Source organism: Aspergillus lentulus, assembly GCF_001445615.1.
Source record: "Aspergillus lentulus DNA, contig: Alt01, strain: IFM 54703, whole genome shotgun sequence".
Lineage (NCBI taxonomy): Eukaryota > Fungi > Ascomycota > Eurotiomycetes > Eurotiales > Aspergillaceae > Aspergillus > Aspergillus lentulus.
This window is the reverse complement of record NW_028322123.1, coordinates 3,939,660-4,166,192: the sequence shown is the minus strand read 5'-3', so window position 1 is coordinate 4,166,192 and position 226,533 is coordinate 3,939,660. Positions and strand designations below refer to the sequence as shown.

General features: G+C 46.6%; 68 protein-coding genes and 1 non-coding gene across 69 annotated transcripts; 39 read left to right on the top strand and 30 right to left on the bottom strand.

Annotated features, from left to right (window-relative positions):
* Positions 1-2,835: 2,835 nt before the first annotated feature.
* Positions 2,836-4,343, top strand: ALT_1280 (cytochrome P450; the record flags this gene model as incomplete). Its single annotated transcript, XM_089599129.1, has 3 exons — positions 2,836-3,799; positions 3,862-4,125; positions 4,180-4,343. The coding sequence occupies 3 exons, from the start codon at positions 2,836-2,838 to the stop codon at positions 4,341-4,343; spliced, it is 1,392 nt and encodes a 463-aa protein (XP_089456793.1).
* A 260-nt stretch (positions 4,344-4,603) lies between these two features.
* Positions 4,604-5,529, bottom strand: ALT_1279 (homoserine O-acetyltransferase; the record flags this gene model as incomplete). The annotated part of the gene is made up of 2 exons (XM_089599128.1): positions 4,604-5,375; positions 5,435-5,529. 2 exons carry the CDS (start codon positions 5,527-5,529, stop codon positions 4,604-4,606), a joined length of 867 nt encoding a protein of 288 aa, XP_089456792.1.
* Positions 5,530-6,693: 1,164 nt separating this feature from the next.
* Positions 6,694-8,063, top strand: ALT_1278 (putative trans-sulfuration enzyme YHR112C; the record flags this gene model as incomplete). Its single annotated transcript, XM_089599127.1, has 3 exons — positions 6,694-6,882; positions 6,963-7,103; positions 7,167-8,063. The coding sequence occupies 3 exons, from the start codon at positions 6,694-6,696 to the stop codon at positions 8,061-8,063; spliced, it is 1,227 nt and encodes a 408-aa protein (XP_089456791.1).
* A 25,735-nt stretch (positions 8,064-33,798) lies between these two features.
* Positions 33,799-35,131, bottom strand: fgaPT1 (fumigaclavine A dimethylallyltransferase easL; the record flags this gene model as incomplete). The annotated part of the gene is made up of 2 exons (XM_033564706.2): positions 33,799-33,928; positions 33,987-35,131. 2 exons carry the CDS (start codon positions 35,129-35,131, stop codon positions 33,799-33,801), a joined length of 1,275 nt encoding a protein of 424 aa, XP_033420597.2.
* A 1,106-nt stretch (positions 35,132-36,237) lies between these two features.
* On the top strand, positions 36,238-37,087 carry fgaDH (chanoclavine-I dehydrogenase easD; the record flags this gene model as incomplete). Its single annotated transcript, XM_033564705.2, has 2 exons — positions 36,238-36,826; positions 36,891-37,087. The coding sequence occupies 2 exons, from the start codon at positions 36,238-36,240 to the stop codon at positions 37,085-37,087; spliced, it is 786 nt and encodes a 261-aa protein (XP_033420596.2).
* A 1,568-nt stretch (positions 37,088-38,655) lies between these two features.
* On the top strand, positions 38,656-39,057 carry ALT_1275 (nuclear transport factor 2 family protein; the record flags this gene model as incomplete). The annotated part of the gene is made up of 1 exon (XM_033563799.2): positions 38,656-39,057. The coding sequence occupies one exon, from the start codon at positions 38,656-38,658 to the stop codon at positions 39,055-39,057; it is 402 nt and encodes a 133-aa protein (XP_033419690.1).
* Positions 39,058-39,339: 282 nt separating this feature from the next.
* On the bottom strand, positions 39,340-40,553 carry ALT_1274 (NmrA/HSCARG family protein; the record flags this gene model as incomplete). The annotated part of the gene is made up of 4 exons (XM_033563800.2): positions 39,340-39,629; positions 39,688-40,020; positions 40,087-40,240; positions 40,299-40,553. The coding sequence occupies 4 exons, from the start codon at positions 40,551-40,553 to the stop codon at positions 39,340-39,342; spliced, it is 1,032 nt and encodes a 343-aa protein (XP_033419691.2).
* A 2,233-nt stretch (positions 40,554-42,786) lies between these two features.
* ALT_1273 (FAD-dependent oxidoreductase) lies at positions 42,787-44,308 on the top strand (the record flags this gene model as incomplete). Its single annotated transcript, XM_033563801.2, has 4 exons — positions 42,787-42,955; positions 43,013-43,602; positions 43,654-43,997; positions 44,050-44,308. The coding sequence occupies 4 exons, from the start codon at positions 42,787-42,789 to the stop codon at positions 44,306-44,308; spliced, it is 1,362 nt and encodes a 453-aa protein (XP_033419692.2).
* A 470-nt stretch (positions 44,309-44,778) lies between these two features.
* On the top strand, positions 44,779-47,467 carry ALT_1272 (uncharacterized protein; the record flags this gene model as incomplete). The annotated part of the gene is made up of 6 exons (XM_089599126.1): positions 44,779-44,982; positions 45,030-45,218; positions 45,273-45,380; positions 45,446-45,772; positions 45,856-45,917; positions 46,963-47,467. 6 exons carry the CDS (start codon positions 44,779-44,781, stop codon positions 47,465-47,467), a joined length of 1,395 nt encoding a protein of 464 aa, XP_089456790.1.
* Positions 47,468-48,042: 575 nt separating this feature from the next.
* On the bottom strand, positions 48,043-51,364 carry fgaOx1 (FAD-linked oxidoreductase easE; the record flags this gene model as incomplete). The annotated part of the gene is made up of 5 exons (XM_033563804.2): positions 48,043-48,790; positions 48,861-49,137; positions 49,474-50,419; positions 50,491-51,011; positions 51,097-51,364. 5 exons carry the CDS (start codon positions 51,362-51,364, stop codon positions 48,043-48,045), a joined length of 2,760 nt encoding a protein of 919 aa, XP_033419695.2.
* A 682-nt stretch (positions 51,365-52,046) lies between these two features.
* Positions 52,047-53,578, top strand: dmaW (tryptophan dimethylallyltransferase fgaPT2; the record flags this gene model as incomplete). Its single annotated transcript, XM_033563805.2, has 3 exons — positions 52,047-53,206; positions 53,267-53,388; positions 53,457-53,578. The coding sequence occupies 3 exons, from the start codon at positions 52,047-52,049 to the stop codon at positions 53,576-53,578; spliced, it is 1,404 nt and encodes a 467-aa protein (XP_033419696.2).
* Positions 53,579-54,963: 1,385 nt separating this feature from the next.
* fgaCat (catalase easC) lies at positions 54,964-56,556 on the top strand (the record flags this gene model as incomplete). The annotated part of the gene is made up of 1 exon (XM_033563806.2): positions 54,964-56,556. One exon carries the CDS (start codon positions 54,964-54,966, stop codon positions 56,554-56,556), a length of 1,593 nt encoding a protein of 530 aa, XP_033419697.2.
* Positions 56,557-58,715: 2,159 nt separating this feature from the next.
* Positions 58,716-60,009, top strand: ALT_1268 (uncharacterized protein; the record flags this gene model as incomplete). The annotated part of the gene is made up of 6 exons (XM_033563807.2): positions 58,716-58,897; positions 58,954-58,990; positions 59,062-59,089; positions 59,161-59,206; positions 59,263-59,494; positions 59,548-60,009. The coding sequence occupies 6 exons, from the start codon at positions 58,716-58,718 to the stop codon at positions 60,007-60,009; spliced, it is 987 nt and encodes a 328-aa protein (XP_033419698.2).
* A 1,418-nt stretch (positions 60,010-61,427) lies between these two features.
* On the bottom strand, positions 61,428-68,015 carry ALT_1267 (type I polyketide synthase; the record flags this gene model as incomplete). Its single annotated transcript, XM_089599125.1, has 8 exons — positions 61,428-61,472; positions 61,527-62,040; positions 62,092-62,182; positions 62,273-62,406; positions 62,476-63,033; positions 63,079-63,152; positions 63,219-67,674; positions 67,726-68,015. 8 exons carry the CDS (start codon positions 68,013-68,015, stop codon positions 61,428-61,430), a joined length of 6,162 nt encoding a protein of 2,053 aa, XP_089456789.1.
* A 617-nt stretch (positions 68,016-68,632) lies between these two features.
* ALT_1266 (uncharacterized protein) lies at positions 68,633-72,393 on the top strand (the record flags this gene model as incomplete). The annotated part of the gene is made up of 6 exons (XM_089599124.1): positions 68,633-68,642; positions 68,738-68,836; positions 68,901-70,579; positions 70,627-70,740; positions 70,801-71,811; positions 71,878-72,393. 6 exons carry the CDS (start codon positions 68,633-68,635, stop codon positions 72,391-72,393), a joined length of 3,429 nt encoding a protein of 1,142 aa, XP_089456788.1.
* A 416-nt stretch (positions 72,394-72,809) lies between these two features.
* Positions 72,810-74,581, bottom strand: ALT_1265 (FAD-dependent oxidoreductase; the record flags this gene model as incomplete). Its single annotated transcript, XM_089599123.1, has 4 exons — positions 72,810-72,878; positions 72,927-73,517; positions 73,564-74,118; positions 74,360-74,581. 4 exons carry the CDS (start codon positions 74,579-74,581, stop codon positions 72,810-72,812), a joined length of 1,437 nt encoding a protein of 478 aa, XP_089456787.1.
* A 1,099-nt stretch (positions 74,582-75,680) lies between these two features.
* ALT_1264 (3-hydroxybenzoate 4-monooxygenase) lies at positions 75,681-77,757 on the bottom strand (the record flags this gene model as incomplete). The annotated part of the gene is made up of 5 exons (XM_033563811.2): positions 75,681-75,832; positions 75,884-76,000; positions 76,054-76,228; positions 76,278-77,183; positions 77,236-77,757. 5 exons carry the CDS (start codon positions 77,755-77,757, stop codon positions 75,681-75,683), a joined length of 1,872 nt encoding a protein of 623 aa, XP_033419702.2.
* A 1,537-nt stretch (positions 77,758-79,294) lies between these two features.
* ALT_1263 (L-ascorbate oxidase) lies at positions 79,295-81,185 on the bottom strand (the record flags this gene model as incomplete). Its single annotated transcript, XM_089599122.1, has 5 exons — positions 79,295-79,508; positions 79,584-80,696; positions 80,777-81,021; positions 81,077-81,130; positions 81,177-81,185. 5 exons carry the CDS (start codon positions 81,183-81,185, stop codon positions 79,295-79,297), a joined length of 1,635 nt encoding a protein of 544 aa, XP_089456786.1.
* A 1,276-nt stretch (positions 81,186-82,461) lies between these two features.
* ALT_1262 (uncharacterized protein) lies at positions 82,462-87,646 on the top strand (the record flags this gene model as incomplete). Its single annotated transcript, XM_089599121.1, has 9 exons — positions 82,462-83,526; positions 85,151-85,738; positions 85,874-86,126; positions 86,361-86,509; positions 86,559-86,573; positions 86,624-86,827; positions 86,904-87,370; positions 87,427-87,515; positions 87,570-87,646. The coding sequence occupies 9 exons, from the start codon at positions 82,462-82,464 to the stop codon at positions 87,644-87,646; spliced, it is 2,907 nt and encodes a 968-aa protein (XP_089456785.1).
* A 348-nt stretch (positions 87,647-87,994) lies between these two features.
* On the bottom strand, positions 87,995-89,718 carry ALT_1261 (MFS transporter; the record flags this gene model as incomplete). Its single annotated transcript, XM_033563815.2, has 3 exons — positions 87,995-88,588; positions 88,640-89,574; positions 89,643-89,718. The coding sequence occupies 3 exons, from the start codon at positions 89,716-89,718 to the stop codon at positions 87,995-87,997; spliced, it is 1,605 nt and encodes a 534-aa protein (XP_033419706.1).
* Positions 89,719-91,860: 2,142 nt separating this feature from the next.
* ALT_1260 (uncharacterized protein) lies at positions 91,861-92,324 on the top strand (the record flags this gene model as incomplete). Its single annotated transcript, XM_033563816.2, has 3 exons — positions 91,861-91,937; positions 91,988-92,037; positions 92,095-92,324. The coding sequence occupies 3 exons, from the start codon at positions 91,861-91,863 to the stop codon at positions 92,322-92,324; spliced, it is 357 nt and encodes a 118-aa protein (XP_033419707.2).
* Positions 92,325-92,567: 243 nt separating this feature from the next.
* Positions 92,568-93,590, bottom strand: ALT_1259 (aldehyde reductase 2; the record flags this gene model as incomplete). The annotated part of the gene is made up of 1 exon (XM_033563817.2): positions 92,568-93,590. The coding sequence occupies one exon, from the start codon at positions 93,588-93,590 to the stop codon at positions 92,568-92,570; it is 1,023 nt and encodes a 340-aa protein (XP_033419708.2).
* Positions 93,591-94,175: 585 nt separating this feature from the next.
* On the top strand, positions 94,176-97,323 carry ALT_1258 (drug resistance protein YOR378W; the record flags this gene model as incomplete). Its single annotated transcript, XM_033563819.2, has 5 exons — positions 94,176-94,283; positions 94,346-94,811; positions 95,578-96,847; positions 96,906-96,969; positions 97,081-97,323. The coding sequence occupies 5 exons, from the start codon at positions 94,176-94,178 to the stop codon at positions 97,321-97,323; spliced, it is 2,151 nt and encodes a 716-aa protein (XP_033419710.2).
* A 2,537-nt stretch (positions 97,324-99,860) lies between these two features.
* ALT_1257 (Ser/Thr protein phosphatase family protein) lies at positions 99,861-101,973 on the top strand (the record flags this gene model as incomplete). Its single annotated transcript, XM_033563820.2, has 2 exons — positions 99,861-100,170; positions 100,250-101,973. 2 exons carry the CDS (start codon positions 99,861-99,863, stop codon positions 101,971-101,973), a joined length of 2,034 nt encoding a protein of 677 aa, XP_033419711.2.
* A 2,847-nt stretch (positions 101,974-104,820) lies between these two features.
* ALT_1256 (uncharacterized protein) lies at positions 104,821-109,014 on the bottom strand (the record flags this gene model as incomplete). The annotated part of the gene is made up of 5 exons (XM_033563822.2): positions 104,821-106,135; positions 106,192-106,744; positions 108,311-108,605; positions 108,673-108,725; positions 108,786-109,014. 5 exons carry the CDS (start codon positions 109,012-109,014, stop codon positions 104,821-104,823), a joined length of 2,445 nt encoding a protein of 814 aa, XP_033419713.2.
* A 2,585-nt stretch (positions 109,015-111,599) lies between these two features.
* ALT_1255 (flavin monoamine oxidase family protein) lies at positions 111,600-112,982 on the top strand (the record flags this gene model as incomplete). The annotated part of the gene is made up of 1 exon (XM_033563823.1): positions 111,600-112,982. The coding sequence occupies one exon, from the start codon at positions 111,600-111,602 to the stop codon at positions 112,980-112,982; it is 1,383 nt and encodes a 460-aa protein (XP_033419714.1).
* A 2,573-nt stretch (positions 112,983-115,555) lies between these two features.
* Positions 115,556-116,299, bottom strand: ALT_1254 (uncharacterized protein; the record flags this gene model as incomplete). The annotated part of the gene is made up of 1 exon (XM_033563825.2): positions 115,556-116,299. One exon carries the CDS (start codon positions 116,297-116,299, stop codon positions 115,556-115,558), a length of 744 nt encoding a protein of 247 aa, XP_033419716.2.
* A 329-nt stretch (positions 116,300-116,628) lies between these two features.
* Positions 116,629-117,867, bottom strand: ALT_1253 (putative ankyrin repeat protein; the record flags this gene model as incomplete). The annotated part of the gene is made up of 1 exon (XM_089599120.1): positions 116,629-117,867. One exon carries the CDS (start codon positions 117,865-117,867, stop codon positions 116,629-116,631), a length of 1,239 nt encoding a protein of 412 aa, XP_089456784.1.
* A 36-nt stretch (positions 117,868-117,903) lies between these two features.
* On the bottom strand, positions 117,904-123,315 carry ALT_1252 (uncharacterized protein; the record flags this gene model as incomplete). Its single annotated transcript, XM_089599119.1, has 8 exons — positions 117,904-118,150; positions 118,652-118,881; positions 118,992-119,143; positions 119,194-119,800; positions 119,875-120,278; positions 120,326-120,463; positions 120,531-120,989; positions 121,281-123,315. 8 exons carry the CDS (start codon positions 123,313-123,315, stop codon positions 117,904-117,906), a joined length of 4,272 nt encoding a protein of 1,423 aa, XP_089456783.1.
* Positions 123,316-124,547: 1,232 nt separating this feature from the next.
* Positions 124,548-126,215, top strand: ALT_1251 (uncharacterized protein; the record flags this gene model as incomplete). Its single annotated transcript, XM_089599118.1, has 2 exons — positions 124,548-124,862; positions 125,652-126,215. 2 exons carry the CDS (start codon positions 124,548-124,550, stop codon positions 126,213-126,215), a joined length of 879 nt encoding a protein of 292 aa, XP_089456782.1.
* A 2,544-nt stretch (positions 126,216-128,759) lies between these two features.
* ALT_1250 (fungal specific transcription factor domain-containing protein) lies at positions 128,760-131,171 on the bottom strand (the record flags this gene model as incomplete). Its single annotated transcript, XM_033563356.2, has 6 exons — positions 128,760-129,267; positions 129,326-129,481; positions 129,533-129,734; positions 129,783-129,947; positions 130,006-130,214; positions 130,273-131,171. 6 exons carry the CDS (start codon positions 131,169-131,171, stop codon positions 128,760-128,762), a joined length of 2,139 nt encoding a protein of 712 aa, XP_033419247.2.
* A 747-nt stretch (positions 131,172-131,918) lies between these two features.
* Positions 131,919-133,505, top strand: ALT_1249 (sugar porter family MFS transporter; the record flags this gene model as incomplete). Its single annotated transcript, XM_089599117.1, has 2 exons — positions 131,919-132,392; positions 132,444-133,505. 2 exons carry the CDS (start codon positions 131,919-131,921, stop codon positions 133,503-133,505), a joined length of 1,536 nt encoding a protein of 511 aa, XP_089456781.1.
* A 405-nt stretch (positions 133,506-133,910) lies between these two features.
* Positions 133,911-135,081, top strand: ALT_1248 (inositol 2-dehydrogenase 4; the record flags this gene model as incomplete). The annotated part of the gene is made up of 4 exons (XM_089599116.1): positions 133,911-133,959; positions 134,010-134,281; positions 134,344-134,811; positions 134,866-135,081. 4 exons carry the CDS (start codon positions 133,911-133,913, stop codon positions 135,079-135,081), a joined length of 1,005 nt encoding a protein of 334 aa, XP_089456780.1.
* Positions 135,082-136,181: 1,100 nt separating this feature from the next.
* Positions 136,182-137,163, bottom strand: ALT_1247 (inositol oxygenase; the record flags this gene model as incomplete). Its single annotated transcript, XM_033563359.2, has 2 exons — positions 136,182-136,238; positions 136,297-137,163. 2 exons carry the CDS (start codon positions 137,161-137,163, stop codon positions 136,182-136,184), a joined length of 924 nt encoding a protein of 307 aa, XP_033419250.2.
* A 590-nt stretch (positions 137,164-137,753) lies between these two features.
* Positions 137,754-141,016, top strand: ALT_1246 (sugar phosphate isomerase/epimerase family protein; the record flags this gene model as incomplete). Its single annotated transcript, XM_033563360.2, has 3 exons — positions 137,754-138,730; positions 139,414-139,750; positions 139,796-141,016. The coding sequence occupies 3 exons, from the start codon at positions 137,754-137,756 to the stop codon at positions 141,014-141,016; spliced, it is 2,535 nt and encodes an 844-aa protein (XP_033419251.2).
* Positions 141,017-141,384: 368 nt separating this feature from the next.
* ALT_1245 (uncharacterized protein) lies at positions 141,385-142,119 on the bottom strand (the record flags this gene model as incomplete). The annotated part of the gene is made up of 1 exon (XM_089599115.1): positions 141,385-142,119. The coding sequence occupies one exon, from the start codon at positions 142,117-142,119 to the stop codon at positions 141,385-141,387; it is 735 nt and encodes a 244-aa protein (XP_089456779.1).
* Positions 142,120-145,062: 2,943 nt separating this feature from the next.
* On the top strand, positions 145,063-146,505 carry ALT_1244 (phosphatidylserine decarboxylase family protein; the record flags this gene model as incomplete). The annotated part of the gene is made up of 1 exon (XM_033563364.2): positions 145,063-146,505. One exon carries the CDS (start codon positions 145,063-145,065, stop codon positions 146,503-146,505), a length of 1,443 nt encoding a protein of 480 aa, XP_033419255.2.
* A 764-nt stretch (positions 146,506-147,269) lies between these two features.
* On the bottom strand, positions 147,270-147,615 carry ALT_1243 (uncharacterized protein; the record flags this gene model as incomplete). The annotated part of the gene is made up of 2 exons (XM_033563365.1): positions 147,270-147,448; positions 147,501-147,615. 2 exons carry the CDS (start codon positions 147,613-147,615, stop codon positions 147,270-147,272), a joined length of 294 nt encoding a protein of 97 aa, XP_033419256.1.
* Positions 147,616-150,002: 2,387 nt separating this feature from the next.
* On the top strand, positions 150,003-151,611 carry ALT_1242 (uncharacterized protein; the record flags this gene model as incomplete). The annotated part of the gene is made up of 2 exons (XM_089599114.1): positions 150,003-150,058; positions 150,108-151,611. The coding sequence occupies 2 exons, from the start codon at positions 150,003-150,005 to the stop codon at positions 151,609-151,611; spliced, it is 1,560 nt and encodes a 519-aa protein (XP_089456778.1).
* A 775-nt stretch (positions 151,612-152,386) lies between these two features.
* Positions 152,387-153,322, top strand: ALT_1241 (aromatic alcohol reductase; the record flags this gene model as incomplete). Its single annotated transcript, XM_033563367.1, has 1 exon — positions 152,387-153,322. One exon carries the CDS (start codon positions 152,387-152,389, stop codon positions 153,320-153,322), a length of 936 nt encoding a protein of 311 aa, XP_033419258.1.
* A 450-nt stretch (positions 153,323-153,772) lies between these two features.
* Positions 153,773-155,114, top strand: ALT_1240 (putative aminotransferase; the record flags this gene model as incomplete). The annotated part of the gene is made up of 3 exons (XM_033563368.1): positions 153,773-153,805; positions 153,862-154,337; positions 154,397-155,114. The coding sequence occupies 3 exons, from the start codon at positions 153,773-153,775 to the stop codon at positions 155,112-155,114; spliced, it is 1,227 nt and encodes a 408-aa protein (XP_033419259.1).
* A 145-nt stretch (positions 155,115-155,259) lies between these two features.
* On the bottom strand, positions 155,260-157,095 carry ALT_1239 (putative serine palmitoyltransferase 1; the record flags this gene model as incomplete). The annotated part of the gene is made up of 1 exon (XM_033563369.1): positions 155,260-157,095. One exon carries the CDS (start codon positions 157,093-157,095, stop codon positions 155,260-155,262), a length of 1,836 nt encoding a protein of 611 aa, XP_033419260.1.
* A 1,104-nt stretch (positions 157,096-158,199) lies between these two features.
* Positions 158,200-159,966, top strand: cpdS (carboxypeptidase cpdS; the record flags this gene model as incomplete). The annotated part of the gene is made up of 5 exons (XM_033563370.2): positions 158,200-158,374; positions 158,420-158,565; positions 158,618-159,038; positions 159,096-159,821; positions 159,869-159,966. 5 exons carry the CDS (start codon positions 158,200-158,202, stop codon positions 159,964-159,966), a joined length of 1,566 nt encoding a protein of 521 aa, XP_033419261.1.
* Positions 159,967-160,316: 350 nt separating this feature from the next.
* On the top strand, positions 160,317-161,711 carry ALT_1237 (uncharacterized protein; the record flags this gene model as incomplete). The annotated part of the gene is made up of 1 exon (XM_033563371.2): positions 160,317-161,711. The coding sequence occupies one exon, from the start codon at positions 160,317-160,319 to the stop codon at positions 161,709-161,711; it is 1,395 nt and encodes a 464-aa protein (XP_033419262.2).
* Positions 161,712-161,760: 49 nt separating this feature from the next.
* ALT_1236 (uncharacterized protein) lies at positions 161,761-163,968 on the bottom strand (the record flags this gene model as incomplete). The annotated part of the gene is made up of 4 exons (XM_033563372.2): positions 161,761-162,734; positions 162,789-163,422; positions 163,469-163,727; positions 163,814-163,968. The coding sequence occupies 4 exons, from the start codon at positions 163,966-163,968 to the stop codon at positions 161,761-161,763; spliced, it is 2,022 nt and encodes a 673-aa protein (XP_033419263.1).
* Positions 163,969-164,435: 467 nt separating this feature from the next.
* ALT_1235 (ATP-binding protein) lies at positions 164,436-167,689 on the top strand (the record flags this gene model as incomplete). The annotated part of the gene is made up of 2 exons (XM_033563373.2): positions 164,436-166,548; positions 166,605-167,689. The coding sequence occupies 2 exons, from the start codon at positions 164,436-164,438 to the stop codon at positions 167,687-167,689; spliced, it is 3,198 nt and encodes a 1,065-aa protein (XP_033419264.2).
* Positions 167,690-168,157: 468 nt separating this feature from the next.
* ALT_1234 (DUF453 domain protein) lies at positions 168,158-169,327 on the top strand (the record flags this gene model as incomplete). The annotated part of the gene is made up of 1 exon (XM_033563374.1): positions 168,158-169,327. One exon carries the CDS (start codon positions 168,158-168,160, stop codon positions 169,325-169,327), a length of 1,170 nt encoding a protein of 389 aa, XP_033419265.1.
* Positions 169,328-170,116: 789 nt separating this feature from the next.
* On the bottom strand, positions 170,117-171,531 carry ALT_1233 (aminotransferase-like domain-containing protein; the record flags this gene model as incomplete). Its single annotated transcript, XM_033563375.2, has 3 exons — positions 170,117-170,579; positions 170,632-171,023; positions 171,073-171,531. The coding sequence occupies 3 exons, from the start codon at positions 171,529-171,531 to the stop codon at positions 170,117-170,119; spliced, it is 1,314 nt and encodes a 437-aa protein (XP_033419266.2).
* Positions 171,532-171,939: 408 nt separating this feature from the next.
* Positions 171,940-173,179, top strand: ALT_1232 (putative aminotransferase; the record flags this gene model as incomplete). The annotated part of the gene is made up of 2 exons (XM_033563376.2): positions 171,940-172,397; positions 172,462-173,179. 2 exons carry the CDS (start codon positions 171,940-171,942, stop codon positions 173,177-173,179), a joined length of 1,176 nt encoding a protein of 391 aa, XP_033419267.2.
* Positions 173,180-173,348: 169 nt separating this feature from the next.
* On the bottom strand, positions 173,349-174,488 carry ALT_1231 (transcription factor domain-containing protein; the record flags this gene model as incomplete). The annotated part of the gene is made up of 1 exon (XM_033563377.2): positions 173,349-174,488. One exon carries the CDS (start codon positions 174,486-174,488, stop codon positions 173,349-173,351), a length of 1,140 nt encoding a protein of 379 aa, XP_033419268.2.
* Positions 174,489-175,225: 737 nt separating this feature from the next.
* Positions 175,226-176,498, bottom strand: ALT_1230 (putative amino acid permease; the record flags this gene model as incomplete). Its single annotated transcript, XM_089599113.1, has 4 exons — positions 175,226-175,663; positions 175,714-176,039; positions 176,094-176,129; positions 176,180-176,498. The coding sequence occupies 4 exons, from the start codon at positions 176,496-176,498 to the stop codon at positions 175,226-175,228; spliced, it is 1,119 nt and encodes a 372-aa protein (XP_089456777.1).
* A 1,378-nt stretch (positions 176,499-177,876) lies between these two features.
* On the top strand, positions 177,877-178,743 carry ALT_1229 (uncharacterized protein; the record flags this gene model as incomplete). Its single annotated transcript, XM_033563379.1, has 4 exons — positions 177,877-178,050; positions 178,123-178,227; positions 178,290-178,511; positions 178,570-178,743. 4 exons carry the CDS (start codon positions 177,877-177,879, stop codon positions 178,741-178,743), a joined length of 675 nt encoding a protein of 224 aa, XP_033419270.1.
* Positions 178,744-179,271: 528 nt separating this feature from the next.
* Positions 179,272-179,930, bottom strand: ALT_1228 (GNAT family N-acetyltransferase; the record flags this gene model as incomplete). The annotated part of the gene is made up of 2 exons (XM_033563380.1): positions 179,272-179,501; positions 179,552-179,930. 2 exons carry the CDS (start codon positions 179,928-179,930, stop codon positions 179,272-179,274), a joined length of 609 nt encoding a protein of 202 aa, XP_033419271.1.
* A 2,635-nt stretch (positions 179,931-182,565) lies between these two features.
* ALT_1227 (IgE-binding protein) lies at positions 182,566-183,224 on the top strand (the record flags this gene model as incomplete). Its single annotated transcript, XM_033563381.1, has 2 exons — positions 182,566-182,823; positions 182,880-183,224. The coding sequence occupies 2 exons, from the start codon at positions 182,566-182,568 to the stop codon at positions 183,222-183,224; spliced, it is 603 nt and encodes a 200-aa protein (XP_033419272.1).
* Positions 183,225-183,663: 439 nt separating this feature from the next.
* ALT_1226 (cation diffusion facilitator family transporter) lies at positions 183,664-185,377 on the top strand (the record flags this gene model as incomplete). The annotated part of the gene is made up of 4 exons (XM_033563382.1): positions 183,664-183,959; positions 184,012-184,062; positions 184,118-184,926; positions 184,977-185,377. The coding sequence occupies 4 exons, from the start codon at positions 183,664-183,666 to the stop codon at positions 185,375-185,377; spliced, it is 1,557 nt and encodes a 518-aa protein (XP_033419273.1).
* A 2,012-nt stretch (positions 185,378-187,389) lies between these two features.
* Positions 187,390-190,475, bottom strand: ALT_1225 (putative feruloyl esterase B-1; the record flags this gene model as incomplete). The annotated part of the gene is made up of 5 exons (XM_089599112.1): positions 187,390-188,702; positions 188,752-189,093; positions 189,751-189,828; positions 189,927-190,216; positions 190,264-190,475. The coding sequence occupies 5 exons, from the start codon at positions 190,473-190,475 to the stop codon at positions 187,390-187,392; spliced, it is 2,235 nt and encodes a 744-aa protein (XP_089456776.1).
* Positions 190,476-190,829: 354 nt separating this feature from the next.
* zrfD (putative plasma membrane zinc ion transporter) lies at positions 190,830-192,712 on the bottom strand (the record flags this gene model as incomplete). Its single annotated transcript, XM_033563385.2, has 5 exons — positions 190,830-191,088; positions 191,144-191,243; positions 191,293-192,159; positions 192,215-192,409; positions 192,460-192,712. The coding sequence occupies 5 exons, from the start codon at positions 192,710-192,712 to the stop codon at positions 190,830-190,832; spliced, it is 1,674 nt and encodes a 557-aa protein (XP_033419276.2).
* An 873-nt stretch (positions 192,713-193,585) lies between these two features.
* On the top strand, positions 193,586-195,307 carry ALT_1223 (aconitase family protein; the record flags this gene model as incomplete). The annotated part of the gene is made up of 1 exon (XM_033563386.2): positions 193,586-195,307. The coding sequence occupies one exon, from the start codon at positions 193,586-193,588 to the stop codon at positions 195,305-195,307; it is 1,722 nt and encodes a 573-aa protein (XP_033419277.2).
* A 307-nt stretch (positions 195,308-195,614) lies between these two features.
* Positions 195,615-196,589, top strand: ALT_1222 (glycoside hydrolase family 75 protein; the record flags this gene model as incomplete). Its single annotated transcript, XM_033563387.2, has 1 exon — positions 195,615-196,589. The coding sequence occupies one exon, from the start codon at positions 195,615-195,617 to the stop codon at positions 196,587-196,589; it is 975 nt and encodes a 324-aa protein (XP_033419278.2).
* A 364-nt stretch (positions 196,590-196,953) lies between these two features.
* ALT_1221 (NAD(P)-dependent alcohol dehydrogenase) lies at positions 196,954-197,958 on the top strand (the record flags this gene model as incomplete). Its single annotated transcript, XM_033563388.2, has 1 exon — positions 196,954-197,958. One exon carries the CDS (start codon positions 196,954-196,956, stop codon positions 197,956-197,958), a length of 1,005 nt encoding a protein of 334 aa, XP_033419279.2.
* A 167-nt stretch (positions 197,959-198,125) lies between these two features.
* ALT_t019 lies at positions 198,126-198,199 on the top strand. Its single transcript has one exon. It is a non-coding gene; the product is annotated as a tRNA-Val (tRNA).
* A 547-nt stretch (positions 198,200-198,746) lies between these two features.
* On the top strand, positions 198,747-200,103 carry ALT_1220 (glycosyltransferase family 31 protein; the record flags this gene model as incomplete). The annotated part of the gene is made up of 2 exons (XM_033563389.2): positions 198,747-199,748; positions 199,795-200,103. 2 exons carry the CDS (start codon positions 198,747-198,749, stop codon positions 200,101-200,103), a joined length of 1,311 nt encoding a protein of 436 aa, XP_033419280.2.
* A 1,455-nt stretch (positions 200,104-201,558) lies between these two features.
* Positions 201,559-206,444, bottom strand: ALT_1219 (uncharacterized protein; the record flags this gene model as incomplete). The annotated part of the gene is made up of 7 exons (XM_033563390.2): positions 201,559-201,720; positions 201,775-201,884; positions 201,935-202,267; positions 202,330-202,944; positions 205,626-206,015; positions 206,082-206,354; positions 206,411-206,444. 7 exons carry the CDS (start codon positions 206,442-206,444, stop codon positions 201,559-201,561), a joined length of 1,917 nt encoding a protein of 638 aa, XP_033419281.2.
* An 862-nt stretch (positions 206,445-207,306) lies between these two features.
* On the top strand, positions 207,307-209,103 carry ALT_1218 (phytanoyl-CoA dioxygenase family protein; the record flags this gene model as incomplete). Its single annotated transcript, XM_089599111.1, has 6 exons — positions 207,307-207,598; positions 207,652-208,092; positions 208,139-208,288; positions 208,501-208,569; positions 208,713-208,955; positions 209,021-209,103. 6 exons carry the CDS (start codon positions 207,307-207,309, stop codon positions 209,101-209,103), a joined length of 1,278 nt encoding a protein of 425 aa, XP_089456775.1.
* A 775-nt stretch (positions 209,104-209,878) lies between these two features.
* On the bottom strand, positions 209,879-210,334 carry ALT_1217 (uncharacterized protein; the record flags this gene model as incomplete). Its single annotated transcript, XM_033563393.2, has 1 exon — positions 209,879-210,334. The coding sequence occupies one exon, from the start codon at positions 210,332-210,334 to the stop codon at positions 209,879-209,881; it is 456 nt and encodes a 151-aa protein (XP_033419284.2).
* Positions 210,335-214,502: 4,168 nt separating this feature from the next.
* On the top strand, positions 214,503-214,769 carry ALT_1216 (putative secreted peptide; the record flags this gene model as incomplete). The annotated part of the gene is made up of 1 exon (XM_033563394.2): positions 214,503-214,769. One exon carries the CDS (start codon positions 214,503-214,505, stop codon positions 214,767-214,769), a length of 267 nt encoding a protein of 88 aa, XP_033419285.2.
* A 956-nt stretch (positions 214,770-215,725) lies between these two features.
* ALT_1215 (uncharacterized protein) lies at positions 215,726-216,229 on the bottom strand (the record flags this gene model as incomplete). The annotated part of the gene is made up of 2 exons (XM_033563395.2): positions 215,726-216,078; positions 216,133-216,229. 2 exons carry the CDS (start codon positions 216,227-216,229, stop codon positions 215,726-215,728), a joined length of 450 nt encoding a protein of 149 aa, XP_033419286.2.
* A 1,583-nt stretch (positions 216,230-217,812) lies between these two features.
* Positions 217,813-220,464, top strand: ALT_1214 (uncharacterized protein; the record flags this gene model as incomplete). The annotated part of the gene is made up of 1 exon (XM_033563396.2): positions 217,813-220,464. One exon carries the CDS (start codon positions 217,813-217,815, stop codon positions 220,462-220,464), a length of 2,652 nt encoding a protein of 883 aa, XP_033419287.2.
* A 1,085-nt stretch (positions 220,465-221,549) lies between these two features.
* ALT_1213 (DUF1962 domain-containing protein) lies at positions 221,550-221,894 on the bottom strand (the record flags this gene model as incomplete). The annotated part of the gene is made up of 2 exons (XM_033563397.2): positions 221,550-221,639; positions 221,703-221,894. The coding sequence occupies 2 exons, from the start codon at positions 221,892-221,894 to the stop codon at positions 221,550-221,552; spliced, it is 282 nt and encodes a 93-aa protein (XP_033419288.2).
* Positions 221,895-226,533: the final 4,639 nt, after the last annotated feature.

Here is a 226,533-nt window from a genome sequence, read left to right as displayed (position 1 = left end):
TAACCCTAACCCTAACCCTAACCCTAACCCTAACCCTAACCCTAACCCTAACCCTAACCCTAACCCTAACCCTAACCCTAACCCTAAATATGTTATGCCTGATAGCGATTACGCTTCGCGCCCCTTTCTATCCTATAGAGGTTATGGTTCTTCTCTCTTCCTCTACCTCCTATATCTACTTATTTCTTACTCTATGTTACTCTTGAATCCTACTACCTTCTACCTTGCCTTATCTATAGAGGTTATAGTTATTCTTACTTTCTCTACCCTATATATCTAGTTTGATCTACTTCTATATTACTTAATATTACTATTTAATCTCTTTATTATCTATCTTACCTTCTATAATAATTTCTATCTTAATTATTTCTATCCTAATCTAATCCCTTTCTCTTCTATAACGTTTCTAGTTATTCTCTTTATTCTCTTTTATAAAATATTTCTCCTTCTCCTCTATATTACTATCTAAATTATTAATCCCTAGCTATAGTATATTACTACTAGTTCTTACTTATATCTTTTATTTTATATATATCTTACTTCTTCTCTCCTTTTATACCTCTTATCTATTTATTATCTTACTTCTTCTCTCCTTTTATACCTCTTATCTATTTATTATCTAACTTTCTATCTTTATTCTACTTTACTATTCTTTAAAGACTATAAGATCCCTTTACTTATACTACTCTAAGAATTTCTAATATATATCTCTATTTTATTTCTATTCTAGATATTATTCTTCTTTCTCTAAATCTATTCTACTTACTCTTTATCTTCTTAAGTTCTTATAATTACTCTTAATTTTAATTATCTTATCCTAATTATTTTCTTTTTTATTATATAACTTACTTCTATATCCTATTGATTTAAAATACTTTATATTTTTCTAAACTCTATCTTATTCTTATAATAGATTACTTTTATCTTCTATTTATTCTTTTTATATATCTTAATATTAGTATTCTGCTCTAATTTATCTTCTTATCTATATAAATATAGATATACCTATAACTAAGATCTCTTTAGTATAATAAACCCTCCTCTTTATATATATCTTATACTAATTAATAAATATACTATTATATCTTACTTAATATCTATTTTATATTCTATTCTTCTTCTCTTTATTATATTTATACTACTAACCTACTAAGTCTTAATCTATTTTTATAATTATAGTTACTATACTCTTCTTTTATATATATATATATATATTCTTCTACTATAATAATTATATTAGATTATTTATTTTAGCTTTATTTCTTAAATATCTTTTATCTTTCTTTACCTCTTTCTCTTACCTCTTTCTTTTTTTAAATATATATCTTTCTATAATAGTATATTATAACCTATTCTCTTTATATATATTAATCTAGACTTATATTCTTATACTATATTTTATTTATACTAAGCTAAGAATATATATTTCTTATTATAATTATTATATATATTTAGACTCTTATAGTCTTAATTACTAAGCCTAGATCTATTCTCTAGAGTCCTCTTATTATACTCTTCTTTTCTAAATATATATTTCTTTAATAGTATTTTATAATTAAATATATCTATAGTTAGTATTTTTATTCTTATATTTATTTACTTCTTATATTAGTCTTATTATTAGACTCTATTATTTTTTAACTATATATTATAGTATTATATAAGTTAGTAATCTAATTATATATACTTCTATACTACTTAATCTTATATTTTATAGAATTTAATAATATATAACTAGACCTATTCTTTAGATTTCTCTTCCCTCTCTCTAACTTTCTAAATATATATATTTCTCTTATACCTTACCTTAACCTAGTAGCTATAAATTTATATATCTTCTATCCCTACTAGATCTAATTCTTATCTATATTACTAGACCTCCTAGTATTACCTCTTACTAATATATATCTCTACTAGTCCACTATATAAAATTAATAAAATATTTACTTCTATAAATTTTACAAAATTCTAGACTTAATATTACTAGGCATGCTATATATTACTAGGCTAGTTAAAATTAGGTCTATTTATTAAAAATAATTATAATTAGTTAGCTGGTAATAAATTTCAAAGTATCTTCTAAGAATTTTTAAAAAATCAGGAAGTATGCTTACCTAATCAGACTATTATCATTCTATAGCTAAAAGTCCCTACTATTTACTAAAAATATTTATTATTAGTCATCTGGTACTAGGCTCTTAGTAAATACTAGAAATTATTTTTCCTAAACTTTCTGCCTGATTTCTAAGGCTCTACTAGGCTGATAGACACCTCAGGCACTCATCTATACTAGATGGTGGCCTAAAAGGGTATAGGCTTCCCGCAGATAGTGGTCTTGGCAGACCCCAACAAAAAATTTCGACCTTACCCTAACCCCCCTAGTCTAACCACCTTCCTAGTGAATGTTCTAGAATCTAATATTAGAATATTATAATTTAGTGAATTAGAATCATATATCATTTTTAATCATTCAAAAATATTAAGATTTGACTAACTTAGGGGGGGGGGAATGAGTTACCCTCCTCCCCCCCCCCCTGTCAACCCTAGGATTTGTATGATGCCCCCCCCTGGGCATGGATCATTATAGTGTTAGGGTAGGCAAGCATAGAGAAGGGCAAGTGTCTTCCTTTGCCAACGATCTTCACTAAAAAGATTTTGCTCATTTGCCCGCATTTGTTCAACTGTCATTTATTGTGCCATACCTGAAAGTTGTCTCAGAAGATGATGATATCACAGAGTGTTGCAGTGTCTCTGACACTCACCGTTCTTTATTATTTTCTTCAAGTATTTGTTCGAAACCATAACAGATCAAAGCTGGTCAACGAGCAAGATTGCATGCCACCAAAGCGCTACTACCAATCCGAGCGATTGATAGGATGGGGTCTGCTGAAAGAAAATTTCCACAACTCTAGAAAGAGGAAGATCCTGACTGCGGGAAGAGCCCGCTTCGAGAAATATGGCAATACATTCAGTTCGGTCATGGGCTTTGTCCACATTGTAGCAACGATCGAGCCGGAAAACGTAAAGGCTATTCTCTCTACAAAATTCAATGATTTTGACCTGGGTACTCGGCGAGAGAAAGCATTCCAGCCACTCCTTGGGTACGGAATTTTCTGCACTGATGGAGCACGATGGGAGCATTCGCGCGCTCTGCTGCGACCAAGCTTTGCGCGATCCAGGGTTGCAGACTTTCGTTTGCTTGAGAGACATGTCGAAAAGCTTCTCCGTCTCATTCCTCGCGATGAATCGGTAGTGGACCTTCAGAAAATGTTCTTCGATTTCACCATGGATACTGCGAGCGAGTTCCTCGTAGGGACGTCGGTGGATCGACTGGGAAACCCGGACGACGAGGAGAGCCAGGCTTTTGTCGACGCCTTCAACTACGCCCAACGCTGCCTGATCGATCGAACGCGGTACGGTGCTTTCTTGCCTTTCTACCGCAACAAGCAATTTGATGCAAGCGTTCGGATATGTCACCAATGGATCGACAAGTTCATTCACCAAAACCTCGAGTGTCGTGCGCAAGCTGGAAATGGAAAACAATCCGAGAGCTATAATTTCCTTGAAGAACTTTCCTGGAGATCCAGAAGTTCGGAGGATCTTCGTGACCAGTTACTCTGTGTGCTATTAGCGGGAAGGGACACAACTGCTGGTCTAATAAGCAACGTCTTCTATTTTCTGGCACGCCACAAGGACGTTTTGCAACGACTACAAAGCGAAGTCGCGGTGCTTCAAGGCCGTCCACCTTCCTTCGTAGAGGTGAAGCAAATGAAATATCTCGCCAGTGTCATCGATGAATGTAGGTAACGCTGGTTTCAAATTGAGATTTCCACAACGCTGATTACTCATGTGCGATCACAGGCCTCCGATTATACCCACTCGTGCCTTCCAACGCGCGAACTGCAAACAAAGACACGATTCTTCCTGTTGGTGGCGGTCCCGAGGGCAAGTCACCTGTCTTGATCAGGAAAGGCCAGATAGTTATGTATAATGTCTACTCTATGCATCGACGAAAGGACATTTATGGTCCAGACGCAGACCAATTTAGGCCTGAACGCTGGGACAAGCTTCGTCCTGGTTGGGCCTTTCTACCGTTCAACGGGGGTCCCCGTATATGCGTTGGACGTAAGTTTCTACAATCAAGAAAAAATGAGCTCCGATCTGACTTGATGAAAACAGAACAATACGCCTTGTCCGAGGTCTCTTACACAACAGTTCGAATCTTGCAAAACTTCAGTGGAATTGAAGCTGCAGATCATCGAGGTTGGGCGGAGGATCTGACCATCTCCTGCTGCAACTTCTATGGACTTCAGGTTAGAATGAAGCCAGCAGCTGAGACATGATTACTTCATAGAGTTTGCGACAAATAATATTCCTGCAAACATAGTTGAGATGATGAAGGTGAATGGGTAGAGTTTCAATCAATCATCTTAAAACTAAACCACTGGATCTTAGATTTTATGTAGAAAATTGAGCGTATGCCCTTAGCCTGCAAGACATACTACGTGAAAATTTTCGGAGATATTCTCTGGTCTTCTATGTGATGACCTACTAACGGATGAAGATATTGAATTGAGTTTGTTAGAGACGATACGTTTAGATGCTAGTCATAGACTATGTCAGGTAAAACTTCTTGCCGGAATTCCAATATTGCCTTGTTCAGATATGGCGCTGCACTCGACAGGACAGCATCATGACCATCTGAACTTTCAATGATACACAGTCGACCATTCGGTATTGATTCTGCGAGTTCGTGCTGCTCCTGAATTGGATGGAGGATATCGGACGTTACCCCGATGACGAGTGCTGGCTGTTGTATCGTGGCAAGTGCATCCTGAACGGATTCATTTATAGATCGGCCGCGTCCAACATCATGTGTATCCATTTTCCTCGTGAGCGCGATGTAACAATTTGCATCAAATTGACGGGCGAAGGAGTCACTATCCTTGTGCGTGTCTGATGATGGCACTGGGAACATTTTTCCGGACGGCGACCCGTTATTGCTAGTGTTCCCATAGGCCAATTCGGTGCCAAGTGAGGTGCCAAGTGAGGGATACCTTGATCCCTCAACTGCAGATTTGCTTCGACGAGTCAACAAAGCGCACATTCCGGCCGCCCGGAGACCTCGAATCGGTGGCCTGTGCTGTGAATACCACCCGTCTTGGTAATCTTTGTCGCTGAAAATACTTTGCCGCTGAGCCTCTGCCCAGGCGATCCCCCAGGCGCTCTGCGCCCCTGTGGCTGCAACGGGAACAATTGATCGCACAAAATCGCCTTGAAAAGCCCATTCAAGCGCATGCATACCACCCATGGAGTGTCCGACTGCCATGCAGACTTGTCGCACACCGAGCCTTTCGAGAACCATACAGTGGATCCTAGAAGCCAGCTTAGTCCAAGACAGTTACACACACATAGCAAGTGAAAAGGCCCCTACCTGACATCATCGCGAATTGTCGTCAGTGGAAACATTGGGCCCCTGGCTCCTTTGAACACGTTGCGCGGACTTGCGCTTCCAAATGGACTCCCCATCGAGTTTATGCAGATGATAAAGAACCGTCGAACATAAAATGCATGGCTTTCATCCCCTAACAAGGCTGACCACCATGACGACACGTCGGTGCCGAGAAAGGCGGGATGACAAACAACAATACAATTGTTGCGCTCCCGCGAAATGCTACCCCAGGCTCTATATGCTATTGGCACATTTTGAAGAATGGCTCCGGACTCGAGCTGGAATAATGGGATAATCACGGTTTCTTGCTCCAAGCCGTTGAGAGACCTTGGAGTCAGAGTTTCTCTCATGTGTCCGGAGCCCTCGCCGGCATCCATGCTAATTGGCATTCAATTGTTGCTGGGTGTTATGTTGACAGGGTTAGCACAGAGAATTCGTTCCAAGTCCTTTTTCTCCCAAATACTACGATCTAGAGCCACGACTACCACCCGACTAGTTCGAGCAGAAAATGGAACATATGTCATGTGCATACAAGATGATAAGAGTTCATTCACGGTCAATGCAATTGGTCGCGACTCCAACTTCGAAGTCGTCCCCGAAGAGTCGCAATCGACAGTAACATTGAGCAACTGCCTTGTATAACTAGTCGATATAGCCTGTGGGTATGAGGGACCACATTACAAATTTTCCCCACTTTTCGACTCTTCTCTCCTCTCGGGGCTTAACGCATCGGCAAATCAGGTTTCTGTGTATACAAGTGAGACGGTTGCCTGTGGCCATGATAGGCACGCACAACAGCAATGATATTTTACGCTTTGCCTTACTTACAGTACCCGTCATGACGATAATTAACCGCCTGCGGTAATTTATATGTGGGTTGCGGGGCAATGCGGGAGCGGCCCGGCTTTCCGACAGTACAAGGAACTCATTGATAACGATTCTCCATCTTAGTGGTCGATGTCTGTGTTGTTGCCGTGGCGCTCGGGGACAATTTGAAACAAGTACATGGTTTTCGAGCTGACAAAAAGGAACCCGTCGGACTGACTGTCGGAAACGACTTGTGATAACGGTTCTTAGGCAATATTTGATCCTAGAGTTAGGCGTTCTCCGATGTCGGCCTTGAAAGTAGAGTTTCATGCGAGAATTGACCAGACGCAGATTCGCTACGTTCTCGTTTACAAAACCCAGATTTTGGCGTTTGATGCTCTTCAAATGTTAGGCTGTTGTTCGCGCCATTCATCATGTCTCGCTATACAGAGCCGCTTGACCAGGACATTCCTTGGTCGCTGTCCTCTTTGCAACTGCACGGCGATGACTTTCTAGGGGACGCCCAAGATATTGCTCCTCCGCTCCATGTTTCCTCCACTTATAGATATCCGAAAAAGACTGAAGACTTAGTGCCACTTTGGGAACTGAAACTACCAGCTGCGGTGAGTCTCTACTCCAATGCCTTAAATGAACCAAACCGTTGTTCGCAATACTGATCGGATTTGCGATTACCAAACTGCAGAAATTGTCAAATCCGCAGTCACACATTTATTCCCGAATCTCGTCTCCGACAGGGACGAGACTTGAGCTGCTTCTCGAATACATCTTGAAAGGAAAGGTCGTCACATATGCATCTGGTGTTTCGGCGTTCACCGCTCTTCTCGTATGTTCTTCTATTCTTAAAATAGCATGAAGAGGACTGATGATAGTCTTTTGATTCTTATAGATTCTTCTCAACCCCAAGCGGCTATGCATGTCACCGGGTTACTCAGGATGTGAGAGTGCCTCTGGAATCATCAGCCGGCTCAGTAGCATGAGAAGGCTGCCATTAGATTGCGACATATCAGAGCTCCAGGAAGGGGACCTCTTACATCTGGAAACACCTTTGAACCCCACGGGCGAAGTGCTCGAGATCAAGAAATACGCCGACAAAGCTCACTCTCGCGGCGCATTTGTCTCGGTCGATTGCTCCTTGGCACCTCCCGGACTCCAGGATCCTTTCGCCTGGGGTGCAGATATTGTGATGCACTCTGGCAGCAAGTATTTGGGTGGTCACAGCGATATCATTTATGGTGTGCTTGCGGTCCGACGCGATGAATGGTACACACAACTGTGGAAGGAACGGATTCACTTGGGTTCGATCATCGGTCAAATGGAGGCATGGCTTGCCGTGCGCAGCCTGCGAACCCTGGATCTTCGTGTTGAGCGACAGACGAAAAATGCGGACGAGCTGGTCTGCTGGCTGTCGCAGCTCTTGACTGCGAATCCCGAGGAAAACAGTGACGCTCGGTTGGTACAGGCTGTTGTCGACGGGATGAAACATGCCAGTCTTCAGACGGAAGACATAGCTTGGATCAAGCAACAAATGCCAAATGGGTGTGGGCCACTGTTCGCGATGATCATGAAGACTGAAGAACTTGCCAAGTCCTTGCCGTCAAAGCTCAGCATGTTCCACCATACATGCAGTTTCGGTGCTGTGGAAAGTCTAATTGAGTGGCGAAAGATTGCGGACAAGAAAGTTGACGGCAGGTTGCTCAAGGTCTCTGCAGGTATTGAACACATAGATGACCTGAAAAGAGACCTGCTCAATGGGTTTAATGCCATCATGAAAGATCAACATTGAAAAGATGCCCGCGTTGCAAAACTGTTTGCAGCTGAAGCACTAGCTGCATAATACGGGCAGGCATCAAGTATGAAGATGAATATTCTGGAATACACAAAGACTGTTCTATCTTATTAAAAGAGCCTGTCAGCATAGATCTGTCTTCCCTCTCATCTTGCATGTATGCTTGAATATTAATGCTCAGAAAGTATACATTCCTGGCCCCAATAAAAACACTTCCATAATTGGTGCGTACCACCTAGTGGATCCACTTTTCGAGTCAATCAGCTGTGGTTCTTGCAGAAGCTGCTGGAGCTTAGGTATAATTTAATTTGTAATTTCACTTTCATTGCGCGCAGTCCCTATCCACAGGTATCTAATACAGTTTGCAGAATGGTAAATAGACCTCTAGTGCTGTATCTAAAGCAGAGATAATATATACACTTAACAGCTATACTTTAGAGGGAATCTATTAAAAGATTATAATCCTATACTTAATACTTAATACAGAAAATAATTACTTCCTTAAAGGTTAGCTAGACCTACTTCATAGGTATCTATCTTATAAGTATAAATTTATTAGCCTTTAATAAGAATAAGGGCAGTGATATATACTATTATTAAGGAAGCTTCTTTAGGGTATATTAGGTTATTTTTAATTTCCTAGAAAAGTGCCTAGGATCTTAATAGAACCTATATATCTAGGTTAGTTTAAGGAAATTTATAAATAGATACTGTTTTATGTTATTTGTATTTTATCTTACTTATTTAGATAATGTTTAATCTATCTCTATAGCCTCTTATCTATATTAAATTATACAGTTATTTAAGTATAGTCAGACAGTATATAAGTGCATGCTGCTGGGAACTAATATATGAAAAGTATTATTCTTCACTCTGTCTTAACCTCTATTTATCACTTCATCTTTTGGCCGGCCATGGAGTAAGATTATAAAGCATTTCCCAGGGAGCACAAAGGGTTCGAATTCAGACTCAATATAGTACCAAGTGTAGGAATTGAAAGGGTTGGATTCTAGTTTGCATGAATCGGCGTGTAGCAGAGGACATTTGGGTTATTAGCAGCGATACTGACAGGATCGGGCACGACTTAGACTTGAACGCTGTTCACTGGCTTAATGTTTGTGTCAGATGATCCCCAGCACTAGGTCTTTCGGACTGAGTATTCGAGGTTCAACCTCCTCACTGCAGCGTTTTTTTTTTTTTTTTTTTTTTTGTTCTTTTTTTTTTTTTTTTTTTTTTTTTTCCTTTTTCCCCAAGAGCTGGGGCCCGCCGAAGGCCACTCCAGACAAATAGAGTATACTAATTCGTAGCCGACCTGTCTTGTTTAACCAGTTATCTGCGTCTTGAAAGAGTAGGCCTAAAATTAAGATTACGTTTAAACCAAATCTGCGCATATACACACTTGGTGTTGATTGGGCGACTATAAGAGCCAAGGACACCTGGACAGATTCAACTGCCATAGTAACAGAAGAGCCAGTGACAAAAATGTCTAAAAGCATTGAAAGCGGGGAACGAAAATGACAACAAATGAAGCCGAACTGACAAAACTGAGGAAGCTGCGGAGCAGGCTGGTACCATGATGTGCATTGTCGGGATGATACACACACACACAATTCATTAACGCCCGGCGGCTCAGCCGAAAGGGCAACTATCACTGATCTATCAACACAGATTCTAATGTACATCTGCTGTGTCTCCTTCAGGCCTATACATAGATCCCTTCAGTATATGTCCTCTCAGCTGTTAACATCATAGGAATCCCTGCAGGTTAGTATTTTTGTTAATAGACTGGCTTGAAGGCGCTTCTTTAAGTGTTCAACATCCTATCCTTAGCAGTTGAAGTGCGTCTACCATTAGCATAAGGTGGTTGGTGTAGGTTAGTTAGGGGAAGGATGTCATTGCGTTGATTAACATAGTTAGGCGGCATTGAGTCAGCCCGTGGCGATCGCAAATTGTATTAAGGCTTGTACTGCCTCCAAGTTCGGCGTCCATTGTTAATTATTAGAAGGCGATTTCCCGCCCAGGCAGAGGGAGAAATTACCCCAGTAAGTATGAGTATATTATAGCAGTGTGATCCGTTGCGTGGTCCACTTCTGATATTAGAAGAGAAAATACTCCATGGGTTCTCTTATTTATCTGCATGCACACTGGTCTGTCTACGCAATATTAATCCAGTAGAGATACCCATTTAATCTTGCCATGCCGGTCTGGAGTTAGGCCAGCACGGTCGCTTCATTCCACGATAATCCATCATACAGCTGTCAGGTGTGTTTTCCTGGGAGTGTCGCATCTACTCGTTTGATGTGTCTTCCTATGTAGGATGCCAGGGGCCAAACACCACAGGAGTGGAATTCCTGCTTGGCATTGTCCAGTTGCGCCTTGCCTTTTATCGCACGTTTACGAGACTTGTGAGATAAGAGAGGGCAGCCAATGCCATTTAATGGCATAATATGCTCAACAAGGAACCTGGGTATATTAGCCTGGCTGATATTTGTCTATAGTAGGCCGCTTACATATCCATAATAGGGGTGTTGTCTACTTCTGACACAGTAACGGGCTAGTATAAGCCATGATAAAGATAAGTGAAAGCTGGCATTGTGGACAGATTCTTATAAAGCTTTGGACGATCAGCATGATAAGCTCCACCTGAGTGCCCATTGTCATTGTGTCTGTTTGTGAGTTAATTAAAATGGAGATACCCTTGCTGGGATTGTTAGTATTATGGAAGGTATGTGCAAAAGCTTTCTTGCAAAAGGAAGATTACTTGCTTTAACTGCTTCTGTTGTGAATAAACCCCGCCCATGGGACTGGGTCGATCTCACAGCTACAGGACCAATGTAGGTTGTATATTTAAGAACTGGTGGGCGACTTTTTTTCGCCTCAAGCTGTAGTTGTGTGAACTGATACTTGCTGCTCTCTTGTTCCGTGAGTCGCGCAATGGCGCGATTGAACTCGCTCTTAATGGTGGCATTATTTGGGAATTCCTTGGTAAGTAGTTGGTGAGCGTCACAAGCTTCACGAAATCTCTGCAGATAGTAGAGAGCCTAAGCTTTGCAGAAAAGCGCTTTCTTGGAGGGTTTGGAGCCTGTGGAGGCTATCTGGAGATTGTGGAGAGCCGCGTTAAATTGGTGAGTCTTGAGGTATGTGAGTGCATGATTCAGTTTAATAGTAATGGCTGTTTAGTTAAACACGGTATTTTCAGTCTTTCTGTTCCTAGGCTTGTTTTCCTGCGCAGTTCCCTTTGGACATTGTGAAGAAACCTAATAGCCACCGAAGTTGTTCTACATGATGTGTCCATCCTGTTTATAAGTAACAAAAGACAGCGCTTCCAAAGGGTCTTCAGCATTAGGTAGATAAATTGACTTGTTGCGGAGTAGTGCTAATGACGACAAACAGATCACCTACTGATAGTAGGTGACTTGGTGGACTGGTAGAGGGGCTGTGCACAGACAGGTTCTTACCAGCTTGTTGGTTGATCTGCTGAGCAAGCCTACTTGCTAAGCTGATGAATGTAAGCTGTAGAGGATGAAACTCCCATACTAGGTTTTCTTGGTCGGGAGACGTCGCTCAGGTACTGACATTTGATGCTCATGACCTGCGCATTAACAGGACCTGGGCGCGCGGGCCTAGGTCTAGAGAATACTTAGATTAGTATACCTGAATCTTAGCATTGCTTAGGCCTCTATATATCCCAGGTACACAAGTTTATAGCTGGCTGATCTGTAGGCCACCTTTCACACCTCATGCATATGTTTATGGGCTGCATCTTAGGAAGCAAAGGCAAACTTCCTAAGGATTTCTCTTTGACAGCTACTATGTATCTTACTCACTGATAGTAGATGCTTTCATCTAGCTAAGCAGGCAATGTCTTTGGTAAATAATGTCTGAATATAAATTAATCTCTGTAGGACAACACAAACTATACAGTTATTGGCGAACTACTGGATAGTTCTCTAGAGCTATTTAATATAATGTGGCCCGGCATCTCTTAATAAAACCCTGTATGTTAGTGCGACCACCACTATAATATAAGAACTGCCGCCTTACTCCTGTAAAATGACTGTAAGTGTTCTGCTATAGTAGGATGGAGAACCTGGTATATTCCAGTAAACATGATAATATCACCTTTTAGTTTGGTTGTAAAACTAGTTTCTCTATCTCCTTAAGCATGGACTCTGCTAATTCCTCTAGTAGTGTCCCCAGTGTTTCCTCTAAGTTACTACTCTCTTTTAATAATTCTATAATGGTCTACTTGATCCATTGCCATGCCTTTACTACCTAGAGCTCAAAGAGTGCCTTTAATAGAGTATACTTATGAGTTATATAAATAATAGTAAGAATATTGTAGGTTAGTTCCCTTAAGACACCCTCTTACTGGTGACTGTTGACTGAACCTGGACTTGAGGAACTTTTTAAGCGCATTGCTATTGTATATCTCTTTCAGAGAAATTCTGAGAAAATAGCTGTTAATGTTGAATTTGCCATCTGCTTGTTGCAGGCGGAGGATCTTTTTAAGGTTAGGGGTATCTGACGGCCTGATGTGGTCGGGGTTGCTAACTGCGCAGTGCCTGCTGCTTGAGGATGTATTCATAGTGAGCTGGGATGCGCCAGCTGGTAAATCAGGGCTATTGGTACTAGATTCAGAGGTATAACAGCTATGGTGACTATAAACTGTAGGTTCTAGCTTGGCCTCTATTTCCAGGATCTCAGCTCCTCCCTGAAAGTCTCACAAGCTGGAGCAGAATAATCCACCATGGAGTTTAAGGTTGCCGTCAGGCCATTAGCAGAGGAGGAATTATCTGGAGCAGGTTCTGGTGAGGTGGTTCGTCCTCCCAACCGTAACTTGGGTGGGATGGTTTGTCCTCCCAACCGTAACTGGGGAACAGGACGGCGGCGACAATCCTTACCACTATAGGCACGCTCGGCTGAGAGGGAGCCATATTAGAGAGAAGTAGCAGTTTGGAAAGCTTTAATGGACATAGTGGAAGTAGTATATCAGGACTGAGTCAGCTGGGAGACTTTAATAGCATCTACTGTATGGAGTGATATTACATGTTGCTGGGCTGTGCTATGATTAATAGCCATATAGCTTATCTACTTACTAGGTATAGACTATATCTGCCTGATGTGCTATGCTTCCTACTCTAGAACCTTTTTAAATCCTACTAGATTATTAGACTTAAGGGCTGGGTTAAGTAAATACATCTAGCTTTGTCTGGTTTTATAGTTATTCATTAATGCCTTTACTATAAGATAGTGAATAGCTGGTTATTTAGCTACTATCTAAATAGGCAGCTGTACTATGAGCTTCCCTCCTCTCTTAGTTATTATAGTAATTCTAATTAATTTAGGCAGTAAGTCTAATCCACTCTCTAGCATGTAGTAGAGAGAGAAATATAAGAATATACTTAGTACAGGGATATAGTGTAGAGCCTAAACCTACTTAGGGTATTATATACTATATCTAGTAATCTACTGCTTAGATGTCTTTATAGGAAGATCCTTGCTAAGATCTATATTACACTAAAGGTAAGATAGTTTTAATACTAACTTTAGTATTTATATTACTCTTTCCTGCTAGGAACTAATTAAGGACTCTAGCATAACCTCTATATAGCTACCCCCTGCTGCCTAATACCCTTAAGCAGGTGATAAGAAACTTAATCTCTAGTTCTTAAAAGAATCTGATATTTAAATAACTATTTAAGGTAGTTCTGCGCACTAGCTATATTATATTATTTATATTCCAGACCTTACTATTAGTTAATAAGATCACACTAGTTAGTATATTATTCTGCTTATTATAGTGATCTAGAATACTGTGCAGTATGCTATAAATTTTAGTACTACTATAATTTACTTAGAATAGATTAATATACTTTAAGGTGATATCCAGATTCTCTTAGCTATATCTTATTAAGGAAGGCTATAACCATATAACCTAGGAACTAAAGGAGGTGATGTTAAATAAGTATACTTTAGGGAGACTAGAGTTGCATTTGGTCCAAGTTTGGGTGAGTCCAACTAGGGTTGGAACCGAACTGCTGCAATTTTAAGTCCAAATCTTAGAAATCAGAACCAAACCTGATCTGTTCTGATTTAGTGCAAGTTTTACCATAAAATCTGCTACTAGGCCTAGCTAGGCCCCTACTAACTAACCATGGTTAGATTCAGTTTAATTTTGGGTGAGTTAAACTACTATCATTTAGTGAATTTTTGCTATTCTGAAATTTTAAATGATCATTAACTGCTATACTATCTACCATACTATTACTATATCTATAGAAAATTAATATTTTTATATAAAATATATAGTATTTATTATTATAATAATCTATATCTAAAATATCAATTCAATATCTAAAGGGTTGAATGGATGGTGGTTAAAATCATACTTAGATTATTGAAGGTTAATATATATATATATATATGAACCACCACTACTTTTATACCAACCTATAACAGAAATGGTTACTCCCTTATTTCTCACTAACCACTAGGTATTTTGAATTAATTTTTATATATTTAGATAGCCTAGATCTAGGGCTATCTAGTGGTATCAGAATTATAAGAGATATCTAAGTATTTAGTGATTTCTATCCAAAATGGTGAGGGTTGGTTAGTTATAGAGTTGCATTTGGTGTGAGTTTGGGTGAGTTCAACCTTAGTTGGACCTAAACTGCTGCAGTTTTAGGTCTAAATTTTAGAACTCAGAACTAAATTAAACCTAATCTAGGTTAGTTATAGTTTCACTATAAAAAACTATAGCTAGGCCTAGCTAGGTATAGCTAGGCCTATACTAACTAACTATAGTTAGATTTAGTTTAGTTTTAAGTTAAATAAACTACTATTCTTAACTGCACATCTTAAGCTTATAATTGTCACACCCTGGGATCCGTCTCTGCTGTTCTCTGCTAGTCAACTACTTTGGGAACGGGGTGATATAGTCCCTGGACTATATCTGATACTTACCTAAGGCCTACTAACCTAGTAGCCTAATGATGCAATGATACAATGATCTAAATAGGATTAAGGACAACCAAAGGTAACACAAGAATAATAATAGTAGAGATAGAAGCAAGGCCTATTAAGTATATATACTTAATAGTAGAGAGTAACTAATAAATTAGACTAGTGAACTTATACTTAAGTAAGATTAATGTATTAAATATAAGGAACTAAACTAAGAGTGCTAGATATAGTATAAATAAGTATCCTTATATATCCAGAGTTCCTCCAAGAGTAGTCATAGTAGATGGTATAATAGTATACTAGTAGATAGGCTTTTGATCAGTATATAATTTATATTATATACCTGTATACTATATTACATAAGGGGCCATATCCAGCATCCTTAGGGCAAACCTAAATTATCCTCTATAAGGTTGTGGTATTATCATTTAGTAAGCAACTACTGAACTATTTTTCTGCAGAAACCTATCTAGATTAAGTATTCCTCTAGATCATGCCCTGATCACTCTGGGATTAACTAGTAATTATTAATCTTTAGGTTTCTGCCTATTACATCTGCCTTACACTAGTACAGCTATATTAGTGCTATAATATCACCTCCCCCTCTCTTAGCATTTCATCCTCAAAACTTAATTTAAAAGGCGGCGCTTCCCTAGGTAGGTGTATTTTTATCTTTTTAACTATGCTTACTCATCATGCCTAAGTATTATACTAATACTATTCTTAAAGGTGTTCCTAAGCTTCCCTACAACCATGACTAAGTTACTAGTTGTATCTATTAGGAAGAGTATATTATTAAAAATAGTTTTATTACTTCTTTCCCTTGTGATTGTTATGTATCATTAGGTGAGATTTACATAATGGATTAGACTTATTAGTATTTAAAATATACATTATATACCTATTAGGGTTGGTTATATAAGAAAGACTTCCATACCAAAAAGGAGTAGGATATTCTGAAGAGAGCTAAAAAGAAGATCACCTCTAAGTTATCTATAACTAATAATAAGTTAGAGCTTCTTTACCCTAAGCTTCAATAGTTGCAAGAGCATTTAGAAAAGATTTAGAAAGAGTTAATAAAAAAATAATAGAAAGTTACTAAGTCCTTAGCTCATCATTCACAACTTTAAAAACAACAAAAGTTTCTTAAAGAATATGGTTTTAAAATATTAGAACATAATACTAAACTATTGCAGATCCTGGATAAAAAGAAGTCTTCTAAGCAGCCTAATCCTGCAGCTAAAATCAAATAGCTAGCTATAACTTCTAAGAATCCTAATTTTAATTAGATAATAACAGAGATTAATCAGATACCCCCTTCCTTCTGGGAGAACTTTAATTTCCCTTTGAATAGTACTGTTAAATGAGTTGGTGGCAGCCTATTAGATTCTTAATAGGCTCCTATATATTTTCTGAGGTATTATAGCCTTTCTATTTTATAAGGTAGTATGGTTTTCTACTAACTTACTTATAATTTAAGATTTCCTTAACTTTATACTCTTATTTAGTGTTATTATTAATTTCTATATTTTCAGTGATTTTTGCATTCTTTAGTGCTGGTTCTAATAATAAGATATAAAATACTAAATAAATTTTTGACATGCTCCTTGGTAGTTATAGTTTATAGTTAACTAGTCCTAATTTTTCTTTAATAACAAATAGTCTAATTTTCTGATGGTCTAGTTTCTAACTTAGCTGTTTTATTTTAATATTTTAATAGAGTAGGTAAACTTTCTTCCTCTTTTTTAGGTCTAGAGCACTCCTATGCTTCTTATTATAGTAAATTACTATTTTAAGGTTTATAAATTTAATATCCCTCAAAAGTTGAGTCCTTAAATAATTAATAGTATCTACTAAATCTATAGCTTCTTCTACTATAGGTACTTTGTTCTGTGGTTCTCTAATTAATGTAGGGTTATATCTATAGTTAGTAAAGAAAGGTATTTCCCCTGTTATTAAGTAAATGGTGTTATTATATATAAACTATACTATTAGTAGGTAAACTACCCAATTATTTTATTAGTAATTCACATAGTGTTAGAGATATTATTCAACCATCTAGTTAGTTTATTCTATTTATCTGTTAGCTTATGGATGATATATAGTCATAAGTCTTTACTTAATTCTTATTAGGTCCATCAATAATTGCTAAAATTTTAATATAAATAATTTATCCCTATCTAATGTAATGTATTGTGGCATTCTATGATTAATAATTATATATCCTATAAGCAGAGATGCTAACTGCGATGCTATTATTATTATTATTATTATTAGGATTAAATAGATGAACTTTGTGAGTCTATTAATGACTGTCATTAGGTAATTATACCCTTTTGACTCTGGTAGTGGTCTAATAAAGTCAATAGTAATCCATTCCTATGGTTTTTTTGGTGTTTCTGGTGATTATATTTTGCTATATAGCTAGTGCCTAGCAGGCTTATCTTAGATGTAAGTCTTATATTAGTAAATGTATCCTTGTACCTTCCTTCTTATATTTAGAAAGTAGTAATTCCTTAAAATAGCTTCAGCTATTTTTTTAGTTTCTATATAACCATGCATTAGGTTATTATAGTGCCTAGTAATAATCTTACTTCTTATATACTTAGGTATATAGATAAGTCCTTACAGGTATATTAACCCTTACTTATTAGTGGTTATATACTTATTTTCTGCTAAGTTTTTAAGTATTTCCTAAATAATTTTATCTTTTTTTATTACTTTAATAATTTTCTAAATAAGTAGGTCCTCTTGCAGCTTAATAGTTGCTATAAGAGTATAGTAGTTATATATTAATAACCTATCTTCTTATTATTTCAGGATTACTAGCTTGATGGTTTTCCCTTAGAGTTTATAATCTAGCTGTTAGCTAAGTATATTAGCTTATCTATTTTCTGTTCCTTTATAGTGAATAATCTTGAAATTAAACTGTAAGAGTATCTTAGCCTATCTAGCTTATCTCCTCATCAGTTCTTTTATAGTTGTGAAGAATGTGAGGTTCTTATAATCTATCTTTATAATAATAGTATGCTTTACTCCTTCTAGGTAGACTCTCTAGACTTTAAATACTACTACTATAGCTAGCAGTTCTTTATTATAGATATTATAGTTGAGTTCTGCTTAGATTAACTTATGTAAGTAGAATATAATTAGTCATAGTCTCCTATTATCTCCTAGTTATATTAGCCTTATTCTAATCGCATAATCCAATGCATTAGTTTTAAGGGTTTTTTCTTTTTCTAGGTTATTTTATATAAGAATTAGTGCACTAATAATTTATTTCTTAATTTTAATAAAAGCTTTGTTACAATTTTTATCCTATTTAAATTCTTTTAATTTTTTTAGTAATTTAAAGAGTGCATGCATAGTCTCTGCATATCCTCTAATGAATTATTAATAATAATTAATAAGTCCAATAAACTATTGGATGTATTTAATATTTTCTGGTTATAGCTACTCTATAATTACTTTCACCTTATTAATATCTATATAGATCTCTTCTGTGGATATCTAGTGTCCTAGGAACTTGATCCCTTAAATATAGAATTTATATTTCTTTAGCTTTAGCTTGATATTTACTTCCTGAAGCTTTTCTAGTATTTAACTAATATACTCTACATATTCCTCCTCCTTTTTTAAGAAGATAAGGATATCATCTAGATATACTATTATAAAGGAGTGTAAGTATTCTTATAATACTTTATTAATAAATCTTTGAAATAATGTGGGCGTATTAGTGAGCCTAAATAGCATAACTAAATATTTAAAGTGCCTAAATTTTATTCTAAATACTATTTTCTATTTATTACCATCTGCAATCTGAATGTGGTTGTAGGCATTAGTGATATCTAACTTTATAAACTATTTCACTCCTCAGATTTAATCTTGGATTTCGTGGATTAACAGAAGTAGATAATAATCTTTAATTATAATTATATTCAGTAGTCTATAGTCTATATAAAGTTATAGACTCCTATCCTTTTTTAGTGTAAAGAGTACACCATACCCTGCTAGTAATTTTAATAGTTATATCTTCCCTAGTTATAGTTATTTATTAATATACTCCTTAAGTACTTATAGTTCTTTCTCTAATATTTAGTATATCTTTTTGCATATTAGTGATTTTCCTTCCTATAAAGGAATTTAATAATTATGCTTACTATATTCTGGTAGGATATACTACTTAGGTTATTTAAATAATATCCTAAATTTTAAATATTCCTAGGGTAAGGCTGGTTCTAATTTTAATTTATTCCCTAATTAGTTATTCCTAGGTTTAGTGTTCCTGGGACTAATCTCCTTGGGATCACCCTGATCCTAATTTATTATTACTGAGAATAAGTAGGGTTCTAGGATAAAAGTATTCCTAGGAATATTATTCCTAGGATTACTTTTCCTTAGGTTATTTATTCTAGGTTCTGGTCCCTAGATATCCTCTCTATTACTTTCTAGTATTATAATATTAGTATAGTTACTATCTTACTCTAGTGCCCATCCTAGTAGTTCTATTATTATAATCCTCTATAATGGTTTTATTACTACTAGCACTACTATTATCTTCTAGCTAGTTACTACTCTCTTTAGTTCACCCTTTAACTGCTTAGTATTATTATTCTTCCTTTTTATATTAATATACTATAAGGCCCTAGTTTCCCCTTAACTCCAGTCCTATCATGGGCATTCATATTTAAACTAGATTTAATTTATATTCTAGTTAATTACTAGGTTATGATTCCTAAGCTATAGAATCCCTAACACTATATTATACTATCCTATTAGTATAATATTAAAGTTTAGATATTTAATATATCCTAATATAACTATTAGAACTGGTCCTAACTTAGTTATAATTATAAGAGTCCCTAAATTCTCTCTATTCAGACCTATAATTAGTTTAGGTATTACTTTTATTTTCCCTAGCAGTCCTAGTTTCTTTATAAATTCTAGGTGTATATAATTTCTAGTTACCCCTAAATCAACCATTACCCCAGCTGGTTGATTAAGGATGTATGTATCTAGCTTCAGATACTTAGCATATTGCACCTTTATTACTATAAGGTATTAAGTTTCCTATTATAGTATCCTAATATTTTATAGTAGTATAAGGAAATATCCTCCCTCTAGCTTCCTATTATAATATATAATGTATTACTCCTTAAAGCATGCTGTCCAGTATATTAGGTTATATTCTAGATATCTTCTATATCCTTTATAAGAGTATTTAAGCTTCTAGCATAGATAGGTATTATTCTGTTTCATGATTTCTGGTATTTCTAGCTAAAATTCTGCTATGTATTTATTATTATAGTAGATACTATAATTATTACTATAGCATATAATCCAGGACATACTTTTGTATCTAGAATATACTTAAAAGTATTAATATAGGTACTAGTTATAATTATATAACCCATAGACTAGTCCTGGCAGTTTCTTTTATAAAACTTCTTAAAGTTCTATATAGTACTCTTAATTCTATTTCCTGTATTTTTAATAATATACCATATATTAACTGTAGTAGATTATATATTATTCCTAAGATTTAACCTAAGTCCAACATCCTAAGTTTTAATATATGCATCCTTTTACTCCTTACTTAACCTTTTCAAGGATTCTTTCATTTAGTTAGTATACTTCTAGTTCTACTAACTATTTTCTATCTAGCTATTATAGCTATGCAGCATACTAGTCCACTTTATTATTATTTTATAGGGATTATTTATAGGGTGTCTTAGGAATCTTATAGGGCTGCTCCTTATTAGGATTAAGGCCTACCTACTAAGTTCTATACTCTTTATTAAGTAGATTAATAGGTTAGTTAATAGTAGCCTAATCTATTATAGGAAAATCCTCTTAATCTAGCTCTTTATAGTTGGTTTTCTTTTTATTAGAACTAATAGTCTAATATATCTTACTAGTAAGTATTATCTATTAGTAAATAAGCCCTCCTAGTGTTACATTCTCCTAGTTAATAAGACTATCTATATTACTATTTAGTAATTTCTAATTAGTAGCTGTAAGAATATTTAAGTCTTTAGCAGGCTAATCATTATTTATACTTTTATAATTAATAGAGGCTTCCTTTTTAAGCTTAACTTTAATTTCTTTATTACTTAAACTTATATATTCCTAGTATAGTTTTTTAAGTTATTTATTAATTTTAATGGTTCCTGTGGTGTTATAACCTTCTCTACTAGTTATAGTATTAAGTTCTTTTATTATTTATAGCTGCTTCTTACCATTCTGCTTACCCTTCTAGGGTTACTACTTATAGGTATTTAATATATATCCTAGCTTCCTATACTAGAAGTATAACTTTTCTTTTCTTCACCATTCTCTCTCCTTATTAGAGAGTGCTATTTATTAAGTTATATCTAACTCTATTAGTCATAGCCTATAAGGATCTGTGTATCCTTAGCTCTATGGCTGAGCTAGCCTCCTATTATTTAGTTAATAGTTTGTAGTATACCTGTTACTAAAGCTATTCTAGTTACTTTAGTCTTTCCTACGCATGTAGAAGTCTTATAGTTTATTATTAATCTTAACTGCCTGTATAATTATCTTACTAAGCTTATCTAGTTACTCTATCCAGATCAACTTCTCTTAGATTTCTGGCTTTAAGCCTTCTTTAAATTATATAATATTCATATCCTCATCCCAGCTCAGGTAGGATATAATCTATTAGAATTTTAATATATATTCCTCTATAGATCCTGTTTACTTAAGCTGCTATAGTTATTACTCAGCATTTCTTTCCTTATTAATATCACTAAAGGTGTCCTCTAATTACTTCTTAAAAGTATTATAGCTGGTGAATATTTTATTAGTCTTAGGGGCTTAATTATCCTCTTTATATTCTTAGTAATCCCTAATGAACAGTTTAAACTAATTAAATACTGGTCTGGTTAGATAGGTTACTATGAGCAAGACCCTTTCTATCTTAGTAGTAAGTCTTTCCCTGTTTATATAGATATATATATCTAGCTATATAAAGAATACTTATAGCTTGGACCTATTTCTATTAAATAGTTCAGATAGTCTGACCTTAATAGACTTAGCTATAAGTTAACCTTCTAGTTATTAGATATATTCCTAGAGCTACTTAACCATGCCCCTTAGTTCTTCTATTAAAGACTATAGCTGTTATACAGCAGGCACCTAACTAATATTTAAGCTAGTAGGGGTTTATAGCATATTTCCTGCCATAATATTTGATATTAAGAGTTAATCAAACTTCCCTAAAGCAATTCATTCTATATAGTATTTAATTTATTACACCCTGGGATCTATCTCTGCTGTTCTCTACTAGTTAACTACTTTAGGAACAGGGTAATATAGTCCCTAGACTATATCCAATACTTACCTAAGGCCTACCAACCTGGTAGCCTAATGATGTAATAATATAATAATCTAAATAGGATTAAGAATAACCAAAGGTAATATAAGAATAATAATAGTAGAGATAAAAGCAAGGCCTATTAAATATATATACTTAATAGTAGAGAGTAACTAATAAATTAGACTAGTGAACTTATACTTAAGTAAGATTAATATATTAAATATAAGGAACTAAACTAAGAGTACTAGATATAATATAAATAAGTATCCTTATATATCCAGAGTTCCTCTGAGAGTAGTTATAGTAGATGGTATAGTGGTATACTAGTAGATGGGCTTTTAATTAGTATATAATTTATATTGCATACCTGTATACCATATTATATAAGGGGCTGTATCTGGCATCCTCAGGGCAAATCTAAATTATCCTCTATAAGGTTGTAGTATTACCATTTAGTAAGCAACTACTGAACTGTTTTTCTGTGGAAACCTGTCTAGATTAAGTATTCCTCTAGATTATGCCCTAATCACTCTGGGATTAACTAGTGATCATTAATCTTCAGGTTTCTGCCTGTCACATCCGCCTTGCACTAGTGCGGCTGTGTCAGTGCTGTAACAATAATATATAATAATATCTCTTTATATACTAATTATTTTGATTTAAGATATTATTTATATAAGAGTTAAGATACTAAGGTTTTATCTTAACCCAGTAAGTAATAGATTTAAGTTATATTAGGTAAGTTTATAGTTTATAGCTAGAAATATAATAATATATATAAATATATATATAAACATTATAAGTATTTATATATAATAGTAACTATAATATATTATATTAGTCCCCTTATGCCTAGTAATAATCTAAATATACTTAATCTAACTATAGTTAGATTAAGAAAGGAATAGATATTATATAAATATCTTTAATATATTTAATAAGGTAATATAACTAAGTATATAAAAATATAACTATATAGTATATAACTATATAGTAAAGGTAAATAACTAAGCAGGATTATAATAAGAACTAACTAATTATATATATTATATATAACTAATAAAGAAATCTATATCTAAACTATATTCTTTGATATTTACTACCTCTTAAGTTATAAATACTAGATTAAAATAAAGAATATTCCCTTAATAGTAAATATAAATAAGTATAAGGTATTATACTATAGTATAAATACTTATCTCCTAACTAGAATATAGGTTTTTAAATATTCTCTTCTATTTTATCTAGAATTTTAAAAATGGCCCTATTTTTTGAAATAATCTTAGATTTTAAAAATACCCCCCTTTCTTAAAAATTAATAAAATCTAATCTTACTATAATTAGATTAATAAAGCTCCTATATTACTACTTAGGTAAGTACCTTATAGTTTCTATTTATACTTAGACAAGCCTATTTACCTTACTTATTACAGGCAAATCTAACTATAGTTAGATTTGCCTGTAGTGAGCGGCATACCCTTCCCTTCTATAGTTAGATTTACCTGTAGTGAGCGGCATACCCTTCCCTTCTATAGTTAGATTTACCTGTAGTGAGTGGCATACCCTTCCCTTCCACTATTTATTTTCCTGATTTTAAATTCTAACTATAGTTAGATCTATGGACACCATAGCTAGTAATAAGGTGGTAGCTATACTAAGAAAGAAGGGGAAGACTAAGGTAATAAAGACTAAAGAGGTAAATAATACTATTACTATAGATATAATAAAGGATAATACTATATACTAAGAACTAGAGTAGAGTTATCTTAGGACTATTATTCTTAATATTTAGAACCTAAGCCTAGAATAGTAAATAGGATAGAACTAAGCCCTTAATAAAGATCTAATTAAAAAACTAAAGCTTATATTAAAAGCTAGTACTTAAAGATTCTTTATTAAAGATAGACTAAGGGTATTAATAGATTCTAGATAGTATAATAAGCTATTATAGTATACTATTTAGCTTATATATCTAGATAAGACTTTTAACTTTAAAAAGGCTACTAATAAAAAGGTATTAGTAGCTATAAAACTCTATACTATTAAATACACTAGTATAAAGGTATAGATTAAATCTAACTATAGTTAGATTTAGTAGCTAATATATACTAAGATAAGTTAGTTATAATCCTATTAATTCTACCCTTAGTTAACCCCCTAATTATTATAAATAGGTAATATTATATTAAAGCCCTTATTAGTCTCCTTAAAGAGTAGGCTAATAATACTAGACTTTCTATAAAAGATTAGTAAGGATAGCCTATTATAGTACTAACTAATAATATAAATTCTTACTATAGTTAAATTATATAATTATTAATGGGAATAGATATATAGCTAGGCTGCTAATATATATAGAGAAGATCTTATCTTACTAAAGATTCTATAGGTACTAATAGCTAATTAATAAACTATCTAGAAACTAAATATAGAAGGATTTAATACTATCTAGTTTATTAGCTAATTTAAAGCCCTCTTACCTAAAGAATAGGAGAAAACCCTATTACTAACTAAGATAGAAGGTTAGGTTAATAATATCTTTAGTATTAACCTTACCTACTCTATATAAATTCTTACTATACTTAGATATAAGTAATTCTACCTACTTATCTATAAGTATTATATAATATACTATAGTAAAAAATATTTTAACTAGCCTTTAATAGATAATATTATATAAATAAAACTTAATTTAGTAAGTAAGAGCCTATATTAGTATTTATAAGGTATAGTAGCTAATCTAACTATAGTTAGATTTAGATAGCTAAGTTCTATAAATTTTTTAATTTTACTAAAAAAATCTTTAGTAATTATAAGTATTCTATATCCTTATCTAATTAGTAAAAAATCCTTAAGATTAAGGAAGGCAATCTAAATCTTATATTATAGATTTTATTCTTTCCTAAATATAAAGACTACTAGGATAGGTAGAAAAGGAAGAAGATATCTTAGTTACTCTTTATAAAATATTAGTAGTAAGTTAAGCTCCTATAGCTTAGGTTACTATTCTAATTAGATAAGTATATATATACTAACTAGTAACTAGGCTTCCTATAGATACTTAATAATAAAGAATATATTTAAGTTTTTAAAAATCTTAGGGCTAATTATACTCTTAAGTACCTAATATAATAAGTAATAGTAATCTAACTATAGTTAGTTTTATACTAATATTTAACTAGGTCTGATTAGGGCATCCTATATAGAAATATAGTAATACCTCTTAAATCTCTACTTAAGTATATTATTATATAGATAGACCTAATATAGGTCTATCCACAGGCTACTAGTAATATACTAAAGATTTTTACTTAGGTTAGTACTATTAAGAATATCCTATTTAAGGATACTAGTTTAGTAGATAATATAGAGATTTCTATTAGATCTCTAGGTAGAAGTTAAGAGTAAGAATCTCTAGTAAGATCACTATATTAATAAATAGGTAAGCTTTAATCTAACTATAGTTAGATTAAAACTAATAAAATTTAGTTAAGCTTCTAGCTAGATATCTTAGAGACTAGTACTAAGATTATTATTTATTTTAATTACTTTAAGGCTCTATACTAGTAATAGATTATTAAATTAATTACTAAGTATACTAGATAATATCTTACTAATATAATAGAAAAGTTTAATAATAATAATAAGCTAGTAGGGGGTTCTTATATCTATTCTAACTATAGTAAGATTACTAACTATTACTATAGGTAAAGATTTAGATACTATACTACCTATAGGGTAGTATAACTATAATAACTAACTTTATATAGAATTAAGTACTACAGAAGGTGAAATTACTAAATATAAGTATAAATTATATCTTACTAGAGCTAGAAGGGAATATTAGTAGTATCTTATAATATTACTATAAATTAAAATACCTAATATTAAACACCCTTAACTAGGGATAGAAAGCTAATAAGATAAAAAAGAAGAGAGGTACTCCTAGGATTATTCTAAATCTTATAAGCCTAGAGCCTATCCTAATCTAACTATAGTAAGATACTTATCTATTATAGGATAAGTATAAGATAGTAGTAGAGATCCTATAAGAGCTTATAGTTATATTTAACTAATTTAGTTATAAAACTAATATTAATAACTCTACTAAGAATCTTAGTATATTAATCCTTAATTACTATAACTATAGTTCTAAGCCCCTATCTATATCTTATTAATAGAAAGGGTTTTTAGTATAATACCTTATAAATCTTATTATAGAGGAGGATAAACTTTATATATAAGTCTATAACTTAGCAAAGTCTATTACTAAGAACTTATTTAAGAAACTAACTATAAGGAAGTAAAAGTATAGAAAAGATAGGCTCTATAATCTAACTATAATTAGATTAATAAGATTACTAATTAATTATTAGCCTAAAATACTATAGAGTAGTAGAAGAATATAGATTTATAGATTACTTATTAGCTCTTAATTAATATTAAATATTTAAGTAATATAGAATATTATATATATAGTAAAGAGCTGCAGAAGCTCTATAATAAATTAGTAATTATAGTTAAAAATTAAGATTAGGCTACAGGGTAGGAACTTATTTAGAAGATCTATAAACTAAATATATAATATAAAATTAGTAATAACTATATAACTAATTTTAAGGAGAATCTAATTATTAAAGTAGACTATAATAAGGATAGTAATAATAATCTAAATACTACTTAGAGGATTATAGATAGTATAGCTTAGGGGGTCCTAGATAGTATAGCTTAGGTAGATATAAATAGTAGAGCTTAAGCTAATATAAATACTAGAGATAGTAACTAATAATTTAGAGCCTCTGGGTATTAGGATAGTTTATTAAGTCTTAATCTAACTATAGTTAGATTTAAACTTAGTTATCTCTGAAACTAACTATAATTAGATATAAACTCTGTCTTCTATAGGTACTAATAATTAGAGCCTTTTATAAGGCACTGATAGTTAGAGCTATTAGGATAGATAGATGGTTTAGTAAGTACCTAATCTAACTATAGTTAGATTTGAACTTAGTTATCTCTAAAACTAACTATAGTTAGATACAAACTCTATCTTCTATAAGTACTAATAATTAGAGCCTTTTATAAGGTACTAATAGTTAGAGCTATTAGGATAGATAGATAGTTTAGTAAGTACCTAATCTAACTATAGTTAGATTTAAACTTTATATTCTAGATCCTTTAGATAAGTATATTTTATACTTTTTAACTTAATAAATTTATAATATTATAATCTTACTAACTTCTTTATTCTTCTCTATTCCCTTAACTCTCTAACTTTAAAATATATTATTTCTTATATCTAGAGTAAGTCTATCTAAAGGGTTATCTTCTTATTATCCCTTACCTCTAGTATTACTTCTATACTAGTAGTCTTTATTTAGTAATATTTTTTTATCTTTAGTAGATCCCTTAGTTAACCCTACTCTATCTAGCCCTCTACCTATTTTAGTAGGCCTTATAACCCTCTTAGGGCCTACTAGATAAGACTATATTATTAAATTTCCCTTATCTAATAACTATACTTTAACTAATAAGTTTATATATATAAAGGATATCTTCTAAGAGTAGTAAAATAATATAAAATAGGGGAAGAAGCAGGATAAGTTAAATAAAAAGAAGAGAATAAAATAAGAAGGTAAGAAATATTTATTAGCCTATATTTATTTTAATAAAGTAGCTATATAATTATAGGGTAAACTTAAAGTCTATTATAAATATTATTATATACTTCTTTATTATCTATATTTAGATTATTCTAGTACTATAATAATAAAATCACACCTATTAAGTTAGAAGTATTTATTTAGAAGTAATAATTAATCTACTATAAGTAAATAGACTATTACTACTTACCTATTATAGGTAGTAGTATATTTTTATAAATCTAACTATAGTTAGATTATCTACTAATCTTATATTCTTTTATATCTAGGTTAATACCCCTACTTTACAATATTTAGTATAGGGATTTAAAGATTAGATTATATAGTTTCTAATTATATATTACCTTCCCTTCTAAACTATTAAGTATATATAATTTAAGTAAATACTTAATATAGTTACTAGGCTAGGGTTAAATCTTTTAATCCTAAACTATAATAAGGTTAAGGTATAGCTTATAGACCTTACTATAAGTATATATTAAGAACTACTTACTTCTCTTTTATTAGATATAAAGGTATTAATTATACTTAATTACTAGATAAGCCTAGATTAGAAATTATTTATAGTAATTACTAGCTACTAGATCTATTTAGAATTCTACTATTATAAAATACTTTTTAGTTTTCTATCTATCCCTAGTAAATATACTAGGGAATAACTTACTTTAGTAGTAATAGAAGTTCTAGAGAAGTATAAGTTAAGTTAATAGATTCTTAGGATTATTACTAATAATATAAGTAATAATAGAATAATATTTATTAAGCTTACTAAGAGGCTAAAGAAGTAACTTAAGTAGAGTAATTAGATATTAACTTTCTCCTTTAATCTAGACTTTTATAAACTACTTAAATCCTAATACTATTTACCTTACCTTACCTATATAATTTAGTTAGTAGTAACTACTTTTCTTAAAAAACTTTGCATCTAGATATATAATAATAAACTAACTATAGAGTAGAATAATAAAGACTATAAGATTAAGGAAAAGAGCCTCTTAAGAATAATAAAAAAGATATATTAAATCTAATTATAGTTAGATTATACTAACTAGTAAATAAATTTAAAAGCTTATATACTTTATCCTTATAAGCCTAAAGTAAAGAGAAGCCTTTTAAAGATAGTAAATATCTTTAAATACTAGTCTATTACTCCTACTTCTAGATTATAAAATATAGTAGAATTTAATATATCTAATATTAAAGTATACCTACTAATTATATTAACTAATATAATACTTTATTATATATTAGATAGATAATAATATCTCTTCCTTTACTCTTAATCTAGAAGAATAATAATATATTAAGTATCTTCTTTAGCTCCTTTATAAGTTTTATATCTATATAACTATATTTTTAGAATATACTAGAGCTATAGTATATTAAGTCTTTAGTATCTATAAAGATCTCTTTAATTATTTTAAAGATTTAATAAACACCCTTAAGAATAAGAGATAGTACTAGAAGAAATAACTCTATAAAGGCCTATAGGCTATATATACTAAGCTAAAGAAATACTATAAGAAGACCTATAGCTTTTATAATCTTATTTATACTATTAGTATAATTCTTAATTTATATTAAAAGCTTTTATTCTTTAGAAGTGCTTCTTAGGCTAATAATAACTATAACTAGGTTAGAGAATATTATACTAAGCTTAGAAAGATCTTTAACTATTATAAGAAGAAGTATCTATATACTTAAGCTCTATTATCTATCTAAGTACTACTAATTAGCCTAAATTATATCCTAAATAAGTTAAAGTAATACTAGATTTTACTAGATAAAAAGTTTAGTAGTAATAAACTTACTAATTATCTTAATAAATATAAGTCTTCCTCCCCTTACTATCCTTCTATTAATCTAACTATAGTAAGATTTTAGATTATTATCTAGATAATAACTCCCTTAATATTCTTAAATAGTAAAAATAGAATATATCTTAATATTTTAATACTTATATTAATTACTTAAGACTTTCTTACTATCTTAGTAACTAGTATTAGGCTAGAGAATCTATTTAGTATAGCTTAGGATATCTACTACTATTAATATAGCTACCTATACCCTAATATAATATAGTCTATTATACTCTTAATATATACTAATTAATTTAAAATTAATTAGGAATTCTAGTTCTTACTTAATAAGGTTAGTAAGAGAGATATTATTATAGAGAATAATAATTAGGAAAATCTAGTTATTAAGTAGTATATTAGTAAAGATAAAGAAGATTAAGGTAGCTTTAATAAAGATAATAAGATAGATAATATTAATACTCCTTATATATCTTAGTAAGAGGTAGCTAGCAGAGAGGGCTCTAGTAGAGATAATATTAATAATAATTACCTACCTATAATATATATTATTATTACTTAAGTATTATTCTAGGCCTCTTAGCTATCTTAATCTTACTATATAGCTTATTAACTAGGGTATGTTAAAGACCTTAATAAGGGGTAAGTAATAAGGTAGATTACTTTAAATATAATAGAGGAGTTCTAGTTCTTATTCTATCTTTATAAAAAATCTAACTATAGTTAGAATACTTAGTTAATTTTACCTATTTTTTAATATATAATGCTTCTGTAAATACCTATAAATAGATTAGGTAATTTTACCTAACTTAAAAAACTATAGAAACTATAACTAATAGTTTTAACTAAACTTATATTAGATCTAAGGTAGTAAACCTAAACCTAAAGTAATTCCCTAGGCTTACCCCTGAACCCATACTGCTGTGAGTTTAGTGAGGGTTAGGTTTAATTTTTACAGGTCGGTTATGCCACTCTAGTTAGTTAAATCCAATAAAACCTCAAAAATTGAAACTGATGGTTTTAACTGAACTTGAATTAGTTTCACCCTACCTAAACCAAAACCAAAGTAATTCCCTAGGCTAGGAACCGAACCCTCACCACTGTGAGTTCAGTGAGGGTCAGATTCGATTTTAGCAGTTCGGTTATGCAACTCTAAGGGAAACTCTGTAGGAAAATATTTATAATATTAATAAGAGAGGGTATCTTTAATATCATTAACCCTGATCTATCTGTTATAAAGATAATTTTGCTAATAAAATCCTCTATATTAATAACTTAATAAAATAGGTTACTAGGATGCATAGTGACTATAATTATAAAGATTTATAAGAGCTATATAAGATATATAAGATAACATCCTAATAAAACTTAGGTCTTAGCCTTTCTATCTAATAATATTACATGTCCCTTAGAGTAATCAAGCAACTCTAAAGATGCACCTGCTATAAAATTCTTAAAACTTTTATAGGAAACTTGTTGGTGAGAATTACGGTATGGTTAATCATTGATCTTATCTTATCAATGAATTAATCTGCTATGGTTGATCATTGAGTATATCCATGGTTCTTGCAGCCATGGATTATCATTAATAATCATTAACTTCAACCATTAGCAAATAGTGATCTAATCTATGAGATCACCTAGCTATGAGATTATTCAACATCCGAATGGCTTATACTAGAAGAAATCACCTATAAATACACCCTTAAATTACTCTATAGCTAGTTTGAATAACTAAGGAATTAAGACATTCAGCTAAGATATCCTTAGCTATTTTCCTTCTACTATTCTATTCTATTATACCATTCTTCCTTCCTATTCTTCCTATTCTTCCTTTATACCTAGGCAAGCCATCTATTCCCCTTTGCATTCATGAATTTTTTCCTTTGTCACTTATATACTATCGAGTATATACTGTTCATTTTTATTCACATTAATAGCAGAGAGTAACTAATAAACTAGACTAGTAATCTTTTATACTTAAGTAAATAATTCATATTAGATATAAGGAACTAAACTAAGAGTATTAGATATAGTATAAATAAGTATCCTTATATATCTAGAGTTCCTCTATAGATAGTAGTAATAGGTAGTATAGTAATATACTAGTAGATAGATTTATAACTAGTATATAGTTTATATTATATACCTGTATACCATATTATATGCTTATTTTATAAGTGTAGATACTTACTTATATACTACTAAACTATTTTTCTGTAGAAACCTATCTAGATTGATTATTCCTCTAGACTATGCCCTGAGCGCTCCAGGATTAACTGGTAATTATTAATTGTTGGGTTTCTGCCTGTCACATCTGTCTTGTGCTAGCACAGCTGTGTCAGTGTTATAATAATACTCTGTTATAAGAGGCACTATATATTAAATATAGCTTTAAGCATTAATTATACCCTATTCCTTCTCCCAGAATATTATAGGCCCTTTAGTAGTTCCATAAAATAACCCCTAAAATATCTATCCTAGCTTATGTGGGCGCTGTATAATAATACAGTCTTTATAGAAGACCTTATCCTTCTAGTAAGTAACCCACATACATATATGGCGGCCTGGATTAACCCATGTCTTATTAGACTATAATAGAGCTTCCTATTAACTAGCAGACTAGTTAAGGTGCTCTTGCACCCAGAGAAGTTATTTCTGCTTATTCTTAGGAGATAGTGGTGGTTTCCTTTAAGCTACATATCTTTAATAGCCTCTAGATAGTAAGGCTAATCAAATTACCCATTAAGGATAGCCTAGATCAAGATGTAAGGCTAATTCTCTATAAGTAAGGTATCTTGCATACCTTAATAAGGTGTAGAGTTGCATAACCAAACCACTAAAATTGCAGTGGTGAGGGTTTGGTTCTAAGCCTATAGAAATATACTAGTTTTAGTTTCCTTAGGTTAGAACTAATTTAAGTTTAGTTAAAACTATTAGTTTCAATTTTTGAGGTTTTATTAGATTTAACTAACCAACCCTCACTATTTTAGATAGAAATCACTAAATACTTAGATATCTCTTATAATTTTGATATCACTAGATAGCCCTAGATTAAATATTAATTCAAAATACCTAGTTATTGTTGAGATATAAGAGAATAATTATTTCTATTGCAGGTTGGTATGAAAGTAGTGGTGGTTTATATATATATATATATCATCCTTTGATAATCACAATAATCTAAGGATGATTTTAACCACCACCCATTCAGCCCTATAGATATTGAATTAATATTTTAGTTATAGATTATTATGATAATAATTACTATATATTTTATATAGAAATATTAATTTCTATAGGTATGGTAGTAGTATAATAGATAGTATAATCATTTAAAATTTCAAAACAGTAAAAATTCACTGAATGATAGCAGTTTAACTTACCTAAAATTAAACTAAATCTAACCATAGTTAGTTAGTATAGGCCTAGCTAGGCCTAGTGGCAGATTTTGTGGTGAAACTCAAACCAAATCAGAACAGATCAGGTTTAGTTCTGATTTCTGAGATTTGGACTCGAAATCGCAGCGGTTCAGTTCCAACTAGTTTTGAACTCACCTGAACTTAGACTGAATGTAACTCTACTGGTGACCCCCTGGATCCAACCCTAACCTGCCCCTAACCTGGTGTGGGTTTGCAATCTAGGAACCAAATCAAACTGCTGCGAGTTCGGCGAGGGTTGGATTTGAATTTAGCAGTTCGGTTATGCAACTCTACTAGGGACTATATCACCCAGTTCCTAAAGTAGTTGACTAGCAGAGAACAGCAGAGACAGATCCCGGGGTATGACAAATATATGGTTATTTGCTCCCTTCATCTGATCTGACCGGTTGATATCAAGCTTAGAAGCCGATCTTACAAGGCTGTAAACATTACTGTCCTACTGGGGCGGACCCAATGGTGATTCTTAAACTCCTACTATTCCCGATGCCTAGTACTGGGACGCTATTCTTTAAAGACAGGTCTTGGACCACTGGGGTTGCCGTAAGTTGTGATATATGGTCCTTTGATGCTGTGGTACGTGACCGATATATAATTGAAAGCAAAGTAGCTCTCTTTTGTTTGATTCAAGGACCTGTCACAAGTTAGCCGAGCAATTCCTTGCAGATATATTCCCAGAAATAATAGCTGACCAGGCTTCATCCATCAAAGCTCGGTGGGTTTGGACATGCTCGTCCCAACCGAGGTACTCAAGTATCTCCACTACTGCGTCAGAAACATAGTGATCTTCGGCTTCTGCAACAGTAAAGTATAGTTTCGGAACAGGGATAGAGACATCGGTTCTCAGTTCCCAAACCCACTGCATGCAGTACTTCAATTCGCATGTCGATGGCTCATCATCCATCAGACGCCCCCAGAGCCTCTTCACAAGCTCGAAGCCTTTGTCGACGACGTCGCCCTGAAGTCGCCCTCCCAGTGTCCAAATATCCCAGGCCTGCTCTAGCGACTCCATTTTAATGCCTGTGTAAACCTTGATCCTGGCTTCCTCGGCGTCGATAGCATCGTAGGAGACTACATCCCAATCTCCCATAAAACGACCTCTTGTGGGAATCATCCAGTCCTGCAACATGTCCAAAGCGGAGTTGAAGTTGGGATTCCCTAACGCCAGCTTTCGGATAGAGTCAAACATAATTTGTGTTGTGTCGACTCCGGTGACCGCGGAGCGGATTGAAGGCAAAAAGTATGATTTGAGCGTGAAGGCCCCCTCAGCCAAATCGAGCCCATGGAGTCTCTGATTTTTGTACGGGACGGAATTGATAGCCTGCTTGTGGTTCAAAGCCACCTCCTTGGGCACCACAACCTCCCGTTCGAAATGGCCAAACCAAGTGAAATTGAGGTCCGGCTGGAGAGCTCTTAGATCGTCAATCAGCTTATTTTCGGCGGCCACATTCGTGGGATCTTTCTCGGTGCCGGTAAGCGGGCCAAGTGTCTCTGCAGCCATGCGCACAGTGCACTTGGACCGTTGCTGGAAGTTCATGCTAAGCTCTAGGTTCTCGCCTCCTGGGCAGATAGCGCAGACCCAGTTAACGTTATCTCTCTTCTCGTTAGGATATGGACCAAGGTTTGGGGCGTAGACGGAGTAAAACATCAGCAGATGTTGGTACTGGGATGCCATGCTGTATCTTGCGAGCTTCAGATATGTGGCAAGCTTGGAGCCTCCCTGTTCCCACCACAGCCGGTGGTCTTCATGTTCAAACGACAGGGTCCGACTCAATACTTCGAATGGCGCACGCAGTTCCTCTTGTGAATGAGACACTTGCGTAGTATCCTTCGTCATCTTGCCTTGGCGGTTGTATTAGTAGCAGAGGTAGGTCACTATGTTTGGTTTTCGTGTAGTTCTTTTGTTCCTGTGTCATTGAAGAGAGCGAAATTATGGTGTAGCTGTCTGATGAGCCTGACCTTTAGCATTATATTCCTCTTGTCTTTATTGTTATGTTATTGAAATTCATGTTAACAGTGGCGGTGTGGGTCGCACTTCTACTCTGAGCTTGTTACAGATCCAACCATACATGGAAAGATGTTGTTAATGGAATGAGCAAGTTGGATGCAGGATGACGCGGCTGTTATCATGTGTGAGATTTCAAGCATTCATGAGACCCAACAGCAGGAGACTTTTAGTGGCTGAGGCCCGCGGGATATTCATATTTCGCCAACCCCCTGCCTTCATACACCATCAATGAGTGGAAGAAAAAAGGAAAAATAGATGGTTAAGTACAGATGGCCGTTGTCCTTCGCCCATTGATCTGTTGCCTGCTGCGGTTTTGATTCCGCAGATCAAGGTGATCCGGAGCTATTTCTCTTCGAGAACAGATTTTGCTGTTGGATTCATGCGCGTTCTCTAGTATAAATGCACATGACCAACTTTAGACAGCCACTGCCTGGCCACTGCTTCAAATATTTTTTTTTTTCCCTCATTATTGGTTGATCCAAATCAAATGGTGGCTAAATGGAATGCAAAATTGCATTCTTGCTCCTAACATTGTAGTCAAAGCAAGGGTTTTTGAGACGCAGATTGGTATTGGTACCGTGTCTCTTAACAGACCCTGCTGAATATGAGCAATCCTGATAGCCTCACTTTGGCAACTCATTCTACGATGTAGGACAATGTCGACAGCATGTCTCATCTTTGTGGATTTTATTCCTGTGACACTGACCCTTGCATGAGATATTAACCTGATGGCCGCCCGCTAACGATTTATCTTCGCAAGGTGTATTTACAGTAACACTGCCAAGAGGTGGGACTGTTTGGAGAAAATCTCATCTGTTAAACATGAATAGTCTTTGAAGAGGGTACCTTGAACTTGCTAATCACAAACCATTGACGGTGAGTCGTAAGACGCCAAATTTAGTCACAAAGAACCTGCTAAGGCATATCTTCATACAATGGCATCAGTCACATCCAAGATATTTGCCATCACTGGCGGCGCATCTGGGATTGGTGCCGCAACCTGTCGCCTACTTGCTGAACGGGGTGCCGCGGTTCTCTGTGTCAGCGATATCTCATGCAAGAATTTTCACGCTCTCAAGCGTTCAATCGAGGATATCAATCCATCAACCGAAATACACTGCACTACAGTGGATGTGACCTCCTCCGCGGAAGTTGAGCAATGGCTCCGGGGTATCATCTCCACATACGGTGACCTCCACGGAGCCGCCAATGTCGCCGGTATAGCTCAGGGCGCTGGCATGAGACGCACACCTACAATTGCAGAGGAGACAGACGAGGAATGGAACAAGATCCTGAATACCAACCTGAATGGTGTGTTCTACTGCACGCGGGAAGAGGTGCGTGCCATGAAGAATCTCCCTGTCGGCGATAGAAGTATAGTCAATGTTGGCAGTATCGCTGGCTTCTCTCACATACCGGACGTGTATGCATACGGGACATCAAAGGGGGCGTGTGCTTATTTCACACACTGCGTGGCGCCGGATGCAATTACCCTGGGGATCCGGGTCAATAATGTCTCTCCTGGTGAGCCGGCTTCTGTTATTCTATTCCTCTTCCTTCAAGAGCTGATCAGCAACACATCTTCCAGGAGTCACAAATACCCCCATGCTCCCGCAGTTTGCTCCAGCTGCCAAGTCGTTGGCGGAGATAGAAGAGTCCTACAAACAGGAGGGACTTTCATTGATTGAACCTGAGGATGTGGCCAGAACTATTACTTGGTTACTGAGTGAGGACTCGCGGCCGGTATATGGAGCCAATATCAACGTCGGGGCTTGTATGCCCTAGATAACGCGAAGATTACTCTCAGCGAGGTTATGCCCCTATTAAAGGGGTAAAAAAAAAAGAACCTCAGGCAAGTATTATTCAAGCTTGGGAATACAGATTGCAGATTTCGACTACAATAGCATTATGAAGATGAGGTCTGCAGACATAGATAAGTTCAGACATCTTTAGACATTACGGTAAGAAACATGACGGCTCTCGTCCAAGCAGCTGAGTATTTTACGACATGGCCCGGTTCCAACCTTTGCTCAACTGATCTCTGCGAATAAGAGCGGCAGCTGTGCTGACAATGCTGTGTGAGGTTGACAGAACCCGCTTTCAACGCCTTGGACAACTCTGAGATTACATATATTCGCTACTCGAAGCAATCCTCAGGCACTCACCGTCAACATAATGGTTTGGAGTCAAGGCCTTAAGGAACGATTCACTGTTCGGTTGGGCTAGAGTTGCGCTTGACGAATAACTCGCAATGTAGGAGACTGAAGATATGAAGACGACAAGTAGGAGGCATCTAGGCTGCGCTTCACTTTATGGGAACCGACATCCGTCTTCTCTTCCTACGGGCTCCCCAAATATGTCGTCTATAGACCCAGTATCGAGCCCTATCTACTAAGCGGTTTCGAAGACTCGAGAAAGCAGCTGAAGGCCTGTACTGTGGCTGATGCCACGAAAACCGTGGACTCGTCTCGTGAGCGCCACAGGGTTGAGATCATTCAGCGTCTTTTCCTGGAGACATTATAAGAACTTGACAAGGACGCCAGCTTAGTTTAGGGTTCGCAATGCAGTAGGGTAGGTTAGAGCTAATAGAGTACTTGGAGAAATATTATTGCATTGATAGGGTTCTGCAATACTATGAAGGATCCACCTATGTGAACCATCATCGTCTGTGGAACTGGTCTGTTACTCTTAAGTATTATTATTGATTCCTCCTACTATTATAAATATAGTAATCTTTATAGGTTATATAGGGCTCTATTTAGCTACTAGATATGCGTATGCCCTAAGTTTATATATTCCTTAGCTGTGTGTATATATATACTCTTGTATCTAGAAGGCTATTAATGTACATATTTAAAGTATTATCCTCGGTGGTTTCCTGCGGCCGGGTTTGCAAACCCCCACAACTCACGGACCACCGCCATTCCGCAATGCAAGACAGATTCCAGCACAGCTGCGTCCCAGCTAAAGAAGGTATGCTACAGGGGAAATACAGTGGTGCTTATTGCTTTTCCCCCGTCTGTGCAACCATAGCCTCTGGGTCCACCTAGTTGCGGTGGATTCCGAGATATCATCATTCTCCAATGACTAGATAGATGCCCGATTGTGTAACCTCCCCTTGACTCGCGAATTCACCTCATCCTTGCTTCTTGACCAAGACATGCTCCGTACACGGGCCCAAGACGCTGCGATCAGCTAACAATTCCCTCGTAGGGATAACACATCAGCAGTACATATTGCAGCTTGTTGACCACATTGATAACATACCTTACTCACACACCACACCCTCCACTAGACACTTTTCCCAATCTTTAACTCCTCCCAATTATCAAAACGTGGTCTCTCTCGCCACCATGACCAATTCCACTTCGACTCGCGACGTCAAACCCACATCTACCGCCGAGTTCACCGACATCCTCCACACCGCCAAATACTATGTCGATGCTCTCCGTACTGGCGACGTTGAGTTCAGTCGCAAGGGCTTCCACAGGGACGCCACAATGTCCGGCTATCTCGGCCCCGAGTTCTCAACAGGTCCGATCCGGAATCTGTTCGACCTGATGCGCGAAAAGGGAGGGACCCCCGAGTTGACCTATCACCTCACGGTGCTTGCAACCACGCCAACTACCGCGATTGTTGAGGTGGACTCTGAGCTCGAGACGGAGGGGTTCAGGGATCATTTGAGTCTAGTCAAGGTTGATGGCAGGTGGCAGATTGTTAGCAAGATCTTTCATATATATGAGGCCAAGGCTTAGATGCTGGATGGGAGGGTTCTGTGGTCTAACTGTGGTGCAAGGTTTGAATGTTGCGAATCCGGATGGTCTTTCCATCAACCTTACAAGTTATCAAGATATTCTGTATCCAGACTTCCGGTGGCATGTTCATCGTGATGGCACTTCAAGTCGCTTCTCCAGTTTCACACCTGGTTTTTCATAAAGTGCATCGACACCCCATAGCCCTGGCCTCTCCGTTGATTTACTGCGTACAATGCTCCATGTCTTTTTCCAATTTTGATAAAGCCATATTCCAGCTACTTACTATTTCTCACGCCTACATTCTTCAAGCTCTCCGGTCTGAGCAGGAAAGTGATCAGAGAAAAACCGCACGAGGGAAGTGAGGATGCTTTCCGGACTATTGAGTGCTCTTGATGTCTCCCGCTTCAGCTCAGCCGCGTTCGTGACATCGCTTTTCTCCTGAAAGCAATAACCGCCGGTCAGCTGCATAAACCCAATAAATCTCTTCAAAATCTCAAGCTCGGGCACGCCGTAAGTTTCAAACGCCTCCCACGACGGCAGAACGGGCGCGTATCTCGTCTTTTTCCCAGTAGCTGTGGTGCTGTTAGACGTTCGGGTCCGCGCAGAGTGTATGTGTTTTCCGCGACTTACCCTTCTCGAAGGCTTCAGCCATGCCCTTTAACGACTGAACCTCACTGATCGCCTGGACATATGCGCCATCCCATCTCTCCGGATCCAAGAAGATGCCCTGCACTATGTCTCCGAAATCGTGCGTTATATCTACCCATGGGACTTCGCCGGACTCACCGATCTCCGGCATCCGGAAGGTGAGATAGCCCTCTTCGTCCTCGATATGAGGAAATCCGCCGAAGCACGCGCTTTGTTCCTTATCAAGGAAGTTCTCGAGGTACCAGCCAGCCCCGATTGCGGTGAAGGTCTTGAATTTGCAGATGGCCCGGATGTATTGCTCGGTTTCCCACTTCTCTGCAGCGCGGGTATGTAAATAGTGTGTTTATATAGTGAGGGAGTAGGGTTTTATCTCCCACTCACTATCGTAAGCATCCAACTGGATCTGCCCGCGCGTCATCTCAAAGCACGGCGCCCCAGAACTGTACACCAGGTGAGGGACACCGGCGGCTACGGCGCTATCCACCACGTTCCGCCCCAGGTCAAACTCAGTCGAGCCATTCTTCTCGAGGAAGATCTAGCACATAATTTCAGCGCTCGGTTCAACTCAACGTCAGAACGTGAAGTAGGCATACCGGATCAAAAGAATTTGTGTTGATAAAAGCCCCCCACGACCCCTGAAAGGCTTCCAACATCTGTTCCGAATTCCACCCGTCTGCCCTCACCATCTCCACTCCCAGAGTGGAGAGCTGTCTGCTAGCGTCTGACTGAGGGTTGCGCGTGATAGCCCGGACTTTGAATTCGGGATTTTTGGCGAGAGACCGGCAGACAGAGCTTCCTTGGTTTCCCGTCGCGCCGAAGACAGTGATGAGCATTGGGATTGAGCCCATTTCGTGAGGTGGTACTTTGGACTATTGGCAGCAAATTGCATATGTTTTGGATAGTTCGGTGACTTATACCGTCTACGAGATCCCGTGCTGCAAGTCTTTGCTAACGTCTGCGATCTTTGAGAGTTGCCCATGGTGAAGGATGTAACCCCTATTCATGTCCCCCTAGGCAAGGACTTCCTCCCTGGCCAGTCAGGATACACTCCATGCATGAATTAAGGAGTATCATGGCCAGCCAGCGTAGGGGATGGGGCCTAACAAGGTTGCAGTAATCCATTGCATCTACATACTCCAGGTACCAGTGCATAAAATTTTAATTGTTAACCTGACTCTGTGCATTGCGCACAGTGGGAGTTGCGCCATTGTCAGAGCCTGTGTTGGACAGTAGGTAGCAATCCTTACTCATAGAAATCGATATATGCAATCTGCCTTGCACCCCACCTGCCGTCTAGGTTCCAAGGACCACCGGACTATGGCCACGTACTATCGAAACAGCGGTCAGACTACGAGAAATTCAGGCATTCAGCGGTGAGTGCGTCGTTGGAGAAACTAGACAAGATCGTGTGATATATTCTATCCTGTAATAAGCCCTTTTATCTCTAGAGCATTATTAAGAAGCCCTGGTCCATATCTAATATGCACCCTAGCATGCCTGCTGACTCCGCCGATCATCCTGCCGACTCCGTCTATCCTAGAGTCGATAGAAATCCCATTTCCGCCAGCTCCCACCAAAAGAATCCTCAAAAATTTATGTTACCAGTATTATCTAGCAGTAGAGTAGCAGTCGACTAATTAGACTGGGTCTTGATTAGCAAGCTAGATACCTCCTATTTCTCCGTAGTTAGAGCTTTCTGGTATGATATTAATCATAGTCGTACTTTGCTGAGATATAAACTCTGGCGCAAAAGAATAGCTAGTCACTCTCTTTGGCGCTACAAAATCACGGCGCGGAGCTACGTATCTAGGACGACTCGCTTTAAATTTACTAGGTACAGTACCCTAATCAAAGCAACGCTACCTTATATGTAGAATATACTAAGTAGCTGTTATACTTTTTTTTTTTTGCCATAACTAAAGTCTCTTCCTGATGGCATTTCAGTATTGTTGGCATGGCTACCGTTCGGGCAGGGCTTGATTTCTTTATTCTCCTCTATTGTTAATTTTGTCTTGTCTTCGTGTTCAAAGGCCGAGGGGTTTGGAGGGGGGGGGGGGGGTGTTATTAGTATACAGCATGTAGCTTTATGCCCCGGTGTAAGCCGGCTACATACTCCCTCCTTTAAACATCACCCGATCGGATCCACAGCTCTGCCATGTCGAAAAGCCTCTTTGATATTGTCTCCGAGCTAGATAAGAATGTACCCCCTTAACTCTGCACTTTTCAATATATAGCTACTAACAAGGTATAGCCTCCCATACCACGAGGAGGCCCAGGTGGATTTCGAGCGCCCATATTGAGGCAATAAGACGATTCGGCTCGGGAAGGGTTGGTGCCGAATTCACGGGATGACCACATTAGAGTACAAAGCGCACTTTCATCCCTTTCTTCAAAACATTGTTGGTACATACCTACAATATCCACGGTCAGGTTGGGATTGCGTATTCTGTAGTGGGCCTATGGACCATGTATTGGGGCGTTGTAACCTCGTTGACCAGCCCCTATCTAACATTCTGTTTACCTCCTAATCATCGAGGGTTTATCGAAGGCCTGTTGAGTTTCAAAAGTACCGGTCAGCAACTCTGTACAACAGTGCTTGCTGTCCACCCAAGTGTACGATTTCTGATCAGATCTGAGTCATACCTTGATCGCATAGTACAGTGAAAGACCTCTACAACTCAGTGCATGACAATAAAGGCAGCGAGGAGGAGCACCCGAAGACTGCAGTTAGTGCCAGCATATTCACATACCATTCAGGTCTACCAACTCCTTGCTTTGTCAAAAGGCTGTTCACAGACACATTCCATGTTCTCGTTGGGTAGTGTTGAGTGGTCTAAAACGGTTGGCCATGTACTCGTAGCCGTAGGCCTGAACCACACCTTTGCAGGTAACTTCCCCTCAACCTTGGGTTTGGTCAGGCCAGTGGCGACCGGTATGCGTATGCCCTGCAGCTGGCACAGTTCGAGAGCGGATATAAAAAGAAGGCAAGCTAATACATCAACGGCAAATGAAAACAACTGCCTAGATCAAAATATCCTGACTCCCAACCGACCTCATCAAGATCACACTGTCCAGGACAATATGACGAAAACCCTTCCCACTGCAGAAACGGCTGCAGTCCCCAATTCCAGCGGAATTACTGTGATCATTGTGGGACTCGGCATAGCAGGACTTACGACAGCGGTTGAGTGCCACCGAAGGGGGCATTCTGTTATTGGGTTTGAAAAACGAGAAGATCATCACCAGTTGGGTAGGTTTGCCCTTGGAGAAGTTCCCTCTTCCTAGTCTCATATCTAATAACCTCCAGGTGACCTGGTAGGTTTGGGTGCGAATGGCATGAATGTGTTGTCCCGGTGGGACAAGTCGATGAGACCAGCTATTGACGCTATACGCGCCGCCATCAGCTCCATCGACTACTACGATAGTGGCGGCGAGCTCAAAGGTAGCCTTCCATATTCTGGAGATGACCAGCTCAACGTTCACGTGGTGCAGAGGTCGGGACTCATTGATCTGCTGTATGGGAAGGCTAAAGATCGCGGCATTGATCTTCGATTTGGAGTCAGAGTCTGTGATTACTGGGAGTCCGGGGGAAACGCAGGAATCATGTTGGAGAATGGGCACAAAGTAGCTGCTGACTGCGTGATTGCTGCTGATGGGGTACATAGCAAAGCTACAGGTATCTTCACTGGAGAAGATGTAGCCCCGTACTCGACAGGTGCTGCCATATATCGATCGCATTTTGATGCGCGCGAGATTAGGGATGACCCAGAGGCAAACTGGATTCTTAACAGCACAGCTCAGGCAGACAACGTTAATATGTACTTCGGCAAGGATACCACTCTTTTGGTGGGTACCGTCGGAAAGGGTAAATATGTGTCTTGGAATATGCCACACAAAGTAAGCAGTCCCCTTGCTTTTCCTTTTGGAATGTCTCTAATAACCCTCAAGCAAGTCGAAGGACTTAGTAATTCCTGGCTTCAGCCTGCAGACCCTCGGCGTGTCCTGGAATTCGTTAAGGACTGGCCAATAGGTCAGAAGCTTACTGCGATCCTGTCAAAGACCCCGCCACAGCGCTGCTGGAATCATTCGATTCTAGCACGGTATCCGTTGTCGACTTGGGTCTCAAAGGGTGGTAGAATGATCGTGATTGGCGATGCGGCGCATCCTATGCACCCAAATCTCGCTCAAGGAGCCAACCTGGCCATTGAAGATGCAGCGGTCGTTGCTATTTGCCTGGAGCTCTGTGGAAGGGAAAACGTGCCTATCGGTCTGCGGGTAATGGAGAAACTACGGTGTGTACTCTTGGCACCATTGGCTGTAGGATCCTGCTGATAGATGATCCAGGCATAAGCGGGTTTCGGTGGTCCAGGCAGCTACGATCAAGGCGATGGAGAGGCAGTTCGATGCAAACTGGGATACTGATCAAGTTCAAGGGAAACCAACCTATATCCCACGCCCAGCCTGGTTGCTGCGACATGACTGTGTGGGACACACATACGACCAATATCAGAGCGCAGCATTGGCTGTTGCGAATGGATCAGAATATATTCCAACAAACGCCCCTCTTAACGGTGTTTACGACGACATTCCGGAGCCTGCATGACACCAGTCAAATGATTTTATGAGGCTATTGTAGCCACACTGCAAAGGCAGAGTAGCCCTGTCGTAAGTGTATACTGAAGGCCCAGATTCAAGCAGGTCGGGCTAAAATAGAGAGTATTATTCAGATACAGTTAATCCGTCCGAAAATTATGGTTATATATTCCTCATATACACTAATGCCCTCTGGCACAAGGCATCTTATAAGATACGACTTTGAACCTGTTGCATTTTATACATGGAGCTACATTCTTCCTCCTCGAACATCCCCGCGATCAGCTCTGTAGCATATAGCACCATGTTGAAAAGCCTCTTTAATATTATTGTAGAGTAGGACAAGCATATATCCCCTTCAGCTTTGCCGCCTTTTGAATTAGTTACTCTTTCTCTTTGGTTCCGAGCCCCCTTATCGCGGTCGCTCGCCCTTCTGTTTTCTGTTTTCTGATTCCAAGCATCTACACATCAGCAGTTATAATGCCTGTTTCTCATTCGGATTCTCTAGCTGGTTTTGTCAGCTCTGCCTTTGGCGGGCCTGCAAGCCATGATAATTCGCGCCCTCTGTATATTGACGCGGATCGGCCTGATCGTGCAATTCAAGCCGGCGGATTAAGACGTTTTGTGCGGTCCCTGGTGGCTGGGTTCAGGGCATACGGCATCCGACCGGGCGACGGTGTGCAGGTACAATTGAATGAAAATACCGTAATGGACTCTCTGGTCGGAATTAGACACGTTTCCCTTATCTCATGAATTTGAACGTTATACATCCGGCGATCTTCTTCAGCATCGTTGGTGCCGGAGGCGTGTACATGTGCTGCAAGGCTTCCACCTCCAGCTATGAGATGGGACATCTTATCCAGCTTGTGTTCCCGCGCCTGATCCAGACTCATTTCGATGCGTTGCCTGTCGTCCGGCCCGTATGTACAGCGTCTGGGATCGCCCATTGCCGGGTTGGCATTGCCGACGAATAGTCCATTGACCGTCAAGTTCACTTTGCGAATGGGTCGCCATCGCCAACGACGCATGATGCCCAGCTGCTGACCACGGACCTGTTCCCCTTGACCATCTTCTGGCGTTCGGTAAAGACGATTGGACCTGGTTGAATGGTCTCGGTGCCCAACGGCTGCCGGCTACCATGTTCAAGGCCAGCGGCACAAGCGGACTGCCCGAAGTAGCCGTGCGATGGAATTACGCGCTCATATCTCAGTATCGCGGGGTGTACTACGAACCGCCCTTCCACGTCACTCGGCTGGCCGTTCTGCCGCTGCACCATCTTCTGGCTGATTTCTGGACGAGTATTTTCCCCATCCGCTACAGCCATCCCGTCTGTATCATGAGGCGCTTTGACGCGGCAGGATTACAAAATGCAAGGCGATTCAGTATTACTGAGACCTACTTGGTGCCAACGATGGTTCAGATTCTCACCCAGTGCTCCCTCTCTGTGGGTGCGCAGCTGGCCACCCTCCGCTACGTAGGTGTAGCCGGTGGCCCCCAGATGAGGACATCCTGCAACAATTTCAAACCTTTCTCGCTCCAAAACCCTACGTCACACAGTTATACGGCATGACTGAGCTTGGCGTCATTGCCCGAAATCGGTACGGTGACCCAGTCCTGCGGTAAGCATTGGCTGTCGTCTGATGGGCTACGATTTTCGCCTGATCGACCTAGACAAGGGCAACATCATCACTGCGGACGACTGTGCCGGCGAAGTATGCGTACGCTGTCCCGGCATGGCCGGTTCTACACGGGCGACTAAAAATGGACACTACTTCATGGCGGGTTGATTGAAGGAGCTGATCAAAGTACGCGGGTAAGTTGTGCTTTCTTCTAGGCTGCGCTTCCATTTGTCGTGCGTCCTTTAGCTAATGTGCCACCAATCCGCGATCCAGATATTCCATCACTCCGACTGAGTTAGAAGCCACCATTATGAAACAACCTGCCGTTTGTTTCGCATCACTGTGCCAGATGGGAGTCCTGAGCCCCGCGGGGGTACGTCGTTCCCGTTGCAGGTGTAGTGCGGCCAACGGCCGATGAGATCGTCACCTTGGTACTACAGAGGCTGGCAGGGTCCAAAGCTTTGGACTGAGGAATCGTGTTTGTATCTGCATACCTCGCACGGCCAGTGGGAAGGTCTAGCAGACCAAACCTATGCAGCATGATGCTCGGAGAGATGAACCGGTTCTATCCTTGTAGGTGCCTAGTTCGTCCAGTGACAACAAAAATCTGCTACAGTTTGCCACGCCCTATCAGCATCCTATGTCCAAGAACCTCATACCAAAACTAGCTAGTTTCAGGTAGAGGATTCCTAAGGATGGTGGGTTTCTTGTAACGCTCAAAGTGGTCCATCGCCATTCCGAAGTTTTAGACTGCCGGTCCGGAAATGTTTCGTCGAAGTGGCGGTCAAGACATTTTTTGTATGTCTACTCTTCGCCCTTGCTTCGTATTTCCTGCATTCTGTGTGTCTGCTATTTGTCATTGACTAGCGGTGATCGAGCTTGCGTCGCCAGGAAATGGTTCCCTGAGGCCAACCGGCCTTGCAGTGGCCATGTTTCGGTGTCTAGGCGGTAAGTTCATGAAGTATACTGTATATTGCATTAATTTCATTCCTCACAACGATCTTTAATGCGGGTGGAAAATATCACAACTCTGCTGGTCTTTCAGTCACCTTGAACTTTCCCACGGACTATACTTCACGATCGACTCTAGACTCGTTAATGCAGAAAACTGCATCTCCTTCACCACGGACTGGTTTGGCGGCTCGTCGGCTCCTGCAGGGTACCAGGCTTTAGTCTGGATTGCCGATCTCACCCAGCTGGGTCAGGGACTGTGTTGGGCAATCAACTATGCCCTCATGGCGTACAAGTCGTACCAGGAGTCGACCTACGCCATGTCGATTATTCAACTGTGTTGCAACTTTGCGTGGGAGCTTGTCTATACCTTTATCTATTCCTCGCGCAACCCCCTTGGGAAGTTCAACATCTGCCTCTATCTGTTTTTCAACGTCTTCATTATGTCGTTTGCTGTCACTTTCGCTCCGTGGGAGTGGGGGCATGCCCCGATGGTTCAGCTGAATGTTGGCGGCATATTCCTCTTGGGAACGATTGCCTTCATTTTGGCCCATGTCGCCCTGGCCCGGAAAGTAGGGACAGGGCGCGCCGCCAATTAGGAGGCGTTCTTCTGCTTGGAATTTCTCATTGCGGGAGCCTGGTGTCAGTTGCTTAATAGGGGAAGTAGCCGCAAAACATCATATCCGTTTTAGCGCTGCAAAACGCATTGTTGATATCTGGCCTGCTGTCTGAGCCAATTAGACAGTCCACACTCATTCTTGTTATTGATTTACCCCTTGCAGACATATTCTTTACTATCACGCAGGAGCACCATACAGGTAGGTATGCGACAAGCCAACTGGAGTCCTTGATAAAGCCTGCTTGCTCCTTTGACGTTCCGCTTGCTTACTTTAGAATCTCCCATAACCACGTCTGGCATTCTATAAACGTAAATACGGACAGCAGTTCCTGTCATATGAACTTGGGAGCCTACAGGGATGAAGTAGAGTTTCGAGCGTAGTTACGGGGTTTATTCACCCGAATTATTCGAGCGCAGAAGAACCAACAGAGAGAAGCGGAAGTAAAGGCACGCATACTAGTAGGAGAACAGGAGAACTCGTCCGCAGATATATCAAATCCCTTGTCAGATAGCACCGTCCGATTTCTCATTGTAGCGCGCCGGAGTCACCATATTTCAGTTTGGAAGCAATCTCAACTGGTAGAATGCCACATCGCAGGCCGCGGCCGTCCACACAGCAACATCCTGCAGAGAGGCGGAGCGAAAAAGCTGGTCCCGTTCGTCTCTGTCGTATTTATAACTGCACCCAAAGCGTATTTTCTCATCTCTGCGCACGATGACTGTCTCCAGAGGAGCCCCCAGCCGAACATCCTTGGATCGGGTGATCAGCGAAGCCTCATGCCTCCCCAGAGCATAGTTCCATTCGCTGTGAAAGTACCAGTCTTCCTCGTTAAAAATCTTACCGTTGCCCTTGGGATGAAACAAGGAGTTGGCATATCTTAGCGACGCGAGGGCGAAGGGAACTACTCCGTCCGCAGTGTACGCGCGTAATATTTTGGTCGGCAATTTGCAGCTGTCGAGACTTACAATGATAGAACTTTGCGTGGGTGACGTGGTGAGGGCTGACTGTGCGATATTTCGCAGGAAGCCAGCTGCATTTTCGCGTGAGAAGTTGCCAATAGTCAGTCCAAATATAAGAATGCAACGAGGAAGGTGATGGATTTCAGGTGTGTTCTGCAACCAATGCAGACCATCGTCGAATGTGCCGTGGAGGGCAGCAAACCGCACGTGGTGGAAGCGGTCCATGGGGATGGCCTGAAGGTTCGAGGCCAACTCAGAGTAGCTGAGATCGAGAGCGTAGTATGTGATCGATTTCTTTCGCTCTTCAAACGCGTCAAGCAGAAGGATAACCTTGTCCAGACTCCTGTATAGGGGTTAGGGCCACCCACTTCTATTTAGTACTGATTCGCTGAACTGGAGGAAGAAGCCCTTACGCGCTGCCCATGTCTACGACGAGACTGTTCTGGGCTATAGAAGCTGCCATCTTCGAAGCCTCGGCCTTCAGAATACGTAATTCTTCGTGCCGGGGGTAAAAGTCGGCAGCATGGGAGTGGTGGTTCCAGTGCTGGATGCCCTCTGTGCTGTAGAAAAGAAGAGCCGGGAGGGTTTTCACGTTTTCTTTAAGACCTTTGGCGACTTGATCGGGAATTGAGCTCTCGAACTTTGATTGTCGAATATCAATAATAGGGGGAGTTGACATCGTCATGGTGGCTGATTCTTAGACTATCATAATGTGGAGCATACAATGGGGAAGCGCCGATGGGCAACTAAAGGCAAAGGGGATGGAGAGAGGACCTTCATTTGACTTCCTGAATTTTCCCCTTCCCTTTCCCTCTACTTGATTCGTTTTTGCTCACTACTGTCAAAACTATTATTACTTCCGTTTTTTCCCGTCGTTTTTTGCTCTTGCCACTGTTCGATGTCTGGCACACCATCCCTTACAGCCATGTGCAGCACACCTGACCAACTCAGAGAGCATCAGCGCTTAGAGATGCAGCCACTGTGCAATGCTAGACATTAAGTAAGTCAATCTTCGCTGTCTTTTACACATTTGATCATCGGCCCACCCCTCGCTTCCCACTCCCAGTTGCGAGACAAACAGATCCTCTGGGTCCCACTTCCGCTTGATTTCCAGCAGCCGCCTGTAATTTGCGCCCCAATATACCTGCGGAGCATCGCCTTCTAGATGATCCCCTAGATTCCTGTACGAAACTCTGAAACCGGGCTCGATATTGTACAGCTTCCGCATCTGGACGCTGTGGAGCTCTTCCAAGCTTCTGGCCTTCTCCTGCGCGGTAGGTGTGCTCACACTGCGCACGTAGTTGATCAAGTGGGCCGCTTGCCGCCATGCCTGGTGCATCGAGGTGTCCGTATGCTTCTTTTCGGTGTTCGCTGTAACATTTCCGCCGAGGTTGCTGGTGAACAGAAGGTCGCCCGGTCCCATGGGAAATTGTACTAACTGGTTCGCCAGATGGAGTGGCCCTTGCTCGGAGTTGAAGAGATCCTCCGATACCAGGACGGAACCAGTGAGGATTCCGTAATTAGCGGGGAGAATGTCGGATTCTTTTCGGAGCACATCGCTGACCTTTGAGAGACACCTGGAGGCCAGCCTGAAGGGAAGGGTGGTAGATTCAAGGACCTTCACAATAGACAGCATGTTTTCGGCCGCTCGTCGAGTGTCGGCTGTGTTCATCGAATAGAGAGTGAGACTTGCATTGACCTGATGCTCGGATAGCGGTTGAAGAATAAACTGGCCTGGTATACCCTGCTGGTTGAACGAGCGAAGAACAGAGAAAAGACCCGCGACTCCTCTTGTCCAGAGCAACGAGTTATTCCGATGACCTGATACTGCCACCTCCGATATACAGACAGGGTCATTGTGATGCACTCTCATTGTAGCACGCGTGACAACGCCAAAAGTACCTCCGCCTCCTCCTCGTAATGCCCAAAAGAGGTCCGAATTCTGGCTGCTATTGGCCACGACAACCTCTCCCTAGACAGCAATGGTGGCGTCAGTATAGAGCAGTCACCATATTCCAAAGTACCAGGAATGTCTTTACCAACCTTGGCCGTCACGATCTCGAATTCGAGGACATTATCAACTGCGAGACCATTAATGAAACTATGGAAACTGGACACTCCGCCTCCCTGGAGAAAACCGCCCGTCGCACCCACAGTAGGACACTCCCCTCCGACGACCACCCAACCATCGCGGGCACCTCTCGCATACATCTCGCCCAGAAGGACTCCAGCGCCCACGCTCACTGCTGGGCCCTGGTCTATATCCGAACTAACGGCCCGGAAGTTGTCATGATACTCGATCTGCTTCATGCGATGGGTGTGTATCTGGAACGAGTCGGGGGCACTCGACCGCCCCGCGGTGTCATGGCCAGTATTACGGACAACCAAGCGAACTCGATGGCGTTGCGCAAACCTCACTGCTGCCTGAACCTGGTCAACGGACTCGACCGCGGCTGAATACAATGGAATTCGGCCTTGATGACAACGCGCACCACGTGGAGAATGCGCATGGCACGTCTCGTCCTCAGTGCGACCAGTCTCCCATATCCAGCCTTGTAAGGCGCCTATTGTGTCACGTAGCCGACGGGGCGATCAGTCAACATGCTGTCATGGGCTCAATTAAAGAACGGAGTAGACGTGTGAGCTTACCGGGCTGGGAAGCTCTCCAACCACTATCCCTCGCAAGATCGGCTAGGTTCTGACAGGCGGGATAATTGTAGAATGGGTCATGGCAAACGTGAGCGACGGGTCGGACTTCGAGCAGATCCCCTCTTAGGGTAGTGTTGAGAGCTGTCCACTCCGATGCCGCCGGCCAACATGGTTCCCCTGGTCGACAGCGGCAGGTCAGGGTACCCGAAAATCCCAGCCAAATACAGCCGAGGAATGCGCCTAGTATGGAGCTAAAGATCAACGTCATGGTTACTGCGGACAGCACAGCCCAATGGTTAAATCTCTATCTTTGGTTCAATTCACGGCCTTTGAAAGGCTAGCAACTTACTTGAGACTAGAAAGCGAGATCGCAGTAACGAGAGAACAAGCACAAATTGTAACAAAGAAGACGAGATATGAGCCAAGCGAATCTAAAATGAGATGGAATAAATGAACTGTAAAGGAAAATTCAGAAACCTGTATGAGTTTCGAACTCCCAAAGGTCGGCTGAACCGCCGCCTACAGTTCTAGGATAGTTTACATCCCGACAATGATGGCATCAACGAACCCGTGACTACATTGCTTGGTAAGTAGAAGTAAGGATATGTATGCTGTGGAAGCCTCAACTGCTCGAGAACCGTCATATGGCCTAATAACCCTGGAATACGCGAGGCTGGCTTAATGTGGTCAGGTCGATCTACCTTTTCATTATCTGCCGTACATATAAGAAAGAGATCAGCCCCTCGAATAGGGACGCAGCTCAGCTGGCCACTGGAATGTGGCCTGTACCAGGTAGAACTCCTTACATGAAGGATGCTGTACCACCAATGCAGGAAAGAAACGTGTCGGAATATCCCCTCTGAACTGGCGGTATTACCATGGCCTGCTATATTATGTGGTTTCCATCCTCAACACCGCAAAACGAGCCAAAGCATACGCCCTCATTCAAGATGACTCTCATCAAGGCAGCTAACGCGTCCTGTACAGAGGCCTACCAAGTTCTTAGTCTCGCCCTGAGATTCGATAATGAGGATCAGAGGCTCTGGTGGCACAGCACTGCTCCGATGTTTGCAAAAATGCTAGAATCCGCCCAATACACCACATCTTGTCAGTATCGCTACCTCATCACGTACAAGGAGTACGTGATTCCCAATCTCGGATGCTACCCAACAAACAGTTCTCCGCGCTGGTTGAGCATTCTCACTCGATACGGTACCCCGTTTGAATTGAGTCTGAATTGCTCCGATTCCATAGTGAGATACACCTTCGAGCCAATCAATCAACACACCAGAACCGACAAGGACCCATTCAATACACACGCCATCTGGGATAGTCTACAGCAACTGCTCCCCCTTGATAAGGGCATCGACCTCGAGTGGTTCCGCCACTTCAAGCATGACCTCACCCTCAACAGCGACGAATCTGCTTTTTTGGCTCGTAATGACCACCTGGTGGGCGACTCTATCAGGACGCAGAACAAGCTCGCCCTGGACCTGAAGGACAGCCGGTTCGTACTCAAGACGTACATCTACCCGGAGCTAAAAGCCATTGCCACCGGCAAGACAATTCACGAGCTGGTCTTTGGCTCAGTCCGCCGCCTGGCAGCCGGGGTCCCCAGCATCTTGCCCCCACTATACATGCTGGAGGAATATATCCGTTCACGCGGTCCGAACAGCACTGCTAGCCCCCGCCTAATGTCCTGTGATCTGACCAATCCAGCCAAGTCGCGAATTAAGATCTACCTGCTGGAGCGGATGGTTTCAATAGAGGCCATGGAGGATCTGTGGACCTTGGGTGGCCGGCGCCGAGACGCTTCCACATTGGAGGGGTTCGCCCTGGTGCGTGAACTCTGGGATCTCATTCAACTGTCGCCGGGGTTGAAGTCTTATCCGGTGTCGTACCTCTCCATCGGGGCTATTCCGGACGAGCGACTTCCGCTCATGGCCAATTTCACCCTGCACCAAGACGATCCGATCCCCGAGCCGCAGCTATATTTCACGACCTTCGGGATGAATGACATGGCTGTGGCGGACGCCCTGACGACGTTCTTCGAACGCCGGGGTTGGAGTGAAATGGCTCGCACGTACAAAAGCAATTTGAAATCGTACTAGTAAGTCGGACATTCCTCTATGACTACCTTTCTAGAACCTTGGATTGATGCTCGCTTCAGTCCCCATGCGGATCATGAGAGCCTTAACTATCTCCACCCCTACATCTCCTTCTCCTATAGGAAAAGAACTCCTTATCTGAGTGTCTATCTTCAATCATTTGAGACAGGAGACTGGACAGTTGGTAAGCCGATTAATCCCCCCAAGCCTCGTTGGCAGCACACCACAGATGAGATTCTAATGATACCGTAGCAAACGTATCCGACTCAATGGTCAAGTGCCGGGATGCGGCCTGTCAACCCACAGCCCTGCCTCCAAAACTGCCAAAGGCAGGCTTGACTCTGGCCACCACTCATGAACAGCTTGGAAATTAGTTCCGCGACGTAACCCGATGACACTGGCGGGCGGGCCGAAACTTTAACACTTAGATTGCACGAATTCTTTTGCAATTTTTTCAACTCTAACTGCGTATCATTGTGATGTTAAGTTGTAGACCCAAGCTGGGAAGCCTAACTTTGGATCCTCCCTACTAAACCTCTATGACGCTGGTAAGGGGCTGGAGCTGTCAAGCTTTCGTTACTTTTTATGCTGTGAAGTGCTCAAGATAAGAGATTTGTCATATTCAACGAATATAATTGTTTAAGGGTACCATGAAGCTGCCTATCGTATTGTTCCACCGCACCCTACCTACCTGCGGATACTTTAAGTTAGCTTCAAACAGAGGGGTAAAAACAGCTTCATAGCCATAGCAGCAGACTTTAGTGCTAGGTGATGGTCTATTACGGTGTATTAGGATAGTCTCTATAGCAAGGATCCCACACCGAGCCTGTTGCATCAATGGATTTCACCACTCTAATGCTGATTGTGAACGCATGTGGAGATCAAAGAATGGAGTGACAACTCTAGCTAGTTCAAGTAGTATTGCTATTAACACTGGATATTCTACAGTGGGACTGCTAAACAGTCTTGTCGTAGCATGCCCCATTAAAGCCGTGAAACAAGCGAAGAGAATAAATATGTGCGAGACCTATTGCTCCTCATGATTAAGGATCTACCTATGAAGAAACAAATATCTGATGTATAATTACTTTGCTCTAATACATTACGAGATGATCCGAACAATTATGCCAGTGAATCATTCTTCCTCAGAGCAAGGGGTCGGGCAACTCCGTATGATTCCCACATACAGATACACGCAGCTGTTGTCCACGCCTCCGAAGTCCTCATTTACCATTCAATCTATATATTGAACAGATACGGCGACTCAGGGACACAGCTGAGACTTACGCTGAACGATAGCAATCGTGCCAGCTCTGGGACAGCTAAGAAATGCTGGTTGCGAGACGTAAGGGCTGGTATACGCCTCGGAGGTAAGCATTGACGCCAGGGCTGTTAGAACAAAAGACGGTGAGGACCCGTTCAGCCAGCCATTACTCAACAACAGACATTGCAGGCAAGAATGCCGCACTCCTTGATAGATACTGTTCGTGAAGCCGTGCAAGTTTGGGATTGTGATACTCTGCAAGAAGGGTTTGCCGCAAGGAGAAGTTGAATACTCTCAAAACGCCAGATACCCGGCAAGAGCTGCGATGCAAGGGTCCGAGGCCAGTCTCACGTAGGTGTTAGCATTAGAACCCCAGTGGTGAGAAGGAAACAATTGCTACAAATACCCAAAGTTGGATAAATGACACGCACATATAATTCTCTTAACGTTCATCAACAGATTGCCTCTACAAACTGAACGTTGCTTCTTGTCAATATGACTTCCAAGTGTCCGAATACGGGATCGATCGATAGGAAATACACAACGGCCAATGGGTGTCCATTTATGAAGCCTGAAGGGCCCCCAGCCGACGGACGCACTCTCGCCCTCAATGACCACCATTTGGTGGAGTCGTTGGCTCATTTCAATCGGGAGAAGATCCCCGAGCGAGTGGTGCACGCCAAAGGTGCCGGGGCTTACGGGGAATTCGAGGTACGTATCTCCTACGGAGGCGTCGATGGTGTGGCGAGAACACATGCTGATTTGAACCAGGTGACTGCTGACATCTCTGATATATGTAACATTGACATGCTGCTCGGCGTGGGAAAGAAGACGCCGTGTGTGACTCGCTTCTCAACCACCGGGCTGGAGCGAGGTTCTGCTGAGGGCATGAGAGACTTGAAAGGAATGGCCACCAAGTTCTACACCAAGGAAGGGAACTGGGACTGGGTGTGCCTCAACTTTCCCTTCTTCTTCATCCGGGATCCGCTCAAGTTCCCAAGTCTAATGCATGCTCAACGACGTGACCCGCGGACCAACCTCCTGAGCCCCAATATGTACTGGGACTGGGTGACATCGAACCACGAGTCTCTGCACATGGTTCTGTTGCAGTTCAGTGATTTCGGCACCATGTTCAACTGGCGATCCTTGAGTGGGTATATGGGCCATGCCTACAAGTGGGTCATGCCGGATGGCTCCTTCAAATACGTGCACATCTTCCTGTCGTCGGACCGCGGACCCAACTTCAGTCAGGGTGAACAAGCCAAAAGCAACGCTGATCTCGACCCTGACCACGCTACACGGGACCTGTACGAGGCCATCGAACGGGGAGACTACCCGAGCTGGACGGCCAACGTCCAGGTCGTGGATCCTGCCGAAGCTGCCGATCTCGGCTTCAACATTCTCGACGTGACCAAGCACTGGAACCTGGGCACCTATCCCAAGGATCTCCCAACAATCCCCGCGCGCCCGTTTGGTAAGCTGACTCTGAAGCGCAACCCGGACAACTATTTCGCTGAAGTCGAGCAACTCGCCTTCTCCCCCTCCAACATGGTACCCGGCGTCCTGCCTTCGGAGGATCCCATCCTGCAGGCACGCATGTTCGCCTACCCAGACGCCCAGCGCTACCGGCTCGGCCCCAACCACCAGAAAATCCCCGTCAACCAGTGTCCGATGACCTTCAACCCGACCCTCCGCGATGGCAAAGGCACTTTCGACAGTAATTACGGGTCTCTGCCCGGTTATGTGTCCGAATCGCAGGGTGTGAAATTTGCACAGCCCCAGGAGCATGACCCTAAGTTCAACGCATGGCTGTCGCAGCTCTCATCCAAGTCTTGGATGCAGACCAATGAGAACGATTACAAGTTTCCGCGGGACTTTTACAACGCTCTTCCCGAGTTTCGGAGCCAGGAGTTTCAGGATAAGATGGTGGAGAATATCATTGCGTCGGTGGCTCAAACTCGCAGGGAGATTCGAGAGAAGGTCTACCACACCTTCCATCTAGTTGATCCCGATCTGTCTGCACGTGTGAGGCAAGGGGTAGAGGAAGGTGAACGGTCCTTGGATCGATACTCCGCTGCCAGATTATAAGACAGGGTATTCTTAGGGGCCAATGAATATGCGTATCGTGTTTCCTTCATTGGACGTACACAAGATCCACGTCATTCGTCCGATCGTTCCATCTAATTAGAAGGTATGATGTGGAATGTAAGGAGCCAAGGTCTGCGAAGAACCAAGAATCGGTCGAAGACACCTGCAACAATGGCGAGCACTGTAACTTTGGCAAAGTGGTCTAGATGGCCATCTGAATCCTAGGTATGTAAAGGTGCCTCACCACTCATCGTAACTATCCATGCGGCTGCCCCTAGCTTATCTTTGAGCATGCTGCCAATAATGGTAATAGATCCATTCCATCGCTGGAACATATCCCCTTTCCTCTTAGTTAACACAGCCAGAGTGTACCATAAGAAGTATAGGCTATAGGCTCAAGGGGACGTATGCTCTAAGCTACAGCAGTCCACTTCTTCTTTAATGAGTGTTTGAGGATGTATTTTCTATATTGGTAACTAGTGTACAGGTATAGCATATTATATCATCTTTGGGAAATAGATAGGGTTAATCTTCTAGTCTCTCCAAACCGAAGCACAGAAATGGCAGCCATGATGTCAATCAACCTAGGGACGGTTGAGGTTCGTAGACATGTCCCAACAGCAGATTCGCCTCCACCGTGGGTGCTTGAAGGCGGTATCTGACCTCTCCTTGTTGAGGCACGGCCGTACATGGCGACTAGTCCAATGCCTCGGTTTGCTAAAAATAAAATGGCCAACTCGCATGGTATGCAGGTGCCGTTTCTACACAGTTGCGATTACTCTTTGTTTTTGAGCTCCGAACAATGACTCGGAGCAACTGATTTGCGCACTCACACACCAGGTTCAATTAAGACTAAGACGACTCAAATGTACCAGTGAAATAGCTGTTAGGATCAAGGGGAAGCATCTCGTGAAGCAAGTAAATAGTTAGTAGTCCTCACTCAGTTGGGGACCACACCAGTGTCGAATTTCCGACTTCGACCTGTCGCAACACGGAACTTTTTTGGCTTGAAAATCTCAAGGCATATAGAAACGGTAAATCTCAAACATACCTTAGAATTTCAGCCTTGTTTATTGTTCGGTTATGACGTGGTGAGAGATCAAAGTCGACAACATTCTGAAAATTGGACGGGATGGGAATCCTATGGTTGCTTAACTCACATATTTGAGATCATGCTGATCAGTTTTTCGGGCAGAGCATTAAAGGAGGCCATAGCGGCGTTTCCTAGCTAAGCATGTTTCTGGTTGTGCAGCGGAGAAGAGTAAGGACAAACAGTCCGTCCCTTGTGTCTATTGTTGTGGACAGTAGCGTATCTGTAAATCTGCAGGAGTCAATTTTCCTGCTGGGGAAGTGCGCACAGTCGGACTGCTCCATTTCGCGCGATCTTGGCATAGACTGTAAGCTAGTCCCGCACAGGCTTGGTGGAAACTCCCACCCAGGGCTAGACTGGCTGTGGGGTGGATATGGATTGATCCAACCCATGTGGATTATGGGTAAACCATTAGGTATCTCACCCACCCCTTATATCCACGCGGGTTGAACTGCGGATAATATAGATATCCATACTCTCTAGTCAGGTGCCTCTGGTATTCAGATTACCCCCTATTTTTCTAGTATTCTAGCCACACCACTAGGATATCTATATATTTAATAAGTAATATAATAATAAATTAGTATAAATATTATATATTACCTATTATATAAGCTAAAATAGGTTTATAGAGGGGAGTAGTAGTGCCCCCTAAGCTTAGGCTGAAAGGTAGTGCAGAGATATATATATCTTACCTCAACTATCCTAACTACCATCCTCTAAAATCTAAAAACTACTATAACTCTAGTTTTTCTTAGTAAATCTGATCTTTTATTTTATATATAGATAGATATAACTATTCTCTATCTTTCTATATAAAAGTATATTCTTACCTAGGCCTAGATCTAGTTAGATAAGCTTATCAGTTTAAGAGACCCTATATCACGTGCACCTATATTGAACCTAATGGTTCAACCCAAGTGTGGATTGGTGGGGTGGGTAAGCCAGTCTACCCAGGGCACAGGCACGAAGCACCAGGCACCAATCCCCCACTAGCCGCGATTATAAAAGACGCGCTATCCTTTTCTTCTGCTTCACAATGATATGCTATCCATGCACAACGATTAAAATGGGTGGCTGGGCGATTTTTTGCGCTATCTGCGGAGGTCCATTCTCCAGCCAGGTCGACATGGACTGCGAAGGGACCGACGAAAGGGCCTATCGTTTCGAGATCCTCAAAGACTGCAACCTGGAGTGGCTCGATGAATTACGTGCCCTGGGAATGAATCCTGGCGCTACCGGAAGTGACAAGTTTGTAGTGACTCGCTATGACCGTCTTGATAAAACTAAGAGCCCTGACTTTCTAGGTCGTTTCTGACGGGGTCTGGTCGGTACTTTGACTATGTAAGTTAATCGATCCTGTTGACATTGTTCACGCCCGCATTATGACTTGCTGAAGCTGGAGGTCTTGCTAGGGTGGAATTGAAGTCGTTGCTGGGAATCGTACGTTGCTCTGAATGCATAGCCCTCCTAGGCACTAGAATTAGCCGTCAATGATAACATCGCATTACTAGATATGAACATCCCGTACCCGAAGAGTGAGATTGTGCCCATGATCGCGTATGTTTTGCGTCGCCCCTTATCTCCTGTTCCAGTTTACCCGCTAACCCTCACAGATATCACGACTTTGCGGAAATCGGCGAACCACATGTGTTTCCCTTTCACTCTGTTTGCTACGAGGTTCTGAGGAGGTGCATCTCCCTGAGGAAGCCAGGTGAAATTCGGGGACATGCGCTGTATCACGTTTTCGAACAGGCCAACGGTGGCCGGTACGTCCGGCTGCAACTTGACTATGGCGACCCGGACCCTCCCGCAGAGCAGGTGTGGGAGGTTATCCGAGGGCAGGAGGTAAGTAATAAGCTGAGAGCAAACAATGCGGATTAAAAATTTAACATGCCCAGATTCTAGTAGTAAATCCAGTCAACATACCGGAGCTCGAATCGGAGATCAGCGAAATCAAGTGCTTGTTAGACACGAAAACCTACCTGGATAATGAGACGAGGCTCCATGAAGAAGATATTTTCGGTCGTCTTCCGACCGAACTGCGACACGAAATCTTCAAGCACCTTCGCCCAGAATCAATTTTGGCTCTTAAGGCGGCCTCGCGGGTCATGCACACTACCTTGATTCCGCGCTCCACGTGGGAGGCCAAGTTAGTCGATACATATCCATGGCTGTGGGAAGTGCTCGAACTCTCGGTTTTCCAATCGCAGGAGATCGAGGGGAAAGCTTCTATGCTGCTTCTCGCTTGCAGGGAGCACGGTGAGTCCACGGGCAAAAGCTATGGCTATACCCTAGGCCTTGCCAACAGGAGAAGGATTTGGGGAGTATGCGAACAGATTCGGAGTCGATATTTGGAATAGCGGGCCGCTGTTACTAGGCAGGTACTGTGCCGACTGTTATTGCATCCATGTTGGCAAACATTGATGTAACTTTTCAACCGCTAATCACACGATACGCTGGTCTTGATATGCCTGATTCCGTATTCAGAGACTTGTTACAGTTTTGATTGGTAAAGATGAAGCCCGTATGAAACATAGGCTGTATAGTCCGGTACTTCTCTTGATAAATAATCTAACGGTAAAAGTAAGTCCAGACAGTCAACGTAGGGACAACAATAGCTAACCGAAATATCGCCGATCGAAGTTCCTTCGGAGTTTGAGGATATTCAGATTCAAACTGGGGCAGTTCTTTCTTTTCATCGCAGTGCGCCAAGCCTAACACTGTAGTATTTTTATCTTGGGTGCCCTGGCATTTTCTGCCCAGGGCTACATTCAAGGGGTGAGTGAATATCGGTGCTCCTCTCGTGAAGAGCGGGAAGATGTTATCAGAAGATGGGAAGCTTTAATTCATTCTATTCATGATGGAAATACGCTTTGAGAGCCATTTATTTCCATCCGACAAGCCTAGAAGAAAACTCAAACATTATAATAGGTACTTCATTAGTGTTAGTTGCTCAAAGGCATTCCTATATTACAATCAGGCAATATTGAGTCTTTTTGAAAATAGTGTACTACTCAGTTCATCGAGCACTATTTGTCTACTGATTATTTATCTTTCCTCAGGGATATGTAAGGCTCTTATTACTTTGGGTGACTGTTTATACCAGTAGAGTTTTAGAGTTTAAAGGATACCAAATGCTACCATCCTCACATATATATTTTGAATGTTTGGTGGTCATAGAGCGTGGAATGCACTAAACAGTCTAGACAAAGCGGCTATCCGCAGGGCTACTCTCACCCACTCCTGGATCAGGGGAACATGATTATGTGCCTTGTAGACTCAAGTATCAATTCCATATTCATCTTACAGCTACAATCTGTTTGTCGGTTGGGTGGGTGGAGGTTGTGGGGCTCCATAGCTCCTGGACAAGTGCCTGGCAGGCTTTCTTAAGGGTTCCAGTCACCAAATCTGCGTCGGCAATGGGCTGGATATATCTGCTAGTAGTGAGCCACCCCTTCAGTGGCCTGCCAAACACTATATCTATTAATTTGAAATTTTGAGAGTCGGTCCGAAGACGGGAAGGAGGTTTGAAGTTAGTGTGATAGAAGAAGTACTCATGAATGGAGGCCAACATCTACTAGTTTAGATATTTATCGAATTGACGTTATGGTTTGAACATCCTGTGAAGATGGGGAGGGTTTATTGATTCATGACAGGTATGATTATAACTTGGAACCTGACCATAGCACTCCTTTTTGCGATTAGATGGCTTAATTAATGATTTCTATGGCAGCTACAACCTCCGGTCTTTCTTCTCTTATAACATCAATCCAACACCTTATGCACCAATAATGCGGTCTAGAATAGTTGGCAATTGATTTACCTGCCCCAGAATGTTAGTATCTGCCTGTGTGAGGGATAGGTACGGGGGACTTACCTTTGGTTCACGCATCATTGTGAAATGATTGCCCTCTATGAAATCCACGCTGATGTTTTCCGAGCCAATCAACTTCTCCCATCCGTAGGTTCCGAGGCTCTGTCTACTATCAAGTAAGAACTTGACGCTCTTCGCCTCGGCCTCAGTCCTCGGAAACTGCTTCTCATCCGACTCCGAGACGAGTCCGTCGCGAGCCCAGATGATATGTGTTCTTGGTGCTTCTTCCGGATCCATGGGATATGGTATGAAATCGGTAAGGTTCTTGATTGATGCCTCGAAATGGGGGATCAACCAGTTAGGTGCAGATCCTTGAGCCCCCAGCAATCCCAGTGAGTCGACGAAATGTAGCAGCTCCGATGGTAGTGGCTGCAGATTGATTGGACATGGCGAGTCGATCAAGAAGAGAGCCTCAATCTCTTCTCCCATTTCGATCAGTTGGAATGCCACTGCATACGCCAAAATACCGCCAGCAGACCATCCTCCGAGAACATATGGACCTTCGGGTTGTCTTCGCCTGATTTCGGAAAGGTATAGTGAAGCAACACCATCGACTCCGGTCGTATACTCGGAAGGAGTTTTCATGAAAGGGCAATTGAGACCGACAACACATAGATCTGGTGAAATTCTGGGAAGAGCAGCATATGAGGTTGCCGAACCTGATCCGTCGGGTAGAAGGAATAGAGTCTTTGAAGCAGTCTTAAGACTGCCCTGCAGTACGATTGAGGTTGCAGGTCGAGTCGACTGACTGATGTCTTGCACTTCGAAGTCGTAGTCAGGCTTAGCGTTGCTGTCGAGCACCGAGCTTCCAGTCAAAGAGCTCGTTGATGATTTCGCATCGTCGCTGACGCTGTATGGTGTAGTGGCTCTGGTCTGATCGCCACTACCCATGATAGATGCAATAGCCAATCTTGCCTGGTCGACAGTAGGATAGTCCACGAAGAACGAGGACGGAATGTCCAAGTCTAAATCCTCGCGAGCTCTCCCAGTGATGGTAAGTGACATCAAAGAGTCAACACCAGCTTCAGCAAAGTGCTGCACCTTAAGCAGCTCCCCCAGGTCTACACCTAGTTCTTCACAGACGATTGCTAACAACCCATTTATAGCTTCGCTGAAAGATGGACTCGCGGGTACGGATTCAAGAAGAATCTCTTTGATCATCTCAGTGTTATCTGCATCCGCCGTAGCCGGGCCTTCTTCTTCTGTGGTAGCTGTCGTAGTTTCATCGGAAGAAGTGTCCGCAAGCTTCATGATCACTGCTTTCACCGGGCCGATTGTAGGGAAGTCCGTGAACAACGAAGACGGGATAGCTTCCAAGTCAAGTTCCTCGCGAATACGTCCGGTGATTGAGAGCGACATGAGTGAGTCCAGGCCAATATCAGCAAAGGCAGTGTCATCTTGAAGTTCCGACGGCTCCACACCCAATTCCTCGGCTATTAGAGCCAGGAAATCATTAATGATTGCTTTATTCTGCTTTTGAGGCACAGCAACTGGAGCCTGTGGCTTTTGACTGGCTTTAGTCACAGTCGCGTTGGGATTCGATTGAGGCACAGACTTTTCGAGGGATTTCGAGTCCTTGACAGGCTTGTCTTTGACGGCAGCCATTCGAGAAGAGGTAGATGCGACTCCCTTGAGAGGAGGTAAGAGTTGATTGATGACAGCTCGGGGGATCGCCTTGAACTTCACACCTCCTACGAGCGCAACCATCTCTTCTCCGTCAAAAATATAGACATCGCCCGACATGGTCGCTTTCTCGACCTCGTGCATCTTGACATAATTGCTGTATGACTTGCTGCTCGATAGAGGTTCAGCAATTTGTAGATGATCCCATCCGTGAGATACGTAAACTTGCTTCTTGGTGTCTGTGGCGCCGGATCCGTTCAGAATAAATCCTGAAAGATGGGAGATATTGTCGATGAACCGAGGGTCTATCTCAAATTCACCATAGTCATTGGACGGCTGAAATTCCAATTTCGAGGTGGCTTCGAGGTTCTTCTGATCCATGACTACCTCCTTCATCCCATGGTATTGTTTGTCGTACTCAACGAAGCCCGAGAAACCTTCGTAAGCTTCCTTGCGATCGAGTTTCCGGTATTGGCGACCTTTGACACCATCATTCATCACGTTGATCCGCGATCGGACCAGATATGCCAATCTCGACCATTCTGCACGCCAGATTTTGGTGTCTCCGTACTCAACATTACAGGTAGCATGCAACACTCCCAAGCTGCCGTCAGCAGACACGCTGTTATAACTGATCTTCACTAGTTTCAGTGGTTGGTCGGCCGTGGCAGTTATTCTGAAGACTTGCTTCTCTTTTTGATCACGACCTTTGGCGATTAAGGGTTTCATGATTTGCAGAGCACGCACATCCATGCCGACGTTTTCTGTCTTCTTGATCTTATGGTAAATGTAGCCCGCCAAAGTCAACGCCGACTCAGCGTAAACACCTGCAGGGCAAAGAGGTGATCCATTCACCAAATGACCGGTCACTGCGTGGTTTAGATCAGGATCAGACAGATCTGATTCGGCAACAACAGTAATCTTTGTTTGTCCAAAGCCTTCCTTGATTACCTTCTGTACAGATGGTGTTGACAAATGGCGCCCCCGACGCTTTGGAGCGGCTGACTCGACAAGTTTTTGGCCTTTCGTCAGACACCAATTGTTGTTGTAGTCGAGCCAATAGTTTTTCTCCTCGAAGCAGTAGCTCGGAAGAGCTAGCACGGTGTGAGATGCTTCGTACTCACGGTGGACTTCTTCCCATTCGATTGTAAGTCCCTTCGAATAGAGGTTGCTAAGTGTGCCGGACAATGTCTTCCATACATCTTCTTGCTGGCGGAGCGACGGCAAAGTCAATGCCTTGCTTCCGAGAGATGATTTGATGAAAGTAGAGCAGACAGGTGCGGGACCGATTTCAAGCCAGACTACATTGTTATCAACAACTCCTTTGGACTCGGCAGCTTTGAGGGCACCCATGAAGTTCACAGCTTCTCGAGCTTGGCGGCACAGATAATCCGGTCCAAAGACATTGCCGTCAGTTACAATGTCCCCAAGTAGAGGAGAGATAACGGGGATATTTGGAGTTCCGAAATTGACTGAGCTTGCTGCTTTTTCATATTGCTCAACGATGACTTGGATCTGTGCTGAATGGAAGGCATAAGCTGTCGATAGCAAGGAGCACTTGATGTTAATGGCTTTGAGTGTTTTCGAGTAAGTCTCCATTTGCTCTGCCGAACCGCTGATGACAGTCTCATTGGGGCCATTGATGCAAGCCACTTCAATGTCCTTATCACCGAGAATCTCTTTAACAGAGCTCACAGATGCCGCAATGGCTAACATCTTATGACTGCCCGGGGTGCAGAGCTCTTCAAGGAGTTGAGCTCTTCGTCCAACGAGGTAAATTGTGTCACTAGCGGACAAGACACCAGCTACATTCAGTGCAGCATACTCTCCGAGGCTGTGACCAAGAACGCTGTTTGGAGTGATGCCCCAAGACTGCCAGAGCCGCGCAAGTGCGATCTGAACGCATGATTGTCCAAGTTGGAGTGCAACTGGCGAGAGTGATCCGACTTCCTCGGAGCCGTCTATGAGAGGTAAGAAAGTCGGGAAGCCCTGCTTCTGACCAATTCTGTTGAATTCTATCACATCATTTCGGAAGGTTTGTGAGTCCTCAAAAAGTTGTTTTCCGAGGGCTGTGTAATGCGAGCCTTGCCCCGTGAATACAAAAGCGATTTTACCAGAGCTGATCGGATCAGATGTGATCGCCTTAGACTGGGTCGATCTCAACGACTTTAATGTTTCCGAGATGCTTCTCACTGCGTAAGAGACACGGTGTGGATAGTGAATTCGTCTGGCAGTGGTTGTATATGACAGCGCTGGCAAAGATGTGTCCGGGTTTGTTTCAAGATAAGTTGCAAGTCGGTTGATATTCTGGTTCAGAGAATATGCCGATTTGGCACTTAGCGAAACCACAAAACTTGTTCTGGGATCTTTGCTCCCCGTTGGGACAAGAGCTGGACGATCCTCCAGGAGGAGACCAGTATTCCCACCTGAAGCGCCGAAGTTGTTCAAGTAGGCACGCCTTTTTCCTCCATCAGGACGGACCCAGGGGGTTTCTTTGAAAGCAATTCGAACACCTCGCTCGTTCAAGTCATGAGGGAACGTTTTGTTCATGGTAGTCTTGATGCCAACATGGGGAGGGATAGCATTCTTTTGCATCATAATGACAGTTTTGATCAGAGATGCCACGCCGGCAGAAGCTTCACCATGACCAATGTTTGACTTGAGCGCACCGAGATGGATCAGTTGATCTGGTTGGCGGCGACCTTGGTCTCGTGGAGCAAAAACATTTGTGATAGACTTCATTTCAGTTCCATCACCGGCCTGCGTTCCTGTGCCGTGCATCTCCACGTAACTAACATCAACAGGGTCCACACCTGTATGTTTCAGAATCTTTCGGTAGAGAGATTCCTGGGCTGGTCCATGAGGCCGGGTGATTGAGACTGCCTCAGAGGAATGATTTGTTGCTGTGCCTAGAACAACAGCCAAAATTGGATCGTTATCAGCCTCGGCATCTTCTAGCCTCTTTAATACAACTGTACCAACTCCGTCGCCACGACAGAAGCCGTCAGCGCCATCATCAAAAGTTTTGCAAGATCCGGTTTTGGACAAAAAGTGCGCGCGACTTAAACCTGCGAAGAGATCTGGCGATGTCATGACATTGAGTCCTCCGGCCAGAGCAGTATCGCATTCCTTTGCCAATAATGACGTACAAGCCAATTGAATGGCAGCAAAGCTGGACGAACAGGCTGTGTCAACGTTGTAACTTGGTCCCTTGAATTTGAAATGATAGTTGATTCGACCAGTGGCGAAAGCGCGAATCGTTCCGGGGATATAGTACATGTCAATCTTCTCTGCAGCGTTGAGTGTCCGCCAATCGTCACTTGTTTGTCCATAAAAGGTGCCAATCCGATCCAACATGGAAGATGGTGTCCTGTTAGGTACAAAACCTGACATCTCCAGAGCTTCATATGCTGTTACTAGTGCAAGTCTTCCCATAGGATCTGTTTGATAGGCTTCTCGTTGGGACATATTGAAGAAACGTGGGTCGAATAGACCTGGCTTTTCGATAAAGCATCCATACGGAGTATGAGTAGAATTGAGTTTTTTCCCAGTGGGATCGTAGTGTGCATCGATGTCGAAACGGTCCGGAGGAACCCGTCGATGTAGGTCCAATCCTTGTTGTAATGTACTCCAGAAGCTTTCAAGATCGTCAGAGTTGGGGAAGCGACCTGCCATTCCAACGATCGCAATCTTCTGAGCTCCGTTCAAAGGCTCATAGTCGGGTTTTTCCGTGTGAAGTTGTCCTTCTGTTGTCACATTTAAAGAGGTATCTGCTCTCAGAGTTGATGCAAGACTGTTGATCGCCTGAGACGGTCCAACGGAGAAGATTTGGCAATCCTTTCGTGGCGATGTTATCGTCGTTTCTGTGACTGTGTTCATGACATTCTCAAATAAGAGCGGTCGGATCAATATGTCTCTCACAACATCTACCATAAGAGTATCAACATCCAAATCTGGAGAGTAGCGAGTGCCGACGCCTGAGATGACGGGGATGAACAACTTCCTCTTCTCGTCCATGTCCGAGAATGGTCGCAACACTTCCGCAACATCGTCATCACTGTATAAATGTGGTGCATGGAAAGGTGCAAATATGTCAAGCGAGACTGTCCTGAACTTCTGAAGGTATTCTGAATGCTGAAGTAGAGAGGCGACAGTTTCCGGGGGCCCACTAATCGAAACCACATCTTCACTGTTCGCACTTATGTAGGCCTGATTAGCCTTTGGAATACCTTTTGATTCGTTGAATTGTGCCAGAGCCTCTATCGAGGCCTCTTTCTGGGCCCCTATTATGAGTGTTGTCCAGCTCCGGGCGGCAGCAGCATCGCCATGCTTCGACAATCGTTGAGCAGCTCCATTGACCTTGACGCCAATCCGGAAAGCTACTCTGACGGTTGTCAAAGCATTAGTGATCAACTGTAATGTGTCTTGACTGGTAGCGACTGACGAGGCTGACAACAACCCAGTACAGAATCCAGCGAAGACACTGTCGGAGGGGGTAAAGTATTGAGATGTTTTGTTGCCGAAAAAGCTAAATACTCAGTTAGAAATATGTTCGTAGAGACTTCATCAATGCAAATACCTGATAACAGTTGCCAATTGGCACACGCAAGTCAGAGTAGTCTCGAGGATTTGATTGCGGGATCCTGAGTGACGGTAGTGTCTGACAAGGTCCAGCACATCTGTGAATTCTGGAATCTGCAAGCGCACGTCACGAGGCTGTCGGCGTACCTCATCTCTCAGAACCTTGTTGAGCTCTTCTAAGAAATGCAGGAAGAGAACTTCCTTCCTTCGCTCACACAGCCTTTGTAGTGGCTCTGCGAAGTCCCCGGTCTCATCCCCAAATACATACAGCTTCAATGGTCCAGCCATAATGTTGTGATGGGAAGTTTACTAGATGATCAGGAAAAGAAAAAGTCGGATCGATGTTAATTGTCTGGATCAATTCTGAAGGGAAACTTGACAGTCCAGGATTGAAGCTCTGATGCATCAGTCCGATATAAATACGTATCAATGTAGTTCACAGCACACTTGTCATTGCTGCTGTCGACCATAAGGGTCTATGACCACGTGTGCCTCTCACATCCTGCACACTGAAACGAAACGCCCTCACGGTAGTTGTTCGGATCGTAGATATCTCGTCATCTGTGGTGGATCCCATATGGAGCCTATCGGACGGTGAGCATAGCATAGCAGCTCTCAGACTAAGCCCGGTAATAATCCTTAGCCACATGCTGCTCGGAATTTCTGGGACACTAAACCCCTCGAGGTTGTGCTCAGGTAGATGGAGACTGGACGCTCTGTGACATCAATACGCAGAGAACCCCTGTAGGTCAACCTAGTACCGGTATCAGACCTGCTGTCCATGTTGATATGAGCCTAGATAATCCGATAGCCGGTAAATGTAATATGTAACATTCTAGGGTAGGGATTACGGGCGGATGCGATAAGGCATTTCGCATCTCGGCTACTCTACTACCGAATAAAACATGCGAAAAGGTACTGCTTGTCGAATTCCGAAATTCCGATAAGACACGGATACTCGGTTTGCCTGAAGAACTGTCGTTGAAGCTCTGTTAAGCTTTGGCTTGCAGGGACGGATGCCGCTTCGGTTGATGATGCTGGAAAAGTTAACCGGGGCGGGAAGGCTGAACAGAACCCGACAAGGCGACTAAAAGCCGAAGGTAGTATGCGTAAGCAGGAACGTTGACGAAGTCTTATGCTGCAGCTCAGCCTTTAAGTGAGCGCACATATCAGACACAACATTCAGGGATGGTATCGACAATATCAGAGAGACGATCTTGAAACTGGACATGCATCAAGCAGAGAAACGGCCGAGTCAGAGGCTTCTTGGCTCAAAAGCTCCTCAAAGCAGTGACAATGAGCTGTCATGGACGAGCTTTCTCAACTCGGAAGAGGATCCATGGCTCTATGATCAATCACTATTCGGCAACAGGACGTTCCCAGTTGCTGGATACGTAGCAATAGCGGGTGAATGTGTGCGGCAGCTGTCAGAATCGAAGTTGGAGTTCTTCTCTATGAAGGATCTCTCCATTAGCTCTTCTCTAGTTTTCAATTCAGACGACAAGCTTGAACTTCACACGAAGCTTCGACCACAGGGCCTGGATGAGGAAAATAGACAGTGGTATGGGATTGAGATTGCTTCCCACAATGGAGGCCAATCGATCGGCCTGTGTACCGGTCTGGTAGCAGGGGAGGCTGTTCTCGACCCAAAAATGTTGCAAGATCTTACTCGGAACGGAGATTCGCACTGGCCAGTCAGTTCTGACTACTGGTATGATATGGTCGCAGATCGTGGCATCAAGTATGGCGCCTCACAGCGAGGCCTCAGCGATATCTCGGTAGACTTCACAGAGAACAAAGCGAGTGCCACAATTATGCCAATGCTCGATACAACAGACTCTGTCGCTCATCCAGTCTTCATCGACCACTGTTTGCAACTCTCGATGATCGCAGCTTGCAAAGGCCAAGGTCGGCTCTTGGCCGATCTGTCTGTTATAACATCGATCCAGCACCTTGTCGTTTCCAACAACGCGTGGAGGAAGCTTAGAGTCAACAGCGTGGTGAACCCGGGTCACCTTCAGAATTCGACGTGCAACTTTTCTGCAGTGAATGAAAATGGTCTCCCAATCCTGAGTGGACAGTGCAACATCACCCCAGTCCCCGACCTGGAACGGCAATCAGACCGCAAGCTGTTTTCTTTCATCAATTGGGACACTGATTCAACTTACCACAACTTGAATCAATTTTTGGCACCCTTTGAGTCAGAGCTAGACTCAACTGTTGCCCTTGAACGCTTAGCTCTACTCTATGCTCTGTGGTCAGAGGATATTGGCGCACAAAGCCAAACATACTCGAGAAGAATTCTGAAGATGATTGGCACCAGCAGAAAGGGAAGATTCGGTCTAGTACCCGATGTATCTCCTTTTGTCGAGTGTGGGCCCAGCAGCCGTACAAAGCTTATTAAATTGCTCAAGAGTCAAATAAGCGAAACAGAACTCTCCTCACTCGGCCTTGCATTGGAAATGTGTCTCACAGACAATACACCATTCTCGGGAAGCGACAGCGAGAGACAGCTGCTACTTGATCAATTGCATCCACTCATTCGGAACAGTGGGGCGCTATGCGAATCACTTCGGCTCCTAGCTTATAAAAATCCGAAGCTGAAAGTCCTCGAACTAGGAAGTGGCACGAAAGCGAGCACAAATCTAGTGCTGAAGGCTCTTCGAACGCAATTTGATGAGCCATTGTATTCCTCCTACCTGTCCGCTTCGACGTCACTTGAACCTACGACCAACCTAAAGGATAGTCTCAGGGAAAACTCCAATGTTCAGCCGCTGATTTTCAACGCGGAGAAAAGCTTTGAAGAGCAAGGATTGCATGCGGGAACTTATGATCTCATAATCATCACAGAGGTAAGAGTAGCGAAAATTCAAAACCGCTTCCGCTAATAAATATCCAGTTTGCGGCATTGGGTAGCAATGCAACAACTGGCGCAAAAAACCTCAAACGACTGATTCGTCCTCAAGGACATGTAGTACTGCTTGAGGGAGTTCCAGAACCGGAATGGTTATTGGTACTGAAGGCATGTGGGACCTGACACGACAAAAAATATAATGCTGACTATGATCTTTAGGACTACTTGACCAAAGAGTCTCCAAATGCGTCAACTGGGCCTAAAACCAAGTCTTCCTTTGAAGATGTGTATGCGGCGCTGAAAGAGAGTGATTTTGTATTTGACAATCAGGACAGTAGATCGACCTCATCACCCAAAGTTTTTGCGAGACTGAAGCAACCTGTGCCCGAAACTTCGTCGGAAATTACAGTTGTCGGTCCGGCATATCATCTTCCTCTCATTCGCGAAGTTGAGAAGACCTTCGGGGACCATAACATAAAGTGCGTGAAAACCACGATAGATGGCGACATACCACCTGGCCGAGACATAATGGTGTTTGTCGACTTCGACGAGCCATATCTGTACAATATCACAGAAGTTGAACTGTCTAAATTTGTTAAGCTTGTCTCAGGCATGAAAGGCAAAATGATCTGGGTTACCCCAAGTGCCCAGATCTCTTGCAAGAATCCTAACTCGTCAATGATACTCGGCCTGATGAGAACAATCAGATCTGAATTCAAAAAGGACATTACCACGGTGGAACTGGATCCGAAGCGCACGATGAATGTTAGCCTGAGCAGATCGCTCCTCAAAATATACGAAGGTCTCAGCCGTCGCGGCAAGTCGAAAGACCTCGACCCTGACTACGAATACGCGATTGTGGAAGGAGAGATCAAGATACCGAGGCTCCAATGGACAACAGCTGAAGCAGAGTACGCTATGACCGCTATGGTTCCCGAATCTGTCCGGTTTCGACCAAACTGCTGCTACCTACTAGTCGGAGGACTGGGGGGACTCGGTCGGATGATCTCGACTTGGATGGTAGAGAATGGGGCTCGGAACATCATTTTCCTTTCTCGCTCTGCGAAGGAAGGGTCTGAGACTACGCCTTTTTTTGACAGACTTCGAGCCCAAGGGTGTACAGTGACACCATTTGTGGGCAGTGTCACAAATCTGCCAGATGTAGAAGAAGCTATTAAGCAAGCGTCGACTCCAATCGCTGGCGTTATTCAGATGTCGGCTGTTATGCGGGTACGTATATCTACCTTTGATGTGAAAGTTTGCTAAGTGGTATTGAAGGACAACTTAATGTCTCAGATGACATTCGATGAGTGGCAAACGTGCGTACAGCCAAAGGTTCAAGGCACTTGGAACCTGCATCACGCTACCCTTTCTGCTGACCTAGACTTTTTCTTACTTTTCTCCTCGATCTGCGGCATCACAGGTCAATGGGGACAGGGAAACTACAACGCGGCAAACTCGTTCTTAGACGCATTTGTCAACTACCGTCATGGCCAAAATCTTCCAGCCTCGGTAATCGACATTGGTTTCATGGGAAGCATTGGTATGGCTGTGAAGAGCGGAGCGCTCATGAAGAATTTGAAGAGCAGCGGTTATTACTTTCTCAATGAGCGACACCTCATAGATGCCTTGACTATATCTCTTGCACATTCCCGTCCTAGAGGCGGTCAACTCATGCACCGAAGTCAGCTCGGTCTTGGTATAAGGTCGACGAAGCCCATGGCCGCCCCTAAATGTCGGGTGGCTTGGAAGAAAGATTCTCGGATGGCTATATCACATCACTTTGAACCTATTGGTGGAATTGGACATTAGGAAGTGAAGAGTCTCTTGAATTGTGCCTATAGTACCAGGAAAGAGTGAGATTGGAAGGTTTCCTGTGAAATACATCTGTTTCACAAAATGATATTAAGGATTTTAATGCTTGTTGAAGAGGAATTCCTTGACTTCACTTACAATGGTATTACTGTAATATGTCCGCTCAAGTATTATGATGAATGTTCCTAAGACGCTGAAAATATCTGGCACGGTATCATGCATTGATAATCGCATTACTCTGCAGGTCAGACTCTTAGAAAGAAAAGCCGCCCCTCGATTAGTGAGGTCTTTGTCCCACAACAATGCTTTATCATTCACGGCCGTAAAGCCTAGGAAGAGATCCAGGTCAGAAGGAATCTTTAGTTGCAGATACATAACCGCCAAACAACCGAATCCCATACAACCGCACTCTTTCAGAGTGATGCTTGCCCCTTGCCAGCACTGTAGTATTGAGTAAAGTCATGAAGGATACCGTAAATGTGCTGCAAGAGTGAGGCCAAGTCGACAGATGTATTTGGATGTAAACATACCCTGTCAAAATCGTCCCTAATCCTCGAATCATCATGCATACGAGCAAGAGTGGCGACAACTGGGTCCTTCTCAAGGATCGTCTCCGGGTCCGAAGTTGAGACTCGCATGAAGTTGCTCGTTGAGACCGGGTCTGTGAAATTCCAGTAAATGGATCTACGCACCTCGTCGTACTTGTCCAAAATGCTATGATCCGCCCGACCCATATGGATACCTATGAGGCACTCGGATAATCCTATCGCATCTGCAAAGCCTCCTGTCAAGCCTAAGCCACCCCATGGATTGCAGAGATGTGCAGCATCGGCTGCCAGACAGATACGGCCAACTCGATATTTCTCCGCGGATCGTTGATGTAGTCGATACGGACTTATATTGAGAATAGTGTAATTGTCAGGCTTGGGGTGGCCGGGAAGCAAGTGCTCGAACCGGGCTGGGTGATCATCAAGAACTTCACGCAAACTTTTGCTACCGTCTTGTCGGTATGAGACGCGCCAAAGTCCATCCTTCGTCAGGCGAGCGACAATATGCCAGTCGTTGGGATCAATGAAGGTGTTGAGATCATCGTAACCCCATTCGTCGAATGGATAGTAGACCTGGGTGCGTTTAGCAAGAAATTCAACTTCTCCAGTCTCCACCTACGTTCGTTGCAACCATCTGGTCGTTCCAGGTCTTCCCGCGAAATTCCGCGCCAAACAGCGACTTGCGTACTTGGCTAGTCGCTCCATCACAGCCACACACAAAGTCTGCTTTGATAATCTTCTCAGTCCCACCATTCTCGCGGACTGATACCCATGCGGAGTCTTCGTCTTGCCCAACGTCCAGAACATGACAGCCCCATCTCACAGAAATATTGTCATTTTTCTGCGCGTGACACCATAGGATCTTTCCCAGAGTGTCTATGGGCAGTACAGTCGTAGCATCTGGACTCTTCGACGGTGCAAAGTCCTCAATTGTCACGATCGGTGTGCCATCAGCCTTGCGAAACGACCAATTCTTGGGGACAAAACCAGCGCGCCGAACGTCTCCCAAGACTCCAGCACGCCTGAGCATTTGTATGCCAGGAGCAAAGATGTGTGCAGCCCGTGGCTGAGAACCTACCCCGTCTGCTTTGTCGAGCAGTGTCACGTGTATACCAGCCCGGGCCAGGACCAAGCTCAAGGAAAAGCCACAAGGGCCGGCTCCAACGACGATGACCTTGATACATAAAGTTCATTACTGCCTATGTGTGAAAGGGGGAAAGTGACTTACATGCATGGCAAGTGGTAGGTTGATATCCAATGATTGGTGCGTATAGCGTCACACGAACTGATTGCTCTATTTGACGATTTGGGGCGGGAGGATCACCAAGGTCTGCAGCTTCGATTTATGCGCTTTGTGAACCCAGCTCCCCGATCTATACGCAAAAAAAACCGCAGCCAAACCCCAAGCGTCATACACTGCCGTTTTTCAACTCTTGGCTGGGGTCACGGATAGCAGGCATTTCATGTACTCGGTAGTATTCGCATATGCACTCCTCCCGACAAAACCTCGTGTTCATTGGTTCGCTGACCGGCGAGTACGCCAGATTTCCGTTGACCTCTTCGGCAATACGGACTCGGGAATGCACGTCGTCATCGGCCAGCCCTACTTGAACGGCATCGGCGAACCTCAAACCCATTGCGGGCCTGGTTTTGAGTTGTGTCAACGAGAGAGGCTAAAAGCAACGAAGTTATTACAGATGGACGTCCTTTGTGCTACGGAAGCAACGAAGGAAGGCACTCAGCTTGGGGTAGGCGCCGCCCCTCCCCAGAATATAGACGGTACAGAGCAGCCTATGATCCCTGGGTTGTCAATCTGGCTGCCTCGGCTTCTCCACTTGGCGTGCCTGTAGCCGGCTGGCTCTGCTCGACCCACTACCAGCTTACGAACACGCACTGACCGGAAGGGGCGGGCCGGAAAATCTTGCCGCGAGTCACGAAACGGAGTCACCGAAATCAGTTTTCCCCCCCGCTCCATGACCCTCAGCGAACAAACCAATATTGCTGACTTAATCGGCACCGTGGATCCCGAACTCTAGGAAAGCATTGAAAAACACGGAGGTCGGAATCAAAAGTTTGACCATCTTTTTTTTTTTACTAGTCTTGACCATTACTATGTAAACTTGATACAGACATCCTCCCCCACTATCCCCACCTTACATATCAAGCCAGTCGTCTTTTCCTTCCCCTGCCTCGCGAATATATCCATTCAATCACATAGGGACACTATACGGAATATCCCCCACGCTAAACCTAGTTATGTTAAGGATCAGGCAGAAATATTACAGGAAGAAATCGAGGCCCACGGATTATTGATATGCTTGGGACCAAGGCGGTTGTCTGTTTCAAACTCATGTACTCCGTTCCCCGTCTCTTGTCAGACATTAGTACCACCACATATCCACATTTGTCCCCGTCACAGCACATGTCAGGTGTACGTAGTAGGCTTCGAGAGCATTTTTCAGGCTTCGCTGGGTCTCGAGTCATAGAGATTATGGACGTCGATACTGCCAACAACTACGGGAGAGAACAATCTCAGATGGAAGACAAGTTGGAAGACCTTCATTGCCAAGTAGCGGCACCTTCGATATCAAGTAGGTAGTCAAGGCCTTGGTGTATGACGCCATTTTCTAACACACAACGAGAAAAGGGGTGCATTCAGTGTTTAACATCCTTCCTCACCCATCGACGTAACCATTCACATGTTCACTTACGTGGCCATTCGTAATATCCATTGACTTATCCGCTCGTGAAATCTTCCAGATGCTCACTCAGTGAACCATTTGTCTGACCCTGCAGCGAGCCGTTTGCCTGTTTTTGTTCTTGCAGAAATCTCTCGAAGAAGGTACCAATCCCTTCATGGTTTTTCATATCGAGGACCTTCGAAACATCTGCCACGGGTCAATATTTTGTCTGAAAGGGACTAAGCCAAGGATACTCACATTGATCTGGGCGGACAATGGCAACTGCTCCCTGTCCAGGGTCGATTCCATAAAACTCGTATGCATGACCGTGGCCGTTGTGATAACTTTCGTCATCAATGTAGATTTTGTGCAAGTCTAGTTCTGTCATTAGCAAGCTAAATCGTTGGTAATATAAGAGCCATCCTTACCTCTCATCCGGTATTTGCCGGTTGCAGGCCAAAAAGCATCTGGTATCTGTTCTTGTTGTATCTCGAGTCTCGCACCAGAGAGAATTACAATGACCTCGATCAAGCTGTCAATGTCCGCGCCGGGAGGTAGGTATTTCGGGATCGGACCATGATTTGAGAACAGGTATGTTCCAAGCTGAGCTACGTATTAGGATACATGTGCTTTCGGTCGAAGCATAACTCACCTGATTTAGCTTTGTAGAGGCTAACTGCTGTCGAATGTCTCCTGGAAAGACTATGATCCTCCACCGCCCATCAGAAGGTAGAGCATTCACTGACTTCATTACTTTTGCATCGCAGAACCGAACCACCTGGACACCTTGAAGTCGCATCCCGACTTTGAGATTTGTGGCCGCTTGCTGATTGCTGCCTTCGGCCTGGGTTATGATGGAATCGTCGTAGGTGACCGTCAGTCCGGCTGTAAAAGCCTCTGCTTTCACAAAGACTTCGCTGAAGTCAATCTTGCCGTTGGCATCGACGACACCGCCGTCCTCTTTGGCTATTGAGGACATTTGTTTCGCCCACACTTTATCCCAGTTAATCAGCACATCTGCTACCTTCTGCCGTTCGAGGACATAAGTCTCGAGCAGTTCGGGTCCAGCCTGGCCTTTGAGGACGGAGGCTAATTTCCAGCCGATATTGTACCCATCCTGCAAGCTGACGTTCATGCCTTGGCCTGCCTTCGGAGAATGCGTGTGGCAAGCATCCCCCGTTAAGAAGACGCGATTGGCTTTTGAGAAATGGTCCGCGATACGCTGCCCAATAGGATAAGCTGACCACCACCATACATCTGCAACGTCGAGCGCATACGGTTGAAAGACCTGACGCGAAGCATTTTGTATATGTTCAAGTGTTACCTCTTTCGCTCTGGTCCCTGACGCGAGTTCTACATAGACTCGAACCATAGAGCCGCCTTCTCGAGGTATGGTAATAATGCTGCCGGCGTCAGATTGTATTATACATTGTTTCCGGATGTCGGGGAAGTCGGTTCGTGGAAAGACATCCATCACGCCCCAAACCGAGTCGGAAGTTTCTCCGACCATATTGAAGCCCAAAGACTTTCGGACAACACTATGGGCGCCATCGCTTGCCTGCAGATTGTTAGCTGGAGTGTTACTAACAGCAGGGCAAATCATAATGTACCAAGCAATACTTGGCTTCAAACACCTCCTCTTTACCGCCTTTCTCAGTCACAATGGTCACCGGATGAGCGTTTGGATCCATGGCTTTCTCTTCATCAACCGTGACTTTCGTCACCTTGTATCCGTAGTCAACTTCCTGCCGATTCAGTCGCCTCATAGCTTCCAACCACATACCATTGAACCGTGCTTGGTTCAAGATAACACGAGGCATATGTGACAGGCCCGGGGTCGTGGCGTGCGCGCTTCGTTTGCGCACGATGCCCATGCCACTTCTTGTAGGGTCGGAGCCCCAAAAGGCCACTTCAATGTTGTGATAGGCTTCTCGGAGCAGTTCCTCGGCCATGCCGAAACTTTCGAAAATTTCCACAGATCGGACCTGAATGCCATCTGCTTGCCCAACATCCAATGGCCCAGATCGAGACTCTAAGATCTTGCAGTCAACTCCGTATTGTGCCAGCCATGTCGCGGCTGCTAAACCAGCGGTGCCGCTGCCACAGACGACAACGTCAAATTTAGAACTCATTGTGTCGTGGTTTGTGTGCTACTAAGGAGAGAATGCCGCGATACCTTTTCGTAGACTGATGGGAAGATTTGAGAAGAAGGGCTGGTGCTGATGATTACGTTCACCTCGTTGCAGAAACAACTTCATATTTGGCTGACGACTGATCTTTGCATTGTTTGCCCTAACCAAATCTAAATCTAAATGCCCGGGTACAGATTTTAGTGAACAAACAGGTCTACGCCTACCGACCGTTCCGTTGGGTGGCATGTTTTCCGAGCCTAGCCGGTAGATACGGTGTTGGAAGAGAGATGGTGCCAGAGAGCCGCTGGATGCAGACACGCTTTTAGCATGCCTGGAGGAAGCAGCTCCTCGGTATAGTACTCCATCGCTCTGACATCATCCATGTAGGAGTAACACCGAAGATCCTCGTTGAACTGGTGGATTCGCCGAGAACAAGTCGGTAGAAGCAACCCGTTATCCATACTGAATGTCGTTGAGCTCTCTATATGCCGGCTAGGAGACGAGGCCGACAAAGACTCCTGCATGCTTGATTCCGACGTATCGGATATCAGTTTTGATATCGGTGCGCCTGCATAGCCGGGAATTTATATTTCTGCATGCTAACGACACGTTTCCGAATTTCCGAGTTTCCGAGACGCAATGAGGGCGATCCCCACCAGATTAAATTGTTCGAGATGTTGATGACTGAATCCGCCTGTCGGGTTAGTGTTAGAGTTATGCGCTGGCCCATGTGATTTATTGCTTTCATTCTAGGACGCCACAGATGTCCGCCTGGGGTATCCCGTGTGGATTTAGCCACTAAGGCTAAGGGAAGCCACCTATTTCATAGACTATTCCAGACCAGCTTATAGGGACACGCAAGCCATACTCTACTAAAAAATCGAAGTAAGCTAAGGCCAGATCCGCATCCAGAATCGGCAAGCCCGAATGCCTAGTGCGACGTCCCGGGCAGCCACAGACTAGAATTAGACCCCGGCCGGAAACTGGACATAGTAACGCCACTCCTGTAGCGCCTGAAGCTCGAGGGCCACTAATACACAATTATTCCATCTCTGTTAAGACCTTGCTATCCAGCGCCACGAACCCAAGGCTTTGAGCTTTTCGAATGACTCATGCTCGACACCGGAAGCTTCTCCCCTCCACAGTGTTGTGGATCATGACTCTACTTCAGCATTCCAGGTAAGATGGCATGCATGACCGGTACCTTCATGTGTGGGATACTATTCTCCTTTTGCGACTCTTCTTATCTTGAAATACTGGCATCGCCTTTGCTCGGCCGGGGTCGGAGAGCCAAATTCTGTTTTTGTACAAGAGTACTTTACGAGACCTTTAAACGAAATGAAACCAATCAGGAATCTATGATAATGGAAATCACTGAGGTTCATTATCCAAAGTACTCTTCAACTTCTGGAAAGTTCAATCAACCACTCTCGATCTTTGATATAACTGCATAGATTAAAATTATCTTCACATTTGGGGCGATTGCCCTCCGGTAACGTCTTGTGTTCCTTTCCAATCCAGTTGACATCCTCTCCCTTTATTGCAGGATCTGTTGCAATCCACCTTGGAAATGATGTTGGACAACGGGATCGTAGCTAGCATTGCCATATGCATCACCTCCGTAATTTAGATAGCCTTCTAAAGACTCCGGCGATATTCCACGGGTGATCTCTGATGCATTGCCCATCACCCACACAGTCTGCATTCCCATGATCATATGCTGAAGTGTGTGGCAGTGTACCATCCACACCCTGAAGCGACAGAAACAAAAAACACGGTGTTAGCACACAATGATTTTCCACAAAACGTGAGTGAAGGACACTTACCCAGGATCCTGAACATGTAATCGCCAGGCCCGCCATCCTTGGTCCGTAAAATTCTTATTCTCGCCCACATACTGGCCCGGGGTGTATTTGTAAAGCATGGTCGTATCTCTTATCACGGGGTTGTAACCCTTCAATTTCTCCTCGTTAGCTGTCGCATTGTACGAGCCAGGCCCGCTGCCAAGATCATAGATGTGGCCGCCGTGAATATGCCATGGATGAAGGTCGAAACCGATGTCCAGACCATTCGGCTGGTTGACCATGATAATATCGATGATCTCACCAACTTTGGCTACGTACACGTTGAGATCGGGATCCCAACCCCCATGCTTCCGCACCGTGGTCTCGTAATCTGGTATTGCTTTGTCCCCGCGCCTGATGATGTCAACCAGATATGGGGTTCCCCCCTGGTGCTCCCGTTTCCAGAATGGAGTGTTTCCCCTATGTTGATTGGTTTCGGTCCAAGTGTGGTTCGATACAGCCGCATACACGCCCTCCTTCGCGATAAGCTGGAGTGATGTCAGGACCACCGTCCGGTCCACCTTGTCGGCGGTTGGAAACCCGTTGGGCTCCAAAGGCTCAAGAACATACTCCAGCCAGTCGTAGACCTTGTTCGGCAGGGTTAGGGGCTGTTTCTCTGGAGGCACCAAGTCTGTAGTCTGGTTGAAGGCAAGATCACTGGTAGTGTTGTACGAGAGCAGCGCGTAAGAAGAGACGTTCATAGGTCGATAGCGTGACTCCATCTGGATCCAAAAAGCACTTTTTCCAAGACGGCGTAGCTCGTCTTCCGTCTTCGTGTGGAGGAGGAAATCGAAGCGTTGTCCGGAGGCAATCTGGATGCGTTCCGTTTTCGCCAGCTTGGTGTATTTCCCATCTGCAGCCATGACCGACAGCTCCTGGTGGTCTTCGAACCCCAAGGTCACGAGATTCAGAGCTGGGCCACCAATGATTCGCATGCGATATGTCTTGTCGGGATCAACTTGAATTACTTCGGGTCCACAGCTTTCCACAAGTGATGGATCTGGCATGACCCATGGTTCAGGCGTATCTGTCTCACTCGCACTCATACCAGGGAAACTATTCCCGTTCATCAGTATTGTCGACGGGTCGCCAGTCCTGGAAAATGTGAGCAAAACATTTAGAGATCGGATTTAACCCAGTTCGACCATGGGTTGACCGCATAAGTTGCGACTAACCATCGGACCACATCATAGGGCCTGAGCAGCTCGGTCTCCGTCATCGAGTCGGTTTTGTTGTAAAGCTCGGAAATGAACAGGATGCGTTCTTCATCGTACGTAAAAGGTGGCGATTTACCGTGCTTTTCTTCGACAATGAGAGGTCCGGCTGCAGATACTGCTTGGAATCCGACATGGGAATGGTAGAAATGTGTTCCAGCCTCACCGACGTTCGGCCTGATTTCATAGTCGAAGTATTCTCCCGGCTTTGTGTTTGATCAGTAAATCTGTTCTTCCATTCCGGCCTCTCAACGAACTCACCTTGATAGGCCATTGACTTGCCTGAGGTGAACCATCGGAGAACGGAGCAGTGGACTGACTTAGACCATGCCAGTGCTGTTGGAATATCGTCAGGTCATACTTGTTTCATAGTGAAAGGAGATTTGTCAATACTATAGTAGTATTCTTTGATTCTAGATCATTATATACTCTCACCCAAGTGGTTTGGTCTTCCCTCAGGTAGATGGCGGGACCTGGTGAGGTTCCTGTTTTGATAATTTCATGAGCTTCACTCAGGGACAACTATGATGAAAACGGGAGCTAGACTAACCATTGACTAACGTGCTGGGCCGGGTCACGCAAGCTACAGGAAACACTTGCTCAGACACTCGGAGTATGTGATCTGGTTGGAAATCGGAACCATGAGTTGTATACCGCGACGCGGCAGTCGAACAAAGAGCTGTCAACGCTATGCAGACCTCAAGAATTGGAGACATGACTCGATCTGGAATCTCTAGATCGAATTAAGCCCCTGTATGTGGCAGATCGGAGGACACTCAGATGCCAGATGACACTCAGATGCCAGATGACACTCAGTGTCCGGTCTGCCTTTTCTGGTCACCCAATTCTACGGAGCACGAATTAAATCGGTCGAAGAACCACTAGCCCACGTCGCAGATTCGTTGACCACCCATCAATGAAGTTGCAGTTCCGACAGGCCTGAGAGATGACATCAGTCGACGGTCATATCAAGTTTGCGTTCCTCAGCAAGGGTTCCAGCGTTGGCGCGACCTTGATCAGGACGAATATGCCTCGGGGCCACATGCTGCGAGGCGAATCACATCCTTATGCTCCGCGCGGAGCCGATCGCGGTAAAATATGGGCCATCGATGCAACCTCGAAAGCGAGGGGTGCTTTTGGCAGGCCTGGTGGTTTCGGATCCAACACTTTTTCAACACTGAATCACTTCGGCTATCCGGTTATCAGAGACTGTGGACCCACCCCGGTCTGGCAATGTGTCTTTTTATTGCTGGGTCGCGGCACGCCGAGTGGAGCTGTCAGATTATAGTCGTCGACTCGTCGGGGTTAGTGTATACGATATCTGGCAAGGTCCTGTCGGGTGATCCCTCGTACTTTTGGTACGTGGCGCGAACACACTACCATGCCCCAGCAATATCGGATAACGCTACTGTCCGACCTTTCACGTGTGATCAACCTCGTGGGCTAGTAGAATGCGAGCAGATAATTCACCAGATGCTCCATCTATTCCTGAACGACCCCTACACACCAAAGGCATTGCTGGCTCGGCCGCTCAAAGCTACTATCAATCACGCCGCTGGCTCTGTGCGCTCATAGTTGACAATCATAAACGTGAAAGTTATGCACGGCTCAATTGGTGCTTCTTGAACTCCTGTCATACCACAAAGATGATTTCGACTGTCATTACAGCGCTCCTGCTTCTGGCTTCTAGCTGTGAGGGTCTGCCAACCAACGAGAGGCCTCTTTCTGGTAAATGGTCAACACTGCCCAACATCACGCGCGATGGTTTCGAATACCCTCGCCAAGAGCACGCAGCGGTTCTGGTTGGCGACGAGATGTATGTTCTTGGCGGCATTCTGCCGTGGGATGGCAAGGAATACGCTACCACCAATATCGTCCAGAAATACAACATGATAACCGGCACATGGACAGAGACGGCACCCATGCCTGCCGCTCTGAATCATGCCAATGTCGCCGTCGTCGATGACAAGATCTACTATCTTGGCGGCTTGGAAGCAGTCGATGAAACGTATTGGAATGCGACAGGCAAGTCAGCAGTCTATGATCCCGCCACCGACGAGTGGACCGTACTGCCTAGCATGCCCGAAGGACGAGAAATTGGCAGTGCAGCGACTTTGGTTGTTGATGACACCATCTACCTCCCCGGAGGACTTGCATACACAAACATTACCTATGATCAGGAAGGAACAGTGTCCCGATTCACATCGTACAATGTGAGAACCCAAGAGTGGACGACCCTGCCGGACCTGCCTGCCCCGCGTGATCACGCTGGTAAAGGCATCTATCAGGATATGTTGTATATATTGGGGGGACGGGAGTTTGGGAACAAGAACGTAGTCTCCACAGTGTTTGGATTCAACCTCACCTCTCACCAATGGTCGACAGCGTATGAGCCCATGCCTATTGCGCGTGGGGGAGTCGCTTCTGCTACTATCGGTTCTCAGATGTTCATGGCAGGCGGAGAAGGGGACCGCCGTACTCCCACTGCCGTTTTCCCTGAGATGCAGGCTTACGACGCCGCAAAAAATACTTGGATCGACTATGCAGACATGCCCCTACCAATTCACGGGTCTGATGCTGTGGTATATAAGGGTGAGATTGTGATTCCGGGCGGAGGAATTGTGACAGGGGCGACTTTGACGCCAGTTGTTCAGACATTCAAACCTCCTATCCAGGATTTGGGAGAGAAAAGCATGACTCTGATGGTTATGGTATATCGAGTTATTATTGACTTACCCTGGATGCTGCTCAAAAGATGATAGCCCGTTTGGATGCCTTGAATGAATTATCTCAATGGCGATCTGGCTGTGTTTTCCGTATTCACCAATTAATTGTCATCAAAAAGTGTTGGCAAGACAATTCTGGTGCCATTGACAAATCATGTACTCCCTCTCCTCACGAAGACAAACCATAGTTGAGAATGCAACAGAGTGCTACCGTACATTGACCTCTGTTACCCACTCCCTCTGAGTTCCATCCTTCCTTATAGAATACTTGAAGCCGAGACAAGACGACAACTCCAACGCGAAGGCGTTTCCACATCAGATACTCTATCATTTATCCGTGATAATGACGGATTTACCCGATTCGCTGGAAATAATGAAGCCTATGATAATCATGACCCCTGTTATGTCTTCATGATAAGCGATACAGAACCACGACAACTACCCTTGGAGATACTATGTCATCACAAGCCTCAATCTACACTTCTTTGACCGACACTCGAGCACAAGCAGCATACTTAGCATCTCTTTACTGAGGACGAGCCCTGACCTGGCTCGAAGGTCATATTACGGATACTGTTAGAGCAGTAACGACCAAGTAGGATATAAGGTAAGGTTGGGCGGAGTTGTCTCTGAGTTAGTTGGGTCAATCGGTAGTATGTGTATAGAGTCAACAACTAATCCTTGGGGAAAAGGGAATGTAAGGGAACAGTCACCATATGTTTATAAACCTCACTCGAAGAACCTTCCCTTCTGGGGATCCATTGTCGATCAGTGACGAAGGTGCTGGAACAGACATGGACAATCACGAGCAACTGGTCGCACGCACCCGTGAAGACCTAGAACCAAACAGAGGCTCCCAGAAAATTTCTGCCAATTAACAAGTAGTGAGGCTACGCCAACGTGCCTCAGTCCAAGACCACGCCATCCCATGGAAATCATTGCGTCAAGCACCAGTTGGACTGACGATCTGATGTAACATACTGTAAAAATTCAAGAATTTCACGGTGGCTGAGATAACGCAAACTAGTCTGTATCAAATGACTCGCCAAGAGGGGGTGAGCCTGCCTATTTAGGCCAAGGCACGGGTACTAGAGAGCTCAGACGTACCATGTAACCGCCCGGCCCCATCATCCTGATAAGCACTAGGAGGGCCAGGGTCTTCAGGTGCAGGGATGTCATGCATGTGGCTACACTAGGATTCCGATCAGCATTTCGTCAGGCGCGGCAGAGCTGATAGCGTAGAATATATATAAAAAAAAAAAAACGTCGCCGTTGGGGCTTATTTAATGACTCCAAGCAAGTCGGCCGGTCTCAACGCAAAGGACAAATTTAACTGCTTATTTGCCCATCAACATCTTGTACAACGATGCAAGCAGACCGAGTTGAAGTCTCTTCTTCTGTCAGGAAAAAGAAATGGATGTCTAGGCGCAGAGGTGCATGTGAGATGTGCAAGTCGAAGAAAGTCCGCTGTGCGTAGCTGCACCTCGGTGCCCGATCTGATTTTGCTGACTTGGGGTATGGCACAGGCGATGGTGGGACGCCATGTAGATATTGTAACGTGAGAACAAAGCTCCTGAGCAGGTTAGCATCGGCTAATACGCCTCATCAGTTGCATAATCTGCAGTGCGAGTACCAGCTCTCGAAGAAGCAGCAGACCTCCAATAAGCCTCCGATGGCTTCAACAGCCGAGGACGTTTCAGCAGTGCCGTCGCCGGCAGAAAACAACGACGCTGGAGTCACTACCCTCGTTTCCTCGCCGAATGACATACAGATACTGCCAGAATTAACAGCCACACGACTTGGAGCAGCCAACCGTGTTTCCGGAAATGCAGGCAGTAGTCTCCAGGAGATGATGTTTGCCACAAATGACCGGCATATCATGCCGGTCATGTTTGATGGGTATGCTCACGACGATTTCTCGGCCACATCTATCGAGTGGTTTGGCAGTGACGGTCAAGCAGCACCGTTCTCTGTCGACATGAGCAATATGAGCGGGCTGGGAAAGCTACCTTGGTCACCCCCGAACACCAACTATTCGGAAACCAATTTTGACATCCCCTATCCAATCGAACATACTACCGATGCATCAGAAAACCTGCCTTCAACCTCGCAATTCGAGCTGAATTTGCCATTGTCTCCGACTGGACCAATGAGGGACATTTATGATGAGAAAATGTGGGAAGAAGTTAGTCCAAAGGTAAGCTTTGATCTGGAGGCATTTCGTTGCACCGTTTCAGCACGTGACCGTATGAATACCAGATGGGCTAACACAGTCTTTGCAGATTGCAGTGAGGAATCTTCCAGGGACGGTACATGCTACTCTGATTCTAAGACAATTGCTAATGGTGCGGGAGTTAAAGACCAGAGCCCAAGAATCGACTTCTCTCTGACGGCAATTTTCTCGCCACAGCGTCAGCGCCTCGGAAATCTAAGCCCGACTCAACAAGACGAAGTAGATGGAATTTTCAGACGACTCTCTGACGCTCAGTCTCAGATGTCATATGGCCTCGGCAGTGAGCAATACGACTCCACCCAGTCACGCTGGTATTGGAGCGACACAGCATTGATGGAAAAGTGCAAGTCCGGTATGTGCCCGGCCCACGCCATATGATTCAACTCGTCGACAGAGTCTAACTTTAGCAGCTTGTTTTGAAGAACCCCTTGGGTACGTCGCAGCTCCGTATCATCCATTGCGATAAGACTGAGCCATGTTAGCATTCCCACTTTTTTGACGAGATCACATTTCGACAATTATCTTCGACAAGCAAGGGAGTCGCCATCCATTGAGGGCTTAGCTGTGATACCACTGATCGATTCAGTTATGGCTTTTGGCTTTCAAGCCCTGGCCGCAAGATCACTTCCCTCTGCAGGTTCTGAGGTGAGCAAGAAGGCGATCTCTCGATTAAGAATGGCATTAAGCTCTCGCGATGCCGTGCAGCGGTCGCCCGACACACTCCTGAAGATGCAGGTAAGTCAGCAATTCCTTACGTGGAATTGGCCACATGTTGATTGATCAGACGATTCTAGCAATGGTACGATAAAGGTTCTGAACTTTCCTTTCCAACAGCTAACCAAACTCCAGATGACAATTTCTGAGCAAATCGATGACAAAATTCACACTGAACTTTTGTCATACGCAGTCAGCTGTGCCAGATCCCGAAGGTTTATGAATCGTGACTCGGTATACATGACCATGGCAAAAGAGGAAGAATACCTTGCAAGGAGAAGTCTATGGTACCTCTACTCGATGGAAGTCGTCCATTCCATACGTCATGGAATGCCACCGGTAAGTTCCGGGTGGAGACCCAGTCTCTCCCTTTCCCACAGATATATGAGCGGACTCCTCTGACAGTCCGAAACAGATCCTCACCCCCGACTGGACCGACTATGCGCTACCCAAAGTCGGCAAGGATACCGATTGGCTGCTCATCCAATGTCAACATGCCAACGCTCTCAGCTCAGCGGTCAATACGCTCTACAGTTCAAGGGCTCTTTGCCAAACTGTGGCCGAGCGAGAACGAAATCTGATGCAGGCACACAAGGCCCTCGAAAGCTGGAGAACAGGTCTTCCAATACATCTGCAGAATATCCATCGGCACGAAACGGGGTATGTCACCCTCGATGACCAGAAGACACGCCATTTGACCTTGACCATGGTCCGCAAATATCATGAGGCCATATTTATCATTTTCTTCCCATGGACCGGAAGCCAGTCCAAAGGACTAATCTCCGAACACTATCGCAAGAAGAGCATGGAACTTTGCGTAAAATCAGCCCAAGCCGTGTTAGCCATCGCGGCTCGAATCGCAAGCTGTGACATACTTGGCGGGTGAGACAAGGACATCTAATCCAGGGAGAATGAGTCGGCTAACCTTAAATCTCTAGCGAGCTTATCAACCTGATCGCAGTGTCGATCTGCGTGACTTTCTTGGATATTGTGACTAGCGGTTCCAAGAAAAGCTTGCCATACTTAAGTATGTGCTGTGGGATTTTCGGAGGCTTGAGCTTGGACAACGAATTGCCGTTAGCCGATGCTCTCAAGCTTACGCAGCTCGCTCAAAAGTCTGGAAACTCTGATGGGCCGAGATTCGAAAGATCAGACTGAATGACGGAGTTCAGGTGGCGCATGATAGACGACACACAATAGATGATAAGATGTTATGCCATAAACGATAGACAACGGGTACAGACGCCTGATGACGGACGACGGACCAAAGGCTACAGTGCAGGCTCTTCTTGACAGAATGAATACCTTGTAAATACCTTCCACTACACATTCCGGAGACGGACGGGGGTCGGGAGACTTTGCAGAACCTGACTACCATGTTTTCATAAGTACTACCAGTCTAAACACTCGTTGTATAAGCCTATTTGCTAATCAAACTCCTCTAATTATGCTTGGTCGTTTGGAGTGTTCAAAGAATGGTCGACGAGTGGTCAACTCTTCGACCATTCAAGCCTCAGTCGAATCAGCCTTTTCCTCTTCCTCGCGATTCTTTGCCAACCTTCGTCTACGATGATCTTTGAGTAGAAAAGTAAGGGCGAGAGCAGTGCCGAATGCTGTCAACCCGACAGAAAACCAGAGAGTACCCCGGTAACCATGAAGCAAGTCTGCCTTGGTGTGTCCGCCATTGTTGATCTGAAGTTCAATGGTACCAGCGAAACCAAGACCTAGCGATATACTGTAGACAACAATCGTCATGATCACACTGGATCCCATGCCCTGGTACTGTCGAGGCACTGCATTCGCGAAGATGATCGTGGCAGCAGGCAACGATGAATCCATTGCAAAGGTGGCGATGATGGTGGCGAAAAAGAAGTAGGTCCAGTACGTCGAGTGGACGGGTCGCAAGGCCATGAGAAGGGAAGTGAGGAAGTAGCAAAGCATTGCAAAGAACATGATGGACGCGGCTGGAACCTTGGTGATTATTTTGCCAACAATCAATGCTGTTCCGATGCCGGTGACGAGGATAGGAGAAAGCCATGCAGCCAGTTGAATGGGAGTTTGGCCACCGACATTGAGGCATATTCGGATGACGTAGAAAAGCTAGATACTTGGTTAGTTTGACATAATTTCGGGGCAAAGATCAGTACTTACCCAGATGCCAAATGTGGACCAGCCCGCTGCTGTGCAACCAAAGACGAAGGCAATGTCGGAAGTGAGGACGGCGACAGGTAGGATTGGATAGCGAGCTACGCGAAGTTCGATGTAAAGGAACGCCGCCAGGAACAAGAAACTGAGGATCAGGCATACGTAGACGTAAGGTTCGTCCCACGTAGTGACCAGGCTCTGATTCCAGGCGAAGTTGAACAGAACCAGAGCTGTCACACCGTTTGCGCCTCCCAGGAGGTCAACTCGGTCCAAGATTTCGCGAATCGTCCGTCGCGGTTTTTGCTCACCCTCGACAGGCATGTTTGGAATTGCAACGATAGAGAGGACGAAGAGAAAGGCAACCCCCAAAGCCTGACTCCAGTAGATCCACGGCCACCAAGCCATGGCGAAGAGGGGCCCAAAGAGGAGACCTGCCATCGCACCGACCGGGGCTGATGCAGCAAACCAGGCGAACCCCATGTTTCGAGGGTGCTCGGAGAAGCATTTGCCCATGATGGCGAGTGCATTAGGCACAGTTAGGGCGGGACCAAGGCCCTGCAGGACACGAGCAAGGACGTAGACGGGGTAGCTGGAGTAGACGGAGACTCCTGCCATCATGCTGGTCAACGCGAGCCAGCCCATACCGATGATGAAGATTGCCTTGTTGCCAAACTCGTCACCCAAACGTCCTCCGATCAAGATGAATGTGCCTAGAGTCAAGCCGTAGCCAGCGATTGTCCACGAGAGTTTGCCAGGGTCGGTGACACCAAAGGAGTCTCCGATTATTTCGAGCGTCGTGAGGCTGTTGCATAGGCCCAACTGATTCGTGAACATGGATGAGCACACCGTCATGATGAAGATGATCCGCCGAATCATGCCGTAGCCATCGGCAATGTAGACGTATTCATCTCTCGCAGTCGGTGCAGAACCTAGACCTCCATCTAAAGGAGTTAGTCAACGCGATCAAAAGGCCCCCAGCTTTTGCAGGATATCTTTGAGAGCTACTTACCATCACCATGCCTCGATGGTGAATTTTTGGAATCGTACGATGCAATTTCCTGCCCTTCTAGGGATGAGGCGGTCATTGTGAGTAGCGATTGAATGTTATTTGACTGTAGTCATGGGCGAAGAGCTTTGCGGAGAAAATAAAGAGAATTAAATATATGGAAGATGAAGATATGAAGAGAGGGAAGCCCACCTGTCTAAAAGCGCAACCTCAAATCGGTCTCATTTGATGCTGTCCTGGTGTCGATCCTGATGTCGATTTGTCAGAATCCATTGTCCGCAGTAATAATAAGACCGTCTACTATAGTACAGTACCTGGTCGTACCTGGTCAAAAGTCTCCGTTGTTCCGCCCCCGACTGCCTTACATAAACCACCCCATCAAGTTTGGGCGCGTATACTCATAGTAGCTATTACTGGTCTTCAAACTACCACCTCGCCACCAAAAGCGCGTCGATCGTCTCAAACATCGGTGGAGCATGAGGGAACGCTTCGACTTGCAATAAGAGCTCTTAGAAATGGCAAGATTCCAAGTAGTCGCCGCGCTGCAGAGCTTTATAAAGTGCCTCGGTCACCACACCGAGATCGATTATCAGGTCATCGATTTCAACCAGAACATCGCAATGCCAGGCACCGGCTCTCTAAGACTCAGGAAATTGCCTCAGCTGAATGGATAATATCTCAGGATACTCAGGGAGCTGCTCCTGGGCAAAGCCAGGTGAAGGAAATGCCAAGGACTGAGGAATTATTACGCAATACGGGTTTGAAACTGAATCGATGAAAACGGGAGTACACAGGTCAGGTGGCGCTTCCCGGACGCCGCAGCCGGCCCTACCGGGCTTGGCAGAAGCGGCGTGGCACCACAGCTTTTAAATACTGTACCGTACCACATACCGCGACATTTGATCTCAATTATCTTCCTTCTCTATTTCGTCCCTTTGGAATTTCAAAGAACTTTGAAACTACTTCTCAATCGGTTGGAAACTGATTTTGCCAGCCATGACAACATGGATCAAGAGGATTTTTCTTTTAGTTTCGGCAAGACTGAAGACGAATCTTCAAATATAGGCGATGTTGAGGAAATTGAAGAGGTATGCCGTCCAACTGGTTCTTACGTACTTATTAATTGGTTTGGAAATACTCAGCAACCAAGTGCTTTCATTCACCCAACAGATGCAAAATCAAACCCCCTTTGCACGCTATAAATCGAGTATACAGATGATCCCTCTGAGTACCCATGTACTGATATCAACGGTTATACTTACATTGTATATATTAGTGGGCGATTTTCATGAGGCAGAGGATTTAATTCAAAGTGCAAGTACTTGTCAAGCAGTTGGGAACTAGCTAAAGAGTGGTTGTCAAGTAGTAAAAAAGCAATTGACTCTCGACAATACCAATATTCATGTAAAGGTCAGATGCCGGGTAACTAAGGTGGAGGGCCAAGGGTGGAAGCGAGCTAGTAACGCCTCCTGTATTACACTAGGAACTTATGAAGATCATCAATCAAGCTACCAATTTGAGATCCTTCTACCAGTTTATTTTTCCCTTGAGTATTAGCTCGTGATTCGTCGGGGCACGGCCCTTGTGTTAACCGATGGTGTCTGGACCCTGGACCGGCCCGAGCCTTGGAACAAAAGTACTAAACTGAACTGCGCAGGTTCTTAGGATACGTCGACTACGGGGTATTTCCGAGATTACGTGTCATCCCTCGCGCATATCGCAGCACCACTTTATGATAGGACAACTCTTGGAGCAAAATGCCGCAACACAACCATGTCCTGCTTTCCGGTATATATACTAGTCCGTACCGACCTTGGCACCGGATCTAAATGTAGCTATACGGTGGCAGACGGGTCATTTGAATTCATCAGACAGGGAAGTCACAAAGTCACAGATTACTTAACTGAGAGCACCACACTGCTCGGAAATATGCAGGGGCCCAGTACACGTCATCGGTAGATTTGGTTGTAGCCGCTTTACGCGGATTGAATTCATGCCATGACGTTCCTGTGGTCAAAACTTTCATCGACCCGGCTATCTCCGTCATGTTCAGAGCCGAGAGTCGGGAACAGTGATTCCACGTGAGACTCAACAATTTGGTGAGCATCGACCAGCCCGACTTCATAAGCGGAAGGTATCACTTTCTAGCTTTGATGCGGCGCAAAGTACTTCTGCAAGTCCCTGAATTGTTCTCCCAATCAATCACTTGGAAACCACCAAAATGCCTGAAAAGCACGAATTTCTGTTCATCTTACCAGATGGCCCGGATGGTCTCAAGAACCGAGAATCCTGGACCGAGTAAGCCCTGGTCGGATCCACGAATATGACACGGTTCTAAAGCTCTCTAGCCCTCACGAACGCTTCGTTGAACGAGAGTCAGAATACTGGCTTGCCGGAGGTAATACAGAATGCGGAGGTGTGGAATATAATGATTGCTAACGCGTTGCAAATGTAGGCCCTATGTACGACGATCATGAAGAGAATATAGAGCGTGGTAGTTGGGTTCTGATTCAAGCTCATGACAAGAAGGAAGCTTTGAATCTTCTCCAACGTGATCCTTTCACCATTGGCAAAGTTTGGGATTGGGAGAAAGCCCAGGTCTTGAGCGTCAAGAGTGGACTGCGGGTACCGTTTGTCAAGAGCTCAATCAACTTCCCCCAGACCAAGATGAACGGCGGCAGTTAGATGATCAGGCAGGAGGATTTTTTATCATCTCTTACATGGTAGAATAGGAATAGCACCAAATCACAACTAGCTGAGCAAGGAGGTTTCATGAGCCGTTATCCGGATTGCCAGCAATAACCCCTACAGCGTTGACGATTCTCAGACCAGGTACAATATTATAGAAACGTGAAACAGAACTCAATTTCCAAGTAGATCTGCAACCGGGCATACTTCATACCCCAAATGTATTCATGTCTTTAGATATCAAGGACTTTCCAATACCTTCAAGACGCTATCCTCAAAGCTTGTCCAACCATCCTTCCCAAACCGCCTGAGTATATCCAATTCCGTCTCACCATTAACTCGTCTTGTATCCAGCGCTTGGGTAGGATCATCCTCAGGCCAAGGCTTGCCAGGGTCTTGTTTGCGGAAAACCTCGAGCCAACTATTGAAATTGAAACGGCCCGCGAATGCCAACAAACGCTTGTTCTTTACCTCCTCTAGAGTCAGCGCACCAATGTGCAAGAGCGCCACATCTCCGACATAAGCATAATACGAGGCTCCGAAACCTCTCATGAAGCCATCCTTTGATGGATCTTTGTAGAAGTCTAGCAACCATTTCGCCGTGCTACCTGCCTGTTGCTTGTCGAAGATGGCCCCTATTGTGTAAGTTGGCAAAACAGAGTTCACCACGAAGCTTGGCTTCTCCTCCCGGCTGAACTTCCACATTTCCTTCTCGACTTGCGCTTTGAGTGCAGAATAAACGTCCCACCCACGTTCCGCCTCGTAAGGGGGTGGTTTCCACGCAGCTTCGATGGCCTCTTCGTTCCAAGTTTCCTCATTGATCGGGATCTCTCGAGTAGTCGAACGATTGCTTGCTGCTTGATCGCTGCTGGTAAATACGAAACGCTTGACTGAAGGCTCTTTTCTGGCAGCCTCAAGAAGTCTTCGAAGAGCTTCTACACTTGGCGTAATGACTTTGGTCGGGTCGGGTCCGAAGCTCACGTCTCCTGCGACATGGGCGATGCCATCGACATCCTTGAGAACTGCGTCCCAGACTCCGGGGGCATTCTGGTCTGGTACGATGACAGCCTCAAAGTCTGCAGAAGGGTTGCGTTTGTTCAGGGCTTGCGTCACCCAGGTTGCCTTTTCACTCGAGCGGACGGTTCCGCGCACTCTGTAGCCAAGCTCAAGCAGCCCGTTCGCAATGTACGAGCCAATAAAACCTGTGACGCCAGTGACGAGTACCAGGCCTCCAGGAGGCACTATGCTGGAGGATGCAGTCATATTTCTGACGAAAGGATTCGAAATAGAGCTGAGAGATTGCGAGGACGGTTAGTGTCGTGTCTGCAAGATATGGCAGTAAGGAATGAATACTCCAGCCTAAAAAATGCAGTTCACCGCAACTTCGAAGGGCAATGGGCGACTGGGATATTACACAGGCAAGCTATAAATGAGACGTGCGGTGGTCATGGACTTACTGCGAAGAGGTTAGCGCCTGCGCCCCCTTTTTTATAATCTATAATCCGGTCTGCGGCTAAGTACACTGCGCTGTTTTGTTCTCCGGGAAGATATTGCGACGTCGGTGGCATCTGGCCAGCGAAAAGGACTCACCAGTCCAGTCCCTTGTTGATCTGTGACTCACGCAGTTCATGTTCAAGGTTCTTGTGAACGCGTACTCCGGACTGAATTCCGAAAGTGGGTATTGTTTATCCGAGACATAAACGACAGCCAATAACTCCCTCTGCCTTGCATCATTTTCGATTGGTTGGTTTGTCCAAGCACGATACACATATATTTCGGTCGTCGTCTCCCCAGAACTTCCCCGTTGACGAATTTCGTTCCATGCGGATCAGATTTGCTTCGTTCAACATGGCTGGATTTGCGCTCTTCCAGCTTCTCCTGCATCTCTCGGCAGGACTAACTGGTGCTTCACCTCCGGCGCAAATTCCGACGATCTTGCAAGAACCGGATACTCATGTGAGTCTCGACCGGGAAATCTGGTCCAATACCTGTCTTTAGATGATCTAATTGCGCCACAGTATGCAGTTCACCATACTGTAGTTTCGGCCAGCTCTTTGTCGGAAAGTCTGAGGTTCTATGTGGATGGACTCGGGCTCGACATCATACGAAACTACACTTTTCAAGGGGATCTGACGACTCTCTTCGGAACTAACACCTCTGTTCTACCCGGTTACTTTCTCGGCGATACGACATCTGTTTACAACGGAACGGATGGCGTCATCTACCTCGTCGAGTTTCCAGATGCCAAGAAGATTCCTACGGTCGATTCAGATCCTCCCAACACGGGTTTGTTCCTGACATCTTTCTGGATGGGGGACAAGATCAATGCCACCTTGGAACGTTTGGACAGGTTGGGTATGGGAGGGAAACCTCACATCGCAACATTTAGTTTTGGCTCGGAACCTCTGGCGACCTATGCGACGGTGAGAGATCCTGATGGGGCACGAGTGTTGCTTGTCAGCCGACCGTACATCAATTCCATCGGTAAACAGCTTCCTTGACACAGGAGTGTTTGACAGGTAACGGAAGCCCAAGAATGACGAATCACATGTTAAGGTGGATTCAGGAACGCAAAGGACTTTTGGATTTCGATAAATATGACATGGTAGAAATTTTAATCAGATGCGGGATTTAATGACAAACAAATTTCCCTCACGAGATAACTGCCACAGCGTCGACACGCGGATCTTTGTGTAAGTGGTAGCATTTCTGGATGCACAAACACAACCTGCCGGTTGCGCCTTATCAGGCAGGGGCTTCGGATCTGATAACAAGCCTCGGAATTGACACGATAAGATTACCGAATTACCGAAGCCTCAACGGACTTTTGAAATGAGGCCCTGTGGATCTTCGATAGCCGAAATCCGAACCAATTCGGACAGGTGTGTAGAATTGTCCCAACACCGGTTATCTACGAAAGTACTCAAGTTGAGTGCTATACGTACGGCTGGTGTGTCCCCGAGGCCACTGACGTGCTCCAGTGGTTTTGTCTTGTCCCGTCCCGACGGCTTCGGATCGAGAAGATAGAGTGCAGGACAGGTCAGAATTCAAGTGGAGTGACTGTTCAGTCAGCCAGGGGTAAAACTGTTTGCACTATGCTTGAAGTGTACCATCGCATTTACCATCAATCAAGTTAGTTATTACAATCACAATATACTATTGCATCTCCAGGCATCATTGTATGTTGGTGTGTAATCAATCACCACAACTCGACGACCCAGGCGAAGGAGACCATAATAGCACTCTCTAGAAAACGCAAACGTACACGCCAACGCCATTATGCCACGCAACGATGCCATTGATGATGAGGTACACGGGGTTGACGGAGAGCACGACGGTTCGTCCACACTAACAGGGTCCCATGAGGACCTGGACGTCAAACGTCCTCAGTCACTATCTGGCGAGATTGCGTTCATCGTCGTGGTCTGCATGGCCCAACTTGTGAGTCAAGCTGGTCTTGGCCAAGTGATATCAATTCTCCCTGTTCTTGGGGAATCATTTGGTATCGGCAACAACATGAGTCAACTTTCGTGGTTTCCGGCAGCCTACTCTCTGACGGTGGGAACATTCATCCTAGGTGCTGGTCGCTTGGGCGATTTGTACGGCCATAAACTCCTCTTCACTGCTGGATTCTTTTGGCTTGCGATCTGGACACTGATTGCCGCATTCGCGGAATCCAGTGGGCCTGTCTTTTTTTGTTGCTGTCGGGCTCTTCAGGGCATTGGCCCTGCCTTTCTACTTCCCAATGGAATGGCTATTTTGGCGAGATCATATGAGCCAGGGATGCGCAAGGAAATGGTATTCAGCGCCTTCGGGTCTACGGCACCCAGTGGATTCATCTTTGGAAGTCTGATTTCCGCTCTCGCTGCCAAATATCAATCGTGGCCTTGGGGATTCTGGTTTATGGCCATTTTGGAAGCGGTCTGCGGTATTGTTGCCATATTCTTGGTTCCACGCACCCCAACACCGCGAAAGCAAACAACGCACAGTATATGGGCGAGAATGGATATCGCTGGATGCGTCACAGGGATTAGCGGCCTCGTCCTTTTCAACATTGCCTTGAACGTGGCCCCTGGAGCGCAATGGCAGGGCCCATACATCTATATCCTCCTGATCGCTTCGTTGGTGTTCTTCGGTCTATTTGGATACATTGAGCGAAAGGCGGCTTTCCCCTTGATTCCATTTTCAGCCATCACACCAGACATTAGCTTCGTCCTGGCCACCTTGGCATGTGGATGGGCTGCCTTTGGAGTCTGGGTATTCTATGGCTGGGAGTTTGTTCAGAACTTTCGAGGCATCTCACCTCTATTTGGTTGTCTGCAGTTTTCACCTGCAGCCATCAGCGGGTTTGTTGCTTCCTTCACAACAGGGTTGATCCTTCAAAAACTGCCTGCCAGTGTGGTCATGATGATCTCTGCAGCGGCCTTTTGCACAGCCGACATTCTCTATGCCACCATGCCTATCAAACAGAGCTACTGGGCGCAGCTGTTTGTGTCGATAATAGTGATGCCTTGGGGCATGTGAGTTACTTCATGACTATATTTCGTATTGGGGTCCGTACTGACTGACTGTGACCAGGGAAATGTCTTTTCCAGCTTCCAATATTCTACTTTCAAACGCGATGCCTCAAGAACATCAAGGAGTAAGTCCGTTCTCTACTCAACCCCTTCAAAACGGCCTTGAGCTAAGTCTCTTGATGCTGTTTGATGATTCAGCTTTGAGAAGGAGAAAATAGCTAACATTGTGATTGCAGGTCTCAGCCAGCTTGGTTGCAACCATTATGAATTATGCGATCTCTTTGGGTCTCGGATTTGGTGCAATAGTCGAGACTGATCTCAACAGGAACGGAACAGATCTCTTGAGGGGCTATCGAGGAGCCTGGTACTTAGGTGTCGGGCTTGCGGCGTCTGGCATCATCCTCACGATGTTTTTTGCTCTTCATGAGCACAGGAAGTCTATTCCAACGAAGAAAAATGCGGCTTCGGGGGAAGAGTAGTTTGGACTGACGTACTTATTGAAAGATCTGGTGACTTTCCACCTTGTGTCTCGAATGTTACGCGGAGATATTTCAGTGGAAAAAAGACAGTCGCCTCTGTTCGATACAACCGGGTCTGCATTACGTGATCTCCAGGGCCCCGCTGCTAATCGACGCAACCCAGCGGTATCCTTCTAGGTTGGTGATGGACTGGGCGGTGGTATTAGATGACCAATTTAGCATTCGAAGTCGGAAATTTGAAAGTCGTGACCAGATTCTGACTTCGGTGCGATTGTTCCATGTTTGCCAAGGAGCTCATTTCGGTACAACCCTCGTGGTCATTATGTTTGCGTTGGAAGCTGTCAGTATAGAGCCCGTTTTCCCCTCGATAGAGGTTATATAGTAATCAAGGTGGTGTCTCATCGACCACTCTTCACAAGAAGCACAATGCAAGCTTCAAGCTCACGTACAAGATGCTGGGATACCACAAATATTGACTTTGAAACTTCTCTCACCACATTCAAAAGTCTGGGAACTAGCTTAGCCTAAGCTTACTAATGCATTTGCAAATAACCGCAATGCTGCAAAGTTAATACTATATACACTAAGCTAAGTACAGTCTGTAGCAGACTAGACAGACCAGCTGCTGGCTCTAAGTGGCTAATATTACTTTTCACTAAGATAATTTATAAGGGGTACTTAGGTGCTTAAAATAGCATGAAGATAGCTAGAGCCTAGAGTTGCATAACAGAACCGCTAGAATCAAATCCAACCCTCACCGAACTCACAGCAGTGATGTTCAGTTCCTAGATTGCAAAGTCGCACTGAATTAGGGCGGGGCCGCGGGTTAGGAACTTAGGGTTGGATCCAGGGCGTCAACGTCATCGGTTAAACCGCTAAAAACCATTTTGCTTAGTAATCACTAAATTCTTAGATATCTCTTATAATTTTAATATCACTGGATAGCTCTAGATTCAGGTTATCTAAAATGTAAATATTACTTCAAAATACCTAGTGGTTGCTGAGATATAAGGGAATTGCCGTTTCTGTCAGGGGTTGGTATGAAAATGGTGGTGGTTTATATATATATGCATCAGCCTTTAAAGCATTGTAGTCTAAGAATGATTCTTAACCACCACCCATTCAATCCTATAGATATTGAATTGATATTTCAAATCTAGATTAGTATGATAATAATAATCCTATAGTTTGTATAAAAAATATTAATCTTCTATAGGCATAGTGATAGTATGGTAGATTGTATGGCAGTTAATGTGAGATTGATTTAAAATCTATTAATATTTAATCATTTAACCAACCTGAATCAAATAAAAACTGAACCAAATCCAATGACGGTTAGTTAGTATGACCTATCTAGGCATAGTAGCGAATTTTTGCAGTTAAAACCGCACCAACCTAAGGTCAGGTCTAATTTGGTTCTGATTCCTGGAATTTGAACCCAAAACCACAGCCGTTCAGTGCCAACTAAAGGTTGAACTCGCCCGAACTCGCGCCAAATGCAACTCTAGAAAGAACTTAAGAATAATTCCTGGAGCTCTTATAAGAGGCTCTAAACTTATTATCTGTAGAATAATCTGATATAAGGAAGAATATAAAGATATTTTATCAATTTATTGTTATGTAGAAGGTAGGTTTACTGCTATATAAATAGTAGTAGCTATCTACCAAGTGAAGATCAGTTAATTGGATTCCGCCATACCGAGTATGGCCACAATTTGTACCTCTCCCATGATCCTCATTGCTTTTAGAACTGTTGTGGTCAGAGGAAGATCTATTGTTCTTCATATCAGAAAGCATGAGGATTTATACCGGAGATCAATCTGATTCCATACGGAATAAATTCCGTGTACGAAGCTATATTGTGTACTTGATCGAGCCTCGATCCACAACACCCTGTGAACACGTCACGACAGAACTTACTATCGAAAATTAGTTCAGGATAACTCTAGCAGCCGGTTAGGGGAATATGCCCTAGTCGTTGTCGGAAACGGAAAGCTCTTCGAAGCGTAACTAGCCGTCAGTGCCTAGATGATGGTTGTATGTTTCTGGTTCACCATCCTTCGTGATGTCGCGGCTAGAGTACTGGGGAATCCAGACCTTATCCTTTTCTTTCTTTATCATTAATAAGAGCAATTATTTGGCAGTAGTCGTAGTATGTTCAAAAGTAATCACTGGACGGTGTGATCGCTAGGCTGATGGGAACCATGGTAGGGAACCATAGTAGTTTGATGGGCCAAATGTAACTGCAACCTGCGGATAGAGTAGCTCCAACCCATCAGCATTCATTGTGTAACATCAGAGTGAAACAGCAGGGATGGTATGCAGCCACTACCTGGAGATGCCATAAGCTGCAGTGGCAGGTATACTTAAGGTATTCCTGTCCCTTTCCTCGGCGTCTCCTGTCTTCCATCCTGTCTTCTACCCTGTCTTCTATTAGCAATAGCTTAACCCAGTGTATGACGCTACCAGTCGAATAGGTCTTGATAACACTCTCCCATCAAAGCTAAACCAGGCTACTGATTTCGAGATCTATCAAGATGCGATCTCACTCTGTGCTTTCCATTGCAGCGCTGCTGGCACTTGCCGCAGTGCCTGGTACTGCATTCGATGACAACATTATTTATCCTCAACAACAGAAAGAAGCCTTCAATACGACTGAAATACCCCGAGCTCCTCTTCCCTGGGGAAAGGTCAACTTTCTGCACACAACGGATACTCATGGATGGCTTGACGGGCACGCAAATGTACCCAGCTGGGGTGCTGACTGGGGCGACTTCGTCTCGTTTGTCATCCACATGAAAGATAAAGCCTTACGCAAGAAGGTAGATCTTCTTCTTATCGATAGTGGTGAGTTATCTTTGATGTCAGTGCGTTTTACTTTGAGAAGAATCTCCGATATTGAAGTGGTCACATTTGCTTCTTCTAGGAGACTTCCATGACGGTGGCGGCCTCAGCGACAGTACAAGCCCTAAAGGAGCTGTCTCAGACAGTATCTTTGAGAACATTGACTACGATCTCCTGACCATTGGTAACCACGGCGTTCGAACCGGGGCAGAAGCGCTTAACATCCACCACAACCTATCGAGAGTTTTTGGTGACCGGTTTCTCACCAGTAACGTCGACGTAAAAGAAAATGGGGTCTTTAAATCAATTGGCAATCGATATCGCGCTTTCCAGACCAGAAATGGGCTACGGATCGTGGCGTTTGGAGTCACTATCAATGACCCTGTCCTCAGGGATCTAAGTAATACAAAGGTATACAGCGCGGGCTGGATATCCGAACAAACGTGGTTTGAGGAAGCCATGAAAAAAGAGGTTGACCTCTACGTGATTGTTGGTCATGCGCCTACGTACGCTCCTTGCGTGGATCCTGAAAAGGATAATCCTCTGGTGTGTCTGCGCGATAGGATCAGGAATTCGACAGATAAGCCTATCCAGCTCTTCGGGGGCCACGCCCATCATCGAAACTTCACGTGTTATGACGAAAGATCCTCAGGTATTGAATCTGGCAAGTATTGCGATACCGTGGGATGGGTGGCCTTGAACAACGTGCCATCACCTACGTGGTCTGGTGCGAAGGCACTGCTGGGTGACGAGCCTCGTCCAAGCAAGTCCTGCGCCGTAGGCAATCAAGGAGATATACAGGATGCCCCTTATCTCCTAGATCGCCGATACCTGGACTGGAACCGTGTAACGTTTGCGTACCATACGGTAAACCTGGAAGGAGACACCAGCAACCCGTCCGTGCCAGCATCCTTCGATAGGCCCCTGGGCCGCAAGGTCACCGACGATATCAGCAAAGCCCGACTTTTACTCAACCTGACCCACTTTCTAGGCTGCGCAAAAGAAGATTACTGCTTCAATTGCAAGAAAGTGGGACAGGACGGTAATATCTATGAGCTCCTAAAGGTTGCCCTCGCTGATACGGTTGTCAACAAAGAGCGGGCACACCTTCCGCGGGTCGTGCTTTCCAACGACGGCACAATCCGGGATAATATTTATCAGGGCCCTTTCATGACAGGGGACGCTTATGCTGTCGTGCCCTTTCCGAATCATTTCCAGTACATCGCGAATATGTCATGTGATGATTTTAAGAAGATGACTTCATGGTTGAAGGCAAAGCAAGACGTTTCCTGCATCGATGACGGCGACCATAATGATCCCACTGTGATTCGCGAAGAGGGTCATGGATCCCAGTATCAGTCACACCTGGAACTCCGGAGCATATTTGATGATCGTAGTTATCATCAGGCCACTTTTTCTTACAAGCCTGAACAACAAAAGGGGGAACGGAAACAATACAGCCCAGGGTACACAACGCACGACGCCTTAGGCAACGATGGGGACGACACTTTACACTCTCCTGTTATCGAGGACGAAAGATACATGAAACTGTTCTGGGCAAATGCCAGCTTCCCGAACCTGTCTCATTACCCGCCTTCATTTGATGTGGTTTTCACCGACTACCTCACCAAGAGAATTCTTGACGCCCTTAAGGAAACCGGAGCTCCCTATACGGAGAAAGATGTCATCAGTTACCTGCCGCCGACTTTTACTAGTAGGGATGTCCTGGTTGACTATACTGCGAGGAATTGGGGCCAGGATAAGGATACGAAAAACTGCCCTATTCGGAGGCCGGGGGAACGTTAGCTATTTAACTGGAGGAATTGGCTACCTTGCCATTAGGGCAGAGGATTATGGTAGATTTCTCTGATGAAAAGATGTGCTGTGACTTCTGGTGAACACTCCAGTTCTCCCCGTAGCCCGGAATTTTAGAGGTTTCTCCTTTTTCGAAGCCTTAGTTTACGGGGTCGCACGTTCTCATCCCTTTCAGTAAGAAAGCAACTGGGGGCGAAACCACTCCCATCCCACTAACCACTTGCCCTTTCAGGGTGAAACTAGTACTCCAGATCCCATCCTCTCCTGGCCCTTTAAGGACGAACTGAGTCCTTGAGATCTGATGGACTTCTCGCCCCAGGAGGGCAAGACCGGTTTATCGTATCCTGTTGACTTCTTGCCCTCCAGGGGTGAAACCAAGTTATCTAAACCCCACTGACTTCTCACCCTCTGGGGGCAAGACTAGTCTATTGGCTCCTATGAACTTCTCAACCCAAAAGCCCTATGGTCATAATCCTGCCTCTTACTTCAGTTTTAGCATCTTCCTAGGCTCTCCCTGTATAAGGTAAAATAGTATATATGATCTGCTGCTCTAGATTTCCTACACTACTCTATTTAAGTAAAGAAGGATCTGAAGGAATTTCTTCCCATTATAGAATAGGGTCATTCTATCTGCTACTAGACGCCAATGGAGACAATAATCTCTTCCTACTCACTAGGAGACTATCCTGAATAAGGTTTTCTGTTCGGTCCAAGCAAAATAGTGCCAAGATAACGATTTGATTCTGTTCCAACTGAGGGTGAACTCGCCCGAACCCGGACCGAATGCAACTTTACAGCACTTGCTTCAAGAACTCTTTATGTTTTGACTAACAATTTTCAAAGTGCTGCGAGTCAGCAGAGACCATTGAGAACCATCGAAATCCTCATATAAACCAGACGACGCATCTACTCTTCAAATGTGTCGATAAACATTGAGCACATGGTGTGGTAAGGAGTCTAAGGACTATGATGTTCCTTCCGTGATACTAAGCTTTCTAATACTTTACGCAAGGATAGATATGAAGATACCATTCTGCTTTCCTGAGAAGTTAATCATCATAATCAGGTTATATCACCATATCACTGAGGTGTAAGCGAAGCACTCAACATATCCTAGTTTATACTCTTATAAAATTAGAGACACGTTGGCGCAACCTCAGTCCTGACTTTCACTATTCATCTGCAATGGCCTGTCTCTTCTGCTCCCTCTTGGTTTTCTTCGCCGACTTTGTGCTCAAGAAGGGATCAGCAGATCGAAAAGATCATTTTTGGGAGGATATTCCGGCAAGCGATCTTCAACAGCATGCTCTTCGGACCAAGCATCTGCCAATTCAAGCCATCTCGAACAGTCCCGATCTAAACAATCCTGCCATTAGCATACTCATAATTCAAAGATCTAAGGCTTGAGACGAAGCATACCTTTCCTTAGCAAAACCGCCAATTGTCCCAGACGATAAAATTATCACTACGGTCGGTGCCCTGGCTCCAACGGAAGCTGCCGTGCGGCGTGCCGTACCAAGCTGCGGCCCCATCGGCCCCGACCTCCAAGGAGTAGCCACTGATGCAGTTTATTTTGTAACCTGCCATAGACCGTGAAGAGCCCCAAGCTGCCTCACACACAAGGGTCCCATCATCAATAATCCAAGCGGTCTTGAGCTCAGGCCCATTTGGCGCTAGGTATATTTGGCCAACATAGTGAAGACAGCCAAGGGCTGAAGGAATGGCAGAGATTAAAGCGAAAAGATGAGCCTTCATTGTGAATTGATGATTCAGGAAGAGGTATGGTATAGAGGCTCTATTTTGGCTGGAGAGGGAGGACCGAAACACCGGTAATGTGGACCGTAACTGTAAGGGTCTGAGAGATGAGTGAAGACGCTGCGATTACTATAATCCATCTCATACTCGAGAGGCCTTATATATGTGGGTGTGTAGAGGTCTCTAGAGCTATTGGGGTCTGGAGGCTTCCTCAAGGTTAGGGTGACATTGATATTTACAGAACAACATTAGTGCTTACAGAGCAATATCAGTGCTTTTAGAACGACATTAGTGCTTACAAAACGACATTAGCACTTATAGGATAACATTAGTGCTTACAGAACAAGGACCACTACATCTAGTTTTTAGCTTTGAGGGAAGAAGAGATGATGGGCAAGTTGGCAAGTGGGCAGCTGAACAAATGCAGGGCCTGATCACTTCTGGCCAATGAAACTACTATGTACCTGCCATTCTTAGGAATGCCTATATATTATTGGTGTAAACTGTGGCTCTGAAGTAGCTACTAGTGTTTTTGTGCGTGACTCCATATATGCAGAAAGCATGGGCAGTTCATAGGCAGAAAGCAGATCATAGGCCCATCTGTCTGGGTGGAGTGCATTCTTGTCTGCTACTAACATGTCTCTTGCATCAACAGCATCCTCCAGGGGCTATGCCATGAAAAGATCACAAATAAGGTCACCAGACACCTCATCCCAGATTACAAGCCATGGCTCCTCCATTCTGCGATGACTGTATTGTAAAGCAGTCACATTTTGACTGCTATCAGGGGGGGAATCTTGTCATGATAAGGCTGCTATTAGGATAAGACATTAAGAGTATCAAGTCTACTTTCAAGTCTACTTTCAAGTCGAATGTTGCGCGGATAATTAAGGTTAGGATAGTGAGGTCGTGGGGTCGTCGCGACTACCTTCCACTACCTTCCATATAGGCGGCTACGTGAAATATATAAGTTTGGCTTACCAGAACATGCCATGAATGAGGCAGCCCAACCAACTTACTACCCGATAGCCAATCGCCTCTACAGTTTCCATAAATGTAGCATCATTTTCTACCTAGCCCTACCTAATAATATTGCTCGCCCTTAGAGAGGGCTGTCACCGAACCCTGGGACCCGAACGCCGCATGCCTATGCCGCAGATTCGCGCCCTCAACCTCCCCAAACTGCAGCCGAACCTTATCAATATCCCCCTTCAGCGGCTCGGATCCCAAGCAATGGCCGACTGCCAAGCGGTCCAGCTCCGGATTCCGAGTCGTCATCAAGACACTTGAGAATGAGTTGTTTTGGGGGACGCCGTTTCGTCGCAGGGCGAAGAAGCCGACGACGACGCACGCAATCGTGACAGCCAGCGCACACATGTAAGCCCCGAGCAGGGCCGTACGGCCGTAGAAATAGTAGTTGCGGTAGGTCAAGTCCGTCACTTTGACGGTGGTGTTTCCGCCATTGAGGCTGAGCAGGCTGTAGGTGAAATTGTGGCTCAGGTCCTCGATGGCCTGGGCCAAGGTTCCGTTCCGGCACGAAGTAGTAGTGGTGTCATTGCCATATTTATAATAGTGGCTGCTGGTGTTCCATAATTCTGGACAGGCAAAGAGGCCGGTGTACGCAAGTGACGTATCGGTGTATGTCGTCCTAGATGCAACAGTCTTATTCTGATACACTCCCGCTCTCTTACTCTGAACCAGTTCACCTTGGAGAAGACCCGAGAGGATCATCTGCATTATGTAAAAGCCTGCATTCACTGTTGGATCTAATCCTGAGTATGAAGGTGCTGCGGAGCTAGTAGCATCCGTTCTATTCCAATTGGCATAAGCGATGTGGTCGACTGAGATTGGCGTCAGCGTCTGAATGCCGTTGGTGAAATGCATGTTGACCACGTAGGAGGTATTCCAGAGCTGGCAGACAAACTCGGTGGGCTGTGTGGCGTTGTCGTTCCACAGCGGATTGCTGCCTGCAGCTGATATGAAGACGGTATTGTTGAGAGCCGAAGGTGCAGTCCCCATGTAGAGCCTCGTTGTCTGGAACTGCGGCTCTGGAATTTCGCTATCCCACAGTTTCTGCGTCACCCCGTCTATCTCCACGAGAGCTTCACTCAGTCGCTGGCATTTGTACGAAGGACCCCAGAATGAGAGTTCGTAAGACGAGTTGGAGAACGGTGCAGAGACTGGAAGCACTTGGGCCGATGAGGCCAAGGTTGCGAATACGCGGGCGATGCTGGCAGATGGGGAGGTGATGTGCCACATCTCATCGAATTGTGCCTCATTACGCCAGAATGATGGGTCAAAGTTAACGTTCGGAACGAGCCGCTCGATCTTATCCCTGGCTGGATATGTAACTATGTTCAATGTTGCAGGCGTAACGATCGCTGTCAGGGGAATCAGCCTGGTCGGATCGAGAATCAGTCATAGGCTCACCACGAGGCATGGAGGTGCACATACCAGGCAACCATCGCCAGCACGGTCAGCGTCTTTGCATAGAGCCACAAGTCCAGGGTGAGAAAAGCAAGAGGGCTGTCCCGGACGGCAAACATGCTATCGATCCCACTGAGCCGGACACTCTTCCGGCGGAGGGTGGCCCAGGTCTCCTGCACAGCTGCGAGCCCAACGGCCGACACCAGGCATGATTTGATCAAAAAGGCAAAGCCAGTTCCGATCCGGATCGCCCACGTTTGTTGCTCGCGAGACGCGACGCGACGGCCGTCCAAGCTCTCGTAGTAGAGATGATGACCCATCGACAGCATCGCACCGGAAATGACGAGCCCGACCATCAGGCCCGGGCACCTCCATCCAATGCCCCATGCGGCCGGAGTCTCTGTCTCTTGGACTGACACTGGCACTGGCACTGGCGCTGGCACTGGCGACTGGGGTCGTTTGTCCGGGACTGGGTCGCAATCGGCGTAGTGATCATAAGTTGGCGGAGACATATTAAATTGAGGTGCCCGGACAAGAGCGGACTCAGGCCCCGTCGGGAGACAGAGACCCTTCAGCCGTTCTTATAGGAAATGCGGCTCCTGAGTGAGCTGGGAATAGCAAGCCCTGTCAAGGTAATTTGTGTGTGGGCCATGGCTGAGCCTTGCCTGCAGGATCCTTTGCTTTGCCGCCTTCATTCTACCTATCAGTGCCGTTTCATTGGCTTTATTCAGCGACGGACGAAAGCGGGCCATTTATGACTTCTGGATGTCAAGAAGCAATTTAGAGCAGGCCGCTGTGAGTTGGGATTGGCAGTGCACTTTCCACTGCGGAAGCGACCTGCTATTAGTGCTGACTGTGCTGCCCACCGCTCAATTTGAATCGCCCGCAAGACCGCGCTAACCGGTTGGAGGGTTGTTTGCGATTACTTTGGGCCTCGAGGCTCGAACATCCATGCTGCGTCAGGCTTTTAAATCAATCGGCAGGGGTTGCATCCTACGATACTCGGTGCAATGTTGCGGGCAGTAGCACTAGACAGGGCGGGGAAGTGAGAAGCGCTGGCCCAAGATACCGGGTAAAAACAAGAACTTGAACAAGATCAAGAATGACAGGATGCATACTCTCTTTTCAGACAGGCACAGCACGGACCGCGGGGTACTGCCAAATTGCTCCACAAGTGGACCTTGCACTAGGTCGAATCGTCCCGAAGCGCTGCCAAGCACCGGTCAGGCACAGAATACGAGGTTGTCCTCGTGTTCTGTCCAATCCTGACGAGTTGTGACCTTATTCTATGTATCTAGTCTGGCTTCGAATGGCCCCCAATGTGGTTTTTGTCTTGTGATCTGTATGCCCTACCATTTTGATCACCACCTGCTGTGTAACTCTGCATGGTTCGTAGCCCGGCTCAGAGCTATGTTGATTGCACCACCCATACTGCTCGCTTGAGGAAGAAGTGCATGAGGATTAAGGAATGTTGGTGCGGACAAGCATGCCAGGGACTGTACAGAGTAATCCAACACATGTTTCGTCCCGGTTTGTCTACTTGGCATGAAACATTCCATGGTCGCTGGCAGATTGCTCACGAGCATCCTTCTCGGCACCTTTCTACCCTCTAGATTAAGCAGAATGGCTGGTGCAATCAATATGGCCCTGCTTATTATCCTATACAGCCTGTTACCACCAGCTCCCTAACAAAACTAGAGGAAAGACCGCTCCTAGCTGACATTCCAGGGGTTTCCACTGTCAGACTCGGTGGTAATTATTGCCTTGAGGAAGTGACTAGTCCTTTTAGTGATTCAGCTTCTCAGTTCCGCGATCTTCATAAAGGAAAAGCACCCTTTCTTATGCCCCCACGCCTGGTAACTTTGACTGGGAACACACGGGCGGGCTGCGGGAAACCAACTGATACAAAAGATGTAGTATATGTCAATACTCTTGGCAAGCTTTTGAAGTTCTGATGTACTGCACTCGCCTGGATAGGTTACTATCACGTCAATTCAAATTGAGAGTTCCTAATACCATATTCAACATTTCAATCATAAACCATCCATTTGAATTACTGCCGTACTCCTCGATGACCCTTACGTTTTGCCCTCATGCTTTAGATCATGGACCTAAATAAGCAGATTCCCTATCATCCCCAAACCACCTAAAACAGCAGCCGCCCCCCCAAGAACCGGCGCATTCGCACCACCAGTGAACAACGGCAGGCTGGAAGTCGCCGCACCGGTGGCCATCCCAGTGGTCGGGACCGCAGGAGAGTTAGTCGTTGCAATTGGGGTCATCGAGGACGAACTGGTTGAGGTCGGGATCAAGCGCTTCGACGAGGTCGAGCTGGTGCTGCTGCTGGTGCTCGACGAAGAGGAGCTGGTAGTTGGCTCAGCGGTGGTCGTTGGTTGGAGAGTTACGCCAAACTTCTTGGCACATGATTCTTTGTCGAGACCCTATACTCGATATTATTACTGATGCTCCATTGGGTAGATATTGCTGCGTTGTTGAGATGGTACGCACATCAGGACAGCAGTAAGGATCCTTCAGGCAGAAGGAACCGTTAGGACAGGCATCTACATAACATCCTATTCAGTATTGCGTCTCAATGAAACAGTTAAGAGATGGATACATACAGGTCCCCTCGGGGCAGCAGGTATCGCCCCGGCTCGGACTATAGCAGATATTGCTGGTACCGCAAACCGGCCACCCATCTGGACAACCGTAGGTCGTACCCGGGATAAAAGACTGATCGTCACTCTGACGCTTGGTGAGACCTGCTCCGGAGAAAGGCGACAGCACCTGGTAGGCAGCATGTGCATGGCCGGCCAGCATGGAACCGACGACGAGTGCGAAGACGTACATGTCTAGAACGACTAGGTTGGTATGAGTGACTCGTCTATGATGGAAAAGTGTAAATAAGCAATGTGGCTACAGTAAGTAAGGTGGAAAAAGGTTGTCGCTTTATACTTTACCTACTGGGCTGGGCTGTGGTCAGCCTTGTCGGCAAGCCCTCCAGCAATTTGAAATACGAGGTCGGAGGCTCTCAGACAGGCTTATGTTCAGAATACGAGGGCTCAAGTCAACTACCTACGCAAAGAAGTCATTGTCTGGGATGCAAGACTGTCCTGCTTGTTCAGAGGTCATGCGGACACCCAGCAAGACAAGGACTATCTACGCGTCACTTCATTTGCAAGGAGCCTTGTTGACTCGCAGCGGCCCATCCAAAACTCACCGAATGGGAAGCAGCTACAGTACCCCACTCGCGCAACTACCGGTGGTCTGCCTCTTTAGGCGAGTATAATCGGCACTTATTGATACTTGGCAGGGGTCCCCGAGGGGACCAAGCGGTCTCCATGTTGTCAGCCTCGTATGGAGTCAAACATTTGAGTCTCAAATGGATGAATATGTCAGTAGTGTCTATGCAGATAGCCGGATGTTCCTCAATAAGCCGTCTGGTCTTGAAAGACTCGTGTCCTTGATGGTGAATCTCGTAGCGGAAAGACATCCTATATTGACCTGGCTATGATCCGTCAGAACGACACTGTTCTTGTGTCTACCGAAGGACCGGCAGGTCTTGTCAGCTATGTGAGCTAAGGACGAACATTCCTTGACCTTCTCGTGCCGGCAATGCTTAAGCAGCCGCTTATTTTACGGAAGTAGGCCATAGATTGAGGGCCTGTTTATCCCAATTTCAACCAGATTGTTGACAGACGTCGGGCACTCTTGACTGTCCAATCAGTTTTGGGTCGTACGTAATACCTGTGATGTGATGAAACCCACATCCCAAGAACTGCTCTGCCGAGGTGGCCCACAGGATATGCGGGGAAAGGAGACCTCATTTTTACCATCTAAGGTACAGAGTGATATGAGTTCACTCAGGTTTGTTCTTGAATATACTGCATGAGATTTGATGCGAATGACACGCTCACCAGTATTATGGAGCTGGGGTGGGCATGCGAGCGTACGGTCAGAGCCGCTGCTGGCATACAGCAGCTTGTGCCATCCTCGCAGAAGGGAAACGTGAGACCTGTAAATTTGGTCCTTCCCACGGCTGAGAGCATGCATGGTGCAGCCCGGGAAGCGCAGATCTCTTCCCCTTTAGAGGCATACTTTGACATATCCTGAGGTTGAGAAGACCGGCTGATTATTATAGATGGCTCTGGAGCATATGGAAGTCCTAACAACACCCAGTCGCAAGTGTCCCTGAGCGTACTGGCCTTAACCGATATAGGATAATGCGAACTTAAACAAAGAGGATGCTGCTTAGAAAGTTTTAAGAACCATGAATATATGCTTTCTTACTGGCGAAATATCAATGTGACCAGGAGGATGTGGACAACACCGCCGATGGCCTCCACGTCCGTGCGCATGCATGCCTGTACATGCACCCAAGAGGACATGGGCAGCATTATCAATGGCTGCCACGTCAGGGTGTGGGCAAAGAACTAATAAGGTGAGACGCGGCAAAATCTTGTTTTGTGGATATATAGCCTCTAAACATCCAGCAGACTGTAGTTCCAAGATCAGCCTCGCCCAGCAAAGAAAGCAATAAATGTTTCGTATTGGAAATAGCACCCATACACAACTTATACCACCAGAATCTAATTTATTTTTAATTTTATTCTTGTTCTTTTTACTTTTTTTGATGTCTTTTTTATTTCCTTTAATTTTAATTTTAATTTTAATTTTAATTTTAATTTTTGTTTTTTTAAGGCTTCTGCAAGTGGCGGCATGAGATAGGTATACTTTAACTGGCTATCATACCCTGCTAGTAGGACAATAATGGGTTAGAATCCTGGCAGCAGTACTTCTAACTAATACATAATGTTATAGTGTTGAGGCACTAATCTGATGGTATGCACATTAATAGAGGTCTAGGGGAGAATGTACAGGGTAACAGGATGAGCTGACCAGGTAACACTAATATTTCATCTTGTGATTGTCTGCTGCGCAATACAGTACAACACAAAATGCAAGGGCATAGCTGGGCCTTCAAAGGCCAACTCCAAGCTTAGCCGGCTTTGCACCCCCGCCTGCCATTCTCAAGCCTCTCAGCTCTTATTGGTTGTTCGCGTGCTCCTGAGTGCTGACCCGGTAGACCCCGTTTCGAGACCCGTATTTATATAAGTCTTGTGTAACGCTTATATCCGTGGGGCTGTGCCAGTTATGGAGTTGTTTTATCAGACTCCTCTCTGCTACAAATTCTGTATATAACCGGAAGCTCCCGTTCGATCACCAAAGATCAGTCTTTCCACACTGTCAGACAAGATCTAGCTTGCCAATCTGGTTGGATACTCTAACCTACACCAACTGTGTTGGTTTTCATGGTATTCCTGTGCGGTGTCCCTATCAATCCCCACCCAAGAGGACCTTTACCTACTTTGAGGTTGGCTTCCTGGAGTTCTCTGTTCTCAGACACGCCGTACACCTGAAGTTGTGAAAACATCATGTTTCCACCAGTATCCAAGACGCTCGCTGTCCTGGGGCTTCTATCTCAGATTCCGTTCGTCCAGTGCAAGGATAACGCCATCATTCGCGATGTCGCGATCATAGGCGGTGGCGCATCGGGCACATTCTCCGCAGTCAGGCTGCGCGACCAAGGCAAATCCATCATTCTCATCGAGAAAGAGGGCATCCTCGGCGGCCATACCAATACATATCAAGATCCCGTCACCAAGGTCACGGTTGACTACGGCGTGGAAGTCTTCCACAATCAACGAATTGTCAAGGACTATTTCAACCGGCTGAATGTATCTTGGACAATTGCATCGTCAGACTTTGGTGCTGCGACACCAGTCTACTTGGATGACAACACGGCCGAACGAGTAAACTATACCAGCCCCGATCCTCGGGCTGGGCTGGTTGCGTATGCGACACATCTGGCTCAATATGCACAGCTCGAGCTCGGATTCTTCCTTCCGGACCCTGTTCCAGAGGACCTGCTGCTTCCTTTCGGAGAATTTGTCGCCAAATACCCGGACATTGACGATGCGGTCTCTACGATATTCAGGTTCGGACAGGGACTGGGCGATTTCCTTGCACAGCCCACGCTGTACGTGTTCAAGAATTTTGGTCTGGATATTATCCACGATATCTCCGCTGGTTTCCTGGTCACGACGAGTCATGATAATCACAAGATCTACGACCAGGCCGCCACACTCCTAGGGTCAGACGTGTTGCTGAGTAGCTGCGTTGTTTCGACACATCACCGAGATGACAACGGAGTCCAGCTGGAGGTGCAAACACCATTTGGCTCCCGGATCGTGAAAGCCAAGAAACTTTTGATTGCTATCCCTCAGAAACTCGACAATCTGCGTCCCTTCGATCTGGATGATCGCGAGGCCGGGCTCTTCGGCGAATTCCTGAACACGGGGTATTACACGAGCTTGTTGACGAACACCGGCTTACCAACAAACTTCAGCTCACTCTCCGTCGGCGCTGATACTCCATATAACATCCCCAAGCTACCAGGTATCTACCAGGTGACATCGACAGCGATAGAAGACGTCTTCGATATCAAATACGGCAGTCCTTACGGTCTACCGGCCCATTACGTGCGAGAGGAGATCTTGGCGTACGTCAAGAAATTGCAGGATAACGGGTTCGCGGAGAAAGTACACGGTGAGCCGAAGTTTGTGCGGTTTAACAGCCATACTCCGTTTGAGTTGACGGTGCCGCCGGAGCAAATTGCGAAGGGTTTTTATAGGGAGCTGTATGGGCTGCAGGGGTATCGAAATACGTGGTATACAGGCGCAGCGTTCCATACGCAGGATTCGTCGATGTTGTGGAATTTCACCGAGTCTTATGTGCTGCCTGGCTTGTTGAAATAGCTCTGATAGGTAGTAGACCAGTTTTGTGAATAGCATCACGGGGCGACTTATGTTGCATTGATCAATCGGGCACATGGGCGGTTTAAAAGTATGAAACTAGAGACCAGCATACATACGGTCCAGCCATCTGAGATATACTTGCAAATCTTGGCCATGGCGCGCGAATGCGACGTTCCACATCCTTTCGAAAGATTAAAGTGGTCATCAGTGGCAGCGACTCTGTGTCATCGCCATCAGGACTATGGCAAATAAAGCCCGCACCAGCGTGGTGATGAGCGCTCCCACCGGGATTGATCAGTCTTGTGACAATACAGAATCGAGATCCTTATCCAGGGGGGAATTGCGAGTATCGTGGTTGGCATTCCAGTTGGGTGTGGCGCTACTTGCAGTCTCTGGGTGGGTACTGTTTGATCGGCGCTTGCAAATACCGAGTCCCCAGCAGTCCACAGTGATGGCGGTGCTCAAGGAAAGCTTCAGCCTAGTGAAACTTTTTCCAGACGACCACAAGGCCTTTCGGACCACAATACAACCCTAATCGAATGCCCGTTGAACTTGTTGGGAGTGATGGATTAGTGGAAATGAGTGACATTCATTGGATGCGGAGATGGACACCATTGAAACAGATCTTGGGCGTACACGACACGAGCTCGCGTCAAATGCGAAGTTATTGGACCCTTGATAGGTAAAGTATTTGTATAATCTGGAATGTTGTCAGAGCTGAAGCAAGGGAAATCGGCCAGTTCTATTTGATATTTGAGAATGGGGATTCCCAGCCCCCGTTTTCAGTATCCATTTCCGGTTCCTTGGGTACGGTGGGATCGAGGAGTACTACGTTGGCATCCTTCGTAGTATATAACAGTTCGAAAACATTATCATTTGGTTCTCGCTGTTTGGTAGCTTGACGTTTCTTCCCGGTCTTATCCTGGTGAAGTTTTGCCGGGCTGCTGTCGAGGGGGTACATCATCTACTTTCGACATCCCATGTAGAACAGTTCGACAAAGGTACAGAGCTAGCAAGAAATATTTTTGAAGTTGAAGACTTGATTGGAGCGTTGTGTGCTCTATTGGTCTAGCGATCTTTTTGTTGTATTCGAGACTGAACGGCTGAGTTTGCTTGGCTATGCTGTGTTCACTTCGCATATAAGCGTCGCTACTTCCTCAGAGTCAATCACAACTCTCGAAATGAGGACAAGATATGGGGCGAACTAATTCAAAACTGAGTCAAATTCATCTGCTTCCTGTGAAGCCCACTGTGTCGCGTGTCAGTCCCTGCGATAGCCACGACAATGAACGCCAAGATAATGTAACTGTCTTGGATTATGAGTACTATAGTCACATTCGCTCGTAACTTTGTCTTCTATCCAAGTCTTCTGACTTACTGCGTTTCCTGTGTGGTGGCAGTACTACAACGGGTCGCTCGCCCTTCAAGGCTTAGGTGGCGAAGCGACAACATGCCTCGGAGACTGGACCGAACGGAGACACAGGCGACCAAGCCGTCCAACTGACAGTCTGACGCGACATGGTTTGAACATCCTTGTAGCTCCTATGGTATGGCGGCTGCACAGTTCAACATTCGTTCTTCCAAATCTGACGACAGGTGATTACGACTTATGATATCTGAAACTTGACCTAAATCGTCTCAATGTACCGCACGCATAAGTATTTTGCTGTATCTGTATGACTGAGGAACCCTCATATCGCCGTTGCACTCTTTCTCAAAGAGATTCCCTGTAATCTTCTATGGAAGGGAATCAAAAGTAACAGTCAACCCTCGAAGGCCGCTCTCTTCTCGAAGATAACGATGCCACTACGACGATACTGATGGCTCTAATACCGCGCCGAGTGAAGGACTTAAGAAAGGCACATCATGACTTCGATCCAAACTCCGCGAATTCGGTTAGACCCCTCACTGGTGTTGCAGCCGCCGAAAGGTGCAGACTTGCCTTCCATTCTTTTACATTTTCAACCTTGACGGGAATTCTCGTGTTGGACACTGAAGGCTCATGTCCATTGACTGCTACAAGGTCTTGATTTTCACGCAACACTGAAGCGTCAGGATTCTCTGCGGCGGCGGCACAGTCTCCTGCTGCTGCAGACGTTCCAGTAGATGCCCGTGCAATAAGATGTATAGACAGTTTCGCGCGAGTTGAAGAAGAGGGATGGATGTACTGGTTGAAAAATTCGAGTATGTCTTTCTTCGTAAGTGGTTCGATGTTTTCGACGTCGTGATAGGCTGTTGAGATTTGGTCGACCGAGTTTAGTCAATGAACAGGGCCCTGAGGTAAGAGTGCAGGTTACATAGATTGGAAAAATTTGGAAAGTAGCAAACGTACCTTGCTCAAAGTCAAAGACCTCACTCGTATTATGAGTCCAAAAACGCGACGTTTCTTGACCTAAATTCTTCAGTTTCTCCAAGCGTTTGTTGACCAATCCGATCTCATGCTCCTTGAACGTCTCGTCGGTCATCGAGCGCAAATCCTGCTCAAGTGTCACTAAAAATGCATCACAGCTCTCTTCGAGATACTTGCAATTCCTCTCGCTCTGCAGGAGGATGCGCCATGTGCCAGCCATCAGTTAGACGCTTGCAGCCGAGTTGACGATATATCCCAGCTGCTCCTTTGTGCGCAGCGTGTTAAAGCACGGCTCTTCGGCAATCTGGCAGAAAAGTAGTAGCTTGGCTCGATGTGAACGATCCGAGACAGAGCCGACTGAGATGATATACCGGAGACAATGATTGACGTTATCCGGCTTCTTCAATACCCTCTCGTATAGGTGGTTTGCTCCATTTGGTAACGCAATCGCGCGGCGTGACGGCCACTGGCTCTCTGGTAGTCGATATGGGCGGAGTGTTGACTTCACAAGTTTTGTAATGTTTAGCGCGTCTTCCTTATACAAGTTGTCATGGACGAGGATCTCAATGTGCATCTGCCGCAGCAGTCCGGGAAAGTACGAACGTATATCCTCGGCTGTCACAGCTGGAAGCTCCTCAAGCATTTGAAAGGGAGCCCAGGATCTTTCGCTGATCAACATGCGCGCGAAGGCATTGATTTGTCGGTACGGATCCATGTAGTCAAAGTTCTTATACGCTTCCCTGACTCTCTCCTTGGCCACGTCGAATCGCCCTTGCTTGATTTCCAAATCTCTTACTCCCAGTAATACTTTCTCCACAAGCACCGACATCTTGTCGCTGAAACCGTTCAATTCTATACTCAATCCCTGTGCGCTTTCGGATAGACTGTAGCTCAGACCGGCTCTATCCGCGGCGTAAGCGTATTCATTGAGGCTGTCTTCGACCAAATCAACGTATACACGGGTCATGACAGCATTCATAGGAGTGAGCGAGAATAATAGATAAGAGTTATATAATTACTGGTGTCCTGGATAAGAGCTTATTAATATCTAAGGTAGTTTATAAGTACCTAGTAGGCTTAAGTATTTAGTAGGCAGTTGATCATGACAATGTAGACAAGGAGCTATGAGCCTGACACTGATGCTTGGGTCTTGTCATAGATGGAGGCCCGTTCCTGCGTTAACTACCAAAGTATAGCAAATATATGTATAGTTTGCAATGTCTCTCCATTTAGAGAAGTATGGGAAGGCCTATGAGTGGTTACTTAGACTGTACAATCCATCACTCTTAGTAGACATCATGACTGATTCTGGTATATCAGATCCCTCATAAGCCCAGGTATCACCTTCAAATCCAACGCAGCCTCCAGATCCTCCTTGTAAACACCCGTCTCCACCAAAAACTCCCGCACAGGCTCTGTCGCCCGCAGATAATAACACAAATAATGCACCACACTGCGCCCCTTAGTATCCACAATCCGCACATCCGCTCCATTTTGAATCAAACACCGGATTATCGGGGTTATGGGGCCCCCAGGAGAGTGCAGCGGAAGTGTCATCACCATATAGAGCAGCGCCGTCCAGCCCATGCCCGTCCGACTACATGCATTGATGTCCGCTCCCGCAGCAAGCAGAGCCTCCGCTTTGGGTATACTCCCAATAGCAGCAGCGCAGTTAAGCGGGGTGACTGTATCACAATTATCCTCACTTTCAGGCCCACTGGTGCACTCATGTAATTCTCTGAAGATGTTTTCTCCGGACTCATAGCCGCCCATTAAAATGCCATTGTCTACGCGCGCCCAGACGTCCACCCCGTGCGCAAGGAGGTAGCTGATTAGGGAGGTGTTGTCAGCCACTAGTCGTGTGCAATTAGCCCGGGGGATTGGGTCCTCGCCGAAACAGTAAGTAGCTAAGTGCAGCGCGGATGCGTTTCTAGGGAATGATGTGAGGGCGGAGATATCTGCACCGCATTCCTCAACAAGAAACTTGACTGTGCTGAGGTGGTTTTTTGCTGCAGCAAAGTGCAGTGGAGTCCAGCCATAGCTGTTTGCGTCGTCTGCTGGCAGATGTGTATGCTGGAGAATCCATGTAACTGTCTCTACGCGCCCAGCCTCCGCTGCGCGGTGCAGAATTATCGAGTTTGAGGTGCTCCGCGCGGTTATATCTGCTCTAGCGTCAACCAATCTCTGCAGGAGAGATAGTGAACTGCTGTATGCTGCAGTGTGGAGGATAGTTTTGTTATACTGATTCCGCAGTGTGACACTCGCCCCTGCGCAGAGAAGCGCTGTGACCGCATCCTTGTCATCAGACTTAACAGCACTAAAGAGAGCACTTTCTCCGTTCGAGGTGGCAGCATCGACCTGGGCCCCAGCCTGCACGAGCACCTCGATAATCTCCTGTGCATGGGGCCTCTTCGCGGCATAATGCAACGGGGTCATACTGTGTTCAGGGCAGGAGTTCACGTCTGCGCCTTCATGCAACAAAAACCGCACACAATCCAGAGATCCAGAGGCGGCTGCATAGTGCAGAGGAGTCATTCTGTTAAGATCGGCCCGGTGGAGAAAGCCATTATATTAGTGTTGAGGCTTGAGCTTGTTCCAGATAAACTCCAGGATGGCGAGATTGCCGACCCTAGTGGCGATGTGGATCTCAGTCCTATTGAACTCGTCCATGAATCCTTTGATATTATATTCATAGAGTAGCTGGACGATGTCCAAGCGCTGGTGCCTGATAGCCATGCTGAGCGGCGGATCACTATAAGGCTCATCTGGGGAGACGTTGCGGTTGAGCAGGTGGCGGGTGGTGGCAAGGTTGCTCTTCCTTATAGTAGTTCTCAGGAGTTCATCTGGCCTGTCTGTTGCCATTGCTCTGTCTATGTCTGCCATATCTGTGTTTATGGTGTGTCTCTACTCCGACGTTGGTGGATGAGAAATGGTTGAAAAATGAGGAAAAAGGATGGACGGAATGGTGGGGTTTAAGCAAGTCAGATTTAGTGGGTACAACTACTGACTACAATGTGATCAATCACGCATTCACATTTCGCGCCTCAAGATGGCTTATGCTGAGAGAATTTGAAAGTATAAATGATTACCATGCAGGAAGCTAGTTCTGGTATATCTAACAATAGAATGACTAGGATACCGTGATGGAGCATGTTTACGCCTCTAGAGATAGCACTAGAGAGAACCCTAACATGACTTCCATAGTATAATTGCCATCAGACTCAAAGTAACAAGATAATCTAGACTACAGCAATGCACTGCACATTTAGTAGCTTCTATCTATCCACCATGGATATATGTAATTTGCTGCGGCACCTACTCTGTCCATCCCGCCATGATCTCCCTCTCAACCATGAGGAAATTGCGATTCATTCCTTCCCTGAACTGCTGATACTGAGACGTATGGAACTCCAAGGGATTGTCGCTGCCGGGGTAGATCAGTCTGAATGCTTGAGCCCCCAGATATCCCTGGTCATACAGAGTACGCGCGAATTCCGCCAGTTCGGTTGCGTAATAATGGTTGCCCGCAGCACTCGGGGCAGGGGGCCCCTGGATCCTGCATGTATCTTGAGATCAAGAACTGATACTCCATAGTCGTAGTAGTATAGGTGATTGGGGTCGCGGGGCTCAACGGTGGCGGCGTTCGGCTCAGTACTGACTCCGTCATCAGTCTTTGGGGGAGGCGGGGGATCTCCTGCGCAGCAGTATGCCTCCCAGCGAAGCCCGCAGTCGCCTGCATGCATTCCTAGCCGGGTTTGTCCTTCGGGGCAGGAGCTCTCGCAGAATGTCTCCGCTCTCAGGAATTGGTGGCCTTCTTTTGCCACGAGCACTTCTTGAACTGCCAGGGCACCTTGCCCTTACAGCAGAAGCTCTTGGCTCCATGTGTACACGTCTGCTCTCCGCCAGCGCTGTTGGAACCGGCAAAGACAAACGTCGGATAATCGCTGGGGCAGTCTTTATGACCGCCGGACGAGGAACACAGGCCCGCGCTTCCCACCCACTTGCATTCACCGTAGGGGGCCGTAGATGGCGTGACAGTCTGGCAGTTTGGGTAGCCCAGCGTGCCGACTTCGACCTCACCGTCCTTGCACCCGGGGCTGCAGTTCCCGTTGTGTTTCGGCATACCGCGCCATTGACAGCTGGGCAGGTCCACGTCGCCTGGACAGCAGAACTTGCGGGAATCCTGACCCGAGTAGCAGTAGGTCTCGTCAGTCATACTGAGAGTGTCGCTATCTGCGCGCCTGATCCATTTCCACCCGGCGGGACAATTCTCGCCGCAGTTGGTCCAACGACATACGTCCACATTGCTGCCGGCACTGTCATTCCTCTTGGTCAATGTCGACGGAACTGCGCTCGCGGCAGAGTATGAAGTCAGCTGCATTCGTTTCTTCCCAAGGCCGGTCATCAGCCCTTCGGCAGAGGTCGACTTATGATCGTCATGGCTGATCTCCCACACCATCACGGCCCCCTAGCACTGCGATTTTGCAAAATCGCCGCGGATCTTGAAGGTGTCTGCGTCCTCATACGACACCCACTGGTCACCCAGTGGATCGCCTTGACGGCATCCTCTTCGTAGAACCTGGGAGTGAGGCCATTCTCATTGATTATAGTCTGGATCTCGGAATTGAGGAGGAATCCGACTGTGCTGCTGCACTGACCTGCATTGCCACCAGACTTGTATGTGCAGCCCGGTTCGAAGCAGTCTGGTGATGAGAGGGTAAAACTGCGGCTGTAGTACGCCAGGCCCATTGTTACCTTGGCCGGCTTAATATCATTGCGCCAGATCAGGTCTAGTGCCCCCTTGATCTCGGTCAGGTTCGTGTGGGGATTCAGGAATGGTCCGACCCAGGTATTGTTCTGGTCCCAGGTGCTGTGCATACTATAGGACATGGCATTGAACCAGTTGATCGACTCCTGCAGTCTCTTGATGTCAAAGTGTTGGAGATCTATAGTGGTTAGTAGGCCAATAACGTGCCATGAATGGGTAGCATACACCAGTAACTCGCAGGGAGGGTCAGTGTCAACCTGTACTTCTTTCCACTGCTCTGGAGCTGAGAGCGCAGGTTCCTCATCCACTTTGGGAAATTGTCAATCTTTCTGACCACTGTGCTCTTCCGCAACGGGATACTCCCTGGGCCTTGTTAGTAAGGTGTATAGCCTCAGCGGAAGGATGGGGAATTACCAGTTGATATCCACACCATCAAAGCCGTACTTTGACATCATCGCAAGTAGTGACTTGGCAAACTTCTTCTGATTCTCCTCGGATCCTGCGATATCCGAGAATGTACTCTTCGTCGGCTGATCAGGATCGTTGAACAGCCATCCACCCAGAGCAACCCAGATCTCAACACTCGGCTGCTCCAGCCGCAGACTGCGCATCCGCTCCCAGAGCACATCATCCCACGGCTCCGCCTCAACCACCTCAAAAGTCTCCGGGTTGATGCTGGCAAAGGCAAAGTTGACATGCGTGTAATACCCGGCGGAGATATCCTCGGGACGGAAATACTCACAGTGTCGCTTGATAGACCACTGCTCGCAGTAGCCAACCACCCGGTCGATACTGCCGCTGGCAGCATCACACGACGGGCGCTTGATGGTATCCTTTTCTCCACAGAACTCCTTGGTTGTGCCACAGAAGCCGTATTTCGAGCAGCAGACTTATCAACCTTCAATAATTACTATGACCTAAGGAGGATCGCATTTGCCCAGTACAATTCAGATAGTTTAATAGTGCCCTAGACAGGCAAGGTAGCTCTGGGTGACAATTCACCAGCATCACTAATTACGATGTAGTACCATTTCTTTGGAGGCATGCGAAGGTTTTGTGAGGAAAGAGGAATCGACGACAGCCTGTAAAACCTGTTGTATCTAATAATTTGGAGAAAAACCATCAGTTGCGACCACTATGAAATCTTGGAACGTGTATTCCCCCGTGCCACCGCCACTACGCAACTTCTCCATGGCTTTTTCTCTCTCCAAATTTGTTTTCTTCTGGACCTCAAGAGATTCCTGTATAGTCATGGGCAAGTCTTCCGTCTCCAGGCGTAGCAGTGGTGCTCCATGAAGATTATTGGACATCTCCATTGTCTTGGGCCACCAGTCATGCTGCTGAGGTGGAACGTTTCTGGTGGAGCAGATCCGGTAATGAGGATCTACTAGGTGAATCGTAATATACCGAAGGTGGCCTGGTCTCGAAGAATCAACCAGCGAGAATGGTTCAGCCTTATAACGTAAGGTGTTGGGCCAGGCGAGTAACCGGCCATTGCTGGTAGTGGCAATGGAACCTAGATCCTGGAGCGCTTGCGGAGGAGATGGAGGTGGTCTCGCAAAGTAGTCCCAATGTGGGATATCCCAAGCCAGCTCAATCTTGTTCGGATGGAACAAATTGAACTCGTATTCATTCAAGCGGGCCTCTTGTTGAAAGGAGATTCGGGCCCCGTCAATGTTATCAACATCATAGTAGCACACAGCAGTCGCCACAATTCGCTCATTCAACATACCGGCTACTTGGAAGTCAGAGTCTCCTTCGTAAAAAGGTCTGTCCGGCGTCAGATCAACGCTTGACACTTTAAAAATGACCTGAAGACCGTCCCCAATGCCTGTCAGATTAATGCAGTAGTACTCATGGTCGGGAATTGGGTCAAAAGGCTGGTTAGGCTCAGAGATGTTCACACGAGGCATCACCGGCCGACCGGTGTTTTTTCCTCGCTTCCATTCCTCGTATGTGAAACTGATGCCTGGCTCGGGAAGTTCAAAGACATTCCTACGGCGAATCTTCTCCTCCACAGCTTTTATCAAAGTTTTGGGCGAGTTCCACTGTTCATCCGTCAAGCTGCCGAGAATATCGGCGGGGAATTCGTCTGGCGTTTTGTTCACACGAAGGCCCTTCAGGTTGTCGTATTTGGGGAGAGCAAGGTAAGGCCTGACTTTAGCACAGAGCTCACTCCACTGTTGGTCGGTGAAGGCTGATCTTGGGGAGCGGTACAACGCGATCAGATCATTCCGCTTCTGAATTGCTTCCTCTTTGTGACGCTGGGGTATATCATAAGTACGAATCCGCATTGGCTTTCTCCCTTGGGTTCCGATGACCAATACCTCATTCCAGAGGGGAATCACTTGAGCAAGGAGTTCTTCGAACGCCTTGTATGCTCCATTCTGTGTCCAAGGAAGGTTATTGATGTAAGAACCAATCCTTGGGCGCCCAGGTCCGTCTTGGAATTCCACTTCGCAAGGAAGCCACTGAAACTTGTCAGAGAAGAACGATGCTTTTGTTTCTCCCCGCTCATCGTCTCTATGGCCATAGGGGTTTTCATAGTCAGTTTTCGGTGTGAGAAAATCAAAGGAATCCTGAGGAGGTATCGTCGGGCGAGGAAGTTTTCGAACGCTGGTTTGAAGTGAGGGCCCGGCAGGATCAAGCCAGTGCCGTCCGCCATCGACAAGGACATTGGTCCGTTCGTATACCAAGGGATGTAATGACGGATCAACCAGATGGCGTAGCGGACTGGATTTGCCCGATTCATCAAACGAAGCTGTCTGGTCGTCAAGCAGTGGTTGCAATTCCTCTCGTAAGTTTTGTAGAAGACTATATGACACTAATCTGTCTGATTTGGCAACAGGTGAGTCGCCATCTTTGATAGTAACGTAATCCGTCCGCTTGAACTCCCAGGCCTTGTCTTTTAGCTCGGCCAGACACCATTCCCACGCCCTTGGAGTGAGATCGAACGTAGAAAAGGCCTTTCGCTGCCATTGTTCCATTATTGGCACATCCGATTCGATAGAATCTTCCCAGCCAGGCTGTTCCGTGACATACTCCATGAAATGAAGCATTGACATTTCAGGCTTGGTCAACCGCGGATCCCGCCGCCAGTCGGCTACCGCATGTGCGAAACGCTGACCGACGGGTAGCTCATGATGCAAAGGGATTCCACTCATCCCAGGGACACGTAGCGGGCCATCGCTACGGTTACTGAGTTCAAAATGCATCCTGCGCCAAGAGAGGCTGGTCATAGGCCGGAAGAAGCAGCGCCTCAAGGCAGTTGCGCGCCCCTGCTGCCACAATGTAATTCGAGAAAATGGCGCTGTCATTTGTATCGGCTCTTAAAGAGCAGGAGTAGGCAACAGCAAATGTTACAGACTAGGGATCAAAGAACTACTACATGTGCTGGGCCTGACGGTTGGGTTTTTCGAAGGCAAACTAGGGGCAACGAAAACAGGCTTCGGGTGATAAGAGTGCTAAATAAGCCAGGTAGGTATCGAGTAAGTACCGGTATTGTAAACGGACGTTAATTTCAATGGGCGTCAATATCTAACCAAGAAATACCAAGGAGACTCGGAAAGCTTCTCTAGGTCTTGGACGGACCCAAGTATTTAATGAATGTCGTACTTTAGCGCGATGGCTCCAACATAGTTCAGGGTCTCTCGATCGCTCCCCTAAACCAACGCAATTTACAAGATCAACCGGTAAGTCCCCCATTGGCCGGGGCTGGAAACTCACAGTGTGGGATGTAACCAAGGATCCGGCCAAGACAAACCGTTAGTGACTAGGCTGTCTAGCTTCTATATAGTACGACTACTAGTACCAATGTTGTGATTATCGCGTTTCGATGTTTGAAATTGTGGAAGAATAGAGCGATTCCTATATTTTCGCTAGTGATCAAAATGGAGGTATGACCGGCGCTATCAACCAAGGATCCGAAGTCGCATGTGAGAGCAGTGATATCGAGAGGCTAAGAGTGATGGTAGTACATGATTTCCGGCATCCTGTGCGAAAATATGCTCCTTATCGCACTACAATATTCTTCCGAAATCAAACAATGCAAGGTACCAGACCTGTCACAAATGAATTCCCAAATTGCAGGAATCTCGACGGCTTACTCCGTACGTCCGGAGCATCCCGTACGGGACTATCTCCGTCAGACTGTAAGCGAAGAAAGTCAGGTCTAATGCAATCCCACTCTTATGCCTGAGTTTTTTGGCATGATAGACAAGGGGAAAAATACGAAAAAATACGATGCTTTCAGTCTGCCAAGCTGCGATCTCACTTCAAGCACTCTTCGTTTCTCAAGACTACCTTACTAACATATACCTATCTCCTATACTTCTCATCCGCGTCAACAGCGTACCAGGGGAAAACAAAGACAAGAGCGAACCACTCCTCAGAAATAGTATTATCATCGTCAGCGGCATTTTGGCTTCTTGCCATTGCCAGTATTCAGATGACTTCCGCATCCTGTTTGAATTACATCAAACACGACACCATCGGCCTCTTCAGTGGCGCACCCCTGGCTTTCGGATACGACTATGCCACAGCATCCGACTGCGCTTTCAAATGCGAGAAGCTGGAAGGTTGTCGTGCATGGCTGTATGTGGCCGGAGGGAGCTGTGAATTGTATCGCAATGAGGCAGTGGGAACAGCAAGCAGTCCCAATTTCTTCTACGGAGTATGTGGTGCTCCTGCTTCGAGCGCACCGGCATCCACACCAGCTGCATCAGGATCTGTTTCTGCTACGCCTGTTTCCCAGCTCGTAAAGGTGCGTATTTCTTAATATCAAGGAACAACGGCCTTACTTCCGGTGCTTGGCGGTATGGGATCATGGCTAACGTCATGGATTGTCAATAGATCAAAGATACGTTATCCCATGAGGCGAAGCTCCAAAAGCTTAAGCAGCACCAGCGGCATCACCACTAATTCCGAATTGGGGCCTAGTCTATTTTGGCAGCTAGTGGATATCACGATGTGCTCAGAATTAGTCCACATAATGGGTTCTCATGCGTAGGAATGTTCTGTCAGCCAAGGTGCAGGAATATCAACCCCTAAGCAACTTCACTGAATGTCGGGAGCCTGGAAAGGACAACCACAGTTTTAAAAAAGAAAGTTCAAAAAATAGGAGAATGACAACTTATGATTGTAGGCTGGTAGTACGAGAAACCCGACACCGATTTGTCTTTATTTTAATGCCTACAGGGCAGCTAAGACTTGTGAAATCTACATGCATCCAAAGGCGTTGAAAGGGACTCAAGTAGATGAAGCTGAGCTCAGGATATCTGTGCCCATCACTGGTAGTGATTTGCTTTGTTGAGTGGTATTGCAACAGATTTAACTACGTCTAAAAAGCACCATCAGTGTAAACATTATTCATCCAAAAGTCCCTCTAAGAATGGGCTGGATTGTGGTTTCGTCACCAGTTGATGCAACCTATATTTTGACTCTTGAACTAGTGCAGGGATTGCAATGCTCTTTACTCCGTTGAAATGCTAGGATTCTGGAATATGTATTCAATGGACTTCACTCCATAGCCATTCCTCTATCCCATCCAAAGGATATCATCACCAAGGCTCTGTTTGGCATTCGGAGTCTCAATACGACGATTGCCCTGACGCAGCTCGAGATCAACGCGGAAACATGGACTGGTGTTTTGGACGATGTGATCCAAACCATCCCCACGACTATCTTTATTGTTCAGCAAGCCATTGATTCTATGAAAAACGTCGTGAAGATCGCAGATGACTACGACGACGAGAAGGAGAAGCGATTGGTTGAGACCATCCTTGGCGTTGTGCTTCTGGTCCTGCCATTTGAGGGCGAGCTGGATTATTTCACGGAGAGCATGGTCGTTTTGGGTCGCATGGTACGGCTTGCTACTGATGTCGGCCTCGTAGGGACGACCATATACAGCGTTGTTGAGGATCCATCGTTGGCTCCCTTTACGATTCTCACGGCCCTGATGGGAGGTGCCAGAACACCCGAGACATTCGGGACCACCGCTGCTGCGCGGCGGAAGATGACTGACGAGAATATTGACGCTTTGGGGCCAGTGTTCAAAAATATCAATATGAATTACCAGAGCGTGGCTGGACAATGCAGGAAAGAATTGAGTACATAGCATTCTCGCTTAGATCGGTTACGAAAAGATCATTTCTGTATTTAGAATTCATCGAAAGATCAATTGCTCAGAATTGATGGACATATGAATACAAGGTTACTTTTTTACATCATTCAGTGGGCTCGGTAGGCCGTGTTCGCGATATAATGTTATACTCCAATCTGAGCGGGAAGCATAATGTTGGCCACTCCTCAATCATCCATAGTTTCTGATATAAGGGCTATATATAACTATCCCCTTCGGTTATAATAACCTTAGGAGAAGGACTTATAGAAGGGACTATATAAGGACACTTACTACTATTATATCTAGTGCTCTTAGTTTAGTTCTTTCTATTTAATGATAATTATTTACTTAGGTATAAGTTTACTAGTCTAATTTATCAGTTACTCTCTACTATTAAGTATATATACTTAATAGGCCATGCTTCTATCTTTACTATTATTATTCTTATATTATCTCCTAAATTATCCTTAATCTATAGGATTATATGAATATAATATTAGGCTACCAGATCAGTAGACGTCAGGCAAGTATCAGATATAGTCTAGGGACTATATTACCCTTTAGGAGTGAGGTAAATTACCTCACTCCTAAAGTTAGTAACTAGTAGGAAGTAGGAACAGCAGAGACAGATCCCAGGGACCAGGGTATGACAAGTAGAAGAGTTATTAGTAGCTATATTATAGACTATCTCTATATTCTAGGGGACTCATATAAGATTTTAATTAGAAAAGGTTAGAGGAGAAGTATAAGAGAGCTTATAGATAAATAAAGTACATCTACCTTATTAACCTTATTAATTAATATAGTAGTCCTATTAGTTTTCCTTATAGTATATATTTCTTTTCTTCTACACTGTGTATTATAAGTCTGGCTGGTTCAGCTGTTGAGCTAGCTGCTAGCTATAGGCCTCTTCGACCGATCGGCCTGCCCTCGTGGGGTATTCGTCTATTTGACCGTGGGCGTTTCTGGTGTTTCTTCTCATCCGCTGCGCGTATATTGGTGTTCTCCTGCGCAAGGAGTGCTGCGTTATGTAATGTTAGCACACAGCCCCTGATAATCTGATCTAGTATAAGTATTAATGGGGTCGGGGGCCTATTTGCCTGATGCTTTAGTAGGGCCCTTGGTAAAGAGCTGAACTAAGGTTCTAAGCATTTATGGGGTGAACTGACCAGATTTAGCTAGATCTGCTGCTCGGCGGGCTTCCTGGTGGTCTTAGCGTTCGTTAAGAGATATTAAGTATTAATAGCACCCATTTCTGCTTGAATTGGCTTATACCACTAGCTATGGAGCTATTTAAACAGTATCTGGTTGAAGGGTTTCTAGCCACGCGCGGTGGTAATTAGCTAAGGAATCAAACTTGTCAATACAATTATAGAGAGTCCTGGCTAAATCACTTAGCAAAGCAACCATACTCTCGCTTAAGCACTCTACACCACCCAAAATCAAGAGGTTGTAGTAGTTACAGAGAGTACACAGGCATTCAAGGTGATATTCAAGTGTAGAACTCGCCCGCGCATAGAAAGCAGAGAAAGAGTAATCTAGAATAGAGCGGAATAATCTGGACATGCATCTATCAATGTAGAGATGTGTATTAACACATCGTGACTAACCAATGGAGCATTGCATAGTATAGCTTCACTGCAGATCTTGCCCTCCTAGTAGGCCAATTTCTGCTTGAGGAATTGGTGGCATGGTTTATGGCTGAAGAAAAGGGTACTGAGACAGAGACGCGAATTCGGATGATGTCTAAGTCAACCAGCACGTATGATATTCCCTTTAATTATTATTCCATGGCTCAGCTTTAGCATTAGTTGTTTATGTCGATGCTCAACATACTTAATGAATCAAATCATCCCTCGATACCCCCAGAGGTAAACGACTCTGGTTCATCAAGCTGGACTTAGATGTGGATGACAGCTTGCGACGCGTCGAGTAGATTCTGCTCAAGGACAAGCAGTTTCAAGAGTCACTTGAGAGCCAGGCATGTGAAATCCAGATGCCGTTCTGAGCGGAATTTTCTTCAGCAAACGATTACCAAAGAAGACGCATGTGGCCAATATTGCTTTGCATAAGCTCGTCTGGTACCTTGTATGACATCCTAGGAAGCTCTGTTAGTCTTGCTACTTTGTGTATTTGGGGTAGATCTCTAGCTAGGCTGTGATCCAGCTGGGAGATATAAGGTCCATGGAATAACTGAGTTGATACTGTTACTAAGACTATAGGTTGATTACTAGGAAGCATTGGGCAGGGTTAAAAGAGATTTAGTGCTAGAAGCAAACGTTGTGGACTGGCTGCATATAACAAAACTAACGTATGGAGATAGCATACCCTGTATATAACAAAACTAACATATGGTATATAGCATACTCCGTACATGATTCATCATATTCCAAGGTCCAAAAATGATACACTTGCTTACCTGCCGCTGTAACGATCCAAACCATCAGCATATAGGTAGAATCAAAGATATCCTGACGATATCTTTCGCAGAAGAGCTTCCGCCTCTGTCCTAAGCATACCATCCAAATAAAGGTCTATCTACAAAGCCGGATCAAGGAGAACAGGCGCCATCTGATGAAGTCCGCTAGCAGTCCTTAACCGTTTCTGCGGAGGATACAACACCCCGTCAGCCTGCTGTGGCAGTTTATTAGACCGCGTCCGTAGATCCCATTGACGCTGTAACCCAACTAGAAGGTCCTTTGCTCTCTGGGCGCTTTTCCAGGAGAGAGTGAACTCATCCAAGGCTCTGAAACATGTCGTTAGATACAGTGAGATATTGCCCTGGGAGCGGGAGGGGTAATTCGAGACGGCAGCAAATAGGAGGAATAGGATGGCCGAGGACGTGATGGAAACAGCTTGTACATTGATTCGACGCAGTGTGTAGCGAGACTCATACATATTGAGGATCTTGGAGATTGCGATGGCCGATTGGATGCACATTTCGCGGGCGTGCGTGTATCCGGGTCCTCTTGGTGGTTGCGGTTGTAGTTGACTTTTTGATATCCATGGTCTGTGGGCGTAGATCATGTTCTGGTGGTATTGCATGCTTTGGTGCCGGTTAGATTGGAGGAAAGAGAGATATGGCAAGAAAACAGGTTACATACTGGAGAAGCAACACATGCGGAGGGTATGGGGAGGTGACGTCGTCAAGGTCAATCTGTAAAATAGGCGGAAGGGTAGCTTTCCACTTCTGGAGCTCGGCGACAATTTTCGCATTGAGCTCTTGAAGAATCTCTTTTGAGATACTGGAGGTACCGTATCTGTTGGAAATGTCAATCGGGGCCGGAAGTGACCTTGACAGAGATTCTTACAGGATATACCCGCATGGGGCCATCAGCTCGCAGAGGGAAACTAGTTGTTGGCTGATTGCGTCTTTGATGTCCAGCAAGCCAGAGTCGTGGCTGGCAGAAGACGACGGCTCGCCAGGTGTCCACCCGCAATGCCCTCTGGAACCTGCTTTTTGACGGGGCTTTTCAACCGTCACATCCTCCATGCTGGTGCGAAAGGGTCTACCTAAATGGAATCCTAATTGGCTACCAAATAGTCAGGACAACTACGTACTCAAGTAAAGGTCGTGGGAGGAGATGACGAACTGGTCAACAATGTATGCAGTCCAGAAGACAGTCCTGCGAAGGTCTGCGTCGGCAGCTGAGATCATCCCTGCAGACACATAGCTGGCCATGTCAAGGTGCAAAGCAAGATCGAATGCCAGCCTCAAAGCCGATCCTTAGGCTGCAAGTAAGTTTTTCTGAATGAAATCATCGAGGTTCCCATGTGGACTTACCGCTATATAGCCACCCTCTTGCATCTTTTCCATTTCCAACTTCGTGGCTGCTCAAGATGACCATTGCTTGAATGGTTGCAACACAAGGAGAATCTAATTCTGTTTCAAGTATTGACTTGGCGCGATCGGCAAAAAACTCAACAAGCGTCTTTGGGAACGTGATAACAGTCGGATGGTATCGAGATTCAAAAGCGCTACCAAGCGCACACCTTGTTGCAATTGTCAGCGTGGGTCCTTCAGAGAGCATTGGCAATAGAACTGACTCACATTGCATTCCGCAGTGCCTCTGAATAGAAAGGAGTCTTTTCCATGTTTTTCCACTTTTCCTTTGCTTCTTCGTAGATATGTCGATCAACGACATGGAATGACGGGTCCTGCCAGGTGAAATAAAGGTCGAGCAGATGTTCTTCTACATCCGCAGGGATTTCTTCCTCTGACCCATAATGGTCGGCGAGGTTTGCCTGATCGGGTTCATAATTGTCTGAGGATGGCATCTCCCTCAAATTAAAGGTGGAGGTCGGGCCATAAAACCGTGTCTTCCCTCCAGGGCCGATTTTCAAGGTACCAACCCGGTCGGAGATCTCATCAACCAGGCCTTCGATGTCGGATGCGCTGGCCGGTTCCTTGAGAAGGGTAGAGTTACTTTCGCTATAAACAGTTTCGATAGATTCTGCCTGGGCTGTTGGTGGTATAGCAAGTCCATCATTGGGCGAGTAGCCCAAGGTAAATCGTTGTTGTTGCGTGTCGGATGCAGAGGGCGTAATGTGTGTACCGAAGTCTAGGTCAAAAAGCCACGCGTTGAATATACTTCCCGGGCTGTCTTCTCTCAAGAGAGTCAAGACTGACTGATCTCCTTCAAGTGCAATGATTGAAGATTCATTATGTTGCGGAATTGACGACAGCGGCGAATCCGGTAAACAGTGACCTTGCTCACTTAAGGGCGAACTGGTAGCATGTTGTTGATCCAAGTTCCGACCCCTGAAGCCTTCGAAAGAGACATGAAATGGGGCCATCGTAGAAGTAGGTAAAGAATACTCGGTATCCTTGACCGTTCTTGGAGACTTCATCGTTGCATTACTCGGAGGTGGTATTGGGCTGACGGCTTGCTTTGTCATTCCAAGGGTGTCCAGAATGTTTTGCAGGGTAGCACCCTTATCATCAGACATTTCTGGGGGCTGAAGGCCATTTTCATGGATAAATTGACACAGTTGATCGACTCTGCAGGTCAGCAGCTCTATTGCGACACGAAGAGGTAGCCTATCATCATGGTCAACTCTTAGTCTCAAGATGGCCCATCGCGATCGCATGGTCAGTATCATGATCTCACTTTCTCTTATCAAAAGCTTGATAACAGCATTCTTTGCTTTTGCTTGCGCAACGGGAGCAAGATGGTACTTCACCATCACACTGTTATTCTTTGAATTAATTTAGCAAAGAGTAAAAAGTCGTGGCAGGGAATACCTTCACTTTCCTCTCCCGACATGAGATGCATGCCATGGCGGCATGTTGTCGCTTCCCATACTGTTTCATAGAGCTCATTATTGTGCCAGACTCTGTCGAGAGGGAAACGGCAGGAGCGGAATGCAAACGAGGCTCAAAAATCTGGGGTATGCAGACTACCCCGCAATGGTGGTCGTAGATTGTGGAGTTGGGGCGGTTCGCCTGTTTCTGCAGATCCAATCGGTCATAAACCCGGCTCAGCTTAGTTGTAGCAAATGAGTTTCGGTCAATGGATTCCGGGAAGTTTCTCTTCAGATTGGATTGCGTTCATATTATTGCATCCCACCGGGCTAATATAAATCTAATATGAATCGAATAGTTCGGCATTGCCTGGATGGACTTTGGATTGGACCTGCTATCTCGCTTTTTCTCGTAACTGATACCACCGCATCATCCATTTAACCGTTTGTACGATGTTCCTACAGGACGCGCAGGGAAAAGCGCTTCAGTATGGAATTACTGCCGCCTGCGGTGCTGGGTTTCTTCTCTTCGGCTATGACCAGGGTGTTTTTGGTGGCCTCCTGGACAATGAACCCTTCCTGAGGACCTTCGGCTTTCCGGGGGCTACGATTCAAGGTCAGATCGTGGCAACATACGATATCGGCTGCATTACTGGAACACTCGTGTCCATGTATGCCGGCGACAAACTGGGTCGCAGAAGATGTATTCTCATCGGCTGCGCGATTTTGATCATCGGTGCAATCCTCCAGACGGCGTCATATTCCCTCGCGCAGATGATTGTCGGCCGTGTGGTCGCGGGAATCGGAAACGGAATGAATACCATCGCTATACCTATCTGGCAGGCAGAAACTGCGCAGCCGAAAGATCGGGGCAAACTCATCGTTTTTCAGCTGGTCACGAATATTTTTGGCATTGTGATCACAAATGTAAGTACTCATCAGCCTCAATGACCAAACCTAATTGCTCACTAGACGTAGTGGATGAACTATGGCTTCACCTTCATTCCGCACTCAGATGTGAGCTGGCGGTTTCCTCTGGCATTCCAGTGCTTCTTTGCCATCATCACCATTGCCCTAGTCCATGTCACACCGCAGTCACCTCGGTGGCTTATTATGAAGAATCGTGTTGGGGAGGCACAAAATATTCTCGCTAGGCTGTTATCAAAGCCGGATAATGATCCTTTTGTTACCAATGAGATTCAGAATCTAGTTGCTGCTGTTCACCATGAGGCTGAGGTGCAGGAGTCGGTGGCCCTGAAAGAAATTCTCACTTGGAAGAGTAAGCAGCAAACACTTCGCCGTATGCTTCTGGGAGCTGGTACCGCATTCTTCCAACAGATGGGAGGTACCAACGTTATTGCATATTACCTCCCCGTGGTTCTTACACGATCAGTGGGTCTGAGCAGTCGCATGGCTTTGATCTTGTCCGCCGTGGACTCCATGTCGCTCATGTTCTGGGGCTCAATTGCAGCTCTCTTGATCGACCGTGTTGGGCGAAAGAGGCTAATGCTCATGGGAGTGGCTGCCAGTAGCGTTTGCTTTGCTCTTGTTGCTGTGGGCTTGCGATATGGTGGCCCAGACAACAAGGGGATGTCGATCATGGCTGTGGTTTTCATTTTTGTCTACTACGTCTTCTACGGAATGTCGCTGCTCTCGATTCCCTATATATACCCTGCCGAGATCAATTCTCAGAGAATGCGCAACATCGGCACATCCTTTGCCACCACTGTCAATTGGCTTTTCGTCTATGTTGTTGTTGTGGTCACCCCTACCGCCATCCAAAGTATCCAGTGGCGGTATTATATGCTCTACGCCATTTTCAACTTTTGCTTCATCCCACTCATTTACTACTTCTACATTGAGACTGCGACATTATCTCTTGAACAAGTTGATCGGCTCTTTGAAATCAAGCACAATGCAGGAAATGACATGAGTTGGGCAGACGCAACGCGAATCGCTCGTACTGAGAGTGATGATTTGCAGGTGTGTGGGGAGAAGGATGGCATTATTAATGCAGAGCACTGCGAAATTGCTCCCTGAACAGACATGGCCAAATCCAAATACGGTCGAGAGGGATACGGAGTGGGTTGGTTTGGGAACATATACTTTGGACCTCAATGTACATCCAGTACTTAGTAAGGAGTACATAGCTCTGCCAATTGTCGTTTCGTTTGATTTCTACTTACCTCGGATCTATTTCCCCGCTCAACTGGTATAATTCAGGACATTGGGAGTCAGGTACTCATGACCAGACTATTCGTGGCATTCGTATACTGACATCGGACATTGAAATCCGAAACATTAGCTAAAGGTCCCACACCCAAACTACACAGGAAAAATGGGCTTCGTTATGTATATAGCCTTGACCCCCGTCCTCACCTTTTCTATGTCTCTTGAAGCTCTTGGAACATCTTGTTTCTTCCTCGATATCCCACATTCGCAATAATGGTCGCCCAAAAACTTCGTGTCGGTATCGCGGGCCTTGGCCGTATGGGTAGGCCTTCCCACCCCCGTGTTATTGGCAGTATATCTTAATATAAACAGGCAAGCGGCATGCCATCAACTTCCATGAGCTCACTGCCCGTGCAAACGTGGTAGCTGCCAGTACTCCCGATTATAATGAGCGTCAATGGGCAGCAGAGAACCTTCAAGGGGTGCAAATCTTCCAGGACTACGATGAAATGCTTGAAAAAGCTGATCTGGAAGCTGTTGTGATTGCGAGCGTCACCGCTGTGCATGCAGAGCAAGCTCTGAAAGCGATTAAGAGAGGCCTTCATGTTCTCTGCGAGAAGCCATTGAGCATTGATGCTGAAGTGGTACGTTGACTTGCCACTTATCCTTGGGAAGATTGGATGTTGACGTGCGATACTTGGCATAGGCCCAATCCGTGGTCTCCGCATACGAGCAGTCTCTTAAAACATACCCGCAGCAAAAAGTGATGTGCGCCTTCTCTCGTCGTTTCGATGCGTCGTACCGCGAAGCTCATGAGAGAGTCAACAAGGGCGAGTTTGGATCACCGGTGCTTTTCCGGTCTCAAACAGCAGATCTGTATGATTCATCAGGATTCTTCGTCGAGTACGCGAAGACAAGTGGTGGTATTTTCGTGGACTGTTCCATTCACGATATCGACCTCATGCTTTGGTTCCTGGGAGAGAATCGCAACATCAAGAGCTTGCAGGCAGTTGGTGTTTGTGCCGTTCATCCGGGGCTAGAGGCGACCAACGACCGGGATAATGCAATCGCGACTGTGGAGTTTGAGGGTGGAAAGATGGCGGCCTTGTATTGTTCGCGTATGATGGCGGCTGGACAGGAGGACACCTCAGAAATCATCTGTGAGAAAGGTTCTGTGAGGGTGAATATGCAAGTAAGAAAGAATCATGTTGAAATTCATGACTCACAGGGGGCCAGACGTGAGCTGCCACGGCATTATTATGAGAGGTTTCGGGAAGCATTTATCACTGAGGCTTATGATTTCACAGCTTGCTGCCTGGATAACACCCCACCTCCAATAAGCTTGCAAAGCTCAGTCAAAGCGGTTTCTATCGGGCAAGCATTGCAGCGAAGTCTGATTACCGGTGAGAAGATTTACTTTGATGGACGAACCATCAAGAACTAGATTGTACCTCTGACTTCTCAGTACCGACCTGTCCTATGGTTTTCATCAGGTGCACAGAGGAGCTCATGCTTCCTTGCCAAGATAGTTATGCCATTTTTTATATTCCACTCCAAGAACAAATACTACGTAGACTTTCGTGTAGATCCAAATCAGCTTCGTGATGTGGGTGTTTGGAAAGTTGATTAACACTTTACTAAATTACTGAGAACCTTAAGGGTTGCAAGGTTGTCTCAGACGTTTCTATCAACGTCCCTGTTCTCTTCCGCTCAGAAAAGCTTCGCTGACACGGTCAACCAATTGGAGCTTGTATATCTAGGTGCTCGACTGTCCGGGCGGTGTTAGGTCTCCGAGCACCAATCAATGCAATATCATGATTCATGACTATGAGCACCCCGCATTCCGGTGCTATCTCCTATTGGACCCCATAGCTGGGGAGAATTGCCGCGGAAGTGCGTAGCAATATACAGGCCAATAGAATATATTTCATTTCCCATCATGACAACATTGCAGCTGCACAGGAATATAATTTCCGACTGCGACTGCCCTACTTCCTAATGGAAAAGCTTAGATGAGCAGAGATCGCCTGTGAGCCCAATCTCCATGAAGAGATCTTGCCACTTCGCCTCAGCTAACAGACTACTACTGAATAGCCGATTGCCATATTGTGAGTGCAAGCAAAGTGTCCCGGCCTAGAAGTCGATGTATCTGTACTGGCTTTTGTCAAATAGAGCCCAAGATAAGGCATCTCGGAAACAAATCTCTCTGCTGTAACCCGTTCAATCATACGAGGGTGCTTCTGAAAACTACTGAAACAGGGCATGAACATCGGGCAGTCTCCGCCACTGTATCCTGACTGACTTGATTTTCAAATGCTATATGAGAGGCAGCAACGCTGAAGAGTGTCAATATTAAGCCTTTATTTCTACGAAAACGAATAGCATACTGCCAAGGAATTGAATTGGTCCTAAGCTCTAGCGAGTAAACTAAAAGCATAGATTGAGATGCCCCTGTTGTCCATTTCAGCGGCCTGGATACTTTGCATCCATGTCATACAGACATAAACACTCCAAACCTAAAGCGAAATTCATGGAGAGGAGATTTCACCATCTCAGAACCTTTGCTGGGAAATACTCGTCAATGAGTTCGAGATAGTAAGGCTAGCATCACGTTAGCACACAGCTGTGAAAGGTGGTGTTATTTAGAAATGATTCTCACCTTCAACTCTTCAACATTTGGCATCTCATCACTCTTGGAGTACAAGTCATATGGATTGAAGGCCCGTACAGCTTCAAGCATCTTTCTGTCATGCTCATTCATAAACTCATGATAGGCGTTCTCACGATGCCATGGATAAAATGAGTGGTACCGAATCATAGCAAGCCCCTCATCGGGAATGGTCGACTGATCCTTAACAATATGATAAAGGTATTCATCATGTCCCCAAGACAGCATGACGTTCTCTAGACCACAGCCAGGGGAGTAAATGCCGAACTTGGTGCTGTAGATCGGGTTGTTGAAATCCTCATTCTTCTTGAAAGACTCAGTCCCGAAGATGATTCTATCATCAAACGCACACCCGACGGGGAAGGTGTCTCCCACAACGTCCCATTGGCCCTGAGCACCGAAGAAGAAAAGGAGCTTGCCAAGATCATGGATCAACCCAACAAGTTGCATCCAGCGTGGCTTGCCCTCTTTGCGGATAGCTTCAGCGGACTGGAGCAGGTGTGTCATTTGGGATTCTTGGGTGTCGGGGTCACATTCATCAATGAACGTGTTCAGTTTCTCCATTGCTTCCCAAACAGTCATGCGCGCGCGGGTCTTATTGTGGAAGTCATTACGGGCCTTCAAGTTGAAGGCCACTGTTTGTAGGGTGTGCTGCTGAGCATAGAAATTCCTGACACGGTCACAAGCATCGTTGAACTGGCGGAAAGTTGTCTTGTCCTTGGCTTTGTCGAATTCAGACTCTTCGTACAGGTCCTTTGCCGCTTGCTGTGCGTTTGCCTTGAGAACATTGACGGCGTCGATATTGTCCGAAGTGGCTTCAATGTTTGTCGAAGATGGATGAAGGACAGCGGATACCATTTTAAAAACGCTTGATTGCCAACGTAATATGGAACAAAACTGCAGAGAGGAGTGATGATTTCAAAAATGGATAACGATTCAACTGAGCTCGCGTCGAACATTGTGCTGGATTTATAGGATCTATCATCATCGTGCTTGAATCAGTAGTAGGATGCGGAAATCGCTTTCCAGGAGCAGCCTTTCGAAATTGAAAGCATTCTGAGTGTGTTTGAGAAGACAGTGTCACTTCAGGCCTTTGGAAATGCTCCAACCTCTGGTGGCAGAAAATCATGTCCGGAGAATAACACCCGCAATAACGTGAGACCACCGATGTAAGGAAAGGTGAAAGAACCTGTTTTCCATGTAGGAAACCTGTACCCTACGGATGACTATGATGAAATCTGAAATCTTTATGTTCGCGTCCTAAATGACTTCACTTTGAGAGTCCTGTAGTCAAAAGACCAACTAGCCTCTGTCTCATCTGCCCTGCGGAGAACAGAATCCGAAACCCCGCATTTGCTCCTTGTTATAGATATATTGCGTGTAGCTTTAATAGAAGTCCCGCTTTGATTTCTTCACTTATCTTTCAGCAGCCGAAATTTTTGCACAACATGCTCTCGAATAAATTGGCTATCGCTAGCTTATCTCTAGGCCAGCACCCTTCTCATCACCTAGACCACAAAATTCAGGCTGCGGCAGAAGCCGGATACAAAGGCATTGAGATTGTCTATTTCGAGTTGGAAGGATTTTCTCAAGCTCAAAACATCTCGATTCTCGAGGGCGCTGAGAAGATCCGCGTGTTATGCCAGAAACTCAACTTGGACATTCTCTCTTTGGCACCATTCGAGAATTACGAAGGAGACAGATCGCCTCTTAGTGACAGATTACAGAAGGCCAGACATTGGGTTAAGGTCGCTAGAGTCCTTCACGCGTCATATTTGCAGATTCCTTCAAATTACAAACCAGACGCTATCGGCGACAAAGGCGTGGTCATCAGTGAGCTACAGCAGTTGGCTGATATCGGAAGTGCGGAGCAGCCGGTTGTATCAATTGCGTATGAGTATTTGTCCTGGGGAACGCACTGCTCCACATGGGAGGTCGCTCTGCAATATGTCAACGAAGTCGATCGACCAAACTTCGGGCTATGTCTAGATACGTTTCATGAAGCTACGAAGCTATGGGGTGACCCTTTCGCTGGGTCGGGGCGCTTCCCTGACTCTGATAAATCTCTTCGTGAATCACTCAATCGCTTTGTTTCCAATTGTCCTGTTGAGAAGATATTCTTTCTCCAGCTGTCTGATGGCGAAAGATTCGATCCTCCATTCTCCAAGGGTCACCCGTGGTTTGTCAAAGGGGAGGCGCCGCAATTTACTTGGTCAAAACATGCACGACCATTTCCTCTGGAGCATGACCATGGCGCCTATCTGCCTATTACCGACATTGCCGAAGCTTGGATCCTTGAGATTGGTTACAAAGGCTGGGTGTCGATGGAGATCTTTGACCGCCGCATGAGGGATAGGCACAGTCAACCAGAGTCTGCTGCAATGAGGGGAATGAAGTCATGGAGGACTCTACAGAAAGAGCTCGAGTATGTATCAAAGGCATAGAACTGCATAGGCGCAAAAAAAGATTTTGTGCAATACCTGTCTAGAGACCCACGATTAACCACTGGTAGTTACATTTAGTCATGTGTATATAATTTCGAGTGTCATAGTATAACTTGAAGTTATGGAATGAGAAAATTCCCATACACTGGACAGTAACATACACAAATAATACTTAAGCTTTTTTGTGCTGTATGGTTGAGAATGAACATATACCTTCACTTCTCATAATTGCCATACTTGCGTAGGGGGCGTTCCAGTTACATACTCCATGTAAATGTGTATCTTACATACTGCAGTACGCTACTGTAATAGGTAATACGTGCAGCAAACAGTGTCGAAATCCAAAAGTCCATTGTGTAGAAACAGTCCGCCGTAGCAAGCGTGGGGGCGGGACACAAGGCTTTTCCTCAGGGTAACGTGCTGGTCGTCATGAAGAACTCTTTTCCTGTCAATGTCCTCCCACCACCATGCTCTTACTACTTCCATATGAACTACAGTTGAAAGTTATAGACTTCATTTCCCCAAGGGACCTACCCTCCTTCTCATCGAGCTGTAAATATCTTCAGGAACTCTGTCGCAACCACCTGCAAGAACACAAGAGATACCGAAAATGGCAATCTGAAGTCCTCTGCTCTTTGACTCCATCAAACATCCGCCGGTGCAGAACGAATGAGGCCTTTAGCAAAGGTGCTCCGCGATTGTTGCTCGAGATCGCCCAAAGTCCCCGCTTGGCCCCGTACGTGGAGGAACTGTCCTCGGAGCCCTTCGATTGTCCACAGGGACTATGCTTGACCTGGGATTCGAGTTTACAGTGCATTAGACGGCTTGTTCAAGCATCACGCATCGTGGAGTATGAAGAAGTGTGGGACTGGATGCATGCAGTGGCCACTGGGACCGGGGGAGCTGCATTGGCACTTGCCCTTGGGCAGCTGACAGAGCTGAAGAGTATGGAATTAGAGGTGAACGCCTACGATATTATCTTTCCCTATGTCCCCCGCGCCGTAAGTAGGCTGGCAACAAGGTCTTATAGAGGACTCCAGGATCAGCCCCTGTCGAGTTTGACTGACGTGCGAGTCAACTTCCTATCTTATGACCACGACGAGGAAGAAGGCGACGATGAATGGAATGGGTCCGAAAGTAGTGAGGATAGACGAGAGCAACGGTTACAGGCAGTTATCGGCGAGGATCACTTTCAGCAGATCATCCGCCTCTTAACTGCGTTGGCTCGATTGCCAGCTCTTAAAAACCTCTCTCTCTGGGACTACTACTCACAGCCAGTTTGGCAGGAAGATATGAGCGCGCAAAGCTCCATCACGTATGACTGGGATGATGCAATGGACCCGGCGTATCCCCTGCCACCCGCAAACTCCGGTCTGGAATCAGTCGTTGTGGATCGAGGAAACGTCTCCAGTCGCGCCTTGTCCAGAATTATCGGCGGATGTTCCAGCTTGAAGCAATTCAAATATATGGTCTTCCACACGCCAGAGGTATTTGGAAAACGCCTTGGAGATGGACCATATCGAAACCCTCTACCCGAAATGAGTATTGAGGCCGTGTGTATAGCATTGCTTACCCATACCAAATTTAGCTTACGACACCTCCACATCGAACTCATGGAGTATGGTTCCATTTGTGGCTGTCGCCACGAACCCTGCCTGAAGCCATACCGTCCCTATATGTCGATCAACCCAATCGCGCCGCCAACGACAAACTGGAGATGGAATGAATTTACCCGGCTAGAGCGGCTCACCCTTGACATTGATCTGTTTAGCAATCTTGAAGGAAGCGGATGGCTCCCGTTTGCACAGACCCTTCCCGCTTGCATTCAGCACGTTGTAATTCTCGCTCCTCGCTGCCCTCCAGGAGCGGATACGCTGGACTTTCAGAACATGTTTCGTGATTTTAACCCACAGAGCTTTCCAAAGCTTCGGTCAATTAGCGCGTGGCATCGAAATTACAAGGACTCTCATGAACTCGGACACAATGGAGCAGAGCACATTTTGGTTGTCTATAGACTAGCGCTTGAACGCGCTGGAATACGGGCAGAGGCGAGCACAGAGTACGCACTGGGCAGCGATTACTTTGCAAAGCGGAAAAAGCCTTATTGTCACTGGTCACGAGGGATTAAAATGAATCAGTTTGGGATGGATGACTACAATCTATATGCGTTGCCCGAGACGGACCTCAGGGGGAGAGTAGTGTTCGGGGTGTACCATACTGACAGCAGTGGCGACGTCTACACTGGGATTACAATAGAAAAGGCCTAGGAATTACCTGTCTATGAACACAGAGAACATGACTTTCATTTGTTGATCATGCCTACAAGGGCAGGTGTAGGTAAGCGCATGAACTTCAAAATTATTAATATCTCATGTATCGTCATTGAGAACTATATACAAGCCAAAGGAATCTCTCGGGAGCATCGCACGCCGAGATCAACGGGTATCATCCGACTGATGATCTGCTTTAATTTATACTCCTTTAATATATCTATTTATACTATTTTGTATACTTAGTACTTTTTATCCCCCCACCTGGTGGCATGGTGGATGAGATTGCGGGTCCAGTTGACTAAAACACTGCATTTCCCTCCTGGACTATCTTATATGTAAACATGCGCTCCGCCATTGCTAGGTCACTTCGGCTCGTCCCGTGCGAAAGCTTCCAACTGTGAATAATACTCATCCATCGCCAGAACTTCTTCGCCGTCTTTCGGGCAGCCATCATCTGATCCATCGATCGGCGGATTCATGTCCGAATACTGACATCCCGGCCACTTAGGGAGTCCTGATAAGAGATTCCCAACCCAGATCCAGACAGCAGTTCCCCCTTTGATCAAGGTATTCATAAGGTTTGTGCAAGGGTATTGGACATAGCGTACATTGCCACCCCTCTCGCAGAGGTCCCGCACAAGCTGATTTGTAACTCCGATCGGATGCACAATCTCGTCCTTCGTTCCTTGGTAGATATACATCGGGAACTTGGGGACCTCAGTTCTCCCCATAAGGCCAAACTGATCCAGTGCCTCACGGAGCTTATATAAGAAGTGATCTCCGTGCCTGAAAAAGGATGAGATGTTCCTGAACGCCAGAGACGGGGGAACCTCTTCCACGCCGAAGTGACGACTGCAGCGTCTCATGGGACCATAGAACTCCTCGCGGTGCTCATCCAGCAGATCTTTATTGATGTATTCTTTTATCTCGGGGATAGCGTTCATCATGCCCAGCACTGCCCACACGTTCAGCTCTGCCCAATCTCCCCCATCACAGTAGATGTAGGTGTTCGTAATGTTGGGAGGAGGACCCCCATGGCAGCACCAACAATCTGGGTCAGAACGGGGGCACAACTGGGCCGCATCTCGGAAGCCCATTCGGTTGCATACGCGCCACCGGAGAACCCGTACAGTACCGTTCAGGCGTTAGGCTGGAGGCCGATTTGTCCTTGAAGTCGTATGCCGCAGGGATCGAATCGAGTACTTAGTAGGCTGTCTGCGGGCCCACGGTGAAGGCCGCATTCACCCCTCGTATTCAGGAATATTCAGAACTGGACCGTTGTCTCGTACGAATGGTTCTATGAAGGACAAATCCATCATATTCCAGGGTAAGGAGGAGCCGAACGCCCCAACCTGGAGCTCGTATGAGGAGGAGGAATTGATGTCTGGTGAGTCATAGACAGGCTGCACCGATAGGAGTCGGTCCTTCGCTTTTTTAGGGATGACTATTGTTGTGACTGAGTGGTTTGCGTTGTTGTTCAGATCCTTGGTAATGTATAGCAGTTCATATGCGCTTGGCGGTGGTCTATAATTGTTCCAGGGCTGAATTCTTCTTAAGAACCATCATTCGGCGTATAGGATGGGTCTAGGGATGGGAAAAGTGGCGTTGGTGGCTCAACCGCTGTCACAGTGGCGGGGAGCAGTCCACCTATTAAGACAAGCAAGCGCGGAATGAACCCCATGGTAAGATATAAAGGGAGAACAAGGACAGAGAATGCAGGTTGTGTTTCTCAAAGAGGCAATTGCTATAGGGAATGAGGTAGAAATAAAAAGTCGAAGGTCCTGAAGGTTCAAATTGACTAAATATCTGAAGAGAAATCCGAATCCATAAAGATAGCCAGGGCCGATATATAGATTGCCCGGACTGAATCTAGCCCTTGTCACCTTGATCGGTATGAGACGAAAAGTTGAATTCAGGTATCAAGGCCACAATGCTACATGAGATAGCGACATTGACCAGATTAGTTAATATACCAGAAAAGCATGTAGAAAACACCAGAAGAGGAGCGATGAGGTAATTAACATCAAAGCTGGTTCCTCAATGGGAAATACCGTTTTGCCTGCATTTCTCGGCTGCATCAACTAATTGTTTCAGGATTCTAGGAGCCACGGTATGGGACTGAGCGATTGTCCAGCTGATATGCACTGGATGCTACATATGTATAATGTTACACAACAGTTGTCCGCAGTCGATCGACTGGTACGCCTCGGCATTTGGTTTGGAAATTGATCGTAAGACTCTAGGAGTTTGATATTTCCACGGGAGGGGACGAGGGGAACTGACATTCTAGTATATGTGTGTTGAATGTCGTAAGTCTCGCTCTCAGCTTTACAACAAGTGAAAACTACCAGTCAAAGAGGATTGAGAACACTACTCACACATCTAAGATCTACTGGTGTGTGGAGATCAGTGATAGGCTAAGGAAAACTAGCCGGCAGATGCAGCAGCTGGAGAATCCGAAGTGGCGGAGCTGAAGAGTGGATCGACGTGTCCCTTCCGTCCCTTATTGCTGTAGGTGACCCCGCATTCCTTTGGCATTACACAGTATGAACAATCACCTCTGCTACTCTCGTCTTAAGCAACTAAACTACAGTGGGTTGTGTCTTTCTAACACTTTCTAACATCATCCTTAGAAATACTGGCAAAAGTGGATGTTCAGTTGCGAGGTTTGGGAAGGATGAATAATCTAAGCCCTAACAGAAAGCATGCTTGGTACTCTCAACAGTCAAGTCAGATCATAGGAATGATTATGATAAGAGTAGATCTACATGCAGAGTGGGCAAGGCCAGAAGCGGTAGGGATTGACCAGTCCATTTGCATTGCTTTCTCCCAATCCATGAGTTATTTTGTCCCCAGCCAAAATCTAAACGGACTCAGTAAGATTCCCACAAGCCACCTCCACAATCACCTCGTCAAAAGGCGACAGCTGATAGGTGTTTAACGGAAAGAGCTGCACAGATTCTTCAGCGATCTTTCAGCTCAGCTGCAGCGCGATGCAGTGATCCAGGGCTGATTAACTTTGATCAGTACATGCTATGCTATTTCATGTAAATAGTTCACCATCAATGCTCCCGACGACATTCCAGTGAAATTTGGTAGAGGTAATGAGCTAACTACTGGCGAATACTGCAACGGTGTATAACGGCTCTCTGGCTGACTTGCTGAAATCGGCGAGTGAATCTGACGCCACCATTTTCTGCTGAAAATGAGTAGCTGTAGTGTTGCAGCGTTATAAGTACCGTGCTTCCTCCCACCCTTTGCTTCTTCCGGCTCTCCAGGCCGGTTCGCGGTGTTCAGCATGTTGAAAAGATATTTTAATATTGGTCATCCACCCCTCTTTTCCCACACTACTGTGAAAACAACAGCTCCCATCAGCTGAACTGGCCGATGTGACATAGCATATGTTGGGATGCTTGCATGATGTACTCCGTAGAGACTGGCTTGCTTGCTACCAATTAGCTTTTCTGGGGAAAGGTAATCGTCGTGGGGAAACCCTACGCTAAGTTATAGAAAGATTTCATAGACCTATTTTAAACACATTAAGTTTGGAGCGTTCAATGTCTGTGTTCCATGGAAAAGTATACAAAGTATACAAGCCTAAAATGAAAGTAAAGTTCTAGACTAGGGATAGAGTTTAAGTCAGTTAGGATGCACTTTATACCCAGATAACCATGGTTTGAAACTGAAGACCCTGAGCAATCTCTCGTAAATCGAGTCCCTGCTCCGTACCATTACACGGCTGACAGTGCCATCTACGAGGGCTACTTTGGTTTCAGCTGAAATGTAGGAAAGATGCGACTTCGTGCATATGACGTTACGTGTCCTGCATGCAAACGTCATCAATGACAGTGTTCACAAGTTGCAAAAGTACGTGTAACCATAGGTTAGAGTTGATGTAATACGTACTCTATATTGGGAGATCGAAGTATAAGAAGAGCCAAGTCAAGGCGAAATAATTCGGTCTCTTCTATATCTCAGACACCAACAGTTTCTCCCTTGCACCATTCATTCAAAACAAGTACGATAGCATACCTCAAAAGATGCAGAAATTCTACCTATCCACGTACGCGAAGCCCAGCCTGGGTGGACTCGCAACCGGGAGTGCCACTCATGGCTACGGCCACTGGATGCCCGAGGATGTCAGACTTCGCCGAGCCTGGCTATCGCACCTTCTGGACAAGGCTAAGCCAGAAATTCCCCGAAAACTGAGAGATGGCAAGGAGAACCCCGTCGACGCATTGAGGAATCTAATTGAAAACAATTCAACTCTCTATATGCTTGCCCATTCCATGTTTGACGAGGTCCCTGATAAGGCCCCATACGATAGGGACCCAACCACACTGAAGAAACAAGTCCGGAACTACAAAACCATGTTATATCTTTTCAATACCCTCTTGACCGAAGTGCCAGAGTACTTTTTGGTAAACGACCCCGACGTACCCAGCGGTCTTATTGGGTTCCCGTTCAATGTCATCGTTGACTGGCCGATGGGGACCGAGAGCGGTCGTCAATTCTTCCTCGATCCCAGAGTAAATGAGTCTCTGAAAGCCATCTTGAATAAATGGAATGAGTTCCTCAGCAATCCCAGGGGAAGGACTGGGCAGGAGGGTGGTGGTAATCAAGCACTGATCGACGCCGGTTGGAGCTCAAACATAGCAGTCCAACAGTTGGAGAAGAAGGCAAATGATGCTACCCCTGATAGTAAAAGAAAGTTTACAGAACTGTTCGAACACCCCGCGGGCGGCAAGCAGGAGAACTTCTTCAACTACCCTCATTGGGACGCATTTTTTACGCGCAAGTTCAAGGCCGGTGTTCGTCCTGTAGGAGACGGGGCGCTTGTCAATGCTTGCGAATCGTTCCCTCTTTCGTTTGACACCGACGTCTCGGGCCGCACTACCTTCTGGCTCAAGGGCATGCCATATTCGCTGCATGATATGCTAGGAGCCACGCAGGATGATAGAGTCAGCCAGTATGTTGACAAATTTGTCGGCGGGACTGTGTATCAGGCCTTCCTGAGTGCAGACTCCTACCATTGCTGGAATGCGCCTGTCAACGGCAGGGTTGTATACCGTTCCCTCATTGATGGAACATACTTTGCCGAAACAGCTGCTTCAGGATTCGGAGGTTCAGGTGGACCTGATCCAGCTGGCCCAGATATGTCGCAGCGTTATATCACCCACATAGCAGCACGGGGTGTTCTCATTGTTGACACAAATGTCGAAAATGGCTCACAGATTGGATTAGTGGGCTTCGTACCAGTTGGGATGTCCGAGGTATCCACCTGCCAGTGGGAGGATAGCACTGCTGAAGGGTGCACTATTACTAAGGGAGATGTCATTGGGGCATTCCATAGTGGTGGATCAACCCACTGCCTTATCTTTGAGCGTGAATATGCAAGGCGTCTGAATTTCGATCCCAAGGCACAATACCCGGAGATTGCAACCGCGAACCTGGCCGTTAATAGCACACTGGCTTCTCTCTAGGGTTGATGTTGCTTTGTTGGATTGGACCCTTATGAGGCAATCTACTGATTCTTATTCTGCACTTCAGGGGTGTCTATGTCTGTCGCTCTTGTCGGATATTGCATCTGAATCAGAATGTCATTAAGGAGGAGAATTGGGTAGAATAATCATTACCCTGAAAACGGCTCCTATAAAGAAAGAGGACTTTATTCCATTAGTATACTCTGCTATAACTATTGACGCAGATATTATTGTCTATGTCAAGCAAGACCATATTCATGTCATGGCTTAACAGGGATATACTTTGTACAGGATAGGCTCGGAGGACTTGAGCGCTGGAGTGGGCCATCTCATTTGTGAAGCTAGGGTGCCGATAAGAATACACAACAATCTTGCTTAGCTTGATTGGTCCCTTCGTATAAACCGCGAGGCTTTGTCTATCTATGTATTGGCGAACCTAAGATAATTCCGGAATCTTATTGAGGCTTTGAACATTCCTTTTTCTACTAGATCCGTCATTTGGAAGCTTACACTTCCCACATACCGAGAAGGGCAAATTCGGAGCTGATCCAAATACAATGCTCCTATGAACGTATGCTCTATCTATATGACATGAAGCAACCAAAATCGATTTTCGGAAAACGGTTTTTCCCATTTCTTAATACTAAAGTCTTTCCACTCTACCATATGTTGAATATGACTAAATCGGATAGATCAAAGTACAACATCCACGTCCATATCACACCCTCACTTATGAATCAAGATAACAATGTGCAGCCAGCTCTTCAGCAGTAGTCGCTGCGGCCAGAGCCACCATCAGTGCAACCACCGCCGCAGTAGGTGATGTAGGAGATATCACCATTCATACCACCATTGCAGTGGAAGAGGGATTCCCGGATGTGCGCGTCGTCGGTTGGCTGGCCGGCAGCCTCAAGGGCGCCATTGACCTGCGATCCGTAGTTGCCTATACCTCATTAAGTAAATTAAGTCGGGATGGGAGTGGCAGGTTCACATACCAATGTTCAGCAGGTTATAGCCACAGTAGTTCAGCCCAGTCTTGCAGTTGTCTGCGGCAGCAAAGGGAGCCAAGGCAGCAAGAACAGCGAGTGGGAGAATGGCGAACTTGACCATGATGACGGTAATATATGAGTTTCAAGAGACAGAGATGTTGCAGATAAATTGATCGGGATCGGGATTGGAATCAAAGTGAGATACTGATGAATTGAGATGAGATAAAGGGACAGCATAGAGGCGGATTTGTCCTCCTTCTTATACCCCATGTTCTCCTACTTCGATATTGATCACGTCGTATATTCCCATTTGATGAAGTAATCAAGGACTGATCTGTACATCATGGCACGCCTAGTTGGACGCCTGACGTTCTTACAAACAGCTTGTTACGCCCGGAGATGTGAGGCATTTGTTGTTGCATTATGCCGCTCTCTAGAGGGTCCACCTTTAATTCTCAGCTCAAATGGCTTATGTAGTGTAACCTTCTGAGACATAATAGATGTAAACATCAAAATTGGCTGCGAAGATGGAGGGGACCTCCTATTGTTGTCAGTATGACAGCTGGGCGGACAACCCAAAGCAATTTTCTATATCATTCCCCTTCCAAAGTCCCTCGCATTGAACATCAACATTTGCCCGTCAAGGTGTCAAATTTTCAAATGTACTCTTGAGGTTAAGCTACCACCCAGCAGCCACCACAGCCGCAATGCTTTAAAATCAGGCGCTGCATGGTCCTCATCGCGCCGGCGATCCCTACTCCTAAAAGTACATTACTCTTGTACCATTAGCAATCGTCTAGGTACACCCTCCAATGACGCTGTTTCTGTTTCTGTGGGGATCTGCTACTAACATCGCCCCTTTCGGGGATCTAAATTCTTGTGCTAGATTAGGCCTCCCATTCTTGCTTACGATCTGCATTAGCAACTTAGGTAGAGCTCTGAGGTTGCAGTTATAATATGATGCCACATGCGCGTTTTCGACTAATGTAGTGTATTAAACCCCTGCCTCCTCCCCAACAAGGACGAGGACCGACGGAGACCCCACCGAGACTGCGTCAGGCGCCCTGCCCCCTCCAATCCGCCCGTCATTTGCGCCTCTCAACCGCCGTAAGGTTCCTGATCGACGTTGACATGGCGCTGTTCAGACTGTGTGAACAGGAATGTGAATGTATGTCAGATTTCGGTGATAAACAACACCGAGGCTGGGACTCGAATACATAAAGATATGAGCATGCCGGCAAAAACTTAGATGCCAAGTCTGCCCACAATCATCATAATTAGTTCGGTTGGGTAAAGAAACAATATCGGCCCTTCAACACTTTGCATAACGACCATCATTTTCAGTACTGTCACCTGAATATATCAAAACAAGGTACTCTGTATAGAAGAGGCGCTCACGCATTACCCATGCATTCCCCTGCATACGCTGCCGTCTTTATGTAGAGGCTACTTATCTTTAGAGATATCGTATAGAGCAGCTTCTCATGGAACAACGCCAGGCCATACAACGTCAGTGGATGACAAGAACCCCACGAACAAGGAGACTGGGCATTAAACCGCCCAATTTCAAACCAATTTTAAATCCTGAAACGGCCGAGCACCGATCAAATGCTTCGGGATTTTAGGAATGACTAAACTGCCCTAGGATGGGTAGCTGGGTGGTAGTTGCGGAGGCAGTAGAGGGAGGACTGGACATGATATGTACTATTATCACTGTATCTACCTAGTTTGTGTTCAACGTCTCACTTGAGGATAGATTCACCAGTTGTCATCAGTTACTGCTTTGCGAACTGGAAATACACTAAGCTACACTCAGTTCTCTCCTACTGTTCATTATTCTTATCTTTTGAATTAATTTGGTTGTGGTTAGAGTATCCAACTGAATGAGTATGCGTCACGGCATACTGTGGCTTATGAAGTTACGCTGCCATATATAAAGGAGATCTGCAACAATCCCAGAGAGTAAGACTTTTACATAGATTATGGTTAATAAGTTTACTACCCCTGAAACCCTCTCTTAAGGTAATAAATCGTTCTACTCTGTACATGTCATTCATTTTGTCCTCTCCATGAATAATCAATATCAAGCCCACCCAGTATACATGGTAGAAAATAGCACTGTAAGTCTGCAACTAACCGATCTAACAAGTAAATTTACCACGGAGCACAGAGAAACACACTTAAATTGTTAAAATCAAATGCTGAGCCGCGAATCAAAAGTGCTTTCCCCCATTGAAGTGTGCGTCTGTCCGTCTGAAGCTTGTTGCTCGCGAAGAGGAAGAAACCTCGTATTCGAGCGGCCTAAGCCTTGCACTATACTCTCTTCAGGCCAAGCGCGTGAACACAAGACTGGGGACTGTGGAATCGAGGGCCAGTTATTTAAAAGTGATCATTGCACCTGTATCCTTTTATTCTTCTTTCTACCCTGCCACCAGGGCAGACCCGCTACGATCACCAACACGCACAGCTGACATTTGGTCTAGACATCGGCCAGCCTGATCAGTGCAAATGGCGGATGTCGCTGAGTTGGCAGTGGAGGTGGTGGGTGAAGCCCTCCTTTCTGGGTCAGCAGATCATTCTGTTTGAGGTGCAACCCCATTGACACAGTAACAGAGACCCCCTCTCCGCCGCGGTCAAACTGCTCGTTGGGGGAGGAGTAAAAATCACCCAGTTCTATCTCGACCGCCGAGCCTGTCAGCAATTTCTTGAGGAGATCCAGACGCTTTTCGTCCGCCTGACCAAGCTGGGGTATCTCGCACCGCTAATGCCTGCCTCACAGGAAGAGGCCAAAACAGCCCGGGTCGGATGGATCATGACTCCAGCCGGAGTGGAGAGGCTGCTCTTCACCGCGTACACAGACATCAGTCGTGCGCGCGACCGATTCGGACTTTCAGCCGAACGCCTCAAATCTTTCGGACTGCAGGAACCGGTTATCGTAAATGTCAATTCCCCGTCCAAAGGCGCCGCCATCCGCGAGCGCTTAGGTGCAACGTGGCCGGCGGAGCATCGCGAATGGATGCTGAAACGCATCAACCCCTTTCAGTTTATGCCGACTCTGGCGAAGCACGTTCTGGGCCGGTATGCGCGGAGCATGGTGCGCAAGTCGTTGCGCTCGCCGGCGCATCATGATCTCCTTCTCGCCCGGATCCTTGGCCTGGCACAGTTCTGTGGTCTGGGGGAAGTGAGTCTCGCCGACCTGATTGAGCTGATGGCCCATGCTTGTTACTATGAACGAGTGGCAAGACGGTATGTTGCTGCCATGCTCGGAGTGCATTATACTGTCTTTACGGGGTACGCGTTGGCCGACAGCTTTAACGGACAGGTGTTGGGGAGTCTGGAGAATCCGTTTGAGAACTTTGCCGAGCAAGCGGCAAATTTCTACCATTCACTGGTGCAAGTCGGCGTGGTGGAATATGGTAAACCCCGACTCACCCGAGCTGAGGACATGCCAAATGTAAAATTCAAGATCGACCGCGGAGCAGGTCCAAAGCAGGGCGAGCCCATTTACATGATATCCGGCTGGGCCGAAGCGCTTCTTCGCCGGCCGCGTAATCATCCACATACCCGCTCGGCGGCCAAGGACCTCACCATCGGACTCGCAAAGGACGTGGGCAAGGCCTTCGTCCCTTCGCCGCTGCTAAGAAAGATGGGCAATTTGGGGCGGGATGTTTTGAAACAGGATGTGCACGGGAACAACTGTTATTATGCAGCCGAGCTGGAGACGATTGGCATCAGTATCAAAAGGACACCAGGAGGCCAGCTGGTGGGCAAGGTATCGCAGTTTGGTGACTTTCGGCCGATTCCCTATGGTGGGCAGGGGGTGTTTGGTATGCCATGCGGGTGCAATCAAGCCGATCCTAAGAAGATTATCCAAGGGTCCAGTCTGAATGGTTATCCACTGGCAAATATGTACAAGTATCGAGTGGACGAGAAGCTGCACATTGGATATGATGAGACGGTCTACCACTGGACTGCCGGAGACCTGCCCATGATCCTGTTCTGGGCAGACGGTCATGTTACAGGGACGTATATCCAGGTTGCCGGGGAGTGTGTATATTGCGCTACCAGTCGAGCATTCGGAACGGGGTGTAATCTCATCATAGCGGGAGGATGGTGAGCGCAACTGACAGCCAACCTTGTGGATCAATGTCCGAGAAAGACTTGCTCCGAGGACCTAGTACAAGGGACTCAGAGGGAGACGCGAGATAATGACTACTTGACCGCCGTCGCATGAGCTGCATACATATGCTTAACCGAGACGAATTCTGCTACTTTAAGCTCAAAGTGGACTTCATACCAGTTTCCGCTGGCTGGTTTCGACAGCGTCGAGCTCCACAGCGACAAAGGTTACCTGCTAGATTAGCGTGTTCCTAGCAATGACATCAGTTCTCATACCCCTAGGTACGGCGGTTCGATTAAAGCAAGGTCGACGTTGTCTCTGGAATAGGTGGGTGAGGTCATTGCCGAAAGGGAGACTGTAAGTAGGTAAAATGTGCATCAAACTTGTACCTCTAAACTATTTTGATATTCCGGGGAATTTCATTGGGAGATGGAGTAACTTTTCTCAAAAGTCTCCGAATGAGGGTTTTGCTTACCAATCAAAACTTCAAGAAATGTTAACAAAGAAGAAGAAGATTTGTTGCATAACTTGCACCTGACTCAGGTGGTCTGGTAGTGGCAATGCAATTAGCTCATGTACTGGCCTATGAATTTTTCACCCGTGGGGAGAGGTCTCCCCCCAAGCCCACATGGAGTGTGATCATGGATGTAACCTCTTAAGTCCGAAGCTGACATGGGGCATATACCTTATAGTTATAAATATCACAACAGCTTCTCCCTATGCGAGGGCTTGGTTTAGCAAATTAAGAAATATAACCTTATTTTTGTACAGCATGTCTGGGCGTTCGAAGATCCTCGTTATTGGCGCAGGCGAGCTGGGCAACCAAGTCTTACACTCCCTTGCTCAGCATCCTCATCGAGATGGCGCAACTATTGCTGTTTTACTACGGCCCTCGAGCATCGCATCCCCCAACCCCGACAAAGTCAAGGAGCTCGGGGCACTGCGCAATCTGAATGTGCATCTGGTTCCTGGTGACATTGCCAAAGATTCCGAAAAGCACCTCTCAGACATCTTTGGTGCATACGACACAATCATCGGCTGTACCGGGTTTGCAGCTGGCTCTGGCACTCAGCTCAAAATTACGCGTGCTGTTCTGGCGGCTCAAGTTCCGCGATACGTGCCCTGGCAATTTGGAGTCGATTACGATACTATCGGACGGGGATCCGCGCAAGATCTATTCGATGAGCAGCTGGATGTGAGAGATCTGCTACGCTCCCAGAACCGGACTAAATGGGTGATCATATCGACCGGCATGTTCACTAGTTTCTTGTTTGAGCCTTGGTTTGGTGTCGTCAACTTCAAGGATGATACCATAGAGGCCCTTGGAAGCCTTGATACCAAGGTATCTGTAACAGCGCCGGAGGATATTGGCACGATTACTGCTGAGGCTGTGCTTGGCTCGAGAGCTGACTCGGTCTTTGGTAACAAGCCGATCTATGTTGCTGGAGATACCTTGACTTATGAACAGCTGGCGCAGTTAGTGGAGAGGATCACCGGACGCAAATTTACCAGGCATATAAGAACTGTGGAGGCTGCTCGGGCTGATCTTGCAAGGGATCCTGACAACACGTTGTTCAAATATCAGGTCGTTTTTGGTGAAGGGCGTGGTGTAGCGTGGGATTTGTCCAAGACGTGGAACTGTCAGGTTGGGATCCATGCTTTGACTGCGGAGGAATGGGCACGACTTCATTTGAAGCATAGTGTATGAGACATTAATTCATCTTTGGTCACATAGGTATCCATTAGTCGGAGTGCTACCTGAATAAGAAGACCTCGATTCTGAACCCCGCCCACTGGAGCGGCCGGGACCTATCTCGGGCTGGGAGAGTTATTTGCAAGTATTCTAATATCCGAGGATCCTGGTACATCTCCATGTAGAGCATCGGTCGTGGCCATGAAGCAAATATTCTGTCCACACTTGGGCTATATTACATGTACGGCTAATGTCGGCCTAGGCAAACTGCATATACGTGGTCCTCGTATTGCCAGCACAACCACATCCAGGAGGGAATCCACGCACGCCCTGTGAGAGACACAAGGATGAGTCATAATATCAATGCAAAAACATACACGAAATACAGGATATATCCTCGTCTTTACACCTCTGGTTTCGACATTCTTCAGTGCAACACTAATAATCCACATCACAATACTCACAATGGTGAAACTCGATACATTTGAGATTGATCATGTAAGAAAACGCGAAGTCTAGCATTGATACAACCCGACTGACTTGGAGAGCAATAGTGGATTCTGACTCGCAGTCCTGGAGCCAGACACAATCTGGCCCATTCATATTCCCTTCCTGTCACTATTCAGGAGCTCGGCTCGCTAGGTACCGACCCGGCTGAAGATGTTGATAACCCCTTGGCCACGACTCTGTCACTGCCAATGAATTATGGTCCGTCTTTTAGAGGCCTTGAGAAGCTGCGCATGAATATAGCTGCATTGTACGGCAGTGAATCAGATGCCGTCATATCTCCCAGCAACATCATCACCACACCTGGTGCATCGCTGGCCAATTTTATTGTGTTCTTTGCCCTGATCGGACCTGGAGATCATGTCATTGTCCAACATCCAACTTACCCTCAGTTATACTCTCTTCCATCCGGTCTGGGTGCTGAGGTGAGTCTCTGGCAAGCAAAAGAGAATAACCATTGGCAGCTGGATTTGGAGGAACTGGAGCGTCTCATCCAGCCCAATACCAAGATGATCGTCTTGAAGTAAGCGATCTCCTCTCGTTTTCAGGTCGAGTCTATCATTTGACACTCTTCTCCTCCAGCAACCCCCAGAATCCCACAGGCGCCATCATTACGAAGTCAACTCTTGGTAAGATTGTCGACCTGGCCCAGCGGCACTCCATCACCCTCTTCAGCGATGAGATCTATCGCGCCCTGTTCCATTCAACCTCGCCGACGGACCCCGAATATCCCCCTTCCCTGCTCTCATTTGGCTACGAGAAGTCAGTGGTGACGTGCTCGCTCTCCAAGACCTTTTCCCTCGCCGGGATCCGCGTGGGCTGGCTAGCTTCTCACAGCTCTTCCATTCTCGATCTCTGTCTAAATGCCCGCTCCTATACGGTTATCACGGTTAGCCAGATCGACGAGCGAATTGCTGCTATGGCTCTTGAGCCTGTTCGTCTGCGGGAGTTGATGAAACGCAACCTTGGCCTTGCCAAGCACAACCTAGAGATTGTGCAAGCATTTATCGACCGACATTCTTCGGTCTGCGAGTGGGTTCGTCCAGTCGCTGGACCAGTTGGGTTTGTCAAGTTTAGCCGAAACGGCGTCCCTGTCGATGATGTTGAATTCTGCATCCTTCTTCTCGAAAAGAAGGGGGTGCTACTCGTGCCGGGGCAAAAGTGCTTCGGAGAGATGTTTAAAGGTTATGTCCGACTGGGCTTTGGGCAAAGCACTCAGGCTTTGGAAGCTGCCTTGGAGGCACTGGCAGCCTTCCTTAGCGACGATTATGACGTTGTGCCGTTGGCTGAGCGGAAATGAGCACGTTGCAGTCTTCTGGCGTCAGAAAATAAGTAATATTGTTTGTCATGTCCTCGTTATTAGTATCTACATATCATAAATTAAAAAATTACACATTATACTTGTATGCTGGTGTCTACTTATTTACTCCCTCCAAACACCATGGTCAATACAGAGGATTATGTACATCCCGAGCACCTCGCTCAATGACCTCTTCTACGTTCCAGCGTGGGGGACTGATTAGTTTCCGGGCATCTCTAGCACTCAGTCCCGGAGGAAGCGGTTCTCTCAATCCTCCAGCCACACCTGTGGAATATTTTAAACCCAAAATATTACCGATCTCGTCACAGACTCGGAGTATGCGGTCAAGATCATCCTTTGTGTGAGCAGCAGACACACAGAGTCGGGCCCGAGACAGCTCCAGTGGGGTGGCTGGATAGGTCACCACCACGACAGAGATTTTCCGTCGTAGCATCTCATGGGAGAATGCCGGCATCTTGGCTGGGTTGTACAACATTAGCGGCACAATGGGCGAATCATCATGTCCGTAGACTATAAAACCCAGCCGTTTTAGGCCCAGTCGCAAATATCGCGAATTGAACCCAAGACGTTGTACGCGTTCCAGGCCCTGGCCCGGGTGTAGGGGATCCTCATCGGCGATCAGTCGCAAGGAGGAGGAAATCTGTGCCAGGACACCGGGGGCAGGGGCCTCGCCGAAGATTTGTCCAGCATTTGTGGCACGGAGTTTCTTGATGAGAGCCTTGTCCGCCGCAATATACCCACCATTGGCACCAAAAGACTTGGTAAATGTACCCATGAGGATATCGACCTCGGCAGGATCGATCTTGAAGAAATCGCAGACTCCGCGCCCACGAGGCCCGACCGCGCCGATAGAGTGCGCTTCGTCAACGAAGAGGTAGAATTTATATCGCTTTTTAAGCTCCAAGATGCGAGGCAGGTTGCACATCGTACCTTCCATAGAATATAGGCCTTCGACCGAGACCAGAATCTTCTTCCAGGGCCGATGGGTGCGCGGTTGGCCTTGGGAGATTGCCTCTCGAAGTCGTCTCTCCAGATCCGCCATGTTGTTATGCGAAAAGACCTGGATGGCAGCTCCTGAGAGACGTGCCCCGAAACGAATAGACGCATGATTGAGTTCATCCGAGAGGATCAAGCATCCTTTCCCCATGAGGGCAGGGAAAATCGTGGCATTGGTTACAAAGCCCATAGAAAAAACAATCGCATCTTCCTTGCCCACGAACCGCGCAACCTGTTGCTCAACCTCTGCATGAAGCTGTGGGGTGCCGGGCTCAGCAACTGAGCCGGCCATAGTGATTCCATTTTGACGAATCGTTTCTTCGGCGAGATCAGAACAGGGACCTTCGGACTGGGCAAATCCCAGATAGTTGTATGAGCTAAGGTTCAACGTGTCCGTGGTCGTCCCTGTGAGCCGGAAATGAAGGTTGTCTTCCGATTGCTGATCCAACAACGTGATATATCTTCCTGGAACCCCGGTGGTCGGTCGCTCAAAACAGTCATTAATCCGCTGCTTCATGCGTCGTGTATAGAAGCTCTCGAAATCACTGTACAACGAGGCATAGCCATTTTGCGGGCGGAGGTGCTTGTAGGAGTGAGCCCGGAAGTATTTGTCGCAAAAGTCACGGAAGTGACCGAGAAAGATCAGAATGAGGAAGCTGATGTAGGTCGTGAAAGCGGTAAAGTACGGCGGCTCGTCGAGGACCGGGTCGGGGATTTCGCCCCCGCTATGTTTGCTCACATAGAGATGCGACGGGTCGCCGAGGGGACCAAACTCAGCGTGCTGCTTTGCGAGACTCTGCGCTTCGGTTGCATTGTAGATCTCACCGGAGACTGCTCGAAGAGAGGTCAGGGCGATCGAGCGAGTTTCCGATGTGCTCCGTCCGTTCTCGCCTGCTGTTATCGACACAGCTTGCGGGCCAGTCGCACTGGCCACAGGTTTCTGTTTGCGTTTCCATCGGGGCATGATGGGAAACTAACCGAGATTGTGGAGGAGAGATATCAGATGCCGTGGTGATGGATAAGCAAAGTGATGGACGATGGATGGAGTTTTGGGTTTGGGAGGTGGGAATACGGGAATACCCGCCCGAGCCGGGAGGAGAACCTGAGGCAGCAAATGTCCACCTGCCGGCTTCCGAAGTTCCGATGCTTCTGTCTGATTGGTTGAGCGGCCACAGGCAGCAACAAATCCCTCATGAATCGGATGCAAACTTACGGCAATGACGCCTCCTATGAGAGTCCCTACTCTGTCCTCCAAATCTAATGAGTCCAGGGCAGCTTCGAGTTCTCACTCTGGCTTATTTATCAAATTCTGCAGTTCCATGTGGCCAATGATACCCCAATAGGAAATGGCCGACTGGATCGACCAGGAACGAAAATATATATTACTTGGGATAATGCAAAGCCGCCTCGTTTAGAAAATATATGAGATCAACGAGAGTTGTACTTCATGTACCACTCTGAGGAAAAGGTCAATAATAATGGCTTGAATCTCCAGTCCTTGATCGATAATCTATGGACTGCTTCAAGCTGGCAGGCTATGAGAGCAGCTATGAGAGCAGCTATGAGACCAGCTATGCTGTAATGCTAGCACATTAAGTACAATTATCCATTCAGTGTAATCCTGAGCATCAACACTGCTTTATAATGCATTCAAGTCCACTGTGCAGAGGAATATATCTCGTTCCCTGCATCCAAGGCAGCAGCAGGTATTCTATTGGTTCAATATCGTGCAATAATCAATCCCACTCCCAGGTCCATCGAGAAGTCGGACGTCCGGCGGAGGGCAGTGGGTTAGCACAGGAATATGGGTCCGTTCAGAGCATCAGGTGTAACATTAAGAAGACTAGTAAATCCTTCTGATGGTATCACGATTACAGAATTGGCTCACCCAGTCACACAGGGAAGATCGTAATCTATCGTACAAGCTTCCCAAGCGGGGCGAAGCTTTTACTCCACATTTCTTGGAGTCCGTGTTCCCCAATAGGAGGGGGATACGCATATTGCTCGCAAATAAAAAGCATGCACTTTCCCCAAGAGTAACTGCTGTTGGTTTGTCCATCACGCCAGAATGCATTTCGCAGTCAGTGCCATCACCCTGCTCGTGGCTAGCACCGCCCTGGCCCTGGAAAATCCTCATCGCAAAGCAGTCAGACCAATCAAGGTAGATCATGGCCATCTAAAGCCCCGCGCTGCCACTGTCGCAGATGACGGAGGCTATAAGTATCTTAATAAGAAGACGGAGCGTACGTTTAATTTACCTACACGTCTCCTGGTCTAATGATTGTTAGGATTTCTGGTAAATGGCACGGGCATTCCCGAGGTGGACTTCGACGTGGGTGAATCTTATGCCGGCACTCTTCCCAACACGCCAGCTGGGAATTCCAGCCTATTCTTCTGGTTCTTCCCCTCTCCGAACCCCAAAGCGCATGACGAGGTACATGCAGATCCCGCAATAAAAATTGGCGCTCCTGACTGACGGTCGGTAGATCACCATCTGGTTGAATGGGGGCCCTGGGTGTAGTTCTCTCGATGGATTGCTGCAGGAAAATGGTCCTTTTCTTTGGCAGTCTGGCACGTACAAGCCTGTCCGCAATCCATACTCGTGGACTAACCTGACCAACATGGTCTATGTGGATCAACCGGCCGGGACTGGCTTCTCCCCGGGGCCCTCCACAGTCAACAATGAGGAGGATGTTGCAAGGCAGTTTAAGAGCTGGTTCAAGCACTTCGTTGATACCTTTAATCTGCATGGCCGTAAGGTGTATATTACTGGAGAAAGCTATGCTGGACAGTATATTCCCTACATTGCCTCGGCCATGCTGGACGAGAAAGATACAAAGTACTTCAATGTGAAGGGCATCCAGATCAACGATCCGTCCATCAACGACGATTCTGTGATGATATATGGTATGCACATCTTCCGTCATTTCTGCCCATTATTTTCAAGGCTAACATATCGAGTAGCCCCCGCTGTCAGCCACCTGAACCAGTACCTGAACGTCTTCTCTCTCAATGACACTTTCGTCAAGCATATCAACAAACGTGCTGAGGAATGCGGATACAACAAGTTTCTGGATGAGGCTATTACCTACCCACCCCCAAAGAAATTCCCTGTCGCCCCAGACCCATCCAAGAACAACTGCGCTCTCTGGGATGAAATCGTTCAGGCGGCCTACTACGTCAATCCTTGCTTCAACTTCTACCATCTCACTGACTTTTGTCCGTACCTATGGGACGAGATGGGTTTCCCCTCGCTGGCCGGAGGTCCCAATAATTATTTCAATCGCTCGGATGTTCAAAAGGCCCTTCATGTCCCTCTGACGGACTACTCCGTCTGTGGGGAAACCACGATCTTCGCTAAAGGCGATCAATCTGTTCCCAGCGCCCTTGGTCCTCTCCCTAGTGTGATTGAGCGTACCAATAACGTCCTTATCGGACATGGATGGCTTGATTATCTGCTATTCGTCAACGGGTCTCTTGCCACGATTCAGAATATGACGTGGAACGGTGCACAAGGCTTTCAGCACCCGCCCGTAGAGCCCCTCTATGTTCCCTATCATTATGGGCTTGCAGAGCTCTGGACATCTACTGCGCCGAATCCATACCTTTTGGACGCGGGGGCTGGGTATTTGGGTACAGCGCACACTGAGCGCGGCCTGACCTTCTCAACAGTCTACTTGGCTGGCCATGGTAAGAGAATTATCTATGATACATGTTTCGTGCTGACACCGCAACAGAGATTCCACAATATACACCCGGAGCAGCTTACCGTCAATTGGAATTCCTGCTCGGTCGTATTGACAACCTGTCATCGCCTGGAAGCTATACTGCTTAGGAGCCCGGGTGTCATCATCCACTATCCATGCCGATGTCCAAGTGGAGGATCAACAGCACGCCAAATGTTTGTCCCTGTCATGGATATGTTCAAAGTTTAGGGCTTTTTAGAGTACTATAATCCATGGATCGTTTAAAAGAAACAGGAAATTCAATATTGACCGTAATGGGGGGAATGTCTGATGTCATTGAACTGAGGCCATCCCCACACTCGCGAAATTCTCCACATGTTGAAAAGTTAAAAATGATTGCCCACCTCATTAGAGTACATGATGTGGAAAGTCTGAAAATAGAGAATGAGGTCTTGGACATACATCACTCTCTGCTGGCTCTTTGCACTGCGTGTTCAGAATGAGCGCGCAAGGTCCTCTATTTGTCGCCCAGGAGGCCTTCTGTTTCTATCCCATTAGCACTAGTTATGATTCCTGTCCGCGTTACCTCTTCTATGCTCTTCTTCTGGCTACCTGCGTGACACGATGGACTGGATGGTTGACCGACGTCTTCCTAGGCGCTGCAGCAACATACGCAGGAGTCGCCGCCATCCAGGCGTTCATCCTTGTTTCGAGTCCCTCGTCGCCCGTAGACCCCGGCCCGGTTACAATCCCATATCTCCCCAGGAATACCAGTCTCTGGGGTAGTTTTCCTCAGCTCATCACGGAGAGAGACTATGTGATCGTCCAGCCAGCCGCTGTGGAGTTGGATGCCGACGCAGTCAATGCGATTGTAATCACAGGCTATCTAGTGTTTCTGCCCTTGCAATGCTGGTCCCGCGTTCTCTCGCAGGAGCGCATCCGAGTTATCCTTTTCTACCTCTGGAATATCCTCATGTTCGCTGGTTCCATTTGCGCGTTGATCTACTCAAGTACTGCAAAAAATACACCGACCCAATACATGTTTTGCTATCCTGACCTGCCCCCGTTCGACGAATCATCCAGCGATGGGTGGCAAGCCTCGTGGCGAACATCCACTTGGAACAATAGTGTCTGGAGCATATTCTCCAATATCACACTCTGGAGCCAACTCGGTGACATCTGCTTCAACCCTTGCTTCAACACCAGTCAGATTCTGCGCCAGCAGACATCTTTAAATGTGTGGGTTGCGACCAGTCGCTCGGAGCTGGACCATCCGCACTCGTTCTGGAACAAGTTTATATATTCACGGCGTTACATATACAGTCTCCTTGGCGTCACTGTCATCCTGAACATCCTTCTGCTTGTCTCAAGGTTCTTCCCCTACAGTTCTCGAATCCCGTCCGTTCAGATGATGGTTGTTTGGAGAGAACGCAAGGCCATATGGACCAGCTTCGGGGAAGGATTCTGTCTATTGAAGGAACTTGCATGCCAGAACGATTCCCTATCACGCAAGAGCTCTAATTGGCGCCGGTTGCGATCTGTCCTAAGCAGGCGCTTCGCCAAAGAATTCCTCCGTCTATTGGCAGACTCGCTCATTCTCATTGGACTGCTAGTGAGCATCATCATCAGCCCGTTGACACTGATCGCGTTCGTCGTCTGGATTGAGTGGTACATTTACAACGACGGACCGTCGCAAGAGAATCCTCAGCAGGTCGGGCAATGGTCGTACCTGGTTTCCATTGGGCTGTTGCTCATTTCAGCGTTCATCCTGAGATGGAAGTATCATGTTGTCTCAACCCAGGAATTGGATGATGAAATATACACACTCAGGGAGCGCTTAGCGGATGTTGAGAGCAGAAGGTCGCTGCGTGCAGAGGACAGTCATCGAGCTTAAAGGCTTCCTCTAGTGTGTTTTCCAGCGCTTGGGATTGTTGTGTCCGCCGTCACCAGGTGCTGTCGAATTCGGCTCCATATCTGCCCCGCATTCGGTACCTGGAGGTTGGAGACTGTCGTGAAAGGGTCCTTCCAACTACTCGATCCGATATTGGCACTGCCGATGTAAGAGTATTTGGGATCAAATTGACAAGGCGGGTTGGGTCATCCTGGAAAATTGGCAATTGCTTCATCGTTCTCTTGCTGTGCATCGGGTTTGTGAGTAAAATCTTCACTGCTGGGCTCAGTGAGGTGTCGCTAACAATGCCGTGGAAGCAGTCCATTACGACCTTCAAATCTGGCATCGTCCTGGGGTTGTCAAAGAGAGAGATAGTATCGACGACACAGTAGACAGTAGTCTGTGCGGAAAACTGTGCTATAAGATGGTACAGCAAATGGCATAGACACGACAAGTCGTGGTTCTCGAGCCCTTCGACGAAGTCCCAACTGTCGATACAGTCGAGGTCACAGCGCTTCATCTCCAGCAGCCTCACCAGCAACTGTATTGCCAGAAAGCGAACCAGTCCATTTGGACCGTACCATGCGTCCTTAGGTAAGGAGTGTTGGCCGCAGAAATGGAAAACGACGACATCCTCCGGATGTGCAGTGACCATACTGGTAACCAGTGTGGCAGAGAATACGGACATAGGCGTTGTCTTGGGCATGCCGGGGTCGTCGATATTTGCATCAACGAGCACAAGATCGGATTCTGGGCGATTTAACCATCCCAGAACTCGGTTGTTTCTCAACACGGACTCTTGCACTTGCCCCTGAGTCTCTGTATTCAGCTTGCCCTTGTACAAAAGGCACTTTTGCAGGTCATCGTTTGGTCGTTGGAGCATTTGTCTTAGGTCTGCTAGCTTGCAATTGTCGGAAATTGGCAGCCCTGTGAGGATGTAGAGGAGTTGATCACCCTTGATGAGCTGTCTGGACTTGCGGGTGTAGCGAATCTCTCGCCGCAGCCTTTCAATCTCGGTTCGCTGTCCTATTGTTCCCCACGGTCAGTGATATGGTCTCAAAACATGGTAGTCCGCCCTACTCTTGGACTCCAGTAAAATCTGGAGGACTTCATTTCTTGTTATAACCTGACCAGTCTCTTGCTCCCTTATTCCCAGGCTGTTCTGCCTATTGTTCTCCCTTGCAACGATATTCTGTGTATCTGCCCTAATTTGATGGAGCATGCTGTAAAAAGCCTCATAGCCCCTTTTGTAATCCTTATCCCGCTCATCCTGCCTCTCACTGAGCACCCTGAGGCTCTCATTTGTCTCCAGAACATTGCGATGCATGCCGGGCAATCTCATCGCCATTGACTGAGTCAGAAGCCCTGTACCTTCGATGACATTGTCCCGTACCAGATCGATCACGCGCTCGAATTCCTTCCGAGCCTCTTCTAACTTGCCCAGAATCACGTCAGGATCCGGTGGTGGCGTTCGATGCCTGAACTTGGGAGCAGTGGCCAGTTTCTGTCTCCACGAGGTCTTCTCTTTAGAGGTCAATAATATCATATCCTCGATGCACTCCACGATAGACTGGTTCAAATGGTCCGCAGAAACGCAGATCCCCTCGTTACTCCGAAAGCTCCTCTTTGCCGGATCGGCCCGAGTAAGTGCTTCTCGGATAGCTACGAACGTCCTTTCGATCTTTTGTCGTCTCTCTGCAGATTTTTCTGCCAGCTAAACAATTTTAGCATAGGGACGTTGACCAGGCTGCAAGGCATACCTTGAAAACCACTGCCAGCCCAGTCTTGACGACTGCCAACCCATACTCATTGGGAATGAGGGCAACCCATGCATCCAGAGTATCTTTGGTATCGCCCACATGGTACCATAGCGAATGCCAGAACGTCTTTTGGCGGTCCGTGTATCGAGCCTCAGTATTTGCGAGCTTGTCGGCTAACTCATCAAGTTGCTTTGCGTCTTCTTGGAACTGCAAGCCCAAATTCTCGGGCAGGTAGCGTTTCAGAAGTTCTTCAAGCGACCTGTGCGAGTCTATTAGCCTTTTCTTTTCAAACTTACAAGGCATTGACGATAACGAATTCTGCCCATTCTACAATCAAACACTCACTTGTGAAAGTTCGGCGGCACAAATTGGTGCTCATCATCATCATACCTCGAGGACCCCGCCATTGCAATATGGATATCAGGACCTTCGGCACTGATAAAAGCGGCAGCATGCGCGGCTAACCTGCTCTCGACTGGATCTCCGGCCCTCGGCGTCATGATCGAGACTCCCAAGCTGAGTTGACCATGGATGACTGTTCAAATGGTGGCCTGCGGGGTGCGGAGTCATCATCATATAGATACATGGACAACATGGTGCTTATGAGGATCGAGACCTCGCCGCGCGTAAGCCGACGTGGACTGGGACGATTGGCGCTCCGCCATCTAAAGAGCTGCAACATGCATTTCAGCTCGTTTCATATCATGGCTCGGCAGCAATTCACGCCAATGATAGCTTCAAAATAACCTGTCAGCCTCGCGAATTTACACTAGCAAGAATCAGCCCCCCTTTTAGCGCGCCACATGCTGCCCGTCAGCCCGCAAAGCTGACCAACAGAATTTGAGCGGCTAACAGGATTCTGTGAAGATGGAGTGAGCTAGGCTCGAATTCTCCTTTATATTCACGCAAGCCTGTGATTATGCGCGCGGTTTCCTTGCCATGAGAATTTATTTTAGAATCGGTAAAGATGGCCGCAGCCGACGCACCTGGCAGGGAGCTCTCCCCAGGACCCCAGAGACTCTTACGCAGGCGGCCGACGCAAAGGATCCTGGCTGATGACTTGAGTTTTGAAGAAGATGAGCAGATAAAGAAAGAAAGGCAGGAAAAATGGGAGAAGAAACGCCAGCAGATGCCGTGGAAGGTAGAAGTCCAAACCCTGGACTACCATCACTTCAAAAACCGGTATTCTCTCGACGATGGGCTGGCTATCATTGAGGTCCTCCAAGGTCACCACAGCATCTACAACGAGGTATGGCATGAGAACAATCGTCGTCGACTGGGGTTTATATACCCAGAAACACCGGTCGAGTTGGAGAACGAGGGAACCTGGATCCAGAGGATTCGAATACAGTCGCCCGAGCTTCTCCTCCTGCTTTCCCGGCTGACCGGCCATCGAGACCTGTGGGCCAAGCGAGGCCCCCGCGTCTTCTTCCGGCCTTTTACAACATTTTACTACTATCTTCCAGAGATGAAAGAGTGTCTGGCGCTTCTGGAGTCACGCTGGGGCGACAATGTCGATGAATCACATCAAGACCCGATCGACGCGACACAATGGACAGCCAAATTTAACTCATCCAGCCATAAAGATATTTCCGAACCGGAGGATGAGAGCTTTCGAATCAGGACGCCGGCCGAGTCGGTAATTGGCCCCATCGCAGATTCCGTGACCGCGCTGCGCCACGTTCGCCTGTTTGTCGACTTTATGGATACTGAGATTGTCCCCTTGTGGAAGCGAGCTGCCGGCACGACGCATCGTAAGATCGCTTTTGCGGACCTGTGGATGTCATATCAGCCTGGCGAACTGCTCTACGTGCCATCACCCTCGGAAACAACCCAGGACCAAATCTGGCCGGAACCCCTTCCCATGTCGCAGAATATCTGGCGGCTGCACACAATCAGCCGCGACCAGTTCCAGGAAGCGCACAACTGCGATATGTCTGCGGCCACCGGCCAGGAACTGGATCTCTGGAGCTACTATATCGATTTTAATGGGGTGTCGTATGAGCCTTACACTAGAAGGTTCAGTATCAAGGCGTATGAGGGGCTAAGGGACATCACCACGCTGCAGATCTACCCCCTGCGCTTTCACAAGGACGCTGAGAAGCTGCTCGAGAGCCGCCGGGAGGTGGGACAAGTGTTCCAAAAGGCACTAATGGAGAAGCATCTGTACTACGAGGGGTGGACTCTGACGGACGAGCCCACGCAGAATCCTCAGTTGCAGGATCGAGGGAATTCCGAACATATCGAGGGCCAGGTGATGATTGACTTTGTCGAGGGGCACAAGTCGGACAGCGATCTCGCCTCGAAATCCGACCAGACCCTGACTGGATGGTCAGCTAATGACTGGCCCGAGGGAGAAGACAACGTCGCCATCAACCATTGGTATCAGTGGTCCAGCGAAGACGAGGAAGGGTCAGAAGGCGAAGCCGCAGACAAAGGCCACGGCAAGGCATGTGAGCCTGGCTTTGAGCTCGTGAAGGAGGAGAGCGACTGCTTGCAGCTTTACGAAGACTTTGCTGGGATCATCAGTAACCATGACATCGAAACCAACGACTTCCTCCGGTCATACATGGCAGGTAATGCGATGCAAATCGATCCTGAAGATCTTGTTCTGCTGCCAGGTCGCGTTGTTGCCTACGCCTTTCGAGACCGGCGGTTCGTGCGTCTGGACGTGAAATATTTGCAGCCAATTCCTCCCTCAGACAATGTCTTCAAGAACCTGCGAATCAATGAGGAGCACAAGCGGATGGTCCGGGCTTTGGTCAAGACGCACTTCCAGAAGCAGAGGCTGAACCTGGACCTAATTCGGGGCAAGGGCTCGGGGCTGGTGATTCTCCTGCATGGCGCGCCAGGAGTGGGCAAGACAGCCACGGCAGAGGCTGTAGCCCAGGCAAACAAGAAGCCTCTCTTTTCCATCACTTGTGGGGATCTTGGATTCCAGGCCCAGGACGTGGAGACAAATCTCAAGGAAATCTTCCGGCTAGCTCATCGGTGGGACTGCGTGCTCTTGCTTGACGAAGCCGACATCTTCTTAACTCGTCGAAATTTGAGTGACCTTGTCCGCAATGCTCTCGTATCAGGTATGTGATCCCTAAAAGCATGTCTGTGAGTCTCACATTCCTGAAGATGTCGATAGTTTTCCTTCGGATGCTGGAGTATTACAGCGGGATTCTGTTCCTCACCACGAACCGGGTAGGTATCATTGACGAGGCCTTCAAGTCGAGGATCCACGTCAGTTTGTACTATCGGCCGCTCGACAGAGAGCAGACACTCGCCATCTTCAGGAACAATATCCGCAAGCTGCGCAAGGTCGAAGCGGAGAAAGACCGACAACGCACCTCGGATCCCGATAGCCCTCAAGGACCGATTCTGGACATCGACGAGAAGAGTATTATGCACTATGCTGCGTGGCACTATGACAGCCATGTGCAGCACCGATGGAACGGTCGACAGATTCGTAATGCGTTCCAGATCGCCTATTCGTTTGCCCATTTCGATATTCAAAACGGGCCGGACACGTGGCAGAAGGAATCGGAAGAGGAAGGAGATACAGATAGCGACGAAGGGAAACAGGTTGATTTCACTGTGACCAATCCGGTCCTGGACTACCGGCATTTCCTTCTCGTCGCAGACACCATCCGACGATTTGATAATTACCTTTGGGAGACCACAGGCGAGACGGAAGAGGAGCAGGCATTCAACTGGAGCTTGCGAGCCGATGATTACAATCCGGACGAGTGGGACGATGGCCCCATTTATCATCCTATGGGTCATCAGCCTCAACGCCGGGGATACGGCCCTTCGTCCCGGGGGTCGATGAGGGGCAGGGGCGGTCCACGGGGAGGAGCATTCAGAGGCAGTATGCCACAGGGTGGACGGGGTGTCCAAAGAGAACGATCTCCTGTCCCGGAGTACCAGCCGCCGTTCAAGGCTCCACTGTCTCAGCAGCAAGGAGGTCGAGCGAAACCCATGACTGGAGCAGAAGTACCATCCTATGATCGACGGTTCGGTCAGGGCGCGCACTCCGATAGACCTCGGCCACCTCAACGGCGGTCAGAGCAGCAATCGCCGGCGTGGAACGTCGCTGCTAGCAAAGAGGCTCACTTTGCTTACGAGGAGGACTACGATGAATTTGAGGAATATGAAGAAGAAGGGTACGATGAGTATGGCCAACCCGTCGGTCCAGCAGGGCCGACCCGTGTGGGAGCTATCCGAGGATAGACCGATAGTGTGCCATGGGGCTGATTCTTAGCTCCTGCGGCATGCCTTTAGATGCCTGTTCACATCTTGTCCAGAATATATACATTCTGTCGAGTCAACAGGATTCTTCCATTGTGAAAGTAATTAGAAAAACGGAACTTTCATATATGACCCTAGATGTCTGTAATACCGGCAGAGACACGACACGGTAAAGTGCCGACATCGGAGGATTCCCTCCGCATCCGTCTTGACTCTTTTCTATCGCAGCGGCCCTGCTCTAGGAACTTCCCACCATTTATTTGCTACAGCCATTGGAGATCAAACACGTTACGGGAATATCGCTCGACTACTCGTTTTAGTCCGTCTATCCAATAAACTTTTGTGCCTTTTGATGGGGATTAAACAGCCCTCTGCACCTGATTTATGATGCTGTCTAAACCCCTCGGACGGCTATTTCATCCCTCTAAACTACGCAACCAGAATGTAGAAATGCACCGACATTTCACCTCCAGCATAGCTTCATTATCCAAAAAGCAAAACAGCATTCCAGCAGCGTATTACCGCGGGGGGACGTCGCGCGCTATCTTCTTCCGAAAAGAGGATCTACCGTTGGAACGGCAGCAGTGGGATGATATTTTCCGCGGTACCATCGGTAGTCCCGATCCATATGGACGCCAGCTAGACGGAATGGGAGGTGGCATCTCCAGTCTGTCCAAGGTGTGCGTGGTCAGCAAATCCGACCGGCCGGATGCTGATGTTGAGTACACCTTTGTTTCGCTGGGGGTGAAGAACATGGATGTTGATTATTCTAGCAACTGTGGGAACATGATTAGTGCGGTTGGGCCATATGCAGTCGATGCTGGTCTCTTTTCCGTGGCTGGCGACGCCAATGACGTTGTCTCTGTCCGAATATTCAATACCAACACGGGAAAGGTCATCCGATCCACGTTCCCCGTAGTGGACGGGGAGGCAGCAGCAGCTGGGGATTTTGCTATTGATGGCGTGGCTGGTACAGGCGCTCGAATACAGCTCGATTTCATTGACCCTGCAGGCTCAAGGACGGGCAAATTGCTGCCAACTGGGAAGGTTGTCGATTGCCTTGACGGCATTCCCGCATCATGTATCGATGTGGGCAATCCGTGCGTTTTCGTGCGTGCTTCTGACCTGGGAGTCCCAGGAAATCTGACACCGGATGAGATCGACGCGCATCCTACTTTACTCTCACAGTTGGATTCGATCCGTCGACAAGCTGGCGTCAAGATGGGACTGGCTGAAACACCGAAAGAGGTGCCTGGAAGTGTTCCCAAGATCTGCCTCGTTTCATCGCCATCGGATTCCTATACGTCTGGAATGATGCAGACGTCAAAGGATGTCGATCTGGTGGTTCGCGCTCTCTCCGTCGGCCAGCCGCATAAAGCCGTTCCCATCACCGTCGCTTTGGCTCTTGCGACGGCTGCCAGAGTGTCCGGCACTGTTGTGGCCGACGTGGTAAGCGACAAACCAGTCGATTCGGCGGGCATTACTTTAGGCCATGCCAGTGGTAATCTGCTGGTCAGCGCAGATTTCGACCCCAGCGGTCGTTTAGGCTGTGCGACGGTCTACCGAACAGCCCGTCGGATTATGGAGGGGCGTGTTTTCTGGAGAGATACTTCCGCTTAAACACCTGGAAGATATAAATAGGTGTGAACATGGAGTTGCCTCGCTGAGTTTTGGCAACGTCTGCATTGTCAGGGGATTTGTATACATTGCTTGAAAACAGACGTACGACTAGTGAGATTCTATTGCGCATATATCCACTGCAAACTATCATAAATGGAGTTTCCTTGCTTTATCTTACATTCTCTGCACAACTAGACTGTATTCATTGAGGTAGTGCTGGCTGCCTCTCCTTAAGCCCGGGGAAGCATTAGGCTGATGAGTTACAAAGCATGCGCTATAGAGGTAAAGATCAATCAGTGACACTACCTCTATACATCCATGGTGATATACCATGCACTTTCGAACTTAAAGTACAAATACAATCTATCGGTTCACTATGATAGCCACCCAGCGCGTCCTGCTTCTCCCGGAAATCCGCCGTTCTATCATCGCGTGGGCAGGGGAAGAGCCATACAACTACGACAGCTTCTACGACGCGAAGCGGAACAAAACGATATCATGCTCAAGAGAATATACCCTTCTGTGCTGTGGTCTAGTCAATAGAACCTGGTATCACAAAGCGATGTGCATCGTCTGGAGGGATCTCCATCCACCCATGTGGTGGCATAATCTCCCTGGTTATTTGCAGCCTAGTACACCAGATCGTCGCCAGTCTACGCCAATTTCGTAGAAAGAGCGTTTCTTCATGCGGTCATGGATGGAAATGACGATGGCAATGAGATTATACATGGCCTGGCGTTTCCTAGACTACGATGGCTCCGTCTATTCGTGGACTTCTACCCCAAATACTCAGCTATTTACTTCGTTGAGCATCCTGGTCAGCACCTTCTCCAACCTCCTGATTCCCTCCGGCAAGTCCTTTTCGTTTTCCCACGCGAAGCAAAGTCTCAAACATTGATCTTGAGACGATGACGGTTGATCCCCAGGGACGATGAAAATGTCGCCATTGCCGACAATCAAATTCTCCTCCTGCAGTGCTCTTTCCGTGACATTGCAAGCAGTGAGTGGCTGGGGTAATCTGATCCAAACAAAAAGGCCTCCAGCATGCAATGCGTCACTTGCTTCCCTATGGATCTCGACCCCAAGAGGAGACAGTCTCTCCTTGACCGCCGATACCATAATGGAATGTCGGCGAGAGTATGCTGGGATTAACACCTCTCTTATATGCTTCGTGACAAAATCATCTTGTAGCATTTCATCAATGAAGGTCGACATGAGTTGGGATGGAGGGCCGCCTGACACTGTAGAGCCACTGAGTGATTCCCGTTTAGCCCAGGACAGTCATAGTTGGTGAGCGGACTTACACTTGTGACAAGCCATAAACTAATTGAGGCTCTCCCTCGGCCCATCCAACACGACAGCCAGGGGCAACGATCTTGCTAAACGTCCCATTACTGACGACGTTACCGAAGATATCCCGTGGTCCACCATCAAGTGTGCGATCTAGATCCAGGACGCGAGGGAGTGTGGATCTCCATGAATCTCCATTATCTGGAGAATGAGCGGCAGACCAGTGCAGAAAGTCGTAAACGTCGTCGCAAATTACTAGAGCATTGAATTTGCGAGCCAAACGAACGAGAGCCTCTCGCGTCCTAAGAGACATGGTGACTCCTGTGGGATTGGAGAAGTTAGGCACGCAGTAGATGACGTGGCTATATATCTTCCTGTAGCGCTCTGGACGCTTGTATCCTTCTACCTTTAAAAACTTAGCATTGGTAGCTTTTGCAATGCTTTCTTCAGCTCACCTTCTCTGCGACTGCCGCGTCATTAGCGAGAGCATGTTCAAGGAACTCCATGTCCATCCCCTCCTCATCCTCAGGAACAGCTCTTAACCTCCGGTAGAACCCTGCATCCTCAAACATCCTGAATGCAAGATGATAAGTCGCCTGTGGCATCCATATGTACCTTGTTTGCGATGGATCAGTAAAAACTTGCAGGATATTCGACAAGTTCTGGCTCGCTCCTCCGGTTATGCAGATGCGATCCGGTTGAATCGGCAGAGGGGGTTTGTAGTATCTCGTCAGCCACTCGGCAAGGTGAGTCCTGAGTGGAAGGTGACCTTCATCCGGCCCATAGTCCAAGCCGGTTGCGAAAACTTCCGGCTTCGATAAGGCTGATACCGCAGCATCGCTTAGGCGCTGGGTGGGAAGAAGCGCCGTGGCGGGCGACCCTTTCAACAAATCGATACAAGGTGTTGAAGACATCGAAGATCAATGAGAAAGGCAGAACTTGTTGAATACGAAGACTAACAACGGCTCTGACCCATTTATACACTGATGACGAAGTTGGGATTGGCTCTCTCTTACGTGGGGATACAGGATTTCCGTTTTGGGTAATCAAGGCGATTCAACCAATCACGGCATGCCAAGGAATGGATCCGACGGGCAGGTACCAAACGACGGGTTCTCCGTATGTCCTTGGGACCATTGGAGCTGCTTACAGATATAAACTCTTCTTCCTCCTTCTCATCCACCTTCTTTTTCCAGAGTCAATTGTACCTCATAATCCCGTATAAGACAGCAACTCAATGGGACACATCAAAGACTTCGCTGTAGAAAAGGCAAGTAACTCAATGTCAGGCCGCAGGAGGTGATGGCTGACTGTCACAGTGGATGGACGAGCATGAGACATGGGCAACTCATAATCTCGCTGAGACCTGCTGTGCCTCCGTCTCACTGGACGATATTTTGGCCTTCGCGGGGAACAAGGACAGAGCTAGCCTTATCGATTTTTCCCAGAAGCAGACCTATGGGGCAATCCGGGGCAGTGATACCTTGCGCTCCAACATCGCCAACCTGTATCGCGACGACCAATCTGAGCCATTTCCAAAAGACAACATCCTCGTCACAAATGGCGCCATCCAAGCCAACTTTCTAGCTCTATATACCAATGTTGCTCCGGGTGACCATGTCATCTGCCACTATCCCACCTACCAGCAGCTCTACTCCGTTCCCGAGTCCTTCGGCGCCGAGGTCAGCCTTTGGAGGGCAGACGAGCAGAACGGATGGCGGGTCAACTTGGACGATCTGAGATCGCTGATCAGACCGAATACCAAGGTCATCATCATTAAGTGAGTACTCTAGCAGCCACCAAGTTACTCCGAGGAATCGAAGGTGGGCCTGACGAATTCACAGCAATCCTCAGAATCCGACCGGTGCTGTCCTGAGCCGTGATGTGCTGCAGGAGATTGTAAATATTGCGAGGGAGCATGGCATCATCATTCATAGTGATGAGGTATATCGGCCGCTTTTCCACTCCCTGCGAGAGGGGCAGGAAGAGCCGCCTTCCATACTCTCCTTCAATTATGAGAAGACCGTCGCCACTAGCTCAATGAGCAAGGCTTTCAGTTTGGCCGGGATTCGACTTGGTTGGATTGCATCCAGAAGCCGGGAAATCATAGAGCAGTGTGCGACAGCTCGCGACTACACTTTGATTTCGGTCAGCCAGATCGATGACCGGATTGCTGCATGCGCATTGTCAGAGCCAACGGTGAATAATATCATCAAGCGTAACCTTGACCTGGCAAGAGGCAATCTGGATCTCCTCGATAGCTTCATCAAGGAATTCGCCGGGGCTGCCCGATGGGTCCGACCACATGCAGGCACCACAGCTTTCATCAAGTTCGTGAATAAGGACAACCTTGCGATTGATGATGTGGAGTTCTGCAAGCGTTTGCAGGAGAAGTATGGAGTGATGTTCGTGCCAGGCAGCAGGTGCTTCGGAGAAGGCACAACCTTCAAGGGCTATGTCCGCATCGGGTATGTATGCGAACGTCAGGTCTTGATTGATGGTCTGGAAGCGTTGCGGAAATTCATGGCCGATGCTTATCACTCTCTGCCAGTGGCCGTTTGAGGAGCCGTGAAGAAGATAGACGCAACTGTTAACTGATAGGTCGCAACAAGAATGACAAATCCATGTACTTGCATCAAGTAGTGAAATCATCACGATGTCGCTAGAAATAATGTCCATTGTCCGTGGTTTACCCAGAGATATGCTGAGACGAACGCAGTATAGAGTGTATTCAAAAGAGAACAAGTTCCAGCCCAGACTGTGCAAAGTAGACGTCCCAGCGCGAGGATGCGCCCGACTCCCAATAACGAACAAGAGCGTCCCTTGCTCTAGTAAAGTTCCCCATACCCATGATCTGCATGTTCACCATCCTAGTTAGAATAGATTGGCGTTCGTGAGGATCATCTGTCTCACAACCGGCGCTAAAAATGGGCCACAGGATGAGGACATTTGCCGGAGAGAATGGTCTGACTCCCTGAACGTTGTCGATAATGGCCGTAACTTGCGCCCTGACCTTGGCATGACTTTTTGGAAGCAGTTCGACTCGGCGATAGAGATGCAAAAGTGCGGAGTGGATGAAGGCGAGGTGTGTGTTGTGCAGTTCAGATGCAAGAACTTGATCATGGGAGGCGAGGGTGGCGGCCGATGGGGCCTGGTTGGCAATGGAGAGTATTCTCCTCTCCAGATCCTGCGCGTCATCTGTCAATTCCTCGGACAGGACAGAGGATGGCTCAGTAAAGGTTTCTAATATTGACTGCTCATGCACGTTCCGCCGCGCCAACTGTCCGATTCGCGCCAGCAGAGGCATTAGCTGGGTTGAGTAGCCACATATCTCATCAACGTGGCCATTGCCGCCATTAGGATTCCGAGTCAGGTTCCAGTACTGCCCATCGTTGACACATCCCTCATGTGTACCTGAGAGGCCTGCCAGGATGTCGAGAGTAGCGAACCATTTGAGAAGACACAAAGAAAACGGGTCAGTATCACCGTCAGCTGCCCTCTGCCTCTCAAGCAAGGCCGTGAGTAATTTCATTACTCCAGCCAAATGGACCTTCCAAGTTCGAGCATTGCCATTACACACATCATTGGTACATAAAACCATCGCTGTCATGGCTGTTTCAGGCTTGAGAGTCTCGGCAGGATCAGCCAATGCAGCACGCAGACCCGTAACTGCGAGGTCAGTAAATTTTAATATTGTCAGTTGACTAGCTGAAGGTTCCTGGATAAGTCGAGCGTGATGACTGCACGAAGCTGCAAGAAGTGCGTGCAGAAGATGCGGCGTTTCCACCGCAGTGGCCACCAACGTCTGACCAAAGACAGGCGGGGCAAGAGGGAAAAGAACTCGAATTGTCTGAGTAGCAAAGTGATGCATGAAAAAGTGAGAGTCGGGAGGTATCAGACACTCCAATGGATTGAGCGATGCTTGGAGTGGTACGACGCTCCGTTCGGCTGTTGATGGGTTTCTCAACTCGCCACGCACTGGAGATGATTTTCTACAGTGACTCCAAACAGCGACAAAGCTGGAGTCATACCTGCACTCTTTAGGGAATCGGATGCATCTAGAGCACACTGGCCTCCGGAGGTCACACTATTGTAGATGAGCGAGAGCAGCCATTTGAGGGGAGTCATATGCACATACTTTCACTTTTTTGCGTCGGCATTCGGAGCAGCCATCGCGTCTGCGAGGCAAGCGGAGGCTCCGAGGGATGTCACCGGGACTTCTGCCAGCCATTAAAGGGCAAATTGATGAATTATGGATGGTTGACGGCTAAATGTCAATTCTGCCAGTTGATGCTGGGAGAAATTGAGACGGCGCCCGCGAGAGCAGACCACGTGCCCAAGAGACAAGACTTGATGCCTCAGGCAATAACAAGCAATTCTCCCCCTTGACACTGCGCACTTCTTGATAGCATTGTTTTACCAATACTCGCCGACTCTTCACTGAATAGCCAGAATTACTGGTCGACCCCTATTATCAAATTGGATCTCGAGTACACAGAGTAAAACCAGAGCGCGATTGATATCAGATCGATTCGCTACGCATCTCAATCATCCTATGGCGAAGGCAGGCAGGAAAAATTTCATAGTCCATACTTGGCCTTAGGATCATCATTCGGCCATCACATTCACTCTTGTCACCGGCCCTTTATATACCGTTTTGGCATGCAACTGGTAATACACCAGAGAGAGCAGAATGACGCCTCCGAAGATTACCACGCTCCAATTCATTGAGGTTGGATTGACCTTCTCGGTTAGAGGGAAGAAGCTAAAGACCCAGATGATAATCAGAACCAGAATGGAGACGGTGTCGACAAAGGGAGTAAGTCTACCCATGCTCCAGCGGGCGGGAGGTAGAGGCTGGTTGCGCCAGCGCCGCAGGCGAACGCAGGTGATGGAGATGATGTATGAGGAAAGGAGAGCCGCCGTGCCTAAAGACATGATGGCATTGAAGGCCACGGACGATCCAATATTAATCAGGGAGAGAAGGGAGACAATCACCAAGCTCACGCATAATGCATTCAAGGGGACGGTGAAAGTCGGGTTGACCTGCGAATAGTCATTAACACCATCCAGCATCCACTGGGGAAAGCGCCGACCTTGGACAAGAAGTCGGAGAATGGAAGCCCCTTGTCTCGTGCAAAAGCATAGACCTGGCGAGACGTAGCGGCAACGTTGCTGATGGCTGCGCAGAACTGCATGGCCATGATGGCCACTGTCATCCCAGTAGCAGCTCTGACGGATCCTGTCGAGTTGAGGAAGACTTGGATGAATGCAAAGCCTGTCTGGGATTCCAGCACATGGTCAATATCCCCAACGCAGAAGGCGAGTGTAACGATCATGACAAAGCCCGTAGATCCGTTGAGGATAAGCGTCCAGATCATGCCAAGGGGGAGAACTCGCGATGCGTCACGGATCTCTTCGGCTGTTCACCACATCAGTTGTCTATCATCTGTGGGGGCTCGGAATTTACACCTACACATGTGGACGGCTGAGTCAGGGCCTTTGAATTGTACTTATTGTCAGCAGATCACACCTCGCGTATCTTGGGATATCCGAACGTACCGATCAAGGCATAAATCGGTCCGACTAACCCAACCAGGCAAGCAAGACCGTTATTTCCCCAGCCGCCTCGATCTTCGATGGATCCAAAAACATCCGATGCGGCCGGTCTCGGCGAAAGAACCCAAAGAGGAATCAGAATACCAAAGAATCCAAAGCAATGGATAACCAGGATGATCCCCTCGATCAAGGGTAATTTCTGCGCCAGCAAGGTGTTGAACAGCAACGCAACCAGTGCTACTGCAATGACCAGCAGAGTGACATGCCATCGCTCGTAGGTGTAGGTCTCGGGGTAATTGATGGCAACCACTCCGACCATCATGTTGGCGACTGTATAGCAACATCCGGCAATTCCAGTGTGCCATCCAAGCACGCAGACCCAGCCGGTTATGTAGCTCAGTATGCACTGGCAACTGGGAGGTGCAAACTCGGATACCCAGTGATACTGGCCACCGGATGTTGGAGCCCTATCAGTCTATTAGCTGTTTGCCCGTGGAAGAATCGCCGTAAGGGGAAGAAATACATGGATGCCATTTCAGCCATGGAGAGAATAACAAAGCTGAACCCGGCGAGAGCTCCTAAATAGGTGTATATCATGCCTCCCTTGCCGCCATTGATCAAGCCATATGATGCACCACTATTTCGATCAGTATTGCTCCCATCTCACGTTTAGAGCAGACGGGGGAAGAAACAGACAAGAGAACTGCTTCCCAGGTACACATTAACACCGCCGTAAACCCAAGAACTGACAGAAATCGGAAATTGCGCTACTCGCATTTAGCCAACATTCAGTGCTGTCAGATGTTGTCCCATACATTCAATTCCTGCCGCCTTCCCACTCGCCGCATATCGTTACGATCTTGCGCTGTTCCCATCTTTGCAGACACCCCATCTTCATAGGCAGTGGTATAGACCACTGACTTATTTTCCACCCACATCCTGATTCGATAGGCAACCGATTCCAACTAAAGTCGACCAAAACAAAAGAACCGCGACTGGCAGTTGTGGACGTTAGAAAGAGAGAATAGAAAATAGAGGGATGTTCAGGGGCGCCAGGTGTCAGTGCAGAGTTGACTGAACCACCATAGTGCGGAAGTTGTCATCACCGCGCTCGCTTGTACTAAGCAAGGGTAGTGCTCGCCGTAATATCAAGCCGGACAAATACGACTCCAAGTTGATTCATGAGCCTACTCTTGTGCAGGGCCTTGCAGGGGTCGTGCTTGTGTTTTCTCCCGTCCCAGACATCTTATTGCACACAATGACCATTTAATATAAAGTCAGCTAAGGGTTGGCTGAATCCCTGCCTAGTCTCCGCGACGGCTTTGTGACTGCTCCTCGTCTTTGTCTGAATCAGTGGCCATTTCGTTCTAGGTGCGTCCTTTACAGGGGATTTTCGGTGCGAAAATGGCCGATCACTCAACTATTTATTGGGAGGATTAATAACTGCATTCTACAACCCCTGTTAGGCTGTTTGAGAAAGACAGCTCGAGGTCGGGCCGCGATTCCCGCGATTCCAACCCTGCCCATCGTATCCAAATCCGAGGACACTCATTCTCGAGGAGGGATATTACCCTTGGAATGGCTGAATAATATCAAAACTTCATTTGCACTTCTTCTTCCGGCCTCAACCATGGCTGTTTGTACTTATATCAATCTCTCGAGAGGGTTGCGTTTCTGTTCCATCATAGAAGACACCCAATATGACGGGCGACGCGCCGTTCGTGATAACAGCAACGGATAAATCCGGTTCAATTGCGGTTGCAGCAACACTGTTCATGACATGGATGGTCATTGTCTCCTTGATCCGTCTCTATATGAGACACACCATGAATGGGCCATTGGGAATGGATGACTGGGCTGCTTTCTCTGCCGGCGTAAGTCAAGTCTCGAAGTTTAAATCTGGCAGACTGAAGTGTACTAGACGTACTGACGATCTTGCGACCAAGGCCATTGGGATAGTCCACGTGGTGATGATTATGAACGGTCTCTCCCACGGACTAGGCAGATCGCATCAGGCCAGTTCCGACTCTGAACTTGAAAAGGCTGGGGAGGTGTGTTTGCCTACGTTGTAGATTTGCAGAATATTGCGAATTGCTTATAACTTACCTCTTAGGCATTCTATACGGCAAATCTTCTGTTGTTCGCCGGTCATGGTTTAGCGAAGATATCAGTTTGCAGTCTTTTACGACGACTCGGTCGAGAAAAGGTGTATCTGTTTGCTTGCAAAACCAGCCTTCTTATCACGAGTGCCTGGTGCATCGTTTCGATTCTGGCAGTAGCCCTGAGCTGCCCCGCGAGAGACCTGTGGTCGGCGGAAATTCACTGCCGTGATCTTGTAAGCTCTTCTCAAGTGAGGCCGGACATCATGAACTGAGCTGAGAGCCATGATATAGAGTACTGCTTCGAAAGCAATTACAGCCTATGACGTCCTAACCGAGGCTCTCCTCGTTCTTCTTAGCGTGTCCCTCGTGTGGGCCCTTCAGATGCGTCGAAAAGACAAAATGACTGTCGTCTTCGCTTTTGGTACTCGGATAGTGTATGTCAAGTCTCCTAATGCGCTGGACTAAAAAATTAACCAGATTTCCGTTATTGTCAGAGTGATCGTTTTGACGATAGTCCGCCAATCCTACTTCAATACCGCGCTCCGAGGAAAAGAGCCTCCCTTGTCTCTGGCCCCCACACTGATTGCGACAGAGGTTTTATTGCATTGCAGCATTATGCTAGCAACGGTTCCCTGCCTGAAGCCATTTATTATTGCCTTCAATACGGGCTGGGGCCAGGGTGTCACAGGGACTCCGGAAACATCGTACTACCAAAAAACCGAAACAAGTGTATCGCAAGCACATCCAAACAACCCAAACGAGGAAAATGAGTTGGACGTGGCTATGACCACACAGTCTCTAGATAGTTATACCTCACAACAACTAATCATTCATCGAACGCAAGAGTGGAGTTTAAGGGAAGAGTTGGAGATGCGACGGGTAGGAGCCTGATCTATACCACTCGGATAGAAAACAAGACAGATCGATTCGTCTATATTATCACTTATAAATTGATCTTTTCGCGACAGTCTTTCCTTCCAGAACACGCCAACCTTAATTCTTCAATTGTGACTCTCTAACCATCGGAAGAGCCCCTTGTAGATCGACCTCGACATCCGTTCGCTCACGGAAGCCGAACTTTCGATAGAGAGGAGCAGCAGCTTGGTGCGCATCCACATAAGCAAGGACCCCTTCTTCGTCAGCCCGCTCACAGCCCCATTGGATCAACATGGACCCAGCTCCCTGTCGTCGGTAGACTGGATGTGTCACCAGCATGTCAAGATCTAGTCTTAGAGGTCAAACTTTGTCAACAGAGTCGGAGTCAAACACCTACAATAGAACTGCTTGTCTGCGAAGAACTTGATTCGCTCTTTTTCGAGCATCCCGAACAACTCGCTGCAAGCCTGATGATCGGATTTCTCATGCCAAGGGGGAAATCGCGGTCCACTTTGCTGCGGATTCAGATCCCATTTGGCATATGCGACTATAAAACCAGGTGAAGCGACATCCACCACTTTGAGATACCTTCTGTGTGGGTTATGCAGTATATCCTGCCGATGTGCTTCATTCCACCACTGCCGGACTCCTGGGGTATCTGGAAACATCTTCAGATTCTGCGGGATGCTGAACGCATTATACCAGAGCTCAGTAATTGCGACAATGTCACCCAGCTCAACGGGCTTCATTTCAAAGGTGGATATCGTGGGATGCATGGTGTCTTTGGTCATCTTGATTTCTCCAGTGTCCCCAATGAAAGTGTGACAATTCAGCGGGAGGCTAGTCATTTATCAAGCAGTTTTCGCACACCTAGGTTAAGTGTCCGCTACTACAGGGGTCTGAGACACTAGGCCTACTAATATTCTCTGCTCTGCTCTCCCTTGTCTAGCTCCAGTTTTCTTGGATCAAAAAAGAAAGTACTGCGTGCCAATCCTGATACGTGTTTCTCCAAATCCAAAAAGGTATATGCGATCCAAAGATATACATGATCGTCTACAGGGAGTAACCTCTAGCGGGCTATTTCTAGATGTCAGATGGGCCGAGCTATCATCATCGATCGTTATCAACGATAGTAATTGATTAAGCATGCGCAACAAGAAAAGCAACTTGATTTTGGAGATCTCTGAAACTTCTACCCGGATGGCCAAAATCTGCGATCCCAGTGCAAAAGGTCATTGGAACGTCTGCTGACTGACTCGGAACGCAGCCAGGAAACTTAAGGAACTGTCAGCCGCATATGTAGATAGCCATGGCTGAAATGGACGGTTAAGATGGCGTCCATCTTTGAGTTACCCATCCATATTTATGCACTGTATGGGAATGACTTTCGTGTGCACCATCCAGAATCGATAAAGGGCAATCTGCCTGACTGTATGAACAGTTCAGCGAGTTGGCTGTTCAGCGCTCATTTTCATGGGACTTTGGTCCCCGAGCAGAGTCGCCCACTTGATCAGGACGGTGTCGCAGAAAAAGAGAATGATTATCAGCCACGTTCGCACTGGCACTCCATCGTCACAAAGATTCTGTCTGCGGGCTGACTATTCAACCAAGACCAGCTGCTCATGAACACAATTAACACTGTCAATCAGGCTACTGCTTGTGTCGTCACAACCACTGAGTTTACCATCGGGCTGGGGATACTGAGAGATCGATGGATCCGCTGACTCGGCGGCGCGAGTCCCACAGATGCTGGTGAATATCAGTATTGTCTGTCGAACGATGCGTATGGACTCTGCAGAAGACTGGCTATCTTCCAGGTCTGGTAACACCCTAGCACTGTAGAGATACTCCAGTCCAGCAATCGCCAAATGCCTCGATGTCTGCTTAAGTTCATCCGGACTGATCCCCAAGGACATTAATCTTTTAAATCCTGCTCCTATGTAAGCATCACTGCCGAACACACTCCGATTGACCCGGCTAGATGATTCCATTGTACCAAAATTGGCCCACCACTTGGGTCTTCCACCTGTAACTGTCCGAATCCGATTACCCTGTTGGGTGGGCTGATCTCCTGTGGAGCCGCTGGGAACAACTGCTCCAAAGCATGTATGAGGTCCGTGAATAGTACCATGGGTGAAACAGTGAAGCAAGGATGGACTCCACGAAGGCAATCATAGAGGTGGTTCGACAATGCGGCAAGGCAAGGGTCGCTATGGTCTGACCTCAGTGTATCAACACGCCATTGTCTTTCGACGGGGCCAAAACCCAGAGAAGACCGATCCTACCCGTACATTAGAGAAGACCTCGTTTAGTGGCGACTGGACGGGTCCCACCAGTTTCGGCTGTTGCCGTCGGAGAGGCTGCCATCAAAGTATGCGAGTGTAACTATTCTTGAAAATAAATAGTAATCATTAACATATGATTGATAATCCGGTAGGCATATACGGTGGAATTTGGACGGTTTCATTATCCGTCAGCTGGTCAGCAAGGGGCACCGTGGGAATACCGCCACACTGATGGCTCAGTCATCTTCGACGGAAGAACAGATCGGTATGTTCTTCACCGCTTCGGTTCCCAACCTTTGTTGTAGGATCAAAAGAGTCAAGACTTTGGCAGCAAGCCGGGGATATACGGAGACCACTCGAAGAGAAACATGTCTTACTCCAGCCTACTCTATATAGACTAGGTTCGTGTCGTCGTTGTTATTTATGACAAAGAATGGACCTGTCTGCCCTGGTCACCTGAATAATAACAAGCTGCAGATCTGCACGATGATGTCGACCTGAAACATATCAGCCAATCAGATTGCGTTTTGGTATAACCGAGGCTATATATAGGAGTGTCAGTGGTGATCATTTCCCGTATAGGGGTAGATAAGTTGCGGGGGATGTGGGTAACTGCGGATTCCATTGGAGGATTAAAGCATTCAGCCATCAACGTACAGAGTAACACTTGACCAATCACCTGCTATTCTTGTACTTCGCTCAGGAAGACTGAAGAATGTACTTGGAAACCATGGCGAGAGAACCACCCTTGCAATCATCATATCCGACCTCAAAAGCTCCAAGTTAAAGCTGCCTAGCAGCAGAGGCAAAAAGGTTACCAATCACGTATGTCTCTCCGCGGGTGCCCTAATACTAGTGTGTGGTTTAGGACCTCAATCCACAGTACTACTCCGTAAGTTAGTGGATGAAGTACTTCAGTCCAGCAGAGGCTTGTCTCACTTAGGTTACATCGACTAAAGGGCATCGATATTCCGGAGGCACTCGTACTGAGTCTCTGTCATAGTATAAAGACAGCATCTCCCAATCCAAACCTCTCGATTCTCATCCTCATCACAACATCATCTATTCTTTCTACAGCCTTGAAACTCCAGGTTCCAATATCCTCACCCGCACCACTACATCCATCATGAAGCTCTCTACCGTCGCCTCTGTTGGCTCTCTCCTCGTCGGAGCCCACAGCCTGCCCACTGCCCCGGCAAGTGACAATGGTCCCTTCCAGGTCATGGCCCTCCGCTCCGCCTCTCCCATCCACTTTCTCGGCATGACCGCTTCCAGAAACAGCTTTTGGCTGGGCGGCGAGACCGCAACCTACTGCCCTGACGTCGTTAAGCAGCAGGGTGCCTGCCCCGACGGTACTCAAACTGTTCTGTATACCAACGCTTTGGTGAGTCTTCACCTCTCTACCATGGTATTGCTACGAATCTTGCTAACCTTTCATAGGACGTCTCGGTCCCGGGTGGCCAGCAAATCTACGTTGACCCCTCTGGTGCCGTCAAGTTCACCATCGCTCACTCCGCCAACATGCCCCCTGGCTCCACCGTCGAGGGATTCTCCTACACTTCCGGTGATCCATTCGGCCACTGGAACTTCAACGGCCAGGGCGCCACCGGCTTCATGGCTTGCCCTACTCAGGGCGATGCTCCCGCTCCCTACCAGGTCTTTGCTGCCATCAGCTCCGCGACCGTCCCTACTGGCAATGTAGCCGACTGCCTCGGGTTCGATGCGGCCGCTATCGCCTGGACTCCTTCTGAGGGTCAGACTGCTGCCGCTTGGCAGTACACGTAAGACTGAATCGGCTCCTGTATGCTTTATTAATAATATAATGGTATGAATTATGTTGCGCAGACGGGTCCGACTGTTGAGAAGGGATGGTGTTTTGTACATATTGCATCATGGAAATATATCTTGCTTCATAGCCTTCATTGCGCGATTCAAATAACACAGCAATACGAACCTCCCGGCTACATTTATAGCTCTTTAATTGATGTTTATTCTCAGAAATTTACTCTACTAATTTACCGAGGAAATAAATTATCCATGGATACTAAGGTACGAATTTGATGTTGATCCATAGGTATCATCACGTGGCACTGGAGACGCGTGACGTCAGCGGGGGAGGAACCATCATCAACAATCAATTCAACGACTCCCAGATAAAATCTTGCTCATCATTCCTCAAGCTTATAGCTCGATAATGGGAAGCTGGAATCTGCAATGATTCATAATGTACCCAAATGCGGCATCTCCACTGTCGCTCTCACCGTCTCCCACCTCCTCCGAAGCCTGGACCCCGGCTCGGAGACCGAGTCTCGAACCTGAACGGGAGATTCTCTCAACACGGGGCCATAGTCTCCCAGGACTACTTCGCGAGCGATCGCTTTCACTCCCGCCTCCTGCTGCTCGGGATGAGTACGTTGTTGAGCATGGTGATGGAGCGCCCTTCCGGAACAGACGCGAAAGTCTTCCGGTCTCTCTCAGAGGAATGGCCTTGATCGGAGCAAGTAATCCAATGTACCAATGGTACGAGACCTCTCGTCTCGAAGACGTGTCATGTCTTTAACTGGCAGGACAGGCATCGCTATTATAAATCCCCCGAGGAGCTGAAAAGCATGAAGAAACACCTGTACGTCAACGTTCATACACCCTCGACATCGTCCGGCCCAAACTGACGCTCGCAGGCGGAAATACTACGAACGCACCAATGAGCTCGTGTCACAGTATCTATACATCGATCAACTGCTGGACTCATCGCTACCACACCAATTGATAGATGAATACAATCATGATCACGATAAAGTCGCCCACCTGTCGACCAGAGGCCGAGAGCAGAATGGTGAGGGTTCACCAGTAGACACCTCAACCCGGAAGATCAAAAGGACTCCACGCAACTTATACCGTGTTCCCAGCGAACGGTCACCGCTGCTGCCGCCAACCATCGAAGAGGACGCCCCGTTTCCCGAAATCCCTTCCCCAGATGCTCATGAGCACGTCCAGAGCGGCGATCGCATCGTCACAGTCGCCATCTATGTCAACTTGCTCGCCAATGTGTTCTTGCTGGGTGCCAAAATTGCGGTCATGAGTCTGACGAGTTCCATGTCCGTTTTGGCCAGTTTGGTGGACGGCGCATTAGACTTTCTGAGTACGGTTATCGTGTGGACGACAACTAAGCTTGTCCAGCGTCAGGACCGGTACCGATACCCCATCAGTCGACGGCGGCTGGAGCCTCTCAGTATCCTGGTGTTCGCGGTGGTGATGGCGACCTCATTTGTGCAGGTGGCCATCACCTCGTTGGGGCGTTTGCTAGGTCCAGACCACGAACTGGTAAATCTCTCGCTACCAGCAATCTTGATCATGGCTAGCACCGTCGTGGTAAAACTTCTCTGCTGGTTTTGGTGCCGATTGATCAAGAATACTGGTGTTCAGGCCCTAGCGCAGGACGCCATGACGGACGTGGTCTTCAACCTTTTCAGTATTCTCTTTCCACTGGGTGAGTCGTACATCCCTCTTTGTTGGCGACGCGAGCTGACCGATAATCAGTGGGCTTCTTTGCCAACTGGTGGTTCTTGGACCCGCTTGGTGGTCTCCTGCTCTCCGTCTACATCATCTCGAACTGGAGCGGGACCGCAGCCGAGCATATCCGCCATCTCACCGGCGCCGCTGCCTCGCCCACTGACCACAGCGTCCTGCTGTACATGACCATGCGGTTCTCCAAAATAATCGCCAAAATCCAAGATTTGAAGGCCTACTACGCGGGGGATCATCTCAATGTCGAAGTGGACATTGTTGTGGATGAGAGAACGAGCTTGCGCGATGCTCATGACGTCGGTGAGAGTCTACAGTACATGCTGGAAAGCGTGCCTACTGTCGACCGCGCGTTTGTGCATCTGGACTATGACCCGTGGAATATCCCGAGCCACATGAATCAATTGGAAGCATAGTCTGTGTATCCGCGCGATTGCACATATATCCGCGGATATATCAATGAATATATGTGCGGCACCCTTTTGTACATACATTTTCTAATCCGAGTGGCTGGTATGTGGACTGCATTGGCGATACGGTATAGACACAGACGGCCAATAACGTATTGAGTGCAATAGATAGAGAAGCGACATATGAGTCCAATCGCGTTCAAGTATGAAGGGTTTACATCAATCTAAACTGGCGATGAACGTTACAGGCAGTAGATACTGTTCGGTGGGGGCCTTGTGCACGACTCAAGCATTCCGAGCAATATTAGTCCGCATGCCAGTACAGCGATCTGTGACGTGAGGAATGTGGCGAATATTTTCAGCCTTGCACTCGCGACAGACAGGACTCCTATCTGCTGTTTCTGTCAACCACGTGTCCAATGACAGGTGCCGACAGCCTGACAGGGTACTGATCCTATCCACTCAAACACTAGCTTATGGATACTATGCTTTATGTTATACACGCAGCGGGGTTGAAGATCAGATATTTGGATATGTGAAGGACTTCGCGAGCCTGATGGAATGCAGCTAGTGCTACTGTTTACTGTTCGCTACAAGCCAAGTGATGCTGTCTCTGCTTTTCGCGTTTCGAATATACTTCGCTGCCTACTCCAGGTCTATGGCTTCTTTTCCGTCCTGCTTGAACAAGAGTAACCATACTGAGCACCTCAACTATAAAGGATGGACTTTGAATGATTTATTGGATGCACGAATCCATGGCTGTTTACCTCGTGCAAAGGGTCCGAGCATCCACATTCGCCACAACACCTCGCATTCTTCTCTGTCTCACGAGTTGTTTATGCATTCCACACAGATGAGAAAACTCGTGATTCGACTATTCGAATCCTGCAATGATGGTGAAAGCCCTGTAGGTGGGCTGGGCCCGCGACTACATAATTGCGGGACTCGTTTCCTCTGAAGCGGACGCCACCTAGTGGCAGCAACCTACGTTCCCAGGTATTTCGCGCCGTATACTTGCAGCCACAGACCTCATCACGTTTACCATAGATAATGGTGCTCGGAACACCGTTTCAGACCCCTGCCAAAAGAAAAGAACAATGTGCGAACAAGAAGCCGTCGCTAGGAATACGCGTCCCGGTAATCTGCCTGATTCTCTCCATCCCATTGCTTTCTCCATGCTTTTTCCTGTGGCCGGGTATCTCCCCGTCCTAACTTTGCCAATAGGGGCAGAGGGCAGATGTGCGACGACCCCCGGATTCACAAAAGCGAGCATCCCGTGAACCATTGACTCGGCAAGTGAAAAGGATCAAGTCGAGCCCCCGGCAAATCCAAACGCCTCGACGGCAACCAGCAGTCCCAAAGGTTGATGAAAAGCACCTATCTGGGGAGCCAGGTCATCATGACCTCCAAGCCTGTTACCCCGCCCACAGAGAACGGCCTGGGGTACCTCTTCAAGACGATACGTCGCCCTGTGCTCGTGCCGCCGGGAAGAAGGACATTTTCCGACGCCGCGGACTGGTGTCGAAAGCAAGGAGCAAATTTAGTCAAGCACAGCTGGGTATCAAAGGGACCGGTCTTCCTCAAGAGCTGTCGGGGAAAGAGAATGGAGGCAGCGAGTTGTTGGGTGAATTGTTAAGGTGATCGGGATGCTGCGTTGAGAAATAATTTATATAACACTGAGAATAGTTTCTTTTTTGAAATTGTACTGGTCATCGACATCTCCTAACAGAGGCACCTAGTGTAGCAGGCAGATGGATAGTTGATTATGCCAAGGATGTGACTCCCTTCAGGGTCATCTTTCAGGATGGTAAGGCCAATAGAGCAAGCTGTCTAGAGAATCAAGTAAGCGGAGGATTGTGTGCTAAAGGCCCTGTCGATATACCGATCCCAGGATTCCCCATGTATGTCCCTCAGAAGCTTGTCTATCTCACCAGGTTATGCAGTTGAACAAATCAAACGGGGACAAGCTCCGTCATCACTGGAAGGAAAGATGATGGCTTAAACAGCTTGATTCCTATTTACTCTCCCCTGAAGACTGTATAGCTGTGAGTGCTTTCGTAACCATCCGAATACAAGCAGTCATGTCCGAGATCTAGGTCACACACATGCCCAAGCTCATCGGTGTACTTGCCAGGTCCCACATATCGATTCCGCTTGGGATACTTGCAGTGCTTGCGGCGGTACTCTATCTTACCGTCGCTGGACTTCTTAGAGCCACGCACATATTCAGGCGCGGTACCCTTTTCCACCCACTGCACCATGGCCATCAACACGTTATCCTGCGGGTCATCGCCGGCATACGTAGAAGATCCCTGGCCGATAGAAGCAGCACCTGTCCCCGGCGAACAATGGCCCATTCCACTAATCGGGAAGAAGCGATAGAACCGGTCCAGCTCCGACGGACTCAGCCCCATGGTATCAGCAACATGCTTGTAGTACGCTTTGGAGCTATCGGAGGTGATGATCGGATCTTCCAAGCCGTGATAGTGCAGAACCTTGCCGCCTGCCTTTTGGAAACCGGAGATATCGCCGTTAAAGGTGGAGATCTGGAAGGGATCTTGCGCATCGGCTGCCGCTGCGTCGGCGAGTGTCCAGGTAGAGTGGTCCCAGTTGCTATCGTTGTAGACGACGTATTTGTACCAATCGTCTGAATACTTGAACCCCTGTCCGCTGTAGTAGATGAAAGAGGCGGCGAGCTCAGAGCCCGGCTGCATGCGTGGGTATAGCCATTTGCCGTCCAAGCCATACATCGCGGAGAACACCTCGTTAACGGTGTTGGCCTGCACACCCGTCAGACAAGAGGTCTTGTTCACGGCCGTGGAATTGCAGATGAGGGTTTCGAAGATGGGCTGGCAGAGATCGGTGTCCTCGATGATACCATCGACCGCGCCATCGAGAGCATCGCATTGCCGGATAATCTCATTGTGGATTGCGGACCACTGTGCGCTTGTCACGAACGTATCTGAACCTGGCGGTCCGGTGATTTTCAGGAATCGAGACCCCCAGCTGCCTAGATTGATAAAGTTGAAGGCCGGTGCTCCAGCCACCACGCCGTCAAAGTCCTCTGGGAACCTCTGGACAGATTTCCACCCTTGCCGGCCGCCTGTCGAGCAGCCCAGATAGTACGAAGTCTTGTATCCTTGGGGATAGAAAAGCTTGGTCAGTTCTTTTCCCACCACTGTGCCTGTGTGCAGGGCTCGGTAGGCAAAGTCCTCGATGACTTCGGGATTGTTCAGAAAGTATTGACCAGTGTCGCCAAAGTGGCCATTATTGGTCCCGATCGTTGCAAATCCGTATTGACTGGCATAGACCATGTCGCCATAACTCACGCCTGTGGTGTGGTCAGTAAGCGTAACCAGATGAAAACAAGGGTCACGAACAGCCATTCAACCCTCCATTCCCTGTACTCAAGAACCTTCCAGTGTAATTGCTGGGGAGCCAGGCCTCCATGAAGAACTGGCTCTTGCCCGAAGTGGTCACGTTCAGCGCAACCTGGCAAAATTCGATCGTGCTGATCGATGAGCCGGAGCCCCTGCTGCAGATAGGCGGGTTATAGGCCATGGAGATGTTGGATCCAATTGGGACGTAAGTGGAAGAATGCACATGCACATTGTCAAGGTGGATTCTCTTATGGAATTGTTGACAACGAGACTCAAAGCTGGCAGAGTTGCCTGCTACGGCGGCCGAGGCCAGCCCGATCAGAGTAAACCACCGCATCATGACTACACCAAAGACAGCAGAGAGTATTATTATTCAGTGGCAGTAATTTCCGATCAACCAGACCACTTGTGTGTATGCATATTTATAGTCTTTTCTGTCCCTGACCCCTGCTCCACTTCCCCGCATTTACAGGTACATGGATGCATCATCTCCGCGCCCTCAATGGTGGGAAATCTAGAGAATAAAGGACACTGCTCTCCATCGGCAGATCTCCATCATCTCCTGCTGCCGTGCCTAGGCTTTCTGTCTCGGGGGAGGACCTGTTGCCGTGCCATGCAGCCGATTCGTTGATCAGCGTGTCCGCCGAGAGTCTAATTAGGCGGATCTTTATCCGTAACGTCGATGATTCAGAGTTGGCAAGCTTTCATCCATAGTAATTCTAATTCCTTTTCGCCTAATTGCAAGCTAGAGGAATTGTAGTCCTAGCGCGGTACTATCAGTTCAGCGGCTGATTTACCCCAAAGGTCCACCGTATTGAGACTTCTTACGTTTCAGCATGTAGTGGGTGAGTATACAGCTAACTCAACGAGTCAAGGGAAACAACCTATGCCCTCTTATCCTTTTGCGTCTGGTGCACCCACACATAAACAAATGGATAGATCGTCTCTGGAATGAGAGTGGCAATAATAATCCCGATGCTCCAAGGTGTCCAGACATACGCCCAATTCTGAGGAACATTGAAGTATCGCCATAGAAAAACTCCATAGGCAGTGAAGCAGCCCAAGTACCGCGTGAGCCTGATCATTAGCAGTGACCGCCGACGTCATGCAGTGAACATACCATATTTCAAGAGAATGGCCCTTTGTGCTCTGATCCTTCCACAATTGATACAGACATATCCACCCAATGGGAAGCTGCAGGATGATTCCAGTCCAATACGCAGTGACCTGCTCCCGCTCATCAGGATATCTCCGAGTTAACATCCAGAGGAATGCTATTCCCGCCAGACAACCCAGGATCATATTCCGACGGAGGACCCGTCGCTCACCGGGGGTATGAGCCTTGCGAAGCGCAACAATCACAAAGCTTGAATCAAGCTCAAACCAAGCCAGAAAGGCCAGCTTCTCAAAGCGAGTAGATGTAGTTGTGAAAGCGTAGAAGAGCTCATACGCCATCGTCAGGCAGCTGTCGTGTGTTAATCGTTGTACGTGAAGTGCATGGAGCGGACGTACAGGAACTGGATACTTCCCCAGCGGGCGCCCGGGTAGGTCTTATCGGAATAGGTTCGTATCATACAGAATATGTAGCAGAGTGCATAGAGCACACCGCAGCTGATGATGAGGCCATCTTGGACGAAGAGGTAGCTCTCGGGTGGGTTCTGTCGCTGGTCGGCGGGTTGAACGATGAGATGCCGAACCTTTTGTGCCAGCTCGAAATTAGACATGATGACTTTTGGCCAGTTCTGAAAATATTTACAGAGGATGAGTGCTTCACAAAGCCAGTGGGAATTGACTTTCTTTGTTCGATGATCGGATTGCCCGGACTCCGGAGTCGGGATGACATCAGCCCTCTCGGCGGGTCTTCGAGTTAGTATGCATCGAGTGATGAGGTGATGCCAATATCCTCACTAATACTAATTCGGCCATAGCCATTCAGGTAAGCTAGGCTGATCTAGGAGTATATATACATGGGAATCTTTGAGGCAGTGTCTGTCTTCACTTGTTGATTGTACCACTGCTAAACCAGTGCCACGGTCCGGTTACTTTGAAGAATAAACGGATCCAAGACAGGATTTTCGCTATGCCCATGCTCCAACAAGGCTCATGCAGAAAGCGCCCATGAACACTAATAGACATGCAAAAACACGTTTCCGGCCTCTGAGAATACGCCAGCTTTCGTCACTGAGGAAATCCTCCGACATCAATTCGACTAGAGAGGCGAAGATGAGGAGACCAGAAGAAATTGCGTTCATGGTGCCTACCAGGAGCAGTCCTACTTCTGAATCGGGGCTGTAGAGGGTGTGTGTAGCGAGGCCTATTGCCTGGCCGATCGGTGTTCTGAAGAGAATCAGTATTTTCACAATTTGAAACAAGACAATATCAGAAAACTTACGTGCATCCGTAAGCCAAGGACATGAGCCATGGCTGGATGGCTCTCTCCGGCCAGTCGAGGGCAGCGATGCGAGAGCCCAATGCGAGACCCTCGAATGTTTCTATCTGAGGTTAGCTGGATCTAAGCTGAGATACAAGGAAAGAACATACGATGGAATACGATGGCAATCAACAGGATCACAAACTCGCTGCCTACCGACACGCTGAGCGACATGCCAATGAATACACTGTGAAAAAGAATCCCCATTTCCAACAGGAAAACCTGCATGACGGCTTTTTTGTGTTTTTGCTCTGGTGTGAGTTCGAGATCGTCGCTTCGTTCCACGTCCTCGATCGGCTGTACTTTGCTTTCTTGGAATGTTCGCATGCCTTCAGGAGCAGAAGCAATCCGCATGATGCGATCGGATTCTTCACCCATGCGGTTGATAGTCCGACTCACGCTGGTTTGCCTGCCAATCAATGGGCCGAGATCACGCAAGTGCGATTGACTTTCGACCCTGGTGCAGACGGGTCGTTTGACCTCATCTGGGTATTCTGAGTCTTTGGTAACAGGGACACGGGAGTTGCAGACACTATTTTCGGTCCGAGATGTCTTCTGCTCGGCGACTTTGAGCCCTCCGCGGCACACATGTCGTGCGGGACTGAAGACCATTTCGACCACAGTCACCAGAAAAATGCCTGCTAGAGCAATGGCTCCTGGCATGGCGGGGTAGTCGGTGGTCCAAAAGTCCGACAAGCAGGGATTATTGAGAGAAGTAAATGCAGTCGGGAGCAGATGAACAAATGCGGTGGCAATGAGGACGCCCGTTCCGAAATGGCTGACCGTAAAGAGAGCCGATGGAGGGATGCGTAGACGAGGGAACCATGTTGCCAGGACAGGGAACGCACAGGCCAAGGTAGAAACGCTCAAGACAATAAAAAGCGCGCCGATATGCAGAGAGGTGTTATATTCGCTGTTCTTGACGCCTCCTGGGGCGCATGTGGATCGTTTGATGAGTTTTGTTTGGGTTTTGTCTGCTATTTCTGGTCATTATTATCCGGGACAGTCTGAAAAGGGAACAGTGTTACTTACCTGCCGTATCAGGGACCGAGACGGGAGAGCTGAAGTATCTTCCCAGGCTCTCATGGGAGATGAGTGCAGAGGTGAAGAGAACCGATAGCAGCCACCAGGCCCAGCTCTTGATCTTTTCAAGTGACGATCGATCAAGATGGCAGAGTCGATGGATTTGACTAGTAATATAGTTGTTTTGAAAGTAGTTGGGGCGTCCTTTTAGATGTCAACAAAGATGTATGATCTAGTGAGTCATTGGAACATACCTGACGGTGTCAGTGACGCCCCAAGAGACTTTGACTCATTCCCAATTGGAGTATTCCGTCGTTCAGGCATAGTTTGGGTGTCGTCCCAACTGGTCAACGAAGCGGCATCGAGCCCAGAGCCCGATCTGTACACGCGGGCATTGGTGATGCCGTTGAAGTCTTGGCGGGTGGTCAAATCCGGCGCCAGAGAAGGGGGATTCTGGTTCCATTCGCAGTGTAGAAGAGTGTCGTCGGTTCGGGAGGGGCAGTTCATGTTGATAACCCATTTAAGACTTCTTTATGGCCGAGTACCAATGGACAGCGGTAGAATTGAAGAAGAATCTCGCGGATCCTGCCAGGCAAAAGTGTGCAGAACAGCCATCTTAATACGTAATATAATCGGAAGGGATTGCATTCTTGGCTCCATCACCACATGGCTTGGCATCGGGAATCAAATTCGCCTTCAGATCAGATGCAGAAAGATCTCATATCTAATACTGCGTGCTGAAACTCTCTCGAGTATGATTCAGCCAGGATCCCTTGTACAATCTCATCCAGCTGAAGATGATAGATCTTAATCCTGCCCGGCACAATGTGTTGTCGTACCGCCATTTGTTCTTCTTCTGCTCTCTGATCCGAGGTTCTTGGCGTCCCACTCCGGTTTCTCCCATAACGGACTCGTACTTTCGCTGGATTTCCCCACAGTTCTCGTAGTGTGCGCGTATGATGCTGCCTGGCATTTAAATCCTGACTGTTGTGTGTCTGTTGATGGAGCTTGCTACATTGGAATGGAGTCACCGCTTACTGCATCTTCTCTTTAACTGCTGCAAGTTAATCAATCATTTAGATAGGTGTCGAATCAGCTGACGGTGATTAGAAACCAAAGGCTGGTTGGTGCATGCGCTCTTCATTCAGTCATATTCGGAATCCCATTCCACCATCAACCGTTCCATAGCCGATTGACTCTTGGAATATTGAACTCGCACTTGAACCAAATCACTTATGAGAATAGGAAAGAAATGGCCGTTGTCAAGCATCTAGAATGATCATGACATCTGGCATTTTCAGCCCACCCCACTTGCCGGACTCCATCCATGCCGTTGTCACAACCAATATCCGTAAAGGTCCACAAAGTATCTGAACCAAGATGCAGTATCACGGACAGTGTCTCGTTGACACAGCAGCCACCGGAAAACTCCTCTACGCCAATGTTGGCGTGAGTTTCTGGGGCGGAGTCGACTCCCAGACCGGAGAGATCATTGACCGCCACCATCCTCTCCACGGACAGTCGGTCAACGGTCGCATATTGGCCATTCCGTCCAGCAGAGGATCATGTTCAGGCAGCATCGTGCTGATAGAGCTGCTGTTGAATAAATGTGGCCCCGCCGGGCTGATCTTCCAAGAGCCGGAGCAGATCATCACACTAGGGGACATCGTGGCCAAGACGCTGCTCGACCTCTCGATTCCAGTACTTGTCCTCAAACCAGAGGAATTCCAATCGCTAAAGGAACATAAATACGCCGCAATTACAGGGTCAACCCTTCAAACGGGAGAGCATCCTCTCCCACCACCCACCTACGAAGCACCTGCATCACCCCCATCAAAGACCCTGAACCTCTCCGAAACCGACGAGGCAATCCTCCATGGCGCCCGCGGAGCAGCCGCCCAAAAAGCAATGGAGATTCTCCTAAGCTTCGCCCAGATCCAAGGCGCAACGAGGCTCATCGACATCTCCCGCGCCCACATCGACGCCTGCATTTACACCGGCCCCGCCAGTCTGCGGATCCCGCAAACCTTTCTGTCTCTAGGCGCTCGCGTCGCCATTCCGACCACGCTGAATGCCATTTCGATTGACCGTCGTCGCTGGAGGGAAATCGGCATGAAGGAAGAACTGGCAATCCCCGCCGACCAGCTGGCGGAGACCTACCTGTCCATGGGCGCGCGGCCCGTCTTCACCTGTGCACCATACCTGCTGGAGTCTCCCCCCACGGCAGGGCAGGATATCGGCTGGTCCGAGTCCAATGCGGTGGTATTTGCGAATAGTGTGCTTGGTGCGCGGACGCAAAAGTATCCCGATCTGATCGACGTGTGTATTGCGTTAACGGGGAGGGCTCCCTTGGCGGGTGGGCATGCGGATGAAGGACGGACGCCGTCGGTGGTGATCGAAGTCGCGGATTTGCGTAAGATCGATGATGGAGTATGGCCAGTATTAGGATACCAGACTGGCCAGCTGGCTGGGGGAGATATACCGTTGATTGTCGGGTTGGAGCACACGAAGCCTCGTATTGCTGACCTCAAAGCCTTTGGGGCTGCTTTTGCGACAACTGCGTCTGCGTCCATGTTCCATATACAAGGTGTGACTCCGGAAGCGAACAAGTTCGAGGGGATAGGGCAAACAGCGAAGAGGCACTCCCTGCATGAATCCGACCTTGTGCGGACGTGGGAAGACTTGAACACTGCTAAAGATCCGTCAGTTGGGTTGGTGTCTTTGGGGAATCCACACTTCTCGCTAGAAGAATTCGAATCGCTCTCCCACCTGTGCGCCGATCGCAAGAAGGATCCTTCTGTTCAGATGATGATCACAACCGGTCGAGACACCTATGAGCTCGCGGCTAGCAAAGGTTATATTCAAACACTGGAAGCATTTGGTGCAACCATCATTACTGATACCTGTTGGTGCATGATCCGAGAGCCGGTAATACCTCCGCAGACAGTAAATATTATGACAAACTCAGCCAAGTATGCGCATTATGCTCCAGGAATGGTGCAGCGTGGAGTGCATTTTGGAAGCCTGGCGCAGTGTGTGGTGGCCAGCTGCGCGGGCTCTTTTGGTGGCGAGCCATCATGGAAGCAAGACTGTACAGCATGACCTCGATATACATCCGCTCAGCTCGTTATTACGCCGCCTCGCCATTAAGCCGGGTCTGCAGCGCTGTGCCTGGCTATGGTTTCGTTCCACGGGTCACGAATCAGGTACCTGTTAAATGCAGTTACCATACCAGGATGAGTTGTATACTTGATGACGGAAGAATTACCACCATACACCCTAACAACCCACCGCTTTACTGCGACTCTTTGAAATGAGATCGATCTATTGCATAAAAGTGAAGATACCGTCGAGAGTCCACATCAAGTCAATATTTATCCACTCATTTACACTCGTTTCTACCCTCGATATGCGCCACGGATCAGTTCTAGTAGCCATCACGGCTACCCTCTTTGCATCGCAAGTAATAGCAAAGAACGTCCCCTCAGCTTTCAAAGCCTTCTACAACAAGGCCAAAAGGAGCGGCGACTGCGTTGGTGCCGACGCTCTCCAAACGGGCTTCTTCAACACCGAATGGAGCGGTGGTCACACAACCTACTGCACTAAATACCTCCCCACCGGCAAGGGCTTCTACCTCAAAGGTCCTGGGTCGGACCTGGCAAACATGGACATCGACTGCGACGGGGAGCAGAGCCGCGGCGACGGACGCTGCGGGTCGTCAACAGACACACAAGGCCAGACTCGGTGGGGTTTGGAACACCCAAGGAAGCACGGGGTGAGGGATCTCAACGCAAACATCCACCCGTATGTTGTCCTCGGTAATGAAGGCAGCTACAGCCCAACGTTTGATCCGCGGACGGTTGGCGTCGAGCCCCTGAGCATCGTGGCCGTCGTGTGCGGCGACGAGCTCGTCTACGGGGTTTGGGGCGACACCAACGGGGACGACAACGAGCATCCCATGGTTGGAGAAGCCAGTCTGGCGCTGGCGACCGCGTGCTATGGCTCGACTATCAGCGGTAACAGTGGCCATGATGAGGCGGATGTGCTGTACATTGCTTTTGCGGGCAAGGAGGCTGTGCCTGCAAGGGCCAAGTGGGATGCAGACAGCTACGAGGCATTCGAGGAGAGCATCACTGAGCAAGGTGATAGGTTGGTCGCGCAGTTATTTGGCGACAAGTCAACAGTGACCGCTGGCTCTGATCCGCATCGCACCTCGACTTCCTCGATCGACAGCGACAGCGACAATAGCGACAATGACGACTATAACTCAGAACACAATCCCAAGTCCGACGGCGCACTACGGAGCACGATACCACGAGTTTGTCACATCATTCTGGTCGCCTTGATCGACTTGATCGCCCTCGCCTGCTTCGTCGATTCGTAATCTATGAGGTCTGCAAAGGGCATGCACAGTTTACTTTGGTAGAAATGAATGGAAATTTGAACATACACAGAGGGTTTTTGTAATTACTGACGATCTTGCTGCAACTTTTGATTTTCACATGTCATTTGATGGATTGGAATGATTTGCTTGCCTGCTCTCATAGTCCAAAGTCATGATGTCGTCAACAGTGCTGGATCTCCACATACATCACCGGCCTTTCCGGGCGCGCCGAGGCCTACAGAACGGCCAGCAATCTATGATATAATTGACGGCAGCAATATTATAAATAGACTCAGATTCTACTAAGGTCCTCACGTACATATTCTACATCAAAAATATCCGTATATAAACATAAACGAGCAAAATGGGCATCGATTTCACCGTGTACAAAGGTTCCTCCGACGGCTCCATCAAAAAAGCCACCACGCACCGCGATGACCTGCAAGGCGACTCGGTCCTCGTGCGCATCACCCACTCCGGCGTCTGCTTTACGGACGTGCACTACATGAAGGCCGACATGGCGCTCGGCCACGAAGGCGCAGGGATTGTCGAGGCCACCGGCCCGGACGCCAAGCACCTGAAGAAAGGCGACCGAGTCGGCTGGGGCTACGAGCACGACTGCTGCGGGAGTTGCAGGCAGTGTTTGACGGGCTGGGAGACGTTCTGTCCCGAGCGCAAATTCTACGGATACGCCGATCTCGACCAGGGCTCGTTTGCGACGCACGCCGTCTGGCGCGAGGCCTTCCTCTTCAAGATCCCCGACGCGATCAGCAACCAGGACGCGGCGCCGCTGATGTGCGGCGGCTCAACGGTGTGGAATGCCATAATGGTCGGCAACGTGAAACCCGTGTCGCGTGTGGGGATCGTGGGGATCGGTGGCCTGGGCCATCTGGCCATCCAGTTTGCGGCCAAGATGGGCTGCGAGGTGGTTGTGTTCTCCGGCAGCGACAGCAAGAAGGAGGAGGCGATCAAGCTGGGCGCGTCGGAGTTTTATGCGACCAAGGGCGCCACGGAGCTCAAGGTCAGCAAGCCGCTGGATAACCTCATCATCACGATGAGCGCTCAGCCGGACTGGAAGCTGTACCTTCCCATTCTGGCGCCGGGCGCGGTCATCTCCCCTCTGACAGTGGACGAAAAGGATCTGCAAATCCCATACATGCCTCTGCTGGTCAACGGGATCCGTATCCAAGGCGGTATAGTTGCAGCTCGCCAGCTGCATCGGGACATGCTTGAGTTTGCGGCACACCACGGCATCAAGCCGATCATCATGACGTACCCGATGAGCGTGGAGGGAATTCAGGATTGTCTGAAAACGCTGCAGGATGGCAAGATGAGATATCGTGGGGTTTTGGTTGCAGACAAGCAGTAATTGGCAATATCATTATGGCAGTGAATATAGTTAGAAATTATTTATTGCATTCCATTTGAAGCAATTGTTTGTAAGGGAAGTTCTGGGACAGAAGTCAATTCAGCTAAGTTCCGAGGAATGGCTTCCATTACGCTATATAGCACAATAAGAAGCAGATCTTCAACAATGGCCGGTTGGTCTAGTTGGTTATGACACATCGTTAACACCGATGGGGTCGCCGGATCGAGCCCGGCACTGGTCATTTTCTTTTTTTTCTTTTTCGACGTTTACTTTCTAGACCCATTGCAGTTTGGATAGAATCCTCAGAAAATCCTGCGGTTTCAAAAGGTCTAACGCTCTGCTCTGTTCGTTATTAGGTTTCTGATCCTGAATCTACTTTGGTGGATACTCTTCCAGTTGTTCTGCCTATCAATGGCGTCATAAAATTGACGGTGATCAGAGGCCAGAACTTGGCCATCCATGAACATCCTTATGGAAAATGAGCAGCTTAAGCGGCAAAAAGGAACCAATAAGGATGAGACGTTACGCACGCACTCCGAATTGGCGCTGGAGGATTGGGGCAGCTCTAGATCCCGCTGGAGTCGATGGATGGGGCAGACGCTATCATTGGCTTCGGGAAGGCGCCACTTCAAGGTTATTGCTGAGTGGCACGCGTCCTGCGGGGCCATAGGACAATCAGGCCTGCCTCGTTCTTGTCCTTAAAAAGCGCCGAGTGAGCGTCATCTTGCTGTCGTCGTGTGGGTGTGTTGGATTTGACAGCCATATGTCCTATTGACAGCATTGCGCTGATGCCGCTTTTTCAGCCTTGGACCCGTCTTCCATCGCGACGGATTTATCTCATCTCACCTGTCATTGGGCTTCTTCTGGTTTACTTTTTCTTCGCCTTTGACACGGATGTATTCACTCCCCGGGTCGTCGTCACCCCGATCTCGCCACAACAAGAACCAGCCACATGTCCCCCACTCCCAGGCATTGAGGATGTTCTGGTTATCCTGAAAACTGGCGTCACAGAAGCACTGGAGAAAGTGCCGGTTCACTTCCAAACAACCCTGCGATGCATTCCCAATTACGTGCTATTCTCGGACTTTGAGGAGGAAATCAACGGAACCCACGCGCACGATGTACTCCGCAGCGTCAACGAGACCATCAAACGGACCAACCCGGACTTTGATCTCTACAACCGCATACATGAGCATGGACGCAGCGGACTCTCGCCGGCCGATCTCAGCCGCGTCCCCAACACCGCATTCGGGATGCCCGACAACCCCGGCTGGAAGTTGGATAAATGGAAGTTCCTCCCCATGATCGACGAAACACTTCAGGTGCGCGACGACGCCAAATGGTACGTCTTTATGGAGGCGGACACATACTATATCTGGTCGAATCTCCTGCAGTGGTTGGCGAAACTCGATCCGAACAAACCTTACTACCTGGGTAATCCGACGCAGATTGGCCCTGACATCTTCGGCCATGGTGGGTCGGGGTTTATACTGTCGCGCGAAGCCATGCGTAGAGCATCGGAACTACGAGCTGAAGACGTCGACGGATGGGACCGATATACCGGGGAGCAGTGGGCTGGTGACTGCGTGCTGGGGAGGCTACTCCATGACGCGGGAGTACCCTTGTTGTGGTCGTGGCCCATGCTGCAGTCAAATACCCCCGCAGAGTTTGATCACTTTTCCGAGGCTTATTCCAAAAAGCCGTGGTGTTTCCCTGCGGTTTCGTATCACCATGTGACGGCGAAGGATATCCAAGAGATAGCGAAGTTTGACCAGAGGTTCATGCAGAACGTAAGTTCTTCGCCAGATGTCTTGTGGAAACAACTAACGGGAGAAGAATTCTATCATATTGCACAGTGACGTGTTTCGTCATCTCGTCCACCCACAGTTCAAGCCTCTACAACCCGACTGGGATAACCTCTCTGACGAGGAGCACGTCATTGGTGAGGCTAGCTGTCAGGAGTTGTGTGCAAGCAAACCTGAATGTCTCCAGTATTTGTATGAGGCCGGGAAGTGTCGCACTTCCAAAATGGCCAAAATAGGAGCCCCCAAGACTGGAGTTTCCTCTGGGTGGATGACTGACCGGATTGACGCCATTGTAAAAGAGCTGGGCTCTTGCACGAAACCGCAATGGGTTCTCCCATAGCTCAATAAACAAATTTGTACATACTCGCATTCTCGTCAGGCTGGACCCTGTCTGTTTATCATCATGTCCTTATTACTCTTCTACATTATAGAATACATACAAGGAGCAATTCCGAAACCATCATTCATTCTCTCGCTTAGAGGCGCCCAGTCTTTCAAGGTTCGATAATGACCGATACCTGAAGGCTTCAACGCATCATCCGCACTTCGTATCCTCCCATTGTCGCAATACTCGTAGCCATGCCCATTAGAATGCTGCCTCCTACACCAAGCGCCCCACGGGCGATCAGAAAATGCCATTGGTTTGATACTCGCCCATGCTCATCATACCTCTATCGAGCGCTTTCTGCACAACGCACGTAGAGATGTGATCCAAGTGTCTGACAGACGCGATCCTTGGATTGTTTGCTGTCGTGGCCTTCTCCAGCTACCAAGTCAGCTCTTTGTTGCAGTCCTGTGCAACCATAGGGTAGCTTGCGTCATGGTACGAGCGTAGTATCTAGAATCTAGCTTCGATGGTACAAAGGAAGACGATTGATACCATGCTGTCGATCTACAGATCAGCGAGTGCACGGTCCCATGATGCGGGCAAAAGGGGGTGGGGCTTCGTGCCTCGTGGGCCCGTGGCCCGTTAGGACGAACTGGACAAAGTGTTTGAGGTGTTGGCTTGGATAGATAGATTCGTGCAACTGCCATGATCATCGCCTATTTGATCCTTAAGAAAAATAAGACTTGATGTATTTGAAATTCCTCTGCAGGAGTCAGAAGTTCACCATATTGCACGGAAAGCACTGTAGGTCAAGATATATAATGTTATATCGGCAAGCGCCGGTGTAACTAGCAAATTCAGGAGGATGGTTACACTTGAGAATGACAAGAGGCCCCTGTAATATAACATTCCCCAGAATAAAGTTGATAGGTAATCCGTGTGCCTATAGCGAGATTAGCTAGTTACTTGTTTACAATGCTCTTAAGCCGGAGTGGACAAGTACCTGACACCAAAAATGGACTACAGCCTACGAATCGATCTACGCAAATGGCGCAAAAAAGTTCGGTTAATGAATTGATTGATTCCAAGTCCCAATAGAAAAAGAAAGAACATATACCAAACTCCAACAAAAAATCAAATTGGTATAGCTTCCTTCCTAAACTCCATACAGTTCTCCAAGGCAGGCACCAGTAAAAAACCCTTTGCTTGTAAAACCTCTTGAGTAATAGATGACTCTCGAGAGGAAACCAAGCAAAAGGAAAAAGGTATGCCTGCCTGCTCGATTCGAATTCGAAAAGCGGATTAGATGTCGTTCTCATAAGTCGTTGTTGAAATAATTCGCAGTCTGTCGTATGAATCGTGGCCAATTTGGGATTCATGAAGTAACCAATGTTCTGGGATGGGTATTTGTGCAACTTCGGTATAGAAGCAAGCCATGTGTTATCGTCTTCGATCCACATTCTGACCTCAATAGAGGCGAGAAGGGGAAATCGAGGGTTTGAAGCGAGTACCAGGGATTGGTGTGATTTTTCGGTCCATAATGTCGCGGAAGAACCGGCGAAAATACGAGTACACCTCGTTCATCTTTGTACCGCTGTCGGGACGCAGGATGGTTCGGTGGAATGAGATCTATTGAATGTTGACGTGCTATTCATGCTGATGCGCGGAAATCGGGTATCGTACCATATCGTTGTCGTCAATCTCCAGGAAGTAGAATTCTTTTCCGTTGGTCGCAACGCCGTAGACCGAGGTGAGCCGTTTGTTTTCAGCCTGTCGAGCGTCATGGCAGAGTGCTATAATGTGTTAGCAACATTCCCACTAAATAATTGCGTATGGAACTTACCCATGAATGAGATGCACTGCCGGAGGATGGTCGACGGCCACGAATTGACGCAGATGACAACGCCGATACCATTGCCAGGCTCCGCGGCGTTGTTCACAACGAAATCAAGCTCTCCTTCAATTGGGAATCTTACGCCCAGTGCCTCGACTTCTTGTTCAAAACCTCTACACCGAGGAATGGAAAGGACTGCTGAAGAGCGTTTGGCGGGGTTCTGTTTGCGATAGTCGAGCTCCTCCACGTAGCAGTGATTTAGGATTGCTCTAATCCGTTTGCAGGAGGTTTCGTGGTCGAGATACTGCGGATCGTTCTTGTCTAATATAGCTAGATTGCGTACTGATGATAGTCGGTCTCCGAGTTTTGCTGGTGATAATAAAGGCGTGTGTGCTTGTGCTTACCGAGGCTGGGCGGGAGGGGGGCCTTTTCGTTCTGTTCTAGGGTCCACAGTCCACGTGGATTTGGGTGACGAGACAGGCCGAACAATGGGTAGAGCGTATGGGAAAGGAACTCTTCCGTGACCTCATCCGGAGTTGGAGCTCTCTGTCGTAGAGGAGGTGAAGGAGGCAAGGGCCCCTTTCGTCCAACAAAGGGCCAGTCGGGGTCGTCTTCTTCGTTCTCTGAGGGCGGTGTCTCTGTAGGAGTGATCAATGACCACGCCTGTGAAGGTGATGTTGCTGTTGATATTGCTGTTGATGTTGCTGTTGATGTTGCTGCTGACGAGGTCATTCCTGACCATGCTTTCAAGGGTCTAATAGTCTTGGCGAGCTCTGTGAGGATCATGTTCATAGTGGAGAGTTTGTCGATGACTATGCTTTTGACGTCGATCTTGCTGTCGGCAAGATTGTGGATGACTGTGTCTTCGATTGCGATGTCCGTGTTGGCGAGGTCGTCGGCGATCTTGTTTCTGAGGATGATATTGCTGTTGAGAAGGTCGTTGATCAGCATGTGGTCGAGGGTCATGTCGTTGATGGAAATGTGTCTGATTGTCATGTTGTTTGTCGTTGTTGTTGTCGCTGTTGTTGTCGTTGTTTGTCGATGTTGGCGATGTTGTCGGATGGACGAAATGAGCAAGGAAGCAGAGCTGGAAGACGGGGTTCTTATGGTGCTGCCTGTTGATGATGGGTATGCGCTCATTTAGTCTCGTAACCACGGTAGAATCCGTCTTTCGATGGTTGAAGTTCTAAAAATAAGACACTCTCAAGTTTCCCAGGGCTAGCCACATAAGCGTTTATGAAAATGATGCAAGCATGAGCGTATATGCTTAGGGGAACGTTGTTTGAGAGAAAAGTGTCCAGAGGCGGAGGCTTCGTCTTCGTTCTATCTCTTCAAAATGCCTGTCTTATTTCCTACCTCATGCCGACTCTATGAGTTTATCGTATTGTTGCTCAAGCAGCACTGGTCTGTACTATTCTTGTCCTCCCAGAAAAGCAAATGATATCCTCACAGGACTAGAAAGTCTTTCTTGTACAAGACGTCTTGATGAAATCATACCTTCATTCGACTAGTCTAGTCACCTATAGACTGCAGAACCTTCCAGTCTGTCATGGAAAGAAAACTCTTACGATAAGGGTCAGAGACATAAATAGTTACACTACTAGATGCTTCTATGTTGGAAACCGCCAAACATCGGTTCAGTTCTCCACATATTTTAAGGTTATCAGTTTATCTCCGTTCTCCCCGCATATACATAGATTGTCCAACCTTATCCTGCCAAGCACCAGAAGCCCCGTACAACACCCCCATAGCCTGCAGCTTGCAGGAAATCTGGCTTGATAAGCTGTTTTCTCCTCATCGCGATGGCCAACAGCTGAGAGATATTTCATATGATCGCAGACGGCCGCCAATAGCTCGGCGGACTCGGAGCCACGGATGATGCAAACCCATTGCTAGGTGTTGGACCACGCTCAGCTTGCCATTCGGGAACATTCATGTTAGCTTGAAACCTCTTAGCCTAAACCAAGTCGTACTAGTGGAGAGCTCTAAGCTTAAATGTAGTGCTTAGGGGTTCCACACAAAACGAAGCTATATGCTTCTTAGAAAGGGCCACGTAACCTCTGCGGGCCGCGTCAGCATCGTAGAAAAGCAGTGTGCAACTCCGTGAAGAACCTCGAGTGTGGGTAATCCCGACTTTCAATATAGACAAAACGGCTTGTACTATTCAGTACTATCCCTCGTCATCACAGGGTGAAGCACGCCAGTTCCTAACTATTTTCAATCTGGCACCATCCGTTGATCTACAGAGAGCGCTAGCTCTTCAAGCAGTTGAAGCCCTACGTAAACTCCTAAAAAGCGATGCATCAGGCAATATCCACTTCGAAAGCCACAATAGAAACTATGCTACCATGCGACGTTTAGCTCGCCATACGGACCGATAAGAGAGATCCCCAACTAACAGAATCCAAGATATAAAATGAGGGTGTTTCCCATGTCTATCAAACAATAGCATTCGAACGGACCAGCTCAATTCAAGTTGAGGTCAGACTTGCCACCGTATTCATAGATTCAGTTCATCCTTTCTTTCGCATATTACAGACAAAATTATAGCTGACTGTTATCTTCCAGTTTGATATGGACCCCAAATTCACAACATCTTACGGTTGTCTCAGAACAATAGCGACTCATGGACGCTTTCCAGCTGTTTTTGATTTTATTCCTGGATATCTTTGCTCTCTACGAAAGATATAGCTCGGGCGAATGGTCAGGACTGGCAAAGTCCTGTGTGGTGTGCTCGCATTCAGTCTTGTGGATTGAGGTTGTGCTGAATACTCTGAGACAACAACTGTTCTGACCACATCCGTTATAGAGGAGTGGAACAACGGCGAGGCCGATATTACTCTCTCTTTCGATGTGATGAGCACCGAGTATAAATCCCATATACCAACAGAACGGATGATCCTCTAGCCAGCCGCACGAGCATAACAATTCAAAGCATCAAGACGACGATCGTCACCGACGCTGAGATCATTCCCACCGCAAAAACAGCAGTGGAAGTCTACGGGGTTATCGCAGATTATTGATAAGAAGAGCTAATGGACCATGGTTTAGGGGTATAACACTGCCTTCATATATGAACTAGGTCTTGGACAGGACCTAGGTTTGATTCCTAGCCAGCCTACTCCTTTTTATAGTTTCTTTTTGTAATAGCATAATTCTTTCTCTACTGCTACTATACTTAGAGATTCAGCTAACTAGTCAAGATGTAAGACATGCCTCTTAAGTCTTTAAAGTGTGCATTTATTTTGAATTATTTAAAAGAGAATTGACTATACTTTCTACAGGCCAACCTGTCTTTTGCCCCCAAATGCTCATCTCATCTACAATTTCACTTAGTTTCCGGGCATCTTTCAGCCACGGCCCACCTATTATTATAAGTATACCCCATCACCAAGAAAGGAATGCAGATATCTTACAGAAAGCTAGAGGCCCAAAGGAATTCACCCAAACAGGCGCAGACCTACTCGACAGGGCCAAAGCGCATACAATCGTGGCGTGGTGTACTAGTTTGCTCTCCAGACTGTTGATCCTTTCGATGTGCTGCAGAGTGTTGGCTGATACAGGACAAGGTTCTGCAAGCCATAGGATAATCATCGCTGTGTGATAGTATTGTAGACCGGCAGCTGCTTGTATCAGTAAACTAAACGCATATAAATATAGGAGGGATCCGTACCTTGCCAGCCTGAGGTCGTCCACATACTCGGAAAGCTGCTGTTGGGGAGCAGATGCGGTGTGAGGATGGGATCAAATGACGAAGGAAGCGATATCCTCCAGTCCTCGAGCTGATCTCTCAGACTGTTCCACTCGCATTGGTCCAGGGGAGCAGCATCACGTAGAAGACACTTGTTTATGACTCTTCCTAGCAGATACGTGATGCGATTTGCGAGATCGTCGTCGCATTCAATCCTCGTAGGCAGAGGCCCATCCGGGAGCTGAATCATGAGGCTGCGTTTTTCTAGGAGTGCGACAGTGATATCCTCTCTCAAGTAATTCCAAAAACCGGCACTCAACAATCCGGACTCTAGTTCTATTGGATGATTCGCCAGCAACGAATAGGACCCTTGAAGGTGATTCTGGCAGGTAACATTTTCTAAAATCCGTCAAGGTTAGAGCTTCAGCTGTTATATATGCAATTCATCGCAGTGACCATACTTACGCGAGATAATTTCGTATGATCGAAGAAGACATATCGCAGCCAAGGTCTCGCCTGTTCGAAACTCATCAGGATGCTTCATGAGAGCCAAGAGTCTTCTCACACTCTCGAGATGATATGCATCGGCTAGATCCTTGAGGGGAGTCGATCCGGATGATGAGCTCTGGCTGGCTGCCGCGAAGGCCAGTATTGCGCTGAGGAGTAAGGCATTCTTTCTTGCGAGGATAGGAACTATGTCCGTAAAGTGACGTCGTCGATCATTCAGATCGTACCAACCTGCGAGATTATCGATATAAGATCGAAATACGTGAGCTACTCGTGGATCCTCTAACGCTTTCGTAGGGTCGCTAGCTGGGACATATTCATCGCTTCTGGATACCAAGACATCTAGACTTGCTTGAGTACAATAGTCTGGCGATGTTGCAGACTGGCCTTGCTGGTTTGAGGGTGCTATTGATCGGGAAGATCGGCGAACGCCGTCGCTCCATGAACAGGATCGTTTGCTTCGTTGACAACGCTGGCAATTGGGACGATTTCCATCACCTGAAACAAAAAATACAAATGAGCTGAGAGGACCCAGAGCAAAAGAAGAAGAGGCTTACACTTGATCTTTCGCCGGCGACACGGTTGGCTACAAGTACGGTCAGCGACCAGCTTGACAACTTGGCGTCAGATTATCACGAACCACCCTGACAAGACGATGTTAGTAACTTTGCGCAACAACATAGCTTAGATGGAGAACAAACGATCTGTGCGAAATGGGCGTGGCATCGGTGGTTGCCTTTCAAGCTTCAGCTCGCATTACTGAGAATTCAGATACGAAGCTTCGCAATTCAAAAGCGGGGGACTCAAAAGTGTCCACCACTAGCTCGGTACCATAAAACGAACCTAAGTACGATTGTTCTTGCTATTTTGCTTCAATTTAGGTTTTAACTTACATATTCCACACCCTTTTCTCTCTAATGTACTCCGTATGAGTGGCTGGTTACTACCCCACATGGGCCTCCGCATTAATGCGAAATGCGAAAGGCGAAAGACGAGGAGACATGACAACTAATTCGGGTCTGAGGTATAAATACGGCGGCCATTGACAAAGTTGAAGTATTATTGCCATGATCACTCATACATCAGCTTATAGCTAGCGATGCAAAGACTTGCATTTCCATTAAGTCGTTGGTCTCACTGCGCCTGCACGATAACTAACCTCCGCGTTCGGGTACAGCAAAGAATGGCTTCCAGCTATCCCACCAGCATTTGCCCTTCTGCAGCAGAGATCACGAATGGGCAGCTCACCCCTCAGAACCTGGAGATTGCTATTCGCAGTCTGTACCACGATGGTCTAGTTGTGGTCGAGAATGCAGTGCCGCATGCCGTACTCGATCGGCTTAACGAGAAGATGGTGCAGGACGCATATACCCTGCAGAGCAGAAAGGATAATAGCCCATATAATTATAACCGGGGCAATATACAGCAGGATCCTCCGCCCGTGAAAGATTACTTCGATCCTGACATTTATCTGAGTAAGTGTCGTTCCCCACGGCGAGATCAGATCCTGCTAACAGTCTCTTGCTAGACCCAATTGCCATGCAGATAACAAACACTGCCCTCGGCCCTCGTCCAAAATGGACGTTTTGCTCGGGAAATACAGCCATGCCTCCGACAGCAGACTGTCCCCCGACATCGCAGCCGGTCCATTCAGACGCAGACTTCGACCACCCAACGCACCCCTTTGCCTATGTCGTCAACGTCCCCTTGATCGAGATGACTCCGGAGAACGGCTCCACCGAGATCTGGCTCGGAACTCACATTGACTCAGGCCTGCATGTTCAAGAAGGAATGCACGGTGACCGAGCAAGCGGGCGCATCAAGCTTGACAAGTTGGAGAAGCGACGAGCGATCCGGCCGCCGTGCCAGCCTGTCGTCCCAAAGGGCGCCATAGTAGTTCGGGATCTTCGACTCTGGCATGCTGGAGTCGGTAATAAGACTGATCAAGTTCGTGTAATGCTGGCAATGAGTAGGTGTCCTAGTGTTATCGGTGCATGGTCAAGGCTAATGGACAGTTCACTTTGCTCCCTGGTACCGGAATCCGATGCGACTGGAATTTTCCGAGAGTGTACGGCCGATTATGGAGAAGCAGGACGGTCTCGAGGTGCCGGTTGACTGGGTGACTGATGAAGAAGCCATGTCGCGTTATCTGAATCGTGCATTCGGTAACGCATATGACTTCAACCAACAGTCTTAACAAAGGGATATATCCCAGATGTTGTCATGTGTGTTTCTCCTTAGCAAAGCCTGGGAGTGAACGCCGCGAAGATGTGTCAGTTTGGAATATGTGTACATATTGGGAACAGTCCTACTGGTACGAGGATTTGGAGCTCCAACAGTCCAGCAGTATGCGCTTCGCTGTAATGATAAGTCATAGGCGTGCTGGCAACTCCTGTGGCTGCGGTCGCAATGGCTGGCTGTCCAGCTCTGGTCGATATGATCGACCGTCCAGCTCCTGCGGCCAACCACAACCCTTGGGCTGAATAATATAGGAGCCCTGAATCTCAGTCGGAGGAATAGCGCATTTATTGAGGCGTGTTGAGCGAGCTCTATAGGTCCACATGAACCAGATAACAAAGGCAAGAATAGCTAATGCAACCACCCCTCCGGCAACACCGCCAGCAATTGCTGCTGTATTTGTGGAAGCTGCTATTGGTGAAGACGAAAGTTTTGTTGAAGAAGTAGACGCGGTCGTCTGTGCAGTCGTGGCTGATAACGAAGTGGACAATGATGCCGAAAGCGATGTGGTTGTGCTTATAGACGATGTTGACGGTGCGGTCGGAGAGGATATTGTCAGCGAAGAGGAAGCGACTAAGTGGCAGTGGGCTGTCAGTACCAGTAATCACATTCTTCCATGAGATACTCACCTGATCCAGACACTATAATTGACAAAGCAGTCTGTCCCTGCGGCAAGACCACGTCCAGCGGTGCGCAACCCACAAATCCATTTGAATTGACCTCAAACCCCTTCGCGTCCTGATCGCAGCAAAAGAAATCCACCGCAAAATACAAATCCAGTGTACTATTTGCACAACGCTTTTCCTTGGGGCCTGATCGAGCCTTCCAGCATTCGTTGCCGTAGTCGCCTGGCCCGCAATATGTGGCCATAGGGCAGCAGTTATGCCATTGTCCCCATGTCTGCCCGCAATCGAGTTCGGTACTCAAGCAGGTATTATTCTTTTGAACAGCGAATCCGTCAGTCATTGGTAGGATAGAGGTAAGTCTGTCGAGTAAATCGGAAACCAAGTCATAACGAGGAAAAAGCATGGACTAAAGCACTTAAAGGAGAGGGTAAGCATCCATCACTGTCTCCAGCTTGACCGGCTTTCCCTTGAGCAACGAAGCGCTTACAGAACTATCCAATCTTGAAAAGAGATGATGCAGTTCACCACCTGAAAGCCAGGTCAAGTCAGCCCAACCGGTTTTCGCGGGGTGGTGATTATCGAGGTTGTCGGCAGCTAAAACGCCAATAACTTCCACAATCTTTCTGGATGACATCCTAAGCGCCAGGGTATAGCATGCCAAGTGGCCTTGCTGACAGAGAATAGGGTTTACAAGGAGAGTACCCACCATAGATTGTCAGCAAGAAGCTGAGGGCATGATGAGGTTCTGGCCGTGAAGCCTTTCCAGAAGCTCTGGGGGACACAAGATATCCATTCCGCGGGTCATCCGCCACAATCAAGAAACACCTGGCAATATATTTATACAGCGACAAAGTTGGAACAAAGAACCCACGTTTTCTTAATCTCTAGCCGTCAAGCCTTGGTCCATCCCGGGTGTTCCGACCGTGGGGAACTGCGACAGCGACTGCCTCGTTGGATTGACTTTGACGCCCCGAGAAAGATCATCAACAAGACGGCGAACAAAAGTAGACTGCTCATAAATGTCTCGTTGCCAAGATGTAAAGCCTTTCTGGCAGTAGGTATGATGCCATCCTCGCTTGTGATGGGCTTTGCCGGGGCTTTTGAGGATATAAAATAACCGTGCGATATGGGCCGGTCCTCTACATGGTGCTGTCCATGGCGCACCTCGTCACTTCCGTCTAACACATAGTCATCCGTTCGATATTCGTTTGGCGGTTCGTATTGTGGTCGTTCACCGGGTTGGTAGCTCTGGTCTTGCTCGCGCTGCCATCGTTCATAGTCGGTTTCGGGTCGCTTGCGCTTCCACACGTTGTCAGATAGGATTCGTTGTGTGGGTGTGTCTGCCATGACCTTAAGTGGAGCCATTGAGTGTTTGAGCAGTACAAACAGAAGTAGAACAAGTCCTGCTGGCAAAGCTTTTAGACGTCGAGAATGATTCAAGCTTCTCAGAACATGGGGGACTGCGATTGATAATAGATTGCGATAATGATCATATGTTCCCCGATGATCGTTCCCCTATGGTATGAAAAAAAGCACTTTTACGAAGTGAATGCGCGGGATTTGTCCTTCCGAGTCAGTGATTGAGCTAGACTAGAAACTAGTCTGTCAAAGATTCGTTTGATCGTCGACAGCATTAGCCAGTCCCTGGCTGAGCCCAGCAATTCAGCAATGTCAGCATGTGCTTACTTTCCTAACTCGGATCAAGGCTTACTACAACACACTACGGAGAACCCGATGGTTATCCAATGAAACAGCCCAGCGATCTTGGACCCTTGTCAGTAGGTAGGTGGCGTCTCCTGCAATTGAACCAACAGCAGGGGTGTGTTTTTGCGAAGCGCCCTATTTGGCCATAGTAATGTAGATCAAGAGCGGACATGTTTGTCAAGCTCTGTCGGATCCATGGACGATCCTCGGGGCAACCTCGATGTCTCTTAGTCCTGTCAACATCGTGTATCTGCAAATGAGTTGTCATGTATTAGATTACCAATGTCGGTCACAAGGGGAAAGATGAGCCTGCCTCAGAGTTGTGATGCATCGTCCCGGGTGCCCTTTTGGCTATCTTTCTTTGTGGACTAGGTGCATCTGCCGACGTTTCCGGGCCTAATGCATCTATCGTCTAGATTGGCAAATGGCGACTCATTTCCAGAGCGCCACTCGCAGGGTTCACAATGAAACCAGCATTACTCGATATGGTCAAGCAGCGGGGTCTGCCGCCTGCCAGTGACCTGTCCGGTGCATCCATAGCCCACTCTGACTCATGTAGGGTCAAGGGACCATGGCCCACCCCAGGTCCCTGACCAGGTAACGCTACTCTGTAAGACAGATACTCTGATGCCAGTGAGGCTTGCCAGTCTGCGGTGTATGGCGTATACCCAAGCATTATAAGCCCCTTTTCCATGTTCTCACACAGATTCATCATCATAACTGCGATGCGCACGCGATTCATCAGGGTAAATAGTGGATTACATAATCTGGGCCTTGTTCTTTGCCTCGTCGCGTTAACTGTTGACAACAGAAATGCCTGAAGGTAAGGCATCTCCAAGGAATACATGACAATACTGACTTTGAACTGGAGTATGGTTTATGCATGCTTCCCGTCAACACTTGCTGTTCACCAAACCAGTGTCTACTAAGTGTTGCCTCTTTATAAGGTGAAATATGACTAGAGAAGAGGTCATCCAAAGTGGGTTGTCTCTAACAATAAGATAGCGCCCCTGAAAAGGACTCCCTCTCCCAAAAGACATGAAGGAGGCCTTGCCATAAGAAAATAACCTAGACATTTCCCTATTTCACTGAAATATCTTGTACATTATTCTATCCAGGTTATGATGACAAATTTGCAAGCACAAATTTGCCCCAACGATGTAGCCTGGGAACAAGCCGAGGAAATATCTGACAACTGGCTAGCTCAATTTCTCAAGGTGGAAAATCTTGAGACCAATCGCGGATTTCATCCTTACTCACAACAGAGGCAATGCGACCGAGTTTGCCATACTCCGAAAAGGCTCTTATAACATCTCTCTACGGATGAAGTACCGAAAAGGCGCCACCGTTATACGCTTCTCGCAGCCTGGTGTCGTTTTCGTTCCTGAGAAGAATGTCATGAAAATGCGATTTCTGGCACACCAGACATCAATACCGATTCCATTTATTCTTCACCTGGGTACAAAGAAGGAGAGTCCCCTCGAACTAGGCCCATATATTATGATGGATTATATCCAAAAGAAAAGAAAATGTACGACGGTCTCAACACATCGGGATGTCCAAAAGAGGAACGTAGAATTCTGGACCCGAACATCGACGAAGACAAGCTTCAGATGTTCTGCTTCGGCTTTCGACTCCCGCTTTGCCTTGGATAAGATCTCTCAGCCAGATGGATGACTTCACCTGGGAAGTAACACGCTAGCCTCTGTCAATGAATATGATTGAATTTGTACGACTGAGAGGTTTGCCGCGATCAAAACTTCCGGATATAGACACTACATATAACACATCTTCTTCACTTCTTGAAGCCCTTACGGACCTCAATATTGAGCACCTGGTACACCAAAGGAACGATGCCGTGGAGTCCGCAGATGACTGTCGGCGATAGTTTGTGGCGAGGCGCCTTTTCCGTAAGCTCGCCAGGGACAAGCGGCATCCCAACCCATCGCTGGAAAGGACCTTTCACAATCTGGTATGGTGATTCACGACCAGGTAATGTACTGCTTAATGAGAATACGCAGATTGTTGGAGTGGTGGGTTGGGAGTTCGCATACGCAGCAGCCGCTGAATTTCCTTATGCACCGCCTTGGTGTGCTGCTTATTGCGAAGTCTGAATTCTGGCCAACGGGTATCGGGGACTGAACAGGAGCATTTGATCATCGTTTGAAAACATTTCTCAGGGCGATGAGGGCTTATGAAGACAAAGTGATCCAAAAGGGTCGTTTGAAAGAAGACCGGCGGCTCTCCGGTCCTATGCAACAGAGCTGGGAGAGTGGAGATTTCTGGACCATATATGCAGTGTTGCACAGCTTTGCCTTTGATGCAATCTACTGGCAGAAGATTGATCCACGGTTTTTTGGGCCCACTGAGAGCCCCAAGGAAGCGTGGAAGGATAGACTCGGTCTGCTGGAGGGAAAGAAAACTATGAGATGGAACAACTGGTGGCTCGGAAGCTGGAAGAGACGAAAACCAGGGTTTTGGCATGGGACCAGATGAGTATACTGTGGCTTTTCGTCAGCAGATGAAGAGACGGAAAGAAGAGGCAAAACAAGAGAGAGCCAATGCGGATGAACCGGATGAAACCGACAAGGTGGAGAATAGCCGAGTGAAAGAGAAAAAGAGATAAGCTGGCCACCACGCATTGTCCCGACTTGTCTGGGATGCCATGCGTGGTTTCATAGGGTACCACCTTTTGCACTCTATTCTCTTAACTGTGACTTATGCCAGGATAGATCTTGCCTTCTTGACCGTCTTGCTGTCGAACCTTTCTTAGTAGCTGATTTGGACGTTCCTTTCTGTATGATCCACAGCCAATTTTATACCCCCCAGCATGTTGATCTGGAACAGCGACTATTGTCACGTCCAGGTGCAGTCGATACCACAAAGTAGAGAAATCGCAAAAGGCAAGTTGACATCACCCAACGGAGCAATAATGTCTCACCAGTGACACTGGACTGTTCGAATGTTCTGACTACGGATCTTATTTTTGAGACAGCGATCGTCACTTTGCACCAAATTCCACAAACGATAAGTCAGCTATCCATGGTTGACCCAGAATGTTGAACACCAGCACGTTGTAACTCCAAGTCTCCATGACTGGGAAATGTTTGGTAGAAGACGATCCACCTTGATATGACGACGACTGCCGATGGTGGGTCCATCACATAACTCTAACTTGGTTCGACCCGGGAACCTTTGGGATATTGCCAGGTACGTTCCCAGCATAAGTAAAGCCCAATTTTAGGGATCGGCAATTAGGTCCGGGAGTGGCTGCCTCTAGGAACAGGCAAGCATCCGGCTGCGAATTTGGTACGAACCCTTCTGTTGCTCAGTTGCCTGGATAGTGGAGTATTAATGATTGTTCCTTGTGGGACTGGTTAGGTCTCAATGGATCAGCCCTGGTAAGGTTTGGACTCTTATCTTTATTGCAGATCGTTATTCAGATCCACCTACTGTCTATATGCTGCTGCCCTCCGCCAATAATCACAAAGGACCAGACTCAAAAAATGTACAATCCGATCTCTGCGAATCGGATCTGCCAGCCCTTTCCCTGTCCCACACCTCCCATTCAGGCTCAATCTCTGGTAGGCCTAAATGGCAATGAACTTGTGGCGCACTTGGGTCGATACCAAGGCCTGAGGGCTTTGGTCTTTCTGGTCCGAGTTCAAGGATAGAATGACGGCAGCTCCAACTATCCCAGGCGGATATAAATGCCCCTACAGTACCACCCCCGGTTGTAAACCTGCCCAATATCATTCTTGCCAATACGTTCTTTCTCTCGAGTACCAGCCATATCTACCCAGTCATCACAATGAAGTTCAGCATTTTTGCTCTCGCCTTCATCGGCTCTGCCCTGGCCGCCCCTGGTGCCTCTACTCCCACTCCTTCTTCTACCCCAGCGGCTTCTTCCTCTTATGCGGCTTCCTCCAGTCGTATAGCCTCATCCACTGCCAGTCCTTCAGCTACTCCCACCTTTCAGCCGGGCTGCGACATTGAGCACGCGGGCAATAACGGCAAGCATCTTGGATGGTGTAAGAAGGCCAGGCCCTACACCTACAAGAACGGAACAAGCATCTGAACCTACCAAGTGGTCCAACCCGCAAGTCGCCAATATCAACGCCCTCATTCATGAAACCATTCCTCCAGTGCTTTGGTATATGGGTGAGGGCAGAGTCATTGAATGGCATTCAACTCTGGAAACTTCTTTGAATGGAACGAACGCTGTGTGTGGTTTGTTACTCGGAGGACTTTTCAGCTGATGTCATTCCCTGTACTTGGATCTTCTTGCGGTATACTACTGGTATCCAAGGCCTTACAATCCGGTTCTAGATGTTAATATAAACCACAATAGCTGAGATTGGTTCTACGTATGGATATTGGCCGGTAGTCACGAGGAGCAATAAGTGCTGTAGTTCGTGCGGCTAGATTGATTTTTCTCTTAGCGTGCTGCTCATGTCTCCGTAGACGTGTAAAAGATGACGAGTCACTGATATTTATATTGGGACCGTTCCTGTATGCGTTGGTGGAGGGACTGTTTTTGCTGTAACCTTGCCTCGAGTTGAAGATCAAGGCAATCGCTTAGGCAAAGCCCAGTCCATGCCGAAATCTGAATGTTACTTGCTTACAGTCTAGATGTTGCTGCAACTATTCTGCACGCATGTATGAGTTTACATCCTTCCACCAAATATCTACAGACATAGTTTGGGAATAATACGAGTACTCCGGGAGGTCGAATTGTTCACTTGAACTAGCGAAGGGGAAAGTTGACAGCGGTGGTACTTCCCATGTCGCGGAAGAAACATCAGCTCTAATGTATTGATTTTGGTGTAAACATTTCGACCCTCGATCTACAATTCTCATTCTATTCCTCGACCAGAAGAAGCACATCGACCAAAAGATCGAAGTCCCAGGGAACCAACTAGCGAAGTCGAGGACCACTTACAAACATCCTTGATATCAGCCCTTGAATTTGTGCTTGTGAGACTCAAACTGGCAAAAAGCAACGCAATAGATAACCGTCCGCCGACAGAGCAACTAGTACACCAGGATCTCCTCATCTTTGGCTCCCGCATCCCTCCATTTACTAAGCACCTTCTTCATATCCGCCGCGACCTTCTGAGTATAATCAGGCCCAGGGCCTCCGGCAGGCACATCCGCCGGGTTGCCCCTCACCCAAGCAACGGGTTCTTTGGCAACTCCAGCGAACCTCTTCTGAAGCTCTTCAACCTGATGAGGCTCATAGCCGCGACCAAAGATCACCGCACGAGGAGGCCGGCTGTAATCGTGGGTTCCGACCTCGTTGGGGTTCTGAGACTGCGGATCGCGACCTGCAAGCAGATGCGGGAGCTCAGCCTCAGCGGCCTCATCCGACTGGATGAAGTGGATGACTGAAGCGCATTAACACCATGCTTTCGGTTATTTCGGGAATGTATATCAAGAACCTTCATATTCAGGCAGCAGGTGCTGGGAGACTGATTTTCCGACCGCGGTTCTTCGGCCGCAGGCGACTACTGGAATCGGCTGAGTGAATGAAGACATGTTGCGAGAGAGCTGTACGCTGCGGATGAAAGTATTTCGGAGCATTGGAGGTGGAGAGTTAGGGAGTAAGCCCGGGCCGATGATTTAATTTATATTCCTCATTGCGGCGCACACGGTCTTGATCAAGAAGATGTTCGGACGGCGCACAAGAGACCGATCTCCGACGCCGAGCCAACGTACGAACGTGGGAGGTTCAAAGCTCAATACGAGATGAATTTGTCATCCAGTTACCCAGTGGCTAGTTAAAGTATGCTTGGTAGAAGTAGGTATAGACTACAAGGTAGACTCCAATCTAGAAAGATTTCAGGTAGAATAGGAGCAGCTTACATAGTAACTTCGGTAGATAATAGTAAGTAATAAGTACATATTATATAACATAAGGATAAGACAGCATAGCTCCTCTAATGGAAGTAAGTTATGTAGTATATATTAATTTTCCTGGTAAGGTAAATAAGCTTAACTATAGATCATGGTACTTACTAAATAGGAACTCATCACTATAGGTAGAACCTGGAAGATCACTTAACTCTATTTAACAATGTGATGGTTAGCAGATAGCTGAAAAGGGCTATGGTATCCTTAGCTAGTTCCCTATACTAAACTATAGAGACATTATTTCTATCTAAATGGCCTGAAGTGCTGCTGAACTCAGGCACTAGGAACCTTCTGGAATTTCTGTTTGCTCAATACTCTCTATACGCGTGCCTGAAGAGCCAGCGCTGGATTCATTCGACTACTCTCGGTAACTGTGGAAGATATCGTCCCTGACTCCACCAACATGTAATACATTGAGACTAAGATTACAGGATGTTTGCCACAGGCCATCCACTAGTCCCTTTCCCAAACTCATCTTGATTTATCTTATAAATCCTCCAGTGCGTTGATCGATCTCCCGGTAAGGAAATTATTATTGAAATATCCTAAATGCAATGCAAAGGCTCAACCACGGTGCTTCTAGTGCTAGGATGGATTCTACAGAAGCCTCAACAGGAGCAAAGAGGGTGATAGTTCTATTATTTAAGTAGATAATGTCCGGTAAGGAAAATCTTACCATATGTTGTTATTGATTGGGGGTAAGAGCAGAGCTGCGGGCAACGCTACATATGCACAGGTCAATGGGAATAAAATACAATATTCGTGTGTTAGATTCAACGTTGCCAGTTTAATAGGGGAAAACATTCGCTTAATGGAAACGAAGAGTCTGATATTGTTGTTTGACTATGCGCAGTACAGTCATCTCGCCAGTTTTCTGAAGGGATCGTCAAAAGTTGTGTTCAGAGTGTTCTGGCATGCCTTCTTGAGAAAATACTGTGGATGCCATTACATTAACTACTCAAACCGCCGCCCTTGTTTGTACATGGATAATGATTCTCTACATCTCAGTAGTATCCTTGACACCCGATGAGTTCGCTTATTTTGACCTGTATCACCAACCAATCTAACCTGTTTTGCATTGGCTGCAGCCCCCGCGTGATTTGTTGGCATCTTCCGTTAGCTGAGGTCTAGAACCCCTCCAATGCGGCGCGTAGACTCTGCGTCTTCCTACTTGTAATCGACTTCTCGGACCTGCCTTTTCGTTCTCGATGGCGGACAACTTGAACCTGTTGGGGGTGGTGGGCACTTGGATAGCGGCTGTCCTTGGAATTATCGCGCTCGCCGGCATCTTGCCTGTCTATGTCCTCTACCGGCAGACGCAAACTGAGCGCCATATTGCGCTCAGCAAGGTGCATGACCCTCATAAGACGTACATAACCGCGGGATACCCGCTATGGCCGGGAAGGCGGTTCTTTCGATCATACAGTGTGCCCGACCTGACAGGCCCTCCAACATGGTCGCAGCTTACGGTCGTTGCAAGGCGGCGCTGCGAGGGGTTTGGAACAAATATTTTACGATCTTTGACAGGGTGGGTAAATTTTGCAAATATCCTGCAGGTATACGACATCAAGCCAGCCGGTTCCAAGGGGAAATTGTCCTTCGCCCGTCAAGAAGCCCTACTGCCTGTCCATCGCGGTCTGTTGTTGCTGCTGGGAATAATTGACCGGTACTCGGATCAGACGCATCGGCCCGACAAGGGCCTGTTTGTTGGTGAAGCAGAAGAGGCAGAGATGGAGGAGTTTGGGCCCGGGGCCATCTTTGGCATTAGCGGCGTACTTGAACGTATTCTCGCTTCGCCTTTACTGCAGGAAGATGTCGAGTCTGGTCCCAGAGCGGTGGATAAAGTGGTGTTTCGGATGCATTCCGTACAGCACATGGCTAGAGTATCGGATTCTTTTCTACATGGCGACGATATGGATATTCTATCGTTGGTTGCCTTATATCTTGGTTATCTGGTTAGCGTTGATGGGAAAGAGCATTATGACCTTGAGACGCCGGATACCATGCTACCTGTGTACACTTCGAGCCACCGACGTGATCCAGATGAGGATGACTCTCATAAAATCTGGATCTGGGACGAGAAACCAGTGGACAGTCTACCGTCTCAACAAAGGAGACTGATGCAAGAGCTGGGAATTAAACTGCCGCGAGTCTTGAAGCTGAAGGAAATCGTAGCTCCCAACCAAGACATCTTCAGCCAGATGCCCCATGATGCTGCTCAAAGCTATCAAGTTATTTCGCACAAGGGGCAAGGAATCTGGATGACTCGGTCCAGTTTACATACTCTGGTGCTTGCGGTTTTGAGACTTAAAATTACTCCGCAGTCGTTTCTTTTCAATGACCCGCCCATTGGCCACAACATATTGAGCCATTTATTTTACTCGGGAAATTTAAGGACCTTCGTCGAGTCGACGGAAAAGTTTAGTAGGAACTTGGATGGCCTCACACAAATGGAAAAACAGGAGCTGGAACGATCCTTGCTGAATTTGAAAGAAAATGCACCCGAAGACGATACTGAGATGGACTGGAGCCGTACGAGAATGGACGCCTGCATCTCACTGGATAAGGTGCTGAATGAGATTTGCCAAAAAAGGGGCAACCTTCTCTGTTGCATCATCTCCATCCTGTATATGCAAGAAGGTGACTTTCGATTTATATGCAATAGATACAGAAGATTCGACCACGATGACCCAGAAGTGCTTGCGAGGCAATTCATGGTGGACTTGTCGTCTAAAAAGGTCCTGGCGCCACTACCTGATATTGACGGCAAGCCTGAATTCGAGCAGTTCTATTTTGATTTCCCGACAGTCTTCTCGGACGCCGAGTTACTTGACGTCTGGCCGTCGCCTATGAACAGGTATCCAGTGCCTATTTCGTTGCCGCTCGTCATGATGGCATCTCTGCGGGGACACTTGAGGATGGCTATGTGGGACATGAAACTGCCTAGCTCACCACTGGTCGATTTCTATCGAACGCTGCGCAGTGGTATCGTGCATATTGCGCCCCAGGAAATACCACCACCAGGCTCTCTCTTGACGGAATTCTTTCCTCCTCCTCCTCCTCCTCCTCCTCCGCTTCTTCCTGTGCCTGAAGATACATACCAACTTTCTCGAGCCGGCAGCCCTGAATATGAGCCGCGTCAGCGCGGCGATTATAGAAGGAGAATCTATATCGAAAGCGAATATTCCCTGTCTGCTGACTCCACCCAAACAGATTCCGCCATTACAACATCATCCGTCGCCCTGGAAGGCCACGCCGAAGATGGCTACGTGACCGCTCCAGAAGAAGATGCAGACGACGAGGTAACTGTTGCCATAAGGCAAAAACCACTACCGCCACCATCGCCGGAGAATCCTGTCCCATCTTCTTCTGCGTCATCACAACATGCTGACCCAGCTCTTCTCTCGCATGATGAAGACGCAAAATGCGTAGTTCAGCTTTCTGTCCTGAGAAACTTGTTGACTAGCGATGAGGCGGTCAGAGTAAAAGGTCTCGAAAACATCGAGAGATCTATAGACAGACAAAGAAGAGAGTGGCAGACGCATGCGGGAATAATACCATACAAAGACCGAGAAGACAGGGAAAGGGCCTCAATGTATGCTCTTGATCGAGAGTACCCTACTACGAGACCTGGTCAGCGTCGGCGGTACAGAGAGTCCCCTTCTGACGGACCTAAGCGCAGGTCGGGATCACGTCGTGATGGCAAACAAAAGGATCCAGCTTGGATGAGTATACTTGACCCACGAAGTGAAGAACCTACGGAAGAAGTACTCAGGGGTGTAACTGGGGTAACACGGCGTCATCGGAAAGAGAATAAAAGCCTCCAGTTCGATGATATCCCGATTAGGGCTCGCCGGTAGTGGGTAGCAATGATGTCGATGCATCAAAAGGGTGCGTTTGTGAATAATTGCATAAATCAGTCTTTCCAAAGAATGATGATTATTTTCCGGCGCTTCAGTGGTAAATGTGTGAAGTTCTGTTGGAGAAGCCCCTATAATCTCTAAACTATCCACAGCGGGCTCAGCTGTGATTTCCCAGGCTTGCAGGACTGAGCTGAACAAGCCAACACGGCTATATATTAACTTCTGCACCCCAACTCCAAAAATAATATGTACATGATGCACGCCAGGAGTAAACTGTATGATATAAGTCTTGCTACTAGGGGTACTGTAATTAATCATAAGTGAATGAGATCCACAAGGTCAGTACCTAACATGGTCCCTGGTGCGTCTGAAACCATGGATATTTCAATTATAGGGAATGTTGCTGCAAAGCATTATTATTATAAAATATAGATGGGGGTGTCTGGTTAAAGTACACAGAATAGGCACTTATTACCCTGGTTAGCCTAATAGCTGCACCAGTCTCCTTAAATATTTAAGTAATATAGAACATAAGTAGTAGGCCTTTACATTGTGTATGTCTTAATAGTTACTATCTATAAAAGACATTCTAGATATTAGTTATATACTTTCTTCTAGTGATGGTATTTACTAGCTACACACTAGTTGTACTTAAGATACCTGTTATGATAGGGGTTATTCTCGACTATTCGGGCTGCAGATCACTCCAAACTGTATCCTGATAGGCCACCATACCCTTATAGTAAGATATACTTGGAAACAATATCATTATCCCAGCTTTTCTCGTAACGAACTCAAGATAATTACAGAGCCAATTATCACTCAAGCGAAGCTTCCTAGAAGAGTAAGGACTTGTAAACTTGTTTAGAACTAACGAGCGACGAGTACTACATTGCTTAACATAGTATAGACATGATTCTCACGGAGAAGCCAGCAAGTTGGTCGATGTTGAATCCTTCCCAACCATACCTCACCCTCCTTTCCACACTGGATCTATACAACGCGAAAACATATCAGTGATGCTGGCCCAATAATCCTGCGGTGAATTGGTTACATACCGTTTCAACCCAATTGTAATCACTCTAGCACACGGCTGCGCCATCATTGGTGCCGTGGCATGTGGAAGCACGACAGTCTTGGATCTCTGTCCATTTGCCACCCTTGCACTGGACCTTTTCAAACAAATGACCATGAGCAAAGCTGGTCTGATCTTCCAACGGGACATGTTAACATACCACACCGGTCCTGTCGCAGCCGCAGAAATGCCTATCTCCGTTGGAGGCATTGCAAGGACTGTTCGTACGCCTTTGGTCACCGCCATAGCCAGCACCGCAGGTGTCCTGGACCTGGAACTCGCCTCGAGGGAGTGTGGACGCGCTGACGGCAGTGGCTGCCATGAGAGTGCAGAGGAGAGCTGTGAACATCATGATGAAAGAGTAGATGTTTGTATATTGAAACGAGGTGTCTTGATAGAAGTTGATTGTTGAGGAAGGCTTGATGTCCAAGAGTACTGAGTTTCTGGAGGAAACATGAAGGTATTTATACCTTTTCGAAGCAAAGGTCAAGTCGTCGTCCCAGTTCAGTTACCTAAGAGTTAACCAGGATGTTGACTACTCACTTCTTCTCTTGAAGAGACTGATAGTATCACCCTTGCACGGCTGTCATCCTTCAGCCTGCAAAAGCACTGAGAAGGTGCGGAGATTTGAGGAGGTGAATGCAGTCAGCTTGAGTTGTTCTAACAGCTCGTTGATCACCAACAGTCCGAGTTAATCCCAATACTCCAGTGGATTGACGACCGACAGATGCTAAAGCAAGTGCATGGATTAGAGTAAGCCCTCAGACCGGGGTCCTCAAACAGGACAATAATAGGGTCAACAAAAGGTAACATTAACCAATCGTGTTGCCAGCATGGGCTCGGTGTCATGCAGTCTTTTCTTGACCCCTCTCCGGTAGTACATCTGATGGTCTGGCTTCGGGCTCATCTCTTCTGACATGTTGTCTGCCTCATGCGCAGGATACCCTCTGCTTTTGATGCGTACATTCGATGAACCGCAGTCTTCCACCAACAATCAAACTAAGGAGAGGAGCCAGACAGCTTCCTTACATTGTGCTAGGAAATCTGTTCTAACTTATTTGACTCGTAGACTTGGCAAAGTAAACATAGATCCCTTTATGAATTTGATGCAGTACTCCAGGCGAGTGGTACATGCGTCATAAGGCGCCCAGCATAGCTTTCTGGTTCGCTGGAGTCGCCTATCAGATCTCGTATGTGGATCGAGACTGAAATATCTAAGATGCCACGAGTCATGCCATGTCCAGTGCATTGCGCACTATGCGCGTAAGCAACTACCAAGACATGGCCCCAACTACCTTCTGCGCCTCTGACTCGACTGAGACGGACGCCGCAACGTAAGGTACTCGGATATCTGAAGGCGTGGCGTACGAGGGCACCGATCAGGAAAGTGCTCCCGTAAGCATGCGGGGGTTGTCAATCTTCTTGATTTACCCCTGCTGCCTTATCTGAGGATACGACCAAACTTGATGGTATGGAGTAGTAAAGGCACTAGGATAAGCACAGATCTTTCTTCTCAGACACAACTTTTATGCAAATTATGGAATCGCGAGATTGATTTCCACCACAAACTCTTCCATGACACATTCCTGGGTAAATCAAATGATCCCTTAGTCCGCCTAAAGTAGTGTCTGGAGTAAAAGAGTCGGTTTATCGAGAACTACCAGTGCCCAGGCAAGTTATACAAAATGATCTTGATCATGATACCAATTCTCGGTTCATTAAATTATACAACTTTATGAAGAACCTCCTGCGACGATTGTCGATCCTACACTGACCAAGCCAGCCATGCAGGGTTCTCCCGGGCCCTAACTCCTAGCCCACACTCGGTGGCGAAGACACTTGTCCTTTATTGCATGATTCTGGCATAGCCCTGCTTGGCAGCTGGCCTCCGCATAGAACGGGCCCAAGGATGGGGAATAATCATCCAATGCGGATCATCCAACTTCTTCGGATCGTTAATATAATAAAAGAGAAGAAGGTTACATCCGGCGCCTCCAGCAATTATAACTGTTTGATCTATAGTGCTTAGAGTGGTAAATAAGTTGAGCAGCCTCTTGGCGGGGGGCCTAAGAAGCGGGCCTAGGGCTGAATTATGTGCGTCCCGAAGTCAGGGGATGCTAGTATGGGATAAGTATTACAACTGATCAGTCGGGGAAGCATAAATAAAGACAATACGTGATATACCTTCTGCCTGAACTTATCCCCAGATCGTGGGATAGCAGAGGTCCAGGGATCTTTGTCAAGAGAATTTCAGGAATGAATATCAAGCAGAGGGCTGGCACTAGCAGCACCTTGAGTAGCGCGGAGGGGTACCCTTAATCAAGCTAAAAGCGGGGCCGCGCGCATAGAACAAAAGTCCCCTACTCGTGGGCACTAGCCTGAGCTGCCTAACCAATACGCGAGTGCCGACGGGTACAACATAGTTACAGTAGAAGAACCTCGCTAACACAAGCCTCGACATGTCGGGTACTCCAATCAGGCTCCGCCAACGCCATGGTGAGGCTCAGAATTTAGGTATAAGCTGTCCCTCGTATGATAGGCAAGGCCGCCACAAATACTGATTCGTCTTTTCTTCCTGTCACCGATGAGAAAGCCAATTAGTGCTTACAGGATGACTTTACGTTTGGGATCTTCAACTACATCCTTCTAATCTAACAGAATTCTCAAGGGCCAGAAAAAGCCATGTTGGTGAATACTATCCGAGAAGATCACGGAGGTAGCAAAAGTCCCTTGATTGCGAGGCTGTCAAGTGGTGGTGCCATCAGTTAGGTTAGTATTGCTGTTCTAGGTTGGGCAGTTATAGAGCGTGGCGGTATTCCTGGTCATTGGTTGGCAAGTTTGAAATGAGTGACGATCAGTTGGGATATTGCAGTATTCCTTGTCCCTGAGTGAGACTTACTGCGGCTCTAGCAACGAATAGACGCCCAGGAGATGCAAAACTATCCACATAAGAGGGGATCCATGTGGAGAAGGCTGTAATTTTTGACTCGTCTGATGTCAATTTCAGAAGACCAAGTCTTCCCAGCTGTGAAAAAAGCTGCTAATTCCAGGGACCCTTCTAAGCTGGGTCATTGGGTACATAATTAACCAATACACAAAAGATGCATGGCCGGATCAAATGGTCTATACATTTTCGCATTATGCAGCAATATGACTGCGCTCCCCAGCAGTCAAATCACTTGTTTTCAACTGCACAATGTTGTGAGCGACGCGTCATTCTTCATTTGTCTCGAGCTTTCCCAGAAAGTGAAATCTCACCACTTCGGTGACGCCGTTTTCGAAGTACCTTGGCTGATCTTATGATGATTATGGTGAGCAAGACGGACAGAACAATGCTGCATATCACCGAGTAGCCTGTGAGGCCAAAAGACCTGGAGATTGCTGGGTGTTTGCCTTTGCCATTCTCAATGGGGTCATCGACACCTTGCACCGGTGGTCCATATATTGGCTGATCCCCTGGCTCGTAGTGCTCATCTTGTCCGCGAAGCCATCGTTCGTAGTCGGTTTCGGGCCTAGAAAATTTCTTTGACTTTGCTGAGGCCATCTGTTTCGAAAATCGGTCCACGTCTGGAAGACTCCTAGTAGTGAGTGCAGTGATGGGCGTGTGGGGATAGGATTGGTTCTTACCCTCGACAACAAACAATTTCCGTGGATTTCTTGATCTAGTAGGTTCCTTGCCGAAGGTATTTGAAGTTGAATGTGTGGGTTTTTCTATCCTGGGAGCTGAGCTAGCCGACAATATACAGAAACCCCCTCTCCGGAGAGGGCCAGATCCCTGTACGTTATGACGCTGGACCCGCAGCCCAACAATTTCCGTCATACGCAGCTCCCATTTTTCATCCTCGGCTATTAAAGATACAGAATTAAGATACCCGCAAACGACAGTTGAGTACAGATTCAGAATGACAGTGTTTGCAGCACAGTTTACTTTCCAACAACCTTGGACCAACGCGCAGCCCTTAAAGCTGAGTCGATCGTGAAGATCACCAGTAGAATTACTTGTAAGGCGCTTTATGCCATTGGATATGTTTCACTGAGGCATAATCTCGCTGTCATCCGGGTTATCCGATTGCATACATGACACAGCACAACAGGTTGCTTATAGGCATCACAGTGACCATATCCAACACCCAAAAACATATGAAGAGCCAGTTAGATTGACTTCCTGTGTCCTCCTGCCACACTTGCAGCTAATCCTAACATGGATCAGTAACCAATGATTAATTAAACATAGATGTCAGCGCCATTGTGCATAGACACCTTGGACGCATGGAGAGTTTCACCCTTCCAGGCCGCAAAAAGCAAGTTTTCAACAAAACTCTCACCAGAAGTTGTGGTCTCCAGCGCAAATTATCCATATGGGTATACTGGCCTGCCCAGCCTATGATCACGCCCAGGCTACAGGCATTGCGTCCAGGATATAGAGAGTCAATACGATGAAGAGCTTTCGTGCCGTCAGGTACTGCAATGGTAGACAGCGAACAGCGGACGGCAAAGTTATATGCAAGGCGCGCACAACGCTGTACATAAGCTCCGTATATTATTTGGTGGGAGGATACAGCCTTGGTGTGCGCATTAGATGCAACTAAACGCGAGGCTGCTGACGTCTCAGATCTACTAAACAGGCATTCAAGGCTGTGTCGAGAACATCAGTCTATCTTGGCCGGAACGCATCAGCTACCAAGCTCCACCGTTGGCATCTTTTAGAAACCTTCAAAATAGGTCAACCACCGGACATCACGTTCGGTTGGCATACAGTGTACACGGACATGAAACCTGTGGGGTTGGCTGTTGTGGTCGGGCCTCACTGGTTTATTCAACTCCTGTTTAGCCACAGTCGAGCGATTCGACTCCTAGAGGAAGTTCGGGGACGATTCACACTGCGCTTTCTGAACGATTGTTTAGAGGCTAACAAGTGCTAGGACCAATATTATTACCTTGGGCAAGCCCTTAATCTATTTTATTGGTGTAAGAGGTAGAGTCATTTACCC